Source organism: Myotis nattereri (genome assembly GCF_964212035.1).
Source record: "Myotis nattereri genome assembly, chromosome: 1".
Lineage (NCBI taxonomy): Eukaryota > Metazoa > Chordata > Mammalia > Chiroptera > Vespertilionidae > Myotis > Myotis nattereri.
In genome coordinates this window covers 9458650-9704771 of record NC_138075.1, presented here as the reverse complement: position 1 = coordinate 9704771, position 246122 = coordinate 9458650, and the positions used below count along the sequence as shown (strand labels likewise).

The window sequence follows — 246122 nt, the reverse complement described above, 5'->3', positions numbered from 1 at the left end:
TCCCTTCTGTGTGAGGATTTGCTTGGGGTTTGGATTTGGTTTTGCTTTCCCTGCACACCCCAGCCTGGCACGGTACCACCGTGGCCTTCATTCTTGCCCCCGGCCTGGTGAGCACCTCCCAGTTCTCCTGCTGGATGTCATCACTTTCCCCGGGGATGCACCCTGGGTGACAGACAGGCCAGAGAATGTGGGTGCTCAGCAGGCAGACCCCACTCCAGCGCACTCCTCCCACCGCCGGCACTGCCTCTGAGTCCCCTGCCTGGTCCCTGAGCAGATGACTAGCAGGACCCCGGCCCTGAGCACGTGCCACCCTGAGCTCAGAAGTGATGGAGGGCACCTTCGGCCAGAGCGGGGATCCTGGCTAAGGGGTCCTGGAGAGGATCAAGGGGGGCAGGCAGACCCACTGATCCCAGCTTCCCTGACCTTGATTTAAACCTAAAAGCCCAGATTTTGCAATTATCTAATCCGCCGACCCCCAGCGAACCATCCACCAGGCTTTGGGGGCCCCTGTCTCCTTCCCGGGGACACAGCCAGAGCTCTGAAAAGCTAACCGTAGAGAGCAAATTCCCCCAAGTTGGGTTTGTCATATCTCTTCCCTGGGGTGTGTAGGGAAAACAAGAGAAGAGCTTTTTTTTTAAAGGATTTTTTTGAGAATCCCCCAACCCAAGAGCGAGTCCTTCGGAGACAGCTCTCAGGGTACAGCGAGAGAACCCCGCGGATCTTAGCTTAGGCGACAAGCGTCCATCCAACCGCTCCAGCCTGGCATTGAGCTTAGAACTTTTACGTCAGGAACGTGCCTGTGGCCCCCAAACAGACCCGTCCTTAGCCTCCTCCAGACGTGGAGGCCGAGAACGAGACGCATTCCTTCTCTGCATTCTCTCAAACAGATCTTTCCAGCCATGTCACCTGGCGGAGCCCAGCTTTAGAATGGCAGATAGGACCTCCCAGAGTCTTCAGGTGTTATCTTAGGAGCTTCTAGGTCAGGGGTGGAAGGTCCCACCCCTCTCCCCCGCCCAGGGCCATTTGGATATTTACAACATCGTTCACAGGCCATCCAAAATCATCAACGTAAAAATGAGCCTGCTGTATGTGGCCAAACATTTAATTAACTCACCCCTGATGCCTTGGCAGGGCCACACCCAACGGTTTTGCGGGCCTTAATGGCTCGTTCCCCACCCCTGTTCTAAAGCAAGTTTTGGAAGAAAGACTAATGGCTGTAAAAATATAAACATATATAGTTATATATATTTAAAGAGATACCAATATATACGCAAAATTACTGTACTCTACGAACCCGTGCAGAGTGTGACTTGCGTGGTTCCTAATGCATGAGTGTAAATATTTGCGACCTGCCTTCCTACCTGTGCCGGGCACACGGGAAGCCGGCTCCCGGCCTCCTTCCGTCTCAGTGGGCGTGTGGGCGCCCATCTGTCCACCGAGGAGCCCATGATGTCGATTTTGTGCTGAGACTTTGCACACGAAGTAGGACCGGCAGTGTTTGGGGGACGGGGAGCTGTTTGTTAATTATGAGGAAGAAAGCATCATGCCTTTTTTATTTTCAATAAAAACGTACTTGTAAAGATGGCTGCAGTTGTGGGGTGTGGTGGGGGCTCGGTCCTGGGAGGGGGTGGGAGGCGCGAACAGGCTGAGGGTGTGTGTGGGGCGGGGGTGACCCTCCCCAGGACCTGCTGGGCACCCAGGGCTGGGCTGGGTACGTGGCCGGCTCACTTCTATATGGTTTGTATCTAACACCCCAAAGCCGGCATTTATGGGGATTCTGAGGCTCCAAGCCTGTCCTTCATCCCCTCACCAGGCCACCTCTGTCCTTGACTCAGCTGAGAAGAAGGTGACCAGCCTTCCCAGTTTGCCTGGGACGGGGAGGTTTTCCCAAAATGTGGGACTTTCAGGGTTAAAACGGGAAAGGTGCCAGGCAGACAGGACAAACCAGGCACCTTAACTTGACAAGCGCTCACGGAAATCCTGGGGGACAAGAACCAGCGGGCCCCGCAGGAGAGGAGACGGGTCAGGCCCGCAGTGGGTGGCAGCCGTCATTGACGTTACTGTCACTGTGTCATTAAGAAGAGGCTGCCTGCCATCCCGGCTCGAGTGAGGGCTCCCTGCCCACCAGCCCCCGACATGGTCCACCGTGGAGGTTGGTGAGGACTCGGCGGGCACCTCCAGTCCTGTACTCACTCCGGTGCACCCCAGCCCGGCCGGACTCAGCGGCAAGCGCCAAGGCCAGCCGGGCACGAGCAGGGTCGGCGGCCTCGTGTGCGAGGCTCTGCCGCCTGGCAGGCACCCTGAGACAAGCACGGAGCAGGGCGGGACCCTCCTCGCACCACGTCCACCTCCACCTCGAATCTCGGGGCTTCTGGCCACTGGTTCCAGCGCTGGCATCCAGCACAGCCAACGACGACAGCACTCGGCCGTTGTCGGACTCTGCCTGTTCCCTGGGCCGCTCACCTGTGCGCCGCCGTGGAGGCGTGGGACGCCCCGAGTCACCCGGACCCGGGCACGTGGCGGAGGGCCTGCCCTGACAGCGGGCGGCCGAAGGAGGGCTCCCCTGCGTGGGGAGCACTGCGCCCGGTTCCCAGGGGTAACCTCGCTGTGGCCTTCGGACACGCTGACTCGCCCACCCTGCTAGCGACCACCCACTGGGCCACCCGCTTGCCCTTCTCTCCCATCCCCCACCCAGGCACGGAGCGCCTTTACGCTCTCCTCCCTCCTCCCAGACCAGCTCTCTAGGGCCCATCCTAGAACAAGCAGTGCCTCCGAGCGGGGCTCCCAGCTCCTCAGTATCTGCTTTTAATTGGTAGACACCCCCTCTCCAGGCCCCTCTCCTCCCCCCGCCCACCCCATCCTATCAAACGCGCAGGGAATGGCGGGCTCATCTCTGGAGTGAGTTTGTCCTGTCAGGACCCTTGGCTCCCCCTCCAGAACCTCTCGTCATCCCACCTTCCTCCTCTCCACACCTGCCTCAAGGCCCCTCATGCCACAGTCACCCCTCATGCCTCTTTGCCGCGGACAAGCGGCCAATAAACCAGCAAGTCCTACCAGCTCGTTCTCCAGAACACAAATCCGTGTGCTTAGCTCGGCTCCCTCCACCCGGTCCCCGAGCCACCGCTTCCGCCTGGACGGCCATGAGGGCCCCTGGCCAGCCCTGCTTCACCTCTGCAGCCCCACGGCCTCTCCCACAAAAGCCAGAGGCTGCTCACAAGTCAGATTGTACCTGAGTTCAACGCCTGCCCACCAGTTCCCACACTGAAAAGTAACGCTGCAGTCCTTACGGGGACTCACAAGGCCCTTCCCACCTGGCCCCTGCTTCTCCCTCACCCCTGCCTGTCCCCCCTTCCCCACCCCCACTCCTGCCCTCACATATGCCAGCCTCTGCCCAAGGCAGGTCCCCACAGCCACTCTCTCCTGGCTGTGCTTTCTTCCGCAGCGCACCCCGGCAGTCTATTCTAGCGCCTTGATTTGCTTTCACTCCAGCGCTTCTCTCCACCTAAGAACCTTCTCTCCACTAAGAACACTTGCTTTCTCCTCCGTGGCTGGCCCAGGAAATATCCGTAGGATTGATTAATGAATGAATGAACGGTGGGTTACACATTTAACATGCAGCATAAAGAAAAGAATATAGCATTTTATTTCACATAACTTCAGAACCCCCACCTCATGGAGTGTGGTGGGCAGGGGAGTCGGAAACCTTGAATTTGCAAATTGATGGTGTCTGGGTCTCTTCCGATTTAGCGAGTCCCTCTCAGATAGGTTCTCAGTCTGTGATCCGTCTTCCAGGCGCGCTCCGGGCAGGTGTCTGGCCAACCGGGGGAGCTAGGCTGGGGAATGGGTTCCCCAGAGAATAAAGAACATAACTGTTTATTAGCCTCAAAATGTTGCCCATTACAAACCCAAGGATGTGTTCACGCCAGTGAAGAACAGGCGATAGCGGGCGCACCGCGTGGAGGAGGTTCCCCGGCGCTCATTCAGGGAATTGTGGGGGAGCCTCGAGCCCCCACGCAGTGCAGCTGCGCAGCCCTGAGAGCCGGAGTCCCAGTCCCGTGCGAGCTGCGATTTCATCAGCAAAACACCAGCTGCCACACGGCCTCGCCGGCAGGGGAAGAAACAGCTGCTGGTCGGGGCTCGGCAGCGCAGGGCGCCCAGGGGCAGCGAGACCCCGGCAAGGCCAGCTCTGACCCCTGTTCTGACCCCTCCCCGTGCTCCGTGCCTGGCAGACATCATTTCTCTCACTCTTTACAAAGTGCTGGGGCAGAGGAAACACCACCTCATTTTGCAGTCGGTGAAACAGGCTTAGCAAGGTTAAGTGAGTGACTGGTCCGTGGTCAGACAGCGGATCAGTAAAGTCCAGAATGGACCTGGCTGCAGAGCCTGGGGCTTATGTCCCCACCCGCCCCCCTACTCAGCCCTCCGGCCCAGGCCAGCGCCAAACGCCCACCTCTGGGCTCACCCTGGGTCTGGGACCAGGCCAATCCCCCTCTGCAGAGCCCCCCACCCCCCTCACTCCCCACTGGGCAGCATGATTGTCCTCACCTGCAGTGTTTCTGTCCTTCAGGCTTGATTACTCGCTGCCTCCTTTCTCTTCCAAGAGGCCACTTGAAGGAGCGGAAATCAGGGCGTCTGCCAGGCAGCCCGGGAGGCCCTTCTCCACGGCCTGCCTGCGGGCCTGTCTGGACTGCGTAATTAAAGAGCCAGCTATTCATTCAACCACATCGGAGGCTGTTGTCCATGTCCTCTGTGCCCTGCAAGGAAGGGCTGGTGCCAGGCCTCACCTGGAGCCTCCGCCTGACCTCCGCCTCCCTGGGCCGGAAGGAACCAGGATGCTGGTGGGCTGGAGAGACCAGCCAGCCTGAAGTGAGGTCAAACTGACCGGTGTAGGGGTGCAGGGCAGGGTCCCCAGCCCGGGCCCATGCAGGTGGGGAACAGGAGTGCACCGGGGAGAGGGGACCCCTAGGCACTAAGAGCACGGCCCCAGTCCTGCAGTGCCACCGTCTTGTTGAGTGGCACGGGGTAAATCCCACCCCATCCTGGGCCCATACAATGCGAGGTCAGTCCAAGCGGGTGGCACGCCAGGCCTCGAAGCCAGCCCAGAGGCGGCAGGGTTTCTGCCAAGAGGCTGCTGGGCTGCTTCCTGCTGGAGGTCAGCAGTGGGAACCACACAAAACTGGAGCCTGCGTGCCCCGCCGAACGTATTCAAGCCAAAGGGAGAAAGTAAAAGCTCATCAAACAAAATACGCTGTGGGTCCAGCTCGGCCAGCGGCTGCCGCTTGGTGACGTCTGGTCTACGTGAGTCTAGGTGACCTTGTTGGTCAGGTGAGTAGCGAAGGACTCTACCTATCACTTAACTGCCAGGATTAGGGATCCAAAGAACCAGGGCTTTGGAGGCAGACATAACTGGATTCAAATTTTGCTCTCCCTTTTACCAACTCCTGCAAATACTCATGGAGCCTCAGCTTCCCCATCTGTAATACGGGGTTAATCACAGAAGGGCCTACCTCAGGTCACTTTTATGAAGAGTGAAGGAGGTTAGTGTATCTAGCCTGGCTGGCACGCAGTCCACTCTCAGATGTGGTAGCTATGGTTACAGTTAATTTGGGGCAGGTCTCCATAGGGCTGAGTGAACTCTCAACAGGCCCCCAATCTAACAGAGTTCATCGCCACAGTTTTTAACTCATAAAATTTTATTCTTTCTCATAAAACAATTAAGTGGGAAACTACATGTGATTTAATTGGTGGATTATATTATTTTTCAGACAAATGAATTCCCAAAGCCAAGGGGAAGAAGACGCCTTTGTCAGATGAAATGACGCTGGCTCAGTGGAAATTTATGATAGGAGATCAATAAACAGAGGTCCCAGCAAGATGGAACTGCCTCAAAAAAGCCCACGGATTCTCCATCCATGTTCCTGGCACATTTCAGCCCAAAGAGGGCACAACACAAAAAGGGAAGAGACATTAACATTTATCAAGTGATACTCTGACTGGGAGTCACATGGCCTTCTGGTCCTAATGCTACTACTGACAGCTGCAGGACCTTGGATAAGTCACTTAACCTCTGGGCCTCAGCTTCTTCACCTGCAAAATGGGAGTAACAATAGCACCTACCCCATGGGAAGGAGAGAGCTGAGGGAGTAGACATAATGTACGTAAAGTGCCATACCACTCACAAGAAGCTCACTGCTGCCCCGTCAGTAGGAGGAACTGGCCCGCCTCTTCCTAACACCACCTCAGGATTCAACTTTCATAAAAACATCGTTTGTGACTAGTTCCAACCACTCCCTTCATTCTTCTTAAGACCATTACTGTCACCCGGCTGGTGTGGCTCAGTGTTTGGACATTGACCTATGAGCCAGGAGGTGATGGTTTAATTCCCAGTCAGGGCACATGCCTGGGTTGTGGGCTCGATCCCCAGTGTGGGGGGTGCAGGAAGCAGCCAATCAATGATTTTCTCTTATCATTGATGTTTCTATCTATCTTTCCCTCTCCCCTCCTCTCTGAAGTCAACACAAATATATTTTAAAAAAGACCATTACTGTCAGGACACTCAGTCTGCTCAATTTACATATTTGCAAATTAATTCTATGAAAGAGGTATAATAAATGATCTGCATTGTCCAATTACTGTCAGAAGCCCTTCAATCCCAGCCCACCCAAGAGTCTTGGTGGATAACCCTTCCTCTCCGGTCCAGTCCAAACTTATTCGGCCCGTCCTAGTTTGCAAACAGAGGTGAAACTGCTGCAACCACGTGAACGCAGGTGAGACTCTTTGGGAAGAGACTTCGACGTCAGGCAGAAGGACAGGCTTCCAGAGGTGGGAGACCGTGGAGACGGGACACCCTCGGCTAGTGACGAAGCTGTGGCTCCCGTGGGTGTGGTAGGACTGGCTTCTGAGGGGGTGGCTGAAGGAAAAACCAGATGAGCCTGCAGCTGTGAGCTTCCCCTCACGTGGTCCTCAGCAGGCGGCCGCAGTCTTCCTGCTGCAGGTCCATGGGTGCCGGCAGGTCGCCCAAGCACCGTCACCGTCCTCCACCTGATGAGCTTTCCTCCAGGCCGGGACGGGGAGACAGCTCCATGTACAGATCAGGGAAAGAGGTCCAGAGAGGTCAGTCACCTGCCCGAGGTCACCCCGGCAGCAAGAGGCAGGCCCACTGTGAGCGACATGGAACCTCTGCGTTTGCAGATGGTGGCTCATCCTGCCCCCGGGAATCTCAGAATGTTGTAGTCACACTCTGACGCCAATAGGACGCCACAAGGGGAGGAAAACGGAGTCCATTCCTTGGCCCTTCTCCAAGCCAATGATTAGTTCTGGCCAGTCTGTTTCAGGTACAATTTGTGGGCTCTCTCTGCCCTCTGCTGTCAGGGCTGCCCCAGGGATAGGGTGGAGGGGGGTTAGCAGGAGTCGGTATGCCAGTGGGTAAGAGCACAGCCCTGGGGTCACGTTCCTGCTCTGCCTCTCACCAGCGTGTGACCTTGGGCAAGCAGCTTTGCCCTCTAGGCTTCAACATGACACAAAAATAGCAACCGAGCGCTTTTCTTGAGTGTGTAGCCTGTGCCGGCCACTGCTCAAAGCCCTTGCCTGCACTCTTTCGTTTCATTATCTCAACCCCTGTATGAGGTAGCATGGATCCTTGTTCCCACATTACAGATGTGGAACACTAATGAAACTTCATAAAGCCCCGAGGGGGTAGGGAAAATATATCCACACAAAGGTTCGGCCCAGGGCTCCTCGCGGGCCTTCTGCTAGGAAGCCATTCCCTAGGCCAGGGGTCAGCAGACGTTTCCTATAAAGGGCCAAACGGTAAGTAGTTTAGGTTTTCAGGCCACATGGGGTCTCTGTCACACCTCTTCAACTCCGCGGCCACAGCACGAAGGCAGCCATAGCCGATGTGAACATGGCGGGCTGGGTTGTGTCCGACATAACTTTACAGACTCAGACCATGGCTGTGGTGGCCGTGGGCGAGGGTGCTGGCCCCTGACCTGGGGGATTGGCTCCTCCTACTTCTTAGGGCCAATCCTGCTAAATCCATCTGTGCCCCAACTCTTTTCTTCTAAGTGCCTGAGCCCCACTTGCGGGAGAGACTGACATATGAGGTAACAGAGAAGAGAGGACACGGGGAAATGGGGAGGTGGGGGTGGAGGGGACCCGGGCCAGGGAACCTGCTGGTCTCCATCAGCAGAGAGGTGGCGGAGCCCCAGCAGGAACAGTATTTGCTCAGAGGGGCGGGAAAATGGGTCACGGTTTTCAGAAGCAGGGAGGGACACCTGCCTGGTGGAACCAAGACCCCTGGTTGTGATGGGGGTAAAGGAACAGGTCTGGACAGCAGGAAGCACTAGATGGGGGCCCAGTCAAGAGGGCTGAGTTATGGGCTCATCTCCAGCCCTTACGGGGGTGGGGGATGCAAATACAAAGGGAAACTGAGGCAGAAGTCCATTCAAAGAACAGGCGAGAAGTTGGGGTCAGAGAAGCTGTGGGTGACTCTGAGCCTTGCCTACCGGTAGGACAGGGCCACGAAGATCCTGGCTGCCTGTGCAGGGCGGGCTCAGGACCAGCGAGAGCCAGGCCTCCAGGCGAGCCCGGATGGGGAAGAGCAGCCAGGGCCTCCACGTCCACCTGTTCCTATCACCCCCTCTCGGAATCCCTGCACGAAAAGAGAATGTCACTTCGCAGCCCTTGCTGAGCCCGCTGGGGAGCTCAAGGAAGCCCCTTTGCCTTAATCAAGTCCATTCAATTCAATAGACATTCATTAAACACGTGCTACAGGCCAACCCCTGAGGGTACAGACAGGACGCACCCTGAGAGCTGTCACGGTTTACAAGTGAGGTAACATATGCGCCACTTCCTACCATACAAAGGAAAACGCTCACGGAGCGTGACCAAGCGCCACTGGACAGAGGAGTCCGCCTGTGGGAAGGCCTCGCAGGAGCATTTGTTAGCAAATAAGAACGATCGTTTCTATAGTATAACACACGGGCCTATTGGCTCCCTGCACGTTTTCACAAGAATGAAGATCGGCCGCATCTTTCTAGAACTCATGCGAAACATTTAAACATTCAAGAACTTTTTCCCCCTGAGAAGCATGAAGGTATCAGACCTCCCAGAAAAAAAGAAAAGCCTCTTACTAACCAACGAGAGAGAGAGAGAGAGAGAGAGAGAGAGAGAGAGAGAGAGAGATCATCTCATGCCCTTAAAGTCCTTCGGAGAGAACGGACTTAAATAAATGTGTGTGCCTCTCACCCGATGAGCTGAAAGAAAGCCCTGTCCTCTCAATAATGGTACTTCGGCTTTAAGGGGAGCTCGAAGGATTAAAAGCTCAGAATAAACGGTTATCAGGAACTAAACGCTAGCTCTATATACACTGGTTTTAAAAAACCCCAGGCTCACAAAGATAATAAAAAATGCATTTAATAGCATGTCATGGTACAGCTTGAAGGTATATCAAGTCTTCTTTCAGTCAGTGCATTACAGGGAGAGAGAAGGGAACGTCGTTTGTGAATGCACAGTCAGATGTAAGCGCGGGTGCGGAGAAACCTTGGGGTTCCCACACCATTAAAACCCCGCACTGGGACGCGCCGCTCCGGGCCGGCGCCCTGTGCCCGAGTGGGGATGGCTGGTCCAGTATGCGATCTACAGTTTTAAATTGAATTGTATACAAGTATTAACAAAAGAATAAAATTTATTATTCACAAAACGAAAGTGGTTATCATAAAGCTTACAAGAAAGTACAGCCTCGAACGAATGCATTGAAAAACTAGTTTTAAAAATAATAAGACATACTGGACAGTTTTGGGAAATGATATTATTATAAAACGAAGGGAACGGTCGGCACAGTTTGACCACCTAATTTCTAAGTGCACTTTGTAATGGTCCTTGCGAGCTGCCACTTTTCCCAGGATAATGACAAAAAGCTTGGGTCCAGTGTCACTGGCTTATGGTGACGGGGTATTTTATTTATTGCATCGCCAAGAGTGGATTTTAAGAAAAAACACTACAAAGGTTTCAAAAACCCTATTTATTCTCTATCATCAAAAATAGCAACAGGGGGACTTATACAACTTTTCTGTGAGTACCCACCAGTCTATTTTTTTTTTCTTAAAAAAAATAGAAGTTAGTTAAAGAAAAATGATTTGGTTTTTAAAAAATAATGTAAGGAAACACTTAATCAGATAGCCCAAGGAGTCATCAGAAATATGTGTAGCAAGAAAGCTTCATTGGTGGCCCTCTCCGGCCCCTGCACGTCTGTCACTAAACTAGAAAGAGAATGTACAGTACCGGTATGCTCCCCAGCCTGCCTGATCAAATGGTTCTGTTTTGAAACCCATTATTGCTAAGCCAGAATGTTGTCGCGGAGAACGAGGCGAGGGGTCGCTCAGAGAGGGTAGAACTGCGAGGCTGCCTCCGAGGACTGGATCTCCACCTGGGCCATTTTGAACCGGGTGCACTGCAGCCACTTGCGGAGGGCCGCCAGGCCGGTGCTGCTCTGGGCCGAGCCGGGCAGCGTCCTTAGGCTGTGGTGGTTGACGTTGTTCTGAATGGCCTGGAGGCGAAGCTGGAGTCCCCCGGACAAGTGCTGTGGAGAAAGGGCGGGACATTTCATTTAGTTCTTTCCTCCTGGCGTTCACAGTGGACCCAGGGGGTGCCAGCCTGGACTTGGGCAGGCAGAACCCACGTGGCCCGAGGGCTGTCTGGCCTGAAGAAGGCCAGCTCTCGAATTTGGCAGCGCTCAGGGCGGTGGATGTGAGCCGGTACCATGTTTCTACAGTCAACCTGGCCCCAATCCATCCAAATCATGCCATTCCTAGCTTGACTCATTCATTGCCACGGGAATGAAAGCGACATCAGTGCACGGCCGACACCTCTTGTGTCCTCCAGGAGCTGTGCACCATATGACCTGCTGTGGCCATGAAGTGCCTGGGCTCAGAGGCCAGGCTCCCTGGGTTCAAATCCTGGCTCCTCTCTGGACAACTCTGGAAACAAACCTTTTCAGGCCATGCTTGGATTTTCTCCTGGGCAAGTGGGGCAGTAACACTCACTTTGTGGGGGTTTTGTAAGGATATGTGAGCTCACAGAGGGTTCAGCACAGAACTCGGCACGTGGTAAGTGCTCACTACGCTCTAGTTGTGGGTATAACCTCCCTGCTGTCATGTTAATTCACATGAAGAAGCGAGGCTGTAAGCTTTTCTTATGCTTCCTAACTTTTCATCGAGTTCCGAGTTCCGTGGGCCTCCTCTTAGCAGTCCATCCACATCAAATTGCCAAGAATTATCACCCAGTGTGGGGAAGGGGCAACCTGGAAGTACAGGCACTTTTCCCATAAGAACGAGGACTGGGGTGAGTTTCATCCACCAGCGGCCACGGATAGGACCACCCCATGAGTCGGGACTCAGCCTGCAGCCGCTGAAGGTTGCATTTCTCTCTTGGTGCCTGGGTACCTTGGCGTCACCCCCTCCTTCCTCCAGCATCCCTCCCCACCCCTGTTCCCAATGCCGTAGCAGGGCCCAGTTTTGGGTGGAGCGGGTGGCCAGCGTTGGCATCTTAGTGCCAAGCCCTAATAACTTTGTTCACTAGTCATGGACGATCTCTGGCCCTACGATAACAAGGCATCACTCACGGCAGGGACTGGCAGCGGGAAATACGCTCCATCAGGGCTGCCCCTTCCTGGCTGTCCGGCCCTGTCCAAGCCACTCCTCCTTCTGGTGCTGGGTTTCCTCTTGTGTAAAATGAGGGGGTGGGACAGGTTCCTTCTAGCTCAGTTCTGTCCTTCATTCGACACTATTCTTTCTTAATAGAATTCTTCCCATCACAGAATGGCAATTTTAGCGACCAGGAAATGGCACTGGGCACGCCTGGGATCAGACCCCATGGGGACCCTCTGAAGGCAGAGCAGCCTTTCAGCCTGCATTCCGGTCAGTCACTGAGCCTCACCCGGACTCTGGGATTCCCCTGCCCCCCACCCTCATCAACAGAGGCTCCTGCTGCCACCTGGGCTGCAGGCCTTTCATCTGGCCCACAGGGGCTCCTGCGCTAAGGGCCCCCAGGGACCAGGAGCAGGTAGAATTCATCTTTCTTCACGGTGAGTGGAGCGCGAACGAGCCCTCGGAATATTAGGACGTTCTCTGGAGGGAATGGAGCCTTGTCTGCAGGGGTGACTTACCTTGATATTTGACTGAATCATTGGCAACCACATAGGTATCAGCTGTGTGGAGAAACACAGAAGCCTCGTTATGACTGTTCCCCCTTCTCCCACATCAGCTTCGACAACTCGAGGGCCAGCAGGGCACACTGAATTCCTTTGACATCACAAAAGGATGTGGGTTCCTGCTGCGGAGAACCCCTTACCAACAAAGCGTCCTTCTGCCCGGCCGGCGTGGCTCAGTAGTTGAGCACTGACCCATGAACAAGGAGGCCAGGGTACATGCCCGGGTGGTGGACTTGATCCCCAGTGGGGGGCGTGCAGGAGGCAGCTGATCGATGATGCTTCTCTCTCATCAATGTTTCTACCTCTCTCCCTCTCCCTTCCTCTCTCTGAAATCAATAAGAAACATACTTTAAAAAATTTCAGCCATCCGTTATTTGTTTTTTAAAAAGCAAGCGTCTCTCTGTGGCCAAACCCTGCTGAGCTGGCGGCATTTGGAGGTTGATAAGCGCCCCCTGAGCGCCTGAAACACACACTTCAGAGCAAATGACTGATTGTCCCTTGAAAACCATCAAGCATGGGAAATTAAATGTGTATTTATTCAATTAAATCCTCACTTTCCTGAAATAGAGTTTCCTCCATGGATCTTTAGAATTGAGTCTGAGCAGCATGGCGACTCTATCTGTCCGCAGTCATTACGAAAACATCACTGGGAGCGGTCGGAATGTTTCGGTGATAGAAAGAGGCAAGGCCTGAAGTGGCCTGGTGTGATGTGGAAGGTGAGACCCAGGGAGTGAGTCGGGCCAGGGCTCGCGAGGGTGGGTGCCCAGGCCGGCGGGCGGAGAGCGCAGGCGGCTGGGTGCCCGGCCCCTCTGCTGCCTCTGACTCGCCCTTCCCAGGAGGCCCAGGTGCTGGGCTGAGTGCCTTCCGCAGGGGCTCTGCTGTCGGCTCTGCTCTCTCGGCCACGTTTCAGCCCCTCGGGACAGAAAGGAACGTTCGTGGCCTGGCCAGTCCAGATGTCGGGGACAGGATGCAGCTTTTCTGGGAGTGTGCTCTGCAGAACTCAAGTTTGGTGGGATTTAAACCGGGAGGGGGGCTATGATCCCTAAGTTTGGGAATGCTGGTTTCTTTATTTGTGTTAATATGCTTATATGCGTCTTCTCATTTCCCCCAATGTTACTTCCCACAGATCGAAGTGTGTCCCCTCAAAAAGATGCTGTAATCCTCGCCCGCTCAGCCTCCGATCTGGCTTATCTGGAAACGGGGTCACTGCAGATGGAATTAGTTACGATGAGGTCATTCTAGGGTAGGGTGGGCTCCTAATCCACTCTGACTGGTGTCCTTATGCAGAGGGGAAATGTGGACACAGATGCGGGAGAACGCTGTGTGAGATGCAGGCGGAGCTCTACAAGCCACAAAACACCAAAGACCCCAGCAACCCACCAGGAGCGCAGGGAGAGGCCCGCAACGAACCTCCCTGGCCTCAGAAGGAACCGCCCTGCTGATGCCTGATCGCCTCCTTCCAGCCTCCAGAACGGCGAGGCACACATTTCCGTCATTTATGCCACCCATTTGTCATACCCTGTTGCAGCAGCCCTGGCAAAGTCATACAAGCGCACCCCAGGAGGCAAAGCCCGGGTTGGAGTGTGCAGGGAGGGGTGGAGGCAGGAGGGTCCACGTGATGCTGAAGGTGTGGTTCTCAAGAGCGGGCCACGAGAAACCAGCTTAGAAAAGCAGAGGCCAGGCCTCGCCTCGTCGCCCACGGAGGATCTGGGAAGCCACATGAGGAGATTGGATCTGATTCCAAATTCAATACAACCTCCGAAGAGGGGGCCCCATTCTCCAGGAGCAGACAATGCTCCAGAAAGACGCTGTGGCCGCCGTCTGCAGACAGGGTGCGGGCGGGCATGGAGACGGGAGGCAGGGGCCCAGGGTGGAGGTGGCCTCCGCGGTCCAGGTCAGACCCGGGATGGCTTCTGGGATGGAGACGGATGCTGCCTGAGGAGATCTCCTGTGAGGGTCTGAGGACGAGTTTGCTCTTTGGAGCAGGACAAAGGCAAAGAAGAAGCTGTGGTCTCTAGCCCTGGAAAACTGGACGGCGATGCGTTGAACACGGCGAGAACCAGGGAGAGGGACTTGGGGATGGGGGACAGGGTATGAATGACCTTTCTCTTCACTTGCGTGGCCACAGACTGCCGGTCTCATTTAATTCATCAAAACATTCAAAACATAATAGTAAACGGGGTGAAGTGATAAATTCCATTTCTCTCTGAGCTTCTGTTCTCAGGGCGAACTCTGGCTGCTGTTTGGCTTTCAACAAGCTACTGATGTGTACACTTGCTAATTTGACTTCCAGTGATGTTGCAGCAGTGAATAGTCAGTTTCTAACATAAATATTGTGTTTAGAAATGGAGTTGGTGTGTCCCGAAAGATGTAATTGGACTAAAATGCAACATATATCAGGAAGTGACACCCTCTCCCGAACTCCCCCTGCCACCAACACTCATAACAAACTAGGGTTACGCACGTTGGTGCCAGAAACGGCTGTGTGCTCTGACAGTCTTAACTGGAAAAAAATAAACAAGTAAAACCGCTTCCTCCTGGCGTCTGTACAGCAAGCGCCAAACCCTGCGGTCCTCATGTCCACAGACGTTTATTGACTCTTGGCCTATCTGATATGGCAGCGGCCCATGTGCCTCTTGCTATTCGGGAAATACTTGAACTAGCCTCTTGTTAAGAATCCTGAGGGAGCAGGGAGGGTAGGAGACAGGGAGTGCTGAGTACTCAGACCCTGGGGGACACTTCTCCCAGTGCTGTCTCTGTACGAGGCAATCCAGGGGAATAGTGAGGATGGTTTTAGAAGGGGGTTTTTATTTTTTCCCCATTGAGGTAACATTGTGGCCATAAGATTCTAAAGTATACCTACAACCTAGCTGGTTTTTCTGAGTGGTTAGAGCATTGGCCTGCGGACTGAAGGGTCCCGAGTTCAATTCCTGTCAAGGACACATGCCAGGGTTGCGGGCTCAGTCTCCAGTGTGGGGCGTGCAAGAGGCAGCCAATCAATGATTCTCTCTCGTCATTGATGTTTCTATTTCTTCCTCTCCCTTCCTCTCTGAAATCAATAAAAATTAATACACACATACACACACACACACACACACACACACACACATATATATAGTATATCTACAAGGGACCTTTGGGTTTGTGATTTATGAGTCACATGACTAAAGACTTCAGGTTAAATCTCATTATTAGTGAGAGTGTTATATAACCCAGCAGTCATCCTATTTCAGGAATGCTAATTTGACTATTGAATAGCATTCATTTCAGTTCCCTTTTGCTAGTGGCTCCTACAAAGCTGTCAGTAAGAATTAGACGTAATTTATTTTAGGCTCTGTAATGTTATAATAAAGTTGTTGGGTGTTTTTTTTTTCTTCCCCAGAAGCAATATCTGGAAAACTAAAGGACAGTTGAAAAAAAGGCTGTTTTTCATCATAATGAAAGTGATTTCTTTTCTCTTATCTCAGTTTATCCTACGGGATAAATTGAAGACGCCTGCTTGGTTGAGTGTATTCATTTCACTCCATGCTTTTCCCAGGCATTAAAATTAGTTGTGAGACCCTCTTTCAATAAAGATGGAATAACCAAGACCAGATTCACGCTCCTGCCTGAAACAAGTGAAATTCCAGGTGGAGTGTATGAAACATGGTTCTCCAACACTGAATATCAGCCATGCTGGGCAGTGAGGACTGAGGGAGGGGAAACCAACAAGGTGAGCCAGGTCAGCCCCGCCCCGGCCTAGAGAGTCGTCAGGCAGCTGCGCAGGGAGGAGAGCCTGGCCGCAGGGAGGAGAGCCTGGCCGTCTCCCTACATGGAAGAGATGGAGCCAGAAGTCCAGGAAGGCCTTACAGACTCGAGCCACCGTGGAGAGGAGAGCGCTGCGCAGAGAGAGGCAAAGGACTCTGAGGGTCTGTAAGATCTTCAGTCTTCAGCTGAATACTGACCATGTGCCAAAACTACTCAAGACTAATCAGAGACAGAAAGTACTCAGGGCTATACAAAAACACCCCAAAATATTAGACACAAAAATCCCTGCTGATCACATAGGACCAGCAAACTTGTGTTTCCGCTAATTAGAGTAGAAAAGTCTTGTAAATCATAGGACATCAAGTAGAGTACTCAGGGTGTTGCCTGAGTAGTAAAAAATGTTAACCTTAGACAAAAATGCTGCTCTGATCCCACCTATCCAAGCTTCAAAGCAAGTCTCAAAAGGATAAAACTGTTTCTAAGTAATTCAACTATGTCATAGAATATAGGTCAAGAATAATGTTAAGAAGGCAAAAATATCCAGCACCCAAGAAAGTCAAATTCAAAACATCAAGAATTCATTAAAAAATTACCAGGCGTGCAAAGAAGCAGGAAAATGTGACCCATAATGAGAAGAAAAGTCAAACAATTAGAAAAGACCCCAAAATGACACATAACGATTAGTAGACAAGGACATTAAAACAGTTATTATAAGAAGGTAGAGGAAATATTGAGTATGTCGAGTAGAGGCACAGAAGAGTTAAACATGCTGATACTTCACTAAATATAATGAAAACTATTCGTTCACAGATCTAAGAAGCACAACAAACCCAAGCACAAGAAACATGAGAAAAATGACACTAAAGTGTTTCATCATCAAATGGTTTAACAACAGTGAGTGGTAAAGAGAAAAATCTTAAAGGCAGCCAAAGAAAAAAAGACATATTCTAGACAGAAGGAGAAAAGTTAAGAATGATACAGATTTCTTGTCAGAAACAATGTAAGAAAGAAGATAGTGGAGAAGCGACATCTTTAAAGTATGAGGAATTCAAACCAAGAATTCAAAGCCTAGCAAAAATGTCTTTAAAATGAAGGCAAAGTAATGACTCTCAGACACACAAAAGCTCAGGAATCCATCACCAGGAGATCTGCACAAGAACTAGGAAAGGAAGTCATCTGGGCAGGAGGAAGATGAAAGTTTAGCTCTTATAAGGAATGAAGAATACTGGAAACTGCAAATAGAAACATGACAATAATAGCAAATATGTTTTTAATTATTTTTTGAAAGAGGAGAGAGAGAGAGAGAGAGAGAGAAGAGAAACACTGACCAGTGGCCTCCTGTAGGTGCCCAGACGGGGAATTGAATCCACAATCTAGATCGGTGCCCTGACTGGGAATCGAATCAGCAATGTTTTGGTATACAGGACGACACTCCAACGAACTGAGCCAGGGCTATAAATAAATATTTTTAAAAATGTTAATCTCTTTAAGAGATGACTGTTTAAGTTTAATAATAATGTATGGTTTGGTGTATAACACATGTAGAAGTAAAATTTATGACAAAGCCAGGAGATAGGAAATGAAAGTATGACATTGTACATTCTTATAGTATACATAAAGTGGTATAGTACTTGAATGTAGATTGTGATAAGTTAAAAATGTATATAATAAACTCCACTAAACCAGCTAGCTAACACGGTAACTAAAAAACACACTTCTAAATAACCCATGGATCAAAAATGAAACCCTAAGGGAAATTAGAAAGCATTTTGGACTGAATGGAAATAAGAAGATATCAAAATCTGGAGGAATACAGCTCAAGCAGTACTTAGGAAATTTAGAGCACTAAACACTGATGGTTGAAAAAAAGAGGCTCTCCAATTAATGATTTCAACTTCCATCTTAAGAAACTAGGGGACAAAAGAGGGACTTATATCCGAATTTTAATCATTAAAAATTCAATCCAGAAGAAATCAGAAAAAGACAGATTAAGGGACAAAGAACAAATGGGACATACAGAAAATAAATAGCAAGATGATAGATTTAAGCCCACCAAGATCACAAAACACATACAATTATTTAAAAACCCCAATTAAAAGAAAGAGATTGTCAGATTAGATTTTTTTAAAACCCCAACACCCAACTATACACTGCCTATAAAAAGTACACTTTAAACATAAAGATACAAAGATGTTAAAGGTAAAAGGATGGAAAAAGATATACCATCTTATAAATATCAAGGTAGCTTTCAGATCAAGAATATTATTGAGGATGAAGAGAGCCATTTCATAATTCCAATTCATGAAGACATCATAATCAGAAACATTTAGGCACCTAAAATAGTATCATAATACATGAACCAAAAACTGGTAGACCTGAAAAGATAGGGAACTCCATAATTACTGTAACATTTCAACATCCCTTTCTCAGTGGTTGACAGAGTAACTAAACCGAAGGAAAGAGATGGAAGGCTTGAACAGCACCATCAATAAGGCTGAACCAACTAAAATAGAAAACGACACCCAACAACAGCAGAAGACATTTTTTTTCTAGTACTCACAGAGCATGTACCAAGAGAGACAATATTCTGGGTGATGAAAAAGTCTCAAGAAATTTAAAATACTTTGAATTATAAAAAGTATGCTGTCTAACCACAAAGAAATTAAATTAAAAGTCCATAACAAAAAAATCTCTGGAAAATCCCCAATTACTTGGAAACTAAATAATATACTTCTAAATAACCAATGTGTTTAGGGAAAGTTAGAAAGTATTTTGAACTGAATGAAAAGAAGAACACAATATACTAAATTTGGGGATGCAGCTAAACCAGTGCTTAGAGGAAAATTTATAGCACTAATCACTTATATTAGAAAAAGGGTCTCAAATCAGTGAGCTCCACTTCCACCATAAGAAACTAGGAGAAAAAGAAAAAAAATAAGTGTAAAGCAATCAGAAGAAAGAACATAATAAATCATTAAAACAGAAAAAAAGAGAGACAGTCAATAAAAATAAAATAAAAGCTGATTACTGTGATGTGAGTTTTTTTAAATAAAAAGTTCACTAAAATTGATAAACCTCTTTTCAGATTGAACAACAACAACAAAAATAGAGAAGTCACCAATCACCAATAGCAGGAATTTAAAAAGTGGCATAATTACTAATGCTACAGATATTAAAAGTATAATAGGAAATATTATGAACAACTTCACACAGATAAAATTGACTACTTTAAAGAAATGGACAAAGTCTTTGAAAGATAAATACTACCAAAAATCACTCAAGAATAAACAGTTAACTTAAATAGCCATGAAATTGTATATGTACTTTAAGACTTTCCTATAAGAAAATTCCAAGCCCAGGAAGTTCTATTGGTGAATTCTATTTAAGGAAAAAATAATATCATATATACACAAACCTTTTGAAAAACAGAAAAGGAAGGAATACTTCCCCAAGATGTGGAGGAACTGGGGTGTTCACACACTGCTAATGTGAATGTAACAAGGCACAACTACTTTAGAGAACAGTTTGTTAATAAACCTATCATATGGCCTAGGTATTCCGCCCAGTTATTTGTCTAACATACATGAAAGCATGTGTCTATACAAAGACTTATACCTGAATAGTCATTGCAGCTTTCTTTGTTAATAGTCCCAAATTAGAAACAGTCCAGATGCCCATAACCAATGAATGAGTAAACAAATGGTGGTATTCCATATAATGCACCACTACTCAGAAACAAAAAGAAAGGACCCACTTATACATGCAACAACCTAGATTAGGCTCAAAATAATTATTCTGAGTGAAAGAAAGCAGAATAAAATGAATATACTGTATGAACCCACTTATATAAAACTAGAGGCCCAGTGCACAAATTCGTGTATATTGAAAAGAAATTCATTAGAAGAAATATGTTAATATTGCTATTCACCCTTTCTCTATAACAGAAGTGTCAACCAAATTCATGATCAATAATGACAGATGGAAACACACACGTGTGATTGGCACAAGCAAGAGCTTTATATCCTATACTAGAGGCACTCGGGGGGGGCCTGTGCCCTCTGGCAGTCTGGGACCCCTCGGGGGATGTCCACCTGCTGGCTTAGGCCCGCTCCCCGGGGGATCGGGCCTAAGTTGGCAGTCAGACATCCCTCTGGCAGCCCACGAGCCCTCGGGGGATGTCCACTTGCGAGTGGGGAGCAGGTCTAAGCTGCAGTCGGATATCCTTAGTGCTGCTGAGGAGGCAGGAGAGGCTCCCGCCACCACTGCTGTGCTGGCAGCCGTCAGCCTGGCTAGTGGCTGAGCAGAGCTCCCTCTGTGGGAGCGCACTGAACACCAGGGGGCAGCTCCTGCATTGAGCGTCTGCCCCCTGGTGGTCAGTGTGTATCATAGTGACCAGTCACTCCTAGTTGTTCTGCTATTAGGGTCAATTTGCATATTACCCTTTTATTATATAGGATAATAAATAAAAGGGTATATAATAAAAGGATAATATGCAAATTGTCCCATCGGGAGTTTGACCGATCGGGAGTTCTACCGCTCACTATGATGTGCACTGACCACCAGGGGTCAGCACAGAAAGAAGGAAGGCCCCAGCCAGCAGCTGGCAGCTGGGGGAAGGAAGGTCCTGGCCAGCAGCCAGAAGGCCCCGATCAGCCCTGATCACCGGCCAGGCCTAGGGACCCTACCCGTGCATGAATATTGTGCCCGGACCTCTAGTATATTGATAAACTTGCTTAAATAGGCCTGCTATCTGATTTAGCTAAACTTTTTCCAGCCTAGTGAAGCACCCCAACTTCTCTTTCAGGTAATTGTCAGCAACATAGCAGTAAATATCAACACAAAGCACATTATTATTGTAGATCACGCAGGGAGAAGAAAGAATAAAATATTTAACTGCAGCCGTGTTGACTATATTCTGCACAGTGAGAAAACCTGAAGTCATTTTCAAGGTCCACCATTTCTTACTTCTTTTCAATTGGGTCAAGTTTCTAAACTTTCTAAATCTCCATTTTTTGACTAATGAAAAGAAAATAGGATTCTAATGAGTCTCCTATCCACCTACTCCAGGACTTCTGTGAGGATCAAATGAGATGAGGCATGGGAAAACGCTTCACAGACATTTGGTTAAAGTGTAAAATGTTTGCACCTGGCTACAAAGCAAGTCATGTTCCTGGGCTGAAGAAACTGCAAGGAGGCTTGTCACTAGGGAGAGGAAACCAGGTGTTGCTACGTGACGTCATTACCCGGTGCCCACAGTGACCGTTTCCTGGCTGGGCTGGGCTGTGGGCCACATTTTGTGCCATGGGGTCTCGGCTGCGATTTGGTGGGCTGTCGGGGTGGTGGTGGGGCCTGTGTCCCACTTGGGGGAAGCCAAGTGTTGCTTTGTCAGCACCAGGTCCGCAGTGCCATTTCTTTGTAAATGGCCAGTGCGCATAATGGCAGCTCCTGCCTTGAGCGTCTGCCCCCCTGGTGGTCAGTGTGCATCATTGCGACTGGTCGGATGGTTGGAGGGACACTTAGCCTATTAGCCTTTTCTATATATAGATTCTAGAAAATGCAAACTAACCTAGACTGACAGAAAGCAGATCGGAAGTTACCTGGAGATGGGAAGGTGGCGTACAGGGAATGATGGAAGAGTAGAATTATTAATGGATATGAGAAAACTTTAGGGAGTGATGAAGATGTTCATTTTCTTGGTGGTAATGGTTTCGCAGGTGTAATATATGTTAAGACTTATCAAACCTTAAATATGTATAGTTTACTGTATATAAATTATACTTCAATAAAGCTGTGACAAATAAAATCAGGTATGATCATCCATCCAAGTGTCCGTCATAGAGTTTCTCTATAGAGTTGACTTTTGCTACTGACTATCATTCAAACCAGCTACGTTGCAGTGTTCTGATAACAGTCAAATTTTCCCCCGAAAACGGGCTGCTTTTCTGTAGCATCATATGAGTTAACCTAACAAGTGTCCTTTATTAAAGAAGGGAGTCAACCAAGGAGCAAAATAGCAAGTTATAAGGTTCCAAACTGATGCACTCAGGGTTGGAGCAGGGGTGGGGGTGGGGGTGGCACGCGGGGGCCTGGGGGCTGATAATGGCTGAGATCATGGAATATTGAGGTTGGGAGTAAAAAAAGAAGTCCTACAAGAAGAGGAAAGACACAGACTCAGTGAGACAAAGAGGTGGAATGATAGAAGGGAAGGGAAAAAGGGGAAATAAAAAGATAAAGTGGATGAGAGAACCAAGATGGCGGCATAGGTTAACGCCGGAGTTTGCTGCTTTGAACAACTACTTCAAAAGTGAAACTAAAAGACAGAGGGACATCACCCAGAACCACTGGAACGCTGGCTGAGTGGAAGTCCTACAACTAGGAGGAAAGAGAAACGCACACGGACACTCAGAGGAGGCGCAGTGCTGAAGTCAAATTCTGAGGTGCGGAGTGCGCGCGCGGAGCGGGCTGGCGGCGGAGGGTGCGGTTGGCGTTTTCAATCCGGAGGGAGTCGCAGACTCTGAGCTCCAGATCCGGGCGAGTCTTTAGGGACCCAGACTCAAACGGGAGAAGCGGGACTGCCTGGCTTTGGTCAGAGCGAGTGCAGCTTTCCCTCCGAGCTTTGCAGCCATTGCTGGGACTCAGAGAGGCAGAGCCCCTGGGGACAGGACTGAGAGCGGCCATAACTGCTCTCTCCGGCCCACCCTGTTGATCCTGTGCGACCCGCCCCGCCCAAGCCCTGCACAGAGGCATTTGCCGGATAGCCTCAGGCAAACGCCAGATTAGCACCTCCCTAGAGGACAGAAGTTCTCTCACTGCTGACACAGCTGATTCTCATAGCCACTTGGCCTGGAGGGCAAACCCTCCCTGGAATTAGCTACAAGACTGCACACAAAGGCCACTAGGGGGTGCACCAAGGAAGCATAACAAAATGCAGAGACAAAGAAACAGGACAAAATTGTCAATGGAAGATCTAGAGTTCAGAACCACACTTTTAAGGTCTCTCAAGAACTGTTTAGAAGCCGCCGATAAACTTAATGAGATCTACAAGAAAACTAATGAGACCCTCGATGTTATATTGGGGAACCAACTAGAAATTAAGCATACACTGACTGAAATAAAGAATATTATACAGACTCCCGGCAGCAGAACAGAGGAGCGCAAGAATCAAGTCAATGATTTGAAATGCGAGGAAGCAAAAAACACCCAACCGGAAAAGCAAAATGAAAAAAGAATCCAAAAATGCGAGGATAGTGTAAGGAGCCTCTGGGACAGCTTCAAGCGTACCAACATCAGAATTATAGGGGTGCCAGAAGATGAGAGAGAGCAAGATATTGAAAACCTATTTGAAGAAATCATGACAGAAAACTTCCCTCACCTGGTGAAAGAAATGGACTTACAGGTCCAAGAAGCGCGGAGAACCCCAAACAAAAGGAATCCAAAGAGGACCACACCAAGACACATCATAATTAAAATGCCAAGAGCAAAAGACAAAGAGAGAATCTTAAAAACAGCAAGAGAAAGAAACTCAGTTACCTATAAGGGAATACCCATACGACTGTCAGCTGATTTCTCAACAGAAACTTTGCAGGCCAGAAGGGAGTGGCAAGAAATATTCAAAGTGATGAACACCAAGAACCTACAACCAAGATTACTTTATCCAGCAAAGCTATCATTCAGAATTGAAGGTCAGATAAAGAGCTTCACAGATAAGGAAAAGCTAAAGGAGTTCATCACCACCAAACCAGGATTATATGAAATGCTGAAAGGTATCCTTTAAGAAGAGGAAGAGGAAGAAAAAGGTAAAGATACAAATTATGAACAACAAATATGCATCTATCAACAAGTGAATCTAAGAATCAAGTGAATAAATAATCCGATGAACAGAATGAACTGTTGATTATAATAGAATCAGGGACATAGAAAGGGAATGGACTGACTATTCTTGGGGGGGAAAGGGGTGTGGGAGATGCGGGAAGAGACTGGACAAAAATCGTGCACCTATGGATGAGGACAGTGGGTGGGGAGTGAGGGCGGAGGGTGGGGCGGGAACTGGGAGGAGGGGAGTTATGGGGGGGAAAAAAGAGGAACAAATGTAATAATCTGAACAATAAAGATTTAATTAAAAAAAAAAAAAAAAAAAAAGATAAAGTGAGAAACCAAGTTCTCCTTTATTTTTTTACCTTTTTATGGCACTGGGATGTTTCTAATGTCATTGGATAGATGACAGATGCTTAGATTACCTTCATATACCGTCCAATGGTTTAGAATAGTAATATTGGAAATGAAATTAATTTATCTCAGAGAAAAAATACCAGCTAACAAGTCAATCACAGACTATTTTCCTTGGTTTCCTGGATATGTTGGCAACAGGTGAGGTGAGGGTCATTTTCAGATCAGCATTCCCAGTTAACATTTTAATTGCTTGTGTTGCATGCAATCATGGTCCGACATACTTAATCCAGTTAGATCGGTTCACAGTGGTGGAGCAAGAGAAAAAAGTATCATGAAAAGCCTGAATCCTCCACCCCCGGCTCTGAGTGTTAAAATTAAATCACTTTTCTTTCCTCTTCAGAAGATACATTCAAAGGAATCCACATGTGTTTTTAGCAGCAAGAAAGAATCTATAAAAATCGTAAGACTTTCCTACCTTGACAAAAATTGTTGAGTTGCATTCTTGCAATGCCTCCATTAGACTTATCACGTGGAGACACACCATTTCCACCATCTGAAACGAGAAACGCCGAAATCAATTCCACTTCCAGTAACACAGACACCGTGCAGACAGCGCAGCAGCGAGCCCCAGCCCACCCTGTCCCGAGGGGACCGCAGGGGCCACAGGAATGGTGCTGTTCCCCTCCAAAGCCCCAACCAGAAACTGACTTTAAAAACTCCAGAGGTCTCCCAGCCGCCAAGCCTTCATCCCTCTCGGGGCTGCCACGGGAATTCGGGTACTGATCTCGCTCATCTGCTCTGTGCTTCACACCAGAGGATCAATGGCTTCTGCTTCCTTCATTTCCAACCACAGAACTCTGGGCCTCGGCCCTTGCCCCACCTTCCCCCTCCGTCCTTTCTCCCGTGCCGGCATCTGGGGGGACTGTTTCCTGTCCGGCCTCTCTGTCTGTGAGCCTTTGTTCTCTAAGGGAAAGGCAGTCATGCTCACGACAGCTCAAAGGTACAGGAGCGGTGATATCCTTGTGGACAATCCCTAAGGCTGAGCTTTAAACACTCCAGGGGGGTTTACCAGACTGGCTTTCTCGCTTGGAAGAAATTTTCAGAATAAAATTAATTCAAATTCATTTATAACATTGTCACAAAATTCACTTGTGACATGTGGATATCAAAAGAGCTTTGAGGGAGAGGTAGTAATGGCATCAAAAAACGAATGACAATAGAAGGAAACTTTGAATCTCGGGTCTAAGTTAGAGGTCTCCATTTTATCTTCTGTAAAACAACAGAACAGAGGGTTTCATCTCCAAGTTCTTCAGTCCCAGGCGCTATGATCCAATAAATGTAATTATCTCCACAGCAGTCAGAGCTGTCTGTGCACCTCAAATTCCACATAAATGTCCTTTGAACTGAACTAAACCATCTCTCCCCATTCAGAATTGTCTAATAACACCTGCTTCTCTACAGAACGTGCTTCACTAAAGGAAATATATAATCTCCTTTCCAATTAGAACTAAAAGAAAATATTTCTTACACTAATTTTCATTCAAAAACCCTTTCTGGGGTGGGTGCCTTTTGTGGGTGGTGCGGTGCTGGGTTTCTGAGCCTGTCGGGTTCTTCCAGCCCTTGCACCTCCCAGATAGGAATCAACCCACACCCAAGACACTGGCAGCTTCCCCAGCCCAGAATCCTCTCCCAAAGCCATGAACCGAACCAAAGGACTCCTTTGGAAATTCCTTCTGTACACCCTGCAACCCGGACCCCATCCATGAGGACTAATCCACACATGTTCAATGACGTGGCTCATGCTAACCAGATCCCAGATGTTTTCCAGTAGGTTTGGAGCAGCCCCTCACATGGTGAGCCATCTACATTAAAGTGGAACTGGGTTTGAAGACTGGGGAGCTTAGGTCCTTGTGGATAATTTAAAAAGGTGGCTCTTTTCTGGTTTTGAGCCCTGAGTGGAATGGAAGGAGCATGTGTGGGGACCTAATTTGCTAGGGTTGTTTGTTTTTTTAAAAAATATGAATCCCCCTCCGAAGTCTCTGAGTGTATAGCCCCGAAACAGCTCTCAAAGGCAGAAGTTTCACCTACATTTCCTCTGGCACTAGGCAGAGAAAACAAAAATTGTTTGTACTCAACTGCCTTGTTAACTTTGTTTTTTTTATCACAATTCTTACGTGAGTCGAACACCCAGTTTATAAAGTAAAAATTCATCGATCCATTTCTATAATATTGCAGCTGAGATCTTTAAGGCGGGCAGAGTGAGGACTGGGAGTGGTTTACACGTTTTGAGATTCCAGCCAAGAGGGAAACTGCTTTGTGAACTCACCACTTTGTTGTGAGCCATCAGCTGGAGGATGCTGGGGGTCACCCGGCTCCAAAACTCCAGTGCCGTCAGGATCGCGGTGAAGCTGAATTCATTCTGATTTTGGACATTTGTAGCTACCGCGCTCTGTTCGCAATATACGGTCCAGAGCTGAGCAAAGATAAACGCGTGGAAGAGGGAACACATGTGCAGCACGGAGGTCTGAGGAGGAAGGAGAGGAAGAGCTGTTACCTCTCGTGTGGGCGGGGCTGCTCCCGGGAGCCCTCCCCCTGCAGCTTTGGCCTTCCAGGGAGCAAGCTGTTCTTCACTCTGTCAGAGAAGACACCTGAGTTTATAGAATAAACCTACCCACCCCCTTGCCCTTTAATCAAACTGACATTCCCATCCCTAAGCTACATTAGGAAGAATACTTGCTCTACCGTCTCAGGCTGTTTCCTCATCTGCAACATGAGGATAACAGCACCCTCCTCAAAGAGCTGTGGTTAGGAGTACGTGAGGCGATGCATATGAACACACTGCCTGGCACCTAATAATTACAGTCCTACTATTGGTAGTAATAACCACAGCAGCAGTATTCCTACTGGTGGTAATCACTGATTGAGCGGGAACCTACAATGTCCCAGGCACTGTGCTAGACACTTTTCATAGATCACCTCCCTAATGCTCAAACCATCCCCTCATCGATGTTACGGAAGAAAAACCAGAGCTCAGAGAGGTTCCGTAACTTTTTCAAGGTCACAAAATTACAAAGTACCTAAGAATCAAACACAGATCTGAGTTGAAATATTAGAAACTGGCTGCCTTATTTCTCCTGCAGACATCCTCCCGGTCATTGGGATGGGTGCTCTGTTTTGTCACAGTGTCAGCTGGTCCTGGCCCAAACCCACCATGACCTCCCAGGATTCGTCTGAGCTCTGTGAGGGGGCCTTGGCTCCTCAGAGCTAATTCGTACCGATGAGTCTAGTTTGCTTGTACTGGCTCAGGGCTGATGCCTGCCTTGCGTTTCCTTTATTCCCTGCAGCTCGTCATTTGTCTCTGCAATTGACCAAGTTCCTCTGTGTAGGTGATTCTAATGTGTACTTCTGTGAGTCCCCAACTGCCTTCTTAGTTTCACTCTGTACCTCCCTCTATCCCTAGAGATCTGAGTTGAAAAGATAGTGCATGAAGGATTAGGTAGAGCATAAATCTTCCCCCACTTCATATCTGGTTCTAAAAACTGATCACAGAATTTTTATTATATTTCTAGCCTCTTATTCCTCTTCATTATTTTCAGACAGAAATGCCTAGGAAGCTGACTCTTGCTTGCCTCCATAATTTATCTTCATAAAAGTAAACCGAAAACAATTTAGGGGAAAGAAAAGATAGTCTGGGAATTTAAACAACTTAAAATAAGGCATTAGCACAAAGTCACTTTCCTAATATCCACAGGAGGGCCTGTGATAAGATGCATTTTCTTCTCAAAAAAACCGTAATTGGCTGATAAGGGTTTCCATTAGCAATTTTGATGCATATGGTCTTAATCTCGCAGGAATCACTTACCTTTGATTGCTCTGGGAATCCAATCAGGATGACAATAAGATGGTCTGCAATGTGGGAACCTGCATCCAGAGGAATGGGCAGGCAGGGGGAGGAGGCGTTCGGACACACGGCATTGTGAGTGAGGGACCCCAGAAGCAGCCAGGACAGCAGACGGATGTGGGAGACACACTCGATGAATTCTTTCGGTCTGTTGAGAAGAAGGAAGTGGTCAGGGTGATTTTATGGTCTGTTTTGTTGGGTGCTCAACAAATGCATATGGAGGGAAGGGATCAAAAGTGTGGTCTTGTAGGCAGTTACATAAAATAAAACACCAAGGTGACAGTGCCAACAAAATGGTATATCTGGGGTTTTTTTTTATTTCCCACTTTAATCCTGGATCTAAGCTTCCCGAGCAAAAAGCAGCCTTTGGTGACACGGGATTAAATAGCATTCTTCCACAAGCCTACTGCCTTTCTGACTAGTGTCTCTTTCTAAATGCTTCCCTTTCCTCTCATTAGAAAGCTCGACATCCCCACTAGAGGGGAGGGAATAGAGAAGAAGGTACAACACACAGCCACTGTTTCCCCGCTCTCCAATTATTGTCTCCTGCCCTCCTCACCGCCATTCCAAACCTTGCCTCCAGCCAGGAAGTTCACCACAAAGTGGCAGGCTGGAGCCTGCTTGGAGTTCCCAAAGAAACCACCCACGGGCGCCTCTCTTCTTAGCCTCCCTTAGAGGTCGGATCCGGGGGTCACACCTCCTTGCACTCTTATTTCATCTCTGCTGTAGGTCTTGTTCTGGTTACAATCTAAGCCAGCCGTGGGCAAACTACGGCCCGCGGGCCGGATCCGGCCTGTTTGAAATGAATAAAACTATTGAAAAAAAAGACTGTACCCTTTTATGTAATGATGTTTACTTTGAATTTATATTAGTTCACACAAACACTCCATCCATGCTTTTGTTCCGGCCCTCCTGTCCAGTTTAAGAACCCATTGTGGCCCTCGAGTCAAAAAGTTTGCCCACCCTGAAGGCTCATGGAACACAGAAGCTCTCTAAGTGCTCAGTAGATACCTGTGGGCTTATTTAATGAGCTGAAATGAAGAGTCCACCATCCCTCGGGGTGACTGAGGTCCTTGTGGAAGGCCAGTTCCTTTTACTGGCGCCATGTCATGAGGTACTCAAGCTCAGAAATGCTGCCAGGTCAGCCAGTAAGCATGCAGAGGGGTCTCAATTCCCGTCTTTCCAACCAAGCGTATTCCATCCCCTGAATCTTCAGTGCATCACTTGCTCTCACAAAGCCCAAGGAAGGAACTCAGGGTGCTTCCCGCCTTGTGTACCCTCAGCGCTGGGATAATTAGGGTCTTACCCTTGTTGCATTGCCGAAGGGGGATGATAGAGCCAAGGCAGATAGCGAATCACAGCTTTGTTATCTCTGTGGTTGCCCCGGGAGATTTCCATGGCTGCGATCTGAGCCAGCCCCACTTTGAGATGTCCACCAAAGGTGTCTTCATGCAGAGGCTGGGAACATGCCTTCATGTGGTTCTACAAAACCAAATGCTGTTTTGTGACTTTGGCAGAGTACCTGAGACATTCCGGGTCACTCATTAAAACAACCAGGTAGTCACTTCCACACCTTCTATCACCACTCCCAAGCATACAACCCATTGAAACGTCAATGGCTTCCCACTGCTCTTAGGATAAAGAAAAAAAATTCCTCTGCATAACCTAAAATGCCTGGAATGACCTAGCTACTGCAGAGCTCTGCATCTTACCTCTTCATCTTTGTGGTCCCACTACAGTGGTTCCCTCCCATTACTGGACTTCACTCATGCTGTTCTTGCTGCCTAACATATTGTTCCAGTCTCTCTTCACCTAATTAACTATTCATTGTTTGGATTTTAGCTTACATGTCACTTCCTCCAGGAAGCCTTCCCTGATTTCCTCCCTGGCTAGGCCATATCATCCTATTAGAAGCTCTTATGTCACTGTCTACCCCTTCTTCATGCAATTCTGAAAGTCACAATTTTAGTTTGTATAAAATTTTCATTAAACTTGGCCTCCACTACCAGACTATAAATTAAATTAGGGCAGCTAATGTATTTGTTTTTGTTTATTGTTGCATCCTAAATGCTTAGAATAGTGCTAGGTACAGTATAGATGCTTATTACATATTTTTTGAATTAATTCAGAAAAAATATCTTTGCTCAGTGTGGCTTACTGAGTGGAAAGAGGCCTGAACTGTAGTTGATACCTAGGTTCTCTAGACCCATTCATTCTGTCTTAGTCACATGACCTTAGATAAGCCACTTGCCACTTGACCTTTCTCATCTGTTTGCTAATACAAAGGAAAATCAGAGAGGTGGATTATGCCTGTAGTCCCCGACCTTTAGGTCATCATGGATGCTTCTTATTCTTATTTTGAAAGTGGCTATATAACATGAGCTAAAGATATTTAGGTAACAATTGTCCCCTCTTCTTTGTACATGGAAGCCATTTAAGTGTAGGCGACCCGATTCAGCAATCAGTAACCAGCGTGTGCTCAAACACTAGGGGGGCTTCCTTGGAAATGGCTAGGTTTGGATAGCCTGAGAAATCATCACTTTAAAGTTTGATTCTACTTTCCGCTAGGATGTGCAGATCTATTGCTGTCCCAAGAAACACTTGGACCATGTGAGCAGTCTGGCCACTGTGTTGGGTGATAAAGGGGCCATATTTTTAGCTGACGAGCTTCTGGCCTGACTAGATCCTGTTTATCAAAAAGGAATCATTTAGTGCCAGACTGCAATCTGGCTGCTGGCTGGGCCATGGTTAGAGTCTCTTCTGCCCTCTGTCCAGGGCCTGTCTCAGATCGCTCGGACCATCAATCTTTCAGTGGACTCGTGGCAGGGAGGTTGACTTGCATCAGCAATTCATCGCACCCTGCACCACCAGCAATAAGCTCAACAAAGTCACTGGGAACTTGCCCATCTGCTACTTACAGTTTGTTCTATCCCTTGTCTTCAATTATTTTCTTGAAGAAGACAGGTTCAATGCAGATAAAAACCATTAATGGCTTACGTTTGCATAATGTGTGACTGTTTACAAGCCTCTTCACATGCACTACTTCACATTAAACCTTGTCGCCATTAGCGAAGGTAGGTATCACTAGACTTGTTTTGCAAATGAGGAAACTGAGGCTCTAAGTCAGCGGTTCTCAACCTGTGGGTCGCGACCCCTTTGGCGGCCGAACGGCCCTTTCACAGGGGTCGCCTAAGACCATCCTGCATATCCGATATTTACATTATGATTCATAACAGTAGCAACATGACAGTTATGAAGGAGCAACGAAAATAATTTTATGGTTGAGTCACAACGTGAGGAGCTGTATTTAAAGGGCCAGAAGGTTGAGAACCACTGCCCTAAGTAGTGAAATGAGGCTACATGGCAAGTGCAGTTCGAATGGCTTGGGAGTCACTACAGTCTTAGGTCAGCCCCACCTCCACCACAGACCAGTAGAGTGACCTGGGCAAATGACTTCAGGCCTCGGTTTCTACAATTGTAAAATGGGGGTAACACCTCCACAGGGGCGCTGTGAGAACTGAATAAACGGCCAAAGTAAAGCTAGGCACATGGCCGATGCCACGCAAACATCCTTTCCTTTCTCCTCTCACTCTGTGCAGAGGTGGGACTCAGGGCTTCAGCCTCCCAGACATGGGCGCATCCAGCTAACGGTGGATTCCCATCCCGTCCCGTCTCTCAGACTGTTGTTGTTAACCTAAGACACGGGCACGTGGAAGCGCGCTTACCTTCAGCTTGGTCAGCGTGTGCATGTCTGCCATGAAGTCCAGCACCTCGCTGATGGACTGCCGCACGCACTCCATGGCCGCCGTGCCACACTGAAACACAAGGACACGGCTGGGCGTGCGCTCGGAGTCACGCCTTCACCTCTGCCCTGACTGCCGTGACTGTCTCCCTCTGGTTTCACGCTGTTTGCTAATGAGCTGTTTCATTTTCTAGATTTCTGACTCACTCCATTACTCTCGGCACAGCCTGTGATTGTCTGCCCGGAGTTGGGACAAACATTGATCCAAGGTTTGTGGTGGAGAACAAAGAAGCAGCCTATGGGAGACAGGGCGACATGCCTTTGTCCACTGGGCGATCGCACTGGTTTTTGGGAGATTGTGTTTCGAGCGGCTGGTATATGAAGGCTTAGCCTATGGAAAGCCATTAGCATCCGTCTTCAAGACAGGAGTCACACTAAAACTGCAGCACGTTATCGCTCTAGGGAGTCTTAGATACTCATGAAATATGTGACACCAAATTCCATCAGCAGAATCTTGACTTTCCCTATTAAAAACAAAAGCATGTAGTCCAGCCGGCATGACTAAGTGGTTGAGCACCGACCTGTGAACTAGGAGGTCACAGTTTGCTGATCAGGACACATGCCTGGGTTGTGGGCTCGGTCCCCAGTGGGGTGCGTGCAGGAGGCAGCCGATCAATGATTCTTTCTCATCATTGATGTGTTTTTTTTCTTTCTCTCTCTCTCCCTCTCCCTTCCTCTCTGAAATCAATACAAACATTTTTTTAAAATTAATAAATTAAAATTTTTAAAAAACCCAAAAGTATATAAACAAGTACTGTTTGCTGGAAGAGCCAGACTGTTTATATTCAAGTCAAGTCATTTATAACTCAACTCGTACACTATTAAATAGATAAGTGTATTACTGTTGTGTTCTTGCTGGGGATAAATAAATAAACAAGCAAAATGGTCATCTTCCCCAGACGCCAGTAGCATGTTTGCAGGTTTTAGGAAAAGAAAGCATACTTGTGCTTCGGGTTTGTAAACAGCATAAGCCTGCTCTCTCCGAGCAAGGCAGTGAATTTAGGATGCTAAGCAGAGAAAAGGGAAATGAGCAGACAGGCTGCTACATCAAAGCTGCACGGGAGGACCCACAGGCTGGGTTCACGGTGGATCAAAAGCAGGCCGTCTTTGAAGCCATCGGCATTCTGCGCCTAGGCCTTCCTCAGCTTTCCTTAGGAAAATCGGGAACGTTATATATCTAACTCGCTCACGCAGTCAGAAATCATCTTCCCATATTCATGCACATCTGCACGGCCCTGAACTGTAGCACCTCCTCTCTCCTCCGGGATGTTACGCCTGCCAGTCCCGCTGACAGGATAACAAACAGGAGAATAAGGTCACTGGCAGTTCTGCCGGAGAGTTCTCCAAGCATTTTGCATGTGCTAAGGTTTTCTTCTTTTCATTGAAATCAAGTGAAGGAATTATAAAAGGTTATTGTGCCCCTGCTTTTGGAATATTAATCCTTTAATGCAAGAAAGGATTTCCCCCCGATGTATTCCGTTTTCTCTGACCTTTCACATGTCATGCAAACAGGAGCACACACTCTGCGTGTCCTGAAAGGGATTTGTTTCTTTCACAGGCAATATTCTGTTCCTTTTCAAGAAAGCAAATGTCACAGAAAATAATGACGAGGAGCGGCATTGAATATTTGTCTTTTAAGTTTAAATTGCAAAAAAAGGAAAATGAGAGCAAAGACTTCACTATTACTCAGTTACGTTTGCTCTAGAGGCCAGCAACTACATCTAATAAAAGACTTAAAATACACTTTATAGTCAGGATCATCTTAGTGAGCTATGTACACTTATAAAATAAAGCATATCATTCTCACACACCCCTTTTTTTAAAATCTGCAAAACATCAGTATAACCTTAGGTGTGTTATTTAAAAAAAAATCACAACACCAAAGAGTCCCATTCCACTTGCTTTAGAAGGCCTATGTTTATTTCACTTGGAAAACTAATGATAAAGGTGTTGAAAACATACTCTAACCCCAAAACACGAATTGAATCATATCCAATTCTTCCTTTAAACTTTTGTCTGCTTTTAAAGTTACATTGCTTAAGTTGTAAAAGTCACATGTGCAATGTAGAAAAGTTGGAAAATACAAATTAGGAAAAAGGAAAAGGAAAATCACCATCATCCTAAGTCTTGCCCTTTGCCTGTGAGGCAGCCACTGCGACTGCGTCCTTCCAAGCTCTTCCCCGTGCCTATGGCGTACACACATACATTCAATATTGAGAAGGCCGGGGCTGTTTCCTAACCTGCTTTTATATTAAATCTATCAGAAGCATTTTCCAGTGAATTAAATATTCTTTGAAAACTTACCTTGGTAGCCACATAACAGTGTACCTTGTAGATACACCGTGTTTTATTTAAACAAAACCCTAATGCTGGGCATTCATTATATTGCCATTTGTTTGTTATTTTAAATGCTGCTGTAATAAACACACTTGTATAAGTTCTTTAGGTGCACATGTAAGTGTGTTTTTGAACGTATTTACAGAAGTAAGCGGTCAAACTGTTCTTCAGCAGGCCGTCCGAGGACCTGGCTGTACCGTTTCTCACAACCAGCAGGAGCTTATAAGCTTGTTTCACTTCATCATCCATACTTTTCTTCAGTAAGAGAAACCTGCTGATTTGCTAGCTGATTTTAATTTTTATATTTTTAATATCCTGATATTTTATATTAATTTACAGTTCACTGATGGCTAGTGAGGGTAAAAGGTACATTTTGAATGACTTATTTGTCATTGGAAAGTGTTCTATTTGTGGCTCCTACAACTATTTTTGCTCTCTTGTTGTTATTGAAATGTGTGTCTGTTACTTGTGGATTTCAATAAGCCTTTTATATATTAAGGGTATTGTTTTTAAGCTATCACATAGGTAGCAAATACTGAGTTTTAAAGAACTAAACACTACGGAAACCAGTGAGTGTGCAACAGAGACTGGCTAGCTACTCACAGAACCATTTCTCTCCCCTAGGAAGAGACTAGACATTTCCCATCCTCCCCTGCAGCTAAGTGTGGCCATGTGACTGAGTTCTAGCCAGTGGGATCGAGTAGAAGAAATGTACATTACATTTAGACCTGGCCCATGGAAACCTTCTGTGTGCCGTATTCCCTCCTCTTCTCCCAGCCGTCAGCTGACTGTAGAGGACTGCACACGACGGAAGGAACCTGATCCCACGTGTTCACATGGAAGTCCTCCTCCCTCTACTAATCAAGGTACCCCCTTTAGCGTCACACAAGCAAACAAAAGCTTTGTGCGTTGAGTCACTGAGCATTGGCATGTTATCTCATAGCATTACCCTAATTACTATCAAAAAGTCTTTAAAAAACACAGTCTAGTAATTAAACTCACAGAAATCTATTATAAAAATATAGTCTAAACTATGGACAAAGATTTAAGCACGAAGATGTTTATCGCATATTAGCTACAGTTGCAGAAGACTGAAAATAACTAAAATATCCAAACAGAATTAATGTTTTTTAATATTAGTTTTAATAGTTATTTTTTACTCACTACTTACTGCATGCTAGCACCATGCTAATATGCTTCACATGCATTATTTTATTCAATCCTCAACCTAGACATTGGGCCCTGTTATATCCCAATTTACAGATAATATAAATCAAAGAATCATAGGTTAACTGACTTTCCTCATCACATAGTAAGCGGCAGATCTCATTCTCGGCTGTGACTCTAGTCCCTACACGCTTTATCACTGTTCTGTGGTACATTCGCATGAGGTAATGCTCCGCAGCCATTAAACTTTGGGGGAAATGCTTATGCCACATGAACCAAACTGTGTTTAAACACACAGAAAAAGAGAAAGAACATTCATTAAAATGTTAGCAGTAAAATTATCTCTGTTGAATGATTATTTTTTCCGCTCTCAAAATTTCTATCCATCAAAAAAATATAAACAGTAGTTTTAAAGAAATGATTAGTGTTAAGGGTAAAACTGGTATACTTATACATGTAAATTAATAAAACTTTTTTGGAAAGCAATATGAGACTATGTACCATTAATATATCCCTACTCTTTAACTAAGGAATGAGTCCCAAGGATATAATTCAAAATAAAGGTGGAAAGTGGAAAGTATATAAATTTCCAACAATATGGGAATAAGCTACGATACTGAATAGATCAAAACATGGGGAAAAATATAAAACAACAGAGTTTCTCATTTTAAGGCAGAGGAATTATAAGTGATCCTTTTTCTTTATTAAATTTTTTCTATTGAAAATTTAAATAATTGTTTTCAATAAACAATATCCCTAAAGTTTCTGAGTTTGTTCTAGTAAACTTGCTGGCTTCTCATCTTCAATCCTGTCAATGATAATCTACCTATCTATCTATCTATCTATCTATCTATCTATAAAAAGCCAGCATCTGTAACAACCAGAACGACCGATGACTGGTCGCTGTGATGCCCACTGTGGCCAGCAAACTGGCTTGATCAGGGGATGGGGCCGGCCAGCCAACATCCTGTGGCCCCTCTCCCCAGCCGGGCACCCCTGATTGGCCCACCCCACCATGATAGGCCCGCAGCCCCTCCCCCAGGCTGCCCCCCCATCGCACCCCCACCCCTATAGGGGGCGGGGTTAGCTGGCCAACCTCCCGCAGCCCCACCCCCTGGCCATCCCTGCCCCCTATGTGCCCCCACCACACTGATTGGCCTGCAGCTCCTCCCCCTGGCCAGCCCCACCCCTGATCACACCCCTACCCCACTTTCTGCAGCCCCTCCCCGCAGCTGCCCTGGCAAACCTCCTGCAGCCCCTCCCCACTGGCCGTCCCCACCCCCTATGTGCCCCCACCACCCTGACTGGCCCACAGCCCCACCCCCCCCAGCCTCACCACCCCTGATCACACACTCCCCACCCCAATAAGGGGTGAGGCTGGCTGGCCAACCTCCTGCAGCCCCTCCCCCTGGCTGGCCCCACCCCAGATTGGTCCCCCACCCTGATCAGAGGCAGGGCCGGCTAGCCAACCACCCATGGCCCCTCCCCAAGGCTACTGGCACCTGGTCAACATGCCCCAACCTCCCGCCATCTCCTCCTCCCGCAGGCCCAGCCAGACCCCACCTGTGCACTGGGCCTCTAGTCTTAACATATTTTACCAAATAGTTCACTAGTTGATAATAATGGAAATTTTTTAATTTTCAAAGAAAATATTATAAAGGAAAAGAAGGTATTGCAATGTTTATTTCTTTCTAGAAGTAGTTAAATCAAATTACTTAGTGGGAGCCAGTATAGGAAAATTGGTTCTGGAAAAATGGAACTTGAATCAAATCTATTCTTTTTTTTTTTTTAAATCCTCACCTGAGTATATATTTTTATTGATCTTTTAGAGAGAGAGGAAGGAGGAGAGAGAGAGAGAGAGAGAGAGAGAGAGAGAGAGAGAAACATCGATATGAGAGAGAAGCATCAATTGGTTGCCTCCCCTATGCACCCTGACTGGGGGTCGAACCCACAACCTAGGTATGTGCCTTGACTGAAAATCAAACTCGCAACATTTTTGGGACAACACTCCAACCAATTGAGCCACACTGTCAATGCCAAATCTATTCTTTACGTCTGGTAATTCCTTTCCTCTCCTTAACTAGCTGCTTCAATTTTACTCATGTTTCCTGGGATTAAACGTTTCCAAGGGCTGAGATTAATTTAAATTTTCACTAGTTCTCTTTTTAAAAAGATGCTAATATGTTTTCAACTTTACAGTGTTTGTTCTATCAAAGTGAACCAGGACACAGGCCAAAAATACCTCTTTGCTAAATGAGGAAATGAGAAAACATAAAACGTAGACAATGAATTCAGTTGGGACTTACTCCAGGTACAGAGGCGATCATCTGCTTGCTCAGGATTGTTGACTCAGCTAGTTTGGTTCCAGCATCTGCACAAATAAACTAATAAGAAATTGAAAGGATAATTATTTTTAAGGGCATTTGGACAGTAATAAGTAGTTTATAATTTTATTAACTTGGCTTAAATTCATTAATGTTTACTCCTGTGACAATCTGCCCTGGATTTATGGTACTTGCTAATCATGACAGCTGATTCCTATGAGAAATTCAGAATCATCGTACTGAGATGAACACACTGATTCTTACTTTACCCAGACAGCTCTGTGGCACTGGAAACGTGCATTTGGTCAAGGAAGAAAGAAAAGCTGTCAGCAATGTCAGATCAGTTCCAACATTACTCTATTTATTCTTCAGCACTCTTGACAGTTACTAAATTTTCATAGGTTTTTCCAGACTTCTAGCATTATATCATACCTTTAGAATGAAAACAGAAAAACAATGAACCGCAGAGTGAGGATTCTAGCTGCTTCTTCCCCTCCAAGTCCCCTGCGTATCTGGTCTTCCTTACCCCCCTTCATTCACGCCTCTGTGCTAATAATGGCCCCCACTCCTGCTGTGGCGCACGGGACTTTTCACATGCTTCCATTGTAGCAGTCATGACATGAGACTGCAATGACCTATGAGTCTATTTCTTCACCTGCCGGGAGCTCTTCGAGAGCACAGCCTCAATGCACCTCGCCCCAGCACTAGACTCCAGCCTAGCATCTCAGAAGGGCTCAGCAAGAGTTTGTGAAATGAAGTGATTCATCAATGATGTACAACTGAGATCATGATGGGGATGGATTTGCCAGATGACAATTTAATTCCTTCTTTACAGATATCTACAGGTATTTCCCACAATGCAACACCCAACTATTTATTAATGGTTTTAGGGGGAAAGTTAAACATGCAGTTTGTTGAATTTGCTCTGAGCTTTTATTTCCTAGCCTCAGTTTCTCTCTCCTGGTCTCTGCTCAGTGGCTCCAATCACTGTGGGACCCAAAGCCGCTGCTATGCAGAGTCCAGAGGCTCAGACAGAAGCTTTGGCACTGACAGCTCCTCCCAATTCACTTCACTCACACACTGAAAGAGCACAGAAGAGTTGGGTGGGTCGAGGCAACGAGATGAGCTCAGCTGGGCAGGCTCAGACCTTATGAAACTGGGGAGAGGTAATGCAGGGCAGGGTGGTAGAGAAAATCTCACGGAGGCCGGGTGAGGAACAGGAGCCAGCACATGCAGACTAACCAGGGGCCAGGATCAAAGCATTATAACGGGCGGCAGGTTTGGGCTAACAAGGAGGAGCTATAGCCAAAGGCCTTCTGAGGTCAGGAAGCCCTGCGACTTCCTGGCCAAGGCCACCAGCTGGTCTTGGTGTGCTCCTCCACGAAAGGTGCTTCCGTGCAGGTGACTGAGCAGGGGCGGCGGAGACAGCAGGCAGAGCTGTCTCTGAAAGCCGCATGGCAGGCGTGGACACACATTTCCACGCTCACATTCTGTCATTTCCTCTTGCCTCAAATACAGTTACAGACACTGAAGAATCTCCTTGGCCGGTAACCACGAATCTGGCAAAGAAAGTGGCAGCTAGTAACACCCAGGGAAAACCTAAAATTTTCCATTATTTTATTCAGGAATGCTTATGTCTGCTCTTCTAATTTGGGCTTATTTCTAATACAAGGAAAAGTAAGTAATCAGGATTTTTTTAAAAAGTAAAGCCTATACCTTTGGCCAAAACCTGTAAGTAAAAAATCTGACAGAAGTATAGGGTGGGAAGAAGGAGCTCCCAAAATCCTGGCAGCTAGTTTTCCACATAAAATATATTTTCAAAAGCTCTCTGAGTCTGCAATTTAGACAAACTACTTAGAGCTAAGTTCCCAAACCTCTGCCAAGACACCAACATTTTAACTAATTTCTTTAAAACAGAAACAAGAGATGCACAGCGAATAGAGGCCAAGGGCCAGACAGCTGTGAGGAAGGGAGCCCAGGGAGTGGGAGTCTCCCTGGGGCATCCAGAGGCCTCAGCCCCTAACACATGCTTTCTGGCCTGGCTGTGCCCTGGAGGGCAAGACAAGATTCGTGAAGAAGCAAAACTTCAACTTTCTTGATCTTCAGCAGAAGCCTCTCTCACCTACCAAGGGGAAGGAGTGGCATCATGTAAGTAGGTTGTCACCGTGTAGGCTCACGGTATGAGGCCAAATTCAAATGTCTGATCTGTGATCTCTTAGAAGTCAAAATTGATTAAAAGTCACCACTCTAAACGTTATGGAGGTCTGTGGAGAGTCAAGAGTATAAAAGTGCCTAAGCCTGAAACCATCTACTATTTATTTTTCACCCATGCATTTTAATCCAGTGCATTTTAACATGGTATCTGCGACTAAGGAAACTTTCCTCTCCTCATTTTATATAGCTGCCAACCAGGAACTGAAAAACGCCATTATAATTTTATAGAATCGCTCAAAATATAAAGATGTAACTAAAGTCAGGGAGGGAAGGATGACTACCATACAAGGAAGAATTTTATACTTTCAGATAGAAATAGGCACGCCTGCCCCAATACCAAAGAACACAGAAGAAACGCAGTACCCATTATGTGTCATTACTAACTTCATTATCAAAATGAGACTCAAAATAGTATCTCCACCTCTCATCCCAAAGAGTGAGCAGACTGTTGGTAACTCAACATTAATAACCCAACACGCATACGCCTGTGAATTAAAAACAGCAGCGTGCCCCTGCCACTTCTTTGTCCTCCAGCCCACAACTAACCTATCCTTCAAAGAAAACCTTTCACCCACACGATTTCTCACACCCGAACATGCAGGTATATCCCACACAGTGGGTGTGCTATATGCAAATCAGCAGAATGTCTATTCTTGACATAATGGGAGCTGAGGACGTTCTTTTGGATTTGAGCTTCTACAGCCTGTGTGGTGGCTGCTAGTGGGCTATCGCTTTATTATGAAAACTCGGCTTCAATCCACCTTGAGAACACTTGCAATGACATCCGACACAAAGGATCTACAGCAGGCCAGCAGAAAAGAAAACATGTAGTTGAGAGCAAAACTGTCAACAGGTCTGAGTTAAAACAGTAAGACAAAGCCGTGGTCCACAGTGCAGACAACCACACCCTGAAGGTTGACATTTTAGATTCCGAAGAATGCATACAATTTTTTCTATTTTGCAAATTATTTCCTGTTTTCATGCCTCTTTTTCTTAAAAAAAAAAAAATCCACTTGAACATCCAAGGTCACCTGCCTTTATAAGTAAGTGAAAACTAACAGGAGTCAGGGCTGGACACCCACTCTAGTGGCTGGGAAGTTTCCGTGAACCAGCCTCCAGCAAGAAATTCTAGGAATTAAAAAACAGATCAGTCACTGTCTTGAAATGTTTAGAACTTGGGTTGCCTCACATTCCTTGGGCAAGTGTTTCATTGTTCTTTATGGGGATGCTTACCGAGAGTATTTGGTAAACAACAAAGGCACAGTCTATCTATGAGACTAGAAACAGCTCCATCTCTATCAGCTCATCTATCTTCTAAGTTATTAACTCCAGAGGGAGAGGAAACGGTAGTGTTTTCCTGGTGGCTGAAAGAATGCAGGGTAAAGCCAAGGTCTGAGGAACCGACTTCTCACTAATGGGGCTAATGTCACGTATGACAGCTCCCCAGAGGAGTTTTTCCTTCCAAACATTGCTCTCTTTTCTGTTTCCAAGCTTCATTTTCAGTTAAACAAGCCACCCCACTGCTTCAGATGGGGGGCCCTGATATCTTTACAGGACGTCACTGTCTGCCTCAGACACATTACGTGTCCACATTGGGAGCTGGTCCTCCGGGAGCCAGGGCCTGCTGTGCCGCCCCAGGAAAGGGAAGAGCTTTCTCTGACTCCAGGCTGGATTCTCTGGCCTAAGAGAAGCCACCAGAGAGCAGGTATCCCCTGTGCGATCCCCCAGGGGACACCTGGAGGGCCCAGGCAGTCAAGGGCAAGAGGAAAAGGAATAGGAAACCTCTATAGAAAGATGCGCTATTCATGAAGAGAGACAAGTGCTTCTTCATCCCAGGAGTGGCCCCACAGAGGACTTCTCTCCACCACTTAGCCAGGAGTCACAGGGCAGCTACGGGAACTTTTAAGTATGCCTTCCTTTTATTGCTCTCAGTAAGGAAAATTGTTTATTCTAAAGCTTATAGAACAAAGGTATATTACTTCAAAATGGCACAATGCTTAACATACTTCGTTGGAGGTGGAAATATTCATAAAGTTGTTCTCCATGGGCACAATCTCAAAATGTCTCCAAAATACCTCTCCAACCTAAATAATTTTACAACTAGATTTGTGAAATTGAATGATTCAGTGACAAATACACATCTGTTTTAAAAAGATGAAATGGAATTCATTGACATGGTATCTGAGAGTCCAAAAAACACAGTCAGTCAGAAGAGCCTACATTTTTGCCCTTTTTCTTCCTAAAACTAATTTGTTTTTGTTATTTATTCACCTCGCTGTGAGGCAATAATCACTGTTTTCATGGTTCCCTTGAGCGCTGGGCAATTGAACGTGTCAGTGTTCTTCTGCCGTCTCGTGACAAGTGCTTATTATGGTTGACTAATGCACCTCCAAAAGACCGGCCACCCACTGCAGTCGCGGCGTCGGGGCTGGACCCCCGAGAAGATCAGCCTCGTAGGTTGGCTCTGCTAGAAACCGGGGCCAATTAAGAGCCTGCTCCCCGATGCCCACAGGACAGCACCTTCCGGGCCTGAAACCTAGGCTGTTTGGAGGTCGCCAACCAAAACACTATCAGAAGCAAGTGACTTCCAGACACGGGACCTGCGAGCCTTAACTCTCCCGTGGCGAGTTCACGAAGCCCAGTTCACCGCCCTCCCCTCCAAATCAGTGTTGATCCCATTAACCTTCACGGTCACTTGTGTCAGAGTTGCTTGTGCTCAAAAGCGGTGTAGCTGCTGATGGGTGAGCAGGAGGGGCTGGCCTATGGCAGCCACTGGGAGATTCAACAGCTGCCCGGCCTCAGGAACTTAGAGATTTCCAGGCTGTGGTTTTGCTTCTACCCTCCTCTTGGGCTGCCTAGCGGCGTGGTTCAATGGGAGCCACTTCCTTCTGACTACATCATGCCCGGCACCCGCGGCTGTCACCTTCCAGCAATCGCTGCCCTCACAGAGCTTCAATGTGCCCCCAGAGGCTCTTCAAAGACAACTGAGGCCCATTGAAGGTATACCAACTCTTCATTAAACCTCAAGGCTGTGAGAGGAACTCAATTCTGGTCCTAAGGACGAGTACTATATACTAGTGAGGACAGGGGACCCAGTGGTGGGTATTAAATGGCAAATGACAGGTATCCTTCCTCCTCTTTTTCCGGGTAAACGCCTCAACTTCTACACACACACACACACACACACACACACACACACACACACACACAGTCTCCTTTCTACACCATTTCCACACTCAGTACACACCCACTACACTATGGTGGAGATTTTTTGCTTGTCACCTTCCCCCACCAGATAATAAATCTTGGAAGGAAGGGGCCATGGCTTATTCATATTTGTTTCCCCAGCACCTTCCCCAAGTCAAGGCTCATCATGGCTTAATGAGCCTTCCTCCATCTCTCAGGCTGAGTTGGCCACTCCCTGCTCCTAGTACTTTACATACTGCACAATGGTTAGCGTATTATCGGCCTGGGCTTATGCCTTTTTCATCTCTATATTCCCAAAACTTAGTCCAAAATAGGTGGTGAGTAAATATTTGTCAAGGGAAATACTGCTGAGTAGTCAAATGCGTCCAGATAATGAAAGGCTTCAGTAGTTCAGGCACTACAGCGTCACTGTAGGTTTTCAATGCAGGGCATGATCTGATGTAAAGTAGACTTTTAGCAAAATTCAACTACGTGGCCATAAGCCAGAAGACTAGATTGGTGTGGAGAGAGAAGAGGCAGTACAAAACGCTCAGAGCCGTTATGGTCACCTGGGCTAGTGACAGAAAGCCTGACCAGGCTGCCCTCCACAATGAACAGACCCTGAGGCCGGATGCTGGCTCTGCGTACGCCAGCTATGTGATCGTGGGCAAGTCACTGACCCCCCTGAGCCTGTCTCCTCATCTATGGTACAGAACCAATGTCTCCTACGGCTGTAAGGATAAAGTGAGGGGAATATGTAAAGCATATTGCCTGGCACACACAGGGACAGAAATATTTGATTTATGCATATGTCCCATAGCTTCCTTGTTTTTCTAAATATGAGTGGATCTCATGAAAGTATTACAAACAAGCCATAAGCCTACCTGGACAAGCAGAAGGAGGTTTGTATCTGGCAGAGGAGATTTCAGCTTCAGGGCCTGCAGGAGTTCCAGAACAACACTACGAGACAAGTATAGTTTATCCCGCTCCTAAATAGAACAACATAGAAGGAGGTAAGCAATTTCTAAAATTCAATTAGAACAGATCAAAGTCAAAAGAGCTTCTAAAAGATTCATAGATCAGAAATAAAAAATACTATTTAAAAATGCATAATGAACTGTCCTCAATAAATAAAATTAAAACTAAAAAGGAAAAAATTTTAAAGGCATTTTTGTGTGTATGAGTTTACTGCAGCACTGAGAACACATAATTTTTTTACAACATATTTTTATTGATTTCAGAGAGGGAGAGAGAGATAGAAACATCAATGATGAGAGAGAATCACTGATCAGCTGCCTCCTGCATGCCCCCTACCAGGGATCAAGCCCACAACCCGGGCATGTGCCCTGACTGGCAACTGAACCATGTCTTTCTGGTTCATAAGTCAATGCTCTACCACTGAGCAACACCGGCCAGGTGAGAACACATAATTTAATGCAGGGTGTGGAATGTCCGGCCTGTGGGCCATATAATGCCTGAGAAATCATTTAGTCTGGCCCTGCCAAGGCATTAGGGGTGAGTTAATGAAATGTTTGACCAAATATACCAGGCTAATCTTTAAAGTGGTAATTTTATATGGCCCACAAATGATGTTATAAATATCCATATGGCCCTTGGCAGAAGAAATGGTTCCCCATTCCTCATTTAATGGATAAGAAAACAACAGGTCTGCTCTTCAATACTGAAGTCACAGGATTTGGTTCCTATACACAGGAAATGATATAGGTTCCCAGCATTGCAGAAATTAAACAAATCTAAAAGATTTTTGTTTTAATTGAAAATTATTTAGAGACAAATATGTACAACTGCTTAAAGGATCTCGAATACTTAATACTTTTTAAATGGATAATTTTAAGCACACAGAAAAATAAAGAGGTGAAATATATTATATACTTCATCAAATCGTAACATTTTGCTCTGATTTTACATTTTTTAAATAATAAATCAAACACCACAGCAACAGTTGAAGGTACCTATATAGTGCTCTCTATTCTTTCTCCCTTCCTTGAAGTAGCCACTATTTTGAATCTGCTTATTATTTCATGTATGTTTTTAATACATATGTATTATATTAGTATTATTTTGCATATTTTAAGATTTCTATTATAAAGTATTATTATAAAGTACTGGAGGTCTGATGCATGAAATTCGTGCAAAAGTAGGCCTTCCTTCCCCCGCTGCCGGCACTGGCTTCCCTCCCACCATCCGCAGGCACCTGGGACCCAGGCTTCCCTTGTAGCCCTGGCTTCGTCCAATCTAATTAGCATATTATGCTTTTATTATTATAATGTCCAATGCTTATCTCCATTATAATGTGTAATATTATTTTTGCATGGTTTTAAATTTCTATTGTAGTGTATAACATTATACATACATATATTGCATATTTTTAACTTCCTATCATGGTATCATACTCTGCATCTCTTTCTGCAACTTATAATTTTTCACTACATTACATTTTTTTAAATTAGCCCCTTTTGATACACACAGCTCTAATTCATTCAACTAAACGGATTAATAATGTGCATGAACATACCCAAACCCATCGATCTGTCCTCCTATCAGTTTGTCTTTTTTATTGTCAATTGTAACAGATGCAAAAAAGTATATAAAACCTAAGTGTACAGATAAGTGGGTTAGCACCAGCAGCAGGTCAAACAGCAGCTCATGTAAGCATCTTAGAAGCCTCCTGTGTGTCCTTTCTTAACCACAATCAAGAACCTGGAGACCCTGTGGGTTTGTATCCAACTGTCTTTTCTTTCTTCTACGCATTCTCGCCCATGCTATCTTGCCTCCTCATATGTCCAGTTATCTTTGTGTGCTGGATGCTTTTTTAAAAGTTACTTTTAAAAATAATTTGAGGCCTGAAATGTCATCTTCCTCCAAAGAGCTTTCTGTTTGTTTTTGCTGGGTACCTGGAGGCACTAGAGGTACAGGGTTACCTTAATAAACGTACGAGACGTACTTTCTTACCTTCGGCCACCAAAGAACTTGACACCCAGCTGTGACCACAAGAGGGCAAGTTTACTTCTGAGTTATCTTTACTTTGTGGTTCTGACCAACAGTGTATGTGAGGGTGGGCGTATTAGACGGAGTTCCTGGCAGAGTTCCCACTCTTGACAGATCCTGGATTGTGACTTCTGTCCCCCTAGCCTGAACCTTCCAGAATTTCGGCTAAGACTTTCAGTCCCTTCCTCCAGAGAGGCAAACACCTACCTTCAGCGCTGGGCTCCCATCTCTGCATTCCTCTGCTCCCCCAGATCTGAGCCTGGTCACTCTTCTATATCTGGTTAGCCTTTCAATACTTTTAAGAAGTTTTCAAAAAATATTCTGTTCACTTTTTTAAACTTTTTAAGTTAAATGGGAGGATAGGTTCAAATTATCTATTCCATTCTTATCAGGGAGGAAGGCTAGGAATTTTTAAATGTATAGGTTATTTTGAGAGAATAAGCCTCTTTATTATGCTGGGTCCTCATCCATGAACATGAGCTGTGTTTCTATTAAACGTTGTTTAATAATATTTTCTGGTTATCTCCATAAAGTTCTTGCAGATTTTGATAGATTTTTTGTTGCCATAATAAATGACATTTTTAAAGTACATTTACTAGAATAATCATTTGTAGCTGAATATTAAGGTAGGTAATTTCTGGGTATCCATTTGTACCCAGCATCCTTGCTGAACTCTCTTATAAAAGTTATAAAAAGGTGCCTATGGATAGATTCTCTTTGGTTCATTTATAATCACATATCTACCAAAAGTGAGAGTTTTATTTTTCCTTTCCTTTCCAATATGTTGGATTTTTCTTCCTGTCTTACTGAGCTTAGTAGGACATGCAGGGCCAGAGTGAATAGGGGCAGTGGTAGCAGGCATCCTTGTCTTATTATTGTAAAGGCACTACTGCTGGCACTTCGCCATTAAGTATAATGCTTCCTAGAGGTTTCTGATTAACAGCCTTTGTCAAGTTAAAGCAGTTACTTCTATTCCTAGTTGGACAAGAATTATCGTAAGAGGATGCTGAATTATAAAGAGTGTTTCTTTTCTATCTGCTGAGATAATGATAAAAGTTTTTCTACATTAATCTGGTAACACGGTGACATAAATAAGTGTCCTAATAGTTAAGCCACTATTACATTTCAAGAAAATCCTCCCTAGGTCATGAGGCTTTGGTTTTTAAAAAAATCCTTAATTTGCTATTATTCCTTCAGAATTTTTGTATCTCCATCAGGTCGGTATCAACTATCTATTGGCCTCATAATGTATTGCAATACATCTTTTAGTACTTGTTTCAGTTAAAAATATATTAGGAAATTTCTAATTTTCCAAATAGTTTATTTAGCCTTCACTCTTAAATAATAGCTTAACTGGTAGAGAATTCCAGGTGAACCATTATTTTTTTTCTCACAATTTTAAAGACATTTTCCCCATCATCTTCTGGCTTCCATTGTGCTGTTGAGAAGTTTGTTGTCAGTCTATCTACAAAGTGTCTTTTCTCTTGCTTGCTCTTAAAAAATTTTATCTGTCTTGGTTGTTCTGTCAATTTGTACCTTACTTATGTAGTCTATGACATGAGCAGGTAAATTTTTAGTTTATTTGTAATACTTTTAGTGCTTATTGTACTTCCTGAATCAAAGCATTAATGACTTCCATAAATTCTAGAATTGCTAAGAAACCTATTTTCCCTCTCTGAAACACTTCTCTTTCTCACCGTGATCGCTTCATCTCTTTGCTGCATACTATGTAGCTTCTTCAGTTCTACTTTCCATCTTACCAATTCCCTCTTTGGCTATGTCTAATTTGCTGTTTAACCTGTCCATCAAGTTTTTTATGTCAGTGACTATTTCATTTCTAGACTTCCTACTTTTTTCAAATCTTTCTGGGTGTGTTTTTTTAAGTGACTAAATCTCTTCTCATGTTTTTAATTCTCCTTTGCGTGATTATCATTTAAGCATGTTTTATAATCTCTATCACATCATTCTGATATTGGAAATCCTTAGGGGAAAATAACCTTGCTGTTTGTTGACTCTGTTATCTAGCTCATGGTGGATTATTTCTTCATATGATTTATAATTTTAGAATCTGGCTCACGATCATCAGGATCTTAACTGTGGAAATCCTGTTAGGCCTAAGTCGAAAGCATATCCCTCCAGAGGGGTTTGAGGATTGACTTTGGGTTTGCTTCTGCCAGACACTCCAATGCTATTCCTTGCTCAGCACCTATGTTACTTGGCTTTTTAGTTCAGAGCATGTAGGTATTATAAATCAAATTCTAAACATGTTCAAAGGTAGGTTCATGTTTACTAATTCTCAAAGTTACTATAAATCTTTCTCTCAGTTCTCAGATTATACAGATCCCATTCTTTGTCACCTCCACATAAGAATATATTCTTTCCCAATCACCCTTTTACCAAATGGATAGCCTGTCAAGGGTCCTGACTTTCTGCTGGGGATGACTCCGTTCCAACGCCCAGCCTAAAATAGTCCCAAGACCTCAGCTCCTTTCTCTGTGTGGACTTTAAAACTCAAGCCACTAAGCTGCCGAAGCAAGCACCACCGCCCCTTCCCTATCTCGAGACTTCTACACTATCAGCTTCTATGCTTACCCTCTGGTTCTCAATGTCCTCTGCACTTTTGTCTCCTTTCATTTTTATAAAATTAGCTCTATTTTAAAAATCATGTTTATTTCATCCAGCATTTCTGGTGTTTAAGGGGGGCAGTTTTCAGGTTATCTAGGATGCCAGATTGGCAGAAAGAGAAGTCCCCAAGTCCTTGCATTTCCATGCCCTTTCTTTTTATTAAATAGAGAGAAGGCTTGATTAGATGCTGCTATTTAACAGTTTCCGATAGTTTCTCATTATCTACGCAGTAGGTGGGTACACCCTAGATTGAAGCTTTCTGTAAGTAACATTCATTTCAAGTTGAAAAATGAGAAAGGGTGATGACAGTAGGATGTGGGAGGCCCTGAAAGTTATGATCGATTATGAGGGGATAATAATGTATAGTGAATATTCAAATCCAAGAATATGTTGAATTCAAATTGGTGGAAGTTCCCCTGTCATTAATACCAATACTGGACAACTTAATAAATTCTAACTCATTATGGTTCTTCCTTTGGAAAATGCACTGATTTAAATAAATCACGCATAAAGAAAATGACTTTTAAATACAGAGCATCTTTTCATTCTATTTGGTGCTGTGTCCTACAGATCTATTTTTTTTTTTTTTAAGTAAAAAGAAGGAAAAGGTTATTTTTCAGGAAGGATTTGAAAAAAGACAAAATGTTGATTATTTTGGTAGTTAGGAAACATATCATTCCAGACAGAGTAATGGTTTATAATCAGAAAGACTAAAGAGAGGATTATCACGGAACACTTAACATGGCAGAGTGGACACAAAATGGAAAGAAATGAGACAACTATGTTTTAAATAGAATTAAAGCCTTGGTATAAAATTAGATTTTTATGAGGAAAATAAAGGGCTTACAGAAGTGAACAACATGAATAAAGGAGCATTCTGAACATTCAAGAAAACAGCAGAAACAGAGACCCCATTGAAAATAAACTTGGAAATTGGGAAGTAAGATTTGCACATTGTTCGTAAGGACAGAAATGCCTCCTGCTTTTCCATTAGCGTCTACCAGCTGCAACAAGGCTGCTATATGCACTGGGCAAGCAGTAGTTTTCCACTTCGCCAGTGGTGGGGCAGGGGATCTAAATCTAATGCAATAGAGAAAGCATTATTAAGGCAAGATGACAAAAGATGAGATTACAATCTCAGAGGCCGAGAACCCAGCCCTGGGGAGACAGATAAATGATGCGAATTAAGGAGCTCTTCACAGGCTTTTACAAATGGCTGCCTAATTTTTTTCTACTTTGGGTATAAAATAATATGTAGTGATGGCTAGCCCATTAATCATGGGTAAACTTGAGAAGGACTTTAAGAGGTCATTTAGACTATTATCTCATTTCAATCAAAATACCTCTTCTCTTGTCCAGCCGGCCTGGCTCAGTGGTTGAGCATCAACTTATGAACCAAGAAGTCATGGTTTGGATTCTTGATCAGGGCACATGCCCGGGTTGAGGGCTCAATCCCCAGTCGGGGTATGTAGGAGACAGCCGATCAATGGTTCTCTCTTATCAATACGTTTCTATCTCTCTTTCCTTATCCCTTCCTCTCTGAAATCAATAAAAATATTTTTTTAAAGAGCTCTTCTCTTCTAAACTATATGATTCTCAATCCTCCAAACTTGCATATTTAAGACATTTTATGTACATACTAGAGGTCTGGTGCACAGATTCATGCACTGGTGGGGTCCCTTGGCCTGGCCTGCAGGGATCTAGCCAAAACCAGCTCACTGACATCCCCTGAGGGGTCCTGGATTCCAAGAGGGTGGTTCTCGGGTGATGCACTCTGGAATCAGGCTCCCTCCTCCCTGGTTCCAGGTGCATCACCTAAGAACCGCAGTTGCCAAGTCACCACAGCTTGGCAGCTCCTGCATTGAGTATCTGCCCCCTGTTGGTCATTGCGTGTCATAGCTACCGGATGGACGGTCGAACAGACAGTCACTTAGGCTTTTATATATGTAGATGTAAAGTGTTTCTTTCCAATGATATTTATTAGCCCTCAGTAGAATTACCCATTTTAAAACTATATTGAAGCAATTAGCCTAACAGGGATTTGACACAACTATGACACTTACCTTAGTGAAAGCTCGGTAACATAGGCCACACACCTCTACCAGGTAGGCCAGAGTGAAGACAGCATTCTGAATTACAAAGCTGAGCAGTTTTGAAAACGGTTCCAACAAACTCTGCAATGAGATTGGGGCCAAATAAAATCCATTGCTGACTCTTTCATTTTAAAAAGTATTAAAAGTCTTATGATACGTTAATGGGATCACTCTTTTCTTTTTATTTAAAATCTGTTGCCAGGTGGCTACTGTACCAACGCTGTTGGTCTAACAAGAACAGAACTACACCTTCAATCAGTGGCTTGAAGAGCATGGTTTAATCATTTTATTGCTTTAAGAAAGCATTTTTTTCCAGCCGGCATCATTTTTAAACCCACCTAACTCCAATGCTGTCCTCGTGTGCACCCCCAGGTGCCGAGACTGGGAGAGGTTTGCATTAGATCTCCCACTCTATTTCTCAGAACCCCTAGGACTCTATGGGTTCATCAGATCCAGTTCCTCTCAAAGTTTGTCTCCTCCGTTAGATAGCACAAACCAACCCTAGCACGTGAGCACCAAAGCACGATTAGCTAAGAGACAATTCATCATAACGCAGCTTCCTGCCAAGGTTAGCATCAAAAAGGCATCGTCAGTTTTGCTTTCCCCATCAGAAATCCACCCGTAAAGGGTCGGTTTTAATCCATACGCTTCCTGAAGCCACTCAGAAACATTTATGGAGCACCGACTCAGTATCAGGCAGAGTTAGATGTTTTCATATAGTTTCTCTTATTCAAATTCCTTATAACAGTCCTGGGGGACAGTACGCCGCAATAGGTACGGACACAGGGCTAGAGTTTCACACGTGCTTTCAAACTCTAGCTCTCTGTGGCCTTGGATAGGTGACTTAACCTCTCTGGACTTGGTTCTCTCCTCGGCAAAGGGCGGATAACAATGCCCTCCACGTCACTGTACTGTTGTGAGAATTAAAGGGGATAACGTATGTAACGCACTTGGCCACAGTAAGCCCTCCATCACTATGAGCTGTGATCTGCTTCGTAACTCTGAAGCTTCAGCACCCCTATGCTGCAGCTGAGGCAGTTAAGCAGGAAGTAACTTGCTCAAAGCCATGCAGATATCGAATGGTATTCAAAACCAAACTCCGGGGCAATTTCCGGAGGCAGAATTGCTCTGTGGGGAAGGCAGGATTATTTAGATTGGGCTCCAAAAGACTCCCATGCCATTATTCCCACTACCTCTGAACCTCTACAGTCCTACCTGTCTGGATTATGAAAGTAATACCTGCTCCCTGTGTAAATGCAGGATCTGTACAAAGTATAGATGAGGAAATAAAAGTCATCCATAATCCCACCACCCAGTGATAACATTTTGTTTTATTTCTCTTCTTTGTGGCACACAAGTTTATAAGTTGAAATCTTACACATAAACAATCCTACATTTTGTTAATATAATAATAAAAGTAATGTCCAATGCTACTTAATTATTCATAATCATCCATTTCAATGACCACAAAGTCCGTTTCATGATAACATCCCAATAAATAGATTTTTGCACAATATTTGCATTTTCTTCTTATTCCTTAGAATAGAGTCCCAGAAAATAAATGACTAAATCAAAGGATATGGTCATTTTAAGATCCTTTTTCCTTATTGATATAAAAATGAATTCATTACTTGTGAGTTGCCCCTGAGGGTAGGAATTATATCTTTAATTTGTTTGTATTCCCCACATAAACCCATGTAGTACTTGCCACATAAAATAAATCTTAAAAAGAAACGCTTTGAAGTAGTACTGCTGAATCAGCATTCTTTGCTCTCTATAAATGTCGCCTTGGATGATGGATGAATGGGGACAGGAATATGTCTCTGTTGATATATAACACATCCCTGCTTGCCAAGAAATAAAGAAACCTCAATTCAAACCTACATAGAAATTTGCTCTTTCATCCAGCAAAGCAGCATGGCGATGGGGCGATATGGTGCAACAGAAAAAATCAAGGAACTTGGAATCAAAGGACCTAAGTTCCACTAACCAGCTCTGTAACCTTGGCCAAGACTTCATCTCTCTGAGCCTTTCCCTTACCTGTTAACGAACAGATTAGACCAAATGATCTCTTTGCAACTTTCCAGCATCAACCATGAGTCTGTGAAAGCACATTCAAGGTAAACATTACAGGAAATGTGCCTTCTTGGTATATTAACTAATAGTCACAAGCCACTGCAGTACAAACCACTGCACCACTGCATATAACGCAGCCCAGAAGGGAAGCCAGGAACGCATAGGTGAACGGGACGCAGTGCTGGAATTCATGAAGCTCAGTCTCACTGGGGAGACGTCGGTACAAAATAAGAGCTAATTCAGAGAGATCTATCACGCACTGTGGGATATGATATAGGAGGAAGTTGCTACAGAGAATATGAGCGTTTTTCATTGAAATTCAAATTCTCATTATGAAGATTGAGACGTTAGCCTCACTGACAAGGATATACAGCATTTCAGGTAAAGGAAATGGCCTAAGCAAAGGCAAGGAAGTATGAAATTAAATAAGACTATAAATGCAAAGCCATTAGCACAATGCCTGCCATCTGATACGTGCTCAGAAACAGTGGTTGTTGTTTTGATGATGATGATGATTCTGAAAGTAGGCAGGAGGCATGGGGGATGGGACAGGTAGCCGAGGACTAAATTGGAAAGGTAGGCTGGCAAGTTAATGAAGTACCTTCTTCTTATGCTACATTAAAGCATTTTGGACATTACCCTAAAAGAAATGAGAAAGTATCAAAGATTTTAAAGCGAGGAACTAATGTGATGGGATCTGTGTTTAGAAGGATCACCTTGTTCATCGTACGGAGGACAGACTGATGGACATGGCCCCAAACTAAGAGGACCAATTATTAAAAATGATACTGCGATATAGTTGAGCTCTTCACACTAGGCACTTCGAAGGAGACTGAAAGTGAAGCACTCAGCTCTCAGTGACTGCTTCTTCAGCACTGCCCGTGCTTGCTTTGCAGGTGAAAACATAACTAAATACCAACTGGTTTTGTTTGTCTGAAACATACATACCCTTGTGGCATTGGTAGAGGGGATCTTCAAGAGGCAAATCATAATTCTCAAACTGGAATCTAAAGAACACTGTGAACAAATACCAAAAAAGTAAAAGTCGGTACCCTTCTTAATATATCTTTGCTTCATATATTTCCTATAAGCATATACGTTAGGAAACAAAATCTGAGACATAGCTGCCTCCTTATAGTTTTCCATGCCATATATTCATGTTGATAAACATCATTCTCAGGTTTTAAAAAAATGTATTAAACAATGTTAAACAGTTAAATAATTAAACATAGTTTACAAACTATTTCTCAAAGATATATCCCTAAAATAAAATCAGCATTAAAGAATTGGACAAACAGACAGACGGATGGATGGATGGATGGATGGATGGATGGATGAACATAGGTGAATAGGTAGATATTAAATGTGCCCACATCTACACTCATTTGTTAAAGGCCATGTTGAAAAGAAACTTAGATTGATTTAAAACCATTAGACTTATTAATCCAAATAAAAGCCAGTTTCATCTGCCCTTCCTCTGCTACCAAAAGACACAACAAAACCCTGGGGAAAATCAATGTGTCTCTCTCATATCGATGTTTCTCTCTCTTTCTCTCTCTCTCCTTCTCTCCCTCCCTCCCTTCCACTCTCTCTAAAAATCAACGGAAAAAAATATTCTCTAGTCAGGATTAACAACAACAAAAGCAGAAGATAATCAGAGAAAGGGCCCAGATCTGATCTAGCAGGGCAGTTTTCACACATGTTCTGAAGTTCCGAAAGTTATTTCGCAAGTATTTCCCAAGGGAAACGTCCGTCTATTTAATCTGCTCAATATCCATAGGAGTGGATGTGACATTTACATTACTTTGAACAGGGGCTGAAAACTGGCTGCTCATCAGGTCCCTAGAGCGTTTTTAAAATCAGGAAATAACATTTTGGAAAACATGGGAAGATCAACAGCATGAGGCCTGCGTTCCCACAGAACAGTTGGCTGGAGAGGAGCAGCAGCTGACCCTGTAGGAAGGGACTGGTGCTCTCCAGCTTGCAAGGGTCTGGACTCTTCTTATTCCTTATCTCATTTCACTCCTGTGGGCAGTCAGGGTGGTCCCTGTGGACAGGACTGAAGGTCACAATTTAGACTTGCCAGTTGTTTGCACCTGGCAACACGTCCACCTGGTCAGTGTTCAAGTTTAATTTTTTTTTTCTTTTTGTTAATTTTCACCCAAGAATATTTTTCCCATTGATTTTTTTATATAGAGAGTGGAAGGGAGGGAGGAGAGGAGGGAGGGAGGGAGGAGAGGAGGGAGGGAGGGAGGGAAGGAGGGAGGGAGGGGGGAGAGAGAGAGAGAGAGAGAGAGAGAGAGAGAGAGAGAGAGAAGAGAGAGAGAAACCGCAACTCAGGTACAAGCCCTTGACCAGGAATCAAACCTAAGACCCTTTGGTCTACAGGCCAATGCTCTAACCACTGAGGATACTAGCCAGGGGCCAAGTTTAATATTTTGACTATAGCATCAGCCTATCAGCATTTGAATTTACCAGGCTAGCCCTACCGCTCCTCTTAAGCAACAGATGGCTCTCTGGTCCTAGGGAGGTTCCATATGACCAACTTAAAACGTGTGTACTTGATTTCTTACGTGTGCATGTGCAGTAGCTATAGACGTACATGGTTTCAAAGCACTAATCCTTCTGCTTGGATTTATTCAGCTACTCCGACTTGTGGGTAGACAAGAGTCAAAAGATGTGAGAGATAGTAAAGATCTCAGTATTCCTGCTTCTCACGTAACTTCAAACTCAAAGAAAGCAGCACCAACCTAAGGGTCCCTGGATTATCAACCTTACAGAACCTATGCGGGGGGTCACATTTTCCAAACCTGCCAATTTGGAAAAAGGTATTATCAGAGGTGATTGGTCTTTATGAAACATTTTACATACACGTGATAGTCAATTTAGAAGAGGAGCTGCCAACATGTAACTTCACCTGTCAGATTAACAAGTGGTTCATTAACAAATTGAATACTTCTAGCTGTGATCTGCATAGAGCAAATGAGGTTCATAGACATAGCAATGGATTCAAGTGCCTGTAGAGCCCTGAATGCTTCGAGTCACCCCTGCTTTAAAAGGACTCTAGAAGTCTGTTCGTGGAAAGGACACTGGACTGGGCATCAGGGAGTGCTAATCCTCACGCTGCCACTGCTTCTCTGAATATGCAGTCCCCATCTGGAAAAGGGGGACATTGGAAAGGATGGTTTTCATAGGTCCCTTCCAGCTTCAACAGTATAGGATTCTGTTTTCACGTTTAGTGGACTCATGTTGAAACTGTTTCTTAGGCTATCAGATTTCCAGCGAGGCCCTTGTGTGTGTATTCTTGGAAGTTGGGCTGGAGAGAGGAGGGTGTAAAGCCATCAAGAAAATCATCTTAGTTTAAAAAAAAAAAAGAAAAGAAAATCATCTTGGTCTTACAAGTACAGTATTCACCAATTACATAGCAATCACTTCCATTTAGATAATTCTCTAAAGTTGAAGCTTTACATTATTTGTCTGGTCTCCTGTTAGAGAAAACTACTTATTCATTTACCTAAGTATTTACTTAATATCCACTTGACAATTTTTTCTATAAACTGGAAACATGAAATCACTAAGTCAAAATGCTCACTGCATATAGCGGTCATTCAGAGAGAACAACCTAAATAATCTTCTCCACTCCAGGGCTAACAAGATGGATGATCTGCAAACAGAAACAAGTAATTTAAAATGAAATCCTGGGCTCAGCTTACCTTCAGAGGCAAAACACCAGGCAGCTTGACAAAAAATGTCTGAAACTGGTTGCTGATTGTGGTCCAGAGGCTGCTAGGAGAATCCATGGGCAAAGCTTCCATGAAGGTAGCAATGTTCTCCAAACAGTGTATCATAGCACCCCCTGCTGGCAAATTCTTTTTGTTATTTAGGCCCTAAAAACAAAAGCATAGGCGATCAACTGCTGAAACAGCGTGGGAATTTGTGAAGCTACTTGGTAAAGATCAATTTAAAAAATCACACATTCAGGCTATAATTGTGTGTGTGCCTACTGTATAAGCATTGCAATTGGCAGGAGTACAGAGAAAAATCAACACAGTCGGACAAATGTAGGAGGAAAAATTGTGATCATTGACTCAGTGTGAAAAGGGGAAATGTAAGTAAGAAAAACATCGTTTAAACATCTACAATTGGCATGGTTAGGTGCTAAAGAGATACAATGAATGATGCTTGCGGGAAACTCTATTGGCCAGAGACTAAGAGTAATGACCAGCAGCAAAGTCCCTATGGCAACCTGCCAACACTCCAAGCTAATTGAGAGAGCTAATAAGCAGAGGACCTGAGACATGAATCCAAGTCTCGCTTGCAATGCAACGACTGAGTGGAGCTGAGAATTGACTTCAAGTCTCATGACAGTGATACATCAGATAAGCAGGACTTGGATCCGAATCTCGTGATACATTGAATAAGTGAAACTGACACCTGAATCCAAGTCTCATGACACAGTGCACACTGCTCTACCCACCGCACCTTAGAGAGGTAGGAAGTTCTCAGAGGTGAGTTCTCAATGGTCCGCCCTTTGGTTGAGGGTGTCGAGGCGCTTTAGGTAAATAGTAAATCCATTCAAAACCGCAATGTCTAACTGACACTTGCCTAGGCGTTGGCAATTTTTACACTAATTTTTAAACTTTAAATTATTTTAAATTTTAAATGAAAATTGTTTACTTTACATTTTAAATTAAATGACTTTCTTCCTCAGCAGGGATTTCAGTGGGAGCTTAGAGTGTCATCAAAGCAGACCTACCTCCAGGAGCTGACTGAGAGCAGCAATAGAGCTCAGCTCATTGAAGTCCATCAGCGACGTGGCTAAGGTCCGTAAAAAAGTCCCATCTGGAAAGTGAACAGTCAGATTTACTAAGGTTCCGGTTTCCGGCGACCAGCCACGTCAATGGAGCCTGCACTCCCCACGGATGAATTACCTTTGATAGTGCTCTGGAACAGCTGCGGGAAGATGCCGTTGGGGGCCAGCTGATGGAAGATGCAGCGCAGAAACTGCTTGGCCACGCCCGCTGCATTGCCCGGAACCATCATGCTGGGGGTGAGCAGGGAAAGGAAAGACAAGGAATCGTGGGACAAACCGAATGAGGTTAGGTATTTATTTTTTTACTTATTTAGAGTTCAGGCATTTACATGTACCAACCCACGGATGGAATGTCTTATTGTCATTTTCATCCGTGAGATGAAATAGTCTAATCACATAGAATCCTGCTGTAAGTTTTTAGAAAGAGAACCAGGAAGTGCCAGGCTGGCCGCAGGCTAATTCCAGCACCCCCGTGTACAGATGAGGGTTCTGAGACCCAGAGATGAAAGGTGACCTTCAGAGACCACAAGTCCAGAGACTGGCAGGGTCAGGACTAGAACGTAAGATGAGGATTATCAGTAAGATCCTCCCAGAAAGTGTCACTGGCTACAAGAGAGAGCTTCTCTGAGAAAAAATACAGGGAAGGGCATGTTCATTCCTAGCGGGAAAGCTGGGAAGTTTTTGGGGGGTGAGGGGCTCTGAGTTGGTACTTGTACAATGGATAGGACTTTGATGTGTGCGGTTTCCCCCTGTACCCTCTGTACCATCTCTGCATGTCAAAGAGGGAGCCACGGTGATTATGTGGCCCTGGCCCTCAGATTAAAGCATTAGAAAGGATATTCCCAGAGTGATTAGGGGTTGAGTTACCAGAAGAAAGAGGAAGTCAGCTCTGAAAAAGAAACTAACTACTGATACATGTAAAAACATAGATGAATCTCAAAAGCATTATGCTAAGTAGAAGGAGTAGGCACAAAAGAGTAATTCCATTTATATGAAGCTGTATGGTGGGAAAATTCATGGTGGTGTTTGCCTCTCGGGGGGTGGAGATTAGGAAGATGCATGAGGGAACTCTCTGGGGGTGATGGTAATGTTCTATTTTGACAGAGGTTTGGGTTATGCAGATGTATGCATTTGTCAAAACTCAGTTAATGTATACTTATGTGCACATTCTTGTATGTAAATTTTGCATTAGAAAAAAACATAAACAAAAATCAAACTTTATTAATGATAACTGCTGAAGAATTAGCATACTGGGGGAGCATGCTGATGGCTGAAAATTACTTTAAAATGCATTCAAAAATAAAATGGATGATGACTGAATACATGGTTGGATGTGTGATAAAGCAAGCTAAGTCATATCGCTCCTCACTCTCTGCTTCACTCATTAAAAGTCAGACTTCTTACAATGGCCTCCGGGGCTCTTCCTGGCCTGGCCTCCCATTACCCCTGCCATCTCATCCCCTACCCCTCCTTCCGTGCTCATTCTGCTCCAGCCTACATTAGTGTTGTTCCCCAAATACACCAGGTCCTCTCCTGACTTACGGTCTTTGCTGCTTCCTCTGCCTAGAAGATTCTTTCTATTACTCGCTGCATGTATGCACCTCCCCTTTATCAGGTTTTGTTCAAAGGCCACTTCCTCAGAGGCTGCCCTGACTATTATATCTAAAACACTACCCTCAGTAGCTCTCCATCTCCTAGACTTACTTGATTATTTTTCATAGCATTTAGCACTAACTGATATTAAATTACATACCAGTTTCCTCATACCATCTGCCTCCCCGACTAGAATATAAGCTCTATGAGAGCCAGGATTTGCTGTTTTGTTAACTACCATATCCTCAGTTCCTAGTAAACACTCCATAAATGCTTGTTGAATAAATGAATGTTACACGTGTCTCACTACACTTTTTGTTCATAGCACTCAGTCCTGTTTACAAGTATAAACGCGTGCAAATATTTTGTTCATGTTTGCCTCCAAGACAGTCTGTGAGCCCTACAAGGTCAGGATCATGTCCGTTTTGCCCCGAGTTGAAATCTAGTATCTAGCACAATGCCTGGTACAGAGTGGGCTCAAAAATACTTACTGAGTAAAATGAGTGAATGCATGAAGGAATGAATGAAGGTGTGAAGAGAAAATGGACACGTGCTCTGGGGAACAGCAACTGAACTAACAATATTCCTTCCACGGTACACACTCTGCTGTTTTAGAAACAGGATGGACAAGCACAAAAGACAAAAAGAAAGTGAGATTTGGGCTCAGTTTAGGACCTTACCTTTCTGCTTGATTAGAAAAAGTAGTGCTGGACGCCAATCTAGGAAGTAAGTAAACAGAGTCCATGAGTATCTTAGGCCTTCATGATGAAGTGCATAGTACTGCGGTAGGACCGTGTGGATCTGGTTTAGACAGCGAGACATGTGAGACCATTGACAATTCCCTTGACCAGGGACAGAGGGCCCGCACAGTGGTCAGGCTACAGGGTTCAACTTAACCTAGTTTCTGAGAGCTGATTTCTGCAACAAATCAGATATTCCCACGGAAATGCATACAGTTAAGTTGGTTTAATATCGCCCAGCCAATCTGCAAAATGGCCTCTATAGCCAGGCTAGAGAGGTGTGAGGATAGCGTTTGGCCCACCCCACCCCATATTAACTCAAAATGCATTTCTTCGTATACAACCTCTGAACCCTAACAAACAAATCGCAAATTGTAAACGCCTCTCTAAGATAGTAAAATGAGTAACAGGGGTATCTGTCAGCTATTTCTTAAGTTGAAAGGACAAACTGAAAAATGTATTAGGATAAGTAATCATTATATAACATGAAGTTTTTGAAAAGTATAACTATATGGTTCTATACACGTGGAAACAATCTATAGGTACAGAAGGAGAATATACTAAATTGGTAGGTATAGAAAAACATGCCATGATCAGTAAGATATTAAAGAAAGAGCCTAGCTGGTGTGGCTCAGTAGCTGAACATTGGCCTATGAACCAGGAGGTCATCGTTCAATTCCTGGTCAGGGCACATGCCTAGGTTGTGGACTCAATCCCCAGTAGGGGGCGTGCAGGAGACAGCTGATCAACAATTCTCTCTCATTGATGTTACTATCTCTCTCTGCCTTTCCCTTCCTCTCTGAAATCAATAAAAAATAAATAAAAACAAACAAATAAAGAAAATGCTACAAATTTATTTGCTTAAGACCACAAGAAAGTGATCTGAGCCAAGAACACATCTGGAGAGAAATATAGGGTCCAGCAATCTCTAACACCAGACACTATTCCCAGTTGCTTTGGTCATGGGCCTTCTCATGCTAATAATACCACAGTGAAAAGATAAATATCGGCAAGTGAAATCAAAGTAATTAATGATGCAGTAAATGTGACCTTGAAGGCTGTACCTAGAAAAAGGGGTGGGTAATTTTTTATTTTATTTTTTACTTTTTTTTTAATCCTCACCTGAGGATATGTTTTATTGATTTTAGGGAGAGTAAAGAGAAACATCGATTGGTTGTCTCCATACACACACGACCAGGGATCAAACCCGCAACCTGGGTATGTAGCCCTGACCAGGAATCAAACCCACCACCTTTTGATGTACAGGACGATGCTCCAACCAACTGAGCCACATCGGCCAGGACAGGGTGGGTAAATTTTAAGAGGGATGTAAATAGGGAGCAAAATACAAAATCATTTGGAAAGACTTGGGTGATAAATGAAAGGGTTGTGCTGAACTCACATACTCGTAGAACACACTGGAAATAGTTCCTGTGGGACTAGAATAAATAAACCACTGTTTGTGCATGCACATGACCTCCTGTGGAAGAGAGGCATTCAAGGAAGCCCTGAATCAGGTGATTGCTGAATCTGTTTTATTGGCAGGTTTGCTGAATCAGTTGAGATTAAGAATTCTGGAAACTTGCAGACAAGGGGATCCCAAGGCAGTTGCTGGGCATGGAGGCCAGAGGGACATAGGCTACCAAGGAGACAGAACTGAACCTCACATCACCCTACTTGGCCCAGAGATGGCTGGTAGTCAAAGACGGGTAAGACCCCACAGGGTGGGGCAACCTAAGACAGGCACAGTTGGGGGGCCAGTAGGAGGGGTAGAGAACGTCCAACCCATGGGCCGTATCATTTGGTCTGGCCCTGCCAAGGCAACAGCAGGCAGGACTCGAAATTCATAAATCAAGGAGCTTTTTTCATAGCAACATCATTTTTAAGTTGATAATTTTGTATTGATACCTTTTCTCATGTTATCCTTGCTTCTGCACGTACAGGAGAAGCCTTTAAAGATGTAAGTCAACATCTATTCCAATGCTTTTCCTACCTAGGAATACCAATGGCACTTAAAACAGACAATGGGCCTGCCTATACCTCTAGAGCTTTTAAAAACTTATGCTCTACATTCGGCATCGCACATACTACAGGAATACCCTACAATCCTCAAGGCCAAGCAATAGTAGAAAGGGCTCACCAAACTTTAAAAACACAAATTAAAAAATTACAAGAAAATGAGTTTAAATATTCCTCTCCTCATCATGTTCTACAACATACTCTATTTGTAATTAATATACTAAATGTAGATTCTGAGGGAAATTCCCCGATGTACAGGCATTGGAACCCTGATCTAACTAAACCTAAAGCCCTCATCAAATGGAGAGACTTGCTTACAGGAGCCTGGAAGGGACCTGATGTACTTTTAACCTGGGGGAGAGGATATGCTTGTATATTTCCACAGGACGCAGACTCACCTGTGTGGATTCCAGATCGTCTAGTCTGACCTTATGTCTCACCGCCCGCCATCTCTGCCTCATCATAGCACACCAGTGCCCATCTGCAGCAGATGTGCAGCCCTGAGCTGGAACAATCTGTCCATTGGGAGGATCACATGTGCCTCCTTTTTGTCTTTCCACATGTCCCAGCTTTTCCCCACATCTCCTTTCCTTTTTCCTTTTTTAAAAATCTAACTACTTGTTTGCTGGTTGTTTGGCCTTTCTCCTTCTTTCCTGAACACAGCCTCTTCTAGAATCTCCCTACCCTACTGTTCCAGGAAGGGCACCTCCCTTTTATGCAGTGACTAGGGATGCTTGGTATATGCCCCATACATGGAGTTGTCTTGTGCCAAGAGCCTGACATCCTGGGCTGAGAAAGCCCTGTTCCGGGACTCTCCTTTGTCCTGTATTGGCCCCCCTTACCCTTGTACCAAGAGGGACCCTCTTCTTACAATCCAATTGCCCATAGGTATTGCCTGAGCTCTCTGTTCATGCTGAGGTTGAAGCCTCATGGTGGCTGGTACCATGGATCTGTCTCTCACCCAATAGTGTGAGCTGGGCCCTCCCTGGAGAAGAAACCTGGGTTCCCCAAGATATGTGATCAATGCCGGGGCCCCGCCAGCAGGCAAGGGGATCCCAAGGCAGTTGCTGGGCATGGAGGCCAGAGGGACATAGGCTACCAAGGAGACAGAACTGAACCTCACATCACCCTACTTGGCCCAGAGATGGCTGGTAGTCAAAGACGGGTAAGACCCCACAGGGTGGGGCAACCTAAGACAGGCACAGTTGGGGGGCCAGTAGGAAAGAACTTGGAGTTCAACAGAGGTGGGGCACAGATCCTCACCCCCCGAATGGTTCAGGGGCTTGAACACTTGCCCCTTCTGAGGAAGGTCTCCTGTCCCCATGGCTGCTTCCCGCTTCCCATGCTCAGCTCAGATCAGAACCCAGGTAAAGACAGAGACTGGCTGACAGCAGCTTCCCTCTTACTGCAACAGGACTTGTTTCCCATTTCTACCTTGGACCACAGGGAAAGGGGCAGCTGAAGGAAAGGGCTGTGTCAGGATGCTGCCTTCTTCCCTTTCTTCTCCCTCTTTTTTCTAAAGATTTCCATGCCTTGTAGTTCTTTTGCTTTCTCTTCTTTTTCTCTCTACTACCCTTCATCTTCCATATCAGCTGACCCAGAAGGCACAGCTTACTCCTTCTCGGACACCGACACCACCATCAATCACGGCCCTGATGGACCCTTTGATGCAGCCCTTCAACCCGCTGACGCTTCGGGAAGCCTGTCGCCAGTGACGCCGCCCTCTAGCCAGACCAACAAAGACAATCAAACCAACAACTTGAGGACAGCTGTAATCCCTTGACTGAAGAGGCCGGCAACCTTCTACAGGAATGGGGCTCCTTGTGCACTCCATCCACTATGTTTATAGTTATGCTCACTGTCATTGCTTGCCAGTCTTCTTCCGAGTTTTAAACGGCCCAATCTGAGAGGTGGCCACTGATTTGCATGCACTATCATTTAAAAAATAAAAAAGGGGGAATTTGCCGGAAGCTGGTCCATCCTTGCTGCTTGACACAGTCGCTGCAGGATAGAAACATCTGCACAGCATATGTTTCAAGGGACCTGGCGTACATAGCATACTGTTCTTAATATGTTTGCTCCCCTTAGCGCTGTGTGTTTTAACCAAGGTCACCTCTCCGAGAAAGGTTGTTTCCCCAGGTAGGGATTTTTCCCTGAAGTTAGGGAGGGGATGAAACTCCTTAACTAAGTGCCAGGCAGGTAGTTAATCACTTTAACTACAAACAATCATGCTTAAGCTACATAATCTTTACTCCCTGGAATGGAGATAAGAAACGCCCTAACCTTTGTAATAGAAATTGACAGGATTAAAATCAACTGGTATAAATACGGATGTAACGAGACAATAAACAGCAGAACCTCTCTGGAGATCCAGACCAGAACTTGGCTGGAGATCCTGGCTGGAGATCCTGGCTAGGCTGCTGATCAACTGAACACTGTCTCCGTGTCCTTCCTTCTTCGCCGACTCCGTCTACGCCTTTGGGAACCCCTGGACCTGCTGGGGTTGGACCCCGGCATCTCTGTATGGCCTGTGAATGGTGTTGTAAATATCCAAATGGCCCTTGGCAGAAAAAGGTTTCCCACCCCTGATTTAAATGCTCTCTCCCAGTCTCCCCAAAAGAGGTAGATATTTAAATATATGTATGTATGTGTATATATGTGTGTGTGTGTGTGTGTGTGTGTGTATGTGTGTCTGCTGTTTTTCTTTTACTTTTCTTTAAAGCTTGTGTTTCCATCTTAACAGCTAGCCATGCTTGAACAGGGTTTATTCTCTCTTAATGTAAAAATCAAAAAATAAAGCCCCTCTATATCAATTACTACTTTGATCAGCTACTCCAAGGAGATGGTAACAGACCAGACCAGAGCAATAATCCTACCTGTTGTAACATGGCAAAGTATTCAAGTAGAAATTGTGACCTGACATTAATAAAAACTCTCATTCCACAGTACTGTTGATAGTTGGTATAAAATTTATTCCATGACTATTATAATGAGGTTAAAATCAAGGGTTTAAATGAAATAATTCATTTTTTCTTATCTCCCCACCTCCCATGCTCATGGCTTACTTTTCATACTGGCTATTTGTAAGTGTGAAAGGTAGAATAGTTATACCATCTCTGACTTGTATATACTCCTAAGGATACCACAGAGAAACTGGGGGAAGGGAGATAAAGTAGTCATACATTTTTAGGGCCAAGGGGTTTTTCATGCTTTCCTGTTTGTTTTTAACTTGAAATCATAATTTCTTCATTAAAAAATTAAATTTAAGCTCCATTAAGATTCATGCTCTTTCCCTCCCTGTAATACCAGGAATTCGCAGAATCCAGTGTTTCCCCTACCTCCTCCACAGGGAACTTCCCTAAGAAATCACCTCCACCCTAAACTTCTATAGCACTTACCGCACATACCCCTCATTACAGCTCTTAGTCATGTCCTATCTTGTCTGGCTACCCAGCTGGTCCACACATCGCCGTCCTCTTCGACAACTAAGCCACAAAGCACTTGAGAGCAACAGCTCAGTCTAATGCCCACAGCCTACAGCGCCGAGCTTCGTGCCCACGCAGACTGGAAACGGAATACATTCCAGTGGAATTTCAGTCCATCCTCTATAAGTCGTTCGTGCTAGGGCTGCAATTCGTTACTGGAATTGAACCTCCCTTATATTCATAAAATACTTCACTTTTCTTCTCAGGTCCTATCTACTAAATGGAAGCTTCTGAACATAAAACTTTTCAAAGCAGCTCACTCTAATCTTCCCTCGGTCGGGCGGAAGGAAGGCCCTGCTCCCAAGGTGTGTGCATCCTTCCTTGTTCGGAGTCAGAACTGTGACACTGCCACGCTCCCCTCGGCTCTGCCCCCCCACATGCCAACGCCCCAACTGCATAATTAAGTGAGCCACCCCAAGATTACAAAATGCCCAGAGAACCCTCTTAAAACCGGCAAAGGGAGAGGAACAAGAATAGCATCTCAAACCTAACAAGCGGTTACTCTGAACTCATACAGTTCTGAGCACCGTTACCTCCAGTAGCTCACAGAGTAACAGACAACAAGCAACAGTTTTCCTGGTGTGTTTCCCTCTGGCTTCACTCTGGCATTGGGACTCGTGACCCTACACAGCTGGGAAACTCACCAAAAGTCTGGTTCATTCCGTTGTTTTTTTAATTGGTCTGAGTGGATCCCAATATCAAGCATCATAAGATTCCTAAATGTTTCACTTTTGAACTGGCAGCTTCTATCTCAATATATGAATTGAATGAGGCTCCTTCCCGCCAAGCACCACAGAGGCCGCGCTCACCTCCCCACGGACTGCATGATGTCCAGCAGCAGCGGGGCCGCCAGGTCCGGGCTCAGGTGAATGAACGTGGAGAGGACCACGATGGCCAGCCCGAGCGTCTCCTCGTCATATTCCTCAAGGATGGCCCCGCAGTCATGGCATCTGCAAGGGAAACAGAGAAGTGCCTTCCATGAAAGCCAACAGTGGTTTCAGCAGAGAACAAATCCCATACAGCCCTTTCTGGTAAAAGTCCCCCAAAGGAGGTCAGGGTCTCACTCTAACAATAAATAGGAGACCCCATGCCACCCTCACCATAGACACAGAAGCAGATGGCACGCATGGCAGAGACCAGGGGGGTTGCTTTGACCACTGAAACATCCTTTCAGCTCACAAACATCTGGCCTACACATGAACTGACTCCTACAACAAGAGCCTATTGGACTAAGTCTACAGCTTCTAGCTGAGGGATTTCATGCATGTGAAGGCACTGCTAGGGAGAGTCAGAAACTAGATACTTTTCATTTGCTGAAATGAAAAACGCCTAGACACAAATGGAAGCTTTCCTAAGCTTTTAAATTTAAAAATGTCCTATTTTGAGGTCAATAGAACACTCTAGAAAGCCTGGGGAGCCTGGAGAGCAGGCTCTTCTACCTCTCAGGTCAGTTTTATGAAGTCACCACGCCTACAGAGTGTAATATGTAAAAACACAATGGCACAGGGGGAAGGATTGAGCAAAAAAGGGGGAATAAAAGAGAGAGAGAAACACAATGGCACTTGCTCTTAACTGACTTATGACTTATTGCTCGTCTTATCTAATGCAGGCTCAATTTAATTCATCTCAACAAAGCCAACGCTCTTATTTCCAGCCACAGCTGGGAGCTCTATAATGTGAAGGGAAAGCCTGCTGGGAAGAGCAAGGGAACCTGAGCTATGATCGCTACCGTGACCCTTCCACCCAAAAACTTTCTAAAGAATAGAATAGGAATAGAATAGAATAGAATAGAATAGAATAGAATAGAATAGAATAGAATAGAATAGAAATATTTCCTAAAAATTGACTTTTTAAAGAGATAGGATTCACATTTGTAGCCAAAACGATAAATGGAATGGAGACACAGGCAAGCAGGGAGGCAACTAGGAGAGACTGGACTTGGAGGATAACACACAAGGGGAAACTACACCAAAGCAGAAGCCAGGAGGAGTCCTCCACAAGCAGCGAGGTGCCCCACATGTGGACATGCCTAGAAGCTGTTTCACACAGGCGCCATTCCTCTTCAGTGATGCCCATCAGCTGGGGCCAGCTACTTGGATCTTTGCACCAGCCGCTTCCACCCCTCCCTCCTCTCCTCTGTCACAAGCCTACCCCATTTGTTACTTGGGTCACTTTTACCAGGCAGTCTCCTTGTTCCAATGAGATCTCTCCAAACCTAAAACCTGTAAGTCTTATTCTTTTTTTTTTTTTTAAATATATTTTATTGATTTTTCACAGAGAGGAAGGGAGAGAGATAGAGAGAGTTAGAAACATCGATGAGAGAGAAACATCGATCAGCTGCCTCCTGCACACTCCCCGCTGGGGATGTGCCCGCAACCCAGGTACATGCCCTTGACCGGAATCGAACCTGGGACCTCTCAGTCCGCAGGCCGACGCTCTATCCACTGAGCCAAACCGGTTTCGGCAAAGTCTTATTCTTTATCATAGGCACTGAATAAGCATTTATGTGCCAGGCAATGTGTAGAGAACTTAGCGAATAAAATAGAAGATAGTGACCCAGTCCCGCATTGGCCAGTGGTGTTCAGTGGTTAGAGCATCAGCCCGTAAACCAAAGGGTCTCAGGTTCGATTCCCCGTCAAGGGCATGTACCTGGGTTGCAGGTTCAATCCCTGGCCCCGGTCATGGTACATGTAGGAGGCAACCAAAGGATGTGTCTCTCTCACATCAGTGTTTCTTTTTCTCCTTCTTTCTCCCTCTCCCTCTCACTCCCTTTCCACTCTTTCTAAAAACCAATGGGGAAAAATGTCCTCTGGTGAGGATTAATACAAACAAAAAGAAAGTGTCCCAGATCCTAGGGAACTCACAATATATGATAAAACATGTATGTGCTAACGACTAAACAATTAAAATACCTGTGATAAGTGGTAAAATAGATAGATGCATCAAATACTACGGAAACTTGGAGAATGGCATGACTTATTCTGCCTTATGGAATCAGGGAATCTGCCTTAAACTAGGTTTTGAAGCATGAATAGGAGTTCACCAGGCAGAGATAATACAAAGAGAAGGGCACCAATGAAATCACAGAGGAGAGCACACACCAGGCATGCTCTGGAGACGATGAGGGGGCTTGACAAAGAGTTCCCGGCGAGGAGTGGCAAGGCCATACCTTCACAATCAAATGGGCCTTTTGTAAGTGAAGGCATTTGGAGTTTATCCTATAAGAAATCTGGGGATATTGAAGGCTGACAAACCAGGACATAACCAGTTTGAGATTCAGAGAACAGATCCTGCTGGTAGAATGGGAATAAGGATCAAGTCTCCAACTTATCCCATACTAGCAATTTGAAGCTTCTGGTTGAGGGGTTTTATTTGTGTGAAATTATTGTTGGAATCATTCGTCCAAGTTTTTTAAAATGACTCTGCATAAGTGGAGTCATTTGCTGCCGTGTTTCTAGAATAATAAATGCATCCCAACACTTATGGCTACAGTCACTTGAAGAACAAATTATAGTACGCCTCCTCCGATGCTTTCTCATAATCACAGGGAGCAAACTCTCAAATTCTGCAAACACCACGAAGGAAGTCACTGTGTGCACTTACTTGTCAGTCATCACCGTCGGCTGCTCGTCTGTGAATTCCTCGGGTGCTGGCACGAACATGCTGACGATGCTGGGTGCTGACAGCAGGCTGGACTTAGTGGCCCCTGGGCAAGCAGCAGAGACAAATGGTGAGTAAACATCTGTTTCATGGGGCCAGGAAAAGCCCGTTCTCCTCTTATAAATGCTCCCAAGATCACATTCACAGGGAAGTGGCGTCGACAGCCCAAACCCTCAAGAGTAAAATGAATTCCAGATTGAGATTTGTTTCTGCTCATATGGCTTTAAAAGCCAGATTCCTATCTCTCTCTTTGCTTCTTGACCTTGAAAAAATTAGAAAAAGTTCAGGTGCCAATATGGGTACTAGGACCAAGATGAAAAAGGGGGGAAATCTATTCGACTCCCCTAAATGAGTTATGGCCTTATTTGCTAGGCATAAATGGGAGCTGCCCTTACAGTAGTGTTTCTAAAATCACAAATATGTACTAACACTAAAATGTTGTGACTTTGGGAAAGGAATAAGATCCCAGAACTCCACACCCCTGAGTAAGAGGAGATGTTTGAGCTGAGAAATATCCGGATGTTTTTTTACTTTGGAAATTAATATGATAAGCCCCAAAGCAAAAGACTTCATTTTTCAAACTGAAACATTTAAAAATGAAATATCAAGTGTTTGGAAAGAATCAGACAGTGTCCTCAGCCAATCAATACTACACAGTTTAAAATTTGGGGCTCTGATGCCGTCAGAGAAATCTGAGGCAGGAAACTTGGCAACATGGTCTAGTGATGAGTACAGCTGGAGTAGGAGACTGCTCTCCGTCAAGAAAGCCAGCAGTGTGCGGCCCGTTTCCGGGAGCGTGGAAACGAGGCTCTCCAAGAATCCCAGAGTGACGGTCCAGAGACACGCTCTGCTCTACGAAACAGCCCGAGACTCTGAGCTCTCCAAGCAGGAGAGGAGGCAAGGAAACCCAATGGCCATGAAAGAATCTGTTTTTCATCAAGGAACTGGCAACGTGGTGCTGAAAAACAAAACGTAGCTGTATGATCTTTCCTTAATCGGGGAAAGATGATGATGCAGAGAACTGGTTTCCAAAGGAACTGACATAAAAATTTTAGAAACCCAGCCAAGTGGGCAGGCAGTGTGCGTCAATCTGAGGGAGAGATGGTATGGAAGACTTTGAAGAGGCACAGTGCTGCCAGGCTAGCCAGGCTCCCTCGCCAGATCAAAGGCTCCAAATGTGCTGCTCAGAAGCCCAAGATCTGCAGACCCAAAGGCCAGGAAAGGATCTGAAAATACCTTTATGTTACATTTAAAGAACCCAAAAGGGAATCCAAATTTTACCGCTTATTTATCAGCCGTTTCTGAGATGCTGCTCTTTCCTAAGTGCACCCAAGTGTATCAATAACAAAGATCTCCAGTTGTGTTCTTAAAGATGTAGTTTGGAATGGAAGCAACAGTATTTATTATCAGCATAAGTGTAAATTGATTAAGAGTAGAAAAGGCAAGAAGTGGGCCAAGATAAAAGAAGACAAGATTGATTGTTAAGTGGTAATGTAAAGAGCATGAAACCAAAACGTGGAAAGTTTAAACCCAACACTCCACATACTTTTCATATTGACAGACCATGTCTACCAGATTCCAAAATGCCTGTGCTAAACATGGAAAAATTCAGCCCGCTAGATATATGGTGATATATGCACAGTCTTACCAGAAACATAAGAAATTGATTATTTTAAAAGCCTGAGTCAAGGCTTTGAGAAGATCACTGCCTTTTGTTATAATGCAGAAATCACAATTCAAGTCAAGAAAAGGGAGGGAATCAAAATCATTTGGGTGGTTTTAACCGATTATTATCCAGTACAAACACCACAAACAGATATTTTTGACAATAGCAGCGTGAAGTTGTTTTTTCAAAGGACAGCACAGAATGTGTGATGCAATATTCCTGGCAGTCACCTATAAAAGCATATCGGTTAAGTTACGGGCAATGGTTCCCATAGGGCAACATTAGCTAGTGATGTGAGAGCAAAGAGCAATGTGCCAAGAGAAGGCGGGAAATGCAAAAGGAAGCCATAGGCCGCGGCTACCTTTCATTATAGCTGAGTCACCACTAAGTCTGCAATATTAGAGGCAGTCTCATGATCCCCCGTTGTTGGCAACACTTCTGGTGCCACCACCTATGGTTCCCCTACTAAATACCCAGTGTGCATGCCATACGGAACTAGGAACAGAAATAGAAGGTTCTTAGAAACTTTAGAATAAAGAGGGGACCTCCTCCAAAGCCCAACTTCCAAGCTGGAGATTTTGAACCTGGGAGATAAGAGAAAGCATAAAGGATTGGTCTGTCTAAAGCAGCGGTTCTCAACCTGTGGGTTGCGACCCCTTTGGGGGTCGAAAGACCCTTCCACAGGGGTCGCCTAAGACCATCAGAAAACACATACATAATTACATATTGTTTTGTGATGAATCACTATGCTTTAATTATGTTCCATTTGTAACAATGAAATTGGGGGTCACCACAACATGAGGAACTGTATGAAAGGGTCGCGGCATTAGGAAGGTTGAGAACCGCTGGTAAAGCAAGCACGCATGCACACTCAGTCCCCACGCGGCATCAACGGGCTCTTCATTTACCGTGAAAGTGCCTCGCCATCTTTGTTCTCATCACCTCACCCCATGTGTGCTGCTGTGCCACTAGTGTGTGCTGCTAACTGTGCCACTAGTGTGTGCTGCTGTGCCACTAGTGTGTGCTGCTAACTGTGTCACTAGTGTGTGCTGCTAACTGTGCCACTAGTGTGTGCTGCTAACTGTGCCACTAGTGTGTGCTGCTAACTGTGTCACTAGTGTGTGCTGCTAACTGTGCCACTAGTGTGTGCTGCTAACTGTGCCATTAGTGTGTGCTGCTAACTGTGCCACTAGTGTGTGCTGCTAACTGTGCCACTAGGTCACGGACAGGGACCAGAGTTTGCTCGACCACCCTGATTTCTGCTTCTAAAAGCTTTTCCTAGGCCCCTAAATAAGAAGAGTCTCCTCTCATCCGATACGGAGCCTATAACTGCTCTGCAGCACCATACAAATGTTAGCAACATCTGGAGATAAATGTCCCCTCATCCCAAGGGAAAATAAGAGTGGTAGGAATAGCAGATCTGCTTGATCTAAGGGGCTAGCTAAGAGATGTGGTCATGATTCATTTTTACATTTTACGAATGATAGGTTAACCTGCTTTCTGAATTAAAAAAGAACAAAAGTAATGATTAATTAGCCATGAGACGAATTTTGAAAATACACGTCCTGATTAACTTAGCACAGACTCATTCTCCGCTTGCTCCTAGGAGCAACACAATGTCAAGAGCGCACTCTGTGCCATTTCAGAGGCTGAAAAGAAGCTATTCATCAGGGACCTCGGCATTCTGGCGGGTACACAGAGAAGCTGGGCCATGCCCAGGGAAGCAGGTTCAGGGTGATACAGAAAACGGACGCGTATCGGGAGGGAGACGGAAGGACCCAGGATGTGTGCTCCAGGACAGACTGGGAGATAAGCAGCAGGTGACTGCTGAGGGAGACCAGACTTGTTTTGCGTGGTCCCGAGGGTTGGAAAGTCTCTCTGAGGAAGAACTTCTTGTTGGTCATGGTCAGAGACGTCATGCATTCCCGCTCCCTGGAGGCGTTTGAGCAAAGGAGGGAGCCACTCCACAGAGCTGCCAAACGAGATTTCCGCACCCGCTGGGCGACTCAGTGATTGACAGATACAGTTTCTTCAGTTCTCACAGCCTGAGACTCTGTGACTCCACTCACCTCTCATTCTCAGCGGCTGTCCCTCCAGGTCAGGGTTTAGGCACGTTGGCACGTTACATTGGCGTTTCCCCGGCTGTATCTGTTCTGTGGACAAATAGAGCATCCCAGTCTCAATGTGGTCAACTGAGCACAATTCACAATCCAAAGAATTTAACCAGATCTCTTGGGGCCATGTTTTCAGTCATGGTTATAGTTAATTATTAACATTTACAAGAAACATCCTACTTTTTAGGGCAGGGCTGTTTGGCGTTTCACTACAAATCTGCCCTTCAGGTCTATGAAATGGAATTAACAGCAGCAGAGCATCTAAAACCATCCAAAAGTAGTCCAGATTCCACCACTATTCCCCCAAAAAGAGCTCAAATCCCGTCTCTCTTGATATGAAATGAAAAAACAAAAGGCTAACGTTACAGCCATAAAGAAATGTTTTATGCGAATCAGTAAATACATAAGTGATCATTTGGGGTAATGGCCAGAATGGTCATACAGAAAACATGTGGAACTGGTAGCAAGGAAATGACAGGCGTGTGAGGACTGAGGAACAGGAATAAGGGGGCAGGGGCAGAAATGGGGGAGCGGTGCTTCAGGAGCATTGGTTTCATATGAAAGATGAAGCAAAGAAGTAAGCCAGCTCTACGTGGATGGAGGAGACAGGTGCTTTGTGAGCAAGCAGTGCATGCTGAGGGGACTCGATCATGCTTTAGGCTGTCTTTCTCGGTGTGTCTACATGACTAGATCTGTTCTTTTGCAGGCTAGTGAGCCACTGAATCAATGTATGTGGTATGACGTACTATGCCTCCTAACACTGAACTACACGTTCATCGACTTTCCTCTGACCTTGGCTTTGGGGAGAACTTTTTATGGCATGAACAAAAACAAAAATGTTGTGATGAAGCTCTAGTCGGACTTGGTGACCAGAGAACCAACTTGGAGGATGGAAAACCAGCCCAGGGAAACCCGGGTGAAAGAAATGCAGACAGCATGGAAATAGTGAGTATTAACTGCGACACCAGAGTGACATGAACAAGGCGGAAGTTTGGTTGAAAAGTGAAAAATTCAGTTAAATGGGTTATTTGGCATCATGCAGATTTTTTTAAGGTTAAAATTTAGATTGGAAATTGAGCTCTATTTGCCTTTTTATCTCTACTGAGTCAAACAAACTGGGTTGTCATTGTAGTCAGAATCTAAAATGGTTAGCTTAGGCTGAGCTACTGGCTATAGAAAACAGTACAATGGTGAACTGCTCTCTGGAGCCCACAGGTCAACCGAACAAAAGCTGGACATTTAATTACTAAAGAACTAACCAAACAAAAGCTTTCATTCTCAGTTCCTTACACAGCTTCATCTCAGTAAAGAGAGCAACAAAGTCCTCTTGGTGTGGACAGAAGACTTCGCCCAAACTCTCAAGACTGGCTATCCAATATCTTCCTCCTGGTCTCCTCGCCTGTCGGCTTTTGGGCATTTCAGCACTCACTACCACCGATCAGTAAATGAAAGATAAAACACTAAACCCCAAAATGTTAACAACCCTGATAAAGGCCAAGAGAACTGAAACTATCTGCTAAATGTAGGATTGAGTATAGTGTGTAGGGTTCAGTCATCTAGACCAGCTCTCTTTTTCTCTCTTTCTTTCTTTCTTTCTTTCTTTCTTTCTTTCTTTCTTTCTTTCTTTCTTTCTTTTGAAGACTGGGGGGGAAATAAGTTGAAATTATGTAACTATTATGGTTTTGAAAAAATAACACTATCTCAAGATTTTGGGCCTGTGGAAATTACAGTTCCTGGTCTTAAGGAAGGATATTAAAATAATTGCATATAACTGTAGCCAGAAAGTACTAGCCAAGATACTAAATTAGCCCGATCCAAGTGTTGGCCCCCAGATCAGAGTGACAAATCCTGATCTTTTCCTGGTGCGTGCATATTGCAAAGTGCTTTCACATGTGTAATTTTGTAACCCAAACGACCCATTTAATTAAAAAGAAGAAAAGCGGGCACTCAAAAGAACAGGATTGAGGCCGTAAGTACTGGCTTGAGAAAGTGGTACATGTGCAGAAAAACATGGTAATAAAGTGTAGAAAATGCAGAGGGATCGTGTGTAAACCAGACATGTCACGGCAGTCAGTCCTTACTTTAACATTGAGGTTAGGTGCACTTCCATCGTATGAGCATGAGGGTGTGCGGCTGCAACCTGGTGCCCTGCTGACTCAGACACACAGCCCACATTCCCAAACCTACTGGCAGATCATGATGTCACTAGGCTGACACTGGCTATTATTATTATTACTATTAACAGTCCCTTATTTGGGTACTTTACAGTTTATAAAACCGAGAATATTGGTGACCTGGTATTTCGTTTTGTACTTTTAATTCACATCATGAAATCATAGTGCCATTCCTTCCTTTATGCATTTATATCATTAAACTCTCAGACAGATAACCTAATATCTGGAATCTGGGTCTTAGAGGGGGGGAAAAAGAGTTGGATCAACCTAGATGGGAGAACAGGTGGCTCTAGAATGCTTGGAAAGTTTAAGTAGACTTATTAATTACTTTAAGGGTTTTAAAAAATTATTTGAACCACAGAGCACAAGAGAACGTCTATTCCTTAACAAGGGAGCCGAAGGGACCCAGGGAAAGTGGCATTAGCTCATCTGAGAGGTAAAACAAGAAGAAAAACTTGACCCACCAGTGTCCCAGTTGCTGATGTTATGGGGGGCGCTAGACTGATGCTCCAGCTGTCGCTTCATTAACTGGCTCATTGTCAGAGCTCCCAGGGATCCCCTTTTCATCTGCCTATACTGAGCTATATGAAGGAAATTAGGAGATGATTACTAGGGGGATAAATCCGCATGGCACGCAAAGGCTCTACACATCCAGACAGAATCTTAATTGAGTCTTCACCAGCTATTCGTCACTGTTTGGTAAACTGTATGCTCCTGTCCAAATGAAAAACTAAAGCACCACGCTATTCCAGGCGCCTTTCTCCACTCGGTAGAGAAAAACACAGCGCCTATGGGCACTGTAGCCTGTACATATTTAGTCCAACAACATGATTTTTGTCATTAACTTTTTAGTTATATATCTCTGCCTTGTTCCAAAAAGTATTTAAGACAGATAATTTCACTTTGAATTTATAGTTCAACTTTCTTTAATGGAGCTTGTGCACATATAGTTTCCGTTTCCGTTATATCCCCTGACGTCCCCATGGTGTGTGCGTGCGTGTGTGTGCGTGCGTGTGTGTGTGTACACACAGGTATATTTTAGAGTAGGATGACACATATCAACCCCAATTCTTAAAAAGAAATTGAAGATGATAAAATTATGTTACTTGGAACCAACCAGCAAATAAGGTGGTCGTAAAACCAAAGCATGTTGACTCCGAAGTCAATGCTGTTTTCAATCTCCGTATGAGCCTACTATTTGAGAAGTGTGGCTCGGATAGTATTCCGGAAGTATATTCTAGTACACGTCTTTATCAGGTTAGCTAACATCTTGGTGTCAGAAAGCCGTGGTAACATTTTTATTCTGCAGTTGGGCACTGACAAATACGCCACCAATGAAATGCCAAGTGATAAGCATGTCCAAACCAGAAAGAAACAGGAGAAGCACCTCTGCCAGGAGACTGCCAGTGAGAAAGCCGCCTGCCACAGCTCTCCGATCCCTCCCAGCAGCCCCGCCCCTCCCGGCCCCACCCAGCGAGAAAGGCAGCGCACCACCGATGTGCTTTATCTAAAAGATCCCAAACACCGGGATATGTGAGAACTTGTGGCCATTCACCCTCTTATAAGGACAATTTCAGAAACTGAAGCTCTGCACGTCATGACCCAGAAGGGGATGGTAGCAACTGGGATGACTGTATGGTCCCCAGAAAGTCTAGAGTGTCATAGGAAGGTTTCTCAATCATGGTACCAAGGTGTGATGTGAAATCAATCACAATATTGCTTTTCATGTAATTAGCATGCTGTTTGATTCATGGTGGTCATGGCATGCTTAGCTACAAAATCAGCTAATAAACTGATGAAAAGAGAGGGGTGTGATGGGGATTCTTGTGTCTTGGAATCCAGCTTAACTAAATTCATGGAAATGACGATGCAAACTAATATGAAAAATCTCTGATTCTTCTGGTTGATTGGTAAAACTAACAACTTTATGACTCACTTGAAAAGTACAGCCTCTTTAAAATTCAAAAGTGAAGCTCTTTTAGAAGATTTAAAAAATTTAAAAATTAGCAGAAAAAAAAAGATGTAAAACCTCTAATGATTGAATAATTTCTCCAATTCCTTGTTTTTAAAGACAACAGAATTCATTAAGAATAAAAATCCTTAATAGTTAGCTCAGCATGTAAGACCCCTGGCATTATGCCTGCAAGAACATACCAGCAAGAACCATTTAATACATGCTTTTAGTGAAGGGAAGGAGGAAGGCAGAAATCTAAGGATGCGCTATGCTAAATCTGAAGGGACTTGATTCAGTCATGAATGGGGATTATGATACATTGGCTACATTTATTTTATGATACATTTAACTAGCACTTAGTTAAATGTATTCAAACTGACTTAGTCATCCTATCTCAAAGTATACCCAACTTGGAATTCTAACTAAATTCACTACCTTTTTATTTTTTTCATATGGCTCATGCAAATCAGGAGGAGAAAATACACTTTCATGATTTTAGTAAAAATGGGAATTTTAGCCTAAACATTGTGGCTCAGTGGTTGAGCATTGACCTATGAAGCAGGAGGTCACAGTTCCATTCCCAGTCAGGGCATATGCCCAGGTTGCGGGCTTGATCCCCAGTAGGGGTGTGCAGGAGGCAGCTAATCCATGATTCTCTCTCATCGTTGATGTTTCTGTCTCTCTCTCCCTCTTCCTTCCTCTCTGAAATCAATAAAAATAGATTTTTTTAAATGGGCATTTTATCAGGTTATCAAATAGATTTTTTTGTGATTAAAAAAAAAGAACTAGATTCAGAACTAACTATTCTTCTTGGCTACCAAAAGGGAAAATAACAGGCACTTGGAAACTCTTTCTTAGAGTTCCTATCACCTCTATTATAACTGATTGTGAAGTATTTTAAGTCAGCACAGTATACTAAAAAGAGCATGAGCTTGAAAAGTCAAACAGACGTGGCACCAATTCCTGTCTCTACCACTTACTAGCTGTGTGACTTCAGGCAAGTCATTTAGCCTCTCTGAACCTGTTTCTTAATCTATAAAACGGGGTCAATAACTTCTGCCATGCAATGCTAATGTAAGGACTGAATAAGACCACAACATGTGTAAACCACTCGGCACATGACAGATGTTACATCAGTGCTGCTCTTAGTGCTTCACTAATATGACCGTGAACTCCTTGAGGAGAAGGGATGTCTATTTATTCACATCTGATCCCCAGTGCCAAGCACAGTGCCTGCACCCAGCAGACCCTTAATAACTAGTTGCTGAATGAATGAAAGCATGAATGAATGAACGATGAAGATGATGATGTGGTTCCGTACTACCAGTCCAGCATTTAAGTTAAGATTGTTATCTGGTTTTTCAGAATCATCCTCATTTCAAGAGAGTCAGATGAAAATTAACCAGCTCCCCGGGCAGCGTCCACATAGAACACAGACAATACCAGCACACGGGACCAGAGTTTGCAGAATTTGCGCCTGTTTGCATCTGATTCCTGCAGACAATTTCCTATTCGAAAGTCTCTTACTTGCCTCCACTGAGCCAGGTGGACACCCTTACCCTCACCTCAACAGACCTCAAGCTCCTCATGACAAAATCTAGGACCCAACAACTGAAGGCAGTTTCCAAATAGTTGCCTCTTAGAGATCTTGTAAAAATTTCAGGCCATTTTTATTTCCTGGTCTAAAGGACTTGATTCCACCATGATGTTGGGATCATGAGATATCCAATACATCTATTTTATGATAACCCAGATAAAACTTGGTTAATGATGGAGGGAATTCAAACTAAAATGTTCCATGTAAAATTCCGCCATGCATAATGCTTTCCACTTGTCCCAAAATCCATTCCATGTTTTATGTTTAGGCTTGTAATATGTAATTATTATTTTATTGAATGATGAAATTCAGTGATTATTCCTTAACAAATGAGAATTCTTGGTCCATCAGTAACCATACTGATTTATCAAACACTTGAGATGTTGGCAAAGGTGAGCCCGTGCCTCAGGGTCTCTGAGAACATACAGCATAGTGTCACCTAGGAAGCTAACACAACACTAAAAAAAGAAAACCAAGTGTGTGAAAATTGAAAATAAGGTAGCAGATAATGTTCCAAAATCAATGCAGAAGAAATCTTACTTGATATCGAGGAATGGCTGCTTGTTTCTGGCACACCTGCTTCTAGGGTAGGGGCGGACGAGGATTCTCGTGGCATTTCCAACGTAGAAAGTCCTTTAGTAGAGGGATCTGCAAGCATAAATAGTATTTAAAACTCAGGACACTGATTAAAACAAATTCTAGATAGAACCTTTTCTGTATACTTTCCCCTCTTGCCTAATACACTCATTCTACTTATATACCCATTATATACCGTTATATACTTTCTGACCCTACTAATTATTTTAATGGAATTACATCCAAAGTTTCATGGAGAACTGCTTGCGATTTACACTCTGCATCTGTAGCTAGGCCTCTCGGAGATCAATGACAGCACAAGGACAAAACTAAGCCTCACATGCTCACACTGCCCGTCCCTGAGCAGGTCCCTTCACCTTCCAGACTGAATTTCTTTCCATCTAATACCTAAACTCGCTTACAGTTCATTCTATCTATATCATTCCACCACTCCACCTTTTCTGGCATTTTCCTACTCATCATTTACATCTCAATTTACACAGAAAACTTCCCCTTCAGGATGGTTTTTGAGACCCCTCCCCGACCCCCCAAATACAAACAAACAAACAAAAAACTGGGTCAGGCAACACTCTTATGTAATTCCAGAGCACCCTGTCCTTAATCTCTCCCTAACCTAAAACACTATAATGTAATTTCCTATTTACTTGTCTATAACTTTGCTAAACCATATCTAATGTAGGGGCAGAGACTGGATTGAACATGAAATAATGTTAACTCAGATCTTATATGTTATTAATTGAGCAAGAAACAGACTGTATTGTTTGCTTCTTCTACTTGACAAATGTATCCAAGGTGAAATATTTTCTGCATACGGTATTGTCTTAGTAATCTAATGGGAGAAAGGTACTCCACGTTACTCTAGGTAAAGATTATCTTTTAAAAGCTTTTGAAAAGTTTAATAGTTTATTGTAGCAAGCCTCCTAAAATTTCTTACAAACCTCCCTGCCACCTGCAGCAGCACTAACTACTGGACACAGAGAGCACCTCGGAGTCGCCACTATGTGCTTTCGTGACTCTGTACTGCAGGTCAGCGATGCCCACCCTAAATGGCCTCGAGTTCTTAAGCTTAGTCATGTCTCGGTCGCATCCTTTTACTATGCTCAATCGTTTTTTCTTGCCACAGAGCAAAACGCCATAATATATACAACGTAAGCAAGCAGATGCTATTCTGTTGCTGGATGACCACCAAACTTACAAAACTGTCAGAAATAAAAGTAAAACAGATCCTAGGTGAGAGCGTGGGTCTCCATCCAACACCCAGCAAGGAAGGCGAGGAGATCTGTATGTCTGTGGGAGGTGGGACACTACAGATATAAAATTATATGACTGTACAATATACATTATAAAATGTTTAAAGACACTATTGTAATTGTCAGATACTTCCTTCTTATTCTAGGAACAAGTATATTAATATAAAACCAACTTTCTCCTTAGTATCCCAGGGAACAATCTAACATAAGGATGAATAAAGAAAGAAACACACATACACACACAACATACCTGCAACCTATATATCATACACGCCCACCCCACAGACCTTCCATAGCAGCAGTTCTCAACCTGTGGGTCTCGACCCCTTTGGCGGTCGAACGACCCTTTCACAGGGGTCGCTTAAGACCATCCTGCATATCAGATATTTACATTACGATTTATAACAGTAGCAACATCACAGTTATGAAGTAGCAACGAAAATAATTTTATGGTTGGGTCACAACATGAGGAACTGCATTTATAGGGCCAGAAGGTTGAGAACCACTGTTCTATAGTCTCCGATATACCTACCCTATAGACCTCTACAGCTTCTAGGCAATGCCGTCCTCCATCTATATGCAGAAACTTCCCTGGCTCCCAACAATAAAAAGCTGCTCCAGTTTCCCTAGAAACCTTCGGAAACTTTCTGGTCAGTACCAGGTCTTTCCCTTCCCCTGCCTGGCTGGCGCATGCCCTTTCTCAAATACCCTAACGTTCACTCAACAGATTTTCACAGAGTACCTTTGAGGTACACAGCTCTGTCCTATGAGGTAGAGAACAGTCAGAAACCTCAGGAAATACCCGGGCAAATAAAAGAGCTGAGCCCATCCTCAAAGGAGTGGCTTTGTGTATGGAGCAGTGGGAGAAGCAGGACTAGAATCGAGGGACTAGGCCCGGCACTGCCACCACCTGGCTGTGTGACCTGCAGCAAGGCCCATCACCTTCTGCAGGGGGGGGGGGGGGGGGGGGGGGCAGAGTCCTCTTACAGAAAGCGAGGTCTCTGAGCTCTCTGCCAGTTCTCAATGCTCTAGAGCAGGGGTCCTCAACCTTCCTAATGCCGCGACCCTTTAATACAGTTCCTCATGTTGTGGTGACCCCCAATTTCATTGTTACAAATTGAACATAATTAAAGCATAGTGATTAATCACAAAAACAATATGTAATTATATATGTGTTTTCCGATGGTCTTAGGCGACCCCTGTGAAAGGGTCGTTCGACCCCCAAAGGGGTCGCGGCCCACAGGTTGAGAATCGCTGCATTAGAGCCTAGGAATTTAATAAGATAATCAGCCCTGACCAATTCCATTCCTTTTTTTAAAAGATCTGAGTTGAGACATGAGGAAGCGGCCGATCAGTAGCACGGCAATACTACGGCAGACTGTGTTTTAGCCGGGCTACCTGCTCGCCACTTTTGCAAGTTATCTTTCTTAGAAACGGTGTCTCCAAGGAAACACAAGAAATGGCACTTGAGGCAGGAAATCCCTGTGCTGTGACAACTTCACCACCATGTGTGACCACGGATTAGGGTCTCGGTGATAACTGGACTTTTTTGTTGTTGTTGTTCTTGAGGGGACACAATGTCCACCAGATTGCTGATATTGTTTAAAATATATAATCAACTGAAGGCCCTAAATGAGTATACAGTCAATTCTTCATTATTCTAAGCACTTTTTGCTTTATTTCAGACCTTCGTATTTGTTCCTCCTTTGGACTATATCACAGCTCACTAAAGTAGGGGGGGGGGGGGGAGGGAGCGGGGGCGGGGGCAAAAAGAGTTCACATTAATGGCTTTTGCTGATTGAGGAAGACTAAAATGATGTTTGGAGTATCTTCATATGAATTAAGCATTGCCTCTAATTGCCAAGGATGGTCAAGAATTCACTGAAGAGTTTAGAAACAACAGATACGGGAACATTTATGGAGCCAATAAAACCACATCTGAATCCAACACGTGCAGCTAGGCCGGAAGGATTTGGAGTGATTATGAAACAATTATAATGTCACTCCCTGACCATATAAGGTTAAGAATTTATGCCCGGCTGGCGTGGCTCAGTGGTTGAGCGCCAGCCTATGAACCAGGAAGTCACCGTTCGATTCCCGGTCAGGGCACATGCCCGGGTTGCAGGCTCTATCCCCAGTAAGGGGCGTGCAGGAGACAACCAATCAATGACTCTCTCTTATCATTGATGTTTCTGTCTCTCTCTCCCTCTCCCTTCCTCTCTGAAATCAATAAAAATAATTTTTTTAAAAAAGATTAAAAATGTATGCACAGTCCAAGCCAAGACCCTACCCAGTAAGATGCACACACTTGAATGCGAGGCTGGAAGAAGAGGCAGGACCTCACCTGGATCCTTCTGTTCTCCCAGTTTGTCCAGGACGCTGAAGGAGATGTCCAGGTACTCTCTCTGGATGGCGCTGACCGCGATCTTCCGCTGCTTCCTCTGCCGGGGAACGATCTGAATCTTAAATTCCGACTCCTCGCCTCCCTCCTCTTCGACCTTCCTCTCGGGATTCTGTTCGGTATCGGATTCGGCGCTGGTGTCGGGCTTCTCGCTTTCCATCGGACTCTCGGCATCTTCAGGGACTTGGAGGAGGACAGTCTTTGCCCCTGAGCTTGGCATCAGCCCCCCCGGCGCCTCTTCTTCGATGCCAGGCTCCAGGGTCTCGTCCAGTGACACGGCGGGGACAGCAGATGACTTCTGAAGGAGGTCTCGTTTTTGTTTCAGCGTGAGCGGGCTGCCCCCAGGCAGCTCTTGCAGCTCCCCCGGCCTCGCTAGGTCTCCAGGGTCTGCGGGGTCCCCCAGGGCTAGGAACCGGAAGTCCTTGTCCCCCGCTGGCTGGTGAGTTCCTGAGTCCTTGGAGGAGAAGCCTTGGGAACAGTCCTCCACACTTACTTGCACGAGAGGCGCTGTGCTCAGGCTGAGGGCCGAGGGGCGGCTGGGCATGGAGGGCGAGGAGGCAGCATTTTGGCCAGCAGCACCGTCATTTCCCTGGCCCGCCGCCTCCTCTTCGTCGCTCTCTACTATTCGGAGAGGGGGCAGCGGTTCAAACACGAGGGAGTCGCTGTCGGAGGTGGAGTGCATAGACTGCTTCTCAGGCCCAGAGGCTGAGTCTGAGGACAGATCGATCAGATCTAAGTCCTCCTTAGGAGCAGGCTTTCTTGGCGAATCAGCTTTGACCTCAAACGTCTCCATGCAGTTCAACCTGACCTCTGGGATCACGGGCCTCCGCCTTTCCTGAAAACCGCCCACGGCGGGGTTCTCGGGGACCTCAATATTGCTCCGCCTGGTAGCAGAATTCTGTCGGGGCCGTCCGTGGTCATGCTGTTTGTGCGTGACGTAAGCAGCCTGGGCGGGGGGCTTATCTACGTCACACCGGTCTATGCAGGACTTCCTACGGTGCTCGTCTAATGTAAACAACAGGGAGTCTGCGTTCCCTATATCAAGAGATTTTTGTTTTAAAGAGCGCAGCTTTTTTTTCTGAATGCTTTCTTCTCTCACACAGTGGAGAATGCTGTCTTGTAATGCACCCGTTTCTCTATATTCAGCCAGCTCTATTTCACCTGATTGAAACAGAAAAAGCTAGTACTATTTTATGGGGAGATTTCACCATTGCTTCTTTCCCCAACCCTCATACGTGGGCATACAGTTGGCATAGATCATCATCACAATCCCAGCTCCACCAGAAGGCAAAACTGACTTTCTGACCAAGTTTTTGTAAGGTTCATTCTAATTTCAAAAACCAGAAACCCTTGGAATGAGAGCACCCACAATGGCAGTTTAAGATTTATATTTCCAAAATCAGGCTTCAGAAAAATCCCTCAGCTCTGCTCATTTGTACAGGAGAGGGGATCGCTTTGGCTGAGGCTGATCTAGGAAACTGTATTCAAATTGTGTGGAAGAGAAACAAACGTTTTGCAAAAAATCAAATCAAGCAATGGCCCTCTAGCACAGTCATGACGTTAATGAGGTATCTGTCAATTCACATATATATATAAATGTGCGTGTATATATATATATATATATATACTGTTTTTGCATACATATATATAAAATCAACGGTATTAAAATGTGTAGTAACATAATAAAATTAAGCTTTTACCCCAAACAAACAGTAGAGTACAACATTTCTGCATAAAATTACTAAGAGGAAAAAATTCATACTTCTCTGTACATTCATCTCAACCGGCTGATATTTCACCATTTTGCTGCCGCCTATCCTTTTCAATCTTGCAAAAAAAGTTTGAGACTCTTTATTGCAGGGTCCAGTAGGTGTATCATGAATATCAGATTCATCAAAAACACTATCTTCTTCTAATTGGGGAGAGAAAGTCAAAATTACACTTAAGAGGTTATTCTCTCTTAGGCTGTGTCTACACAAGCATTTCAATGAAAACATTACACAGAGCCAAGCCTGGGGTGGTTTCTACGCCAGCCCACGTCTAGCCATGGCTTGTATTTCATCCAGGCATCATGTCATCCATATGTTGAACAGAGCAACCTGCTATACAAGGTTGCCCCTCATTTTCCAGGAGACAATGGGCAGCATTTTCAAGAGAGACATTTCAATGTTGCAGTAGAGCCTCATGCAGAAGCTTCCCCAACGCACTGAAAACCAGATAGTACATAGGTGTCAGGAGTCTGGGATACTGCTTGACCGCCCTGCCTTGGGTGAATTTTCAGGCTAATTTGGCAAAAGAAAATTAAGCAAAATGAGTGGTTCTCACTCTTTCCAAAAATATATGCCTTCTTGGGATTTGAGAACTGGCATAGACACAGCCTAACAGCACATGCACCTTATACTTTGTGAATGCAAAATACTGTACTCTACATTTGGTAATGACACACACAACACACAGAAAAAGCTTAGAAAAGCCACTGGCCGTCTTAAAAGCTCCACAAATGATTATGGGCTAAAAGAGTAAACAAAGGAAAAAGAAAACAGAAAGTAACATTTCCCCCTCGTAAAGACTCTTCTCTGAGGAGTTTGTCCTGTGTAACTACAGTGAATCCCAGGAAAAATCTTTGGCTCATCAGCCTGAGGCCCCCTAAATAAATTGGTCACTAGAATGCCTGTCAAGCGTTTTTCTATGTCTTCTTCTGTCCCCATTTGGCCAATTTTAAATCAAAGAGAAACACAAAAATGAATAAATAAGGAAAGGGTTGCTATGTTGCACCCATAAAGTTCACTTAATTTCAAATGTCCTTCCATGCTTTGGAAAGGCCAAAGCCATGTTCAAAGCAGCAAGAGAAAAGGCTACAAAAGTGGACTTAATACCAGGATAAATGGGATCAACCTACTGTTGGAGCTGAATATCACTGAAATCACAGCATCTGGCCTATATTGTCATCTACCTATGTGACAAAATGAGGCTCAGATGCGATTAAGGTTATTTAAGCTTTCTTGAGCATAAGGGTAGTACAAATACAGAGTTAAGTTTTGATCCTGTCCTCATACACAAGAGTCTATAAGTAAGTGAAATTTGAAGCAGTAGATGTTAGATAAACCAAGAATAGTGATCCTTTTGGTCAAATAAAAAAAATAAATGTTAACCATTAAAATGGGTACAAAACTACCAGTAAACTTCCACAAAGATGAGAAAGCCAATCAAACTCCTGTGTCTTGAGAAGAGGCAACAGTGACCTGTTTTATTGTTTTATTTCCTTAATAAAAACATACTCCTTTTAAAATGCAGGTTTTTGAGGAAAGAGTTATGCAATTGCCATTATATAGCTGCGAAATAATTCTCAATTATACTGAATAATCGAGAAGAAAGGCTTCAGGATGGCATCTCCCATCTAGAAAGGGTCACCTGGGACGGGTCCAAACACTGAGCCCACATTGAGGACATCCCTAGTGTAACTGGATCCACCCAATTTCCCAGAAACTAGGACCTAAACTGGTAGGTAAGATATTCTTCAGAAAGGGTCTGATTGATACCAGAGCTAAATAACTTAGGACTCTGAGATCCATCTGTAGCCAGCCTAGACTCAGGCCTTGCAGCAATAAACCATAATGGAATGCTGGCTCCAACCCATCCTAGTGAGATATCTTCAGAGCACTCAACCAAGTCAGACTCCATTAACACCACTCTGTAACACACCAAAGGGTCGGGGGACACTTGGCTTTCTCCCAGGATTGGATTAGATGATGTCACCTTTTACAAGTCTAGTCGCCCCGTGACATGCACTAAAGATAAACACCTTGGTTCTTCAGGCTATAATTTTACTCTAGAGTTTTATTCTACTCCTTTGTGGAAAAGCTATCAATATAAAAAGTCAATATCGGAGTTAACGTAAACCTATGGAGCAAAAGTATTTCATTCCAGTTGCCTTAAATCAATTCTTACTGAATAAGGCGGCGACAAAAAGCATGTCAGCAAATGCAGACTCCATTCAAGTCTGTGAGCACAAAGTTCAGAAGCAAACGAGAGAGCAACAAGATTACATGCCTCTACTAAGCGCCGGCCAAGAATGACCTCACAGACCAAAGCAAGGCGTTTCCGTCACGCAGGAAAAGGCCCATAGAGGTCTCTAACCAATCAGCAGGCAATCTTTACCAAACACTATTTCTTATGAAACGGATTTCAGAAGCACATTAATTCTTTCTCTTTCATTTTAAAAATTAAGGCAGCAACATTCATGGGAGAGTTGGAAAATTAATGAAGCAGTAAGTGATTTTTTGACTCCAGAATGACACCTGAGGGCCCCCTTCTGCCTCCTAAGAGAAACACTGTCCGGAATGTTTTACGTATTCAAACTCAGTTTAGGATAGAATTGAGACGTGTGAAGTACCTTTTTCTTTCTCGCTGTATCTGCTTATGTTGCTGTTGTCACTGTACAAAGGGCCTGCTGCGGCATGGGGCTTGCAGCTATGATACTGTGCATTGAGTGTATTGACTGTTATGTGGATCAGGTGCAGCAGGACCTTGCTGATGTCACAGTCCCGATATGGATACTGCACAACAAAACAAAGGGAGAAATAGATACATGGTTATTTTGAAGGGTAAGTTTTCCACTTGATCTTGCTAGATAGTTTCCTCAGCATTTTTTTTTTGGGGGGGGGGGAGAAAAATATAGATAGGCAAAAACATAAATCCTTATCATGCATGCCCTTATTCCCTGCCTCTTGCACCGAACCACAGACAGCAATGCATGCCAGCTCCCAGTTACAATTCCTTTCAACAAAATTATTTGCCATAAACATATGGTCTATGAATACAATTTTAAATACTTTCCTTGTTTTCTGGCATAAAAATGAATATATATTAATGAGATAAAATAGGAGATTCTGGTCAGAAATAGAGGTGGTTGATCGAAGTCCTACAATTCATCTTTTTTTATTTTAAACATTTTCAAGAGAAGACACTGACACGGCCTCCATTTCTAGTTCCATTCCGATAGCGCTTTGCTTCTCAGCACTAACTGTACGTGACAATTCTTCTTCTGAAGGTCAAATGAGTGTCCTACGACATTTTCAATATAGGCCTCTTAAGTGTTCTCCTCACCAAGAGAATCATTCCACCCAAAAAAGAAGCAACGACAGCAATTCACCTTGTACAGGATGACAAGCAAGGCCTTCAGCCACATCTGCCGGATGTGAGGCTTTAGGGACCAGAGGGAACAGCGAGGGGGCTGTTGGAAATAATGCCGTAGTTGAGGACAAGAGCAGTATTTGAGCACCTGAACCACCAAGGGGAGAAGGTGTTTTCCCAAATTAATGTTATAGTCCATAACCTGAAATAGGAAAGAAATTAATAACTGAAGGAAAACTATAAAGAACACTTACAAGCCAAAAGGAAAAATTTGAACCATCGAACACAGGCAAAATATTTAACAGGCATCTCACAAAATATTAATAGTGATGGCCCCTACGCATAAAGGAGGAAAGTCCAACCTCACAGGAAATTTTTTTTAAAACCTCGTCTATTAAAATAGTTTTAATCAACTCAATTGTCTAATAATCTATTTATCTATTAAAATAAAATTTTATCTATTAAAATGTCCTATTAAACTATTAAGTAGAATAAAACTTAGAATCAATCAAAACACCTAGTATGGGAAATCATGTGGAGAAATGGACATTCTCAGACACAGTATATTACTTTTCTGGAAACAGTATATTACTTAATACAAACTTTGAAGAGAGCAATTTAATAACATGTATTCAGAAGTAAAAAAAGCACATAGCCTCTAGCACAGCAATTAAATATATCCTAAGGAAATAATCAGACAAGTGTTCCAAGATGTATGCATAAAAATATTCAGCATTATAGCCAGCCCCAGCTGAACACAAACCTACATCTCCAACATTATGGAACTAGTTAATAAAAGATTGTTTTTATGACAGCAGACTACTATGTAGACATTAATAGGATATGATACAAACTTATTTACCTTATATGAATTCTGTAATATATTTTACATTTCGAAAGTTTACACATACAGCCCTGGCCAGTGTGGCTAAGTTGGTAGAGCATCGTGTTATGCACTGGGAGGCCACCAGTTCAATTCTGGGTCTGGGTCAGGGCACATGTGGGCATGCAAGAGGCAGCCGATTGATGTTTCTCTCTCTTTCTCTCTCTCTCTCTCTCTCTCTCTCTCTCTCTCTCTTTCCCTTCTTCTCTCTCTAAAATCAATAAAAACATATTTTTAAAGGATAGACATACATATATTAATATGTATAACATGATCTTATTGTTATTAAAATGTGCATGTATATACATACATATACACATATATGTATGTATGTATTTGATATATGTGTGTAAATTTGGAGCCAGTGATAATACCAAAATGTTAGTTATTTGTCATGGGTTTTTTTGAGATTTGTATTTTACCTTATTGGTTATATTTCTAAAATGAATATGTATAACATGGATTTAGAAAGGGAAAAGCAGGGGAGGGAAGGAAGGAGGGAAAAGAGAAGGGAGAGCTTGGTGGCTGAAATGGTGCACTCTCCTTCAACACAGACAGCTGAGTTAGTGGTGGTCCATCTAATTATCAGCATCAGCAACAGACAACTACATACCTACTGCTCCCACTCTGCTTATCTGTGTTCATTATTTTACAATCTATTTGAGCTCATTGATAACAGCTACCGTCACTGAGTTCCTAGCATGAGGCAGGCACTGAGCAAGGTGCTTTGCAATATGTTGTCTCTAATCTTTCAAAAAAAAGTCTGTTATCAATGGGCAAACAAGCAGAAGATGCCTAAGGCCATAGAGTTAGTAACAGTGGCAGAGCTGAAATTCGTGTCCATTATTCCCCAAGTCCTATACCCTTTGCAGACTGTGCAGTCATTCTGGAGAGTCATATTTGTTGCACTGGTCAAATTAGGCACACAAGATACCCCACAATCCCTTAATTCTGCTCTTGGATCATATCTCAAAGGAATTCCCACATTAGTGGATAAGGTGCATGTACAAGGATGTCCATTGCTGAGCGGTTTGGGGTAGGAAGGAGTTGGGAGCAATATGAGTGTCCATCATGGGGGAATGGATAGTTAAAGCATGGCAGATGTACACCATAGCATGCGGTACAGCAGTTAGAAATAGCAAACATGGAATAGCCAATAATGGTGATGTGACATGAAGTAAGTTGTATGATTAATTCAACCCTCCACTTGAAGCCAAAAAGGAAAAGGATTTTTTAAAAAGAAAAAGAAGTATGATGATTATCAGAGGGAAAGGGGGTTGGAGGAGGTATAAGAGGGTAAAGGGGGGATAAATGGTGATGGAAGGAGACTTGACTTGCAGTGGTGAACACACAATACAATTACACAGATGATGTATTATAGAATTGTACACCTGAAACCTATATAATTTTGTTGACCAGTGTCACCCCAATAAATTCGATAATTTTAAAAGGAAAAGAAAAAAAAAGCACCCACAAATAAAGATCCCGCACTGCCTTATTGTTCACTGGGTAGAGTTTTAGGTTAGAATGATGGAAAAGTTCTGGAGATGGATAGTGGTGGTAGTTACATAACTAAGTGAATGTACTTAATGACACAGAATTGTACACTTAAAAATGGTTAAAATGGTAAATTTATGTTATATATATTTTATACTACCTCCCCCACCAAAATCCCAAACTCCCTTTATGACATTAGGTGGCTGAATCTTACTCATCTGTATATTCCCCTCGCAGACTCCTAAGAAAGTAATTTGTACAAACTTTTACACTCAACTGATGTTGGCTACATGGATTTAATTACTTGTTTCTCCTGAGAGTCCAATGGTATGACTTCCAAAAGCTGTATTACACTTACTTGGGCAATTCCTGCAATAAACGCATTAAAGCAAGTTGACAGGCGCATTTTTTGAGGTGCAATCATAAAGCAACCTTCCTGCTGGTCATAGCCGAGTAAGACGTACAGGTGCCGCTTGACCGTGTTGAAGGCCTTGGCGCTGCTGATGTCGGACTCTGCGCTGCTCTCATCCTTGGCCATGAACTTCATGAGCACTGTAATCAGCTGGTGCACTGTCTGGTGGTCGATTCCAGCGTCTTCTGGGAGCAGGTCCTTGATGGTGTTGTCATTCTCAGGGGATTGTTGTCCTGTCAGTACAAGAAAGGCCATCAGAGGATGGCTCCTCCACCCAGAACTTTACACTAAAACCTCCCTTAATGTATAAAGCACATTCTTCTGCCATTAAATATTTTTATTTTTTGGAAAAACTTAAAGGCACAATATGGCCTACTAAGCAAAGCATTAGTCCAAGGGTAGAAGTTAGTGTGTCCATCTACAACCAAGTAATTGGGGAATAATAAAGGAATTTGAAATAAAAATGGGCATGACAACGCTAACTTCTCTTCAAACAGTAAGACAAACACCCAAATAAACTTCATCTAATGGCAAAGTTTTATCCTCAGTGATAAAGAGAAGTTCCCCTTCCATTTGTAAAATCAGCATGTAAGAATAACCAATAATAATAATATTCTAAAACCCACTGAGCACAAAGACATCCACTGGGTTATTTTGTTTAAATTATTATCTCAATTCAGTTATGTTCATAAATCAGCTGGTGGGGGGAAAAGTTTTCTTTTTCAAATCCTGAGTATTAGCAATGTGTAGTCTCTCAATAATTTAGTAAAAATTAAATAACAAATTATAAGCCCTGCTGAATGTAATGAGAAACATACAGGAAGGGAGGGTGGGCCACAGACAGAAAGAAGCATGAACTTTTTTAAAAGCGGGGGCCAGGGGGGGTGGTGTTACATGAAGGTGAGCTGAAAGTTCACATGGAAAGAAAAAGAGAATACCTTTGCCCTTGACTTATTCTTAACCCCACAAAAAATTATGATGAGCAGCTCCCTGACATTGACTTTCTCTGTTATTTTTCAGAGTCAGAAATTAGACCCTGTCTTCTTTGTTTTTCTGCCTCTTCTGATCTGGTTTCGTTTAGGACTTTGGGGGAAGGAAAAGTGAGATTTGTTTTTCCATGTTTCTCTGTAGGGGCTATTCTTGTCCTTCCTTTGACAAGTTGCATCAGAATTGCTAAATTGGAAGCCATTTTAGCCTGGTGGGTTAGGTAGGCACACCCGCATTCTCATCTCGCATCCTGCAAGGAACAGTTCTGCTAAATGATGACAAGCTTTGGTTACAAATCATTACAAACCAAAACTTGACCGAGTTTATTTTATGATGACGGTGTTAAGGAAATAACACACACAAAAAACTAGGTGATTTACACCCATTAACTTAATCGGCAAAATCTCAGTCTTCCAGGACACAGCCAAGAGAAGTGAGATCGATGAAACATTTCTGGAGACTGTGGAAATCAACTGCCTCAAGCCCAAACCCTTTTCTCTTCAGCAGGGGCATGAAAGTAATGTCAGGTTCAGGCATGACTAGGTCAGAACGAACATAAGGTAACAACTAGGTTGTCTAGTTTTCCCCAGATGATCAGAAGAATGCTGGTCTGTTCAAAAGTGACACACTGAGAAGGGATAGTTTACAATGTATGAAGAGGCAGAGAAATCATGTAAGTCAAAGAGCCTCTAACATAAGGGAAAGCGTCTGACATATTTCAATATGACCCTAGGACATTAACATGTTCTATCTCATAGAGTCTGTCCATGAAGGGAAAAATATGTGCAATGTACTTTAGAGAAATTTTACCAAAAATTATTCAAACAAAACCTAAGGATTTCTTTACGATGGTGTTTCACATGAGGAGTGAATAATAAATTTTCAATTGTTAATATTATCATTATTTACTAGCCATGCATCAGACATCATTAAAAAAAATCACCCTATTTCACCAAGAGCCCAAAAATGTGAAGCATCCCTGTAATTATAATTAAAAGTTTGAATAGAAGATCAAACCAAAAACAATACCTATGTAAATCCTCATAAAGCAAAATAGAAAAAGTTTAGAAAACTATTTTTTCAACATTGAATAACATTTAATCTTGGTGTTTTTTTTTTCCTCTAGAGTATTACTTTACAACTAGAAGAAGGTTATTGCTCTGGGCAAGCTTGGGCCAAGAATCTGACAAGTGTGAAAATCTAGGTTCCCTGAAGGATTCAATGTTATTATAGCAGCAAGTGATGGCTGTTACAATATAGCTTCATTCCTCAATTCCTTTTAGCTCTGGGGGCAAGATTTCAGACAGCACGAATCACTCAGTCCTGCTCAACCACCTCAAGTCCAGAGTGGCTGGACTCCAAAATCCCAAAGTTAAAAGTGGAACTCAGGAGGGTTGGAGAAGGAGCTGCACTTTCGTTTTATGACCCTGAGAATCTAGAGACCTCAATACAAAAGAAAGGGGACCCCAGACTAGGCCCAACTAGGACATCAGCTCTCCATTTCATTCTATCCCAGTTTGGGTCTAGGAAATAAACCATCAGACTTCACCTTTAAATATGTCAAAATTCTTCTCGTTGCACGAAGACATTCATTTTATTTACTTTTCTTTATTTTTATTGCTGACACTATTACAGATAAAGTATGTAACCTTAACTTTTCCTGTCAAATCGTATTTCCCTAATGAGTAAGTATTATTTCACAAATGCCCTGTCCTCATATTAGATTCATCTTCGTTGATCTTCCGTGCTTTAAGTTGGCTGATTTTACTCTGCTGTTTCTGAATAGCTAGGAATGAATGCTCCTTAACAAACCATGACATTTATTGAAAAAAGGACTAGCTAATGGGACCTATTGCATAAAGTGGGGGGAAACCCTCTTTGCATTCCAATAATTTCCCCTCTGGTTGTGAGCTTTGCAAGTCTGTGCTCTTTCTTTACAACACTGTAAGCTTGTGGTTGGTACACTCTTCACTAAGAGGAGTTACCTTAATCAAATCCATAAGAAAAATGAGCTTAGAAAAGTTGACATTTTCTTTATTGTTCAAGACAGCAATTAGTTATCTAAAAGGTTACAAAATTTCCATTTTTAAATTAAATGCCTACAATATTTTCTCTAAGGTGTAACCATTAAAACACTTTTGAATTCTATTCCATAAAATTCCTGTATCTGTTTTAACTATAGAGATTTAATGTGTTAAGAGATTTGGTCACTTCTGTAAAGGAAAAGGTAGGCACCTTTATAATCACAAGGTAGAGAGAGCTATCCTACCATAACTTGAACATAGACTGGGCCCATTGCAATCTGTCCAGAGAGTGGTACAACCGATCGAAACTCCAAAGTATAGTACAATTTTATTTATTCAAACAATTTGGAGCCAGGCAAGATCAGGACCTGCTTTTCTCCTATCACTCCATCCACCCCAAATGTTCAGCATCCTTACAACCTGGGCTACTCACGGATCTCAGAATGTCACCAACATTTCCCACCTTTGCCTTTGCTCACGTTCTCTCTTCACCTGTGGAGTGGTCCTCCACCCCATCCCCAATTTAACCCTCTGGATCTGGTCCCCAGAAGCCATTCTTATTACCTGTGCCCACCTTCCTCTCAGCAACTAGATGTGATCCCTAAACTCAAAATGTCCAAGGACAAGAAAGGAGGGAAGAGGGGAGGATGGAAGGGAAGAATGAACAGAAGTTTCCTACAGCATTTCTTAACTCTCCTGGGACAAATAGCTATTATGCAAGGCAGAACTTTTTATTCATTCACTTGACTTATTTCCCCTATAAGAGCAAAGGCTCCTTGAAGGCAAGTGCTATGCTTCATCCATTTTTATAACCTCCAGAGAATATGGGGCCGTGTCTGACTTAGAGTAGATGCTTATTATTCATAAATGTCTACGTATACTGAATTCAAATAAGTATTTCAGATCTTATCTTCTCTATAGGAGAAAAACTGATGAAGTTTCCAAACAGCAAGGAATGTTTGGAAACAGCTAGGGAACATTCCTCTGTATAAGTCAGCTCACAGCCACCACTGTCAAACCAATGTGACAAGTAGAGGAAGAAAGGACCCCTTCCACGAGTTTACTCTGCATTTGGTCGAGAGAAACCAAGGGTTACGCCCTATAAATGAGGTTGTATTATTTCAGTAGGTCTGGCCACACTGCCTCACTGGTCTCCCTAGCTCATTAACTCAACTTAAAGCTTCATTCATGTGCACCTGGCCACAGAGGCTGTAAAGTTGAGGCTGGTGACAAACTCTGCATCCTCATATGCTCCCCATCCCTGCCTTTGCCTCTTCCTACCCCACATCCTATCATTTGGGAAACTGTCATTTCCCAAAACCATCATTTCAAACAAGGGCATTCCTACAAAAAACAACTGTACTCTTTGATTTATTGGATCAAAATAATCAATAGGTATTTTGAAGTTGGTGAAGATGTGAATTTTAAACCATCTTTCTAGGAAAAAAGAGGGAGAGCCCAAAAGAGAAGCAATTTGGAAGTCCAGGCTGGAACCTAAGAGGGAAGCAGGGAAGGTCAATACTAATTTCACCAATGTTACCAAGCATTGGGTACCTAGCATTGGGCACCTTCTCTTACTGATACAAATTCAGACCAAGAGATCTTAGGATTTCTCTACGGGCTGGAGTAGAGCATCCATGTCCCTATAGGGATTAGGATAGCTCTAGACCCATCTGTAGGTTCTAACCAGAAAGATCCTCTGGTCTGGATGCTCATGGCTTACTGGATGCTCACTGTAGCAGACCTGAATGCCCAGGTCAGCTCTGTAACTAGACTGGTATGCTCATTTCATCCCAAAGGGTAGGAATATCCTAAAACCAATTCCTCAGGAGGAGGCTATAGTGGAAAGAAAGCAAATCAAGCCTCTTGGACTCAAGTATTAGTTCTATCCCTAACTAGTTATACGTGATCTTCAGCAAACCACCTAAGCAGAATTTCTTAATTCTTAGGACCTGTGTTCCTGTCCATATGTAAAGTGAAAAAAATAATACTTTACATATAGCCATAGTTGTAAAATCAAAATTAGATGATTTGCATAAAAACACTTCATAGATAGAAGCACTATACATATATGAAATATTATTTACCTACTACTGTTTAATTATTCATTCCAAGAGATAAAGAACAAGATATAATTAAATCCCATGTGATTACATGGAGTGGTTATTGTTTGTTCAGCATTACGCATCATGTTCAGCATTGGTGAAATTTGTATTCAACATTAACATTCATCAGATGTTCTGAATCATCAAAGACAAAGAATTCCTGGTTCTCACAGCATTAGTGAAAATAAAGCTTATATCTAATTAGGATTAAACAATTTCAGATTAGCAGGTAAAAGTATATATTTCATCGATTGGGATTAAATAAAAGTGTAGAGCTCCTACTAGCATTTACCACACATGCCTTGCAAGGGAGATCAAGACATCTGGGCTTACAACCCAGATCTGTTTGTTACCAACAAACCTGTGGCACTTACTCTTCTCTGGGAACCTCAGTTTCCTCTTCTGTAAAATGAGAATATTAGCCTACTTCTAATATTTCAGCTATAGAATTCTATGAATTTTTTATATTTGCACAAGTCCTTTGATTTGACTCATAAATGTCATGGAGGAATGCAGCTCTTCGCTAGCCTCGCAGAGTATACCTTCTATACAAGTGTATTTCCATTGCAAATTTGCTGTGCATGTTCATATCAGAGAGCCATAAATTATAAATCCAGTGACAAAAAGTTCAGCCTTTACTTCAGGCCTAATCAATACAAGGTCTTGCACAGAGGAGCTCATTATCTGCACCAAACAAAAGTATATTCAATAGCAAGTTCTTCGATTTCCATTTAGTTATTATCTTAAACCATCCTGTAGTCTTCTGACTGTCATGGTATGTCTTTGCTTCCAGGTTAAAACATTCAGTGTCCAGTGAATAATACAAAACTGAAAATCTAGTTTGAAATCATCTTATAAGCAATTTATAAGTTTCCAAGTCTAAAGAAGTTTTGCTTATGGTAGTGTCATGTAAATGATATTTATGCTTAACATGAACAATGCTTTCAGTTGCCCTTGTTCCATCTTGTCACTTTAGATGGGACAATTAAATGCTTGAAGCTTTTCTTCACTTTAAGAAACATATATACACATTTTCCCAAAGAGATGTGAGAGGTTGGATTATTATAATGGGTGATAATAATTACAGACTAGCTTTCCAATTCAGCCTTATGACAAAAAGAAAAGATGGGGTCAAATAAAGATAGTTTGTGAAACTGCATAAGACAGTTATCAAAAAGTTCTAACTGAAGGGGACCTGGATGGATTTCACATTTGCAGTGAAGTCAGAATCAGATGTTCTTATTTTATCTTTCTTCCATCTCAGCACAGGTGAGGCACAAGTGATGCACAAAATAAGGTAAGAGACTCTGCCAAGTATTTGCTATCCCTTTTTTCTCATCAATTTTAAAAGAGAAAATACAGCCCTGACTGGTTTGGCTCAGTGGATAGAGCGTTGGCCTGTGGATCCAAGGGTCCCAGGTTCGATTCCGGTCATGGGCGCCAGAAACAAATTAAAAAATAAATAAACAATAAATAAATAAATAAATAAATAAATAAATAAATAAATAAAAGAGAAAATACACTCTGGCCAACATCTACCATCTGCAATCATAATCTTGTGCTCCTCCCCCACCCCTCACTGTCTCCCTTTCTAGAGTCATTTTTATAACACATAACAAACACACAGTCTTCAAGATCTCCCTACTTAAAATTTTCCTTCTGAGGCCATTCTGAAAACTTTACCTTAAAACTATTCTTAGAAAATAATAATAGAAAAACAAAATCTTTGTTAGCATGATACATAGATGGTAGTTACCAAGCTTGTTTCTGACAAATAAGCAGGTACTCAGAACCTTCACAGTTTTCCCAACAAGTTATGGGACTATTTGTGTGAATAACGTTCAGTTTGTAATAGTCTTGCCTTCAGCCCTTAGGATAATTCAGGAACATCAAATGACAGTTACACTGTGCCAAGCTGGATATGTTCCCATGATGCGCCAAACAATGGAAACTCTTTCTCTGAGACAGAAAGGCATGTAGAGCTGCAAAGAATCAGGAATGACTAAGGGGATAAGTGAATGATGGTGGTTCAAATGTAGGACCTTTTAAAATGCGAATGAAATGTATGTTTTTTCCTATAGCAGATATGTATGAACATAATATTTCTATGTGTAAATACACATACAAATATAAGTACTAGGTATGGTTCTAGTCATACTGGCTCTCTGGGGAACAGTGCGTACTCAGGTAACAAGATGCTTCTTACTGGACCAAAAGTTACCAGCATCAAAAGCCATCTGCTAATAATATAAAAGGAATTGCTCTGTCAGGGGCCCAAACGCTTGAGCACCTGGGGAAGACCTTGGAGCTTGCCAAACCTAACTATGTCACTGTGGTCCAGTTAGAGACTCCGCACTCTTTCCTTTGTCCACCTGTGGGAGACAGTTGCACACAGCCCTTCAAGTCAGAAGTACCCACCTGGCATCTGTTCGGGTGTCCCACCGAGAGCTGGAGCAGACTGCTCTTGCCTGGTCAACCTCACAGCTTAAAAATCAACAACAACTCTATTTAAATAAGCATTAAAAACAACTTGAGCCTAGAAAATATACTTAGCGCTAACTGCATTGGATAGTAGGGGCAAGTTTAGTTTTCCTATTTGTAATTAGCATCACATAGTAGATGTTTATATCACAAAAGTTTTGTGGTTTCATTTGAATCTGAAGAACATCCTGCAATGTTACTTTAATTCTTAACCTTCAGAATTGTCACGTGAATCAATTAACAAGAAATAACAATAAGTAAACTGTATATCCCAAACTGATCAGTTAGATTCTAAAAGACCTGGGACGTTCTTAGAGAAATTGTAATTTATTTGATTGAGGTATTGGATTTTAGAATCTGATTCAGTTTCATCTGGGGCCTCACATTAGCACAGGATATTCTGAAATGGGCACCTGTTATTATCTTTGCTCTCTGAACACCTAGATTATTGATTGCTTACAGGGCTGTTATTGATTCTTCCAAAGTTCAAAACACTACATATCCTTAGCTTGTCGAAAAATAGAGGAAAATGCAATAAATAAAATCAAATCATATTTATGATTTAAAATGGTCATGTTACAATAAGGCTGTCTTCTAATAAGTGCCAATGAAAAAGCAAACTTTTCAGCTTCTAACAGGATAAGAAATACATTTTATGGGGTTCTTTTATTAACTTCACAGCAGTTAAAAATTAAGTCATTTCATAAATTTTACAAGTTAGCAATGTATTTAAACATATCCATTCACTAATATGATGATTTACTTATGAATTTTTAATTATTTCCCATTCATGAGCTATTGCTAATCATTAGAGTTCATCTAGTGATTTGGTAATTTAAGAGAAATTTTGTTCTCTTGCAATATAAAGAAAGACCTTTAGAAAACAAGTATATATGGTCTTTTTTTTTTAAGTTGGCAATGAAGCTTGTTTAAGTTGGGCAAAAATTCAACTTCTCGGCCTAATTTGTCTTTGCAAAAGCAACCATTACTATTTGTTTGTCTGGAAGCTTGTTTGGCTGCCTCTACCATGCATTCAATGACAACGTCAAAGTCTTCTCAGGAATCTCTTATCCAGGCTGGTGCAAACTTCACATTTGAGCACTTAGGAGCAGATGCTTCTTTCATGCCAAGCGTCAATGGGTTTGCTGCCTTCCACATTTCAAAACAACCTACTGAATAATCTACTGTTAGATCAAGGCTTTGCTTCACCCCAAAACTGGGAAAAGCCACCCAGGGCACTAACACCCCTGGGGCGACCCTCTAGGGAATCCAAAGGCCAGACCTGATGACCAAGCTGTTTGCTAAATTCGCTACTCTCTATGCACATTCAACAAGACAAGTCACCCTGAGAAAGACGTTAAACAGATTTAAAGGAAGGATGAAAGAAGATACTCAACGGATTTTGGAGGTTAGGGTCTCGGGGAGGGAGAGCGCCCTCTTGGACTCCGCGGGCCCTTTCACGCTGTCCCTCAGGGAACGCACACTCTTCTGGCGGTTCCTTGCAAAGCGAGCCCTCTTGATCTTCCACAGTGCGGTGTCGCTGAGGTTGGTGACATTGGTTCTTACAGCAGTGATAGCTTTGCAAAAGGAATTAGAGGTTATCGTTTTCCTTAACTCCTATGTTATGCAACTAGCTTAAAACCATTCATCTGTGTATATTTTTCAGTATTACAAACCATCTTTCATGGATAGATGGCTCATTCACCTTTCTCTCTTCAGGAAAGCTTATATGAAAAATCTTGACTATTGCCTTTCATGACTATCGTCTAAATAAGATTAAATTATCTGATTTTGTTATCACTGGATAACTAGCTGACTGACCAAAGTCTTTTCCCCATCTAGTCAGAGCTGTAGGTACCTGATTAAGAAGCATGAGAGAGTGGATTTGCAAGGTGCAAATATCTCTTACAAACTTGCTCACAAGCATTACAATCATGATGATTGAATAGCATTTAAGGAACACACAGTCACAATTGTTTCTCACAAGTCCCCTAAAGGAACTAGAAAAATTGGGATTTCGGAATGCCAGAAAATAGTTAATCTGAGGATGATTACAGTAGGTATTCAACAAACATTTGAGAGATGAAGTACACGAAGTCAAGGCATCCTCCATAATGGGAAATGGAACTACGCACATAGTATCTTCTGCTTATCTAGCAAGCACAAGCATAGGAACCTCGACTCTATACAGCAAGTTCTTCCTTTTGCTTACTTGTAGGAAAAGGAAATTCTTTGTTACAATCCAAATGCAGCTGAGCTTCCAAAGAAAGTGTCTCAAATCTGTTGACAAAGAACTCCCAGCTCAAAGCAGGAATATCTTGCTTGAGAAAATGCAAGAGCAAAAGCTTGCTCAATATTGTGGGTCGATCTTTAACCACAGTGTCAAACTGGAAGTCAAGACAAACACACAGACCCTGGGGAAAAAGAGGGGGAAAGCAAAGTCAGATGTAAACATCTAAGTTGCTTCAAAGCAAATACACTAAGCAAAGTCAGTGAAACAAGGCAAACTCCTCAATCTGTATTTATAATGTAGAAATGAGCCAATTGAAAGCTTTCTTGCTGCAAATTTTGGTAGAAAAATACCAAAAAAAAGCTTCTCCTAATTGCAGAATAGCCCTTAAATTTTGACTTAGAAATCTGAACTAAATGTATGTTACTATTTTTTTTTACCCAAATATCCTCAAACCAATGTTTCTTTTCTTAATGTCTGTAGTTTCTATCAGAGAAGCATAGTTCCAAAGACACATTTTAGAATACACAAAAAGGTGGTCTTTAAATTTCCTTTCAATGTTAAATTCTAAAATTTAGAATTAAAATTTCTAAAAGAAATTCAGATTTTAGAATTCTTTTAATGATTCTAAAAGAACATAAGTCATCTTCTTGGAATGTGAGTGAAACATAGAGTTATAAAAAAGCAAAGGTATAATGGGTTGAGCATCTATTTCTCTAGTACAGTGGGGCCTTAACTTACGAGTGTCCCGACTAACGAGTTTTTCAAGATACGAGCCGTCTCTCGGCCGATTTTTTGCTTTGAGTTGCGAGCTAAAATTCGGGTTACAAGCCAGCTTCAGATACCCCACCACTAGTTGGCGCAGTGAACGTCACAGTGAATGCCACATCAGCCCAGCATCACGTGTCTCACTTGTTCACTTTATGATTTGACATACGAGTAATTTGAGTTACGAGCTCCGTCACAGAACGAATTAAACTCGGAAGTCAAGGCCCCACTGTATATAAGTCTACGATTCCCTTTTTTAAAAAACTGCAATTCATCCTATTAATTCATCCAACTCTCATCTAATGAGTGCCTCCTATGTTCCAGCCCTGAGCGGCGGTAAGACATACAACCACCTAGTCTTATTAAGACCAACAGAGAAGGACTATCCAGAAACAACTGCAAGTTTTTACAAGGAAAGGTGAGCATCCGTAGGCAGCACAACCCTAGAATATTTCAGATCCTGTACCATTGCCCTTTCTTCTTAGTCTTTTTTACAAGAACCCTTCCACTGATTGGGAGGCAGTGTACACACACACACACACACACACACACACACACAAACACAGAGTTAAGAATATGACTTTATTATGAGTCAGACCTGAGTCTTCTCTACCACTTACTAGCCGTGTGACTCTGAAATTACTTAACCTTGCTAACCCTCAGCTTCTCTATCTGTAAAATGGGAACATACTAACGGTTATTGTGGGGATTAACTGAAATAATGCAGGATCGGACACTTTTAATACACTGCCCTGAAAACACAATGGCTATTTGATCAATGTTAGCTCTTGCCATTATTAACTTTAATAATAATGAAATAATGATAAATCAGGTGGCAATGGGGAAAAACAGAAGATCAGGACTTTGGAGATTCTAGTTTTGGTTCTCCCAAAATTCACTCTGTGTCCTTCGATAAGTGACATTAGCTCTCTGAGACTTGGTTTCTTCAACTATAAAATACATGTGCCAGCTGGCCAGTGTGGTTCAGTGGTTGAGCATCACCCTATGAACCAAGAGGGCACAGTTGGATTCCCAATCAGGGCACATGCCTGGGTTGTGGGCTCGGTCTCCAGTAGTGGGTGTGCCGGAGGCAGTCAATCAATGATTCTCTCTTTCTCCCTCTCCCTTCTTCTGAAATCAATAAAAACATATTTTAAAAATAAATAAATTTTTAAAAATACAGGAGCCAAATAAGATAAATATTCAACTCTCTCCAGGTCTTATAATTCATGTTACTTTGGCTTTAATTTGTAGCATTTCATTTTGGTAGCATATTTACCTTCTCATGGTTTGCCTGGACTTATAATTTACCTGATTTCTCTTAGCAACTAGCCTCAATTAAAAGGACTTTTAGCCCAGAAACCAGTGAAATGGTAGAAACAAATTTCATTTAATAATCTGCCCCCCAAAAACGTTATACAATAATTCCATCTGTCAGAAGTGATTCACACATAGACAAAGACTGAAAAGAAAGTATCAACATATAAAAATAAGAGGCCTGTTAATACGATGTGATTCTGAGATGTTTTTCCCAACTTAAAAATTTCCAGCAGCAGCAGCAGCAGCAGCAGTAACTGTGTTTATGAGACACATAACTCGGGGTTCGGTGGAGCAGAGCAGAAAGCCGCCTGCAGAGCAGGCTACACACGGAGGGACGTCACCTGCAACGCCGGCCTCTTTATGGTGTCCAGCAGGAGCCCAGCCCTGGTAGCCACTGCGGGGTTGACGTCCTCCACAGCCGCCAGGAAGCAGCAGAAAGCGTGTGCCAGCGAGTACTTCAGCAGGTGGTTTTTGGTCACTGAGTGAATATCCAGAAATCTACAAATGACGGCCACCTTTTCCACTGAAATGTAAAAGGCAGAGGACAAAGAATGACATGTATTTAGATAGTCTGAACCCACAGAGACAGGGTAACTCTGGGCCCGCAGACACTGGTTTTAAATACCAAGAGGAACGTCTAGTGCCTCCTTTTGAGTGATTCGGGCAGCACAGACCACTTCTACTCAGTGCAGTATTTTTGTCAGGCAGCCTTGATTTAGTTTTGGGTTGTCTCTCTCTCTCTCTTTTTTTTAATGGTCTTTCCCATTGTTTAACTTCCAGCTGTGTTTCAAACTACTCAAAATGCCTCCGTGCTCATTTCTTTGTCCAGTCCACAGAGGTTCCACAGGGAGGTGGGAGGTACCCGCCAGTCCTGGCTCTAGATTCTGGACCCTTCACTCCACTTTTAGCGTGTCATGATGTGAAGTGACAACCAGTCTTCCCGGGGCTGTACAGTGTACGTCTTCCATAAAATAGATGCACCCTACTTGATAGATTTCTAATTATTCTACAAATCTATGTTAAATGATTCCAGCCACTCTTAAAACAGAGCTTGAAAAAAAGCCATAGAAGGTAGTGAAGCAACATAGTTTCATGCAAATAGAAATGGTTCAGTATTTTGCTTAAGCTATTCTAGCAGCCTAGAATATTCTTTCTATTCTTTTCTGCTAATGGATATTCTACCATCCTTAAAAGAATCTGCTGTTTAAATTCTACATGTTCTGTGAAGTCCACTCTGACTTCCTAGAGTGGTCTTTCCATACCATAAACTCCTGCAAAAATACTATTCATTGCCCTGGCTGGTTTGGCTCAGCGGATAGAGCATCCGCCTGCAGACTGAAGGGTCCTGGGTTCTATTCCAGTCAAGGGCACATGCCTGGGTTGTGGGCTTGATCCCCAGTAGGGGCGTGCAGGAGACAGCCGATAAATGATTCTCTCTCATCATTGAAGTTTCTATCTCTCTTTCTCCCCTCTCCATTCCTCTCTGAAATGAGTAAGAATATATATTTTTAAAATACTATTCATTTAGATATGGTGTTTGTGTGTTCGTATTTAGCTGTATGACATATCTTCTTTTGTGATCTTGAATTATATTTACACCTTTATAGTTTCTTAACCTTTTACATGTTTGTATTTGGTCCCATCAATTAAATTGAGAGCTTCTGAGAGCAGGAGTTTGCCCTTATACTCTTTTTATTAATCCCACATTTAGTAATTATTCAATAAATCCACTAATTCACTTATTTTAAAGACACCATCCTAGGTACTTGTTGGGGAGATGGAAGTAAATGGAAAAATGAACTGTTAGGGACTGAATTATTGTGCCCCCCCAAAATTTACACATGAAACCCTAACCCCCAATGTGATGGCATTTGGAGTTGGGACCTTGGGAGGTCATTAGGTTTAGATGAGGTCATGAGGGTGGGGCCCCCACAATGGGATTTGTGTCCTTATAAAAATCAAAAGGAAAACTAGACACAGGAAGAAGGTGACCATCTACAAGCCAGGAAGAGAGCCCTCACCAAGGAACTGCATTGGCTGGCACCTTGATTTTGGACTCCCAGCCTACAGAACTGTTAGAAATAAACTCTGTTGTTTAAGCCACCCAGTCTATGGTATTCTGTCATGGCAGCCCAAGCAGACTAACATGTGAATCATTCACAGGTCTTGACTTCAAAGTCAAGTCGGCTAAAAGAGATAAACAGGTACAACTAAAACCAAAATGTAATATAAAAAGCTGTAAATGCTGTTAGTGATGTATAAATAAAATGCTATGGGAGCTTGGAGGATTAAAAACACTTTCCACCAAGGGAACCGAGAAATGGAACTCAATGGGGGCCTTTGAAGGTGGTTCAAACGGAGATGGCTTTTGAGTGGGTTCTAGAAGGGAAGAAGGTTTCAGACTAAGAACAGAGACTGGCCAAGATATGGGTGAGGGGCAGTAGGAAGCAATGAGGAAAGTACAACGTCAGGTGAAGAAAGATGAGTGAGAAATGAGGCTACAAGCACGAGCAGTCAGACCATGGGAGGTTTTGAATGTCCATTTAAGGCGTCTGAACTTTATTCTCTAGACATTGAAAACCCATTAAAATGTTTTGAATAGAAAAACAACATAATCAGAGCTGTGAATATTTTCTTTTCTTTTTTTTTTTTCTTTTTTTTTTGCTTTTGTTACTGGAGAAATGGATTAGCACAATTTAAAAACATAAAGAGGCCATCAAGAGTGTGATGTTGCTAAGGGTGTGAAAGTGCTCAGAAAACAATGAGCACAGGCCATTGAAGAGGCAGAAAAATTGTTGTTGATTCAGATGAACAAAAAACAGACAGTGATAGCATTTCGGAGACAATGATATGTGAAAAAGTGAAGGAGCTGCATACTGACCTCCTAAGAGACACCCCTGAACGGAGTACTCAAAGTGAAGGCTAGCAGGGGGTGACTCAAAAAATTTAAGAAAAGAAGTGTTTATTTGTAGATTAAACAGTATATTCAACATGTACTTATCTAAGAAAGGTTAAAACAGGGAGTCCTTTGGGGATCTGGAACAGATTAATTCAATTTACATTATTTCTAATGAGGAAAATATGATTCAATATTCAAACAAATTGCTTCTCGAACAACCTTCTGGAACTAATTAAGTTGAAGGACCAAGGTTCCACCTGTAATCAGTGTTTTTAACAAACACTCCCAGTAATGCTGATACAAGTAACCCATTAGGTTGACCATTTAAGCCAGGATCCATGTGAAAGTAAACAGTGGATAATTAATAAATATACCTGGAGGACAGGCATAAACTGGGACTACCCTAGGCAAACTAGGCAGGGCCACCCTCCCTAAAGATCACTCTGTAAAATATTACTATTGACAAAGCTCAGCTAAGTAGACACAACAAAGAATACCGGCAAGCAGGACAATGCCCTGTAGAAAGAGGGAAGGAAACTGGAAGGCAGGAAGAGAGCTCATAACTGGACATCTGGTTTGTAATGTGATCCAGAGAGAATTGTTACTACACAGAGGTACCTGCTTCAAACCTCATCTTCCAGTCTTTGCTGTTGAAGTTGCCGTTTATGATTGTCCAGAAGATGTCAGCACCATGAGGAAGTGACAACGCATGGAGCAGGAGAGGAACCGCCAGTGAAGATAACTGGGAGAAGTCGGATTTGATGACTCTCCACAGGCTGGAAGCCAAGAAGCAAAGAGGTTACAGTTATGATAACCTTTTTAGGAAGAAAATACTATTATCTTAATTGTATAGTTAACCTGTAGATGGTCAGGATGCTTTCAGTGAAATTGCATTCATCCACAAGACGATGATCCTCTGATGAACGTTTCCTATGCTCTGTTCTGTTCATGTCTTTTTAAAGTAATTACTTTTATGGAACAACATAGAAAAACACCACTTCACATTACATTTTAACATAAAAAATTTTAATTGTATATTTTAAATTCAAGTAATAAATGAATAATGACTGTTAAATAATATGCAAATTGATATTAGTTATGTTAAGATTGGTGAAGTGATCGTGATTTTAATTTCTTTTTCTTATACTGAACATCTGGGAAGTTTTGTTGGTTTTGCCTGCCCAGCAGCCTTTTCCTCGAATTATTCTAGCAAGGAGCAACTCTTTCAAATAAGAACAGCCTCTTCAACTGGCAGAGCTGTCAATCAAGCCCCATCCACCCACCCCTTTTCCTATTGTAAGAGTGAACACAAAACCCATGCTGATCAAAGTGCTTCAATGCTGAAAATCGAGTGATTAGTCAAGGGGTGGACATATGACGTAAGTATGGGAATGCTGGAATCCTTGTCCAGCTATGGACTCTGGGACAGAAAGATCTCTCTCCTTCTCACAGGAACAGCCTGCTGAGAAGCAGCCCATACAGATGGAATGAGGCAAAATGATGGTGTGGGAGGGAGAAAGGGAGAGGAGACAGAAAGAGAAAAAAGGAGAGAAAGGGAGAGAGAAATCCTAGTAACACCTTGTGAGTGCCAGCCCTGCCTAAAACCAGACCACTACTGGTCAAAAATGTACCTTAGCAAGTTTAGCTACGTTCCTATCAATTTCTACCAGAATAATTCTGAAGGTCTATTTTTACTAATCCTATATAATAAAAGCATAGTATGCAAATTGTCCCCTCAACCGGGAGTTTGTCTGGGAGTTTGACCAGGGGGCGGGGCCGGCCGGGGAAAGGGAAGGAGGCCCCGGCCAGCAGCGGCTAGGGACCCTACCAGTGCAAGAATTTTGTGCACTGGGCCTCTAGTAATATCTAAGCAGTTTCAAGTCTTTTATTCATTTATTTAAAGTATGCCTTTTGTTTGTTTTTGTTGTTTTATTTTGTTGTCTTTTGGCTCCAGAGTTAATCCAGAATTGAAACTATTTGTGACTTTAAAAAACTCATAATGTACCCCTAAAAGATGGGAGGAGTGGCACAGTATCTCCAATTTATGGAGAATACAAGTCACTAAAGTTGCTGGTATCTCAGAAGACATACTAGACTTATAGGATGAAAAGGAGTAATTTTCAAATACCATATGCTATAACTGAATTGTGGAAATCAGAAAAATATGGATCTAGTCTGAACCCTGTCATTAATTAAATGTGTAACCAAGTCCTTGCTCAATTATAGTAGGTAAATATTAACTTAGTAGCTGTTGACATTTTTCTAGGTTACACTATATTCTTTTTCTTTAATTTATCTTTATTGTTGGAAGTATTACAGATGTCCCCTTTTATTTCCCCATTGACTCCCTCCACCCCATACCTGCCCACCCCCAGGCCTTCACCATGCTACTATCTGTGTCCATGGGTTATGCATATATGCATATAAGTTCTTTGGTTAACCTCTCCCCACCCACCCACCACCCGCGTCTTCCCTCTGAAATTCATCAGTCTGCTTCATGGCTCTGGATCTATTTTTTTCATCAGTTTATTTTGTTCATCTAGGGTACACTATATTCTTAAGCCATCTAACAACTGAAAGGCATCACATAATCTTTATTTTGCCTTTTCTATTTCTATAGTATTTAGCAAAGAAAATTACTATTACTCATATTGACATACTTAATAATCAAACTAAATAAAAATAATAAAAGTAGTTCCCATAGATGATTAGGCTGTCCTGGCTAAGAAAAATAATACAAATAAGTTGATACATGTTATTCTAAAGACTTACATATAAGCAAAAAAGCCTAACATATAAACAAAAAAAGGAAGACCTACCTTGCAATCAACATATGATCCTGAATGTAGGCTAAAAATTGAGGATGATCTTTTCTAGCAATGTATAAACACTCTCCGTGTAGACAGAGAATCTTCAGGCAATTGAGCATATTAAAAAGAATGTCTGGCTCTTCAAACTTAGCCATTTCCTATGCAAAAAACCACATGGTTACAGAATTATCTAAAACAGCAATGCTACCAAACAAAAAAATCAAATATTTCAAAAGATATACCTGGAAAATGGTGTATATTAGTCTCAACGTTACTGGAAGCTGTTGGTAGCTAAACTTTCTTTCAGTATCGTTCTTTACTGCTGTGAGGAAATAATTACACAGAGGTTAGCATAACTCCTTCTTTCCCCCACCATTCACGAACTGGTCAAGATCATAAAGTCAAGAGGAGTAAAAACAGATATAGAAGATGTACATTTTTAAAGTGTATAATGTTTTCATTTGCTCTCTAAGTTAGCATATGTCCCTTCTATGATGCAAATGAAGGAAACCTTCTAGATCAGGATTCTCAGCTTCCTTTTTTCACCTAGTCCTCCTGTACTCAGATGTCTCCAGCTCCCTGAGGCGACCTTAGCCCAGCCCCATGCCCCTGTGGGCCACTAGTTCTGCCGCTACCTGGAGGGGCCTGAGGCCTGGCTAGGTATGCTTTCCTGATTGAAAGGAAGGCAAGCAAGTATTAAAGAGAGGTATTCAAGTTGTATTAGCACCTAAGGAAGAATTTAATCCCATGGACAAAGGGAACTTTTGAAAGAAGGTGAATATATTCAAATCAGAACAACTACTCCTGGCTTTATTTCCTTATCAGCATCTCTAAAATCTCTGCCTCTATGGTAAAGAGTGGCCCGGGCATTCTATATGAGGCATGCTAGGAAAAAGAATTCACAAGGGGCTGGGTGGAGGGGGTTGAAGGGGTGGGGCGGGGGAACAGGAGACATCTGTAATACTGTCAACAATAAAAATTATATATTAAAAAAAGAATTCACAAGTTAACCAGATGTAGAAACTGGTGTAAAATGGTTTCCAATCACTGTTGTAAGTTTTGGCAATTCCTAGGATCAGAAACAACAGAAGTCAAACCCTCTTGGCATCTATACTAGATAGTTTATTAGAGATCTTCCACCCTAATGTATTCTAAATACTTGCTATCCACACCCGACTCTATTTTGTCTAGTGTGAAAGTTTTAAAAATATTTTTAATAGAAGAGATATCTGACTGCCAGAAGAAATAGGCACCAGGCCACAAAATGCAGAAACAGGACATCCTCTACAAGCGGGGAGAAATCACTGAACATGGGGCAGAGCACCCGGCTGTTCTATGACAGAGGAGCTCAAGACCACTGCCTGGAGGCCGCGAAGCAGGAGCAGGACTGGGGCACTGAGCAGCGGGGGAGGCTGGTCTTGGGAGGAAATTAACGGAGACCTCCCAGAGGAGCCCACTTATCACTGCGTCCTGCAAGACAGCAGAGAGCAAAAGAAGGACAGTGGACCGGAAGCTGTGATGGGAGCCTGGATACGTGCTTGAAGAAGACGAATACACCAAATGTTTAAACAAGCGGAGGTTATAACAACTGAGCAAGGAAAAGAGTCATTTATAAAAATAAATGGCTTAATTTTAAGCATTGTTCAAATAAAATGTTACATATAAATAAATAAAAGTGGCAGCTAATTGATTTTGTGTGCTGTCTTAGGTTTGAAAAATATGTTTGCATATAAAGATTACAGGTTACTGGATCATAAGTAAAATCTTTGCTTTTTTTAGACATTAACACAGGCTGGGCCCGGGTCTCAGCAAGTATAATTAATTCTAAGTAAACCAGGAGACCCAGGTTCTAGCCTTCACCCTGCCACTAACTAGTGTTACAATACTTGGGTATGCAACTCCCAGACTCCCACCAGGAGACACCCATAATAGGGGGAGGGAAGTCGGAGGTCATTAATTTTGTTTGTATTTCAACTCCTTGGATGATTCAAGTTCTCCATTACCGTCTGGGCAGCATGATAAGCATAAAGTGGAAATGAGTAATACAAGCTACATGAAAATAGCAAGTTGTTCAATTCACCTGCAATGTATTTTCCTCATCTGTAACGTGAGAAGGCTGAACAAGAATCAGCAAGTTTCAAATTTCTTTTCTACAGAATACTTTGTTCAAAGAACATCTTACCTAGAACTCCACTATATGAAAGGGAGCCAGTCAGTGCAGTCAGGTTGAAGCAAGGTGGGCAGCCTGAGTCTTTATCATTTACCCACATCTTCCTACCAATAGCCACCCCACATAAGGAAGGCCCACAGGAAACACAGAGAGCCTGTGCAACTCCAAGTACATGATGAAAACCAGTGAAGTAGGTCATCTCAGGTGTTCCTCCAATTTCTAAGTGTCAATGGTTCTAAATAATGTGAGCCAGGATAGCCATACTCAACTGACCATTTATACAATCCATGCAGAGGCAGTCAATTCCAACCAAGCACGCTGCGGTAATAATATTGTTACCTTGATCTGAATATGACACCCCAGGACCTACAATGAACCCCACACAATAGTCACATAACAATATTTGCTGTTGATTGAGGGAATGATAGAAAGGATAGTAGAAATAGGAAGATTAAAAACTACTTAGATTTATCCCCAGAATGCCACAGTGCAGACCAAAAGCTAGGCTTTCCCAGAGGCACCTGGGGTTACATCCTAATTTCCTGAAACTCCTTCAGCACGTGTGGAGCTAGAGTATGATTCCGGGCCTTTCTGCCATCCTGCTGTCCCCAGTTAGCCCCACTGAGCCTTTGAGCAACTGGCAACAGACCATCCTCCCTCCCAGCTCTGAGCGAGCCAATCAGCACTAGAGCACAAATTGCTCAGGTGTGAGCCTGTCCAGAGTCCAGGTTGTACTCTGGGGGCACAGGAGCCAAATTCCATCGCCTCTGTCCCAGCATGCTCTGCTCTGGCCAAATGCCCTGATGGCTGTGGAGAGCGTCAGCACCCTCCACTCTGCCTCGCACCTTGGTTCACGGCTACTTCTGCACAGAGAACACAATACGCCATAAGTAGGGAGGTGGTGTTTTTCACACTAAAGCAGGGGGGTGTTTGTCGATGACAAGCTCCTGCTGCCAGAAAGATGCTCAGTGACCTCGATCCACTAGAAACACATCCTGGATTTGTTCCCTTCATAATCTGGGGAAATGATTCATTTGCACAAGTCTATATTAAGGAAGCCGAGTCTGAACTTGTGCAAGTCAATGGTCACCTAAGCAACCAGGGTTCTGAACGTTGGGCCTGTGCAAACTTGGGTGTGCCCGAGTTCACCTACCAGCATGTTCCGCGGGCTCAGTGTGATTGCCAGGGTTCTCCCCGCGCTTGCTGGCTGGATTCTCCTCCTCCTCACCTTCAGGGCCTATGGTAAACTCGGGTCTGGAAGAAAGGAGGCTGTCCTCAAGGCTGTCTGTGGGCTCCTGGAACGAACAGGACAAGCAGCCAGATGAGCAGCCGTGGGGATGTAACAGGTTCTGCAACAGAGACCGGCTGCCTGCCTGCTGCGGCCCAGCCTGTGCTGAGCCCTGGGGGCAGAGGCACCTGCCGCACAGGAGGCTTGAGCTTATTTCCTTGGAAATTTACATGAGGTGTTAGTGAAACATTTTCATTCCCTTGAAATAATATGGAAAATATCAAAAACGTTGTTAAATCTTCTTAGGCCTGCTTTCCATCTCTGCTGTAATCCCTGTGAGTGTGCCCTATTCACCAAGAGATGCCAACCCAGGAACATTTTGTTCAATAACTACTTAATTAGCAGGGAATAATAAGGAGTTTGCATCAACATTTAACATAGATATATTGATTGTCTAGAGAAGTCAAAAGGAATAAGAAATAGCTATAATATATGTGTTAAAGAGAAGTAGGTATGGCAAGCCAAGTATCCATCAACAGATGAACAGATAGAAACAATGTGGTATATACATACAATGGAATATTACTTTGCCTTGAAAAGGGAAGGAAATTCTGACACACGCTATAACATGGATGAACTTTTTAGATGTTACAGTAAGCCAGTTACAAAAAGGACAAATACTGTATGATTCCCTTTATATGCAGTATTTACAGTAGTCAAACTCCTAGAGAGAGGAAATAGAATGGTAGTTTCCAGGGGCTAAGGGAAAGGGGAGCAGGGAGTAACTGTTTAATGGGTATAGAGTTTCAGTTCTGCAAGATGAAAAAGTTCTAGAGATTGATTGTACAACAATGTGAATATATATGTATATATACATATATATGTGAATAACTTAACAATATATACTTAACAATGTGAATTTACTTAGCTATATATATATATATACATATATATAAAACAATGTGCCTATACTTAACACTATGTCTGAATGTGACTGCATCATATCCCACTCTTGCCCAAAAACTCACTTCTCCTACCTACTACAGTAACAATTTTCTGTAAATGGCAACGCTTTTACTTCCAAAGCAAGAAAACACAGCTTTGTTCTCAACTTTTCCATTCCTAAATGCCAACTGAGCAAGTGCCATTGCTCCTTCCCTGAGAAGTCTGTCAGGCCTACCCCTTCCCTTCATCCACCACCGTTTCCATTCGGGCCCCCCAGCTTTCTTCCGTGAGTGACCACATTAACCTTCGGATAGAGCCCTGCCCCCAATGTCCAAATCCTCGTCTCTCTCCTCCACTGACAGGATGAATTTCTCAAATTCATCAAAGTGTATCATCACCTGATTAAAATTCTTTGGCACGTCCCCACTGTCACTGAGACAAAATCCAAACTTCTTAGTTTGGCAAACAAAGCCCTTAATAAATCTGAGTAAAAACTGAGTCTTTCCTTGACTCAACTTTCACAACTCTGCCACCCTCCTCACTGCTCTAACAACACAGAACTACTAGCAGTTTCCCGAGTGCATCATCCCCGACTTTCCTCTACACCATTTAAACAGAGAGTTTTCTGGGTCTCAAAAGTCCTGCTCTCCTACCACTTCCATTTCATTCATTCCACTCCTCCTTCAATAAAGCTCAGGAAGCATCTCCTCCAGGGAGACCTTGTGGGTCCCTATCACACCTCTGAGGCAGATTTGTTGTCCCTTCTTGCGCTCCCATAGCTGCCTTGCACATGCCTCTCTCAGAATGCTCATCACTCTGTCTTCTGTTTTTCATTTATTTAACCATCTTCCTGATTAGACTCTAAGCTTTTGATTTTAATTTGTTTTCACATCATCTACTACTGTGACTGCTTTATAGTAAGTGCCCAATGACAATGTTAAAAGACCATACTACAGGGATGTTATTTTGCAACAGGTAGGACTAACGAGTTCGGTGGCCTAAAGGTATTTAAAAACTGAAGAAACATTTTACAGAATGTATACTGTCCCTCAAAAAATACTTTTAAGTCGCTTTATACCTAGACAAACATTAGGGGAAAGGAAGAAAAAGAGAAGATGGCAAATAATCCTAGCTATGATGGTATCAGGATAGATGTGTGTGACTTCGATGGAAAATAAGCTAAACAGGAAATAACTAATGCATGGAGTAGCTAAATATATACTATATATTAGCTGTTCCTTATTTAAACAATTTTAAATGAAATTAAAATTGTATTGGCTGTTGATGAAGTCAGTAAGTTTTACAAACTGCGGTTACCTAGGAATTCTCGGTGCCCATAGCCAATCTACTTACTCAAAATTTGATATGTATATTTTGTAGTATTCACTGTTATCTAAACTTTGTAATATGACTTTCTGATAAAAGTTATTTCAAGAATACCAGTAATGCTTTGTATTTGTGAAAATTGTGTGAATGGGTGTGCTACAAACCCTAACTCAAGGCTCAAGATTTCTCACCCAAGAGTTCTATATAATGTAGCTCCATCTCATATTCCAGGAGCCTGACTTGGTGGAAGGAAAACTTTTTTTTAACACAGTTTGACATATAACCTAGCATGGGGCACAGCTAAGCCTGGAGAAAGACCCCATTGCACCACTACTGCAGCCTTATTACACATAGCCAGAGGCCACCTCACTTCTTCAACTGCTTACCACCAGCCGGCTTTCTTCTTTAGGAGCCAGTCTCCCCAGGAGTTCACAGGCGAGCTGATAGCAGAGAATGCTAGCCTGACACAAGTTACACTCTATTGCTTTTTCGTCCTTCTGGCAGGTGTGGGAGCCCCCCCAGGGGGCTTGGAAGACATTGTTTATAATGGAAATTATGTCTTTTGATATGCTGTGCTCTAAACCCATCGTGATCCCATCATCTTGTAACTCCATCTGAAAAATATCAATTAAAAAAAAGAAGAAGAAGAAGGAGTTTGGTCCTTTTGTCCACTATTGCATTGACACACTAATGGGGGAAACTTTTCATTAATTGACAATATTAAATTATTTAAAGATGGTTAGACTTATAGACCATGAATGTACACTGATTTCCATGGATTCTTCATAATAGACTATATACATAAGACAAAGTAATGAGGGTTATTTTTTAAATCATGTAGGACATTTAAAGGGCATTGTTTTTTAAAACTTATCACTCTCTGAGGTTTTACACATTTAGAAAATGCTGCTCCTTACCTAGTGTCCAGATTTTGGTTTCTAAATACCATTATCCACTAAAAGGAACCAGGGATCCTTGGAGAAATGGCTGGTTTCAGGGGTGGGGCGAGGAAAATATAAAATGAGCCTGGCATGTCTTGTCATGCCAGAAATTAAGAACTTGTTCAAAGAATGATGGACCATGTCAAAAGAACACAGGAGCCAGCTTGAAGGGGCTCCCACTAGCAAAACATGGGATAACATAAGCATCAAAATAAAAGTTAACCCACTGAAACAAATTCTAACCCACTGAATAAAATGAGAATCCATGAGTACATGAGGGTATCTATATATATAAAAGCCTAAGCGACCGTTATGATCGGTCGACCGAATGACTGCTTGACCAGTCGCTATGACATGCACTGACCACCAGGGGGCACATGTTCAATGCAGAAGCTGCCCCCTGATGGTCAGTGCGCTTCCACAGCCAAACTCCCGCGGCCAGCCAACCTCCTGCAGTCCCTCCCCCAGCTGGCCAGCCCCAATTGGCCCCGATTGCTGGCCAGGCCAAGGGACCCCACATGTGCACGAATTCATGCACTGGGCCTCTAGTAAGTAGATAAACAAATAAATATATAAATGGGAGAGAAGGGAAAACTGTTCCTTTTATAGAATGCCAACTAATAATTCTTTTAAATAATGGAATCAGAAAATAATTTTTTGATAACCCTCATAGTAATAACTGATTCAGGCATGAATCATCCATGGATGCTACACTAGCAGGTAAAAGTCTGATGAGAAACAGGAAATCTCATAGTCTTAAAGTATCTCTCGCCGAAGCCGGTTTGGCTCAGTGGATAGAGCGTCGGCCTGCGGACTGAAAGGTCCCAGATTCAATTCCGGTCAAGGGCATGTACCTGGGTTGCGGGCATATCCCCAGTAGGAGATGTGCAGGAGGCAGCTGATCGATGTTTCTCTCTAATCGATGTTTCTAACTCTCTATCTCTCTCCCTTCCTCTCTGTAAAAAATCAATAAAATATATTTTAAAAAAAAAAAGTATCTCTCTACAAGCTACTTATTAATTCCAAGGAAAAAATAATAACTTATAGTAGGGAAATCTGCAAAATTCACCTTAACCAAGTTATCACCACCAATAAGGAGACATTATCATGTCATGTGCTTTCTGATCTGATGCACTGAAATGAACACAATATCATATCTGTGGTATTAATGCCAAAAAATGCTCAACCTAAATCGATTCATAAGGAAATATGAGACTCAAATTGAGGGGCATTCTACAAAATAACTGGACTTTTTTTAAATGTCGAGAACATAAAAGACAAACAAAGACTGAAGAACTATTCTGGGTTAAGACTAATGAGGCAGGAGAAGTAACTGCAATAGGTGATGCTGGATTGTGTTCTCAATCAAAAATAACTTTTTTTCTTTTGTTATAAAGATGATAGTTCTATCAATTTTAAAAATAAATTAGTTCTGTAAGTTACATAATAGTATTATAATTATGTTAATTTACTGATTTGATATCTGTCCTTGGCTATGGAAGAAAATGTCCTTATTTTTTTTAGAGAATGCATTCTGGAATTTTAAGGATAAAGGAACATCATGCTTGCAGCTTACTCTCAAATGGTTCATTAAGTTTTCATACATATATTTACAGAATAAGAGAAAAAGAAAGAATAAAATGTGCTAAATGTTAACATCTGAAAAATTTAGGGGAGAAGTATTGGGGAATTCTTTGTATTATTCTTGCAACTTTTCTGCAAATCTAAAATTATTTCAAAATTAAAAATTAAAAAGAAATGTTCCTCTGACCAAACCTCTTAAATTATTCTTTTAAAGTTACCTTCAAAAATCAATTTATAAAATATATTAAGCTCAGCCCATCACCATAGAGTTGTACGTTGCTCTTCTCCCAACAACTGCCTTACCCAATATGTTCACCAAATGTGTTCAAAAGAATCAATTCTAATAAAGCTAGGATGTTTCTAAAATTCATATCCATTCTCATATGTCAATATTATTGCAGACATTTATACAAGTATTTTTTCAGGCTCTTTAGGAAATTCCCAAAGGAGTTTGAGAAATGTTTTGAGTAATGCTGCATCATTTCAGTAAGTGTGAAGATATCCAACACACAAAAAAAATCACTATACAAATGCTCTCCTCATCCTTCGTCTCTGAACTAAAGGAAGCTCATGCTTCAGCTACCTGCTTCAGGAGAAGATCAAACATGAGGATGAAACAATTTAGATTCATTTCATCATCTTCACAATCAAAGTCAATAGTCCTTCCTCCTGGGTGTCCAAAATTCTTGAAAGGGCTGCGAAAAGGACTACGCATTGGACTCCGAAATGGACTCTGAAAAGGACTATGAAATGGACTCAGCATGTTGTGCTGAACTCGTCGACCAGGATCAGAGGCAACACTCACCTAGAAGAAGGAACATCAACATACATAAGTGAACTTGCAGAAGCTCAAATGGCGTATAAAATATCGGAAGGTATTTCCAGCTGTCACACTGACTTCCTTTCTTAGCCAATAGCGTTAGTACTACTATAAATCTTCTCAAAATACAAAAATAAGAAATAAAATTATCCAAACTTTCTGTCAGGTGAATAAAACATCAGCATTCTAAAGAACGAAGGCAGCTGTCTTTGTCATTATATTTTTCATCCCATCAAACATTCCTAATTAAACTAAATTGTCTGCATCTACCTAAAACCATAACCTAAAAAAACAAAATGAGAATTTGCAGGATTAGCCTTAGAAATATAAGCACAGAATGTCAGATTGACAAGACTGTTTAAAGACAAATGGCCTCTGGATATTATAATTATTAAACTATCCTGGGACAACAATACAAGTCAAACCTGTTTACTGGTTATTCTCCATGTGCCAACCAACCCCCCATGTGCCAACACAACCCACCCAGACTCTCATTGCCCTGCTCTTCCCTGCACCTAAGCCCAAGAATGCCAAGGACTGAGTCGTTCCTGGCTCTCTTGCTGGCTGGCTTCCTGTTGTGTTAAGTCAATGGGAGGTGCCAGCAGAAGAGCTGAAGCTTAAGGAGACATAGGTAGGACTATTTCTCCCACCCTTGGCCTGCTCTGATGCTGCGTCTCTGGCAGCCTCTCCATCATCCCATAGCTCCTCTAGCCAGCCCTCCCCTTATCATTTCAGCTCTGTATGGGCGTCAGGAATGATTCTCCCTTGCTCTTTCAGCCCTAGAGGAATAACGGTTCCCTACCGAACTGTGGTTCCCCAATAGCTCACCAACCCTCATTGCTCCCTTAACCTTTCCCATAACTCTATAGGCCGAGTTTCCATGAAAGTCCCTTCATTTGAACCATCTGGGATAAATTCTGTAGCAGGGCCCTAACTGACATAGCTAGACTTCATTTTCAAAACATATTTTCTCTCTTAAAGATTTCTCTAATAACAAGCAAGCTCCTTGAACGCCATATGATAAAAAAAGAAGATGAGTATCCCATTAAGAATCAGAATAGCTGGATATTGATAGGGCTATCTATGGCAAATCACTTCAGTTCACTTAACCTCAGGTTAAGTAGCTGTAAAATGAAAATAATGAGCTCTTCCCCAAATGCTTCACATTTCTGTGATGTCATTAATTATTAATAAAGTGCTAATGAAGTAATATAATATTAAAGATTACAGAAGAAAAAAGCAAACTATAAATGGCAGCTGGTTCCTATGAGGCAGATCTTTTAAAAAGCACTGAATACAAACTGTGATCCCATGACTGTTATATTTTTTAATCCCCAGATATCAGATGGAATGATGGGGGGCCTGTGGTATACAGTGGGGGAAAGGTAATGGAGAGGCTTGACAAAGAGAAAAATTAGAATAGTCCCTGCCCACCATCAGATGTGAGTCAACCTCTCCAAAACTGATCATGGTCTGGGAATGTCATTACATCAACCGAAATTCTATCAGGTCATCCACAGAAAAAGTATCAAAAACTTCCAACAAACCGTGACCGGATAGCTCAGTTGGTTGGAGCATTGTTCCAGACCCCAAAAGGTTGTGGGTTCAATTCCCAGTCAGGGCACATACCTAGGTTGTGGGTTTGATCCCCGGTTGGGGCATGTACCGATCGATGTTTCTCTCTCATCTTTCGTCTCTCTCTCTCTCCCTCCCTCCCTTCCTCCCTCCATCTCTCCTTCCCTACCCACCCTCCTCTCTAGAATCAACAAAAAACATATCCTCAGGTGAGCATAAAAAAAATTTCCAACAGTTTTCATACACTTTGGACCAGACTATATTGACTCTTCTCATCCACAAAAGTTCAAAGGAGTCAATAAAATGGGTTTAAAGGGGTTAATAAAATGGACTTAGTTGGTTCATAGTGACAGTATCACTCATGGTCACCACCAGTTGATGTTATCTTCCCAAAACACAATAAAAAAAAAACCATCCAAACTCTTCATCCTTAAAGTAAAGCAGCTATCTGCTCAGTAGCTGGTAAAGAATTCTTATTTGTCAGGGACACCCCCACCCTCAGCTCCCCCCCCCAAAAAAAAGTACCCAAAAAGCGGTATGGGGGTTTTTTTTGTTTTGTTTTGTTTTGTTTTGTTTTGCTTTCATCAAAGATAAGAGATAACTAATAGGTATGTATAGGAGAAAAACTCAAAGAAAAATGAAAACTCAATAACTTAACTTATTAATTACGGACTTAACCAAACATATATTAGATTAATGCTTTCTATTACTTATGTGCTTAAAAGGTTCCAGAGAGAGATGGAATGAAAAAGCATTTTCAGAGAAGTTTACGTGATGCTACTTTTAGACCCAGTATAATCCGCAAAATCTTAGTAAGACAAAAACAGTTGTGGCATAATTACCCTTCGAGCTGCAAGGTTCCCTGCCAGTTCATTGACTCTTGATTTTCTTTGATTTGCCAGTTCTTTGACAGAATTAACTCCATCAGAAAACATGCTTATTAATAGCTGAAGTGGAACCGTGATGTCTAACTCCGATAATACCTGAGGGAAAAAGGCATATATATCCCCCAAAAATATAAACTTTAAAATTCAAATAAAACTACACCTAACATTTTTATCAGTGAACTATTGAACATAAGGACGCTTAGCCTTCCACATAGTCTATCAGCATAGTCATCCTCAATGTATTGTACTAAGAAAATCAATACATTGAGGTACCACTGAACCCCACTCCCCATAAATCATCAGATTCTTTCTATTAACACTTTGAAGTGCCTCTTTATGTGATCCCTCACTTTCCATACCACTGCTAATGTCTTAGCTCATCACCTTTGTCCTGAATTAGTAATAATCTGTGAGCATGTCCCCACTCCCATCTGAATGTCCCATCTGCTCTTGTTCTCTGGAGCAAGCTCAGGTATCCTGCCAAAATCAAGTTACCGTATCTGTAATGAATTTTCTGGGAATAGATGCCTCCTTCCTTTGGACAGAATTAATCCATTCTCTGCTCTGCTTTCTTAGAACTTTCTATATACCTTTATTAGAGCAAGTATCACTTTGCATTACATCTGATTATTTGATATTATCTCTCCCACTGTGAGCTCTTTGAAGAAAGGAAGTAGGAGGAAAGGACCATTGCTTCTCCAGTTGTATCCCAGCGCCTATTACAGCGACTGGCACAGAGGAGCTCTATAAATGTTTCCACATTTAATTAATAAATGAGTCAACTCCAATCACTATATTGTTCTCTCTATTTCCCAAATGCTAAGACCGGTGGCTTACATCCTCCTTCAACTGTAGCACTGCCTTCAAACCAAAGCTATGGCAAAGCCCAGTCCATAAAACATGTAAACTGTAATCGTTTCAGCCGTGGTGGGGACAGAGGTTTACAGTCCTGTCCCTAGATGGCACAGCTCAAAGGGTGTACAACTGAATAACAACATCTAGCCATCTTTAGAAGAATTAGCTTTCCTAAAATGAGAAGTTATCTTATTGAGACCTAACTTGGGATAAAAAGTTAAAGTTCTAGTCCCAAAGGTGACTTTTTTAAATCATCTCCTTTACTCTTTGTCATTTGTGGAAAATACTGTTCCTTGGTTTAGAGCCCAGAAAGGCATCTTCACAACTTGAAAAACTTTAGGGATCACATCCTTCCATGAAACAGAAATGTGTCTGCACCCATAGCTAACCTCTACATTGGTTCTGTCCTCCTTTTAAAAAATTGCCCAAACTTCGAATCAGATATTCAACTCAATTTAGTAAACTTTTAAGAATACCCACTAAATTCAAAACATGTCCCAGATGGTGAGAAGAAAAGATGAAGGGAGATATAAATTCAAAAATGAAAAAGATGTAGTCCCGGCCCTCAAGGCATTTATAACCATGAGAAGAGACAAAAATTAACTGAATATTAGACAGAAATAGTATTCACAGAGAGAACCTGTGTGAATGCTGGGGGAAGGAATAATGAATTCTGATGGGAAGGTGGGGGACAGTGAAGCAGCAGAAAACATCATAGATGAGATCATTTTTGAGCTGGATTTTAAAAGAGAAGCTGGAGTTCACAAATGGAGAAAGGACAGAAAGTCATTCCAGGCTGAGTGAGCAGCATGAACTACCCCTTAAATCAGTAGCTCTCAACCTTTCCAAGTAAAGGACCTATTTAATATCAAAAGTTTATCAGAATCCCACAACACAGCTAGAATACTTTTAGTATCTATTGATGGAAAGATACATAAGGACCAAAAGCTACTATGAATTTAGTAATAGTACGACATAAATTTGTGTTTTATTAATAAATCACAACTATAGCTACATACATTTAAAATGCAATTACCTATGCATATGAATTATTAGTCTACAGATAGTCCTCAGCAAACATACAGATTATAGACTCTGCAATAACTCCCCGCCACTCTACCTGAGGATCTAAAGTTCATAGGCAAAGAACTAGTGCCCACAATGATCCAAAGTATCATTCACTTACATGTAGCCACAGTAAAGCTTGTTCCTGCACAGAAGAAGGGTATCCTGTGAACCGACAACTAATAAAGCCAAACATCTCTTCCATTGAAAAAGGTAGAGGACAGAGCTCAATGTCAAACATTTTGCTGGAAAGCAGAGCAATAAAAGTAAATGACCAATGGGCACATAGTAGGACCTACCGGTGCGTTTCTATTATTTATTTTGGGAAGCCAAACACTTCAGATTAGTCTGTGTTCTGAACTGTTATTAGCATGTTTCATTTTACAGGAATAGCTTATGTCATTGGAATAGATATAAATAATTCATACGGTTGTAAATAGCATTAGTGTTCATACTCACATTAGATTTAATGGGAGGCATTGCATTTCTAAAGAATGAGAGTTGTTTCCCAGCATCTGAAAACATTTTCCTTTTGCACTTTTCCCACTTTATCCAAACCATAATTATGTGTGAAAATGAGCAAATAATATGGTATATCTATTATTCCACAAGAACAAAATCTCTTCTGAACAATTCCAAACCATCTTAGCATGATTTATAGCAACTCTTTCATTTGGGCCTTCAAGTTTCTCTATAGGATTTTGTTAAAAAGTAAGCAAGGTTATATAAAAGGCTTAGCACAGTGCCTGGCGCACAGTACATGCTCAATAAATGTTAGATATTATAATTACAGTGACTTCATTCAACTACTTACCCACCTTAATACTTCCCTGAACTCTTTTAACTGGTTATCTGGGACTTCCGTTCTGATGGCTTCCAGCCATTCGGGCATAATACACTCCCACACAGACTGATGGATCACGTTGTAGGGGATCAGGCAGAGGATTCGGCTGAGACCCTCCTTCAGCTGAGTCACTGTGCTGCAAGACTTATCCCAGTATCCACCAACCTGACGCATTCAACAGCCATGGGTGAGAAGAACAGAACGCACTCTGTTACAATTATACGCAAGGATTTCGTGATATCTGAATCCTGGGCCCAGTGATCTCAGAGTGAGATCTGTAAGAATCTACCATCAGGATCCATTAGTAAGAAGAAGAAGAAGAAGAAAGAAGAAAGAAGAAGAAGAAGAAGAAGAAGAAGAAGAAGAAGAAGAAGAAGAAGAAGAAGAAGAAGAAGAAGGAGAAGAAGAAGGAGAAGAAGAAGAAGAAGAAGAAGAAGAAGAAGAAGAAGAAGAAGAAGAAGAAGAAGAAGAAGAAGAAGAAGAAGAAGAAGAAGAAGAAGAAGAAGAAGAAGAAGAAGAAGAAGAAGAAGAAGAAGAAGAAGAAGAAGAAGGAAGAAGAAGAAGAAGAAGAAGAAGAAGGAGGAGGAGGAGGAGGAGGAGGAGGAGGAGGAGGAGGAGGAGGAGGAGAAGGAGAAGGAGAAGGAGAAGGAGAAGGAGAAGGAGAAGGAGAAGGAGAAGGAGAAGGAGAAGGAGAAGGAGAAGGAGAAGGAGAAGGAGAAGGAGAAGGAGAAGGAGAAGGAGAAGAAGAAGAAGAAGGAGAAGAAGAAGACCATAGTTACAAATCGATCCAAATATTAATCACAACTGAATGTGAATTGTCCCACTGAAAATTCCAAAAAGGTATTCCTACCAGGAATACTACTGGAGCATTCTATTTCTAAAGTTTGACAAACCCATTACAAATATGTGCAGTTGTACCTGTACTTGAGAGAAAAAACAGATTTCTACTACTATAAACTTTGGTCCTTCTGGGCTTTGTTCCACCAAAAAGCCCAAAAGAACTTTCCTTATCTTCACATTCAAGTACTAACAACCTTGTATCTGTGGGTATTGAGAAAGTTATTCATATCTGAGTACTCCTGCATAAAAGTGTAAAAAACTTTATCTCTTCTCCTGTTAATGTCTGTTGCCAGTTAATACACAGGCCCCCAACCATGGGGCCCAAGTGAGAGAAGTTTTCCTTCCAATATAACCGTTTCTTTGTATCTTCCAGAGTCAGATCACACCAGCCCTATGCTATTCAGAAAGAAATAATAATAGAAAACATATCAACACAGTCAAAGAATGCCAGGAAAGCCCGACCGGCGTGGCTCAGTGCTTGAGCGTTGACCTATGAATCAGGAGATCACAGTTCGATTCCTGGTCATGGCATATGCCCAGGTTTCAGGGTCGAACCCCATTGTGAGGCGTGCAGGAGGCAACCGATTAATGATTTTCTCTCATCATTGATGTTTCTATCTCTCTCTCCCTCTCCCTTCCACTCTGAAATCAATAATATATATATATATATTAAAAAAAAAATGCCAGGAAGTGGGGAATTTCCATTATGTAAAAATCCAGTTTTAGATGTGAGTCAGTAGGTGGCACCAAAGAAGAAGTGCATTTTGATAAACGCACAGAACGCTCAAGTCCTGAAAATCTAACAAAAAACTACACTTTTAGATGGTCTGTGTTCTGTTTTATTCTTTTTTTTTTAATTTTTTTTTTAAATTTTTTTTATATGTATTTTTTATTGAGTTTTTACAGAGAGGAAGGGAGAGAGATAGAGAGTTAGAAACATCAATGAGAGAGAAACATCGATCAGCTGCCTCCTGCACATCTCCCACTGGGGATGTGCCCGCAACCCAGGTACATGCCCTTGACCGGAATCGAACCTGGGACCTTTCAGTCCACAGGCCGACGCTCTATCCACTGAGCCAAACCGGTTTTGGCCTGTTTTATTCTTAAATGCCTTTTTTAAAATGAAAATTACCTCAAGATATCCTTGAAAGAAAACACGCGCACACACACACAAACTTAAAAAATACCTTGAAAAAAATTTCATATATTGCTGCCAAAAACTGACTCTGAAAAAAAAAATTAGAAAAAACTGACTCTGGGTGAGACACAAATTATAATGTAGTCAAGAAATAAGGGGTCTTCTCAACCACACATCTGAAGCCTGGAGTGCACTGAGGCAGCGCCAAAGGATAAACACAGGGAAATGTGACCTATAAGTCAGAGGAGAAAACAAAAAAGATGTGGCTGCTCCTAAGCTTTTTGGCATTCCAAGTGGGAGGGCAAGGACTCCACCGTTCCTCTCCAGGGCATATGTGAAACCACAGAAATTGCCTATCGTCAAATGTTAGCCTTTCCACAGACTGTAGCCCAGAAAAGGACTGAGCTGTAGCAACCTCACAGAGAGGCTTTTATTTTCTGTTTCTTGATATAAAAATATCTTCAGCAATGTCAGGAAAGAATACTCCCTTCAATTCTATTTCTAATATATTTTTATTGATTTCAGAAAGGAAGGGAGAAGGAGAGAGAGATAGAAACATCAATGATGAGAGAGAATCATTCAGCAGCTGCTTCCCGCATGCCCCACACTGGGAATCAAGCCCATAACCCAGGCATGTGCCATGACTGGGAATCGAACCAGGACCTCCCGGTTCATAGGTCAACACAACCACTGAGCCACGCCAGCCGGACTAAATTCTTAAAGACACCTCACACATTCATCTTCCATTCTTCCCCATCCCAAACCAACATCGAAGCAGGACATCACCTAAAATGTATCCACTAAACTAAACTCATTTAGCTGTACCGACTAATACATGAAGACATTTTCCTCTTCTACAGACACTGATCACACTCTAACAGCTAAGGCGGTGCTTCTCCCCAAGTCCTCTCCAGCCAGGCCCAAGACATCGGCCTTCACTTACCCTGGCAAATTCCATTGGTTTGGGAAGAAGGCACATGACCATGACATCAAAGCGAACATCGCAGACTGTTTTCAACCACTTGGTGACAAACTGAGGCTTCAGTTTTTCCACCAAACTTCCAACTTCATCATCCATCATGTAGGCTGTGGAGTGAAACCACTGGAACACCATGGCCACCAGCCTGGCCAAGCTTTCCGTCGGAGTGTTCTCGCTGGGCGTGCAGAGGCTCACCTGGAAACAGGCAATGAGACCCTGCTTCAGCCTCCGTCCACCGTTATGTAATTATTCCATCCTCATGTAAAGGCAGAAAAAAAGTAGTTTTCTAAATGATGGAGGCTCACTTATCTTAGAAACTGTGTTCCTCTCTACCAGGAGAGGTGGATTGCAACAATCATTTCCCCTTAAGCTTGCACCTTCCAATAAGACTTTTCTCCTATAAGAAATATATTACATAATCTGCACTAGACGGATGCTTGTAGAACGTTAAGTCTACAAGGTAAAAGTTCATAAATATCTTCAGTAAAAAAAAAAAAATAGTTATATGCATTTCAGGTCTAACATGATCAGATTTAGCTGAGAATTTCTATCAGTAATAATTCTGAAATGTTAGAGCCCCCACCTCCTAATTCACCACGTTATAAATAGACATTTTAAAACAATTAATTATTCATTCATGTGTTTATTCTGAAATAATCTTTTATTGAGCAGTAGATTAGGATTCAGGAACATATAAAATAAATAAAACCCTATCCTTGCCTTCAAAAAGCTCACAATAGTAGTCATCGGGTCATTAGACAATAAGTTCTAAGAACAAGACAAGTGAAATCAACAACTGAATCCCAATGTGATTTTTTTAAAAAAAGACTTTTTCAAGTAACCATGTGAAAGCACACGCGATGTATCACTATGGAGATGTAATTCACGTCTCTAATGGGCAGAAACAAAAGTCTGCTTCTCTGAAGAACTGGCAAATCCAGCTTGCTTGAGACTCTGGATTATATGTTTGATCTTTATGGAATGAATGTTGCAGCTGAATCAGTCAATAACACAAATTCCTTGTGTTAGTTTGGCTATAATTTTTTGGCTGTTAGACAGACTTACAATAACTAAAAAAAAAAAAAAAAAAAAAAAAAAACCACAAAAAAGAAAACTCCACAGAGGCTGAACTTTCAAGAAAAATGTACACAGACAATAGGATATGAATGATCTGTAAATCAATATTTCACAATATACCCTAGCTATTTTCCCATTTGTTTCCTGTCAAAGGCGCATTTTAAACTGTCTAGAGCCAAGCACAGGAGATTTCAACACCAGGCTACTCATTAGAATCAACTAGAAAGCCTTTTAAAAGTTCCCAAGACGCCCTAACCGGTTTGGCTCAGTGGATAGAGCGTCGGCCTGGGGACTCAAGGGTCCCAGGATCGATGCCGGTCAAGGGCATATACCTAGGCTGCAGGCACATCCCCAGTAGGGGGGCGTGCAGGAGGCAGCTGATCGATGTTTCTAACTCTCTATCCCTCTCCCTTCCTCTCTGCAAAAAATCAATAAAATATATTTTAAAAAAAAAAAGTTCCCAAGAATTAGAGTGAAATCTGGGCAATGCCATGTTTAAAAATATATATTTTTATTGATTTCAGAGATAGGAAGGGAGAAGGAGAAAGAGAGAGAGAAACATCAATGATGAGAATCATCGATCAGCTGCCTCCTGCATACCCTCTACTGGGACCAAGCCCACAACCTGGGCATGTGCCCTGCCCGGGAAGGGAACTGTGACCTTCTGGTTCATGGGTTGACACTCAACCTCTGAGCCACACCGGCCAGGCAGCATAGCCATTTTTTAAAAGCCTCCCCCATAAATCTAATGTGCAGCCCAGGGTTGAGTGCCACTGTCCAAGGTATAGTGTCCCATTGCCAAGGTTAATGTTTCACCATTTACTATTTAACTTCTTTAAAAAGAAAGGAGAAATTCCTCTTCAATGTAATGTTAGAATGAGAAATAAGAAAGCAGAGAATAGTCAACTTCTTTTCTTACTAAGAACCATATTCCAAATTGACTGAGCAGCCGCTGGTCGTGTTTATCGTCGTCCTTGTTATCAAAGTCAGCGTTCTCCAGGGAATGGTGGGAAGAGGAAAGTCCCAGCTGCCGCCTGCGATTCAGCTCATGTTCCCGCTGCTCAGCGTGGAACTCAGCTTCTTTTAATAAGCTGCCAAAGAGGAGAGATTTTGTTCTTATTTTATTTCAGAGAGAGCGGTAGGGAGAGGGAGAAAGAAACATCAATGTGAGAGAGAAATGTCAATCAATTGTCTCCCGTACGCAACCTGGGTATGTGACCTGTCTGGGAATTGAACCTGTGACCGTTTGGTGTACTAGATGACTGTCCAACCAACTGAGCCACATTAGCCAGGGCCAAGAAGAGAGATTTAAGTTAGACTATCGAAAAACACATTCCTGATGATGACCTATTCAGAGAAATTACTTCATAAACACTTAGGCAACTTTGGAATTGGTAGGAGTTACTCCAAGAAGCCTAATTTCATTTCCTTACTGTTTTGTACACCAGCCCCATTTTATAATGAGCAAACTGAAGCACCAAGAGGCTACTTCCCCCAGCCAATTAGAATCAAGCAGAACTGAGGCCTCCGGCTTCCAGTTCACCACCCATCCCACCAGAAGTCACTGCTCCCCCTGTATCTAACGTGAAGCTGTGTGGACATCAAATGTATGATGCAAGGACAGACTGAGGAACTTGTACCCAATGGAAAAATATTCAATATCTAGTATTCAAAAACCTGAAAATGAGCAACGAAGACTCCCTTTTCAATTTGCTAAACAAGTGGCAGTTTTTAAAAATAATACCCAATATTGGAAAGTACTAGCAATATCATACAGTACTGTTGGCATTATAAATTCATATACACCCTTTAAAAGTCAGTTTGGTAATGTAATAAAGCCATTAAAATATTCATTTTCTCTGCCCCTGTCAACCACATCTGGTCATCTACCCTAAGAAAATAATATAGAAACAGCACAATACACAAAAATATTTATCACTTATTTATAATAGTAAAAAATTCAAAACATTCTAAATATTTAATGGTGGAAAAAACAATCTAAATAAATAGTGCGTATCCACTAAAAATTATAAATATGGAAACTACATAACAACATTGAAAAGAGCTAATAGTATAATGTTATATCAAAAAGAATTGTGGATACACTGTGATTACAGTTAGAGAAATAAAACATGCATTTGAATAAAACTAGAAAAACATGTGCAGTATGGTTACTTTTTTTTCTATTTCCAGAAATCTGCGATGTTTTATCTCATTTCTACTGTGTCAGCCACTGGGATGAAACAGAAAAGACAGAGTGCCTATCCTTAAATCCTGCATCTTAAGATTATTCCTTTACTTTTTAAGAATCTTGCCTTAATGAATATTATACAAAAAGAGAACAAGTCTAGATGTTACCATTTCTAAAACTCCTTTCTTTGTCCTGTGATAGAAGAAGAAAAAGCCTGCAGGATTGGCCCTGTCATACCGCACAGCCTCTGCGTGACCCCATGACTGAATTACCCAGAGTTCTCCCCGCTTCGCAGCTGTCAGTCAAGCCCACCCCTTACGCTGACTGGTGTCCCCACTTTATTCCGCCTAAGACTCAAAGCTATACTATCGCTGCGCTCACCATTCTGGATCACCATTACGCGCTCCTGTTCTCACAGTCCCTACATGGGTAACCTGAGGGCACAGACTACCCTGCATTCCCTTCTGCCCCTCAAGTGCCTTACACATGCCTGGCATAGAACAAAAATATTTGTTGAGTGAATGAATTAAAACCTCATCACGGCAACACTGTGCTGGGCTGAGGGCACTTGAGGTGGAATTGGATTTACACATCTCAAGGCGAGAAGGGTGGCTCCACGCCAGGGCGGTGCTTTCAGAAGAAGCGACTGATCAACTGCCCGTTACCTGATCACGGCCTCCACGGCGCAGACCAGCTCCTCGGCGCCACATTCTCGCGTGTTGATGGGAGGAGGGGAGGTCTGGTAGAGGTGGGTCTCGGAGGCAGCCCCCACTTCGTTACTGTGGTGATTCGAGTGGCATCTTTTGCAGTAGCGAACGGGCCTGTTTCCGTGACGATCGCAGCACCCTGCTGAAAAGCAGGTGACAACTGCTCTTCTCACATGGGAACTGCAGTTCTGGAGGCAAAAGGAGTGAAATCGAGTAAAATGAGTCGCTGAGGTAAGTGTGGCTCGGAACTGGAAGGGATGGACACTAAAGGGGCCACGGAAGGTGGAAGTGCCGCTGACTCCCCAAATGCAGGTGGTCTCTGACCCGCTAGGGTCCAGCCGGAGTTGAAAATGAAGGTGAGAAGTGTTTTCTATGGGTGTGGGGGGTAGAAATGTCCTGCATATGAGTGGGACTGAGTTGAAAAGTCCTCTGTAAAGTCACCTCAATCATGGGGGCTGGAGAGCTCTCTGGATTATTTTGTGTTAGTGTTTCAGGAATTTTCAGGAGAAATACTAGGATGAAGGAAATAAATTAAAACCATGGTCCAGCGAGCACATCACAGCACATCAGCACAGAAAAGGAATGACTGTAACCCTCAGCATACACATCCAAATTCTCTGATCCACCGCTACCGGAGCCAGTCCCCAGGGCAGCTCATCTGTCCTCGCTGCCTTGAAGGACAGGAGGGAGCTGCACTAGCTCCGGTGACAGCCGGCCCCGAGCAGGCCTTTCCACTCCCACCAGGCTTCCTGTCCAGGCCTTAAACATACATCAACTGACACCATGGTAACATCAAAATGCAGCAAAAATCCATGCCTAGCACCAGCCATCGTCCATCATCTACACTCAGAAAGGCGTCAAAGGATGAAGTGACGGAACTGAGAAAAGTGGAGCAGCCTGGGATTCCGAAGTTCAGGGGCTATTGTCAGATCTGCGCTGACCAGAGGCAGGAGCGAGGCAGCCTCTGCACGAAGCGATGTGAGGCGTGGGCTGGAAACATCCCTGACCTCCGCCAAAACCTGTGCCCCAGCCTGTGGGGCATGCGACCACGGCTCAACGGCTAGTGTCCAGCCTTCCAGCCTTTCAGTAGAGCTTAAAGAGATGTGAACATATAACAGCCTAAGCCATTGTGAACTCGGAGATTGGAGAACCCTCCATGGCAGCTACCTCGGGAAGGCAGAAGAAGGAAGGAGGCAAGCACAGAACCTACAGCAAGACCTTGACAATGTACTGAGCTGTGGATCTGAACGACCATTTCAAAGTAAGGTTAGTTCCACCTCGATTTTAGCAAGAGGCTCTGGGTACTAGTGTGAAATCTCATTTTCTGAAAAGGATTCAGGCCAACAAATCACAAAAGCAAGTTAAAAATTGTATAATATTTTTCTCTTAATTCATAGTTTTGAAAATTATTTGTTAAACTACAGTGGGGCCTTGACTTATGAGTGTCCCGACTAACGAGTTTTTTGAGATACGAGCCATCTCTCGGCCGATTTTTTTGCTTTGAGTTGCAAGCTAAAATTCGGGTTACGAGCCAGCTTCAGATACCCCACCGCTAGTTGGCGCAGCAAACGTCACAGTGAACGCCACAACATCAGCCCAGCATCACGTGTCTCACTTGTTCACTTTAAGCGCTTAGCTCTTAGTTGAAGCATCAGTGTTGTGCTCGCATTTGTGCTTGCAGTTATTTTGCAAAACTTCGTTTTTTGGGTGTCCGGGACGGATTAATGGCATTTCAATTCATTGTAATCGTGAAAATTGATTTGACATACACGTAATTTGAGTTACGAGCTCCGTCACGGAACGAATTAAACTCATAAGTCAAGGCCCCACTGCACAGTGTGTTTCTTCTGCATGTGAAGCCCAAGTCTCCTCGGGAATTCAAGTAGCCCCGACTCCCCCAAGGGAGCTACTTTTCCTGCTTTGTGCCCTTTCTTTCTCTTTTGCACATTAAAATTCATTCTGGAAGCTTAGGAATTTTTCCTGGTTCGGGGCTCTCCTGCTCACTCACCAAACCAATACCACCCCACCAACCGGGTGGTATAGGCCAGAGTACGTCCGTAGTGTTTACTTCTTCCTTTTGGTGATAATCAGTCTTTGTCCCTCTGGGATTCTTACTGTTATATAAACAATAGGATGAGGATATGGGTTTAGTGGTAGTTAGTTATTTGTTATAATAAAGGCCTGAAGTTTAAAGTCTGCAATTTCCTGTCCTATTTTCTGGTCACAAATTGTTTACGTTCTTCCCACATGCCAATTCCTGACTGAGGTCCAAGGTCTTCTCATCGAAATGAAGCCCAGCTGTGGATGAGGCTCTTCGGGTTTGGTTCCTCAGAGACGCCTCCTTGAATCCATGCTTTGAGTCTAGACGGGCTTGTGGCTACTTCAACCAAGAGAGTAAGGCACGAGTCATATGACTCCCAAAGCCAGGTTATAAAAAGACATGCAGCTTCCACCTGGCTGTCTAGAACACTCTCTCTTCAGAAACGTCCTCCTCGGGACCCTTCTCAGAACTCTTGCCAGGCCAAGCCCCAGGGAGAGGCAATGTGCAAGTCTCCAGCCAACAATTCTGACTAAGCCCAGCCTGCAAGCCACCCCATCCCAGAGCCCAAACATATCATCTAGACGCCTTTAGTCATTCCAGCCCTAACCTATGCAAGTCTTCCCAGATGAGGCCTCCAACGTCATCAACTAGAGATAGGTTGTGGACTGTGCCCTGACCAAACCCCTGACCCACAGTATCCGTGAGCACAATTAAATGGTTGTTGTCTTATGTTGCTACATTATGAATGAATCTGCGTAAAATCTGGGTGTATCTGGGTGTACTACATATATTAGTATCTGGAATACCAACTGAAAGTCAACCTGCTTTATCATCATGTGCTATCAAGTCCAAGTAATAGCAGCAATAAAATACTTTGCCCCCAAATAACATTTGGTTCATCGAAGTTCTAAACAGTTGCTATGGTTCCTACTAGGTTTTAATAATATATTTACAAGCCACAGATGATCCTCAACCCATGTGGAGTCAGCTATATGCATTCATTTCAAAAGTAAACTAGAGAGATTTCCCTTCAATTTAGATTCTACTGGGCATGGTGTTTGAATGTTCACCACAGCAATTCTGTTTCATTCACTGCTTTAAATTTTAAACATAAATAAGTAACTCCAGGTGGACTCACAGAAGATCAGAATTGAAACAAATCAAAGTCTATCTCTTATCTTGACAATCTTGATGCTTATTTCAAACTACTATTCAAATGTAGGAACATGTAATACCGAAAGTACAAACTGTGCCCAAAGCAAGCTCAAACAATTCTAAACTATTTTGAACTTAATGGAAGGTCTCCAAAATAATGTCCATATAAAATAAAATGTTTATCGACACACTTGTACTTGCTGCCTTGCACAACCACATCAAAAATACAACTAAAAGACAAAACGGGTATCATCCAGAACCACGGGAAGGATGGATGAGTGGAAATTCTACAACTAGAAGGAAAGAGAAAAGCGCACTGAAACTGGTAGGAGGTGCAGAGGTGTAGAAGTGCGGAGGTAGGGAGGCGCAGGAAGAAACGGGCTGGGTACGCTGTTGTCTTTTTCAATCAGGAGGGAGATACAAGCTCCCAATTGCTCTGAACTCCAGTTCCGGGTGAGACTCTGGGGACCCACGCAGGGAGAAACTGGACTGTCTGGCATCGGGACAGGAACACGAGGGTGGCATTCTCTTAGAGGTGCTTGCAGCAATCATTGTTCCTGCATGGGGCCACGGGACACAGAGACCCTGGGACCTCTCTGAGACAGAGCAGACTGGCAGCCATTGCGGTTTGCTCCACCCTGATGATTCCCTGAGACCCCGCCCCACCCAATTTATTACCCCACCCAAGCTGTGAGCAGAGGCTTTTGCATATGAATGGCCTGTTCTTTTGCAATCTAAAACCTAACAAACTGCTGCTAGGTCAAAGAGCATCAAAGCTTCCAAAAGAAGCAGCCTGCTGGGCCTCATCTGGGCACTTCCAAATCCCAAACAAAGAGAAGGAATCTGAAGATCTCTCTGTAGCTCCTGCTGGGTGGTCTCATGCAGTGGCTGACTTTGCACCTCCTTGGAGATCCAAGAGACAGTGTACCCAGTGGCCAGAGTGAGACCATACCAGAGTACAACTCTTCACATCCATAAGAGACACACTCAAGGGGCAGACTCAGTGAGCACCAAAGCCCCACTGAAGCAAGTCCTTCCCCATAAGGGTGTCTCCAGCACAGCAGTTCTCCCATTGTAGACACAGCTGGTCCTCACAGCCAATTGGCTCGGTGGTCAATTCCTCTCAGTCATACCAACAGCAATCAAGACTTAACTACAACAAGACTGTGCACACAGCCCACAAAGAGGTGCACCAAGAGTGTCAATCTCAGGTAATTAAGGAGGCTGAGCCACTGGGCCCTATAGGACACCTAGCACAGAAAGCCACTCTATCAACACAGGGAAACATAAAAAATGAGGAGACAAAGAAACATGTCACAAACAAAAGAAATGGAGGAAAGCAAACTACTGAATATAGAGTTCAAACCCATAGTTATAAGGTTACTCAAGAATCTTCTAGAAACCTCTGAGAAATTTAGTGAGACCCTCAAGGATATGAAAAAGGACCAATCAGAAATTAAGCATACACTGACTGAAATAAAGAATAATATACAGATATCCAACAGCAGACTAGACGGTCCCAAGAATCAAGTCAAAGATTTGAAATACAAAGAAGCAAAAAACACCCAACCGGAAAAGCAAAAAGAATCCAAAAATATGAAGATAGTGTAAGAAGCCTCTGGGACAACTTCAAGCATACCAACATCTGAATTATGGGGGTGCCAGAAGAAGAGAGAGAGCAAGATATTTAAAACCTATCTGAAGAAATAATGACAGAAAATTTCTTCAACCTGGTGAAAGAAATAGACTTACAAGTCCAGTAAGCACACAAAAAACCCAAACAAGAGGAATCCAAAGAGGACCACACCAAGACACATCATAATTAAAATGCCAAGGGCAAAAGACTAAGAGAGAATCTTAAAAGCAGCAAGAGAAAAACAGTTACCTACAAGGGAGTACCCATATGACTGTCAGCTGATTTCTCAACAGAAACGATGCAGGCCAGAAGGGAGTGGCAAGAAATATTCAAAGTGATGAATAGCAAGAACCTACAACCAAAATTACCCTACCCAGCAAAGCTATCATTTAGAATTGAAGGTCAGATAAAAAGCTTCACAGATAAAAAAAAAAAAAAAACTAAAGGAGTTCATCATCACCAAACCAGTATTATATGAAATGCTGAAGGGGATTCAGTATTCTTTAAGAAGGGAAAGAAGAAGAAAAAGGTAAAGATAAAAATTATGAACAACAAAGTGACAACAAATACATAGCAACAAGTGAACCTAAAAATCAAGTGAATAAAAAATCTGATGAACAGAATAAACTGGTGAATATAATAGAATCAGAGGCATAGAAAGGGAGTGGACTGACAATTCTCAGGGGGGAGGGGATAAAGGAGGTGAGGGAAGAGACTGGACAAAAATCATACACCTATGGACGAGGACAGTGGGAGGATAAGGGCATGGGGTGGGAACTGGGTGGAGGGGAGCTATGGGGGGAAAAAAGAGGAAAAATATCCTTGGGTGAGGATTAAATTTAAAAAGTTTGCTGAATGACTGTATGATCCTTTGTTAAAATCTCAGAAAGATATAAGGTGATGCCCAGTTGAGCCTCTCAGCTACAACACGGCTTCTAATAATTTTAAGGACATATTGAAATGCCCAAAGTATAGAAGGAACTGTCTCAAAAATAACTATATAGATGGCTTTGGGGGCACAGAACTCCAATAAGATTTACTGAAAATTCACAAAGTTTTAAAGTCAAACTAGCAAAAAAGCACCATCAACTTAGACTACAGGGGACAGATATAGCTCCACATGAAAACAGGTCTGTGAGACCACGCCCGTCCCCCACCCTCCCCCACTCCCCCCCAACACACACACACATGCAGGAAGCAGCCTGAGAGAGTTGCTTAGCTGTCACATGGGCCTTTTCGTATGGAAAAGGAGAGATGTCTCAGAGTGCAGCAAGATGCCCAGGAAGACAACAATGGATTTGGGAACTATTCCCAGAAAGCAAAACCAGATCCCACGTAAGGCACATTCATTATCCCCAGAGACAGAACTGATGTGCTCCTGGCTGGAGCTGCTACAGACCAGTGACTGCTCCCTGCTTCCTCTTCCTCTTCTTGAACAGAAGTCTGTTGCTGCTATCGTGTCCCTATCTCACCATTGTGTGTTGGGTGTGGAGAGAGCAGACATAACTTGCCTTTTTAGTTCACAGGTCTCTGGATCAAGAGAATTTGCACCCCAAGAGTTTCATCAGTGACCAGACCAGATGCAAACCACAACATAATGCACTTTCAGCCTGAAGTCATAAATGGATAAAACTTTAAACGTCATGTAAGGTGCTGAGAATATTTTGCATTTGGAGAGAATGTAAGAACATAATGCCCAGAAGGTGGACTGTGGTGGGTTAAATATGACCACAAATTCTTGCTGCTATATAAGGGGAGGAGTTTATTCCCCCACTCCTTGAAATGGGGCTGGCCTTGGGACTTCCTTTGACAACGGAATGAAGCAAGAAGTGATGCTGCGTGACTTCTGAGCTTCGGTCTCAAAAGGCCTTTCAACCTCCTCTTATTCTCTCAGAACTCTGCTACCACATGAACAAATCCAGCCTGGCCTCCTGGAAGATGAGACACCTATGGGAAGAGGGAGGACTAGACACCGAGTCATCCCAACCATCCCAGCCATCCCAGACGGAAGCCCCAGACGGGGGAGTGAGGTCATCTGGGACCAGCTAACCCCCAGCCTACTCACAAACCGATACAAATGCATGAGTGAGCCTCTAGGAGTTTATCAAAAGAAGCCTAGCTGAGTATAGCTAGATTGCCAAGCCAAGGAACTGTGATCAAATAAATGTTTATTGTTATAAGCCATGTGGCAATAGATAACTGAAACAGGCCTCCAAAGGTACTCATTCATGACTAACTCCTCAAAAGTTTAAATGATCTGTACATCGTAGGTGGAGATAGAGCTGACCAGAATCCAAGTATCTCAACCAACTAATACAAAGTTCTATATAGGACACCATACTACCTTCTCTTGTACTTTCCACAACAAGTAAAAAGATGGGTATGGTTTAGGGAAACTGTCATGAAAGGCTCATGGAAATTTGAAGGTGGAATCTTTAACTAGAGATAACACTTAATTTACATATAAGTGAATATTCTCCATATATAGTTGGTCTGAGTATGTTTTAACACATATATTAGCCTGTTTCCAACTCCACTTCAAAACAACAAAGATATTTAGCATATAAGCTACATCATTTACCAAAGTTAAGTTGCACAGATTATACTGTCATTCAAACCTTTTGTAATTAGAATTCTATTCCAAAGAAGTGCATAGCTTTTATTTCAGGTAACTTATCAAAAATATTTGTGCATAAGATGGGTGAGCAAAAGCAGAAATGGAAATGGAGACCATTCGGATATAGCAATGTTGCATGCTAAATTATTTCTTTTCCCCCTTCACAAATACAGTGACAGGTACGTACTGGGAAACCAGGGTGCAGAAATGAGGCAGATGTCAATGAATGAATTTACATACAAACACAGCAACTCATGCCCCACCACACAGATGGTTTGCTCTTACCTTCTTCTGACATATGGCAGATATTTCAGCTGTAAGGGGAAGGTACACAAAATATCAACAAAGAAAGAGAGCCCATTTTCAACAAGGGCAGCCATGAAAGGGAGTAAAAACAAGTTTTGTAATACAACCTCTAGACTTACACAAAACAGCTTCTTCCTTGTCTCATGAATTACCATCATCTACTTATGTTTAATGAGATTAAAAGCACCTGCATGCTGCAAATACTTCCCCTATTCTTATAAGTAATTCAACCTTCTCAGACATGACCTAGAATTCAGATCATGTTAAAGCCAAGTAACTTTCATCTCATTTGACAGAAAACAAAATTGAGGGCCGCTATGGTTGCATGACTTCTTCAGGGTCACCCAGGCTACCAATGGGGGAGGCAGATCTACTGATATGTCTATGTATCCCTCTTTACTGCTGTTCCATTATACTATGACACTGAGTTGATGTGATATATTTAGGGCTTTACCTTGGACAGGACTTGCTATACAGAAAAATCTTGCTATTTCAATTACTTAGAGTTGAACTATCCATTTATAAACAGTCCTGTCCTAGTGTAAAATCAGCTGCATGCTTATTTGAGAGAAAGCAATTTTCAAACCCATGGGTTGACCAGTTGGAGTAAGGCTGCCAAACTACTGTCTACTTCAGGACTGACTTAAATGAATAGCTGAAAACTCTTTTGAGTGGGCATACAAATTATTTCCGTGAAAATTGATGCTTGAGAGCACTTTAAAATAATTTTTCCAAGAATGTTAGCATTTCCCTTGAAAGAGTAAGTGTTCAAAAAATGGACTGAACTATTATTTACAGTATCGTCTATGCTCCAATTATTAAAAAGATCAAAGGTAAATGTCTCCTAAAATTTGTCTGAAAATTATGAATTAGTGGAGCCAATTGATTGAAATATTCAACTTGGTTTTTAATACTAGTTTTGTGTAACTAATGGCTATTTAGCAGTTTGCTACCTTAGAGTTTATCTTAATCTGAGGTCAGTCACATGTCTAGTTAAATAATAAAAAGTTATTGTTGCCCCGCCAGTGTGGCTCAGTGATTGAGGGTCAACCCATGCACCAAGAGGTCGCTGGTTTGATTCCAGGTCAGGACACATGCCCGGGTTGTGGCTCGATCCCCAGCAGGGATTGCTTTTTAAATGAGTCCTCTCCTACTCTTTCATTATCGTCCTCTAAAGCCATTATCGAGTTCCCTCTGTGTGCCTATCTGTACTCAGTATGCTCCCAGCTTTTCCACCTTTCATCTTTGCTTTGCTTTCCAGTACTTTTCCTGGTCACTGTCTCCAATTAGGTGGCCAGATTACCTGCCTCCCCTGGGTGGAAGAGTACTACCTTATCTATCTGATCTGTCAACTTACCGGGCTTAGCTTTCAGAACTCTAACAAACTACAAGCATTATGATCTCATCTCCTCATTGAGATGGGTCAGATATACTTTATCCCCATTTTACTGATGGGGAGACTAAGTGTCAGAGTGATTAAATGATTTCCCCTAAAAACACAGTTAGTAATAGTGGCAGGAGAAAGTCCTATTATTCAATGTTCTTCCCACTAATGTTCCTTATTCCTTTTCTGACCTGGCAAAACATATCATTGGTAACACTGTTATATATACATAAAACCTCTTAAAACATAATTCAGCAGGGCTTTAATCATACGGAATCCTAACCCAACAACTCCCCTTAATTTGGGTAGAAATGATATCTCTTCCCTTATTATTAAAGGTGTAGGCATATTACCAGCAAGAAATTTATATAATGCTTCATATCAATGAATAGTCATAGAATATAATACTGTGGTTACTGTCTGTTAAATAAAGTAGTACAAAAGGAGACAAATCAGCCATGCCATTAGTCATGATTACTCATGATTCATTCTTTCTGAAGTAAACCATACCTTGCGGCAGAAGAACATCAATCAACCATTCACTGTGGTCCCTATGAAGAAAAACAAAATTCATTTTTTAGCTTCTTAGCGATGTTACCCTTCCACATGAATGTTTATAAGCTACACGCTAGTACTAAAAGGCTTTTAATAGAAAGGAAGTGTAATTAAGAGCATTATCATAATAAACTTCTTCAATGTCGAATGCATTCCAGCTAAATTATAAATTATAGGCATTTCATCATATTCAGTTCTTTAAATGATACTTTCCAGATGCTAATTAAGCCAACCAAAATACATCATGATGTGCACAAAGCTGAGTGTGATTCTGTGAGGCTAACAAGCCAAGAGAACCCCCATGAATTATCTGTCATGTTTGAAAACCAGTTTTCTTTCTCTCTGTGGCCTTTTCAACAGGGCCGCTGCTTCAGTAAATGGACCTACTTCCTTCTGTCACACAGAGAACGAGTACAACTCTGCAAAGCTAAAATCTTTCAAATGAAAGTCTGCTACATATTAAATATCCGACAAAATAACATTTAAAAACCAGAGAGGTTAATGGGAAATGTGGATAATGTAACCAATTTAAGTCCAAGTGATTATTCTTATCTCCTCATTGTTGCCCTGCTTCCTTTATACCTACCCTGCAATCCTCTGGCTGCATTCTTCACAGAGATACAGTGGGGGTGGTTTATCACCCAGAGCTACTGACAGGGAAGGGTCTATACACATCTGAAACACATGAAAAGGTAGAATGAACTCTCCTGTCCTGTTTATCACATTCCTGACATCATGAGCACAAATGTTCCAATACTGACTGTTTTCAAAAGCAAAGTGGAATAAATATGTTTAGTAGAACCCATTCAACCTGTAGCCATTTTTCCTGCACTGGCCCGTGAGTACACATGGTTGATTTAAATGTGGATACTGTGGTTTTTCATTTCCCCTGTTATTTGCAATTCTAGTAACAAATGGTTCAAGAAATCTAACCTCATTCCCCAAAGATAAAAAAGCATCTTGTTCAATGGCTGCTGAAATTGCCTCCATCTTACTCATACAGTAATTCCTTCTCTAAAGTGGTAAACACAGTGTCTCTCTTTAAGAAAAGAAAAATACAGTAAGATTGAAAATCGTAACTGTTACCAAAAAGCTAGCAGAAACCTCATTCATAAAATTTAGCTTTGAATCTAACAATGAATGACTCATTTTTCACACACTGCAATCTAAGTTCTACATTAATCATCCAATGTTTCATTTCCAGGTGTGTGGTTTTTTTCTTCACACGGAACCTGTCTTGTTTAACCCTGCTGTGCCCTGTTCAGTTTTGGATTATTTATGGCTGAGTTTTCATTAACCTAAGCACAGAGATGAAAAGCGTTCATTTTACAGTTGATCACTAGGATATTTTTAAATACCTGGATCTTTAAAATCAAGTGAACAAAACATGTAGACTACTAGCTGAATTTTGCACTTTGCATCAGTTTAAGTTTCTATGACTTACCAAAGTCATTTTGAATTCTGTTATGCCCTTCAAGAACTAATCAATTCATGATATAGCCGATTATGTAGTTAATAAGCCACAAATTCTTCTGGAACATCCTTCTGCCTTTTTTTGTTTGTTTTTACTGATTTGAAGGGGGAAATGCACCAAACTTATAAGCCAAACAGCCTGTCATTTAAAGTTAAAATCCTGAGGTGTTTCAATGATTGGGGAAACAGTAGTTATTATTTCTAAATTTAAATAATTATAACATCTAAATCTGTAAATTACATATTGCCTGATGCTAAAGACCCAGTATGAAAATTTTCCTTAGGTAAGTTTCATGCTTCCTTTGATGCAATGGATAGTTACTTTTTGGTATGTTAAAAATCAGGGACTAGCAAACTTTCTGTAAATGGTCAGAGAAAAATATTTCTGGCTCTGTGCACCAAGTGTTCTCTGTCACAACTAACTACTCAAGTCCGGCCGGTGTGGCACAGCGGTTGAGCATCAGCCTACGAACCAGGAGGTCACGGTTCAATTCCCAGTCAGGGCATATGCCCAGGTTGCAGGCACAATCCCCAGCGTGGGGCTTTCAGGAGGCAGCTGATCAATGATTCTCTCTCATCATTGATGTTTCTAGCTTTCTCTCCCTCACCTTTCTTCTCTGAAATCAATAAAAAATATTCTTTAAAAAAACAACAACTAACTACTCAACCCTACTGTTGTAGCATGAAAGCAGCCACAGATGATATATAGGCAAATAAATAGAACTTTATCTTTTTTTAATTTATTTTATTGATTTTTTACAGAGAGGAAGGGCGAGGGATAGAAAGTTAGAAACATTGATTCATCAGCTGCCTCCAGCACACCTCTTACTGGGAATATGTCCGCAACCAAGGTACATGCTCTTGACCGGAATCGAACCTGGGACCTTTTATTTTTTTTTTTATTTTTTTTTTTTGTTGTTGTTGTTGGAATCTCAGTCTTTTTTTTTTTTTTCCAAATATATTTTATTGATTTTTTTACAGAGAGGAAGGGAGAGGGATAGAGAATCAGAAACATCGATGAGAGAGAAACATCGATCAGCTGCCTCCTGCACACCCCCTACTGGGGATGTGCCCACAACCAAGGTACATGCCCTTGACCAGAATCGAACTTGGGACCCTTCAGTCTTCATGCCAATGCTCTACCAACTGAGCCAAACCAGTTAGGGCTAAACAGAACTTTATTTACAAAAACGGGCAGCAGACCAGATTTGGCTGGTTTGCTGACTCCTATCTTAGAGAATTATCTGGGCTCCAAACTATTACATAAAGTGATTTTCAAATAGTAAAACTAGAAGCAGAATGTGATAAAATGAACTATAAATTCCAACATATATTCATTGTAATTCCTATCCCAACATTTGGCTCTTGCCCCACAAGTATTTTTGTTTTTTTGCAATCTATTGCAATAAAAATAAATGTTACTTTTCTATTTGGCAAATCATTACTGCCTCGGGGTATAGCTCACTATTATGGAAATATTAGGCTCTTTGTGAGGATAAATCAATTTTCCCTGAGTCTTTCCCATGCACCCCAGGTAGACCTCTTCTTCACCTTTACTTGCATTTCTAAGGAGTCACCGATAACTCCATCAGATAAAGGTTTTTGTTCACGCCACTCAAAAGGAAAAACTCCTAGGATGTTAGAACTCAATAGAGATTAGCTAGAAGACCGCTAATGTGTTCAATGAATTCATTAACACGATCCATCTGATTTGTGACTAATAATGTCAATTCTGTTCTACTCTGAACAGATCTGTTTACACCCATATTAATATGTTCATATCTGACCTTGCATTAAAAATATTGTTCTCTGTTCATAAATATAATATATTCCCAATGTAGAGGTTTGGGAAAATGGAGAAAAGGAAAGAAAATTTAACTACTTCAATAACCCTCCATCTCAATGCAGTCATAGTAACTGACGTTCTGATGAGCATTACTGGTGGTTTTTCACAATGAATATAAATATAAATATACAGATACGCAATTTTTAAACTAAGTTGGCATCACACTACACAATTTTATAATTTCTTTTTCATTTAACATTATTGCATAAGCATCTGGAAGTTGGGTACCCTTGATCTACATGTCCTAAGGCCATATCCCTGTGCATTTGGGAAGTGCTCATGTTGTAAAGAAAAAAACAATACCATGCAGACCTGTTGTCATGAAAAAACATGTCTTGTCAACTAACAAGAATGTTACCTTTCTGGGAAGTATAAAGTTAAAATATAAAAGACTTTTTTTATATTTTCAGAAAGTAACATTTGGGGGATGATAAAAATGTTTTGGAAATAACAGAGGTGGTGGTTACACAACATTATGAAAGTGCTAAATGCTACTGAATTGTTCACTTTAAAACGATCAATTTTGTGCTACATGAATGCCATCTCAATTTTTTAAAAATGACAGAAAGTAGGATGGTTTGGCCGATCCTGGAGGAGTGGCTATAGGGAACAGCCTGCGAGAAAAGTGAGGCCAGGCCAGAGGAGCAGACTGGGCTGTCTGCCTATAAGAAAGGAAGAAAATCTGATTCTTGATGAGTTCTGTGAGTGGGAGGCCAGAAATCATCAGGAAGTCAGAGGACTCCTGTGAATGCAGTGTGACGTAAAACTAGAGGGAAAATAACTGAAAAAATCGGAAAGTATCTCCTTTCTGTTGACATCTGAGCAAACCTGAAGAGGTCATTGCGACAGGAAGAAAGAAGGACGGATATAAAAACTAATTTCAATTATGGGAACCAAGTCAGTCTCATATTGTGAAGAATTAAGCTGAATTTCATGAATAACATATAAACTAACATTTCGTCCAACAACTTGATGACAATTTGACCACTGGCAATACAGTATGAGACCAGGTCTAATAAAACAGTACCTTCACCGCTGGTTTGTTAATTGCGTTGTGGCATTCAATGTGCTGACAGTGGATGGGATTCCAAGCTGTAAAGCAAAGCATAACTGATGAATACTTCTCATTGAAATTATTTGTGCCCTAGTAAAAAACACAGCAGATACTTCATTAGTTTTCTTTTACCTAAATAGAATCATCACCAGAAGCCTTCCTAAAATGAGTTTTAAATATATGAAAAATGTTTAAATTGAGCAAAGATATCATAACTCCATCATCCATTTTCCTATGGGCGGAGACAATCTAATATAAGGTGGCATACACAATACCAAGTATTACCTCACAATGATCTACCATTGGTAAGTGCTCTATGATTTCACTGGATCATCCCAACAACTCTGTGGGATAGATACAGCAGATCAATAACCTCATCAAATATATGGGTAAGTTAAAGGTAAAAAGGTTAAGTAGCTTGCTATGATCACAGAATTCGTAAATGACTAGATGAGAACTAGTCGAGTCTAGCTAGGACTAGAACTTGGTTCTTGACACTCTGCTCTTTTCATTGTAGTATATACTATGCTAAACATCCTAGACTTTTGGCACAAGGCAGCGTTTCAAATTGATAGCAACTGAAATGAATGATAAAGCACCTGCCACCATTCCATTTTCTACCCCACCCCATCAAATTGGGAGACTGGAAAGATGACTTTCTCGCCCAAGCGAAATGCAGCTCTCTCACATGCGACCCACAAATTAAATCTCTACTAGTTTGCTAATACCCAACTCCTTAACACAGTATAACACACAGAGAATGAGGATAAGAACCAAGGAATTATCATCATCCAGAAGAGTCTGTAGCCCGAAGAACTTAGCTAACATTTAAAAAGTAATAGAATTATAAGTTGAAAGTAGGACACATTTTTCTAAATTGTCATATTCTAATCTTATAGGACCATGTTTGGCCTAAACAAGAAGAATTTGCAGGTGAGAGGACATTGTTACTTAGTTATATATCAAATTATAATTCAAAAATATTTACTATTAATGATTCAGCTTAACTTATGCTCCAAACATTTTATAAAATTTTCTATCTAGAAGTATTTTAACTTCAAATATTCTATCTTCAATAATCAATATTCAAAGATTGTTAGACTAAGCATAATATTTTGTGTCTAATTTGGAATTCGAAAATACAATCAACAGAGCCATTGACCCTAAAAAATATACAAAGTAGACAAAAAGTAAGTAAAGACCAAAACCACTATTCTTATAACAGTATTATATTGATTATATTTTTAAAGAGTGAGAAAGAGGAAATGAGTAAGAAATAGATGAAGAAATTATTTGAATATATGCATTCTATAACTATAAGATTTGTTTCCCACATGTGGAAAAGTCAAGATGAATATAGAGAATAGCAACAAGTTTTCTTGTGTAATTAAAGAAAACTAAAAAAAAAAAAGAGTGCCTTTAATCAGTATAGGAGTTCCAAATACATAGAACATGTAGCCTCATTTCTCCAAACCCAAATTCATAACAGATATCACTAATCCATAAGAGCATTCCATCCTGCTGAGTCCAGAAATGACCTTAGAATACTTCTCAAAACTGAGCTCTAGGGCCGGAACCGGTTTGGCTCAGTGGATAGAGCGTCGGCCTGCGGACTGGGGGGTCCCGGGTTCGATTCCGGTCAAGGGCATGTACCTGGGTTGCGGGCACATCCCCAGTGGGAGATGTGCAGGAGGCAGCTGATCGATGTTTCTCTCTCATCGATGTTTCTAGCTCTCTATCTCTCTCCCTTCTTCTCTGTAAGAAATCAATAAAATATATTTTTAAAAAAATAAACAAAAAACTGAGCTCTAGAAAGTCACCACTAATCAAAAATGAAATCACCCAAGATAACACCATCTCTGAATCTGTGTATTATGAGAATATCTGCAGAGCACTTTATAAACATCAAGGCGACTTTTCTTGACATTTTTAGAATAGAAATAATATTCAAAATATGTAACAACTGCTATGGCATAGGCACAAAGAAATCAGACTATGCAACAGCCATAGAGCTTGATTAAGGTAAAGACTCCTGTTCTGCCAGAGATTAATGCTTTATATGTGGATGGTGGGGATATGCAGGAGATCCTATTCCTATAATTTTTTATTCCATTTTTACAGAATAAAACTGAATTAAGAGCAGGTAGTAGTTCACCAAATTTACACTATATTTAAGCTTACTAGAATAGTGATTCTTAGCTTTGGTTGTGTTTCAAAAATCATCTGTCAAGGTTTAAAAAATATGATGCCTAGACCCCATATTAGATCTACCGAATCAAAATCTCTGAAGATAGAGGACAGGTAGTTGTAATTGGGAAAAATATTACAACTGATTGTAATATATACTTTACCATAAGGCAAATATAATAAAGATAGATCTCCCTTCATTTGAAAATAAACACAAAAATATAGCATAAAGACATGGCAGACAAGACTTCTATTTCCTACTATGACAGAGTAACTGGTATTGGACATGCCCTCCTACCATACACAACTAAAAAAATAGAAAATATATATGAAACAACTATATTCAGAAATCGGACTACATGTAGTACAGGACAATGATCCTTGAGAGAAGAGAAACAATGAAATGAGTCCTACAACCACCCTGGCTTTCTTCCTGGAAGCAATTTCCAGACCTTGGCCCTGGAAGAGGAAATATAAGCACAATAGGTTGGTTTTATTGAGTTGTGGTGAACAAAAACTGGCGTTTAGAGGGGCAAGGTGACTTAAATTTGCTGGGTAGAGGACCAAAGAAGAAGGGGCTGAGCAAAGTAAAAGCTCTAGAAATCTGAGTAGGAGTCCTTTGGGGGGTTTGGCTTTATACTAAACTTGTGTAAGACAAAACTTAATTTGGCTTCATAGAGAACAATTATGAGGGATTGATAACTTAATTAGAGGTCCAGTGCACAAAATTTGTATACAGGGAGGGGGGTTGTCCCTCAGCCCAGCCTGCACCTTCTCCAATCTGGGACCCCTCGAGGATGTCCAACTGCCTGTTTATGCCCGATCCCACCAGGCAGTCGGACATCCCTCTCATAATCCAGGACTGCTGGCTCCCAATCACTCGCCTGCCTGCCTGCCTGATTGCCCCTAACCGCTTCTGCCTGCCAGCCTGATCACCCCCAATCACTCCCCTGCCAGCCTGATCACCCCCAATCACTCCCCTGCCAGCCTGATCAATGCCTAACTGCTCCCCTGCTGGCCTGATGGCCCCCAACTGCCCTCCCTGCAGGCCCGGTCACCCCCACCTGCCCTCCCCTGCCATCTTGGTCCCCCCCAACTGTCCTCCCCTGCAGGCCTGGTAGCCCCAACTGCCCTACCCTGCAAACCTGATCACTCCTAACTTCGCTCCCTTGCCAGCATGGTCACCCCTAACTGCCCTCCCCTGCAGGCCTGGTCACCCCCAACTGCCCTCCTCTGCCAGCCCGGTCAACCCTAACTGCCCTCTCCTGCAGGCCTGATTGCCCCCAACAGCCCTCCCTTGCAGGCCTGGTCCCTCCCAACTGCTCTCCCCTGCTGGCCTGATAGCCCACAACTGGCCTCCCCTGCTGGCCATCTTGTGGCGGCCATCTTGTGTCCACATGGGGGTGGCCATCTTTGACCACATGGGGGCGGCCATCTTGTGTGTTGGAGTGATGGTCAATTTGCATATTACCTCTTTATTATATAGGATAATTCCTACATCACATTCAGGGTTGGGAGATATTCAAGTTCCAACCAGCCAGAGCCGAGGGAACTCAGTAAAAACCTGGATTATTCAATGGAGACTCTAAAAAGTCATGTCATAGTAGGAGAGCTGAACTAACATTAGTGAAAAAGCCTCCCCAGGATCCCCCTAACAAAGCATAAGTACAAGCCTTGGAAGGGTTAAGCTAATCCACCAGTAACTTGACTGTCAAAAGAAACTTTAACACACTATAATGGAAGACAACAAAATCCAGACACTTCATAATGTAGTATTCTTGAAGACCAGCATCCAGTCAAAAATTACTTACTATTTGAAAAGGACGGAAAATGTAACCCATAATTGGGAGAAAAACTGGGCATTAGAAACAAACCCAGAAATTACAGAAATGTGGTAGTTTTAGCAAACAAGGACTCTAAGATAGCTATTATAAACATATTTAAAGAAAAATATGAAAACAATGAGGCTAGCTATTAAAGATATAAAAAAAGAACCAAATGAAATTTCTAAAAATTAAAAAATATAATACCAAAAATGAAAAATTCCCTGAATGGGAGTAATGGCAGCTTAGACAATGTAGAAGAAAAGATCTGTGAATTAGGAGACATAAAAACAAAAACAACCCAAACTGAAATACTAGAAGAAAAATAAAGAGAGCTTCAGTGAGCTGTGGGAAAATATCAGGCAGAGTAACCAAGTATGTTTAAAAGCCAAAACAGTGCAATGGGGGCAGGGAGTGGCAATTATTTGAAAAAAAAAAAAAAAGGCCAAAATTTTGCAAGTTTGATGAAAACTATAAACCCACAGATCCAAGAAGCTCAATGAATCTTAGGTAAAATAAAAGCAAAGAAAATCACACCAAAACTCATTAAAATTGAACTGATAAAAACCAATGATAAAGAGAAAATCTTAAAAGCAGCCAGGAAAAAAGACACATTACTTACAGGGGAACAAAGATAAGAATGATCGCTGATTTCTCGTCAGAAACAATGCAAGCCAGAAGACAATGGAACGACATCTTTAATAGGCTGAAAGAAAAAAACTGTCAACCTAGAATTTTATACCCAGTGAAAATATCCTTCAAAATTGAGTATGAAATAAAGACTATTTGAAGACAAATACTAGAGAATTTATTGCCAGCTGAACTCCACTACAAGAAATGTTAAAGAAAGGTCTTGAGGCTGAAGGAAACCTAGGACTTACACAAAGGCAAAAAGAGTTCTAGAACTTTGTAAATATAATGAATAAAAGACTTTCTAATCATATTAACATATTTTTAAAAGATGATTTATTGTTTAAAACAAAAATAATAGCCATGTATTGTAAGACCAATAATATATAGAGAAAGAAGTAAAATATTTAATAACAAGAACAGAAACGATGAGGGGGGAAATGAAAATGTACAGGGTTCTAACATTACATGTTAGCTAGTATAATATTCTTTTAAGGGAGGCTGTGAAATTAAAGGTATATATTATAAACATTAAAGCAATTTTTAAAAGGATGTATACCTAGTAATTCAATACAGAGATAAAATGAAACACTAAAAATAACCCAAAAGAAGGCAAGATATTAAAAAGAAAAGAAACATAGAATAGATGGGACAAGTAGAAAACAAGTACAAGATGCCAGGCTCAAGCCCAACTATATCTTTAGTTACATTAAATGTAAATGTCCTAAACAATAATTATATTACATGTAAGTGGTCTAAAAAAGCAGAGATTGTCAAATAGATTTTAACTTTTTCAAAAAGCATGACTCAAATATTTGCTGCCTGTGAGAAACACTTGAAATATAAAGATAGATATATTAAGAGTAAATAGATAGAAAAATTTGTACCATTAGCATAGCATTAGCAAATGCTCATCATAAGAAAACTGGAGTGTCTATATAAATATCAGACAAGTAGACTCCCGGACAAAGAATATTACCAGTAATAAAGAAGAATATACAATGATGATAGGGTCAATTCATCAAGATGACATAATAATCATAAATATCTGTACATCTAATGATAGAGTTTTAAATTATATGAAGCGAAACTGACACAAATAAGTCCATAATTCATGTTATAAATTTCACCAATCTTCTCTTAGTAATTCATAAAATAAGCAGACTGAAAATCAGTAAAAATAGAAAGCTTAAACAACATTCTCAACAAGTTAACCTAATTAATAATGATAGAATTCTCCACTCAAAAACTGCAGAATATACATTATTTTAAGGGGCACATGCAAAGTTTACTGGCCCATAAAATAGGCCTTAAAAATGTATATGTAGCAATACATAGAGTATCATTCCTGACCACAATGAAATTAAACTGGAAATAACAAAAACATATCTGGAAAGTCACTAAACGTTTATATTTTTGAAAAAACACACATCTCAATAATCCATAAATCAAAGAAGAAATCATAAGGAATATTAGAAAATATTCTGTACTAAAATACAATAAAATCACAGCATATCAAATTTGTGGGACGCAAGTAAAGCAATGTTTAAGGGGAAATTATAGCTTTAAATTATTTCATTAGAAAACACAAAAGATTCAAAATAAATTATTTATGTTTCTACCATAACAAAATAGAAAAAAATAAACTCAGTGTTATCAGAAAAAAGAAAATAAAGATAAAGGCATAAATCAGTGAAATTGAAAATGGAAAACCAATAGAGAAAATCATAAAACCAAACATTGGTTCTTTGGCAAGTTCAATAAAATTGATAATTCCTCTATCAAGCCTAATAAATGAAAATATAGAGAAGAAACAAATTACCAGTATCAGAAATGAAAATCAGGACATCACTGCAGATCCTATAGATATGCTAATAAATTTGATAAGTTAGATGAAAATGATCACATTCCTCAAAAATCAAAGATTACAAAATTATAAACTCTGGCTCAATAAGAAAGAAAATTTAAATGCCCCATAACTATTACATTGAATTCAACAATGTAAAATCTTCCCACAAAGAAAACCTCAGATCCAGATGGATTTGCCAATAAATTCTATTAACTATTTAAGAGAATAAATACAAATCATACACAAACTCTTTCCAAAAATGGAAGAGGAGAAAACACTTCCAAACTCATTTTATGAGGTCAGGATTACTCTGTAAACAAAACCAGATGAAAGCATCACAGTAAAAGAAAACTAGATCAATATCCCTCATAAATATAGAATCAAGAACACAACAAAAAATTAGCAAATTAAGTCTGGCAATATAATACAGCTGAAAATGTAGAATTTATCTCAGGAATGTAAAGTTGGTTTAACAATGCAAACCAAATCAATGTAATTTACCATATTAACAGAATGGAAATCATATGATCATCTCAAAATATATTTGAACAAAATAGGAGAAAATGCATTTGACCAAAACTTATATTCATTCTTGACAAAAACTCTCAGCAAACTAAGATTAGACAGGGACTTCCTCAATCTGGTTTTAGATAAAAGCATCTGTGAAAACCTACAACTACCATTATATTTAATGGTGAAAGCCTTAATGCTTCCTCCCCTCAGACTAGGGGGTGTGGGGGAAGATAGTCACTCTCAGCACTTCTATTCAACACTGAACTGGAGACATGAGCCAGTGTAATGAGAAAAAGAAAGAGAAGAAGAAAAGGGAAAAGGAGGGAAGGGAGGGAGGGAGAAAGGGAAGTAGCAGATAGGCATATAAATTAGAAAGAAAGAAGAAATGTTTTAATTATTTTTATTTTCAAGAGAGCAAAATCTTATACACAGGAAACTTTAAGAAACTTACAAATAAGCTACAAAACTAACAAGTAAGTTTAGCAAGGTTTCAGGGTAAACAAATCAATATACAAAAATCAATTAAATTTCTTTATACTGTCAATGAACAATTGGAAAATAAATTTTAAAATAATGACACATCATAAAAAATATCAAATACCTAGGAATTAATTTTAAAAAATAAATGCAAGAATTCTATACTGAAAACTACAGAGGGAAATTTTTAAAGACCTAAATAATGCATCATGTTCATGGATTAGAGAACTAATATTTTGCAATGTCAATTCTTTCCAAATGGAATTATAGATTTAATATAACCCAGATCAAAATCCCAGAAGGATTATTTCTGCAGAAATTAAAGCTGATACTAAAATATATATGGAAATGCAAAAGACCTAAAATAGCCAAGATGATCTAAGAAGAACAAAATTAGAAACTTGCACTATCTGATTTTAAGACTATAAGGCCAAAGTATTTAAGACAGTTTGCATTGGTATACAGATCAATAAAACAGAATAGAGTCCAGAAATATACCCACACATATATGACCAAAGGTACAATACAATTCAAAGGAGAAAGTATAATCTTTTCAACAAAGGATGTTACAACAATCTATAAGGAAACAAATAAACCATACTCACCATGCACAAGAATTAAATTGAAACAGATCATAGACCTACATGTATAAGCTAAACTAGAAAGCTTCTGGAAGAAGACATTGGAAACTATCTTCACAACCTTGGATAAGACAAAGATTTCTTAGGCATGAAAGGCACTAACAATAAACAAAAAATTGCATTTTAGTTTACAAACAACTCATGCTCCTCAAAAGGCAGTGTTAGTAAAAGTAAAAAAGCAATCCCAAACTGGAAGAAAATATTATATATATATATATATATATATATATATATATATATATATATATATATATATCTCTGACAAATGACTCAGACCACAGTACACTAAAAAATGTATAACAATAATAAAAAAGACAAACAACCCAATTAATAACTATGCAAAAGTATTCATCAAGCCCTGACCGGTTTGGCTCAGTGGATAGAGCGTCAGCCTGTGGACTGAAAGGTCCCAGGTTTGATTCCGGTCAAGGGCATGTACCTTGGTTGCGGGCACATCCCCAGTGGGGAGTGTGCAGGAAGCAGCTGATCGATGTTTCTCTCTCATCGATGTTTCTAACGCTCAATCCCTCTCCCTTCCTCTCTGTAAAAAAAATCAATAAAAAATATATTTTAAAAAAGAAAGTATTCATCAAATACTTCATAAAATATCTGAATGACCAATCCTAGCTAATAAAAGAGTAATATGCAAATTAACCATCACTCCAACACACAAGATGGCTGCCCCCATGTGGTCAAAGATGGCCGCCACAAGATGGCCAGCAGGGGAGGGCAGTTGTGGGCAATCAGGCTTGCAGGGGAGGGCAGTTGGGGGGGACCAGGCCTCAAAGGGAGGGCAATTGGGGGCAATCAGGCCGGCAGGGGAGCAGTTAGGCGTCGATCAGGCTGGCAGGGGAGTGGTTGGGGGATGACCAGGCTGGCAGGCAGAAGCGGTTAGGGGCAATCAGGCCAGCAGGCAAGCAAGCGGTTGGGAACCAGCAGTCCCGGAATGTGAGATGGGATGTCCAGATTGGAGAAGGTGCAGGCTGGGCTGAGGGACACCACCACTCCCCCACCTCCCGTGCATGAATTTCATGCACCGGGCCTCTAGTAAGCATATAAAAAGGTATTCAACATCAGTCATCAAAGAAATATAAATTAAAACCACAATGAGATACACACCCATGAGAATGGTTAAAAATCAAAACACTGACAGCTGTGAGTATTAGCAAGGGTGTATAGCAACTGAAACTCTCATATACTGTTGAATAAATGTAAAATGGCATACACACTTTACAAAGCTGTTTAAAATTCTTTTATAAATTATATGACCCAGCAATTCCTCTCCTAGGTACATATCCAAGAGAAATAAATGTATATGCCTACAAGACTTATGTAAGACTAGAGGCCCGGTGCACAAAAATTTGTGGACTCGGGGGGGAGAGGGGGTCCCTCAGCCCGGCCTGTGCCCTCTCGCAGTCTGGGACCCCTCGGGAGATAACGACCTGCTGGCTTAGGCCTGCTCCCGGGTGGCAGAGGGCAGGCCCAATCCCTACGTGCAGCCCCTGGTTGGGCTCAGAGCAGGGCCGATTGGGGAGGGGGGTGCCTTCCCCTGTCACGAACAGAGCAGGGCGGATAGGGAGGTTGTGGCCCAGCCCCGTCACACACAGAGCCGCAGGGCGATCAGGGGGTTTGGGTGCTGCCCCCTGTCACGCTGATCCCAGTGCCGGGAGGCCTCGCGGCTCTGCTGATCCCGGTGCTGGGAGGCATATTACCCTTTTACTATATAGGATAGAGGCCTGGTGCACGGGTGGAGGCCGGCTGGTTTGCCCTGAAGGGTGTCCTGGATCAGGGTGGGGGTCCCCACTGGGGTGCCTGCCCAGCCTGGATGAGGGAATGATGGCTGTTTTCAGCTGGTCACACACCCTTCAGGGTGGGGGTCCCCACTGGGGTGCCTGGCCAGTGTGGGTGAGGAGCTAAGGGCTGTTTTCAGGCTGGCGGGTGACTGAAGCTCCCAACTGCTCCTTTTTTTCTTTTCTATTCTGGGCCAGCTTTAGCTCTGAGGCTTGGCTCCAGCTCTTAGGCCCCCGCTGCTGAAAGCAGGTATCTGGTTTTTTTGGGTTCTATAATCGAACACTTTCAACTCCAGCTCTGAGATCCTGGCTGGCTGAAAGCAGGTTTCTGGGGTTTTGTTTAGCTTCTATATTTGTAACAATGTTTCAAACTGCAAGCTCAGAGGCCGGCAGCGGCAGGCAGGGAACCTTGGATTCCTCCGTCACTGAAGCAAGCAAGCCTCATGTTCACTTCAAGCTGCCTAGCTGCCGGCCGCCATCTTGGCTGGCAGTTAATTTGCATATCACCCTGATTAGCCAATGGGAAGGGTAGCGGAGGTACAGCTAATTACCATGTTTCTCTTTTATTAGATAGGATACTTATAATAAAGGTTAATTTATGAATTAGTTAAAGCAAAAAATTAACAAACCTATATAATAAAAGACTCATATGCAAATCAACTGAACATCGGAATGACCAGTCGCTATGATGTGCACTAACCACCAGGGGCCAGACGGTCAACATAGGAGCCACCCCCTGGTGGTCAGTGCACTCTCACATGGGGGCGCGCCACTCAGCCAGAAGTTGGGCTCACAGCTGGTATCAGAATCAGAAAAAAAGAAGTAAAATTGCCTCTATTTGCAGATGACATGATTTTATATACAGAACATCCTATAAAGACACAACCAAAAAACTGTTAGATCTAATCAATGAATTCAGTAAAATTGTGGGATGCAAAAATGGACACACAAAAATTGGTAGCATTTCTATATACTAACAATGAATATTTTTTAAAAGAAATAGAGAAATTAACCCCATTTACAATAGCATCAAAAACAATAAAATATTTAGAAGTAAATTTAATCAAGGAGATGAAAGATATCTACTCTGAAAACTACAAGATTCTTATGAAAGAAATTGAAGAACACAAAAATTCATGAAAAGATATCCCATGTTCATAGATTAGAAAAAATCAATACAGTTAACGTGTCAACACTACCAAAAACCATCTATAGATTCAATACAATCCCTATCAAGAGTCCAATGGCAACTTTACAAAAGTAGAAAACAACACTCCTACAAATTAACTGGAACCACAAAAGACCCCAAATAGACAAAGAAATCTCAAGAAAGGACAAAGCAGGAGGCATCACACCCTTGATTTCAAATTGTACTATCTATATATATAAAAGCCTAAGTGACCGGCCGACTGGCCAGTAGCTATGACATGCAATGACCACCAGGCAGCAGATGCTCAATGCACAGGCATGGAAACATGGAACAGACTGGTGAATCTCAGAGGGGAGGGGGAAGGGGGGAGGGCGGGAAGAGATTAATGAAAGATCTTATATGCATACTAGAGGCCTGGTGCAGGATTTGTGCACTGGTGGGGTCCCTCAACCTGGCCTGCAGGGATCGGGCCAAAACTGGCTCTCTGACATCCCTCGAGCGGTCACAAATTGAAAGAGGGTGCAGGCCAGGCCAAGGGACCCCACCAGTGTACAAGTCCGTGCACCAGGCCTCTAGTAAAGCTATATAATCAAAAAAATATGCTACTGGCATAAAATAGACCAATGAAAAAGAATCAAGAGCTCAGAAATAAACCGAAGCATACATGTTTAATTAATATTTTACAATGAAGCAGACAACACTCAATGGAGAAAAGACAGTCTCTTCCATAAGTAGTGCTATGATAATTGGATATTCACATGTAAAAGAATGAAACTGGACCACTATCATACACCACTCAAAAAAAATATGAAAAATAAAGAGAGCATAAAAGCATAGCATGGAAGCCAGGAGAGGATAAAAGGAGTTAAAATATTCTGTCATCTTACTGGAAAAAGTAAAAATACTATTTTATAGTAGACACTAATAAATCAAGAATGTATAGTATAATCTCTAGGCTAGTGACTAAAAGAATACAGAAGACTGAATAGCTCACTAAGACAAAAATGGAATATTTAAATATACTCAATCAGTGCAAATGAAGCAAAAAGAAGATAAAAGGCAGGAGAAATGGAAAGCAAGTAGAAAATGAATTTTTAATCAAATATACCGGCAATTACATTACATGCATGGGTTAAATACTTCAATTAAAAAGTTGTTTTGGCACATGTTTATGTGTGTTTAACTTGACAAACCTTTAACTTAGCAAAGAGCTGGGTATAAGCATGAAGGAGGAAAAAGAAGGAAGAAGAGAAAGAACAGAAAAAAGAAAAACCACAGGAGACAAGGAAAAGAAAAACAATTACAACAAGGTGAAAAGACCTGCACTGAAGGATATAAAATTTTATAATTAAGCTATATTAATTCAGACACTGTGGTATTGAGAAGAGGAAAAATACATCTACTGAACTAAATAAATAATCCAGAGACAAAACTATAGTTAAATATGACCCCCAAAAATAGTACTACAGAGCAGGAAGGAAAGAATATTTTCAATAAATGATACTAAGTCGACTGGCTATCCATAACAGAAAAAACTAACATTTATCTCACACCATACAGAAAAATTAAATCTGGATTCATCTAAATTTCAAGTATAATAAACAAGTATTCTGATGACAACAAGGAATATTGTCATAATTGGAGTAAGGAAATATTTCCTTAGATAGGATATAAAGTCCTTCAAAGAAAAAGATTGATAGTTTGATTATATTAAGAAGGAAAACTTGAGGGGGTAGAGGGTAAGAGATCAACTGAAGGACTTGTATGCATGCATATAAGCATAACCAATGGACACAAGACACTGGGGGTGGGGGTGAGGGCATGTGCCTGGGGTGTAGGGGAGGCCGAGGGAAGGTCAATGGGGGAAAAAAGGAGACATATGTACTACTATTTGTAATACTTTAAACAATAAAAAAAAAAAGAAGAAGAAGGAAATCTTGAGTTAATATAAATTCATCATTTAGTGAGTAAAAAAAATAACAAAAGATTTTTTTTGCAACATACATAACTGACAAAGATTATATAAGTACTGAAGTGGCCAATAAATACATTTAAAAGTTGTGCATTAGTAATCAGGAAAGTGCAAATTGTAACCATAATTAGATACTTCTACATACCCTTGAAAATGGCTAAAATTTTAAAAATAAATAAAATAAAGAATTGCCCAAAGTGTGGAATATAGACAAAAAGAACTCTCATACCCTTCTCATGGAAGTACAAATTAGTACAACCCTTTTGGAAAACTGTTTGCCAATATCCATTAAATTGGATATAGGCATAACCTCTAACCCAGCAATTCCATCCTAGTACTATACTAACAGGAATGTGTACACATGTGCACCAAAAGATACCTAGAAGGATGCTCATAGTAGCATATTTATAACAGCCAGAAAGTAGGAACAACCCAAATATCCATCCATAGTAAAATGGATACATAAACTGTGGTACATTCATTTGGTAGCATATATAGCAATAAAAATAAACAAAGCACAGTTATGCTCAACCCATGGACAATCTACACACACACACACACACACACACACACACACACACACACACAAATAAATAATGTATTATTCCATTTATTAAACATTCAAATTAGGTGCAAGTCATTTTGGGGGTTGGAAGTCATGTTAGTAGTGATTTACCTTTGGGATAGCAGAAGGAGGTAATCATGGCAGTAAAGATGGTAGGAATGTTCCACAGATATTCATAATTTGTGTGTTTATCTACGTGTGCATAATGCAGTAAAAATGGTTTAAAACATTTTTGTGATTTTGTGGAGATAAAATCAAGATAATAAAAAGATAAATAAAAACTCAATAATCAAGAAGTAATTACATAAAAAGATGGTAGAGCTTCTTGTACTTGTATACAACTCAAGAATCCAACTCTACTAATTTGGTAGCTTCAACCAAAATTTAACCTTGTAGTATTATCTTTAGTTAGTTATGCCCTATCTATGTTTGCAACAGTCTCTACCCTGGGCATACATCTTCCCATATCTTTTATCCCATAGTTCAGATGGAAACTACACCATAACTGGTGCTGATTTTTGCTAACAAAAGCTTAATTATTTACTTATTAGGACACTATAACAAGAAAATTGCCAAATAATTTATTTCTTCCCAACAGAAGCAGTACTGTGCAGAACAACATAATCGGGGATTGTCATTGCCAAGAAACCTGTAATTTTTGCATCTTTAAGACTCATATTTATTAATCAAAATAATTGCAGTAGTTTTTATTATTGATAAATACTAATAAACTCAAAAGAGGCAAACACTATAGATTACCAAATCCTCACTATTTGATCTTCTTCATATGAGTTGTGAACATTCCTATATTACTATGCTTAAAAAAACAATAAATTTATCTATAATAATAAAAACACAATATGAAATTCGACCGGACAAACAGTGGAACGACCGTCTGGATGAACTTCCGGATAAAGCCAGGGCTACAAGGGCTGAGGCAGCCGGGGCAGCGAAGGTCTACTCTTGCACAAATTTTGTGCATCAGGTCTCTAGTATACATATATGTATAGTTTAAATTACAGTGAACTACTAGCAATTATTAAATCTAGGTGGTTCTGTGTGTGTTCATAGTATTATTCTTTAAACTTCTGTATTTGAAAATTCATCATAAAATAATGGGGAAGAATCCTGTATAATTATATACAACCTGATCTCAACTTTATTTTTAAATGTGCATCAAAAAAAAAGAAGGAAATATATCAAAATGCTAACAAATATACCAAATATAAAAATTCTGGGTAGTGCTTTTTTCCTTCTTACATATTTCTATAATTTTTCTATTTTTCCATTACTTCTAGATAGAGTAGAAGGGAGAGGGAAGAGAGAGAGAGAGGGGGAGAGAGAGAGAGATATCAAAAAAACATTGATGTGAAAGAAACACATCAATTGGTTGCCTCCCGCAAAAAATTTCACATCAATTGGCTGCCTCCCACAAAAAATTTCTAGTGCTCCAGCTAAAGTTTCACTAAGGAACTGATCTGGCTTGATCTCCCCTACTCAGCCAGAGATCGAGCCTGCAACCAAGGTACAGTCCCTTGACCAGGAATCAAACCTGCAAACTTTTAATGCACAGGCTGGCTATCTTAACCACTGAGCCAAACCAGCCAGGGCTTATAATTTTTCTAAAAGCATTTTTTTTAATTTACATTTTTAAAGAGGAAATAAATTATTGGAAAAACATACAAAAGTTACTGAAAGCATTTCAAAGTTACATGGAGACAATCTATATATATAAAAGCCACACGACCAGAACAATGGAATGACCAGAACGACCGGAACATTGCTATGACATGTACTGCAGTGGCCAGCCAGCTCAATCGGGGCCCTGAATGGACCCCCCAACTTCCCAAGGCCCCTCCCCCTGGCTGGCCCCACCCATGATCGTCCTCCCCACCCCCATTGGGGCGGTCCAGCCAGACCCCAACCATACACGATTTTGTGCACCAGACCTCTAGTTTTCATCATAAAATTTTGTGGCTATATAATTTTTATTGTTAAGAATATTTCAATACTAAATACTGTTGATACCCTTTACTGCATCCTTCACTGCAGCAGGCATTGCAAAAAATTTCTAGTGCTCCAACTGAAGTTTCACTAAGGAACTAAATTGAGAGAAGTGATATCACACTGATAGACTGAAAAAATATGAGTGTTCAATGAAGATAACCTAGGTTCAAATTCAAGCAGTGTTTCCTTATTATTTGTGTGGACTTAGCAATGTTAGTTAAACTGTGCCCCACTCCTTGCCTGTAACATTGAAATAAGAGAACCTGCCTCTCAAGATTTTTGTGAAAATTAATTGAGAAAATGTCTGTAAAACCTAATCTGGTCTTGGTCCATAACTTTTGTTCAATTAAGAGAATGCTAAAATATTAAATGAGATAATAAGCAGCTAGAACAATGTCTGACAAGCAGACAGTGCTGGATAAATAGTAATATACAGACCAGAATGGTTAATTTTTTCCATGATCTCTTGTTTTCTGCATAGAATGCCATGATCCCCTAGAATGGGAGTTCCAAGAGAGCTGCTTTCCCAGGACCTTGGACAGTGCCTGGCAGGTAGCAGGCAAGTAATGACACTGTCGAAAAAGTGGAAGTGTGTGGAGGTGTGACTACAAGGTTGGACTGAAGAATAAATGCCTGTACACAGAGACTCCTGTTCAGATAGGCAAGAGAAGGAGAAAGAGCCCTCTTATCCTAGTTGACAGAGGCTGAGCTATTCTGGGGAGACAGGTTTGTCTGGCTCTTCCAAGAGGGTGTGGTCACCAGGGAAACAGAAGCATCTGTCAGCTTCCCCAGGGGTTCTGGGATGCTCTGAACAGGCCAATCCTATCATGTGGTTTCTCCATTTAAAACCTGATGTAGTTTCCCTTGGCCATTAGGATGAAATCCAATCCCCTTCAAAGGCCCTGCCAGGCTCTCTGCTTACCCCTAGCTACTCTCCTCCTGTCCCTTCACTGTCTGGCTGCATAGCGACTTTTCCAGTAACTAAAATACGATCATGCTATCTTTGGCCTCCAAGTCTGAACCCATGAGGTTCCTTCTGCCTCAGTCTCACTTTTTATCTATTAATGATTCACTCCCATTAAGATGTCTAGCGTGTGAGTCTTGTTCAGGTATCAGCTTACATGTCACTCACTAAAGAACCTTTCTTGACAACCCAACCTTCCTCAAACTTGCCCACTCTCAGGGGGAGGTCAGAGGTCCCTCCTGTGTGTTCCCACAGCTCTCTGTACAGTTGACCCTTGAACAACCCAGCTTTAAATTGTAGGCAATTAATAGTGGGTCCACTTACACACGGATTTTTTTCAATAAATATTGTAAATGTATTTTTTCTCCCTTACGATTTTCTTAACATTTTCTTTTCTATAGTTTATTTTAAGAATACAGTATATAATACATATAACACACAAAGTATGTGTTAAATGACTGTAATATGTAAGGTTTCCTATTAACAGTAGGCTATTAATAGTTAAGTTTTAGGGGAGTCAAAAGTTATGCATAGATTTTCAACTGTGCAGGGTGGGGAGGTTGGCACCCCTAACTCCTGTGTTGTTCAATGGCCAACTGTATTTGCTCTACCTTTGTACTTACCACACTATCAGGTAGTTTCCTGGTCTTTCCCTCACAGATGGAACGTACACACCAAGATATTAGTGATTTTAGTATGGTTTTCATCATATTACCAATGCCTAGCATAATGCCCAGCTAATAGTAGATACCCCGTTAAGTATTTGATGAATAAATAAATGCGTTTTCATGTCTAGATTGTATTAAGTTCCATAAGATCTGGTTTTGTGTCAGAAAATACAGGGCCTGGCACATTAGAGTTATTCTTTAAATATTTAACAAATAAATTTCATTTAATACTGGTTACCCATTCATACATCCTGTAAATGCTTATTTCAGAGATCTACTGAGAAGAGTTGGTATCAAATATTTCAGTCATTTTATCTTTTATTTTATTAATGATTCCAACTACTTTTGCTTTTATATTCAAATTATCCAGTTAGCAATACTTCAATATTCTCTACTATAGATGATATAAAACACCAATAATATCAATTTTCATTCTTTTAAAAATTGCTATCTACCTTCATTGCTTTAATTAAAATTATTGTTACCACTACAGCCAATACTATTTGTTCTAAGTTTAGAATAAGCCCAGCAAGGACCATCAAAACAGGTATTAATAACTAACAATTGGCTTTCATCAGGAACATAAGGAACAGAATTAAATTAAATCCCCTTTGAACCACCTCAAATGGCCTTAGGAAAGATAAGAGATGCCAAGAAAATGGGTTCTACAACATCAGTACACAAGAACCTGAATAAAAGCTAACTTTGCAAAAACATCCACCTCTGCCATTTTCAGAAAGCTATGTCCACAATTAAGTGGAGGGAGAAGGTAGTCAAGGGCATCTGAAACTCTATTAGCCATAGGTTGCTTCTCTGATTTTATATTATACTAGAGACCCAGTGCATGAAATTCGTGCACACGGGAAGGGTGTCCCTCAAACCAGGCCGCACCCTCTCGCAATCCAGGACCCCTCGGGGGATGTCCAACTGCCAATTTAGACCTGATCCCTGTGGAATCGGGCCTAAACTGGCAGTCGGACATTCCTCTCACAATCCGGGACTGCTGGCTCCTAACCGCTGGCCTGCCTGCCTACCTGATTGCCCCTAACTGCCTCTGCGTGCCTGCTTGATTGCCCCTAACTACTCGCCTGCCTGCCTGATTGCCCCTAACTGCTTGCCTGCCTGCCTGATCACCCCTAACGTCTCTGCCTCGGCCGCTGCCACCACAGCTTCATCCAGAATGACATCCGAAAGGATGTCTGGAAGGTTGTTCAGCTGTCCACTGTAATTAGCATATTATGCTTTTATTATTATAGATAAACATAATCCACAACATAGGACCTGGGTTAGTTTGTTTTGTTTTTTGTTTTTTATAAATATACCGGTATGTCTTTATATTTAAATTCGATGTTTACTTCTCAGTTATTAATGACACCAATATTCAGCAATTGTTGACTCTTCCTGTCCAACTAGGCTATCAAGGTCATTTAATTGGTACTTAGCGTATGAACTGGTAATGTTGAACATGCTCCAAATCTTCTCATCAGAACAGAATTAGCCACCTGGAGTTTTGCTGCATGGTGAGCAAATGTGCAGCATTCCCCGCACATCTTTGCAGTGATTGACATCAGTGGTTAAGACCACAGAGTACATGTGGCAAATGGGACTGAGACTTGCACTTTGGTGTCATGGAATTAACTTTAATTAATTTATTTTATGCCACCTAGTTTCAGAGAGGGCTTATGACAATGTCTAAAGGTACATGAATATAATCCAGCAAGATAAAAAAATATGTAAGTAGGTGAGGTAAACGTGGCATAGTAGAAATAAAGACGGGGCATCACAGGGCTACTCTTACCTGTGTACTGCAAGCCCCTATATTCACTTATTGCCCCAGGAGGTTTTAAATTGGGCCAGTAATGGAACAGCATTTGCACAGCTGGCGGTTTCACTTGTGAAGGGCCATATGCGATCACGTACAAAAGATCCTGAAGGAAACAGGAAGAATATTTTGACTTAGTATAATCAAATAAAAATAAAGGTAGCTCAGTACCAAAGCAGTAAACATTTTTTTAAATATATTTTATTGATTTTTTACAGAGAGAAGGGGAGAGGGATAGAGAGTTGGAAACATTGATGAGAGAGAAACATCGATGAGCTGCTTGCACACTCCCTACTGGGGATGTACCCACAACCAAGGTACATGCCCTTGACTGGAATCGAACCTGGGACCCTTGAGTTCACACTGAGCCAAACCGGTTAGGGCACAGTAAACATTTTAGTAGAGGGGTTGAGGTGGTTAATTCCCCTGGAATTTCATCGATCAGTTTAGATCATATAAAAACATTATTTTTATTATTTACTTATTGGCCCTATAAATAAACCCCCCAGGCAGAGTTCATATGTACATTATCTTTTAACAAATTCTCTACTCAGAATGATATTAAAGATAGATTTTAGAACAACATAAGCCAGTTTGCTAAACAGTACATTTTTAAAATATAACACATTTTGCAACAATTCACATCTATTTGAAAGCAAACAGGTTCTTAAGCAACTTTTCAAATTAAATAAAATTGTCATATAATATAGTATTTGCTAAATTCTAAGAATAAGAGATATCCAATTATTTTTTCTGTCAAGCTACTTGTTCAAGATCATTCTTTCTCTAAATGCTAATTAACCAATAAGGAAAGAATTATAGGGTCTGACATATCAATATAATAAAACATCAATAAATTTTACCTACAAATACTTTTAACATGCAAACAATTTTTACTACATTATATAAATTAAGTTTGTGGCTATGAGTTAAATGTGGCCCAAAACTTACTTTCCAGACTTCATGTTTATATTTCATGAGGCATTCCAATAACTGACAATGATACACTGTAAGGAAGAAAATGTAATTTGAACATTAAATATAAGTACCAGATAAAACATCCTTTGAGATTTAATAAACTATACTAGTAAGACTTTCACTCTAATCACTAAATTAGAAACTACTTATTTCCATATATTCATATTTTTCAAAAAATCATATAAGCCCTTGACTTTATCAAGTTTTATCCAAGATCCTTGAAAGTATATTTCATTCATCTTATCAACAAAGGAAATATTAAGAAAAATCCCTAGTAATCATACCTTTACAACACAAACATATCAATGTAATAAAGAACTGCATAGGGGAAAAACAGCAGAATAGGATCATAACAAAAGCCCATATTGACTGAGAATTCATTAAGCCAGTTATTGTGCTAAGAGCTTTACTTGTATTATCTCATAACCACCATGTTGCAGCTAATAAACTGAGACTTAGTTTCCTACCTTGCCCAAGTTAGGACAGCAAGTCACAGAATGATGGATTAGAACAGGAATCTTATCATTTGATTTCCAATTCCATCTCCTGAGGAATGCTTAAAAGCTACACAGCAGCAAGCTTCTTTGATTTGCCTGTGCTTACTTAGGAAAGAAAGAGGCTGTTGCCCTAGTTAGATAGCTGTTTTTTACCTTCCCTAATCCATCTTCCAACCCTATTATTTCCCCTCCTAGAAGACCCGTCTTACTATATCAATTAAAATTGTATCCATATTTTAAGACCCATACTTTGTTTAAGTGGCATGAAACCTTCCCTAGTCCTTTTAATCCATAAAGTTCTTGATTTCTGATGAATTAATACTATCTACAGTATTTATTTTTGTATGTTTCACATACTACTTTATATTATAAATTAATGATTTATGTGAATATGCCTAATCTTCCCAACTAGAAATAATCTCCATGAAGCCAGCACCATATCTGACATTTCTGATGGTTTTCCCACTGCCTAAATGCACAAAACTGTGTACAGAGGATTTACTCAACAGAACTTGTTAGTTGAATAAAGACTATAAGGACCAAGCTGCCTCTTGCTGTCTCCCCCAAGGAGAATTCAAATAGGATGATGACCTACCACTTGGTCCCAGAGTGCCTCCTGGTGGATGTCACCTCACTTCTTAACCGTTTCCCACACTGAAAGACTGGGTTGGGGTTCCAAATGTACTTCTTACTATAGAATTGATTTTGGGCTATAAACATTCCCCCATGAATGGATGAAGATACAGAATTAGAAATAACAGAAGTAATTCTATATCAGTGATGGTGAATCTGACATGCATGTCAGAGGTGACACGCAAACTCATTTTTTTGTTTGATTTTTCTTTGTTAAATGGCATTTAAATATATAAAATAAATATCAAAAATATAAGTCTTTGTTCTCCTATGATTGCAAATATCAAAAAATTTCTATATGTGACACGGCACCAAAGTTAAGTTAGGGTTTTTCAAAATGCTGACACGCCGAGCTCAAAAGGTTCACCATCACTGTTCTATATGATAAAGATACAGACTTAGAAATAATAGAAGTAATTCTATATGTTCAAGATGGTTTCCCTGTGAAACATTCAACTCCAAGAAGATGGCAGATTGTAACAACCCCATTGCTATTTACTGAGCATTTACAATGTGACCATTACTATGCTAAGTAAGCACTTTACATATGCTTTAATTCATTAAATCCTCACAATGGCATTTTAAGGCACTGCAGGAGGAATTACTCCCATTTTATAGGAATTTTATGAGGAAACTTAGTCTTAAGGTGGTTAAAAATGGTGTTCAAGATTAAGCTAACTGGCAATTTGCAGGTGAGCTCAGATGTGAACCCACATACATCTAACTTCAAAGCACATGCTTTTACCCACGTTGCTTTACTGCCTTCCAATTTAGAAATTAGGACCAAAGCCTCATGATGAGACTTCAATTAACTAGATCCCAAATGGAGGATTTTTTCCAGAACACAATCCTATCTACTAAAGAGGGAATATGCTAATTAACCATCATGCCCGCACAAGATAGTGGCGCCCACAGCCAATAGAGGGAATATGCTAATTGACTGTCATACCTTCACAAGATGGTGGTGCCCAGTCCCCTCAGCCCCACCTCATCCAGCCGGAGTCCCCCAGTGCCCTCAGCCCCGCCTCACCCAGTCCCCACAGCATCCAGCCTCATCCAGCCTTAGTCCCCCAGTCCCTTCAGCCCCACAGGGTAAGGCAGTTGGGGGTGATCGGGCCGTCGGGGGAGGGCAACTGGAGGCAATCGGGCTGACAGGGGAGGGCAGTTGGGGGTGATCAGGCTGGCAGGGGAGAAATTAGGCATCAATCAGGCTGGCAGGGGAGCAGTTAGGGGGCTATTAGGCTGGCAGGCAGAGTGGTTAGGGGCAATCAGGTAGGCAGGCAGGCAAGTGGTTAGGAGCCAGTAGTCCCGGATTGTGGGAGGGATGTCTGACTGCCCTGTGGGATCAGGCCTAAACCGGCAGTCAGACATCCCCCAAGGGGTCCCAGATTGGAGAGGGTGCAGGCGGGGCTGAGGGACACCCTCCCCCATGCACGAATTTCATGTACCAGGCCTCTAGTATATAATATAAATGACATTTTGAGGGTACTTTAAGCCAAACAGGGTGAGTCATGAGATATAAATCCCAAAACAAATATATTTCAATTAAACTCATATAATAATCATAAAGGATTTCATATTTAAAGGATGATGCTCCACACTAGAAGCATTAGAGTTTTTTAATAAAAAATGTTTTCCTCATCATCCAGAGTCAAAAACTCCATTATTATTTACGACTAGAGGCCCAGTGCACAAATCCGTGCATTGGTGGGGTCCCTCGACCTGGCCGGTGATCAGCCAATCGGGGCTATGGGATGTTGGCCAGCGGGGGTAGGGGCCACGGGAGGTTGGCTATGGGAGCACACTGACCACCAGGGGTTCCTCCCCCCTGGTGGTCAGTGCATGTCATAGCAACCATTCAACTGGTTGTTCGGTCGGTTAGACTTCTAGAGAGAGAGAGTAGAGGCCCAGTGCATGAAATTCATGCATGGGGGGGGGGTCCCCTCAGCCCAGCCTGCACCCTCTCAATAGCAGGGGTCCCTCCGGGCATGTCCAACTGCGTATCGGGCCTAAACCAGCAGTTGGACATCCCTCTCACAATCCAGGACTGTTGGCCCTTAACTGCGTGCCTGCCTCTCTGATCACCCTTAACCACTCGCCTGCTTGCCTGATCGCCCCTAACCACTCTGCATGCCTGCCTATTCACCCCTAACCACTTGCCTGCCTGCTTGATCAACCCTAACTGCCTCTGCCTGCCTGATCACCCCAACTGCCTCTGCCTGCCTGATCACCCCTAAGCACTCTGCCTGCCTGATCACCCCAACTGCCTCTGCCTGACTGATCGCTCCTAACTGCCTCTGCCTACCTCCCTGATCACCCCTAACTGCTTGCCTGCCCGTCTGATGGCCCCTAACCGCTCACTCAGGGGCCGTGGTCATTCTGGTCTCTGGTTGTTCTGGTTGTTCCACCATTTTGGTCGCTGGGCTTTTATTATATAGGATGTAGTTAATTTACTATGTAATTAAGTAGAAGGTTGAAAACTGTGCTATCAAATTGATTCACTTTCCAAATAAACATCAAATAAAAATAAAAATTGTTATATCTTAGCATGTGTCTCCAATATCAGCCCCTTTTTAGGTCAGTTTCCCAAAGTTCATCTGCAATTATACGGATGAACAGAAATCGAACAGAGTAAATCATATGAGATCTGGCCAACATCACTAGTAATCAAATAAATACAAATCGTAACAAGATATTATTTCCATCTGTCCAACTCTATACAAATTTTATAATACTCAATGACAGGTTACATATACTTTCATATATAATTAGTGAGACTACTGAAATTTTTTCAAGTCCTTTAACCAATTAATCCCTCTTTTATAAATGTATTCTAAGGAAATAATCAGAAATGTACTAAAAGATTTATGTTCTAGGATACTTGTGTGACATTAGAGTAGCAAATTCACAAATGATTTTCTTGAATTACTAGAATTGCAGGTGATTTTTATATTTCCAAGTCAACTATTCATGTATATTTATATTTAATCAATTTCTAGACAAAGTTCTAAGATTGTGTCCTCAAACATTCTTGCAAGATTGCTACTAATAGCAACAATATATTTTATTGAAAGGGAAAGAGAAATTTATTTCAACTCAGAAGTCTGTTTTCTAACACATCTTCACTTGTCTATCCACCAAGAGAAGTTCTTCTTCTGTGAGAATTTCTAGCCTGTGTGTTTGATCTCTTGTTTAATTATTGGTTTTGGAACTAGTCAAGCCACCCAAATTTCCATTTACCTGGGTTGGATGTGTACTGCATTGCAATCATTAGCATGGATGATGCAGAGAGATTAACATGGGCAGGAACTCCTTCTCTCCTTGAGGAACCCACTGAAATAAAAATATTTTTATTAGATACTATACACACACACACACACACACACACATATACACTTGCTACTTTTGCATAGAGCATGAAAGCTGAGAAGAAACTTTTTCTGTAAAAGTCCCAACTATATTGATGGACATTTTGCACAAATAACACTACAAATTTGATCCTGGCATACAAATGCTACAGTTGTCATCATCGGTAGCCAGCATTTAGTGAGAATCCACAAGGAGCAAGAACTGTGCCAGAATGTGATGTAATGGCTTATCAGAGCTGTACTAAGATGTGATCTCTGCTCCCAAGATGTTTGTATCTGGGTGGAAAAGCAAGAAAAAACAGAATCCTCCATATATTCAGGTATAAAGGCATGTTGAAGGCTATCCCAATAAGAAAGTAAAGATAAAAGGTTTCTGAACCCAACTTGAATTCATTAACTTTTAGAGATGCAGATAAAATAATAGTCTACTTACAGTGGATACCTTATTAATTTAGTTACACAAAATTTAAATCATGTATTCTTTAAAAAAATAGTATATTAATTAAAATTTTTTTCAATTCTCACATCATTAAAAAATTTTCAAACCTTCACATATAACTGAACCATTAGCATCTTCATCACCATGAGAACCACTTTTTTAGTTTTCCAAAGCTTGCCATCTTCAGAGCCATCTGAGTTGTTTTAAATAAAGCACATTTGATTCTGTGAGTAACACCACTGCTGAACATTTTATCCTGTGCCACAGCATGAAATCGCAAAGCAAGTTGGTTTCTTCAAAATTCATCTTATAGCTGCATAATCATGTTGTCCAGGTGATAACTTAAGACATCTTTAAGTGGCTTGTTTACAATGACATCCAACTATATTAAATTTCTTTCTGTGTCTTTTTTTAATAGAATGTATCAGGTAACCCCAACAAACATTCAAAACTAGCACTGATTGAAGTCATTCAGGGTAATATATTGTCTCCAACGAGTACTTTATTATTCTAAACACAGTAATTGAGGGAGGATCCACAATAGAAGAAACTTTATAAGGATTCAAATATAAAATGAATTTCTTTTCTCAGGGATAATTGTAGAAACAGGAAAAAACGCTCCTTATATTTGAGCTTGTGTGGAAAATTGTCAAGAAAGCATGATTAGCCTGGCCGGCATGGCTCAGTGGTTGTGTGGCGGACTTATGAACCTGGAGGTCAAAGTTCGATTCCAGTCAGGGCGCATTCCTGGATTGTGGGCTCGATCCCCAGTGTGGAGAGTGCAGGAGGCAGACCACTAATGATTCTCTCTCATCATTAATGTTTCTATCTCTCTCCCTCTCCCTTCTTCTCTGAAATCAATAAAAATATTTAAAATTTTGAAAAATGAAAGCATGATTAGAACAGTGGACAGTGAGTATAATACCTTCAGAAAGTCAATTCTCAATTTCCTACACATCATGGACAAGACCATGAACATGAACAACAAAAAAAGCAGATAACTTTAAAATCTGCTTTATTTTATTTTATTCTATATCAAAGTGTAATATGTAGAAATAATATCTCACCTACAGCCAAAAACAAGACAACTTATAATAAAAGCACATGCACAGACGTAACATTAAAACACTAATAAAAGATTTGTCATAAAGTAAAGAAGACAAAGAAATTTACCATGATTCTTTTTTTTTTTCATAAAAGATTTTGAGCACCACAATAGATGGTGCTCAAATGAACAAACAAATAAAACAGGTCTATAATTAAGTTCTATTTACTTGAGATTGCTTTTTATTCATTACTTGCTGCTGGACTGCTGCTAACCCACCACGTAGGTGATATTGAGGTAATAAATTAGTTTGGCTATACAATACCAATAAGTTTAATAATTACACAAAGATGTGGAGATCAATTCATTGCTATTAGATGATAAAGTTGACTGATCATTAGATGATAAAGTTGACTAATCAAATATGATTGATCAAAGAAAAAGGACTTTGAGCCGAATCCTAAAGAACAAGATGCAGTTGTTCTTAGACTTGAGCCAGAGAGTTTGTTCAAATTCAGCATTTGGGAGCATATCCAGAGGGCCTAACTCAGTTTGGAAACAGGGAAGTGCCATATGTAATAAGCACAACAAATGATTCTAATGCAAATGAACCTTGGACCTCCCTTTGACAAGTACTGCTAGAGAGATAAGAAATAAAACAGAAAACACAAAGTAAGGGGTCCGGGTGTGGGAAGAATAATTGCTTGCCCCTTGTGCCCTTTGTTTAAGGAAGAAAAAGAAAATCTCAACAAAAAATAATTCCATTCCTTTCGGGACAAGGGTTTTCGCCTTTGTTTAAATTCATCTCAAACTTTTTAATAATATGCATGTCTAAAAAATGAAAACTACTATTAAGGAAGGCTGAGACTCACTATGCCTGGAGGCCTTTAAAAATGGGAGAGATGCCCAGGTGCCTCAGATGATTTAGGTGAAGTATATTTATAGAGCAGCCCAAATGAATCAGTGACCTTTGGATGTCCCTCCTACCCCTACAAAACCATGCTCTCCCTCAAGTATGGTCAACCACAAAGCCAAAAGTGCTCCCTTGGCTCAAGCCCTAGGAAATTGGCTCCAATGCTTATATAAACAGATGGTGCCTTGCAATTCCTTAGCCTTCTAACAGATTGAATAAAATCATCGCAATTCTAATTTAATAAACACGCACAGGCACACATCATTTATTGAATCTTGTTAAAAAGCATGATGTAAACAGATGTGTTGCTTGTCCCCATGGGGGTGCAAAAGGCCACGGCTACATACAATGGAAGGAAGAAAATTAATCAAAATAAAAATATTTTTATACATAATATTGTGCTCAGGAAATATAATCAAGTTTTTAGACCTATTTCCTGATCCTCTCAGCACCATCAGAATAACCAGCACCACCACACCCTCCCTTTATGGACAATAACAATTCCTTAATCTGTTCCTGCATTTCATAGTTCCTAATATATAATCATGTACAGCTCTTATATGATTCTCGCAAAAAAAAAAAGTATATGTAAAAACCATTTTATAAAAGAGAAATCAAATTATTTGCATGAGAACACCAAATTAATTATTAGGACTACTAGAGGCCTAGTGAACAAAATTCGTGCAGGGGAGGGGGGAGGGTGTCCCTCAGCCCAGCCTGCACCCTCTCCAATCTGGGACCCCTCCAACTGTGGGGCGGCCTGGGTGAGAGACTGGGGCAGTTTGCAGGCCAGCCACGCCCCCATGGGGTGAGGGTCCCCGCTGGGGGGGCATGGCCAGCCTGGGTGAGGGGCTGAGGATTGTTTTCAGGCTGGCCACACCCCCTGCAGGAGGTTGGGGCACCTTCCCCTGTCACAAACAGAGCAGGGCGGATAGGGAGGTTGTGGCCCCGACCCTGTCACACACAGAGCCGCAGGGCGATCAGGGGGTTTGGGTGCTGCCCCGTCACACTGATCCCGGTGCCGGGAGGCCTCGCAACTCCACTGATCCTGGTGCTGGGAGGCATATTACCCTTTTACTATATAGGATAGAGGCCTGGTGCACGGGTGGATGCCGGCTGGTTTGCCCTGAAGGGTGTCCTGGATCAGGGTGGGGGTCCCCACTGGGGTGCCTGGCCAGTCTGGGTGAGGGGCTGAGGGCTGTTTTCAGGCTGGCGGGTGACTGAAGCTCCCAACTGCTCCTTTTTTTCTTTTTTCTTTTTTATTCTGGGCCAGCTTTAGCTTTGAGGCTTGGCTCCAGCTCTTAGGCCTCCGCTGCTGAAAGCAGGTTTCTGGCCTTTGTTTACCTTCTGTATTTGAAACAATGTTGCGATCCTGCTGGCTGAAGCCCGGTGGACTAAAGCAGGTTTCTGGGGTTTTGTTTGGCTTCTATATTTGTAACATAGTTGCTTAGAGTTGCAGCTCAGAGGCCTGCAGCAGCAGGCGGGGAACGTTGGAGTCCTCCTTCACTGAAGCAAGCAAGCCTCATGTTAGTTTCAAGCTGCCTGGCTGCCGGCCGCCATCTTGGCTGGCAGTTAATTTGCATATCAGCCTGATTAGCCAATGGGAAGGGTAGCGGTCGTACGCTAATTACCATGTTTCTCTTTTATTAGATAGGATAGCCCAAATCACCTGACTTCATAGCCAATGCTCTAGTCACTTATTCAGTCAAGAAGTATTTTAAGCGCTGGCCAGGTAGCTCAGTTTGTTGGAGCATCGTACAGTGCACCAAAAGAATGCAGGTTCAACTCCTGGTCAGGGCACATGTGTAGGTTGTGGGTTCTATCCCAGCCAATCGATGTTTCTCTCTCTTGCTCGCTCTCTCTCTCTTCCTCTCTCTCTCTCTCTCTCTCTCTCTCTCTCTCTCTCTCTCTCCATATTTTTGGGTGAGGATTTTTTTTAAGTATTTTTTCAGTGCTTCCTATGTACCAGGCATTGTTTAAGGCCCTGGATACACAGCTATGTACAAAGCAGGCAAGTCTTTGTCCTTTTGGAGCTTAAATGCTAAAGCTGTGCTATCCAATATGATAGTCATAGCCACATGTGGCTGTTTGCCAGGGGGAGGGAGGGCCAGAGGAGGTGGAGGAGGCCATAGGGGAAATAAATGGTGATGGATGGAGACTTGACATGGGGTGATGAACATACAATGCAGTGTTCAGATGATGTGTCATAGAATTGTGCACCTGAAACCTGTTAGAACAATTACTGTTATGATACAACAAACTGTAGGGGGAATTGGGCTATCCAAGAGGGTAGCCCCTTATCTCAAGCAACATGTGCATTTGAGCAGAATATTGGAATTAGTTGCAATGAACCTGACAGGTCTGTCATTTGACTTTGGGTTTGGTCTGCTCAGGGGTGGGGAAACTTTTTTCTGCCAAGGGCTATTTGGATATTTATAACATCATTTGCTTAATATAATTCACTTAATATAAATTTATGTTTCTATGAAAAAAGCTCCTATAAATTTATTGAATTTTGAATCCTGCCTGTGGTTGCCTTGGCAGGGACAAACCAAATGATTCTGAGGGCCTCATAAGGATGTTCCCCACCCCTGGTATATGCTTAGGTAACTTAAACTATTCAAAGACTATTCCTACAAATTATTTCAAACATGGGATGTAGACAGAGAAGGTTATGATTATTCACAATTTTACAGCTAAGGAAATTAAAAGTTCGATGAGGTTAAGAGATCTGTAGCCAAAGGAAAACAATTCAGCATTTCTGAATGTATTTCCAAAACATTTCCCCCAATTCAACAATAAACTCTTTGTTTTATCTTTATTGTTCAGATTATTACAGATGTTCCTCTTTTTTCCCACCATAGGTCCCCTCCACCCAGTTCCCACCCCACTCCAGGCCTTCTTCCCCCCCCCCCCCCACTGACCTCATCCATAGGTGTAAGCACTTTGTCCAATCTTTTTCCACACCCCACACAATCCCTTCCCCCCGAGAATTGTCAGTTGGCTCCCTTTCCATGCCCCTGATTCTATTACATTCACCAGTCTGTTCTGTTCATCAGGTTTTTTATTCATTTGATTTTTAGGTTCACTTCTTGATAGATATGTATTTGTTGTCATATTGTTGTTCATAATTTTTTATCTTTACCTTTTTCTTCTCCTTCCTCTTCTTAGAGAATACCATTCAGCATTTCATATAATACTGGTTTGGTGGTAATGAACTCCTTTAGCTTTTTCTTATCTGTGAAGCTCTTTATCTGACCTTCAATTCTAAATGATAGCTTTGCTGGGTAGAGTAATCTTGGTTGTAGGTTCTTGGCATTCATCACTTTGAATATTTCTTGCCACTCCCTTCTGGCCTGCAAAGTTTCTGTTGAGAAATCAGCTGACAGTCGTATGGGTACTCCCTTGTAGGTAACTAACTGTTTTTCTCTTGCTGCTTTTAAGATTCTCTCTTTGTCTTTTGCCTTTGGCATTTTAATGATGATGTATCTTGGTGTGGTCCTCTTTGGATTCCTCTTGTTTGGGGTTCCCTGCGCTTCCTGGACTTGTAAGTCTATTTCTTTCACCAGGTAGGGGAAGTTTTCTGTCATTATTTCTTCAAATAGGTTTGCAATATCTTGCTCTCTCTCTTCTTCTGGTAGCCCCATAATTCGGATGTTGGTATGCTTGAAGTTGTCCCAGAGGCTCCTTACACTATCTTCATATTTTTGGATTCTTTTTGCTTTTCCAGTTGGGTGCTTTTTGCTTCTTCGTATTTCAAATCTTTGGCTTGATTCTTGGGATCCTCTTGTCTGCTATTGGATCTCTGTATATTATTCTTTATTTCAGTCAGTGTATGCTTAATTTCTGATTGGTCCTTTTTCATATCCTTGAGGGTCTAAATTTCTCGAGGTTTCTAGAAGATTCTTGAGTAACCTTATAACTGTGGTTTTGAACTCTATATCCAATATTTTGCTTTCATCCATTTCTTTCATTTGTGACCTGTTTCTTTGTCTCCGCATTTTGGCTGTTTCCCTGTGTTTGTTTCTATGTACTGGGTAGCTGCTAAGTCTCCTTGAGTTGATAGAGTGGCCTTGTGTGTAGGTGTCCTATACGGCCCAGTGGCTCAGCCTCCCCAGTCACCTGAGATGCACCCCTCTGTGGGCTGTTTGCACAGTTTTGTTGTAGTTAACCTTTGATTGCTGTTGGTATCACTGGGAGGAATTGACCTCCAGGCCAAATGGCTACGATGACCAGCTGTGTCTCCACTGGAAGACCTGTTGCAGAGGAGACACCCTTATGGGGCAGGACTTGCTTCAGTGGGGCTTTGGTGCTCACTGAGTCTGCTCCTTGAGTGTGTCTCTTATGGATATGAAGAGTTGTAATCCGGTATGGTCTCACTCTGACCACTGGGTATACTGGCTAATGAATCTCCAAGGAGGTGCAAGGTCAGCCACTGTCAGGGGCCGCCCAGCAGGAGCTACAGAGACATCTTCAGATTCCTCCTTTTTGTATGGGGTTTGGAAGTGCCCAGACGAGGTCCAGCTGTGAAGCAAGTCAGGCTGCTGCTGCCGGGCATTGGGCCTTCTTTTGGAAGCTCTGGGGCTCTCTGACCCAGCTGCAGTATGACAGGTTTAAGCGGGGAGAGAGCTCAGGCCATTCATATGAAAAAGCCAATGGGCACAGCTTGGGTGGGGTTGTAAATTGTGTGGGGCAGTGTCTCTGGGAATCACCAGGATGGAGCAAACAGCAATGGCTGCCAGTCAGCCCTGCACTGGAGAGGTCCCCAGGTCTCCGCATCCCGTGCCCCCGTGCAGGAACAATGACCACTGCGAGCACCTCTGACAGAAAGCCGCCCTCACATTCCTGATCCGATGCCAGACAGTCCGGTTTCTCCCCGTATGTGTCTGGGTCCCCCAGAGTCTCAACCGGAACTGGAGCTCAGAGCAAGCGGGAGCTTGTATCTCTCTTCTGATTAAAAGAGCAGCACATCTAGGTGCCAGCACTTTCCGCACCTCCACACCTCTTGCCAGTCTCAATGCGCTTTCATCACCTCTCTAGTTGTGGAACTTCCACTCAGCCAGTTTTCCCGCAGGTCTGGGTGGTAGTTGTTCTGCCTTTTAGTTGTTATTTTGATGTGGCAGCAAGTATAGGTGTTCGCCTATGCCGCCATCTTGGTTCTTTTTCAACAATAAACTCTTAAAATATGGTAGGCCTACCTTACTAAAAACAATAATTAGCCAATAAAACAGAGTTTATATATGAAAAAATACCTAAAAACCATCAATATCATATTTTGGTTTTTTACTGTCTTTTTAAAATATGTTTATTAGATTTTGGGAGATCACAGGAACATAACGCACATCCTCTGTAGTGTTAGTAGGATAAAAAATAATCCAGGGCCAATGGTCAGGAACCAGGTACTCAATTAAGTCAGACAATTGCTTTGAAGTCAATGCAAAGATCTAAATGAACCTTTATTTTCCCTGAGGGTAAGTGACTTTGGGGGTAAATTTTTTTAAAATATATACTTTATTGATTTCAGGAAGGGAGAGGGAGAGAGAGCTAGAAACATCAATGATGAGAGAGAATCATTGATCGTCTGCCTCCTGCATGCCCCCTACTGGGGATCGAGCCCACAACCTGGGCATGTGCCCTTGACTGGAATCGAACCCAGGACCCTTCAGTCCACAGGCCGATGCTCTATCCACTGATCCAAACCAGCTAGAGCAGTGGTTCTCAACCTGTGGGTCGCGACCCCTTTGGGGTTGAATGACCCTTTCACAGGGGTCGCCTAAGACCATCGGAAAACACATATATAATTACAGATTGTTTTTTGTGATTAATCGCTATGCTTTAATTATGTTCAATTTGTAACAATGAAAATACATCCTGCATATCAGATATTTACATTATGATTCAAAACAGTAGCAAAATTACAGTTATGAAGTAGCAACGAAAATAATTTTATGGTTGGGGGTCACCACAACATGAGGAACTGTATTAAAGGGTCGCGGCATTAGGAAGGTTGAGAACCACTGAGCTAGAGCTTTGGGGATAAATTTAACTTAGAAAGAAACTAGATGAGACTGCACAGTCCTGGCTACCAACATAGACCAGAAGCATCTTTCACTGACATAACTGTTCAGCTTTATTATTAACTTTGAAATAACAAAGCCTACATCAATTAATGTTCATTAGGGGTCAGCTTTTTCTCTTCTCTGCCAAAGTATCATCTTCCCACCAACCATATTTCAATTCAGTCCACAAATCACAGATTCTTTATTGGGAAAAAAAAGCGGTTTCCATGGTGAAATGCAAATGATTTTTTCAATTCTCAGTAACTCCTTAATATATATGTTTTATTTATAAACAAAGCCTACTGCACAAACTTGGAATAAAAAGAAGTATATCTTATTTATGGAAGGCGTTAAAAAGAAAAGGTTATGTCAAAGGAAATTTTCATAATAAACTGCAATTTGCTCTGTTGCACCTCAAAAGGACTTATTCAAAATAGAAGCACAGTAATTGGTTTATTGACAAAATGACATGAAGGACACAACTGATGTCCATGGATGGCCCTTAAAACTGAAAGAACTGTGATACCTCATAAGACCCATGTTAGAGCTCAGAATGTCATCTTCTAGGCCCTTAATGACATAATCATTTAATACCTAAAAAACTGTCCACGTTTTACATTTGACCTTGAGAACACCATACCAAAGAGATAAAAGTGTCTTTGTTTTATATTCTAAAATATTTTTTTCTCTGGCTCTCTTTTTGTTCATCAGTTTATGTTGCTTATTATATTCCACAAATGAGTGAGATCATATGATATTTCTCTTTCTCCAACTGGCTAATTTCGCTTAGCATAATGCTCTCCAGGTCCATCCATGCTGTTGCAAATGGTAAGAGTGCCTTCTTCTTTACAGCAGCATAGTATTCCATTGTGTAGATGTATCACAGTTTTTTAATCCACTCATCTGCTGATGGGCACTCAGGCTGTTTCCAAATCTTAGCTATGGTAAATTGTGCTGCTGTGAACATAGGGGCGCATATATCCTTTCTGATTGGTGTTTCTGATTTTTGGGATATATTCCTAGAAGTGGGATTACTGGGTCAAATGGGAATTCCATTTTTAATTTTTTGAGGAAAAAGTGTCTTTGTTTTAAAGACTTTATCAAGTATTCAAAAAATGCAATATCCTTCATCCTAACACCTCAGTCTTGAAATAATATTCTGAAAGAAGTTAAACACTACTCTCTTGATTCAGTTAGAATTTCTAGACACTGAAACAATTTCCAAAGAATAGAAACAACACGGATGCAAGCATCAGACACACATTCTCACATCAGTTCATTTTAACATGATTAATCTAGAACCTGACCCCTCTATCTATGGTTCTGTCTTTGTACCTCCCTTGTGAAGGAGCAAAAGAAACACTTGAACCATTTAATAAAATTTGACTTTAAGGTGAGTACTACAATTTATTTTTCAAATATTTAAAGATGAAAAAAACTGGCTATCATTGAACCACAGGAATGGTGAAGAGAAACGAAAATCGGAACTAAGAATCTAAAACTAGAGCAACAAAATAAATGAACCAGATCAGCAATTGGGTTAGCAGGAGATATGCGTCTGACATAAAATAAGATTGACGTTATTTCACATAGATTATTAATGCCAGAGATAACCTTAGAGAGGGAACATTTTTTTCAAACCCCTCCTTTACAGTTGATAAAAACGAAGTCTCAGACACATAAAGACTTGTTCAGATCGGTAAATGAATAGCAAGTTACTCCACAAGTAAGCATTAAAATTCGCACATATGTTATAAAGTAAATTTACTCTTTTGTCCTCCTCAGTTGCCACAGTTCACACACTTAAATACATTAGAATTTCAGTGTGACTACACGGCATGTTTTGGGGTCTGTGTTTCTAATTAAGTAGAAATTAATCAAGGGTAAAGAACAAATTGTCAGCTGTCCCAATGCCTGAACAGTCTTAAGTGTAACTTCAGAGGCCTGATATATGCAATGCCTCTCCCCAAATTAACTTATTCCTAAAAAAGTAGGAATACAGTGATTTGGATTAATTGTTACAAAAATGCAGCCTCACCTGCTATTTTTTCTAAATGGCCATCCCTTTCTAAGGCTATAGCCATAAACAAGTACTTGTCCGTAAGGATAAACAGAACAAAAAAAGAAAATGGTTAAATATTCTATTACTTGAATGGTATAATCAGTCTGCTAATTTTTTTAATCACTACATAATTTAGTCAGAAATCAAACTCTTTGCTTAAAAGACATGAAAATTATAATTCCATAGCTAAAATTAAACTTGATTATAAAATACATAAATGTGGTTCAAAGGTACATATATTTACAGAGCAGCAACTTCAATGAGATCATAAGTACATAACATTAAAATGGTGAAAAATGATCACTAGGAATTGAATGTGACCAATAAAGGTATTTTTATAGAACAAAAGTTGAGAGAAGGAGAGAAGTAAACTAACACTTATTGAACACTAGGCATTGTGCTAGCATCTTATCAATCTGTTAGCATAATCAACAGCTCAATTATCACAACAACTCCATGAAGCAGCCATTATTATTATTTTCATTTTACAGGTAAGAAACAGAAAGGTTAGTTAACTTGCCTAAAGTCACACAGCTAGTTGGTAGTAGAGCTATGATTTGAATTGAGATCTATTTAAGCCCTCAAGCTATAACATAATAATTTCAGACTATCCACTGAAACATAGATAATTCATAATCCATTTCTACAAAAACTATTTTAGGAGGATTTTTATCATAAAAGCTACAACACAACTTTTTTTCTCTTTGCTCTCATGTCTGGAAAGCCTGAAGAACTAAGTCTACAAAAGCAAAATAGAATTCAAATCAGTTCCATGTTTCTGACAATACTTGCACATGAGTCTCAAGCCTTAACTGTTTTCAAGGTGTTTTCATATATTTTGATTCACTTTATCACCACAACACCCCTGTGAGAGAAAGCTGATGCTATCATCATTCTGGAGATGTTTTTTCAACTATGTGAGTTGCCAAACATCACACAGCAGATTATGGATAGAACTGAGACTAGATAGAATCTACATATCCTGACTTTATCTATTGCTCTTCCCATCAGACCTTACAGCCTTCAAATGCAAAAGATAGCAATTTCTACAACTGAGGCAATATTCTCTCCACCTTTTTTTTCTCAAGTGGCAAAAAAAAATACCATAATTTATATTTAGGAAACATAAACTGTGCCTTGTCATGTTCTCTCTTCCTATTGCATAAGATCAAACTATGTGAATAAAACAATTCTAAGGTATAATCGTCTTCCACATCTTTGGTTTTCATCATAATATTCATGCTGAGCCAAAACCGGTTTGGCTCAGTGGATAGAGCGTCGGCCTGCGGACTGAATGGTCCCAGGTTCGATTCCGGTCAAGGGCATGTACCTTGGTTGCGGGCACATCCCCAGCGGGGAGTGTGCAGGAGGCAGCTGATCGATGTTTCTCTCTCATCGATGTTTCTAGCTCTCTATCTCTCTCCCTTCCTCTCTGTAAAAAAAATTAATAAAAATATATTAAAAAAAAATATTCATGCTGAAGTGACTGAATTTAAATCATGGCACATGTCCATAGCGAGTGATTTCATTATAATCTTGAAAATTTATAACCTCAAACAGCAAAAGCAATTTCCATTTGTACAATATGTAAAAATAATCTGGTATTAGGTAAGATTGAACTTACATATAGCCATTGGTAGGAAAGATGTGCTAAGATATTCAATAATATCCTTGTGCAGAAATGGAGGGAAGGTAGCTAATGTTGATATCATCGTGTAGGGCAAAGTACTCAGAATATCATCATTGAGAAAGGGCAGCAAACACGTGGTTGTATAAAATATTGACTGTCCAAGATCTACAAAAGAAAATTAAGTAATCAGCCGCTGAATATTTTGCCATTTAACAAAATATGCTAATTATACATTCTAAGTTTTTATGAACTGATTTAAATTATAAGCAACTATTGTTCCCTTCCTATTAAAAGTTCTAAAACATACTACTCAGTATAGTAAGTATACAGCATTTGCTCAATAAATGACTGCACTAAGACAAATAAATATCTAGTACATGAGCTTCTCCTCAATACTTTACCAAGCTTTAGTAATACTTGTTATTCATATTACTCCTCAATTTCATAAATTAGAAACACTGTCCATAGGCTAATGAATCCCGAAATCCTTCCAGCATTCTTACCTCCATTTTTTTTACACAAGATGACTGTGGCACAGGATGTTAAACTATTTTCTCACTGGAAGTTTTAGAAAAGTCAAGGGCAAGACTGGAAATAAACCCAGGGTAGCCCTAGCCAGTTTTGCTCAGTGGATAGAGTATTGACCTGTGGACTGAAGGGTCCTGGGTTCAATTCCTGGTCAAGGGCACGTATTTTGGGGCATGCACAGGAGGCAACCAATCGATGTGTCTCTCTCACATTGATGTTTCTCTCTGTGTGTCTCTCCCACTCCCTTCCACTCTCCCTAAAAAATCAATGGAAAAATATCCTCAGGTGAGGATTAACAAAAATAAAATCAAAAACAGGCTATTTCTAACCCATAACCAAACTACAATCTTCCTACATCTGGAGTCTTGGGCAATAAGGTAATTTGCATCTCCCAGCACCAGGGCAGATTTCAGATGCACCAAAGAAAGGAAGCTGGATGTCCCTGAGTATTTAGTTATCGATTATCACAGATGAACGTGCCACCTAATAATAATCTATCAACAGTTTTAAATGGGAATAGGAACAGTACCTACCTCACTTCATTAAAAAGATTGTTAGGAGCTTTAAGTGAGATAAATGTAAAGTGCTTAACATAATACATAATGTGCGTTCTGCATATATTAGCCATTTTATTAATGTTTGTATTATTACGATTATTATTACCTGCACAAGGAGTAAAAATAGAGGAAATTTGAAAAAGCATAACTATTTAGCTTTAGAATGCATGTAGATCAAATCCCATTGCACTGAATGTGTATTTTGAATTCTAGACCTCCCAAAATATAGGTCATCAGCCACTGACTTGACAATGAAGATTTTGATGGTTTCCATATTCATTATAAAAGAAAACTATTAGACTTGTTTTGCAGATTTACCTCCTTAGTGCCTAATGCCATTTCTGATTTTCATTAAAATTAAGGTGCCATCTCAGCCAGCAATCAACTGCCAACAGAGATGTGGCCACACTATACACTGGGAGCAAGGTCAGTTAACCTTGGGTTCCCGGTGAAGACACAGAAAATCCACAGGTGGTTCACTAGTAGTTAACTGAGGCTGTGCATAAAAAGACACCTCAGCTGCGTTTCAGCCTACTTCCAGAACATTCGCACAGAAAGGGGCCTGAGAGCCCACCTGGAATATTCTTCATATGAGGAAACTGGGGCCTGGAAGAGGGGAGTGATTGTCCAAGATTTCCTAAGAGTCACTAGGCTGAACTGAGACAAAAATGGGACTCTTCCGGGAACACGGCACGGCCCCGGTGCAGACACAGCCTCTAGCCCTAGCCGCAGTTGGTTCTCAAACTTGGTGTACAAGAGAATCATCCAGAGAGCTAGTTAAAAATTCAGTGATTCTTATTCAGAAATCCTGGCTTGGGACCCAGAACTCCATGTTTCAAGATTCCTCAGCGATTCTGATGTTGTTCAGACCACGCTCAGAGAAACAATGCTGTACTGTGTGTAACCTCTAAGGGATGGTCTAGTGAGGTTCCCCCTATCTTTCAAGCTTTGTTATGCAGAACAAGAGCTCGGGATATACATACCAGTGAAAAGTCACAAAATAGCTGTGGGTATAAAAGCAAAAATGCAAATCATCCCCCCTGAAATTGTCATAATTTACACATTAATTGCAAGTACATGAGTTGTGAGTCACCAAAGTGAATGCTTCTATCTTAATCAAGGGGTTCTGAAGATAAAGATCAGCTGCCTAACACAGTGGCCCAGCCCAGGACAGACAGGGCCAGGATGACCTCAGGGCTGGAGTCACAAAGGACAAGCACTGACAAGCTCACCACACAATCAACTCTGGCAGCCTTCTGTTCAAAGGGTCATCTCCTTTAAGTTCTGAGCCGGGATAGGATCACAATAAAAGTGACTTGGCTTAAAACAGCTACAAAATTATATGATAAGCAAGCTTACAAATTTCTAAGTTTTTATATTCACTATCATACAGAATTGTAAATACAAGCAAAAACAAATTCAATAATGATCATTTCATCATTTCTATGAAAGTAGATTTGTTTTTAAATTAGGAACACATCTTACTAAATAAACCATGAAGCATTTTCACAGGAGAGTTAGTCATAACTAAAAAGCAAAATAACCCCTCATCACCCACCCATTTCCCAAATTCCAATATTTCTGTACAGTGAAACTTTGGTATCATCCTTCCAGAAACCAAATTCTCAGTGCTTTCAAGTTAAGAAAACTGGCATTTTAAAAGTTCATTTTCTGCAAAAATCCCTTTTCTTACTGTATGGTTTCCCATTTGATTCACCCAACTATAACACTGAATGGTTGAGCAGTAGATATTATTGGACTAGTTTTTATGGGTTAGAAGAATTTGGTAAGCAACAAGATAATGAAATTGAATAAAGACACCCAGAAGAAAGGGAAGAATTAAGAAGTATGTTCCCGGGCTTCTGTCCTAAGGCACCACTGATATTGTTCACTGTACACCATATACAGCATTCTACCACATAGCCAACATTTTGTAATTAACTACTGGTTGTTAGCTACATTTGCAACACTTCTTAGATATTTCTTTTTCTTTAGAGATGTCTTCTTATCTAATTTCCTGGGTTTAAAGACAGGAAAAATGAGTCCCAGGGAGATTCTGTGATGTGGCCCCCCAAAAAATCACAGAATTAAGTCAGCGCATTTGACCTGCTCTTCAAGCTCCACCTCTTACATTTTCAAGGGGACAACTTTTTAAGTCTTAGCTCCCAAATCATTTCAACAAGAGTTTCCATGATAAGCAGATCAGGGAAGAAGAGATACATTCCTGTTATAGTCTTTCTCTTCTCCCCGGCCCTATCGCCCCCAATTCAGACCCACTTGGATAGCATCCCTCTGGCCATAGAACAGCGAGATGTTAGGATGGAAAACATCATAATTAAATTTCAGTGTATGAAAGGCTTTAGCCACACAGAGACCTTTCAAGCAATTTATTCCAATAACAACAGTCTCCAGCTTCCATAAATATACATGTACAGTCTCAGAGTTTTCGAGTAAATGCTCACCGTGTTGGCCATGCTGTAGTAAAGGAACTAGATCCAGGAGAGTCACCAAAGTCACGTAGAGGCCTTGATAGTCCAAAGAAGGGTAGTCTGACAAGTGAGCATCACGACTTTGCAGGCTGCGTTCAGAGGGAGCATCTCGCAGGACGCTGTAAAGGAGGGAGCGAGTAACAGTAGGGTTGATGGAACTGACCTGCGGTCTTAGAGATGGGGTGAGTGGGAATGGCACAGGAAAAAGACACATGGTCATGGGCACTGTCAAATTGGAGGCATCTTGACTTTCCTTCTTCCCTGTGCGGGACAAAATGCTGTTGGGGGGACAAAGAAAAAAAAGAGACAACAAAGACACAAAGAACAGCACATTACATTGAAATGACACTCTAAAACAAATAATAAAACACCAGATATATCCCACATAAGATGCAATTGCCACACCAGGAGCATCTGCAAATCTAGGTCACACAGCTTCGTGCTCAGATACCAATAAGGCAAGGTTTACTTTGCGGAAGTTGCATTGCATCTCATGTGTTATCTGGTTAGTAAGGAGCAAAAATATAAAAATGCATGTTTCAGTGCCAAACCCATGTTTTACAGTTTATCGATCTGGTGAAGAAGTTTCCTGGAAGGAAAAGTAGCGACTTTGTCTACCAAGATAGGGCTTTTATTCTTAATTTTAAAAAGCTTTCAAAACAAAGGAAGTTTTTAGCAAGACTTTCTTAATCAGGTAAATAAAACTTGCAAAATATAGGTATGGCACTTGCAGAAACATGTTTTAGCAAAGAATAAACATGTGTGTTTATTAAGAAAGTCTTAAAAATCACATGTTTATTGCATCAAAATAATGTCTATATGTATATTATGATACTGTTTCATGACATTCTGTCAGTATCATTTGAGATAATGAAGTTTAAACAGGCATATGAATTTAGAAATAATACATATTTCTAAAATGTTAGCTAAACTACATTGGAAAAGCTGTAAAATAATATATATTAAATGGTCCGTAGCATATGTTTGTGAACTAATGATAATGGTTATTTATGTGTGTGTTTTTAATTTTGCATGTTGGGGAGGAAACATTTTATTCTATGAATACAAATAATGGTTTATTAAATAGTTACCTTCAAAATTCTAAAGGCTAAGCAAGCAGTATCTGCCAGGTAGCTGCATATCATACAATAAGATCTCATATATTACTGCTGCTACTTACGTTATTATTCAACAAAACTCACTAAAAACTAGAGGAAAGATAATTTAGAAAGTTAACAAAAAGTTTAAGGGGAATAAAAATAAATTATAAAAAATATATTGGCTTTCTTTTAGCCTTCATTTTTAAATAAAAACCTTTTAGTAAAAGTGATAAAGAAGAAAAGTTGTTAATTTAAAAATAGAAAAAATAACTACATAGCCAAATGTTTAGATTTTTTAAAATGAGGTTATACTATTTATCATTAAAGACAATAGCTATACATTATAATGATAATATCTGCTGCACTTATGTGCTTTTATATGTTAATCAAAACATAACAATTTATAAACGCTTCATTACATAAAAATAACCTTGTTTTACACTTATTCTATGTGAATAAAATATTACTAAGTTCTTAGTTAATGATATTACATTTATAAATTTTACAGTGGGGTGAAGAATTGGTTAGTGTCAAGCATGCTTGCTATTCCAAATTTACATTTATTTTTATTTACTCTTAGTGCAAAATATGTTACAATGTCAGAAAAATAACTACATGCTTTTTGTTTTCCATGTGCCTAATTTACCTCGATTTCCTTTGTCTTCTGTTCCCCAATGTCGAGGGAAAAACAATCAATAATAATAAAAATAATTTCAGAATAGTTATGTAACACTTCTTAGCAATAAATAACTTAAAATTTAGTGTAAGGGTTTTTTTTTTACTTTTTAAGGGATTTAATTTACCTTTTTTGTGTGTGATGTATTTAACTTTGTAAGCTTCTACTTTACAATGGGATAATATCAACATTCCAGTTACCCCTGCCTGTCTACATCTAATATAAATATCATCATTTTCCATCAGGCTTTATACTTTCCTCACATAATTCAATTACTCCTAAAAATACCTTTAAATGTTATATTCTTGATAATAAGCCCAGTCACCACAAAAAACTATTTTAATACTATAGGATTCTATCCAGCTGAAAATACCTTTAGAATCACAATGGATATGTCAGAAATATTGTTTCCCAAACTTCAGCCCTAAATTAGCCGACTACCATCATCTTTCCAAATTTATAAGATGTGGATCTTACAGCAGTGGTATAAAAAAAAAAACAACACTTTGCCATTGAGAATAAAATGTTCTCTTTATCATATATTAATACTATCCTTTCAATCAAGTACAGTGCTCTCATCAAACTTTTCCTTCGTAGGGAAAATACAGCACATTATATTTTCAAATATACGTTGCTATTTTTCCAAAGTTTGATATAATTTGACAAATACTAGTAAATCAACTTTGGAGACTCTATTTTGGTATTTTTCCCTTCCTGTATATGCGGCATTCCCAAATGATAGCAGCAACAACTTCAGACATGCAGGGAGGGAAGAATGTCTAAGACTTCTCTCTCACTGCCTTCAGATTTAATAAGTAGGTGAAATTGAGGGGGAAAAAATGGCTGAGGATGAGTTATCCATGAAACCAGCTTTAAATTACCATTCATGTTTCAATGTAAGGAAATGTTTTCACTTGTGGAAAAACTTAAGAAGGGCTCATGAATAAATGTACGATGTGTTGTGATTTTATGATGTTTTGTGAGTTTTATTCAGAAAAACACACACACACCTATTTCCCCAACCAAACTGTCTAACTTGGGAATCATAAAAACAACTTCCCCATTTGAAATTCTTTCCCCGAGGTCTGTACATCCAACCAAAAAGAATATTAAGAATGTCCTGCTCAGAAGAGTTTGACTCAGCATCCAACTTTTCACCTTTCCTTCTCCCTCCTGAGATCCTCTTTATCAAGCATTTACTTTCAACATCAAGAGAAATCAAGAAAAGATCTCTGTGGGTGCTGGTAAAGATGAGAAGTTGCCCCAAGGTATTTATAGCACAGAAAATTAATACATAAAATAAACTTTCTCTAAGATTATAAATGTTGACTTGAGTTGACTTTATGCACCAAACAAAATTTCTTTGATCATGCTAAGCTTCTCTGTAGACTTCAAATCAGTAATTTGAAGAGTTATATACTCCTCCTAAGTGATCAGACATTATAATTCAATTATGATGTCAAACTGAGGCTAGAATCCCTTTTAAAAACATATTAAACTTTTTCTAAAGGGTTAGCAGCAAGTTACTTTCCTCAAACTTAATGATTTTTAAAAAGATGTTCTGTACTACCAGCTTGAATGGCATCAGAAGAGAGAGAATGTTTAACATGGGAAGACTGGAATCCTTTAAATATTCTGCCAAGTAAAAGGCAAGAACCTCAAAGACCTTAGATGTTTAAAACATGGCCCTGAATGCTTCTAATTACGGACAGACACCTCTGGTAGCAGTGAGGGGGGATTAAGTTAGATGATCTTCATAGTTGCTTCTAATACTAAAAGCAAACAAAAAAACTAAACCCTTAAGTTGTGTGCAAACTGTGTGTCCATTCTTACACTTAGGTTCCTACCAAATTAAAATGAGTACAAATCAGAATTCAGATGAAATTTTACCCAAGACCCCAGGTTAGATGAAGTCAGTGCACTAGAAGGGTCCCTACAATAGGTGAAATATGAACCAAAGTCAATTCAAATCAGCAAACATATACTGATCTTCTTCTAAGGACCAAACACTGCACTAGGCTCGAGGGCTAGCAAGCTGAATAACACGCAGGACTCGCCTTCCACTAACCTAGAGTTTAGGGAACCTCCATGAACTCTATCCTGAGTCTAATTATCAGCTAAATGGACATATGTGGACTATTCAACTGCTGATCTAGTTAGTTATGCTAAACATAATCTCTCCTCTCCTGTGGATTAAATTAATTGAACTTAAATAGCGAGGATAATTACTGCCTTTGGAAATATGTACAAAAGTCTACTGAAATCAATGAGAGTTATATGCATGCAAGAATACCAGAGGACTATTACTCTAAAAATGCAATTCTGACTCAAATGAAACTACTGAAACTTCAAGTTGCATATTTTAATCATCATAATAATAATAATTTTAGCATCCTTGACAATATCCAAATACAAAGACAGGGGGTTACTCTATGAAAAGTCACCTCTAATTCTTTCTTCTTATTTCCTTCCAAGTATCTGAATTCTAAAAGCAAGAAGTGCTTCTGAATGTAAAAATTATATAAAAGACTATGATTGCCTAACCATCATGCCATACACCTGAAACCAATACAAAATAATATTGAATGTAAACTGTAACTAAAAAATTTTTAATAATACACTATTGCATAGAATTATTATAAGGGATTAATTAAATGAGATGATACATGAAAAGTGCTTAGAACAGTGCTTGACACATATAATTACTATTATTATTATACAATGTTACTATGATTATGATAGCTATCATTAGTATTATTACTACTGGTAGCTGTTGATGTCTCCCTTTGAAAATGGACTTGGCTCAATTGCATAGAATCTTCTCCAACAGCTGCTTGAACAAAATACCTTAATATCAGTTTGATCATTAAAATGCTATGACCTTTAAAAAAAAATGCTATGACCCATGACCCTATTCTATTGCCCAAGAAAATGGAACCTTCCTGTCTTGCAAACATTACTTCAGTATCCTAAATTTCTTAACTTTTTGGCACAATGACTAAGACCTAAGCAGTAAGCTCCAAGTGCCAACGAGGATGCCACAGTTCCTTTGCAAATGGAATTCAGAATTTGCTTCTTACTGAGAAGTACCTCTCCATGCGAGAACTTTCAAAATTTGTGATAAAGGAAAGTGTTTCCCACTGAGGACACTGACCTCAAAGGCAAAAGGAGAACTCAAGAGAACAGAATCAGATGCCTTTGTGCATAAATTTATCTGATTATTACTATGAAAACAGCTAATCATTCCACTGCAATTTGAAAATGAGGGAAATATCCTATAACAAGGCCCTAAACTTACTATGCAAGCATGAAATCTATGAATCTGATCAACAGAATCCCTTTAAGACAGAACAGGGACACTAAAGGTTTGAAAGGAGAAAAGATACTCCAAAGATAAGAACAAAGTGATAGCAGGACTGCAGACGGCTAGTACTGACTTGACCGCATGCAGCTTCTTTCTGCAAAGCGTTCAGTCTGCCCACGCAAAGCCTCCTACCACAGTGAACTCCAGTGCCACTGCGGTCATTCCAAATTGGTGTTCTTTCCCTGCCTAGTACCTGTCTTACCAAACTTGCTGTAATATAGCTAAAGAAACAGTAGCAGGTCAAAGCTATGTGTTTCCACAACCAGATTTGGAGAAGACCATGGTAAGGAAGAGACTGAGCCTTAGAGTTTAATGGAAAATAAAGTGTTCCCCTCACTTTCTGGATGTTATTTCCCAAATGATGGAGTCTTTTCTTGAAAGGCTTGTTTTTCCTGATGAGAACTGAGAAGCAGATAGGTCCCTCCTGTCACTACGTTACGGTAAAAGCAGACAGGATTTGTTGTTTCCTGGTCCTCCAGAGAATTTCCATGTCAATGGTAAAGTATGGTGAACACTTGAAGTGCCACACAAATTAAAAATAACTGTTATTACCATATATTGTACCACATAATATATGTTAATACTAGATATTACACATCAGTACGAAATACTACTGATGAACCTAAAATGCTACATAATTCTGATTTTCTTTAAGACCGTAAGTGCTTCCTATTCTTAATGTTGGCACTACAGTTTCTTCTTTTAAGCCTACTCTCTATTTACTGCCAGACACATAACTTTTATCACCATATAAATCTCTTGATAAGACGTTCTACAGAGGGACGCAGGCAGAAGCCATGCAACCCTGATTTTCTTTCACTCAGGCCTGTGATCGGATCTGCTATAGACACCCAGGGACCTAAGCCCAGACTCTTCTGGCAGAGCACTAGAAAACGTAAGGTCCTTCGAAACATTCAGTTCCATCAAAATTTAAATCCCAATCAGTTCAGCAGTCCTACCTAGAAATTCTTTCAAAGTAGAGGATATTTTAAAGCTTACCTTAACAAGGTCTGAGAAAAGTATTTCAGGGTGTTTGCAATATCTGTTCCTGAAGGTACAGGGTAAATGTTGTGGAGAACCCGGTTATGATATTCCTGTAAGTACCGGATCTTGGAAGCAACTAGATAGAAACAAAACAAAACAAAAACAAAAAAAACAAAAAAAAGAAAAAGAAGAGGAATCATCTTGTACTGTGTATTAGCTATACAGTTATTAGTTTTAATAATCAGATACAGGAATTTAATCAGTATTTTTAAAAAATATGTAAATTTTTGCTGGAATTCCATGGCCGAAACAATTACAAAAAGACCTTTAATTTCTTAAAATTGTTATCAGAACACAAAATTATTTTTAGTTATCTGGTTTAATAACTTTTTCACAAATTAGCCATTACCTTTTTTTATCACTAAGAAAGACAGTACTCCAAATTATTTTATAATCACTCCCAAGTTAGCTTACTTTTAGCAAAATAATAATAGACATATATCTCTGCCACCAGAGAATTATTTTAATATTACCTAACTGGAACTAAAGGAGAAAACTCAAAGGCCTTTCGGCAATACTGTACAAATCCTAAAATAGAGGGCGTCCATTGCACAATGGCATCAGTTGAAACCAGACCTTTAACTCGGTAAGTGTTCATAAAAGCGTGCTTAGCAAATGTTTAACTGCAACAATATTTAGAATAGATTAACTTAGTATTAAATAAGAATACAATGCTTGGGTGGTAATAAAAAAATGAATGTCACATTTTTCTTCCAAGACATTTCAGAAATGAGGAGGCTTCCTAAGCTTTCTGAACTTGGCCGCCCAGATCTCCTCGACATTCAGGAGGGACTCAAGAGGCTCATTGACCCTCCTAGACCTACCTGGAGTCACCAGCATTGTCCACATTCCTGACCTGACCTTTGACCTGGCTGCAGTGCATGGCCCAGTTTTAGTCATTCCTCTTTGCAAATCCCAAGGGGTCATGATGGCCACCGTCTCTCAGGTCGCCTCCTCCACACAGCTCTCAACACTGTCCATTTGTCCTTTCAATCTTTAAGGCTACCCAGGGAGCCTCTTAGGTGGAACGGCTCACTGTCAGCAGTTAACAGAAGACAAATCAAGTCCCGGAGAAGCAAGGCCATGCTGTTGCCAACAGCCCATGGAAATAGGCTCCTGGATGTGTTCTAACTGAAATTCTGGCTTAAGTAACTTCTTCAAAGAACGTCAAAATGCTTTTGATAGGCATGGGACATAGAATCCCAGGATGATGAAATATCCGAACTAGAAGGGCCTGAAAGACCTTTTCCAAAACCATTTCATTTGAAAGATGGGGAATGAGGCACATGAGGTGGTCAACCGCAGAGCTAGGCTAGGACTTATAAACCCTGGTGCCCTTTCCACTATGGCATACTCTAGAATACCATTGTGAAATGAAGTCAAAAGGCAGGGAGTGGGTGTTCACAGCATGACATCAAAGCAATGTTCAGCTCTTATTGTTCCCTGATTCTAAATCTCACATATACCACTTATCAAATTTCTCTTTTCTCTCTCCAACTACCTACACATTTCCACAATATGGTTAGTATTTTCCAACATAAATAAGCCTCGATTGCGGGTAAGACCTTGAGTGTGTATATAGCACATCACCTCTGAAGAAAGCAACAAGATTATATCCATTGTCGTAATTAATCCAGTAAGTATCTGGTTGTAAAAATAACTTTTTTCCTGAGATAAGGGAAAAATAAGTGACACTTTAAAAATGTTTCAATTACAGGCTGGCTGGAGTAGCTCAGTGGTTGAGCATCAACCTATGAACCAGGAGGTCATGGCTGGATTCCCTATTAGGGCATATGCCTGGGTTGCAGGCTCAATCCCCCAGTAGGGAGCGTGCAGGAGGCAGCCAATCAATGATTCTCTCTCATCATTGATATTTCTATCTCTCGCTCCCTTTCCTATCTGAAATCAATAAAAAAATATTTTTTAAAAAATAAAATGTTTCAATTACATAATCTACAAAAATCCATTTTCTTCTCAGCGTTTTTGATCTGCTGTTCATCATCTTTTATAAAATCACATTAAAGGGAGCCCCCATGTTAATACACAGTTTCAAGCCCCAAATATTTGAGATATGTACCAGGCCAGCATATGTTTTCTGCTCACCCAACATCACAGTAACATTCTGTTACTGTGACTTTTCTCAACCTTTAATATTTAGCAGGTTCTGTTGAGTATTTCAGAAAAAGGTTAATCATTCCACCACCTGATAGTGCAAGTTGTGGACAATAAGCTCAAATGAGGAGGAAAGCCACAGATCCCCCACTCAATGCTTGCTCATAATTCAAGAGCTACAAAACTGTCCATATACAATAATAGCAAGCATTCGGAAATGTCTTTTAAAAAATGAATGTTCATTTTTATAGTTATTTTTTGTCAGAATTCAGCAATGTCTCCTTTCAGTGGATGCCCAAACATGCAAGGGAAAGCAGAAACAAGTCACTCCCTTCTTTGAGATCTTTTAATATTTTACAAACAGCACATTGTATTGTTTTTGTTTACTTACCTGCTTATTTTTCCATACCAGGTTGTAAATTTCTTGAAGGCAGAAACTATATCTTATCCATATCTTATCCCACGCCTAACACACTGCCTGGCACTGAGTAGACACTCGATGTATTTGTGGGATAAATGAACAAATAAATTATTACTTTAATAATAACACTTATCACCGGGGGGCTTTTTTGCACATATACGTATCTGTTTCCCACACTAGATTGTTGACTCTTTTTCTTCCTAGTGCCAGACATCTAGTACGTGCTCAATAAATAATTGATGAGTGAAGATAGAAAGGGGGAAGAGAAAGAAGAACAAAGATACTGGTGAGTAATCATGAAAGACAATATATAGAACCAGTTGGGAAAATGTTCACTGGTGAATGCAACAAATTCATAGATTTATTTAACTTTCATGTTTGCAACTGTTTGAGGGCAGCCAGCAAGGTCCCTGACATATAGTAATCTGTAATTGTGATGAGGATGTGACTAAAACTCATTTACATTTCAGCTTTGCACAGAAGAGAGGGTCATTTGGCTGGCCACCAAGCCCATGTGAGCACCCAGCAGCCTCATCACAGCACTCCGTTCTTATTTTCACTCTAACCTTATACCTGAATATTACTGCAGAAAACCAGATGATTGGGTTGGATGGATATACACAAATTATCTCCAGCCTCAACTGACCTTTAGGCAATCACTGTTTCATCCCTCTCCACGCTCTTCAAAACTTCTCCCACAACCACTCTTTTCCTTATGCTTTAAGAAAACAGATGGTATCTGTTATGGACTGAATGCCACCCCACCCCAAAATTTATATATTGAAGTCCTAATCTCAAAACATGGCTGTACTGGAGATAAGTAAGGCCTTTGAAGAGGTGATTAAGTTAAAATGAGGCCCTTAGAGCAGACTCTAATCTTGTCTGACCAGTATCCTTGTAAGAAGAGGAGATTTGGACATAGGAGAGATGTCAGGGATGCATGGGAACAGAGGAAAGGCCGTGTGAGGACACAGACAGAAGACGTCTTGGCCATCTGCAAGCCAAGGAGACAGGCCTCAGGAGAAGCCAAACCTGCCAACACCTTGATCTTGGACTTCTGGCCTCCAGGACAGTGAGAAAATTAATTCCTGTTATTTATGTCACCAGGCCCATGGTACTTTGTTATGACAGCTCTAGCAAACTGACTAATACCCCATCAGAGAAGAAATCTAAGAGACTCTAAGTGAGAGCTCTGAAATGAAATAGTTCTGGATTAAGACTTTGGCTCTGTCTCCACTTAACCCGTTTCCTCATCTGTATCCGAGGATAATCATACCCACATCACGGGCTGCTGTGAATAATAAATCACTTACTGGGTCAATCACCTAGCATAGTACCTACGATATCAAAAGCCTACCTGCATTGCCTTCTTTCCTTTCCCTATCAAACACCCATGCCACGCCAGTAACCTCCATCCGACAGGTGTCTCTCCTAGACATTTACATAAGCATTCAAATAATGTTTGTGAAAGCAAAACAAAAAGCCTCTTGTTTAACTTGACGTTTCCCTCTAGCTATTGGTCTCTCCATTCAGAGCCAAGATTATAAGCATTACATATACTCTCTCATCTCTCCATCACTTCCAGTTCTTTCATCCACTCACGTCAGCCTGGCTTCCACCACCACCACTGCACTGAATCTGCTTCTTCCACCATCCTCTAGAGCTGCCATGTTGCCAAATCCAACCGGCACTTTCCAGTCATCATTTTTCTAGACCTTCGACCCATTCCATACAGTCCATCCCTCCCTCTTTGAAACTTTCTCCCGTCGGCATCCCTGACACCACATTCTCCTCATCTTCCTCCCACCTCCCTCGTGTTTCCCTCCCAATGTGCTCTGCCATCTCCCCCATTACTTGATGTTTAAACGTTGGAATTCCTCAAGGTTCAGCCCTAGACTGCATTTGTCTCCAGTCAATCCCCTCCGTCCACAAGGCTTTCACGCTATGTGTATTTCCATCCCAGATGTGTAGCTCTTCTGAGTAACAGACCTCATCTATTCAGTTTATCCACTGGAAATCTTGTAGATATCATAAAATAAACGTGTCCTGCACTGAACCTTTATCTCTTTCCTCACCACCATCCCCCTTCCCCCCAAAAAAAGAACATACTCCACCATCTATGTAATCCAGCAAATCACTTCGACGAAGTATTCTGAAAAACATCCTTGACACACCTGTTCCTTCTCCCTCACTCCCTTAATCCAACCTGTCACTAAGTCTGGTCAATACTACCAATAAAAGATACCTACAAACTGTTTTCTATTCGTTATCTTCACCATCATTGCTGGGCACCATCATCTCCTGGTAGATTCTAAAAAGCTCCAAATCTTCTTGGTTCTCTCTTGCCTCTCTCCAGTTCTTGCTTCTCAGAGCAGCCAAACAGATCTTTTTCTTTTTTTTTTTAATTAATTTCAGAGAGGAAGGGAGAGGGAGAGGGAGATAGAAACATCAATGATGAGAGAGAATCATTGATCAGCTGCCTCCTACATGTCCCCCACTGGTGATAGAGCCCACAACCCGGGCATGTACCCTGACCAGGGATGGAACCTGGGACCTCCTGGTTCATAAGATGAATGCTCAACCACTAGCAACGCCAGTCAGGCCAAACAAATCTTTTTGAAATACAGTTTCATGCAAATCCTTCAGTGGCTGCCCATTGCCCTCAATAAAATCCGAAATACTTAACATATTATATCAGGTTCCTGCCTACCTTCCAACCTCATGTCCTAACACAAGAGTCAGAAACGCTGGCTCTTGCCCCAGTTTTGAACACACAAAACTGTTTTCTATCTGAAAACCTTTTGACATGGTTATCCCTCTTCATACAATGCTTTTCCCTTCACATTTGTCTGGTTAACTCCTACTCATGCTTCAAGGCTGACTTAAGCTGTCACTTCCCCACAGAGGTCTTTGCTGACTTCCCTGTCTAAATTGATTCCCTATCCTCCACCCAGATGTTTCTGTATTATAATATCCTATTCTAATGTTTTTCACAGTGGTTAGCATAATTTTTAATTCTATACTTCTTTGGGTGATTGCTGACTATCTCTCCCAAATGGACACTAGGCTCCAAGAACTATGCCTCTTATTCACCATTACATCTGCCCAGTGACTATGGGTGCTGACTATGCTGGGTCCTAGTAAGGATGAAGGAAAAGGAGGGAGGAGGAGAGTGATTTTGGCAGCGGTTAAACTTTGTTTCTTCATGAAAATAGCCAAGAAAGCCAACTGTTAAAGCTGTGATAAAAATGAAGAAAACAGCCGAAACCGGTTTGGCTCAGTGGATAGAGCGTCGGCCTGCGGACTGAAAGGTCCCAGGTTCGATTCCGGTCAAGGGCATGTACCTGGGTTGCGGGCATATCCCCAGTAGGAGATGTGCAGGAGGCAGCTGATCGATGTTTCTCTCTCATCGATGTTTCTAACTCTCTATCTCTCTCCCTTCCTCTCTTTAAAAAAATCAATAAAATATATTTTTTTAAAAAAATGAAGAAAACAGGCCTAGCTGGTTTGGCTCAGTGGATAGAGCGTCAGCCTGTGGACTGAAGGAAGGGTCCCAGGTTCGATTCCAGTCAAGGGCACATGCCTGGGTTGTGGGCTCGATCCCCAGTAGGGGGCAAGCAGGAGGCAGCTGATCAATGATTCTCTCTCATCATTGATGTTTCTATCTTTCTATCCCTCTCCCTTCCTCACGGAAATCAATAAAAATATATTTTAAAAATAAATAAATAAATAAAATGAAGAAAACGCACAAGGGGGGAATCTGAGAAAGGGATGATTTGTATCCAGGTGTACACGAATCTAACACACTGCTACTTCACTACTGAGCCTGTCTCCCCTATGTCACCAAAGCACAGCTACATGTTGAGAAAAAAAGGCACGAAAGCAAAATTCAGTTATTATTTAATTATTTATGCTTATTAACATAAAAGTAAAAATTCAGGTAAGCACAATGAAGAAAACTAAATCACAGAAAGGCCCACTCTTCAGAGACAACCACAGTTAACATTTTGGTGTATTATCCTTCTAGAAAATTGTCTCTCTCTCTGTCTCTCTCTCTCTCTCTCTCTCTCTCTCTATATATATATATATATATATATATATATATATATATATATATAAACATTTACAAAATGGGATTTTACTGTGTATAGTTTTAGAATCTGCTTTTCTCACTTTCTACATCAGAAATACATTTTTACATCCTCATTATAATGGTTTTATAATTTCCTTTAAGTAAGTGAAATCATAATTTATTTCACCAATCACCTACTTATGAAATTGGGGTTATTTTTCATTATTCTATTCAATGTTGCAAAGATCCTTTTAAATAATACACACATCTTTAGTTATCTCCATAAAATAAGCTTCTTATTGTGGAATTGCCAAGTCAAACAGGAAATATTCATCTTAAAGCTTTTGATAAGAATTGAGACATTTACCTTCAGAAAGACAGTACCTCTTTACATACTAATAATACCTATGAATAATAATGTTTATTGAATGCCCACTATTTATCAGGTTCTCAGTATACATTACTTTTAATCTTCATAATAATTTTTCAAAGTATTTATTGTCATTTCCATTTGAAGTTAAGTAAACCAAAACTCAAAAAGAGTCAGTGACTTGCCCACAGACACAAAGCTAGTAAGTGGCAGAACTTATAGTCTGGCTATAGGACAGGCTTTTCCACCAAGCTATACTGTCCTTTCATCATTTTTATTAGCTTAATAACATTTAATTGTATGATACAGCATGAAATATTAACACTTCCCTTATTCTATTATTTGACATTTAGACATTTTCAATATTTCATTAAGTAACACTGTAGTGAACAGATGTACAATTACACTAAATCTGGTTTTATTTAAATATATTTTTATTGAATTTAGAGAGAAAGGGAGAGGGAGGGAGAGATAGAAACATCAATGATGAGAGAGAATCATTGATCAGTTTCCTCCTGCACACCCCACACTGGGGATTGAGCCCACAATCTGGGCATATGCTCTGACTGGGAATTGAACTGTGACCTCCTGGTTCATAGGTTGACACTCAACCACTGATCCACGCCGGTTGGACTATTTATTTCTTTAGAAAACACAAAATGAAACTTGTTTACCTCACTAGTCCCATCATACTTTTTTCTTTGAAAAATCAATTTCATTTAATCCTTTAAAGCCCATCTTAAGAATCACACCATTCCTGAGGCCTTCTATTGACTCCAGACATCATCACTAGCTTTCTGACTACTCATTATCTGCCTCAAAACTTTGTCACTGCATTACATAAATGTATCACTGTTCTGTTAGTTATGGTTCTAAATTAGTTTCATGTTTGCAAATCTAGTATCCCTAACAACACTTTAACATCTTTGAGGACAGAACTATCTTACATAATATTTGTAACTCCCTTAGAACATGTCACAGTGCTAGGTACATAACAGATGGTCAACCTTCACACAGTGATTGAAATGAATTGAAAATTTAAATGTCAGCTATCCTATAACCTACCAATGTTCTCAAAATAAATTCTTTAAAATTCTAATATTATTTATACAAATATCAGGATAAAATTTGTTTGAAATAAAAATAATGCAGAACTATTTTTCATGACTTATTTTCCTCTCATCTCTCATTTCAACAGAACTCCAAATAACCATTTTGTTTGATATATATTCCAAAGGTTTGTACAGTTTCTTCATTATCATTTTCAGTATTTACTCATTTTCTTTTCTTCAAATAGGCCACTCACTTTACTTTTCACAGCTTGGGCCCTAAACATGCTGGGTAAATGTCCTGGAATTATCACAATGTCCTGCAGAGAACTCTGGGATGCAGTGTGAGTTCCCACCTACAGCCATGTGTGACCTCAAGCGAATCATTTAATATCTCTGAGCTTCAGGGGTTCTTGTTTGTTTGTTTGTTTTGTCTCATTTTTGACAAATGAGAAATTAAAATAATACTTCCCCCACCTTCTTTGCAAACATTGGTTACTAATATAGATTTGAAGCATATATCCTAATTCCACCTTATTTTTTATTGGCACCTTCTTTCACTACATAAAGCTCATGGCTTATGGATTTGCTGCCATTGCCCCTCTTTAAACTATTCATCTTCTCTTCAGTCTAACCTTTCACTGAGAAATGATAGCCATAAATAAGGAGTAATTTATAAATTTGGATTGCTATAAATATTCATCACAATGGTCAAAGTAAAAATTATGCATGGTACCTTTTTCATTTCTTCTCTTGATTAGAGTATCAATACAGAATTAGACATCCTTCTTAATCGCCCTGCATATCTGTCTTAATTCACTATATTATGTCTATCAAAGTGTTTCTTATGCCCAGTAGATTCTATTTCTTGGTCCAATTGGTTCTATCTAGAAATCATCTCTAAAATCATTCCCTTTTGGTATCACAACTAAAACTTGCACTCCCACAAGAACATAGACAATATGGGCCTGTAGTGTCTTTATTTTCATTTCTTCCCCCATGTTCCAGCTTCTCCAAACCTTACACCATTCATTCATTCATTTCATTATACATCTGTAATTTTCTGCTGTCACTACAAGAGTCTCCTCAATCCTCCTCCTCACCTCAGCCCCCAAAACTGGAGCTTTTTACACACAAAAAGAAATATTCCATTTTACAGATGGAAAATGGAGGAACCAAGAGTTCAAAGTATATAGCAAATGAGCCAGGTGTCATTTGAATTCAAGCTCTTCTACTTACTAACTATGAGAACTCGGGTAATGAAATTCTCTGAGCCTCAATTTCCTAACCTATAAAATGGGGATTTTAAAATATTACATGTATAAACTACTTAGCACAATAACCGGCACATAGTATATAATAAATTGCTACAATAATTAGCATTACATGTCAGATCCTTCTCTTTCCCCTTTTCCAGTCCAATATCTGTCCCTTAAAATAGAATAACCTGTGGAGTAAGAAAAACACAACAAAGACCTTTTATCAACAAAATCAAGCATAACTCTTACACACACACACACACACACACACACACACACACACACACAAATCTACTAGTGCATTTGGTACTGAAATCCAGTTCTAGATTCAGAGAGTTATCTTTTTTGAAGAATAAAAAAGTAAACATAGCTAATAATAAAGATATTCAGAAATGAAGATGAAGGGAGAACAATGCCACAACACATTATTTGGGAGTTCTAGTGAGGAACGAGAGTTCTTTGCAAATCCTTAATCAAAGACTAATCCTCCTCCTTTGAGGATAATCATCCTCTTTAACAAAAAGCAAAACCACATAAAAGATACAAATGAAGGGTGATGGGAAAGGATACACATATTTAAAGAGCCAAAACAGACAAATCTCCCCCTCAAATGCAAAAAAATGTCAGATATCATAAATTTCATTGCTAACCCTTTCAATCACTCAATACTTACATTTATATTATATATTTTAGAAGGTTTTAGTTCCAAGTGGCAAACTTTACCTGTCACTTTCAACAGACAGGAGAGGTCAGCAAAGAACATTCCCGTTCTTTGGCAAGTGACTCCATCATCATCATCATCATCATCATCATCATCATCATCAATTACATTTGGATAGCCTTTACATTTTTCAAAGCACTTCCACATACATTATTCAATTACATTTTTGAGCAGTTAACTTGCAAAAAATGTTATGTCAGGAGTTTATGAAATGTTACACATTAAGCAAAGTTAAGCAACAGAGGTGAAGGGAAAGATAACAGTGATCTTATTCATTTACCAGATATTGATTGAATCCTCACTAAATGGTCTAGACACTTTGAGATATGAATAAGTCAACAATAAAAATACATAATCCTCATCCTCTGGGTCAAAATAATAGTAGTAATTCGTAATTCTGAATATTTATGTTGTGCCAATAAACATAAAAACAATAATTGTATTTTTGTTATTAATCCCATATTATCAATGATAAAACCAAGGCTTAGAGAGGTAAAGTAACTTGCCCAAAGTCACATAGGAAGTAAATAATAGAGCCATTTTCTGACATGTCACCTATAAAGAAAAACAATTAAACTAGCTGTAACACACCATACATTTTTTAGCACATTAAAAAACACACAGAGCCCTGGCCAGTATGGCTCAGTTGGTTGGAATGTCGCCCCGTGCACCAAAAGGTGGTGTGTTTGATTCCCAATCAGGACACATACCCAGTTTTCAGGTTCGATCCCCATGTGCAGGAGGCAATTGATCAATGGTTCTCTCTCACATCAATGTTTCTCTCTCTCTCTCCCCCCCCCCCACCCTTCCTCTCTCTAAAAATCAATACAAATAAAATTAAATAAAAACAAAAAAAACACACATAGTTACCTAGTATCATCCAATGCTTTCACGCATGAATTAGTTGCCAACTGGAAAGTCTTAACATGGAAACATTTCATTTGCCAGACATGAAGCACTTACAATAAAGAAAAGGGGGAAACAATTTCTCTGCCAGAAGAGAAGACTATCATAAATTTCATTGCTAACCCTTTTAATCACTCAATACTTATGATAGTCAATAATTGACTGTTTATGATAGTCAATAATGCTGTTTTGATCTCTGTTGCATTATTGGTCAGCGAGCTTGTGCTGGACACTGAAAAGTCAGATCAATTTCATGGCATGATGGAGAAAATGATAAAGTGGTGAATTTTCTCCAAGTTGAGTTTGTTGGATATTAGTAATAATTTGAAGTGGACTAGGGAGCTCTATTTTATTTTGAGGCAATCAGGTTAGGTTATATAAACTTGTTTTTAAAGTATACTGGGCAGCTTCCTCAAATCAAGATTCTGAAATTGAAGAGTCTAAGAGGCCAAATTCCTTGTACCTACCATCCCATCCAATGAGTGACTCACAAGTTTGTACTTTCTTCCCGATGTGACAAGAAGAAAGTATTTGAAATGGCAAGGAGAGGTGGGCAGGGGGCGGGGGGGAGAGGAATTTTTTCATCTCTCATTGCTAAACTGTACTGAGCTCTCTATAATCATAGATTTTTGAGGAAGTAAGGAGCTATTTGGTGGAAATTAAATAATTTCAGAGATATACAGAAGCTGAAGACACTGAATCATTCTTTAAGTTTCCATACTGAAATGCAATACACAAGACATATTTGAATTATCAACCATCTGTCCAACAAATGTGGCTCCATTTCAAAAGAAAATGATTGCACCGAAAATAAATTATACTCCCTAAGAAGATGCAAATATTCCTAAATAAGAAGATACATTAGAAACAGCACTGTCCTGAAATTTAAATGTCTGGCTATGTGGACAAACTCTGGGAAATATTTGGGACCTTACTTCCCTGCTGAAGTACATTGTCTTCCATGATAGTGCTAAAGTCCAAGTTGAGATTCATGATCAACCTGGAGTTAAATTTTAGACGTGCTGTGACTCAGAATATACTGTACAATTCCCAAGAATAATTTAATCCATCATACATTTCTCTAACTTGATCAAACTAAACAACAATTAAATATAAAATTATAACTCTTTAGAGACACTCTTTAAAACTCCTAAAACTATAACATTCTTTAGTATTGACTATGTACCAGGAACTATTCTAAACACTTTACCCTAGTAACCCTTGTAAGACTAAAAACAATCCTATTACAGTAGGTGCCGTTTTAGTCCCCTGCCCTTCTTTTCCCATAAATAAAAAAACTGAGGCCGAAACCGGTTTGGCTCAGTGGATAGAGCGTCGGCCTGCGGACTGAAGGGTCCCAGGTTCGATTCCGGTCAAGGGCATGTGCCTGGGTTGCGGGCATATCCCCAGTGGGAGATGTGCAGGAGGCAGCTGATCTATGTTTCTCGCTCATCGATGTTTCTAACTCTCTATCTCTCTCCTTTCCTCTCTGTAAAAAATCAATAAAATATATTTTTAAAAAAAACTGAGGAAACTGTTAACAATTTCAAAAATTCATGCAGAATACATATAAATTGTTCTTTTACTCATTCAGCAAATATTTATTGAGAGTCAACTATGTGCCCAGTACTGGGGTATAACAGTGCATGAGACAGCTAAAGCCCCTGATCTCATGATGTTTATGATAAAGTGCCAAAGATGAACAAAATAGACCAAAAAAATGTTTTAAAGGTCTATAAAGAGCTATGCATGGAGCTGAAATAGAGAATAAAGGATCTAGGGAATCTCTTCTTTACATATGGTGGTTTGAGAAGGTCTCTCAGAAAATATAATATTTAAGTTAAGGCATAATGAGAAGATGCTAGACATGAAAATATGGGAGAAAGTTCCTGGGTTAAGACCACAAAGTGAGCACAGTCATCTAAATCATACACACCCGAGCCCAGCTGGCGTGGCACAGTGGCTGAGCGTCGACCTATGAACCAGGAGGTCACAGTTTAATTCCCAGTCAGGACACATGCCGGGGTTGTGGGTTTGATCTCCAGTGGGGGGCATGCAGGAGGCAGCTGATCAATGTCTCTCTCTCTTCATTGTTGCTTCTATCTCACTCTCATTCTCCCTCCCTCTCTGAAATCAATAAAAATATATATTTTTAAAAAGTCACTTAAATCATACACCACCAAACTACAGTGAAAGGATTGTTTAAAGAGAAGAAGAAAGAAACAATAGGCAAGAAGACACATGGCAACATAATTTTGAAGCCGAAAAGCCAATAGACAAGTAGCAATTGACTTGGTAGACCAGAGAGAGTTGAATCCCAGGCCAACAGCAAGGAAAGCTGAGAACAAACAATGTACATCTCAGAATTCTCAAAAAGCATTGAATTAATTGGCAGCACCAGATAGCTCTGAATTAAAGGTCTGGAGCAGGAATGGGCGATTTAAAATAGAAGGAGGGCCCCAAACCGGTTTGGCTCAGTGGATAGAGCATCAGCCTGTGGACTGGAGGGTCCCGGGTTCTATTCTGGTTAAGGGCTCATGCCTGGGTTGCAGGTTCCATCCCCAGTAGCGGGGGGTGGGGCGTGCAGGAAGCAGCCGATCAATGATTCTCTCTCTCATCATTGATGTTCCTTTCTCTCTCTCCCTCTCCCTTCTTCTCTGAAATCAATAAAAGTATTTTTTAAAAAATAATAATAAAAATAGAAGGAGGGATTGGCCAAAAGCTGTTTAAGAAGCAAAATGGGGAGAACCAAGATGGCGGCATAGGTTAACGCCGGAGTTTGCTGCCTTGAACAACTACTTCAAAAGTGAAACTAAAAGACGGAACGGACATCACCCAGAACCACAGGAACGCTGGCTGGGCGGAAGTCCTACAACTAGGAGGAAAGAGAAACGCATACGGACACTCAGAGGAGGCGCAGTACTGAAGTCAAATTCTGAGGTGCGGAGTGCTCGGAGCGGGCTGGCGGCAGAGGGCGTGGTTGGCGTTTTCAATCGGGAGGAAGTCGCAGACTCTGAGCTCCAGATACAGGCGAGTCTGTAGGGACCCAGACTCAAACGGGAGAAGTGGGACTGTCTGGCTTCGGTCAGAGCGAGTGCAGCTTTCTCTCCGAGGTCTGCAGCGGTCGCTGGGACTCAGAGAGGCAGAGCCCCTGGGGACAGGACTGAGAGCCGCCATAACTGCTCTCTCCGGCCCACCCTGTTGATCCTGTGAGACCCACCCCGCCCAAGCCCTGCACGGAGCCATTTGCCGGATAGCCTCAGGCAAAGGCTAGATTAGCACCTCCCTAGAGGACAGAAGTTCTCTCACTGCAGACACAGCTGATTCTCACAGCCACTTGGCCTGGAGGTCAAACCCTCCCTGGAATTAGCTACAACAATCAAGGCTTAACTACAAGACTGCGCACAAAGACCACTAGGGGGTGCACCAAGAAAGCATAAAAAATGCGGAGACAAAGAAACAGGACAAAATTGTCAATGGAAGATATAGAGTTCAGAACCACACTTTTAAGGTCTCTCAAGAACTGTTTAGAAGCCGCCGATAAACTTAATGAGATCTACAAGAAATCTAATGAGACCCTCGATGTTATGTTGGGGAACCAACTAGAAATTAAGCATACACGGACTGAAATAACGAATATTATACAGACTCCCGACAGCAGACCAGAGGAGCGCAAGAATCAAGTCAATGATTTGAAATGCGAGGAAGCAAAAAACACCCAACCGGAGGGGTGGAATGAAAAAAGAATCCAAAAATGCGAGGATAGTGTAAGGAGCCTCTGGGACAGCTTCAAGCATACCAACATCAGAATTATAGGGGTGCCAGAAGATGAGAGAGAGCAAGATATTGAAAACCTATTTGAAGAAATAATGACAGAAAACTTCCCCTACCTGGTGAAAGAAATGGACTTACAGGTCCAAGAAGCGCGGAGAACCCCAAACAAAAGGAATCTAAAGAGGACCACACCAAGACACATCATAATTAAAATGCCAAGAGCAAAAGACAAAGAGAGAATCTTAAAAACAGCAAGAGAAAGAAACTCAGTTACCTACAAGGGAATACCCATACGACTGTCAGCTGATTTCTCAACAGAAACTTTGCAGGCCAGAAGGGAGTGGCAAGAAATATTCAAAGTGATGAATACCAAGAACCTACAACCAAGATTACTTTATTCAGCAAAGCTATCATTCAGAATTGAAGGTCAGATAAAGAGCTTCACAGATAAGGAAAAGCTAAAGGAGTTCATCACCACCAAACCAGGATTATATGAAATACTGAAAGGTATCCTTTAAGAAGAGGAAGAGGAAGAAAAAGGTAAAGATACAAATTATGAACAACAAATACGCATCTATCAACAAGTGAATCTAAGAATCAAGTGAATAAATAATCTGATGAACAGAATGAACTGTTGATTATAATAGAATCAGGGACATAGAAAGGGAATGGACTGGCTATTCTTGGGGGGGAAAGGGGTGTGGGAGATGCGGGAAGAGACTGGACAAAAATCGTGCACCTATGGATGAGGACAGTGGGTGGGGAGTGAGGGCGGAGGGTGGGGCGGGAACTGGGAGGAGGGGAGTTATGGGGGGGGGGGGGAGAGGAACAAATTTAATAATCTGAACAATAAAGATTTAATTTAAAAAAAAAAAGAAGAAGCAAAATGATCCCTAAATGATCTCCACTACTTCACATCCCTGAAAGAGCTCCTCTCCCAACTCAGCGGATCTGAAGTCTATTGTCTAAAGAGAATAGACACCAGAGAGTCTCTGGCATGAAAGAAATCAAAAACAGTTGAAGACCAGTGAACCTACCTAAACCAATGGGATGTAGTAGGCATGTGGAGTTTGGATACTGAACACAGAGCTGAGCCAACCTCTGCCCACCCCACCCTACCCCTAGCAGACAGACCCTTTCCCCTCAGGCTGGAGATTGGAATCCTCTTTTTCTCTCCTTCCTTCTGTGAACCTAACCAGTCAAAGACGAAAGACCTGAAGACAGTGACATCAGGGGTTTCCCAATAAATGCCCCCAGCGATGTGCTCAGGTCAGCTCCTTAGTCCCAACCCTTAACCATAAAGATAGCAAAGAACCGTAAAGAAAGCCTCTAACATAGAAGACAGATCAGAAGGAACAGAAAATCAGCTTGGAGAAAAGTAATCTATGCAGAAGGAAAAATACTTTACAAAACCTGTTATTAATATCAGAAAGATGAGATACTCTACCCAAGAATGAATGTTGAAGTCCTATTTAAAAAAAAAAAAAAAAAAAAAAAAAAAAGCTCCCTGATCCCAGCGTGCTCTGCAGACTAGGCCAGGCCTTACTGCTGGGCAGGAGATAGTGGCACCTGGTGTGGAGCCACAGATCTTGGTACAATACTTGGTGTCCCGAAAGGATCAGGGCAACCACCGTTCTCCTGGCTAGTGGGCGCACCGGTGGCACAGGCTTGTCACACAACCACTGCGACCTTGCACATTCACCTCGACCACCCACACACTGTTGCTTAGCTCCGGGAGCAGGGTGCATGAGCAAGGTGGTCCTTGAGGCCCCAGATGAGATACCCCCCACGCCCCTCCCACGCCCCCGCAGAGGAGCTGGCTGAGACACTGCAAAAGGAGCAGCGAGAGAATGTCACCACTTGCATTGCACTCCGTCCCTACCCCAAAGGAGAAGTGCATCCGTATTTGAAGAAGTTCCAATTGTTCAAGTGACTGATGTTATGAATTGCTTTGATATATTTGAGTATCAGCTGGATCCAGAAACTGCATGCCCTCAGCATGTCCAACCCTCAGCATCATGTACTCCTTTCAGTGGCAACTTCCTCTTCCCTTTAAATTATGACAGTTTCTTGAGAGTCAAACACATGTTCACATTAAAGTTGTCATTAGGAAAAAAGAAGAAGAAAAGTGCAGCTGCTGCAGCCACTACGGAGGCATCTGTGACAAGATGGAGCTCACCATCCTGGACCATTATTCTCAGCCAGTGACTGGGCCCCAAATACATCAGGAATGTCATCATCTAGTTCAACCCAGGACCAGACAAGTACCGCACCCTGGAGCTCCCCACTGGGAGCACCCCACTTGGCCACTATAAGAAGCTAACTGAATATTACAAGAATGGAGAGCTATCCTTTAAATAAGCAAAGACCTTCAACATGGATGAGGATGTGGGTCTTCCTCAAGACCACCCAGAGAGTTGCCACTCCTTGATGTGGGACAACTTCTTCAAGCACACTGACATCTACCCAGAAAACACCCACATGCTGGATGGGAATGCAGCTGACCTGCAGGCTCAGAGGGACGCCTTTGAAGAGAAGATCAAGGCTGCAGGAGGGACTGAGCTGTTCGTTGGAGGCATGGGCCTTAAAGATACATTGTTTTCAATGAGCCGGGTTCCAGGCTGGTGTCCAGGGCCCGTGTGAAGACGCCAGCCATGGACATCACCCTGGACAAAGCTAGATTCTTCTACGGAGATCTCACCAAGGTGCCCACCATAACTCTGATGGAGGGCATGGGCACTCACATGGATGCTACAGAGGTGACGATCCTCAGCACAGGTGCTCACAGGGCATTTGCTCTGTACAAAGCCATAGAGGAGGGAGTGAACCATAGGTGCACCATGTCTGCCTTCCCACAGCATCTCCGCACCGTGTTTGTGTATGATGAGGATGCCACCCTGGAGCTTAAAGGGAAGGCTGGTCAAGTATTTCAAAGGTTTAATTCTTGTTCATAACAAGTTGGTGGACTCCTTGTACAGTATCAACGGAAAAAAAAAACAGAAATGGCAGTCTTCTAAGAAACCATACTGTGACTAGCCTGTGCTACTCCTAGTGTCAAGTACCTCATTGGGACAGGCAGGTCTTTCTGGAAATTGTCTTTTTAGAAGGATAGAACTGTAGTTATTTTTTTAAAAAAAAAAAAAAGGGAGGGGGGAATTCTATTTCTTTAATCCTGTATGATTACCCCAGATAAATAGGTGAACTTACTGTTCTCAGCTGTGGAGCGTGGAGCCTAGTCGTGGAGCTTAGCCACAGGAGAAATGACTTCTTTGTAACTTACTCTTAATCAGGAAGAAAAAAAAAATCACTCCATAAATTTGGTATCTGCTCCACACAGATTAAGGGTTTTTAGATTTCTGTTCTGCCTGTGACAATGTTCACATGTGCCAACACACTCCTTCAGGAATTTCTATCCTTATGTGCGGATTCTCAGTTGCGGGGAATAGGGGTTTGCTGTACCGGACAAAACCTCTTTAGAGGGGCTTGAGACCCCCTGAGCAAACCTGCCCCTTATTTGAGAATCACTGTTCCAGACTAAGGAACAAACTCCCAATGTCTAAAACCAGCAAAACGAGGCAGCATCTCTGGTCAATAACAAGTGCCATGGAAAGAAAACTGCCTTTTCTCTTCTCTCTCTCTCTCCCTCCTTACCTCCCCCATCTTCCTCTCCCTCTCCCTCTCCCTCTCCCTCTCCCAGTTGACCTTTCCATAAGCTCTGAGGACTCCCAGGGGGAGGGCTTGGGAGCATAGGCTTAAAGAGAAGGCTTTGCTGATAAACTCAGAACCTCAAGGGGCCCAGCAACATGAAACTCCTCTCCCTCAGGGACCCTCCAGCACTGGGAGGAAGGCAGAAGCCCTCTTTCCACCAGAGTCCTGTGCTTTTGTTCCAAGGCCTCACTGGGACTCCCTCTTTTTACATACTCGTTAACAAGTAGAAGGCCCACTGGGGCAACAGACACGGCATAATTTCAATGTGGTGTTCAGCCAAGGTGATGAGGGCTGAGGCAAGCAGCTCAATTATGAGTTGTCACAATGCATAAGTGGAGTGCTAAGACAACATACAAATGCTTCTAAAGTTGCCTTTCCCCACCTAAAATACCCTGCCCTTCTATCCCTCTCAGGTTTATGTGGCGTGCTCTGATGTTTCCAGAACATCAGGAAATAGAACTCTTTTGTCCCTTTATTCTTCACAAGGTGAGTCTATTCTCTACCTTCCTTGTACTCTTCTAAGCCTCCCCCTCCCTGTCTTTGTGCCTGTTTCAAGCTACTGCTGCCCCTATTCCTGGGGAAGATCTTTCAGAGCCAAGCTCTGCCTCTAAAGTGCTGTGTTTGGTACCAGCATTTTGTCTGTAGCTTTTATACATGATTGTGCTGCTATTCTGTTTTAAGCTAATAGATCAATGGGCTTGTTTAAAATATAATATTTTCTATTAAATTCAATAGTGTAAAAAAATTTAATAGTGTAAAATTTAGTGTAATAGTAAAAAATTCAATAGTGTAAAAAACAAACAAATAAAGGAATCCTTGAAAATTAAAAATATGATCCTAGAGCCTGACCAGTGTGGTTCAGCAGTTGAGCATCAAACAATGAACCAGGAGGTCATGGTTCGATTCCCAGTCAGGGCACATGCCTGGGTTGTGGGCTAGATCCCCAGTGGGGGGCATGCAAGAGACAGCCAATCTATGATTCTCTCTCATCATTGATGTTTCTATCTCTTTCTCCTGCTCCCTTCCTCTCTGAAATCAATAGAAATATATTTTTAATATATAAATACATGATCCTAGAAATAAATAATCAATAGAAGGGTTAGAAGATACAGTTAAGAAAATTCCCCACCCCCCACCCCCAAAGTATAGCAAAAACAAACAAAAGACAAAATAAGAGAGAAATGATCAATCCAGGAGGTCCAATATCGGAATAAAAGGAGTTCCAGAAAAAGGCAATAGAGGACCCAAAAGAGCTAAAATCATTAACAAAACCGTTAAGAAAATTTTAGAATACAAGTAGATTTAAAAAGTCTATCATAAGGAATAAAAGTTGACACATAACAAGGCACATCATTGTAAAATGTCAGAAACTCATGACTTTGGACTTCTCAAAGCAACCCTGGAGCAAGAGAGCAATGAAGCAACGCCTTAAAAACCAGGGGGAAAATTACTCTCAAAGTAGAAATCCTTATTTAGACAAGCTGTATATAAAAATTAAAGACAGGCTTAGACTTTCATGGTTTCAAAAACTTTATTTCCCATGCATCCTTTCTCCTAGGAAAGACCCAGCTGTGCATCAGGCATAGGAGGCAATCAGTCAAGATCACAGCGCCATGGTCCAAGAGAGACTGTTGAAAGCTGTCGTCACCAAGGGCCCCACATCCAATATGCTGGGTTTTTAACCCGACACAGAATGCCTGGGTGAGTGTGCCCCCATCTTTATTTGTCCGTAAGCCAAAGAAGTTCCTACTCCCCTTCAGAGTCTCCCGCAACACCTGAGAATGCTCATTTTACCCCCAAAAGAACTCTTCTTTGACCTACTTCTAAGACCTAGGGGTAGGTCATGTTAAGCTTAAGCAGAAAACACAGAGTAACCCATGCTCACCCAGATTTTGCCAGAGGCACAGTACTTGGTTCACACTTCCACATCCACCAAAAGCCCCATCTATGGTGAACCTTGCTTTTCTTGGACTCACTCCAAGAAAACTCCAATGACAACCCCAGAAGGGGCTCTCAAGGATACTGAATTCAAACTGTGTCTCAGAGACTCCATTTAGCTCATCTTCATGATATGAAGAGAGAATAAATTATGTATACAGTTTCAAAAATAATCCTAAACGCACACGCAGGTACCCCCCACCAGATAAAAAGATATTTACTGTATCTTATCTGTATCTAGCTCTGCTTTCATCCCCTTCACTCATCATAAAGGTAAATATTCTTTCTGTTTAAGCATTCTTTTGCTTTTCTTTAGAGTTTCATCCCCTCAGCATGTATATAAACCAGTAGTGAATATAAACAATGTAGTATTTCATTTCAAAAAACTGAAGAGCACCCAGCCAGTGTTTCTCAGTGGTTAAGCATAGACCTATAACCCAGTAGGTCACAGTTCGATTCCTGGTCAGGGCACATACCCAAGTTGCGGGCTTGGTCCCCAGTAGGGGGCGTGCAGAAGACAGCGGATCAATGATTCTCTCTCATTATTAATGTCTTTATCTCTCTTTCCCTCTCCCTTCCTCTCTCTGAAGTCAATAAATTTAAAAAAGAACTGAAGAGCAAGCCCAAACTCAGTGGTGTAAGGAAAACACAATATTGCCATTGATTTCAAGGTTCCCTTATTTACAAATTTTGGTCATCTCCTCTTAGTGGCAACAGAAAAAAGGAAAGGACTCAAAGGGCTGCCATGACTTCATGTTAATACAGACACAAAGAGTGGGTGAATAGTCACCAGCCTGGTTCTAAAGGCTGCAACCATTTGTTCCATAAATTAATCTCAACTACCAGAGACAGGGTTTTTTAAAGAGTCTAGTTAAATATGCTAAAACAGGAGGGATCTGGGAAGAGGGCAATGGCAGCAGCAAAGTGTATTTTTTTTAAATATATTTTTATTGATTCCAGAGAGGAAAGGAGTAGGAGGAAAAGATAGAAACATCAATGATGAGAGAGAATCATTGTTTGGCTGCCTCCTGCAGGCCCCACACTGGGGATCGAGTCTGCAACCCGGGCACGCACCCTGAATGGGAACTGAGTCATGACCTCCTGGTTCACAGGTTGACACTCAACCACTGAGCCACACCAGCCAGGCAGCAGCATAGTTTTTAAATCAACCCAAGCCCCTCAACTAAAAACAGACAGAACGATGAGGATGGCAACCCAAAGAAAATCTCTACAACAAAATTAGGTGACATAGTAGCACCGTGCACCAATTATCAGGGGATGGGACAAACTTCTGACAGCTACACATCCACGTGCTATCAGCATCCATGCAGGAAGACACAAAAGGAAGGCCTTTGGGCCTGATGGTCCTCTGGGCAGGAGAATTCTCAATCCATCCACAGGTACTCACAGGGAACGTTGGTGACCCAACCTGAAAGAGAAGTCAAAGCAGGGAGGGGCTTCTTCAGGTGCGAAGATCTCTAATGAGGGAGCAGGGGCTCAACTCTAAACTCTAACAAACCAGGATAAAGCCCCATGCTCAGCAGTAACTGCTGTGAGTAGAATCCCCACTGAACAGTGTAAGGATATTAGATGCAGAGGAGAAAGTCCAGATAAAAGACAACCAAAGAAAACAGGTCTCAGAAAGAACAAGAGCATATTTTTATCACTTTGTAAAACAAGAAAATAGAAGAGGAGCCCTAACGTTATCCTGACCTAACACTCCCTCCTACAATTACAGAGAACCTATTTTGCTTTAAAAAATGAGCAACAGAAAATCCCATACGGATTTATCTTAAGAGAAAGAAAATAAGAAGCAGAAACATGTGCACTAAACAGACAAAAACTGTAGCCTCAGATTTCAAAAAAAGCTAAAAGAAATTAAGACAATGATTGAAACTGTTATTAAGCACACTGAATTAGGTGACTAGAGAAGAGAGAATCTGAAAAGGAAAGTGAAAGAACTCTGGAGATAATTAGAAATAAAATATTTTTAAATATTTTTAAAAATATTTTTAAAATGAAGACAACCAGTAGAAACAGGAATAAATAGAAACATGGATAATGCTTAAGTAAAATAAAACATGGAAAGGAGGAATTCTTAAAAATTAAAAAGAAATAAAGAGGCTTCTGGTTATGATAAACTAAATCTCTACCAACAACCCCTCCTCCTGTCACGGAAAATAACTACAAAGCTTGGACACGATGGAAAAGCAGCAGCCTGAGAGCACAGGGGAATGGACAGAAGCAGACAGGGTTCCGGCTGCCGAGGAGGGGAGCAGGCTCATGGCACTTAGCCTGGGGCTAAGTGCAGTCCCAGCAGCATGCACAGAGGTGAGGACAAACAGAAAGAGCCACACCTTTCTGACCTGGGGAACCAGGAAAGGAAAGCTGGCAAACATGAATGTTAAAGCAAGAAGGGGAATCCCACACGGGAAAGGGGACCTGCGGACTCTGAGTACCCACCTCCCTGACGGATCCCTAGAACCACACAGATACAAAACAGACTCCAAGCAACCCAGCTAAACGCAAAAGATCTGAACTGAGTAAGAAGTTGCTGCATAAGCAAGAGTTTACAGTGCAAGCCCAGGCAAGAAAATGACCTAGTAAAATAAAGGAAGCACTATTCATCAGTGGGAAATAATAGAATCCAAAGTCTCTACAACTTAACCTTTATAATGTCCAGGATACAATCCAAAATTATCCAAGATACAAAGAACCAAGAAAATGAAACACATTCTCAGAAGAAAAGAAAATTAGTCTAGTTCCATCGTGAAGTAAAACAGATGTTAGAACTAACAGAAAGGTATATACAACTAGTATACCTATCCTCAGTGAAGTAAAACAAAATATGCTTTCAATACATGAGACTCATAAGAGAAATAAGAAGTCCCAACAGAAAAATAAAAATGATTTTTATAAAAGAACAGGATGAAAATTCTAGAACTAAAAAAATATAAATTTCTGAATTAAAAAAATTCACTGGATGGACTTAGTCAAATGGACATGACAGAGGAAAGATTACATGAACTTGAAAATAGATCAATAGAGGTATTCAAGGTTGAAGAACACACACACAAAAAAAAGATTGGGAAAGAAAATGAACAGAGCCTCAGAGACCTGTTACATAACATCAAACAGTAAAATTAAGGATGTGCAAATAGAATACCGAAAGGAGAGGACAAAAAGAATGGAGCAGAAAAAAATATTTGAAGAAATAATAGCCAATAATATCCCAAATTTGACTTTTTTAAAACAGCAATTTTCACACACAAAATAAGCAAAGCAAACACGACAGAATAAACATCTAGCAACCTATGCCGAAAGAAGCCAGAGTTAAACAGTATATCTTGAAAGCATCAAAAGAAAAATATATACAGTAGGTCCTCAGGTTACATGGGAGATCCGTTCCTATGACATGACTTAACGCAATTTTCGCCATAAGTCGGAACCCACCTACATAAGCACCCACGTCACTCACATGGAGCACATACACAGCAGTAATGAAGTGAAACAGTAAAAAAAAATTTAAAAGAAAGATAACAATTCCTGACCTTTACTTGTGGCAAATAAATAATAAAAAAACATAAAGCACATATGTACATACGTCGGAATGCCAGAACTTTTTTTTTTAATAAATAAACTAGAGGCCCAGTGCACAGATTTGTGCACCGGTGGGGTCCCTCAGCCTGGCCTGCAGGGATCAGGCTGAAACAAGCTCTCCGACATCCCTCAAGGGGTCTCGGATTGTGAGAGGGCGGTTCTTGGGTGACACACCCCGGAATAGGCCTCATCACCCAAGAACCGCAGCTGCTAAGTCACAGTAGCTCAGCAGCTCCTGTGTTGAGCGTCTGCCCCCTGGTGGTCAGTGAACATCATAGCTACCAGTTGGCCAGTTGGACAGTCACTTAGGCTTTCATATATATAGATGGGAAATGGAGACATAACCACGAAACGATGTACGCCGAGTCCCACGTAACCCAAGGACTGTCTGTATATTACATACATATTATGGACGTAGTACAATTGATGGCTGAATTCCCCTCTGAAACCATTAAGGCCAGATAGAAAGTACTGAAAAGAGAAAAAAGCTGTCAAAGCAGAATTATACATTTAGAAAAAATATCCTTCAAGAAAAAAAGCAAGGAGGAGGAAACCAAGATGGTGGCATAGGTTAACGCCGGAGATTGCTGCCTCGAACAATCACTTCAAAAAACAACTAAAAGACGGAACGGACATCATCCAGAACCACAGGAAGGCTGGCTGAGTGGAAATTCTACAACTAGGAGGAAAGAGAATATCATACCCAGACTCAGAGGAGGCGCAGTGCTGAAGTGAAATACTAAGGTGCGGAGTGTGCGCGGAGCGGGCTGGCGGCGGAGGGCGCGGTTGTTGTTTTCAATCGGAAGGGAGTTTCAGACTCTGAGCTCCAGATCTGGGTGAGTCTCTAGGGACCCAGACTCAAACGGGAGAAGCGGGACTGTCTCGCTTCGGTCGGAACTCGAAGGCAGCTTACTCTCCAAGGTTTGCAGCAGTTGCTGGGACTCTGTGAGGCAGAGCCCCTAGTGACGGGACTGAGAGCAGCCATAACTGCTCGCTCCAGCCCACCCTGTAGATCCCCGGGGACCTGCCCTGCCCAAGCCCTGCCCAGAGCCATTTGCCGGATAGCCTCAGGCAAATGCTAGATTAGCACCGCCCTAGAGATCCAGCACAGAAGCTCTCCCACTTCAGACACAGCTGACTCTCATAGCCAGTTAGCCTGGAGGTCAAATCACCCCCGGTATTGCCGACAACAATCAAGGCTTAATTACAACAAGACTGCGCACAAAGACCACTAGGGGGTGCACCAAGAAAGCATAAAAAATGCGGAGACAAAGAAACAGGATAAAACTGTCAATGGAGGACATTGAGTTCAGAACCACACTTTTAAGGTCTCTTAAGAACTGTCTAGAAGGCGCTAATAAATGTAGTGAGATCTTCAAGAAATCTAATGAGACCCTCGATGTTATGATAAAGAACCAACTAGAAATTAAGCATACACTGACTGAAATAACGAATACTATACAGACTCCCAACAGCAGACCAGAGGAGCACAAGAATCAAGGCAAAGATTTGAAATGCAAAGAAGCAAAAAACACCCAACCAGAAAAGCAAAATGAAAAAAGAATCCGAAAATACGAGGATAGTGTAAGGAGCCTCTGGGACAGCTTCAAGCGTACCAACATCAGAATTATAGGGGTACCAGAAGATGAGAGAGAGCAAGATATTGAAGACCTATTTGAAGAAATAATGACAGAAAACTTCCCCCACCTGGTGAAGGAAATAGACCTACAGGTCCAGGAAGCGCAGAGAACCCCAAACAAAAGGAATCCAAAGAGGACCACACCAAGACACATCATAATTAAAATGCCAAGAGCAAAAGACAAAGAGAGAATCTTAAAAGCAGCAAGAGAAAGAAACTCAGTTACCTACAAGGGAATACCCATACGACTGTCAGCTGATTTCTCAACAGAAACTTTGCAGGCCAGAAGGGAGTGGCAAGAAATATTCAAAGTGATGAATACCAAGAACCTACAACCAAGATTACTTTATCCAGCAAAGCTATCATTCAGAATTGAAGGTCAGATAAAGAGCTTCACAGATAAGGAAAAGCTAAAGGAGTTCATCACCACCAAACCAGTATTATATGAAATGCTGAAAGGTATCCTTTAAGAAGAGGAAGAAGAAGAAAAAGGTAAAGATACAAATTATGAACAACAAACATGCATCTATCAACAAGTGAATCTAAGAATCAAGCGAATAAATAATCTGGTGATCATAATAGAATCAGGGACATAGAAAGGGAATTGACTGACTATTCTTGGGGGGGAAAGGGGTGTGGGAGATGCGGGAAGAGACTGGACAAAAATCGTGCACCTATGGATGAGGACAGTGGGTGGGGAGTGAGGGCGGAGGGTGGGGCGGGAACTGGGAGGAGGGGAGTTATGTGGGTAAAAGAGGAACAAATGTAATAATCTGAACAATAAAGATTAAAAAAGAAAAATCAATATATATATATGCTAAAAAAAATAATAATAATAAATTTAAACAGTTCAAAAGTGCATATGATGAAAAAAAAAAAAAAAGAATAAAAGCAAGCCCTAACCGGTTTGGCTCAGTGGATAGAGCATCAGCCTGTGGACTTAAGGGTCCCAGGTTCAATTCCGGTCAAGGGCATGTACCCTGATTGCAGGCACATCCCTAGTAGGGGGTGTGCAGGAGGCAGCTGATCAATGTTTCTCTCATCGATGTTTCTAACTATCTATCCCTCACCTTTCCTCTCTGTAAAAAATCAATAAAATATATTTTTTAAAAACGAATAAAAGCAAAATAAAGGCATTTTCAGATGAAGAAATTTGGTTATAAGCAGAGCTGCACTGTAAAAAAAGATTTTAAACAGTTTGGGGGCTGAAGAAAAATGTTACCAGATGGAAACATAGCTCCTCAGAAAAGAATGAAGAGAAGCAGAAATGACAGTTCTCCTTGTAAATACAAAAGACTACATATATTTTGTTTGTTTGTTCATTTTGTTTGTTGTTTTGTTTTTGTGTTTTTGTTAATCCTCACCTGAGGATATTTTTCCATTGATTTTTAGAGAGAGTGGAAGGGAGGGGGAGAAACAACAATTGGTTGCTTCCTGAGCCTGTAACCAAGGTAGGTGCCCTTGACAGGAATCAAACCCAACCCAGGACCCTTCAGTCCACAGGCTGACACTCTATCCACTGAGCCAAACTGGCTAAGACAATAATGTATTTTGTTTTTCCTCTTAATTTCTTTATTAACCATATAACTTTAAAATTAAAATCATAGCATAGTCTAGTCTAGTGGGTTATATAACATGTATTACATATAACAACTACAAAAGGAAGAGGGATACAGGCCTATAAGACTGCAAGATTTCTATATTGTAAATAAGAGTAGTACATAATTAATTATATGTTAACTATGAAAAATTAAGAATGTACATTATAATTGCTAGGACAACCTTTACTTAAAAATGTAAAAGATAATGCCTAAGAAGCCAAAAAGAAATTTTTAAAGGTTTAAAGGAAATAAATGCAAAATCCAGGTTGGGGCAAAAGTAGGTTTACAGTTGTTCATATGGAAAATCCTATATAATAAAAGGCTAATAAGCAAATTGTCCCCTCGACCAGGAGTTTGATTGGGAGTTCGACCCGGAGTTCGACTAGGTTGGGGCTGGCTGGCCAACTGCCCGCAGCCCCTGCCCCCAACCTGTCCCACCTCCAATTGGCCCCCCCAACCCCAATTGGGGGCGGGGCCAGCCTGCCAACCGCCAGCGGTCCCTCCCCCAGCCGACTGGACCCCACCTGTGCACGAATTCATGCACTGGGCCTCTAGTAATAAATAATAATAAAAGAATAAATTCTGTGTTTTGTGTACTCACAACTATAAACTTACTTTGTCCTACCCTATATATGCCACTCAAACAGTAAGCTGAAGTAGTATTATTAATATCAGATAAGTAGATTTCAAAACAATACATATTAACAAGGATAAAGAAGATACCCCATAATGAAAAAATAGATGCTGCAACTAGAAAACATAACAATCATGAGTATGAACCCAATAATGGAGCTTCAAAACACATGAAGCAAAAATTGACAGATTTAAAGGCAAAAAACAGACAATTTTGTAATCATAGCTAAAGACTGCAATATGCTTTGATCAACAATCGATAGGAAAACTAGACAACACCAGCAAGGATGTAAAAGATTTGAACACATCACCCAAAAAATGCAGAGTATATATTCTTTTTCAAGTGCACATGGATGTTTACCAGTACAAACCATGTTTTGGGCCATAAAACAAGTTTCAATTCATGCAAAAAAAATTGAAATCTTTTGTTTTCTGACAAAAATTGAATTTTTAGAAATCAAAAACAATACATAAGAATGATGAAAATCCCAAATATTTGGAAATTAAAATACACATTTCTAAAGAGACTTTGGGTCAAAGAAAAAAATACAGAATAAATTACAAAAAATTGTGAGCTAAGCAATAATGAAAATACAACCTATCCAAATTTGTGGAATGCAGCTAAAGTAGGGCTTACAAGAATATTTATGGCTTTAAGTACCTATATTAAGTACCTACAATAAAATAAGCTTTCACTCTAAGAAACTGTAATTAAATACAAACCAAACTGTAAGAAGGAAATAGTACAGATAAGTGCAGAAATCAATAAAATAGAAAACAGAAAAATAATTTTAAAAAATAATCAAAACCAAATGCTGAACATTTGAGAAGATAAAAAAAATTGATAAATCTCTAAACAGGTCAAGAAAAAAGAGAAACATAAATTGCCCATATCAGAAATTAAAACACATAGGAACAGTTTCTACATATGCAGAAAGAATAATAGGGGGTTATTACAAACAACTTTATATCAATAAATGGACAACTAGACAAATTTGTCAAATGTACAAAATGAGCAAATTTCTTGAAAGACACAGATAACAAAGTTGACAAAGAAGAAATTAAAACAACAACAAAAACAACTTGAACAGGTCTGTATCAACTAAATTGAATTTAAAATTTAAAACCTTCCCCTGCCCTGCAGACACACACACACACACACACACACACATACACACACACACACACACAACAACAACAACAACAACAAAAACAACAACAATAACCTTCAGATCCCAATGGCTTCAGTAATATAAATTTTATCAAAAATTTAAGGAAAATTGCTGGAACCAGTTTGGCTGAGTGGATAGAGTGTCAGCCTGCGGACTGAAAGGTCCCAGGTTCGATTCCGGTCAAGGGCATGTACCTGGGTTGCAGGCACATCCCCAGTAGGAGATGTGCAGGAGGCAGCTGATCGATGTTTCTCTCTCATCGATGTTTCTAACTCTCTATCTCTCTCCCTTCCTCTCTGTAAAAAATCAATAAAATATATTTAAAAAAAAATTTAAGGAAAATTGACTATCCATTCTATACAAACTCTTCCAGAAAATATAAAAAGAGGAACACTTCCAAACTCATTTTATGAGACCAATTTTACTCCAATTCCAAAACCAAACAAAGATATCACAAGAAAATTATAGACCTATATTGATCATGAACATAGATACAAAAATCCTTAACAAAACATAAGCAAAAATGGAGTACAACAATATTTTAAAAGAATATCTATTATGACCAAAAGTGGTTTATTTCAGGAATGCAAGGTTGATTTAATATTGTGAAAGGCTCAAAGCTTTCTACACAAGCCAAGGATGTGCACTTCACTACTTTCATTTACATTGTTCTGTAGGTCCTAGCCAGTACAGCAGGCAATAAATAGAAATAAAAAGACTGGAAAGGTAGATATAAAACTTTATTCACAGACTAGAGGCCTGGTGCATGAAAATTCGTGCACTGAGGGGGGGGTGTCCCTCAGCCCGGCCTGCCCCCTCTCACAGTCCAGGAACCCTCAGGGGATGTCCTACTGACGGCTTAGGCCCATTCCCCACAGGGAGTGGACCGAAACTGCAATCTGGCCTCCCTCTGTGGGAGGCAGCCAGGCCAATCAGGGGAAAGCGTTGCCCCCATCATCCTGCTTCTGCTGCTGCCTCTGGCCTCCCTCTGAAGGAGGAGACCGGGCTGATCAGGGAAAGGTGCCGCCCCCATCACCCTGCTGCTGTGCCACTGCCAGCTGCTGCAGCTGCCAGCCCTCCTCGGCCCTCGCAGCCACTGCGGCTTTGTTCGGAATGACGTCCAGAAGACATCCAGTCTATCTGGTCTAATTAGCATATTACCCTTTTATTAGTATAGATGATATGATTGTGTGTATTGAAACCATAAGTAATCCCCCCAAAAAACTACTAAACTAAATAAGTGAACATTGCAGGGGTGCAGAATATTAGATCAACACCCAAAAATTAATTATATTTCTCTATATTAACACCATATAATTAGAAAATGAAATTTAGGAAACAGCTCCATTCATAAAAATACTTAGGAATAAATTTAATGAACAATGTGACAAGATTTATAATGGGAGTTAAACAAGACCTAAATGTGTGAGTGTATAGATGTAGAGATAGATATAGATATAGATATAGATATAGATATAGATATAGATATAGATGTAGTTCTATATCTATATACACAAATATATATATATATATATATATATATATATATATATATATATATATATATCATTCCAAGGGTTGGAAAACTCAATGTTGTTAAAATAATAATCCTTTTTAATTGACCTATAGGCCAAAACCCAAATTAATGTCTTTAAAAAAAAAAGAATGAAAGAAAGAGACATTGATTTTTAAATTTATATAGAAAGGAAAGGACTTAAAACAGCAGCTAAAAAACAATTTTGAAAAAGTTGGAATCACTACCTGATTTCAAGGCTTACTATAAACTTAACGTAGTAGAGACAGTAGTATGTCACTGGCATTGGATAGACATAGAAATTAATAAACATAATAGAGTCTAGAAATAGACTCAAACATAAATGGTTGGTTGATTTTTAACAAAGTAACCAAGATAATTTAATGGAGATAAGATAGATTTTACAACAAACGATGTTGGAACAACTGGATACTGCATATGGAAATAATGAACCTCAAAACTTAACTCATACCATACATAAAGATTGACTCAAAGATGTTCAAAGACCTAAATGTTAAAGATTGAAGTATTATATTTCCAGAAGAAAACACTGGAGAAAATCTTCATATTATTAAGTAAGCCAAAGATTTCTCAAACAAAACACCAAAAGCACAAATGATAAAATAAAAAATAAAAAAATTGATAAAATGGACTTCATAGCCTGGCTGGTGTGGCTCAGTGAATTGAGCATGATCCCAGGTACCAAGAGGTCGCTGGTTTAATTTCCCATCGGGAGCATATGCCTGGGTTATGGGTTTGATCCACAGTAGGGGGCGTGCAGGAGGCAGCTGATTGGTATTTCCCTCTCATTGATGTTTCTATCTCTCCCTCTCCCTTCCTCTCTCTAAAATCAATAAAAAAATATTTTTTTAAATAAGCAACTTTTTAAATGGACTTCATGACTTAAAAGTGCCACTTCTCAAAAGTCATAGCTAAGAAAACACAAAGGTAAGCCACAGAATGGAAACAAAATTTTTCAAAACACAGAGCTTTTATTCAGAATATATAAAGTAATCGTACAACTCAATAAAAAGAAAACCAAAAATCAAATTAAAATGAACAAAAGATTGCAATAGATATTTCCCAAAAGAAGCTATACAAATGGCCAATAAGCACATGAAATGGTACTCAACATCACTAGTCCTCAGAGAAATGCTAATTAAAACCACAATGAGAGGGAGAACCAAGATGGCGGCATAGGTTAACGCCGGAGTTTGCTGCCTTGAACAACTACTTCAAAAGTGAAACTAAAAAACGGAAGGGACATCACCCAGAACCACAGGAACGCTGGCTGAGTGGAAGTCCTACAACTAGGAGGAAAGAGAAACGCATACGGACACTCAGAGGAGGCGCAGTGCTGAAGTCAAATTCTGAGGTGCGGAGTGCGCGGAGCGGGCTGGCGGCGGAGGGCGCGGTTGGCGTTTTCAATCTGGAGGGAGTCGCAGACTCTGAGCTCCAGATACAGGCGAGTCTGTAGGGACCCAGACTCAAACGGGAGAAGTGGGACTGTCTGGCTTCGGTCAGAGCGAGTGCAGCTTTCTCTCCGAGGTCTGCAGCGGTCGCTGGGACTCAGAGAGGCAGAGCCCCTGGGGACAGGACTGAGAGCCGCCATAACTGCTCTCTCCGGCCCACCCTGTTGATCCTGTGAGACCCGCCCCGCCCAAGCCCTGCACAGAGGCATTTGCCGGATAGCCTCAGGCAAAGGCTAGATTAGCACCTCCCTAGAGGACAGAAGTTCTCTCACTGCAGACACAGCTGATTCTCATAGCCACTTGGCCTGGAGGTCAAACCCTCCCTGGTATTAGCTACAACAATCAAGGTTTAACTATAAGACTGCGAACAAAGACCACTAGGGGGTGCACCAAGGAAGCATAACAAAATGCGGAGACAAAGAAACAGGACAAAATTGTCAATGGAAGATATAGAGTTCAGAACCACACTTTTAAGGTCTCTCAAGAACTGTTTAGAAGCCGCCAATAAACTTAATGAGATCTACAAGAGAACTAATGAGACCCTCGATGTTATATTGGGGAACCAACTAGAAATTAAGCATACACGGACTGAAATAACGAATATTATACAGACTCCCGACAGCAGACCAGAGGAGCGCAAGAATCAAGTCAATGATTTGAAATGCGAGGAAGCAAAAAACACCCAACCGGAAAAGCAAAATGAAAAAAGAATCCAAAAATGCGAGGATAGTGTAAGGAGCCTCTGGGACAGCTTCAAGCATACCAACATCAGAATTATAGGGGTGCCAGAAGATGAGAGAGAGCAAGATATTGAAAACCTATTTAAAGAAATAATGACAGAAAACTTCCCCCACCTGGTGAAAGAAATGGACTTACAGGTCCAAGAAGCGCGGAGAACCCCAAACAAAAGGAATCCAAAGAGGACCACACCAAGACACATCATCATTAAAATGCCAAGAGCAAAGGATAAAGAGAGAATCTTAAAAACAGCAAGAGAAAGAAACTCAGTTACCTACAAGGGAATACCCATACGACTGTCAGCTGATTTCTCAACAGAAACTTTGCAGGCCAGAAGGGAGTGGCAAGAAATATTCAAAGTGATGAATACCAAGAACCGACAACCAAGATTACTTTATCCAGCAAAGCTATCATTCAGAATTGAAGGTCAGATAAAGAGCTTCACAGATAAGGAAAAGCTAAAGGAGTTCATCACCACCAAACCAGGATTATATGAAATGCTGAAAGGTATCCTTTAAGAAGAGGAAGAGGAAGAAAAAGGTAAAGATACAAATTATGAACAACAAACATGCATCTATCAACAAGTGAATCTAAGAATCAAGTGAATAAATAATCTGATGAACAGAATGAACTGGTGATTATAATAGAATCAGGGACATAGAAAGGGAATGGACTGACTATTCTTGGGGGGTGGGAATGGGTGTTGGAGATGCGGGAAGAGACTGGACAAAAATCGTGCACCTATGGATGAGGACAGTGGGTGGGGAGTGAGGGCGGAGGGTGGGGCGGGAACTGGGAGGAGGGGAGTTATGGGGGGGAATAAAGAGGAACAAATGTAATAATCTGAACAATAAAGATTTAATTAAAAAAAAAGAAAACAAAAAATAAATGGCAAAACTAATAGAAATTATAAGAGAACTTTGTAAAGTGGGATGTAAAGTTAATATAAATAAGTCAGCTTCATATAAGCCAGCAGTGAGCCGATAAAAGGAAAAATGGAAGAGCAAACCCTATTTAGAAGAGCACAGATACAATACTGGGGCATTAGCTTAATAGCTAATGGGTAAAATCTGTGTAATAAAAACTGTTACACACTCCTGATGACACAAAAGTAGATTGGGAAGAAATAAGATACACTTATGACTTACATCATAAAGATGTAAACTTTTCCTAAGTTAATCTATAGATTTAATAAAATTACCATCAGGTGTGTTTGTTTGTTTTTTTCTGAATCTAGATGAGCTGATTACAAACTTTATCTCAAAGTACAATTAAAAAGAAGAGTCAGAGAATCCCTAAGAAAAGTATTGAGTGGGGGAAAGGTATTACCAAATATTAAAGCATATTAGAAATCTGTGTAATTGAGCCGATGTTGTATTGGTACAAGATTAACAGAAAGACCATGGAAGTGGGAAGCAAATTCGTAAGTAGATTCAAGTGAAGATAGAAATTTAATAAATGATACAAGTTGTGTCTCAAAATAAATAAATAAATAAATAAATAAATAAATAAATAAATAAATAAAATAAAACCACAATGAAATACCATTATACACCCACGAGAATGACTAAAGTTAAAAAGTCTGTCAATACCAAGTGTGATGAGGATTTTGGGCAACTGAAACTCTCTCCTACATTATTGATGAGAATAAAAAATGTTACAGCCACTTTGAAAAACAATATGGCAATATCTCATAACATTAAATATTAATTTACCATATTGTCAAGCAATTCTAGGTATTCACCCTACAGGAATAAAAACATGTATGCAAATACTTTAAGCAGCATTATTCATATGGCCCAAAACAGGAAACAATCCAAATAATATATACATGCCATGAAATATCAAAGAGCACTAAGAAGAAACAAAATATTAATATACTCAACAATATGAGTGAATCTCAAAAACTTTATGCTAAATAAAATGAATCACACTGCCCTAACCAGTTTGGCTCAGCGGATAGAGCGTCAGCCTGCGGACTCAAGGGTCTCAGGTTCGATTCCAGTCAAGGGCATGTACCTTGGTTGCGGGCACATACCCATTAGGGAGTGTGCAGGAGGCAGCTGATCGATGGTTCTCTTTCATCGATGGTTCTAACTCTCTATCCCTCTCCCTTCCTCTCTGTAAAAAAATCAATAAAATATATATAAAATAAAATAAAATAAAATAAATCACACTGAAATGACTATGCACTGAATGATTCCATTTATATGAAATTCCAGAACTTGGTGTAAAAAGAGGGTCATGAGCAAAGGGACACAGGAATCTTTTTAGGGTTAAGGGACTGTTCTTTATACTGATGAGGATGGTGATTACACAACTGACAAGTAGGTTTACAATTGTAAATACACGAAACAGTTCATTCTTGTATTTATTTATTATTGTTTATTTATTTGTAGTATAACTGTAGACCTACTTTTGCCCACCCCTGTATATACTTAGCAAAATTCATTCAACTATGCTTTCAAAATGAGTGAATATTATTATGTATAATCATTTCCATAATAAACAAAAAGAGAACAAAATAACAGGTATTCCAATACATAAGTGCTTGGGCATGTCTACACTAGAAGACATAATGGCATAGTCAGATGTCTGTACTTACGCATAATAAAAACTTTGGATTTATGAGAAATAAGAAAATATTCAACTGAAAAGTTTCAATTTTTAATTTATATTCAACATTTCAAATTAAGGGCTAAATAATTATATCTCTACTTAACATGCAAAATCACCATGAATAAGCTAGCTCACATATAAGACTAATAAAAGTATATTGTACAGTGGACTCTAAAAAACTGGAAAAGAAATGAAAGGATTTTAAAAATAGTCAATAAAAACTGATCCATATAGAAGATTATCAAAAACAGAAAAAAAAAAACCCATCATACATATGATAGGGATTGCAAAGAATGTCAAACAATAGAAAAAATAAATATTAAAATTATAATTCCAGAACACTTCTAAAATTTAAAAAAATCTCAAAATTACATATTTTGAAAGGATAAACCACAATCATTTTAACATGGCCAACAGTGAGTCATATTACAGTTAAAGCTACTTTTACAAAAAATCATTTAGTCATCCAGGCAAAATAAGGAAAAGAAAACAAGACCTTCGTCAGACTTTTCAACAATTCTTAATTCCCCCTAGAAAAACGATGTAACAAATTTAAGACATTCAAGGAAGGAAAATATGAGTTAAGCAATTTACATCTACTCCAACTGACCTCCAAGTACAAAGCTGTAAACTATTATAAACTTCCCAAAACTCAGGATACAGTGAGTTTTGTGTCCTTCCTATTAGGAAAGAACATTCAGACAACCAAAGAAACCAAGAGACAATAATATAAGAATTAGTTGTGAGCATTAAATATAAATATCCCTGTAGAACAAAGCTAAACCACAGTTATAAAGGAGAGAATAAAGCATAGTATAATAATCCAAAATTGGGATGGGGAAATAAGAAGTGCATATGATATGGTTACCTAATTAATATTAATTGGAAATAAAAAGATATTATTTTAAATCAGATACTGAGATAGAAAAAGCAAGGGGAAAGTTATAAGCTAATTTCAATATTGTTCAATGTAAGAAACCAATTTAAGTCCAAAAAAATGGACTAATGGCATAAAAATATTAGTATAAAGTTAAACAATGGAACAAACAAGCAGATAAAACCCACTGCATAATGAAAAAGGTGTAGATACAAAAGTCTTAAAAATAAAACAATACGATAGAACTGAGGCCAAACATTTTAATCATATCAATAGATGTAAATGGGCTTAACTCACCTATTGAAAGAAAAGGATTTTCAGATTGGCTAATAAAGCAAAATCCAACACTATGCAGAATACAAGACACACCTAAAACAAAGAGATTCAAAAGAGTTAAAAATAAAAGGATGGAGAAAGATACATCAGGCAAACACAAAAAGAAAACAGGGGGTCATAATCTTGATATCTGACAAGGTGGAATTGAAAGCAAAAAGCATTAAAATATATAAAGAAGAACACTTTATAATTCTTAAAGCTACAATTCACAATGAAGATATTGCAGTTACTATATTTATGAACCCAATAATAATAATTTTCATTAAGCAGCAACCTACAGAAAATGCAAGGAGAAATAGACAGAAACACTAATAGGAAAACTTTAACATACCTCACAATCCAAAACCAAGCCAACTAAAAATTAATCAAGTATAGAAGACCTAGGCAACATAATGGTAGATCTTATAGATTATATCAAGCTCTGGATTCCAAAAACGCAGATTAAACTTATTTTCAAGTGCACTTGGAACATTCACAAAAAATGTCCAAATGTTAGGCCACACACACACACACACAAATTCATTAAGTTCCAAAGAACAGAAATAATGCAAATATCATTCTTAGGCTATAATGCAATAAAAATAGAAATCAATAACAAAATTTAAAAAGAACAAAACTTCTTTCCACATGGATTTTATTAGCACACTTTTAAATAACTCTTGGGTCCAAGGCAAATACTAACTTAAATTGCAGAATCTCTTGAAAATAATAATAATAAAAGCCTGACATTACAAGGAGTCCATAGGTTGCATAGAAAAGAAGTATCAAAGGAAAATATATTGCATTAAGTGCCTATATCAAAATATTAAAATAAATAAACTGATACCCAACTCAAAAAGCTAACAAATAACCTCCAAAATAAAACAAAGACACCAATAAAAAGGAGAATAATGTAAACATAAATTAATTTAGAAAAAACAACAATAGAATTAATACATAAATCCAAAAACTATTTCCTTACAAAAGAAATCAACAACATACAAACTGCTAACTAACTCAATCAAGAATAAAGGAGGGGTCCTGGCTGGGTAGCTCTGTTGGTTAGAGCATCATCCTGAAACCCCAAGGTTGTGGGTTTGATCCCCAGTCAGGGCACATACAAAAATGCATAAATAAGTGGAACACCAAATCAATGTTTTTCTCTCTTTCTCTCTCAATAAATAAATTTTTAAAGGAAGGGTGAAGACACAAATTACACTAAATACACCACATTAGATATGACAAGGAGTTACATCAACATAATAGAAATTGTTAAATTTCTAAAAGACATTTTTGCATAATTCTATGCAAACAAATTTGAAAACTTAGATGAACTGAATACATTTTTAGAGAAAAAAAACTTACCAAAATTGACCCCAGTAGAAACACAAAGTCCAAATAGAACAAGGGTCATAGAGGAAATAGAGAAAGAAGTTAGAGTTCCACTACTAAAAGCACCAGGCTAGAGGGTTTTACAGGGGGACTGTAACGAACTTTTAAAGATCAGATAGCCTCAACGTTACTTTAATCATTCCAGAGTATAGCCCAGGCCGGTTGGAGCACTGGCCTGCACATGGAAGGGTCACAAGTTAAAGTCCCGGTCAAGGGCACGTACTTGGGTTGCAAGTTGGATTCCAGCCCTGTCAGGAGGCAACCAGTGGATGTCTCCCTCACATCAGTGTTTCTCACGCTCTCTCTCTCTCTCTCTCTCTCTCTCTCTCTCTCTCTCTCTCTCCTTCTCTCCCTCTCTGTACCCTCTTCCCCCCATACTTCCCACTCTCTCTAAAAATCAATGGAAAAAATATCCTCTGGTGAGGATTAACAACAAAAATCATTCCAGAGCATAGAAAAAATAGAACTTACAGACTCATCTTATGTAATAAATATAGGGTTGTTCATAGTTCCTGACTAGAATTACTTCCCATATCACCCCTATAAAAAAGAAAAAACACCTATGGACACATCTAATGTGTGAATATCAATGCAAAAAATTATTAAATAAGATATGATAAAATTAAATCCAGCATATTAATAAAGTTAAGAGAATTACATGGTCTCCATGGATACAGGATATGAACTTGACAAAGTTCAACACCATTCAGGTTTTTCTTTAAGTCAATAATATAGGAATTGATGGTTACTTCCTAAGTACATTATCTCAGCCCAAAAGAATATCTTACTTAATAGTGAAATAGTAGAAACTTTCCAACTAAAATTTAAAACAAGAATACTCACTCTCTATGTTATATTTAATATTGTGTTGGAGATACTTGAAAATCCAATTAGAAATAAAGCAATTAGAGATATAAAAACTGGACAGAAAAGAAAGGATAAAACTATTTTCTATATTCAAATGATATAATTATACATCTTGAAAACCCAAAGGATAAATGGAAAAACAACTACAAAAAGAAAATAATTTAGTAAAGTTATAAAATTAGCACAAAAAATCAATAGCCGTCATGTATAAAAATAAAAATGAAAGAAAAGATAGACCCATTATACAGAGCTACCCATATTTTTGCAGAATGTAAGAAATAAATGCATGTGAATTTCCAATATAACAACACTGCAAAATGAAAATCCCAACTTAAATCCCATTTATTGAGTAACCAATATATAAAACTTGAACATCAATAATAATAAAAGCATAATATGCTAATTAGACCAGACAGCCAAATGTCCTTCCGGACGACCTTCCGGACAAAGCTGGGGCTGCAAGTGCTGAGCCCCCTTGCATAAATTTCATGCATCAGGCCTCTAGTATCTATAATAATAAAAGGGTAATATGCTAATTAGACCAGACATCATTCTGGACGTCCTTCCAGACCAAGCTGGGCCAGAGAGAAGTCCGGGCCCGGGGTGCCAGAGGGAAGCCGGTGCCAGCAGCCGGGGGAAGGAAGGCCTACTCTTGCATGAATTTCATGCATCAGGCCTCTAGTGTATTAAAAAAGGATCCAAATCAAACTACAGAATGAAGAGTTACAGACTTCAGATATATTATCATTTTATCTTAAGAAAAACAGTTGACTGTGTACTAAGATTGTCTACTAATTAGGAATCATAATTATTATGTTGAATATAATAATAGAAAATTTTAACTGATGAGAAAGAACCAAAAACACAATGAATGTTCAGGAAAGGTATAATTTGTTATATAAATACTATAAAATTTAATTCAGCAAATATGTTTAAGTACTTTTGACAAGTGTATTTTTATTTAACTATAAATCTGTTTGAAAAGAAAACTTCACATTGATGACAATGTGTAATTTTCAAATTAATGATATCTGAAACTTGATTATGCAATCCTTTTTTGTTGTTGTTAATCCTCACAAAGGATATTTTTTCTCCATTGATTTTTAGAGAGAGTGAGGGGGGAGAGAGAGAGAGAGAGAGAGAGAGAGAGAGAGAGAGAGAGAGAGAAACACTGATGTGAGAGAGACACATCGATTGGCTGCCTCCCACTTGGGCCGGGGATGAATTGCAATCCAGGTACATCTTCTTGACCAGGAATTGAACTAGAGACCTTTCAGTGCTCAGGCTGACACTCTATCCACTGAACCACTCCAGCCAGGGCTGCAATCCTTCTTTGTACTAGTAAAAGACTTGTAAGTCACTCTCGATCATTTTTACTTATTCAAGAAACAGTTTTTGTGTAAACACTGTTCACTAGACAATGGTGTTTGCACACAAGAGGCACAGAGGTGAACATAATACAGTCTACACACAAAGTAAATGTGGGCACCTAACAAGAGAGCTAATTATGCAATACAATGTGAGCACACGAGTGGGGCATACTGGGTAAGATGGCAATCAAGGAAAGCTTCCAAGCTAAAGATTGAACAATAAAAAGGCAAAGAAGAGGGCCATCGAGGGAAAGAAAGCCAATTCAGGCAAAAAGAACATGATACATTGGAGGAACTTTAAAACACACATACACACACACACACACGCACACACACACACACAAAAAAAAAAAAAACAGGGTCCAATGTAACTCAAGAAGTTAAGGCAGCGATTTGGCTGGATGTGCTAGAATCAGCAAGGTTTGGTGATTTGTTGGATACTAATAACGGAGAGTAGAAGTTTAAGAAGATGCCCAAATTGACTAGGATTAATGGGTAGGTAGTGGTGCCATTCATTGAAGTGAGTAATATATAAAAAGAAATATAAATTTGGAACAGAAGACAATGAGTTTGGGTTTGAGATGTCTATAGGATGCCTCAATAGAGATAGAGGCTTATAGTTCAAGAGGCATGTTTAGACTAGAAAATTGTATTCGGATGTCATCCACAAAGAGTTGATAACTGATATGAGAGTGAACAAGAGCAAATGTCTGTGGGATTTTAAAAAGAGAGAAAGGGTTAATGACAGGATCCTGTTTATAAAGCGCAAGAAGAAAGTAGCCCTAAAAAAATCTAAATAGGAACAGTCAAAAGAGGAAGAAAAGAGAGTTTAAATAAGGAAGACAGAAAGCAGTGTCAAATGATGCAGAGAAATCATGTAAGACAAGAGTAAAACTCATTTACTTTTTTTGCTAGCACAAATATGGTTAATAACCCATACTCTAATTTTTTTAAAAAATATGAATAAAGCCAGAGTTTCATCTATAAGAAGTTAGCAACGTTGTGCAAAGATTTCTGAACAAATACAGGTTGCAGTGCTATTCAAAGGAGAAGTACTTTTCTATTTTACTAATACTACCATAGATGTACGTAAAAATTTTAAACATTCTATTGATTTCTCCAAGCATGGCCCTTAAACATGATAGGAGAGCGCCAAGTTCAACTTCAAATCATACTGCTAACTAGCTGTACTCTTTAAAATGCTTGGTTTTGATGTAATTAAAAAGACTTTTAGTTACTGAGAGAAGGATGTTGAGTAGGATAAATACATTAAAAATAGCATACATTCACATTTCTATCATTAGCTATTCTGAGTTTATGCTCAAATTATCAGCAGTTTAATATCCAAGTTTGACAAACATTTTGATGGATATTTATATAACTGATTTATGTTTACCAGCTGCTACACTGTTATCATAATACAAAAGGTGATGGATAGGCAGTTCATGCCTTAGAAATGTTTTTGTTTAAAATAAATCAAGTCAGCCCTAACCGGTTTGGCTCAGTGGATAGAGCATCAGCCTGCGGACTCAAGGGTCCCAGGTTCAATTCCGGTCAAGGGCATGTACCTTGGTTGCGGGCACATACCCAGAAGGGGGTGTGCAGGAGGCAGCTGATCGATGTTTCTAACTCTCTATCCCTCTCCCTCCCTCTCTGTAAAAAAATCAATAAAATATATTTTAAAAAATAATAATAAAAATAAAATAAAATAAGTCAAGCCATGCAGAGATCCTCTCACACCAAAAATGGGTTAGGCTGATTGCTGTAGAGGAGACCTGGAGACAAGGAAAAGAGAAAAAGGAAAAAAAAGTCCAATAGTCTATGTCCCATTTAAATAATATTGTTCTGGGGCGCTAACTCCAAATTTATAATATAGCAGCAAGCACAAGATTTGATACTTAATGATGATGATAATGATAATGATAATAGCTAACATTATGTGCCAGGATTCTGTGCTAAGCATTTTTCTTAGTTCATCTCATTTAAACTTCACAACAATGATGACTATCCTCGTTTTATATATATATGCATTCGAGGCTTAGAGAGGTTGACTTAACTTGTTCAAGGTCACACCAATAGTAAGAAGCAGAGCCAGGATTCATACCCAGGCAGCAGACTGATTCTGGAACCCAACTCTTAATTCTGCTGCTATCAAAAGCAAGCTGCTTTTGGAAGCATACATCCAAAGTACTCCAGATTGGTCAATTTTAATTCTTAGAAGATGGAAAAGGCTGAAGGTGCAGGAGAATTGGGCTCCTCTTTAGAATTCCAAATAAAAGAACTATAAATTCTTATTTTTATCATTCCAGATTCTATATCAGCTACACAAACATTTTCACTACAGCGAATTTTGTTAGAAAAAGAAGCACTTGGAGGAAAAAAATTTAACTCTTGTGCTATTGCCTGAGAAATTGCTAGAAAGCTTTCACCTTCTCTTATGGTAGTTCTACATATAGCATAGGAAACAAACAAATCGTATGTATAAAAACAGGCTCCAAACTATACATTTGTTAAAATTAGCCTCTCTTTCATCATTATTACTTCTTCACTTATTCATAAAAGGAAATACAGCTATATAAAAACAAAATCTTTTTCACATATCCATGGTACATTACATTTCAAAGGTAAATCACGTAATTTGGGTTGAAATGCAATTACTTCCTCTTTGCTGGTTCAACCAAACTATGTCTACTTCCTGTACCAGTGAAACCTTTACCTATATCAAGAGGCCTCAGAAGAAGAGTAACAGAAATAATATTTTAACATTATATTAAATCTAATTCTCCCCTTCTGGTCTTTAGGCAAGTGGCACTGTGCACACTCCTGAATGCAGAGGAGAAACGAATTCTCTCATTCTCTCCCATCCAGTAGAAGAGAAAAATCCAATAGTGGTCTTCACATCCAGTAGAAAAGAAAAGTCTTCTGGCATTTCCTTCTCTTTCTCTTTCCCCTTAGCCATACTCCTGAGTCCAAGGCTAAAATACCACAGACCTGCAACTTTTCTTTATTAAAAAGTGTTCGCCCTTCATGAACATCAACTATGCAGCCTTTATGTGTTTGCTCTATTTTCAAGTTTATAATGTGCACTAGAGTATCAACCCATTCATGTTCATGCATGTAAGAGAAAAAGAAATTATTACCTTACCCCACTCTAAATAAAGATTCTTAAAAACACCCAAAGCATCCTTATCCTTTTTACAGCCTACTCTCATTTACCTCATTTGCCCTCCAAACCCTTAGGATTAAACAAAAGCAGCTGCTGCTACTATTTCTCACGTCATAGATGAAAACGCTTTAAGAGGCACAAAACTATTAAATTAATTGTCCAGTGTCTCACAGTTCATCAAAAGGGCATGCAACACTCAAACCCACATGGTGTCCTTTCCATCATCTACAGATGAAAAAAACCTGTTTTACAAACAATTCTAAAATAGCTACTTAACTACACACTACTGGTGCTACATAACTGGGTCCACATGTAGATTTTATTTACCTCGGCATTAACTGTCCAGGAAGAAGACAGAAAAAGCATCCAGTGCATCTCAAAATATAACAAGGAAAAGAAAACACAGGAAGAGGAAAGTAATACTCACTGGCTTTGACCTGAAATTACTTATGTAATATGTAACTATAAAATCAAATGACAGGTGGTGGGTTTCTTTTTAACAATTGAACTATAATATAACCTTCAAGAGTGTGATATCCTCAAGTGGGAAGATCCACATTGATTCCAAGTATGTTGTCATTACTCAAAACATAATGCATCCAATTTTTTTGAAAGCCTCCATAGAAGCAAATTTTATCTTTGAGGTTTAGATTTAACTTCTGGAGACAGGCAAAAAAAAAAATCACAAAAGAACTTCCTATTTAGAAGGGATGGACTATTAAGTGGGAAATAACTATCAGTATTATAACTATCATTTATTGAGTACTTGCTATGTGCTAGGCTCACTACTCAACCTTTCATGTATGTGTATTCTCTCATTTATAATCACAAAAACCCCATCAGCATTGTTACCCCAGGTTCACAGATAAGGAAATAAAATATTGCAAAGAGGTATAAATACTAAATGGTAAGGGTATATTGTCAATCTCTACTGAACCATCAATCTTGGAATTCCATGGTTTTCAGTTCACTTAACCTAGCTGGTAAATAAGTGACAGATTGCATTTTATCATATACATGCTACTGCCCCCAAATAATGAGACTGCTGCTTTGGGTAAATACAAATTCTCCCAGAATGGCTTTAATAGCATTCCAAAGAAGAATTACAAAGACTTTAAAGTAGTGACAATATTATCAACATAACTGTGTACTACTTTGAAAGAAACAAGAATCAATTAGATGAATACTGTTAGGTATATTTTTTTATTCAAACGCATTGCTTAATAAAAATAAAAACAATCAGAAGTTTAAGTTCCTGAATTCCTCAAGTGCACTCAGGAAAAGGTTTCACATTAATCAACCTACCAAGTGCATACTGAAGGCCTCCTAATGCACACTGCAATAAAAGACTATAGGGAGCATATTAGAAACTTCCTCTGTCCACAAGGAGTTAGCTAGCAGGTTGTTTCCAACCAAACACACAGTCAGTCATTACTGGAACAACTAAAGTCCTCCTGTTATTTGTTAGAGTTTGTGTGAGCTGCCCTACAAAAAGGGTTAGATCATTTCCCCAGAGACCCTTTCACTTTGTTGCAAGCACCTACTCCGGCTTTAACCTATAATTGTGCTTAGTTTTAACATATGTTGGTTTTCCTGAGCTGATTATCCTCACACTGGATCCTGAATTCTGCCAGGCTCCTGGCTCCCCCCCGCCCCGCTCCCTTTTTCCGTCCCTTCTTGCCTCTCCAACCCTAAGTGGAAACTGCAGACAAACTCCCCTTTGGCTCCAGCACGGAGAACTGGGCATGCTCAGAAGGCCAGGCCGGCTTTGGTTGCACTGACACTTCCCCGCCCCTGATTTGCCGCTGCCCCCCTCCCCCCACTCCAACAAGAGACACCGAAATGTTTATCTGAAAGATGCGAGACCTCCTTTTTTTCCGAGAATGACCCCATTTTAATTTCATTTCGCAGGGTCTTTCAGTCTTGCGAAACCCCTCCACAAGCCCGGCGAAGGCTGCATTGTTTCAGCACCGGGGACAGCGCCGCGTTGCCATTAACGTCCACCCTCCCCCACCATCTCTTCCAGCCCCCACCCCGCACCCGCCCCAACCTCAGCCCCCACCCCCGCACCAGCACGATGCCAAGGTCTCCCGGCAGCCGCAAACGCCGCAACTGCAATAGTTCCCAGCTGGAGGCCGGGCCAGAACGCCAGGCCGGCTGCTACTTACACTGCTCCGCTTTGGTGGACATGGTGCTGTCCAGATGGAAAGGCTTTGCCCAAAAATCTGTGTCGTGTGAGCTCCCTCGCTCCGCCAGCGATGTTGCGAGGAAAAGAACGCATACCCCCCACCCCCCACCCCCTCGCTTTCCCCCTCCCTTAGGCCCGTGTCGCTACCATTCGGACAAAACGCACATCAAATTGCAGAATTCGGTCCCGGAAGGTTAGGAAATCGCCCCCGGAGAAATGGGTGGGATTTAATAGGCGGCCAAAGGCTTCCTGTCCGTCCCCTCCTGGAGCTGCCCGCGTTGTTGTGGGCGGGGAGACCGAAAGAAGAGTGCAAGCTGCGGCTCCTGGTGAAATGGGAAAATGGGCTCGACCGGGGGAGGAGTATTTCCATTCATAAGGCGCACGGAGGGGACGGGTGTTTCCCAGAGAAAAGCCTCTTAAAGTGCCGGAGTCCCCGACCATTTGGATCTCCCATTGGCGTTCTCCGGGCCTGTAAATCCTGCTCCGGGAGCAGCCCCCGGGCCTCAACGGGGTGACCTGAGAGAGACACAGGTGCGTCCCACGCTTCGTCTCAACCTCCGGGAGGAAGAAGGGGGAGGCGGATCCGGGGCGGGCTGGAGAGAACCGGGCCGGAGGGCGACGAGGATGCTCCTGAGGACCGCAAGGAAGGAAATGCAGAAGTAACCCTCAGCATGGCTTCCCGGCGTGCTATGCTCGTGCCCTCTGCACCCCTCTCTGATGGGCTCTCCTGCTGATGATTAGGATGGGAGGTCCCACTGCCAGGGGGCTGTGGGAAGATTTCAGAAGTTGGGGCTAAGAAAGATTTCCATAGATGGCGAAGCTGGAAGGGCCACAGAAAAGGAAAATACAAGATTGGAGCCTGGAGGAGCCCACATGTGCTCCCAGAATGGAGAAATACTCGTTAGGAAGCCCCTTTGTTGGGAAACCAAAGCCAATAGAAAAAGAAGAGGATGGAAAAGGGCATCTTGCATATTAATAATATACTTAATCATCTAGAGGGGGCATACAATCTGAGCCTGGACTTGGAGTTAAAACTAGATAAAAGACTCAGTTCCACCACATATTCATTCCAGGACCAATCTTTAAATCTCCCTAAAGCCTCGGGTTCTTCATCTGTAAAATGGGAATAAAACCTGCACTGTTACCTATAGTTATTGGGCAGATCAAATGGCATAATGGATGTGGAAGTCTTTTTAAAATTAAAATACTGTACAATTGCCAACCATTCTCATTCAAATAATTTAAATTGTTTGTGAAAGTTGAGGAACAATGATCAAAGCAAGTAGATTTAGCAAAAGCCATAGGGTCAGAATTGTAATAGTTAATCAATTATTTTTAATGCTGACAACTGTTGACTAAATCAATGTTTTTTCAACTCAACAAAAAAGAATTCTTATTTTAAGGGAAATAATGTTAAATTGTATATAATACGTACAAAATATTGAAAATAAATCTTTGCCAATTTAAAAATATGTGAACATCAAAAAAAATGTTTCTGCATAGCACAAAAAAAGTGTATGGGCAACTTTGCCCACTACAGTATACACAGCTAAGCTTCCTGGTATTGGCAAAATGTTCACAAAATGTAATTTGACTCAAAAATGTATTCAGGACTGGACAATGTTACCTCACTGCTTGACAAACTGATCTGGCTAATCCCATTACTCGTTTCCAAAAACACAGCCCACACAGAAGCTTCATCCTTCCAAGATAAATGGTGATGTAAAAAATGATGCTGAGCCGAAACCGGTTTGGCTCAGTGGATAGAGCGTCGGCCTGCGGACTGAAAGGTCCCAGGTTCGATTCCGGTCAAGGGCAAGTACCTGGGTTGCGGGCATATCCCCAGTAGGAGATGTGCAGGAGGCAGCTGATCGATGTTTCTCTCTCATCGATGTTTCTAACTATCTCTCTCCCTTCCTCTCTGTAAAAAGTCAATAAAATATATTTTTAAAAAAAAAATGATGCTGAAACCCAGCGGCGTGGTTCAGTGGTTGAGTGTCCACCTATGAACCAATAGGTCACAGTTCAATTCCCAGTCAGAGCACATGCCCAGGTTGCAGACTTCATCCCCAGTGGGAGGCATGTAGGAGGCAACTGATCAATGATTCTCTCATCACTGGTGTTTCTATATCTCTCTCCCTCTCCCTTCCTCTCTGAAATCAATAAAAATATATATTTTTAAAAAATGATGCTGAAGCCCTGGCTGGGTGGCTCAGAGATTGTCATCCTGTGCACTGACAGATTACCAGTTCAATTCCTGGTCAGGGCACATGCCCAGGTTTCGGGCTAGATCCCAGGTTGTGGTGCATGCAGGAGTTAGCCAACTGATATGTCTCTCTCTCCCTTCGTCTTTCTCTAAAAAATCAATTTAAAATACATCCTTTTAATAAATTAAACAATGCTGAAGAGTTAATTTTGGGTAAAATAAGTAGGAATCATGAAAGAAAATATGAATATAAATTTCTGAGATGACAAATGTTTTTGTGATTAAAAGAAAATTTGATTTAAGCAGAAATTTCTGGGAGGCTTGAGGCTTTGATAAAGCAGACAATAACTTAAATTTTTTTTCAAAAGTATTGTCTTAGATAACCCAGTAACAAAGTAAACATCTTTAAAGTGCTGAAAGGAAAAAGAAAGCTGTCAGCACACTATCTATATCCAGCAAAACTGTCCTTCAGAACAAAGACAAAAACATTTCAGATAGAAGAAAACTAAGAGAATTTGTCACCAACAGATTTGCACTATAAGAAATGCTAAATGAAATTCTTCAGGCTGAAGGCAAATGATACCAATAAAAACAGGTATCTTCTCCCAGGCTATCTTGTGTTTTTTCCTCTTTGTTTACAGAGTCTTTATTAAACAGAAGTTTTAGAATGTAAATGTAGCCAACTTTTTCAATGTTTTTCTTTATAATTCATGCTTTTTATACTTCAAGAAATTCTTTTCTATTCCCAAGGTTGTAAAGATTATCTCATATTTCATTCTAAAAGTTTGTTTCACTTTTAAGTTTTATTACAAATTAAATTTATTTTTGTGTATAGCATGAGGTAGGGTCTACTTTTTCCTATATGGACACAGATCATACTAAGACATTAATTAAATTCTTCCCCAACAATTTTTAATCCCATAGCAACTTTGTCATAAATCTTTTTATATACTCATGAGGCTATTTGCCAAGTTTTCTCCTTGTCTCCCATTTTACTTTAATAAAATTTCTGTAACCATTTTTCCCTCTGCTAATTTGAAAGCAATACATTGTTTCTAGTCTTTTATTGATTACTTTTACAGATTTTAAAATAAATTTCTTAACTATAAATTTTTCTAATAATCTCAAACTATTCAGTATCTTTGCTCCTTATAATTGAACATGATTCCCTATTTTGTTACTGTTGTCTTGAGTTTCAGTTCACCTTTTAAAAATAAAGTTTACTTATTTGATCAATAGTTAAGTAAATTTACCAACATATTTTGGCCATTTCTGTGCTCATAATTATTTCTTGTATACTACATTTTCCCTCTGGTTTCACTTTCCTTTCTTACTGAAGTAAGTCCTTTATTATTTCTTTTACTCTCATATGCTGAAATGTTTCTTTGCCCCACACTCTCAGGTACTATTTAGCTCAACAGAAGATTCTAGTTCAAAATCATATTCCCTTCAACATTTGAAGATATTATTTCATTGTTTCCTGGAATCCTTGATTGATGAAGAGAAGTTTGCTGTTACTCTAATTGTCTTTTTTTTTTTTAATGTTTTTTTAAATATATTTTTATTGATTTCAGAGAGGGAGAGGGAGAGAGAGATAAAAACATCGATAATGAGAACCGTTGATTGGCTCCCTCCTGCACACCCCACACTGGGGATATCATGCCCACAACCCAGGCATGTGCCCTTGACCGAAATCAAACCCAGGACCCTTCAGTCCACAGGCCTATGCTCTATCCACTGAGCCAAACCAGCTAGGGCTCTAATTGTCTTTTATTAAATAACCTATGTTTCCCTATCTGCTAGCACTGAAGACAATATTTTTTTAATATATTTTTATTGTTTCAGAGAGGGAGAGGGAGAGAGAGAAACATCAATGAGAGAGAATCATTGACTGACTGCCTCCTGCATGCCCCATACTGGAGATCCAGCCAGCAACCCAGATATGTGACCAGACCAGAAATGGAACCAGCAACCTCTTGGTTCCTAGATCAATGCTCAACCACTGAGCCACCCAGCCAGGCTGAAGACAATATTTTAATCATCAATGTTCTGCAGGTCCACTATGATGTGTCTACAAGTAGATTTATTTATCCTGCTTGTTATTGGGAAGACATAACACTTTAATTCTGGAAAATTGTCTTCCATTTTCTCTTAAATATTTCTTCACTTCTATCTTTTCCTTTTTCTTGTTCTGGAACTTATATTTGATGTTTCATAAGCTTTCATTCTATCCATATCTCTTAACTGCTTGTTCATAGTCCTTATCTTTTTACCTTTCAGGGAGCATTCTGAGTGAATTTCCTCAGGATTATTTTTTAATTCACTAATTCTCTGTGTGTCCAATCAGGTGTATGTCCAACTCTTGAATTTTTTATTTCAATGATGTAAATATCTCATTTTCATATAGCTAAATTACATTATTCATACTCACCTGTTCTCATTTCATACGTTTTATTTTTTAATTGACAACTTTTTTCTTATGAGTTTTATTCCTTCAATCATAAACATACTTGTTTTAAGATCTTTGACAACTTGTTCCATGAAAAAGAATTTTATTTAAATTGAATTCACATATTCATAACTTTTTTCTTGGTCATGTTTCTTGCCATTAGGTTTATTTGTATAATCTTTGGATGTATCTTGTATAAGAGACTGTTATTCTTATTTTTCTTATTTTCCTCTGTGTTCAACCCTCCCTAGCTAACAATTTGTGGTTTATTGGTGTATTTCTACCTAACTCCCTGAACAGCCAATCCTGAACTAGATCATGTACTAGTAGATATACTAGCAGATAAGGCTGTTAAATAGAGGTATCACAAATCCAGTCACAAGTCACTGGACAGTTTGATTCACTTCAAGTCTCAAGACTACATGGCTATCTTCCTTAAACTCCAGACTTAGTGTGCTCTGAGCTGTATGTATCCCAAGCAGCAGCCAATAATTTTCTTCAGACTCTTTTCTTGAGGTGGAGTGAGATTGGGGAAAGCAGACTACTATGGTGTGGTTTTAGTTCCTGTATTATATAGAACACTTTAACTCCCATTATCCCGCAAGATCTTTAAATCCAAAATACCATTGCCTGCTTTTGGCCTGGAGCCTAGCAGGATGACATCAACCCTACTCATACATTTGCATTTATGTTCAGTTCCTGGTGCAAATTTGTATTTATCTTGGTTTGAACTCGGCCATCCTAATATATATAAAGAGCTAGGTGCCGTCAGAACCGAACAATCACCATGAAGTGCATGGAGCACCCCTTTGTCCGCCCCCTTCCTCCCTCCCCCGCACTGCCCCCCCCCCCCCCGCCCCCCGCTCCAGCAGCTCACCATGAGTGGGGACTGGCGGTGGGGCGGGACTGGGGACTGTTGAGCCGCAGTGGTAGACTGCTTGGTGGGATGGCCATGAGCTTAGCGGAGCAGTCACCCGGGTGGCAGCGAGTTTTGGGAAGCAGTCGAGGGGCGGGGGAGTTTCGCAGAGCAGTCGCAGGGTTGGGGGAGCCTTGTGGAACAGTCAAGGGGCCACGCGAGCATCGCAGAGCGTCCTGGGGCAGGGAGCTTCAGGTAGCATGGCAGGGCGGCAGAGGCCATGTGATGGAGGCCAAGCTAGGCCTAGGGACCTTAACTGCGCACAATTCCATGTGCGCTGGGCCTCTAGTGTCATTATATGAGTTTAGGCCCAATGTATGAACACAATACTATCCTGAACAAGTAGTATCGAACTACCTCTCCATTGACCCCTCCTTCATCTTCTGCATCCTACTCCCCCAAATGTTAGTTGTTTCTCAAAGATTCAGCATTGGAAATATTTTCCCTAATTTCCCATATTTCTCTATTTCAGAAATAATATATATCCCCATACTTCAAATACAAATTACATGTTAAAGATTCTCAACTCTTTTATGTTCTTTTTTTGTCCCAGCCAGTCTACCAAGATTCAACTCATAGAACGGCTATCATCAACAAATCAACAAACGACAAGTGCTGGCGAGGATGTGGAGAAAAAGGAACCCACTTGCACTGCTGGTGGGAATGCAGACTGGTGCAGCCACCGTGGAAAACAGTATGGACTTCCTTCAAAAAATTAAAAATGGAACTCCCATTTGGCCCAGTGATCCCACTTCTAGGCATATATTCCAAGAACTCAGAAACACCAACCAGAAAGGCTCTATGCACCCTTATGTTCATAGCAGCACAATTTACAATAGCTAAAATTTGGAAACAGCCTAAGTGCCCTATCAGCAGATGAGTGAAATAGGTGTTTAATGGAATACTACACAGCTGTAAAAAAGAACTCTTACCATTTGCAACAGCATGGATGACCTGGAAAGCATTATGCTAAGCAAAATAAGCCAGTCTGAGAAGGGTAAGTATCACATGATCTCACTCATTTGTGGATTATAATGAACAACGAAAACCGATGAACAAAAATAGATCCAGAGACATAGAAACATCGAACAGATCATCAAACCTCAGAGGGAAGGAGGGGAGGGGTGGTAAGAGATCAACCAAAGGACGTGTATGCATGCATATAAGCATAAGCAATGGACACAGATAGTAGGGGGTGAGGGCATGTGCTGGAAGGTGGGAGCAGCCAGGGAGAGGACAATGGGGGGAAAAGAGGACATATGTAATACTTTCAACAATAAAGAATTTAAATTTTTTTTAAAAGATTCAATTCATAGTTTTAACTGTTTGATAGATGTTTATATCTGAATGTCCCATTAATACCTCAAACTCAATTTTCAGAAACCATGCATTCTTTTCCTACCCCTACCAACACCTCTTCCTGATTTCTTTTTCTCATAAGGAAGCCATTATTCTCACTGTTGACCAGAAATCTCAATGTTCTTTTTCTCCACTATGCCTCCTCCACATAACCTAATCTGGCTTTGCTATGGACCGACTCGGATCCCTCAAAAGTCCTATGTCAAAGCCCTAACTCCAATGTGATGGTATTGGAAGATGGGGCCTTAGGGTGGTAATTATGATTAGATGAGGGTGGGCTCTCATGAGTAGTGTTCTTATATGAACAGGAAGAGAGAACAGAGCTCTCTTTCTTTTGAGCCTTCCTGCCCACCTCCCACGTGAGGACAGGGTGAGAAGGTGACCACCTTCAGTCCATGAAGAAAGTCCTCACCAGAGAACTGAATTAGCCAGTACCAAGAGGTGCACTACTTCATTTATTCCCCAAGGTAAAATTCACTTTTTAAAACTATTCCACAAAAATTCAACCTCAAGGGATAAAGGTTTCTCCCTTTAATTATTCCCAATATCCTGCAAATTCTTAAAATTTCACACTAAGAATTCCCAAAATTTTTCACAAATGGGAGCAAGACCTTCTCCAAGAATAACACTTGATCCTCATTATTTGTAGATCCCATATTTGAAAAATCTTCTACTCACTAAAATTGATTTGCAATTCCAAAATCAATACAATGTTTTCAAATCATTCAAAGACATGCATAGAGTGGGGTAAAATTTGAATCACCCAAAGGTGATGACCTGCCTTCTTGTTTCAAACATCATATTGTACTAGTAAATATGTGCCTTTTCCATGGTCTATTTAGTGTCACACATGTTTTTGTACTTTTTGTTGCATAGTGCCGAAGTGCTGTCTAGAGTTCCTGAAGCACAAGACTATGATATGCCTTATATGGAAAATATGAAATATTAGATAAACTTTGTTCAGGCACAATTTACAGTGCTGTTGGCCATGAGTACAATGTTTATAAATCATGAATCAATAATACATATTAAATAAGGTATCTTTAAACAAAAACACACATAAAACAAGATTATATGTATTGCTAACTTGACAAAAATGTTGTGACAAAGGGCTCAGAGGAACCTAACCTTGTATTTCCCCTAGGAACAATGGTTCAGAATTCACTAACTCAGTGTTCACAGTGACTTTAAAGAACATAACTACCCCAAGTAACAAGAATCAACTATACTTTGAATGACACCTTTATGCAGTGTAAAATTAAGTAAGACAGGGCAACAGAGCTAATTCACCAAAATGAGCTACCATTTCCGCACACAAAGCAGTATTCAATAAATAAGAGTACCAAATAAATTATTCCAAAAATTTAGTGCTAAAGTCCTAAGGAATAGCCCAGCTGGTGTGGCTCGGGCAGTTGAGAGTCAACCCGGGAAACAAAAGGTCACCGGTTCTATTCCCAGTCAGGGCACAGGTTGTTGGCTGAATCCCTGGGTGGGGGGTGTGCAGGAGGCAGCCAATTATGTTTCTCTCTCATTGATGTTTCTCTCTCTCTCCCTCTCCCTTCCTCTAAAAATCAGTAAAAACATATTTTAAAATGTTACTTCCTTTAAAAAAAATAAAGTTCTAAGGAACAGACTTCTACAGTTCAATACTCTTGCCCAGCCAGGACAAAGGTAGACCAGTATTTGTCATTAGTTGGAGCATAAAGGCAAGCATCAGAAGGTTAAACACAAAGTCATTAAAATCAGAGAAGAAAAAAGTTCAAAATCAACAACAGGAACACAGTGTTGAAGAGTCTGTGTCTTGATCGGCCAGAATTCTTTAAAGGGCATAAGAGTGGGTTTGCCACCAGTGAACAAAGAAGGTAGATCTTGACAAACTAGTAAGATTTAAATTAGCCACTGTACTCATAATTTTAAATTTTAGAAGTATCACAGGCCCTTTTCATCGTTTCCTTCTGAAAAATTATTTTACCCAATTGTGATAGTAGTCAGACATTTGGCCAAATGCTATTCTACATGTTTCTGTGTATTTGGATAGGTATATTTTGGATAGGATTAACATTTAAATCAATCAGCTTTGAGTGCTGAAGATTATCCTCTGTAATTCAGGTGTGCCACAATCAATCAGTTGAAGGTCTTAGAAAATTAATGACTTCCCCTGAAAGAATTAAATTCTGCCAACAGACTGACATCTGACTCAAAGTGCAATTCCTTCCTAAGTCTCAAGCCTGTTGGCCTACCCTGCAGAGTTTGGACTTGCCAGCATCCACAATTATGAGCCAATTCCTTAAAATCAATTAGTCTCCCTCTCCCTCTCGCTATATACATAATGTGTGCATGTGCACACACACACACAAAGTGCACCATATTGGTTCAGTTTCTCTGGAGAACTCTAATACACCAATAGAAATTTTGTAATGGAAATTTAAGAATATTAAAGCAATTAGAATGCAAGTCCACCAAGCCCTACAGAAGCAGGGATCTACTTTTGGTTTACTGATCTCCACAATATCTGGCCCATCACAGGAAATGTACTACCTGTTGAATGAATACCAGAAAGCATATATACATGTATTGATGAGTCTGTTTCAGGCCCTAAGCTGGGAGGTGTTTTACCTTTGTTCAATGTTTTACTCCCCCAGAACATCCCTTCAAGATGGCAATTTTAAGTTTCCATTACAGAGAGAAGGAAACCAGGGTTCAGAGTTGAACTATGCTGGCCACAGTCACACCATAATTGGGATAGTGAGTAAAATGCAAACAAAGATGAATGATTCTTCACGACTTAGAATAATAATAATTTAGGAGAGGTACAATAAAATATGCAGGTACTTACTAAATTCTGAAATGTAGGAATTTAAAGAGGCAAATTTAAGTTATATTTCTCACGGGGTATCAGGAAGTCTGGCTATCATTCCTCTAAGGGGCAATAACAATGGAATGCACAAATAGTAGGAAGAATCGTTTAGCTAAACTCATATGACCATACAACTACATATCTAATCTTTTTAATGCTGATGTCACCAAATATATGTATTCACTCCCGTAATATAACTTTCAATGGCACTCCGTTCAATAAGTCTGTATTTCTCACTACTGTATTTTTCCTCAGTCAACTGTCATCAGCCTTCACGATGTGTAGAAAATTATCTGTGATCACGTAATGCCACGCATGAATAAGTGCTTCAATTTTATTTAACATTTTTAAATGACTAAACAGCTCAACTTTATATAATGCACAGTACTACAACAGTGCAACATGTTTACCGTAAACATATGGTCACGAAACTGAATACCCACAATACCCATCAACCCAACTTGGCACTTTTACTCATTTAAAGAAGCAGCTTTTCTGAAATCTTGCTGGACAGTAACAGCTGCTCTTCATCTTCCTCCACCTACTGTCTTCTGAACTGGTTCAGGTTGCTCAGCACATACCCACACGGCGTTAAGAAAGCCATGAAAATCACCACGAGTCCAACAGCCACATCCTGGAAGGGAAAATGAAAAGCGCCGAGTGGGTACGGCTC

The 246122-nt window shown here is 41.1% G+C and overlaps 1 protein-coding gene and 1 pseudogene across 5 annotated transcripts; one reads left to right on the top strand and one right to left on the bottom strand.

Moving 5' to 3' along the window:
* Window positions 1–9398: 9398 nt before the first annotated feature.
* On the bottom strand, window positions 9399–235853 carry UNC79 (unc-79 homolog, NALCN channel complex subunit). 4 transcript variants are annotated; one of them, XM_081097313.1, is made up of 52 exons: window positions 235643–235853; window positions 190105–190225; window positions 185712–185729; window positions 183939–184084; window positions 180386–180556; window positions 168116–168208; window positions 163719–163774; window positions 162744–162873; window positions 143683–143747; window positions 139923–140011; window positions 139292–139332; window positions 137377–137405; window positions 129601–129830; window positions 127664–127835; window positions 125632–125862; window positions 122685–122875; window positions 121988–122111; window positions 119902–120042; window positions 117248–117469; window positions 114526–114753; window positions 111794–111935; window positions 108713–108792; window positions 108480–108628; window positions 106279–106436; window positions 103103–103284; window positions 100656–100857; window positions 99841–100020; window positions 98381–98446; window positions 90793–91079; window positions 88074–88256; window positions 87315–87477; window positions 84684–84833; window positions 82865–84082; window positions 79214–79321; window positions 72904–72987; window positions 69112–69214; window positions 66318–66458; window positions 59945–59983; window positions 57790–57902; window positions 57615–57700; window positions 56572–56745; window positions 53807–53875; window positions 50753–50863; window positions 43940–44044; window positions 37638–37715; window positions 31751–31840; window positions 29332–29507; window positions 27987–28173; window positions 26451–26648; window positions 24600–24677; window positions 12164–12205; window positions 9399–10579 (listed from the first exon to the last, which is right to left on the bottom strand). In XM_081097313.1, exons 1-52 carry the CDS (start codon window positions 235662–235664, stop codon window positions 10379–10381), a joined length of 7863 nt encoding a protein of 2620 aa, XP_080953439.1. In that variant the 5' UTR covers window positions 235665–235853; the 3' UTR covers window positions 9399–10378. The 4 variants fall into 4 exon arrangements, with proteins under 4 accessions (XP_080953439.1, XP_080953438.1, XP_080953440.1 ...); XM_081097314.1 differs by lacking the exons at window positions 185712–185729; window positions 235643–235853 and adding an exon at window positions 75587–75703 and having other exon boundaries at window positions 9668–10579; window positions 183939–184243; window positions 190105–190151; XM_081097312.1 differs by lacking the exons at window positions 185712–185729; window positions 235643–235853 and having other exon boundaries at window positions 183939–184243; window positions 190105–190151.
* On the top strand, window positions 207002–207869 carry LOC308530557 (glucosamine-6-phosphate deaminase 1-like; annotated as a pseudogene). The gene has a single exon. The product of its transcript is annotated as a glucosamine-6-phosphate deaminase 1-like (transcript).
* Window positions 235854–246122: the final 10269 nt, after the last annotated feature.

Bases quoted from the DNA above. Each gene is read 5' to 3' on its own strand.
- UNC79 (XM_081097314.1), bottom strand. From the start codon at position 184,185: ATGACCATGTGTCTTTTTCCTGTGCCATTCCCACTCACCCCATCTCTA. The intron at 50,864-53,806 runs GTATGTATGTTT...ATCTCATTGCAG, and splicing joins CCTCTACCAATGCCACAAGG to AGTTTGTTGGAACCGTTTTC. The intron at 26,649-27,986 runs GTAAGTGATTCC...CTTCCTCCTCAG, and splicing joins GATTCCCAGAGCAATCAAAG to ACCTCCGTGCTGCACATGTG.